The 266,736-nt window shown below is 42.6% G+C and overlaps 3 protein-coding genes across 8 annotated transcripts; 2 read left to right on the forward strand and 1 right to left on the reverse strand.

The window, feature by feature from the left end:
• The first annotated feature begins 30,633 nt into the window (after window positions 1-30,633).
• PALM2AKAP2 (PALM2 and AKAP2 fusion) lies at window positions 30,634-193,695 on the forward strand. 6 transcript variants are annotated; one of them, XM_060237148.1, is made up of 9 exons: window positions 30,634-30,649; window positions 36,089-36,193; window positions 46,409-47,101; window positions 81,108-81,175; window positions 129,739-129,816; window positions 159,720-162,108; window positions 181,063-181,241; window positions 182,918-182,956; window positions 189,744-193,695. In XM_060237148.1, the coding sequence occupies exons 3-9, from the start codon at window positions 46,420-46,422 to the stop codon at window positions 189,834-189,836; spliced, it is 3,528 nt and encodes a 1,175-aa protein (XP_060093131.1). In that variant the 5' UTR covers window positions 30,634-30,649; window positions 36,089-36,193; window positions 46,409-46,419; the 3' UTR covers window positions 189,837-193,695. The 6 variants fall into 6 exon arrangements, with proteins under 6 accessions (XP_060093131.1, XP_060093134.1, XP_060093129.1 ...); XM_060237151.1 differs by lacking the exons at window positions 46,409-47,101; window positions 129,739-129,816; XM_060237146.1 differs by lacking the exons at window positions 30,634-30,649; window positions 129,739-129,816.
• Window positions 193,696-204,457: 10,762 nt separating this feature from the next.
• SLC46A2 (solute carrier family 46 member 2) lies at window positions 204,458-210,914 on the forward strand. Its single transcript, XM_060236384.1, has 4 exons — window positions 204,458-205,710; window positions 208,143-208,226; window positions 209,532-209,688; window positions 210,685-210,914. Exons 1-4 carry the CDS (start codon window positions 204,672-204,674, stop codon window positions 210,740-210,742), a joined length of 1,338 nt encoding a protein of 445 aa, XP_060092367.1. The 5' UTR covers window positions 204,458-204,671; the 3' UTR covers window positions 210,743-210,914.
• An 8,117-nt stretch (window positions 210,915-219,031) lies between these two features.
• On the reverse strand, window positions 219,032-255,954 carry SNX30 (sorting nexin family member 30). Its single transcript, XM_060237154.1, has 9 exons — window positions 255,503-255,954; window positions 237,249-237,437; window positions 233,306-233,416; window positions 230,938-231,096; window positions 229,687-229,882; window positions 227,512-227,711; window positions 224,173-224,259; window positions 220,939-221,091; window positions 219,032-219,422 (listed from the first exon to the last, which is right to left on the reverse strand). The coding sequence occupies exons 1-9, from the start codon at window positions 255,674-255,676 to the stop codon at window positions 219,363-219,365; spliced, it is 1,329 nt and encodes a 442-aa protein (XP_060093137.1). The 5' UTR covers window positions 255,677-255,954; the 3' UTR covers window positions 219,032-219,362.
• Between the last annotated feature and the right edge of the window lie 10,782 nt (window positions 255,955-266,736).

The following is a 266,736-nucleotide window of genomic DNA, read 5'->3' on the forward strand; positions in this document are numbered from 1 at the left end:
AATGCTATAATATCCTTTTTGAGGTGCGGCGACCAGAACTGCACCCAGTACTCCAAATGAGACCACACCATCGATTGATACAGGGGCATTATGATACTGGCTGATTTGTTTTCAATTCCCTTCCTAATAATTCCCAGCATGGCGTTGGCCTTTTTTATTGCAAACGCACACTGTCTTGACATTTTCAGTGCATTATCTACCACGACCCCAAGATCTCTCTCTTGGTCAGTCTCTGCCAGTTCACACCCCATCAACTTGTATTTGTAGCTGGGATTCTTGGCCCCAATGTGCATTACTTTGCACTTGGCCACATTGAATCACATCTGCCACGTTGACGCCCACTCACCCAGCCTCAACAGATCCCTTTGGAGTTCTTCACAATCCTCTCTGGTTCTCACCACCCTGAACAATTTAGTGTCATCCGCAAACTTGGCCACTTCACTGCTCACTCCCAACTCTAAATCATTTATGAACAAGTTAAAGAGCATGGGACCCAGTACCGAGCCCTGCGGCACCCCACTGCTTACCGTCCTCCACTGCGAAGACTGCCCATTTATATTCACTCTCTGCTTCCTATTACTCAGCCAGTTTTTGATCAACAAGAGGACCTGTCCTTTTACTCCATGACTCTCAAGCTTTCTAAGGAGCCTTTGATGAGGAACTTTATCAAAAGCTTTCTGGAAGTCAAGGTAAACAACATCTATCGGGTCTCCTTTGTCCACATGTCTGTTCACCCCCTCAAAGAAATGTAACAGGTTAGTGAGGCAAGATCTTCCCTTGCAGAACCCATGCTGAGTCTTCCTCAATAACCCGTGTTCATCAATGTGCCTACTCATTCTGTCCTTGATAATGGTTTCTACCAACTTTCCCGGTATTGAAGTCAGACTGACTGGCCTGTAATTTCCCGGATCTCCTCTGGAACCCTTTTTAAAGATGGGGGTGACATTTGCTACCTTCCAGTCATCAGGAACGGAGGCAGATTTCAGTAAGTCTTATCTCACAAGAAGTTATTCAGTAGCAGCTGCACTAGACTTACCATTCATGGTAATGGGGAGTAATAAAACAGTAGGCACTACCCTATTATCCATGACTGGAAGGCATATTGGATTTTCCCACATTCCCTTCCATTGCTGCAGCTCCCTCTCTCTTTGGAAAGATAATTTTCAAGGTCATAGATGCCATGCAGAGAAAATGCCATGGAAATAATCATGCTGGAATGAAGAGGGAAAAGTGGATAAAATTGCCCCCTTTACCTCACCAAAGCTGCACCTGCAGAAGAGGAGGAAGGAGCAATCTCACCTCCATGACCCTCCTCACTCCAGCTCCCTCCTGACAAATAAGTTTGACATCCTTGCTTTAGGCTGATCCTGCACTGAGCAGGTGGTTGAACTAGATGGTCTGTATGGCCCCTTCCAACTGTATGAGTCTATACCTAGGAGCCAACCCAGCACGTGGTGTGGGAATACTGCTAGGATTTGCATGTGCTTCTTGAGCATCCATTTCACTAAGGCAGAAGAAGAAGAAGAGAAGATATTGGATTTATGTCCCGCCCTCCACTCCGAAGAGTCTCAGAGCGGCTTACAATCTCCTTTACCTTCCTCTGGCAGAGCAGTCGTCTCTGAAGGGATCTGTGGCCCTTTTCAGCTGTCATCCAGCAGCTGGAATAAATCAACTCTGGTCAGCAATTCATCATACAGTCCTTGACTGTATCCTGTGCTCACACTCAGCAGTAATGCACTATCCCTTCCCATCAATCAGGCCGTCTATTGAATAGCTGGTGCTTCAAAGACCGCAGGTGACATTCTCTTTGCATTATCAGTATGTTTGCTATCCCGCACGAATTCTGCCACATGCCTCATTTTTTATAATTGATTGCATCCATTGAAGAGCAGCTGCCAAGAGGAAACAAAAAAAATGGTGTGCAAAAAGGGCATGGGAAATGAAGAGATTTGTGGGCATGCCTGGCTGCCAAGAAGGCAGATTTTATTGGCGTGCTAGGTAAGTGAAAAACACATTAAGAGAACATGCAGTGACAGACTGTCAAAGCCTGTGATGATATCCTGAAAACAATGTCCTTGAAAGGGAGCTGCTAGTAATGTAGGAACATTTTACCTCAAATGCACAAGTTTCCAAAGAGGGAAAAAAAAATATTAGAGAGTAGCCCATGTGGTGCAGAACTGCAAACTCTAAAGACTTAAATGATTGCCTTGGCAACAACATCAGCTCCAGCTCTCTGGAATGATTTGCTGGGGAGGGGGGCTATTTTGGCCCAAAAACAGAGACAATGTAAGACTGCCCTTTTAGATGGGCCTTTGATAAGCATTAGGCTGGGTGGGGAGGATTATTGGTGGTCAGGCCTCAGATTCAGCAGGAGCTCACAGGAGCACAGCTCCTGAACCGTTCTGAGAGTTCCTCCTTCTCCTTCCCACCTTGTCCATTGAATAGCAGGTGCAGCTGCATAACAATCCCTGGATGAGCTCCACCACCTATTTTTCTACAAAATAACCTCTGTTGGTGGTGGATATTTAGAGGTGTTGACTGTTTTTTGGCTTTGTGAAATTTTTGGTTTTAGTACCTCACTGCTAGCTTCAGTTTGCTTTGTGAGCCAACTTGGGTCACCTTCTTTGGTGAGGAAGATGGGATAAACACGTTTTCATAAACACATTAAACATCAACTGCAGCGTGCAAATAGAGAGGTGTGCCTTGATATCCCTTAACATCACGGAGGATGTTAGTGTACAGTTCTTGGAGTGCTCTGTTTTTGGCACCTCTAAAATGGTACTGCCCCAAACAACAGCTTTTAGCTATTTGGCAGTCAGGCTGGCCTGCCTGGCAGCCATCCCTTTCTGAGACACTTGTATTTTGTAAGTAGAGCAATGTGATGGCTTTCATCAAAACGATTTCTGGGCTGAAGTAGGTAAGTTTGAATAAAGTTCTTCATCAAAGGAAACACAATAGAATTTGGAACATACAACTTGCATGTTTTGTGGTTTTTGTCCGGCACGGCAACAGCTATGGATGCTGATCTACATCACGTCTGCACAATTTGAAGATATTACCATTGTTTTGGACTTTTTTTTTTAGTAATTTATGCATTAGAAGTATTTCCATAATAAGCACTGGTGATCAGATGATGTTCTTTCAACTCGGAATGCAGGTCACATCCTCCTGAGGCTCATGTCATTGTGGCAAAGAAGGCTGTTAGAATTAAATCTGTCCAAAGAGTTTATGTTTCTGGGAACAGCTGGCAAGAAACAGGTCAGAGCAGTGTTCCCTGTAAGCTAAGTCAGTGTGAGCTAGCTCACAATTTTTTAGCCTCTGGGTCACACATTTTTGTCTTGGCTCAGGAAGGAAGGTTCCAGAGCAAACTAATTTATGCAGTAGCTCACAACTTTAATGCCAGTACCTCACAAAGTAGAATGTTTGCTCACAAGACTCCGCAGCTTAGAGGGAGTATTGGGTAGGAGTATGAGAGATGGGATTCCGTTTCTGTGGAGATGCTACTGCTTTTGAAACAGTATTGCTTGCCTGAAGATGTGCCTGCTTGCCTTCCACCTGCTCAGCTTGCATATCTGTAAGACCTGGCATTGCAAAATCACTATCAGTGTCCAGTATTCTATATTTCTCTGTCATATGGAGCCTCCTTTTACCTGACTCCTTAGGGCTCAGTGTTAGCACTGACATTTATTTTGAGTCCAAGAGAATTTAAAAACTCCAAAGAAAAAGTACCCTTCCTCATCCAGTATGCTAACTCTAGTAAAAGGGGGAAGGGGCTTCTATGTCAGTATTTTACCTAAGAGACCAAAATGCAAATGAAATGCCATACATGTAATGTACCTGCCAAGTTTTCCCAGAGAAGTAAAGGACTATATCTACTATTGTTTCCAGATTTCATGTATTTCCCCATACTTAAACTAGGGTTGCCAAGTCCAATTCAAGAAATATCTGGGGACTTTGGGGGTGGAGCCAGGAGACACTGGGGGCGGAGCCAGGAACAAGGGTGTGACAAGCATAATTGAACTCCAAGAGAGTTCTGGCCATCACATTTAAAGGGACAGCACACCTTTTTAAATGTCTTCCTTCCATAGGAAATAATGAAGGATAGGGGCACCTTCTTTTGGGGCTCATAGAATTGGACCCCCTGGTCCAATCGTTTTGAAACTTGGGGGGGGGTACTTGGGGGAGAGGTACTAGATACTATATTGAAAATTTGGTGCCTCTACCTAAAAAAACAGCTCCCCCAGAACCCCCGAAACCTCCAGAACAATTCCCCATTATACCCTATGAGAATCGATCACATAGGGAATAATGAAGACATTTCCCTCTCCCCTCCCCCTTTTCTGGCGAGTCTGAAGAAGAGGATCGGCCTCTCTACTCACCAGTTGCTGCCAGCTTCTTCACAGAAACACAGACACACCATCCTAAATTGAAGCCTTTCAAGTCAAGCCTCTGGAGGTGCAAAGGCACATGGTCCTTTGTGGGCGGGGCTCCCTCTCCCCCCCCCACCAGCCAGCTGATTGGGGGCGGGAAGCAGCCTGGGAAAACTGAAGAAAGGCTGCTGCGATCGAGGCTGGGTGGGAAGGGAAGGGCAAGGAGAAGCTGCTTGGATTGGGGCTGGGTGAGAAGAGCCGCCACCACCACCACCACCCCGCTTTCCGGATTTTTGGCGAGCGGGGGGAGAAGGCTCCAAATTGGGGGTCCCCCGGCTAGGTGGGGGATTTGGGAAGCCTAACTTAAACACAGGTTATGCCTGCACAGGGTATGATCTGCAAAACTGGAAGTAGCCAGCAAACTATGGTGCTTTCCATATGGAAACAGGCTTGTAGCAGGGTTGCTAGCATGCAGTTGGCAGTTTGAGATCTCCTGGGCTGACAATCAGGGCTTTTTTCCTGGGGGAGTGCAGTGGAACAGAGTTCTAGAACCTCTTTGTGGAAATAAAATTCTCAAAAAATGTTTCAAAGTTCATGAGGGGCACCCATGCATTTCTCCTTCATTTTCCTCTCGAGAGTTACGGCACCTCTTTTTCCAGGAAAAAAAATGAACAGAGATCAGTTCATCTGAAGAAAATGGCCACTTTGGAAGGTGGGCTCTATCATGGCATTGAAGTCCCTCCCCGAACCCCATCTACCTCAGGCTCCACCCCCAAAATCTCCAAGTATTTCCCAACCCAGAGTTGGCAAACAAACCAGAGTTTCACAATCCAGAGGTAGCAACAAACAAACCCTCATATGGTTTCCTCATTGCCAGTCAGGGCTTTCTTTGTGGAAAAAGCTCAGCAGGGACTCATTTGCATATTAGGCTACACCCCCTGACATCACCATCGTTTCTCACAGAGCTTTTTTATTTTAAAAAGCCCAGCAGGAATTCTTTTGCGCTTTAGGCCACACCCCCTGATGCCAAGCCAGCAGGAACTGCATTCCTGTGTGTTCCTACTCAACAAAAGTCCTGTTGCCAGTGATGCTACTGATAAAGCACAGCAGCGCCAGGGCTCCCACATGGCAGAGTACTCTGCATTTTCCCTGCCTTAGTCCCGCAGCTGCAACCATTCTCCCCTCCCCTAGACCATTGAGGCTTTTTCCAATTTTTTAAAAAAATCAGTTATATTGTATTGTTTTGTCAATATACTGTTATACTGTTATAGGTGCACTATGTTGTATGAATTCCCAAGTACATTATTTTAAAACTAAGTCTCCAGCCCCTTCTGTTGTGGAGGAACTCCTTTCCCTTTTGGAATCCTTTGCTCCTGTATATAAATTATTTTTGAACAAACATTGTGGCCTTCCTGGTACCTGGAAATGACTGATCCAGAGCTTCACACCAGGCTTTAGCCATGACCTGCTTTATTTAAAATCCATCCCAGGTGCTTGCCAAATGTCTTGATTGCAGGTGCTGCTCTAATGGATGTATGCGCCTTGGTTTAAATCAGTCCAGGTGGCTATGTTTAAACAAACAGAAAACCCTGCCTTGGAACTTCCACGGTGTTTTGAAAGCCTGTAGGTCAAGACTTGACTGAGACCCTGAGCCATTCAGGCAGGAAGTGGTCAGCTGACTCTCCTTGGAAACATTCAGCATGAAGTCAATGGGAAATCTTCTTAATTCCCACACTTCAGCCTTTTTGGTTCCAATTTCCCATGAGGCAACAGGGGATTTCTGCCTTTATCTTGTGTGTGTGTGTTTTGGAAGTTGACATTATGACACAGTTGTGTCCTTATTTTTCATTTGTTAGCCATCTGGGATGAGACAGTTATTACTCAGCTTGAGTTAGCTTCATTTGCTGTGAGCAAAGGATTAGAAATGTAGCCTCTGGACCTCACTTCCTGCCTTTGTAACCATAGATGCATGCCGTTTCAAATTGGCTGGCTCCAAAGTAATTATTTTTTTTTTCTTTTGGCCATGTTTCTGCTTTGAAGTCTGTGGAGCTATTCTGACCCACTGCAGACATAATGCTGCTCAGTCTCCTAACTATAGTTAGGAATTCAGGTCCAACCTATGGGCTGGCACATTCTTTACCTAGCACACAAATTCCCATTTCTTTTTACTACTTGGAGTTAATCATAGTTAGCACTATGTGTGCACCAGACAAGTTTTTAATTCTAACCAGACTTAACTGCATTTGAGGTTTCTTGCATTTGTTGAAGCTTAGTATAAAAGCCCTTCTCAATTGTAATGTCTTGGGCATTCCTGTCTTGCATACCAAGAGAGTGTACTACACATGATTCTCCCAGCATGCACAGTCTCCATTTTGTGTGAACAGGGCAACACGTGTGTTTTCTAGAGTTGGTAAAGAAAACCCCTTTTTGCTGCGGATACACATTTGAAGCTGCAACATATGTACATTGTGCTGTTCACACAAAATGGCAACTGAACATATCAGGAAGATTCAGCATACTGCACTCTCCCAGCATATAAAGTGAGCATCCCAAAGAGCAACTCCTTAAAAGTGTTAACAGCAGATAAAACCAAACATGGATTAACATCTAATTCATAATGTCCAGTGTCACATAACTGTGTCCTGGTATCACAGCACTGTTTTCCTGCCTATGCTCTGTGTTATGGGCTAGCAAGACTCAGAAACGCAGAATGTTGTGATGCTGGGACGTGTCGCAGTTGATGTTACAGAGGAGAAGGGAAACTGGATGTGTGGCTAACGTTGGGGGAGGGGGCTGTTGCATGTTATTGTTGTAATGGCCAGCTTGGCCTGCGGGGCCTCTTTCCTTACTGGGGATCATGGGGGGAAATGGTGCAAGCCAGTTCCATATATGATGGGTGAAGAGCCTTCTGCATTCTAAACAAGCCAAGCAAGGCTCCTTTGTACCCTGAAGTTCCTAAGGACTGGCAAAGTCAAGTGTGAAATGAAAAAAATTAAGCAGAAATGTCAGCCCCAAAAACCTGTGATCAGAGAACAACAACTGGGAAAATAGTTGGGTTGCCAGGGCCTCCCTGGCCACCAACAAGGGATGTGAGTGTAGCGTTGGGAAAAACCTGGAGTCTGGGGAGGAAAGGGCTTTCAGTGAGGTATGATGTCATAGGGTCCACCCTCCAAAGCATCCATTTTCTTCAGGGGAACTGTAACGTACTCGAAGCGGAGACGAGAGTAGGGCAACATAGTTTATTTGGAGCACGTTGCAAGAGAGAGAACACGCGGGCCGGGTCCCACTTATATACAATTCCCGGTACAGCCTACTGGGCCGGTCAGGCCAATCCTGACCAGTTGAACTTCCCGCCACAGCTGTTGATTGGCGGGGGATTCCGCGCCCGGCGCTGGGGCGTCTGGGACAGCCCAGTTGCCCCCGCGCCTGGTCGGATGTTGTTACTGATACACTACACCCCTCCCCCCCTGGTTAATGAACATAGTCTTGCAGATACGCGGGAGGACGGCGCTCCCGGGTGGACCGTCTAGGGAGGTCCTGTCGGGGAGGCGCGGCTACCGTGGCTGTTGCTTCGGTGGGCCCTGGTGCGGACGGAGGCGGTGGGACTGGTTCTGCGGATCCTTCGGGCTCTGTCGGTTCCGGTGCCTCCTGCGCCGGCGTTATGGGTGTTGGGGCCCCTTCCTCAGGTCGGCCCCTGGATGGCTCCTCCCCGGGTCTTGCCTCTTCTGTGTCCGCCGGCTCCTCCGGTAGCGTGCGGCGCCGCAACTGGTCTATGTGCCGTCGTAGTACCTGGCCCCCCTCGGTTGATATATCGTAGTGGCGGGACCCGGTCACCCGTAGCATTCGGCCCGCCACCCAATCGGGCCCCTTTGCGTAGTTCCGGGCGTAAACCGGGTCGCCCGCAAAGAAACCCCTGACTGCGTCCCGGACCTCGGGGCTCTCGCGGATGTCTGAAGCCCGGTCGGGATGCAGTCTGTCCAGTCGGGTTATGAGCTTGCGCCCCATGAGGAGCTCTGCCGGACTAACCCCTGTGACCGGGTTGGGTGTGATCCTATTATCGAAGAGGAACGCGGCCAACCTGTGGTCCCAGTCGCCCTGTACAATTCGGCTCAGGGCTTCCTTTGTTGTGCGGACCATCCGCTCTGCCTGGCCGTTGGTGGCCGGGTGGAAGGGAGCCGACCTAATGTGCCTAATCAGATATCGCTGGAGGAACGCCTGGAAGTCGGCTGAGGTGAACGCGGTCCCGTTATCGGAGACTATGGTGTCCGGGATACCGTGTGTACATAAGACCCTGCGCAGCGCCTTGATTGCGGCTGCTGACGAGGTGGACCCTACGGGAATGACCTCCAGCCATTTGGTGTAGGCGTCCACGATTATCATGAAGATCTGCCCCTGGAATGGCCCCGCGAAGTCGAGGTGGAGCCTCGACCATGGCTTCCTGGTAGACTCCCACCGTGTCGCGGGGGTGCTGGGAGGCTCGGGCCGCGTTTCCTGGCATGTCTGGCACCTCCGAACCCAGGTCTCAATCTCCCCGTCCATCCCCGGCCACCAGACGTAGCTCCTGGCTAACGCCTTCATTCGGACTATGCCGGGATGGGTCTCCTGTAGGGATTCCAGGACCCGCTTCTGCAGCGGGGGCGGGACCACCACCCTGCTTCCCCATAATAGGCACCCTTTGTGGGCTGCTAGTTCCTCCCGCCTGGTCTTATATGGCTTGAATTCTTCCCCCATGTTCCCTTCTGGCCAGCCCCTCACCACCCAGTCGAGCACCCGTGCCAGTGTCTTGTGTTTCTGTGTGGCCTTGGCTACCTCCGCTGCGTGGAGGGGCTGCTCCGGGAGGCTCTCCATCAGCATGACCTGGTGTGCGGGGGCGGGGTCTGGACCCGTTTCAGGAAGCGGCAAGCGGCTGAGCGCATCCGCGTGACCCATAGCCTTGCCGGCCCGGTGAACCAGTGTGTACGTGTATGAGTTGAGGAATTGGTTCCACCTCAACACGCGCTGTGAGAGTATTTGGGGGGTTTGTCGGTCTGGGGCCAGTAGACCTAAGAGGGGCTTGTGGTCCGTGGCAATGGTGAACCTTCTCCCGTATAGATACTCATGGAACTTGCGGACCCCCGCCACGATTGCCAGGGCCTCCTTATCTATCTGCGCGTAGTTGCGCTCGGCTGGAGTGAGTGTGCGGGAGTAGTAAGCGACCGGTACCTCCCTCCCGTCCGGAAGCTGGTGCCCCGGGACTGTTCCCACCCCATAAGGCGACGCATCGCAGGCCAGGATGACGGGGAGGGCCTCGTCAAAGTGGTGGAGCACTGCATTGGACACCAGGACGTCCTTGACCGCCTGAAACGCGGCGGCCTGTCGTTTGCCCCAAACCCAAGGGGCTTTTTTGTCCAGCAGCCGGTGAAGGGGCTCTGCCAGGGCTGCCTTGTGGGGGAGGAATGAATGGTAAAAGTTGAGCACCCCCAAGAAGCTTTGTAGCTTCGCTTTACACGTGGGGGCCGGGGCTTGCACGATGGCTCGGGTCTTTTCTTCCGTTGGGTGGATTCCTGCCGCGTCTACGGCAAACCCCAGGAACTCCACCCATGGGACCCCCAGCAAGCATTTCTCCCTCTTAACCTTGAGCCCCGCTGCCTGGAACCTGCAGAGCACCTCTCGAAGGCGGTTGCCGAATTCTTCGGGGTCCGGGGGTGGCGACTAAAACATCATCGAAGAACGGCTGGACTCCGGGGATCCCTTTAAGGAGAGTGTCCATTATGCTCTGGAAAATCCCCGGAGCGACGCTAACCCCAAACTGTAGCCTCTTCACCCGGAAGGCCCCCCTATGCGTCACGATTGTTTGGGCCTCCGCCATCTTGTTGTCTACTGGGAGCTGCTGGTAGGCCTGTGCCAGGTCTAGCTTCCCAAATATCTTAGATCCCGCTAGGGCGGCCAGGACGTGGCTCACCACCGGCACTGGATAGGGGTTGTCCTGTAGTGCCTTATTAATGGTGCATTTATAATCGGCACAGATCCGCACCTCCCCGTTTGGCTTGATGGGGGTTACGATGGGGGTTTCCCAGGTGGCGTAGTCCACCGGCTCGAGGACCCCTTGGGCCGTGAGGTGGTCTAGCTCTGCCTCTATTTTAGGCTTCAAGGTGAACGGGACCCTCCTCGCCTTGAGCCTAATCGGCCTGACTGTGGGGTCTAGTGGTAGGGAAATGGCTGGCCCCTTGTAGCTCCCCAGGGACCCATTGAACACGTCCGGGAACTCTCGGCATATTTCCCCGAACCCTCTGGGCGTTAGGGTTTGCCCCACCCCCTCCAAGCGGATCCCCAAGGGTTTGAACCACGCCAGTCCTAGCAGGGTGGTAAGCTGGCGCTTTACCACCAGGATGTCCAGCGGGCCGTAGAAGGGCCCTCGCTCGACTTGTACCCGCGCCCACCCCACGATTTGCACCGGATTCTTCTGGAAGTCCCGGAGTATGAAGTCCGCCGGCCTTAGTTGCAGCCGTTGGCGGGGGCACAGTTTCCTCAGGGTTTCCTCTGCTATGATGGAGATGGAGGAACCCGAGTCCACCTCCATTTGGCAGGGGTTCCCTTCTATGAGGACCGCCATTTTAATTTTGTCGGGGGTGGCGAGGGGCAAGTTCAGTACCTGAAGGGACATGGAGTCTGTGGAGTGGAACTCTGCCGACTCGTGATGCGTGGTCGGCTTCCGCCGGTTGGGCTTGGCCCGGCAGGCCCGTGCGATGTGGCCGGTCTTACCGCAGCTCTGGCAGTCCCAGGTCCGGTACTGGCAGTCCCTCCTGTCGTGGGGGTCGCCGCAGCTGGCGCACTTGGTGGCGGGGACCCTCTCCGTCGCTGGGGGTCGTTCGGGCGCTCGGGGGCGTTGGGCTGCTCAGCTGTGTGGCCCGGCTGGGCGGCGCAGCTGGTAGGCTTCTTCCTCCTCTGGGCGGTCGTGGTCCAGCTCCTCGCGGTGGACGGTGTCTGCCCGAGCCTTGGGGAAGGTCCGCGCGGTCCTCTCGAACGCCACTGCTTCGTTGAAGGCGCTCTGGAGGGTGAGTTCTTCTTTGGCGAAGAGCTTCTGCTGGAGCCTCTAGTCGCGGAGGCCCCACGTGAAGCGATCGGCCAGGGTGTCTTCCAGCTGGGGAAAGTTGCAGTTCCCGGCGATCCTGCGGAGGGCCGCCAAGTAGTCGGCGGCCGATTCACCAGCCGCCTGGTCCCTTCTGTGGAACAGGAACCGGCGGGCCACCCGTGAAGGCTGAGGTAAGAAGTGGCCGGTGAGGAGTCTGCTGACCTCGGCAAAGGACTTCTCCGTGAGGCGGGCGGGGGCCGAGAGACCCTTGGAGATCTCGAACGTGGCCACCCCGCAGACGTTCAGGAGAACGTCCCTCTTCATGCTGTCCTCCGTGACCTTGTTGGCCCTCAGGTAGCATTCGACCCATTCCAGGTAGGATTCCCAGGCCTCTGGATTCGCGGGGTCGAACGGCTCGACGTGACCGGTGTTTCCGCCCTGGCTGGCCATGGTGGCTGCGGCGGCGGTCGTGGCCGGGTGGTGCCCTTGGTCTCCTTCGTAGCCGATGAGGCTAGAATCCCATCCTCGTCGCCAGTGTAACGTACTCGAAGCGGAGACGAGAGTAGGGCAACATAGTTTATTTGGAGCACGTTGCAAGAGAGAGAACACGCGGGCCGGGTCCCACTTATATACAATTCCCGGTACAGCCTACTGGGCCGGTCAGGCCAATCCTGACTGGTTGAACTTCCCGCCACAGCTGTTGATTGGCGGGGGATTCCGCGCCCGGCGCTGGGGCGTCTGGGACAGCCCAGTTGCCCCCGCGCCTGGTCGCATGTTGTTACTGATACACTACAGGAACTAATCTCTATAGCCTGGGAAGAGCTGTAAACCCAGGGGAATCCCCAGGTCCCACTTAGAGGCTAGCATCCCTAGAAGATACTCAATTTTGTTTGAACAGTTCATATAAAAATTCTAAACTGGTAGCTTCATGTCCCTGCTCTTTGTCAAAAAGACATAAGCGATTTTGGCTGAGGAGGTGGTAGATTCATTTATCTTATGAAATCTGGCTTTCATTCTCATCTGTCTGTTCATAGACAAGAGAAGGCGCAAGCTGCCCGGCTGGCTTCTTACATTCATTTGTCACTGCCAGTCTGTCTTCCCAGAAAGCTGCCTCTGTGCTGGGAAATCATGACATAAGACCACGTCAAAGGAGCTCTTCCATTTCACTTCCCCTGAAATATCCCTCCAAATTTTCCCTACGAAAAGGTAAGGGCGGCAACTCAATCACTCTGGCACATCACATTCACTTAAGAAAAAAAAATCCTAAGAACAATGGCAGGAAATGCTGATGGGTGGAAACAATCAACAGAGCACACAGCTCCACGAATCATGGAGTTTCCTGATTGGCTTGATTTGCAGTGTGCAAGAGCACTTGGAATAACCTTGAAATTATTATCCCGCTGGGATGAAACAGCTTTTCGCTAAAGCAGAACTTGCTGGGATGAAACAGCCTTTCGTTAAAGCAGAACTGGTCACGTGCCGGCTTGTGTAATGAAAAGCTTGTTGTACAAACAAGACCTCTAAAGAAATCAGGTTTGCGGAAGGAAAGCAGGATGCTAATGTTGATACCCTGGGCTGTTCTTGGATATCTGTGGAATGTGTGGCTACATATATAGCTGTGCTTGTGAGACAAACCTATTTTCCTTTCTCTGCTTATGACTACAACATTGGTCATTTTGGGCTTGGTGCTGCTAACTGGCCATTACTTTAGTGGCCTGGACATTAATAGTTCTGGCAACTAACCATTCTCAGTCATCAAACTAAACCATGCTGTTGGATCTTATCCTCCTATGACCTATCAGAGCCTAGCCCTGCCCACTGCTCATTGGCTTTTGCTCCCTTGTTCCACAAGCAACCTTACAGATTCCACCAGATTAGTGCAGCTTTTTCTCTATCCCTCCTCTGCTCCCTCTGAAGCTTCTTAAATTTGCAAATCATATTCCATATTCAATTAATGAATGCCGCAGATCATATTTGTAGCCTTTAGGAATGTTGAGCTGCCACCAAATCTTTCATACCGGCATTTTCACAATGTTTATAGTAATATGGCATGAATCAATTTATCTAGCATTTACGGAGTCAGATTTCCGAGCTTCCTCTCTGGCTGCTGCACAAAATTTTGTTGCTGGGGGTCAGTGAACCCTCAGGAACAGTGTAAGAGTTAAAGTGAGAGTCTGCAATGATTGTGAAATCTGTAGAAACCTCCATCCCCTCTCCCACAAGACAGACTTGTTGTCCCATTGAGGGACCTACATGGTTGGATACGTGTCAGTGTCCTGGGTGGTTTAGAGCAGCGGTTCCCAACCTTTTTGGTATGGTAATCCACAAGTCCAGATTGTCTGAGTATGATTTCTGACCCACAGTTTGGGAAACACTAGTTTAGAGATGTGGGTTTATCCTTTTTGTGTGTTTTCTGCCACAAATACAAGGGGAACACCAGATTAGTCAAAGTGCTATATGAAGGGTATTACAGCTAAGGTTGCCAGGTTTATGTAAAAAAAAAAATACCTGGAGACTTTTGGGGTGGATCCAAGAGAGGGCAGGGTTTGGGAACAAGAGGGGCTAGGCTTGCCAATCCCCAGGTCCCAGCGGGGGTTCTTCCACTTTCCCAGTCTTTTTCCCACCCCCAGTCAGCTGGCCAGCGGGGGGGAGCCCCGCCCCCAAAGCTGCCATGTGATTTCCCCCCCCCCTCCGGATGCTCCAGTCTCCAATTGGAAAGGCTTCCTCTTGGGATGGGGTGCCTGTGTTACTTGGAAGAAGTTGGCTGCAACTCGTGAGTAGAGAGGACAATATCTCACTTCAGAGTCACCAGAAAACAGGGTGGGGGGAGAGGGGAGGAACGTCTGCTGAGCACTTCATTATTCCCTATGTGGAGATCGATTCTCATAGGGTATAATGGGGAATTGATCTGGAGGTTTCGGGGGCTCTGGGGGAGCTGTTATTTGAGGTAGAGGCACCAAATTTTCAGTATAGTATCTAGTGCCTCTCCCCAAAATACCCCCCAAGTTTCAAAATGATTGGACCAGGGGGTCCAATTCTATGAGCCCCAAAAGAAGGTGCCCCTATCCTTCATTATTTCCTATGGAAGGAAGACATTTAAAAAGGTGTGCTGTCCCTTTAAATGTGATGGCCAGAACTCCTTTGGAGTTCAATTATGCTTGTCACACCCTTGTTCCTGGCTCCACCCCCAAAGTCTCATGGCTCCACCCCCAAAGTCCCCAGATATTTTTCAAATTGGACTTGGCAACCCTAGGAGGGGCCTCAGCATGGCACAATGCCATAAAGTCCACCCTTTAAAGCCGCCATTTTTTCTAGGGGGGCTGATCTTTGCCAGCTGGACAACAGTTGTAAGAGCAGGAGATTTCCATGCCCCACCTCAGGGTTGAAAACCCTAACTACAGCTCACACTTAGCAGTTACTGCAACACACTTTTGAATATATACTTAGCAGGAAAACTTGTTTGTGCCACCACTCCGTTGTGAAACAACTTTAAGACCTCTCCTACTTTCATGCAGGTCCAGGCACTTGTAATAACCTCAAACCTGTGCTTCAGCTTCCTCGCATGTTTACAAACCATGTAAACAATGGATGTCCTGAAGGTGCTGGCTCTAGTCACATGGCTAAAAGAAACACCAGAAATTGAACCAAAAAAACATAGATCTTTATGTAATACACATCCAGTATCTGTATTGCATCAACCACCGAGAAAGCAGCAAGCAAGCCAATAAATATACGTGGAAAGAATGAGTTCACGTGTAATTACTTTTTTATTTAATTGCCTATGCATAAAAATAAATGCGGAAATGAGGAGCAGATAAACATCTTAACATCCAAGGTGGCTCTTTCTGTTAATAAGAACAATAGAACAGCCCAATTTTAATAAAGTGTTATGGCTTGCTCAACTAAAAATGTTATTGTTCTGCCTCTCTTCCATAAGTTAAAGACCTATTTATTTTCAAGTGGGTTTCCTAAGCAAGAGCCATGCAAAGTATGAGAGGACAGATCAGCAAACATGCAGTCTTGTGGCCATGGCTATATAGCTCTATTGTCTGTATTCAGCTGTTCCCAACAATAGACACATTAGAGGAAGAATAATATTTACATCCACCCTATTTACATCCTTGAAATAGGAAATGAACCTACTCTTGGGGATAGGGTTGGGCTGGACAGAATGGAAAGATGCAGCCCAGAGAAAACACAAATTAAAGGCGTGTGAAAAAAACCAGCTAGTTCCAAAATGGGTAAAGGGTCATACGTCAAGACAGAAAAATGGGCTTGGAATCGCTCAATCAGTCTTCCTGCAATGACCTTGGGAAAGTTTCAGGGCACATTCAAGCCAAAGATCTGCACTTTCCTGTTGCTTTCCATGGGAAAGGTAAACACAGGTTTTATTCATTAAAATAAAATTATCCCACATTCCCAAGTTCAGAAAGACTTATAAGATTCATTTAATATATGATGCAACCAATAAAAATTAAAATCCACTACAATTAAAATGTAACAGGTTGTTTTTCTTGTTATCTGATCCTTCCATATAAAAAGGTAAAGGTGGTCCCCTGTGCAAGCACCAGTCATTTCCGACTCTGGAGTGATGTTGTATCGTGACATTTTCACAGCAGACTTTTTTTACGGGGTGGTTTGCCACTGCCTTCCCCAGTCATCTACACTTTCCCCCCAGCAAGCTGGGTACTCATTTTACCAACCTCGGAAGGATGGAAGGCTGAGTCAACCTTGAACCAGCTACCTGAAACCCAGCTTCCGCTGGGATCGAACTCAGGTTGTGAGCAGAGAGCTCAGACTGCAGTACTGCAGCTTTGCCACTCTGCACCACAGGGCTTGATCTTTCCATTTATAACTCTTCCAAAAGACTTCCTATTTTCCATTTTGAAAACTATCCAATAGCCAGTTTGAAAAGCCACGTCTTGCAAACTTCTCCAAAGACCAAAAAAGTCATTTTTCTTCTGGCAATCCATTCCAAAATTGTGGCATTACCACTGAAAAGGTCCATTCTCACTGTCATCAATCACACTTCAGTGAAAAGGAACCAATAGCAGAAGCAACTGGACAGATCTTAAGGTGCATCGGGATCTAATACATGCAGCTAAAATAGTCTCCCTTTGAAATCCATTGGGTTTAACGTGGATTAGCTTTGTCCCTTGGTGTCAGTTTCATTTTCTTAGTTGCAAAACATAAATTGTAACCACTAAAGTATCTCTCAGTGTTTGGACAAAAAACAAAGTAAGAGTTACAGCAACATGAATGTGAAAGAAAAAAAATAGAAGCTTACTGTGTCTGCTAATGTCTTCTGGGAAGGCTGCAGGAGGAATGAAGGGCCGAGTCAGATCCAAGGATCACTTTGTTCAATGTTATATCTGCAGACAGATGTAAGGATGCTTTTTTAGGTGCTTCTTCTGTGGTGGGCAGAAGTGTGTTTCCTGATTGGTGGGGTGGGACACATTTCAAAAACTTACTTACTTACTATTTCAGTAGGGCCTAGGACAATATTCACAGGAAGGTTCAAATTCAAAGGCCTTCTCTTGGGTATTTCCACCTTAAGTGGAAATGTAGTTTTAGAGCATTTTCCTACTTATGTCTTATAATAACCAGCTGTATTGATATGTCTGAGGAGTAATCCTGTGTAGTCTGAAATATCATGTATGTATACATACAGGCCTGTGTGTGCTTTACAACTAGGCTTCCCAATCCCCAGGTCCCAGCGAGGGATCCCCCGTTTGTACAGGCTTCTCCCCACCCCCAGCCAGCTGGCCGGCAGGGGAAGCCCCCCCCCCCGCAGTCACCATGTAGTTTTAGAGCTCCTGCAGGTCCGTTTTTAAAATATGTGTCTTTAAGGCTGAGCAGGAAACAGGAAGGGCTTTGGAGAACAGCCCCTCCCTTTGCTTTGCTTTCGTTTTCAGATCAAGAAAAGTTCTGCAGGAACAAGACTCAGTAAGTATTTGTGTGTGAGAGAGAGGGATTCCCTGGTTTGGAGGCCCTCCCCCCGCTTTAGAAAGCAGGGGGGGAGGGGGAGGGAAATGTCTACTGGGCACTCTGTTATTCCCTATGGAGAATGATTCCCATAGGGAATAATGAGGAATTGATCCATGGGTATTGGGGGCTCTGGGGGGGGCTATGTTTTGAGGTAGAGGCACCAAAATTTTAGTATAGCATCTAGTGCCTCTCCCCAAAATACCCCCCAAGTTTCAAAATGATTGGACCAGGGGGTCCAATTCTATGAGCCCCAAAAGATGGTGCCCTTATCCTTCATTATTTCCTGTGAAAGAAAGGCATTTTAAAAAGGTGTGCTGTCCCTTTAAACGTGATGGCCAGAATTCCCTTGGAGTTTAATTATGTTTGTCACACCCTTGTTCCTGGCTCCGCCCCCAATGTCTCCTGGCTCCACCCCCAAAGTCTCCTGGCTCCGTCCCCAATGTCTCCTGGCTCCACCTCCAAAGTCTCCTGGCTCCACCCCCAAAGTCCCCAGATATTTCATTTCTTTTTCCTTTTTTTTAAATTTTAAAATTGTATACATACAAAATAGTCAAAAGAATCCGTCTTAAAAATATGTGTACATATATCCTCAAAAACCCCTAAAAAAATTGTAACCAAATATTTTGAATTACAACCAAAAGGCCTGCCCAAAACAGGTATTTCTTGAATTGGACTTGGCAACCCTATTTGCAACCTGGGTTATCTCAAGGGCTGGGCTAGATTTGGCACACTCCAAAGATTCATTCCTAAATATATTCAGTTGTTATAAGGGTGCCTGGGATGTGATTCGTTTTGATCTTTTTAAAGTAAAAAAAAATAACAATAACAATATTATCAAAAGATAAACAGGCAGTCTTTTTGGAATCAAAGGGATACGCCTTTGACATGCATACCTTGTTTAGAGACCCATGTAATTTATAACATCTGCTCAGTATATAAACCTGTTAACTGGCCAGCAGTACAGATGCTTTAGATGCATTTTTGGCCTAAGATGAGGCCAAAAGATGGGCGTTTGTCTGTCAGGTGTCTACCCACCCTATATGGCACACATTTCTGTTTGCTAACTCTCGAAATTTGGTAGGCTGAAGCAAACACTTTCAAAACCGAGCTTTTACATTTGAGTAAACTGAAGTTCATGGCAAAGCTTTGAAAAGTAGGGAAGTAGTACTTTTGATTTAGAAAGAATTAAAATGAAACTCAGAATAGTTGTGTATTTATGGTTCCTACCAGGAATAAAAACATTGTAGTTTAACCGTAATGAATAGTACCATACCTGAACTTATACAGTGAGTTATTTTGGGGTAATGAATTTTGTTTTATTTCTTGGACAGTGTGTGTGGTATTCTGCAAGTAGAGTCCTCATGTGAACATAAGCAGGACTTTTTTATATAGAAAAAGCCCAACAGGAACTCAATTGTATATTAGGCCACACCCCCTGTCACCAAGCCAACCAGAACTGTGTTCCTGCTTTTTAAAAAAAACAACAAAAACCTGGGTATAAGTATGAAGAGATCTGGGGCAGAAAATTTTCCAATGGTTTGTTATTTGCTGAAAATTTTTCCTTCTACATAGGGTTTCAAAAAAGTATTAGCAATGAATGATTGCCATTGCCGATACATTTTAAGGCAAGACTGGCAAATTCAAAATTTTAATGAATGTTTTTCAGATGATTTATCTCTGGGAATTGTGTCTGAGAATACATGTAAGCTTTATTGCTTCATAAACTGGGGGTGGGAGGATAACACTGTAAATGCTTTTAAAGTAAATACTTTTAAAGGTGAAGCAGAGAAATAACGAGGTCTGCATAGACTTACTGGCTTGAAGCGAGGTTGACTTTATGGTTTCATAAGCAGAACCCAGTTGGGCATGGGCCCCCAAAATGACTGAGTTACAATCATTCTATATACAGACAGTTTTATTCACACAGAAAACAAGCAGGCAGGCACACAGGCTTATCTGATTTCAAAGGCCCCACCTCCAGTAAGTTTCCTTACTTATCTATCACAGCAAGTCGCCTGTAGGAGGCTGTTCCCTTATCTAATCTTACAGCTGGAGCTCACACCCACTGGGCTGTAGAGTCAGTTTCTAACGGCAGTTTTACAACAGACCCCTTTGTTTGAAGACAAAGCATATTTTTACTCAGTATGACAAATATTATTATTATTGGGGGTATTAATTAATTATTCAGGGACTCTCCTTCATTGGGTTGCCAGCCTCCAGGTAGGACCTGGAGTTCTCCCACTTTTGCAACTGAGCTGCACCTGACAGAGATCAGCTCCCCTGGAGAAAATGGCTGCTTGGAAGGCTGGTCTGTATGGCATTGTACCATGCTGAGGCCCCTCTCCTCCCCAAACCCCACCTTCATACACCTCAAAAGTCTCCAGGTATTTTCTAACCCAGGTCTGGCAACCCTGGTTTATAATAATCCAGTATAAAAAAATTATTAATTCACCTCAATAGCTGTGCATGTCGATTCAAAACCAAAGCCAAAAATTTTATTTATGTTTTCATATGGCAGAAAGGATATTGTAGACAAAAGATTTGCATCATGCAGATACATTTATTGGGCTGTTTAGGCTTGCCAGCCCCACCCAGGAGGTGGGGAGTGCCCCATCCCCTTCTCCCATTGCCTGTCACTGCTGTGGTCAAAAGGAGGAAATATTTTTTAACCTCCATTGGCAATGGTGTGATATTACTTCTGGGAAAAACCTGGATGTGAGATCAAGCCTCTCTAGGATGTGGTTATGCTGTCCTTTTGAATGACAAAGGTCTAGCTAAAGAGTCACCCCACACATGTACACGCATACTCACACATCTAAAATTGACATGGTGTTTTGCTGCAGATGCTGAGTGGATTTTTTTAAAGAGCAGTCTTGTATTGGTCATACCTGGCATGTGTCAAAGGTGATGCAAATCCTTTAAAATTATCTCTGCTTTCTGCTGTGGCTTGCACTATTCATAGCACACAAGCCCCAGCAACTCAATTTGTAAATGCTATTAGGGATTTTTTTTTTCCTCCCCTTAGAAATTAGAATCTCTAGGTGATATCAACACTACAGCAGATGCAGTTTAATACTATAGGCTTTTGAACAATAATGTCTTAGCTACTGTTAACTCTGCATGGATACGGGCTTTCACGCGTTCCTGCAAAGCTACAAAGGTTTGTGAGTGGGGAGGAGGTAAATAAAAACAGGCCATAATTCATTGTGGTTCTAGTTCTTGTAATTGTTAGCCGTTCCCCCCACACACACACACACACACACAAACCCTAGGGTCAACTCAGATTATTTCAGCGGCACAATTACATGTTAAGTGCACCATAACCATTCTCATTTTAGCACTAATAGTTTAACTTTAAAACAGAGTCACCCTGAGCGATCCCTATTAATTACATTCATCAAATCTGAGAGTCTGCCATAGCCCTGTGGCTAATTCATTCTCTTTAAGACCCTCACCAATGAACAGGCTGCCTGACACTGCAGTGGAATAATTTTACCACTTCTACCCTCAAGCCTAATTACAACGGTAAGCGGATATTGAATGATAGCCATTATCAAGACCTGTGACCTTTTGTGACATGAGAAAGAAAGAATGCTTCAAGTCTTCTTTGGGAATTTTCACCTTATAGGCTAGAGAAGAAATCAGATCACTCATTAAGTGAGGAAAGATAGTCTCTTTATACACTGTGGGAGAATGTAAAATCTTTAACTTTTGTTTAGCCAATCTCTTTACCAGCTCAAAGAAGTCAACTCTTGCAGTTTAGGACTTCTCTGTACAATAGTTCGTACTTAGGTTCCAACCATAAAATGGATGTATTAGTGGGTTGAATGAGAATTCATAAATTGAAATTCAAATGAGACACTATAGAAGTTCTTTTAAAAAAACAAACAAACAAGCCTGTTTTGGATGAAGTTACGTTTTTCTTAAGAATCAGGTTCACAGCTTGCTGGTGCTAATAGATCCAGACTTTATCCTAGATGTCCAGAGGGCTTCCTTAACACAAAGCACCTTTCTGAAGCTGAGATTCCTTGGCAAAAACAGTTCTGCCATGGTTATCCATGATCTGCTAACACCCAGGCTAGATCACTTCAATAAGTTTTATGTGGGGCTGCCTTCAGGCAATATTTTGAACCTGTAACTTTTTCAGACTATAGCAGCCAGATTAACTGCCACTTTTTGATCTGATCAGATTTCTCTAGTGTTAAAAGATATTTACTGACTTTTAGTTTTTGTGCAGTAGTAGTTTGTGTTGGACTATGACTGCTGTAAAGCTCTTTGGGTGACCTCAACCTAAGTCACAGGGTTGTTTACTTGAAATGCTGTTAGCCGCCCTGAGCCTGCTTCGGCGGGGGAGGGCGGGATATAAATAAAATTTTACATTACATTACATTGTTGAGAATAAAATGGGTGCAGAGGGGAACCATGTCTGCTGCCTTGAGGAATTAGCAGGTTAATTGTTTCTGGGCTGCAATTCAAAGTGCTGGTTAGGTGGGTGGCAACTGTGATGACCTGTTTATGAAATGTGTTATCCAGATATTCTCTTTATGTTGCTGCCCTGAGTGGATTTCAGCTGCCTGATAAAGACTGTTCTGTTATTTCATTCTTTCAGTGATTGACTGCTCCTTCAGCCTTTCACTGCTACTGCAGCACATTCAAATGTGCATGCAAAACTATAACATTTGAACCAGTATTTAATCCTGCAAATTCCTGAGTGGAAGGAACCTGGAGATCTCCCAGTATTACAATTTCTCTCTAGAAAACCAAGATCAGTTCCCCTGGAGAAAATGACTGCTTTGGAGGGTGGACTATGTATACTGCTGAAGTCCCTCCCCTTCTCAAAGTCTGCCCTTTCTAGACTCCACCCCCAAAATTTGCAGGTATTTCTCAACCCAGAGCTGGCAGCTCTGTTCACTGAGTCTCCATATAGCTGCCATGGCAAACGGTAATTGGGAACAACTTGCATCTCCCTGCACAACTAATTGCATTTCCTTAGCAAGGTCTTATAGACTAAGACTGTCATTTGGTAGTCTGGCCATCAGCCATAGGCCTTCAGTAATGCAATCCTAAACAAAGCTGCTCTCTTCTAAGACCATTGACTTCAGTGGATTTAAAAGGATGTAACTTTGTTTAGAATTGCACTTCTAATCTTCCTTTGAAGCAGGAGACAATGATTAGTGGCTTCTCACACCCCTTTCATTTCTAGTCCTGTCATCTGGTTCCTTCTTTCCACTTCCTGTGGTGAGCAAAACTCACAGCAGTCAAAGAGGAATGATTCATCCAAGAGGGAGACACATTACATCTGCCTTGTCTCCCACTTTAACAGGACAGCCTCCACCAGCTGACTGCTCCCCAGCATCTGACAGTGTCTCTGAACTTGTAGGCCCCATTTGGTTATCTTGGCTAATAGCCAACAATAGACCTATCCTCCATAAATCTGTCCAACCATCTTTTAAGTCCATGTCTTCTAGTAAGGAATTCCACATGTCAACTACAGGTTGTGTGACAGGACTTCCTTTTCTACCTTGCTAACTGCCAGTTAGCTTCATAAGGTGACCGCAAGTTCTAGTATTATGAGAGAGAGTGAAAAAATTCTCTGTCTCCTTCATTACACCAGACATCAACTTGCAGACTTTCATCCTGTGACAGTCTCCTGTATTCTAAACTACAAAGCCCCAGATGCCTTAGCCTGGATTCATAAAACAGATGCTTAACCTTGGGTTACCTTCTCAGCACTTTTTTCTAGCTCTTCAATGACCTTTTGGAGTCTCAGAGATCAGAACAGTATGTGTGTGTGTTAAGTGCCAAAAAGTCACTTCCAACTTGTGGCAACCCCATGAATTAACTTCCTCCAAAATGTCCTCTCATTAACAGCGCTGCTGAGGTCTTGCAAACTGAAGGCCTTGATTAAGTCAATCCATCTTAATGTCGGGTCTTCCTCTTTTCCTACTGCCTTTGACTTTTCTTAGAATTATTATCTATTCCAGTGACTCTTGTCATCTCACAATATGACCAAAGTATGATAGCCTCTTTTTAGTCATTTTAGCTTCCAGGGAGAGTTCAGGCTTGATTTCATTTAAAACCCACTTATTTGTCTTTTAGCAGTCCACAGGATCCATAAATCTCTCTATACCAGAAGGGTATATAATATTGCAAGTGAGGTTGCATCTAGGACTTGTATAAGGACAATACTAGACCAGCTATTTTATTCTCACCCTTTTGCCTGGTGATTTAAAAAACAACAACAAACATTCCTACCACATACCAAGTGGTTGTTTCCAAGAAGTTATCCACAACTCTTTTTCTTGTTCTGTTTAGACTCCTTCAGTTTGTGTATCTATGGAATTAGGATCTCCCCTCTGATGAGCTCATAAACATATGGATAAAGCCAACCCAGAAGGTCCCCACATAAACACAAACACTGGACCTGCTTGCATGCTTTCTGGTACAAAATAAATAAATAATCAGATTACATGGCAAGATCTTTGTCTTTAATCCTGTCCCTCTGGATTCCCCCCTTGTTAAATTGCTTAGGTGCTCTGTGAATTCGTCTGAACCTAGTTTTCAATTGTTTGACTGAGTGTTAACTGTGCTTGAAGATCCGGTTTGTAATGCATTTCAGGGCCAAAAATCAGGAAATCTCTTCCTTGTCAGGTGTCCAGTGACAATTACAGACAAGCCAGGAGGAAAGAAGGATCTGTACCATTCAATGTTTTTAAAGGCTTTAGTCCAGATGGAAAGAAAAGGTACATCTGTTGCAGACAGGTCCATTATTACTGAGGTTGTTTACGGCTGATTTCACTGTCAGCTTGTGCTTGTTTTAGAGCCTAATCATTGTGTTCATTGTGAAAGTCAAGTTTTTAGACTTTCATTGTACATAAGAAAAAAGAAAATGGCCAGCAGTTTCCAGAAGTCAGCAAAAGGAACAAAAAAGCAAGTTAAAAATGACATATTACACTTTAATGCTTTTACTGCCAGGTTCTTCCAAATGTACAGTAAGAAAACTTCTGATCTGCTTTCCACTTGTATCAAGAAGTATCTCTAAGAATGCTGAGTTACTACAAAAACCTATAATAACAACAAGTGGGGAAAGTCTAATATCATGTACTGTCATTACTTGCAGATAGATCTGTAATTTTTTTTTTCAAAATCCATCAACTAAATAGAATTTTTAAAAAGAAGAAAGGAATACATAGAAACAAAAATATAACAGTGGTGGCAAAACCACAAGTTTCTATAAAAGGCATATGCAATTGTCATCTTTGTGCCATAAATTCAAATCTTGATAAATATGTATATGAATTTATTCCTTTAATATCTTGCAGAAAACATGTAAACTCAATAGATATCATATATCTGTGTTCTGTGCTCTTAATTTTAGTGTTAGGTATTTTAAGGCTGTCTTGTGCATAGCTGGATCATTTCAGGCTGTGAAATGTTTTATGCTGTTTTTAGATTCTGGCTGGATTTTTAATGGTTTGTTAATTTTCATGGTTTTATGCTGTTTTGTTATTTTATCATATTTTATTCTGTGTGCTACCTTGAGCATATTTCTGGAGAGGCAGTGTATACATGCTATAAATAAATAAATAGCAATTCCGCTGAAAGCAGATTGATTTGAGTGCTTTGAATTGGCTGTAGTAAACAGTAGTTTCATTAGTGAGTTGTAGTGAAATCTGATGTGGGATTGATTTTTGGGTGTAAAGGTGAGTGTGAAGTATTGACATAATGTTACAATGGTATCCTTTTGGTCTGGAAGTGCGGTAGGTCATCCAGTTCAATGCCCTAGGGCTGCCAACTCCAGGTTGGGAAATTCCTTGAGATTTTGGAAGTGGCGCATGCAGAAGGCAGGGCTTTGGGAGGGGAGAAACCTCAGTAGGGTGTAATGTCATAGAGTCCACCCTCCAAACTAGCTGTTTTCTTCAGGGGAACTGACCTCTGTCATCTTGAGTTCTGCTGTAATTCCAGGAGATATCCAGGCATCCACCTGGGGGTTGGCAACCCTACATGGCAAACCATGATTCGTTGGTGGATTACAAATTGTAGTTTCATTGCTAAATTATGAATTGTACAAGCCTGTTTCCTAGATATAACTTGCAGGTCACCCTAGTATTAGAATTAGGCAGGATTTAGACAGACAGGAGAATAAGGGGATAGAATGTCAAGATGCTAGGAGGGATAGTGCTGCTTCAGACTGCAAATGATAGATTCCAATCCTGGATTCACTAAACAACAGCAGGAGACACCCAGCTTGCTGCTGTAGGCTTCTGTGCACAGAGAGTTTCTAATAAAGGGGAGTATTCCAAAATGTGAACTTCTGTGATCCTCTACTTACCATCTGAAGTGGTACAGTCCATTTTAGCATCTCGTTCTCTCACACGTGCAAATCAGATATTATAGTGTGCGAATAAGGCTACTACCATATTTACTCAAAAAGGAATATGACCGTGACTTAGGGCTGCCTCCAGGTGGGGCCTGGAGACCTCCCGCTTTTACAACTGATCTCCAGCGGGCAGTGATCAGCTCTCCTGGAGAAATTGTGAAACCAGAGAGCTCACAAGTATGAGTAAGGTATATAGGAGAACACTCCGTGAGAGCTTTAACTAATATATATTGAAAACAATATTTTAAACAATATTGAAAATCACAATATTTCCACATTAATTTGAAATTATTTCACAGTCCATTTTACAATATACAATGTTTTTATTCGTTTGTAGGACTTCCTGAAGTCCAATTCACCAATGCAGGTGTGATTGTAGCTCTCAAACTGGTGTGGCTGCAATTAACTGGACTGCTGTTTCTGTCCACTTTCGGAGAATCCTTCTTCAGGCAGCTCACCAAGGGATACAGTTTCAATTTGGCTCTGCTCTGCTTATCTCCAGGGATCAAGCACGGCTCCACATTTCTCCACATTTCTCTTTGTCCTTAGCTTCCTTTCCAAGGAAAGCCAAATTGAAACTGTATCCTTTGGTGAGCTGCCTGAAGAAGGATTCTCTGAAAGTGGACAGAAACAGCAGTCCAGCTGCAGCCACACCAGTTTGGGAACTACAATCACACCTGCATTGGTGAATTGGACTTCAGGAAGTCCTACAAACGAAGAAAAACATTGTACATTGTAAAATGGACTGTGAAATAATTTCAAATTAATGTGGAAATATTGTGATTTTAAATATTGTTTAAAATATTGTTTTCAACATATATTAGTTAAAGCTGTCACGGAGTGTTCTCCTATATACCTCCTGGATAAATTGGCTGCTTTGAAGGGTGGACTCTATGGCATTGTGCCATGCTGAGGCCCCTCTCCTCCCCAAACTCCACCCTGTCCCAGCTCCACCCCCAAAGTCTCCAGATATTTTCCAGCACAGACCTGGCAACCCTACCCTGAATGTAAGATGGCCGCCTTAAAATTTTTAAGCATGCAAATATATTATTATTGGACTTAACTTGTATGCAAATGTAAGACAACCTTCTCCCCTCTTTTTTTAATGGCATACCTGGGGGGGGGGACTGGTTGTGTATTTGAGTAAATGCTGTATTGCTGCTACTACAGGCATTTCTGTCATGGTGTATCCTACATTATCTATTATCATTCAACTGTAATGTAGTTCTCAGTGCGGTCCACTGCCCAGCAGTCATCAAATGTTGATTAATCAGATGTGAAGAATCCAGCAGATATGCATGCCATGTGAACTGATTCCATGTATGGAGTGAAACTGGCATGACTGTCAGAGTGACATGTATAACTGTTTTAAAGGTAGCCTTGATAAGAATGGGTCTATGTGGGGAAATGGAATTTTTAAAAAATCTGTTAAAAATCTCTAAGCCTGCAGATACCTTCTGATATGTTTCCCCTGGATGAGTAAGGTCATTCTAAATATATTTTTCAGGTTTCAAGAAGAAATTGGGAAGCTAGAAAGTGAGGAATCACAAATATCTGCCAAAGAGCGAATCATCTTAGAGAAATTAAAGGAGACAGAGAAATCCTTTGAGGACTTGCAAAAGGTATAAAATTGATACTTAAAAAAACCCACAAAAAATCAAAGGAGATTTTTAGGCTCTGTGTGTTAAAAGGTTTGAGATTAAAGATAATAATTATTCAGCATTCAAAGAGAATTAGGCCATATTATTTTAATACATTAACAGTCTTAAATACTATTAAATGTTATTGAAGGTAATGTTAAATATTTAAAAAGGTTTAGCTTGCTTGGGATTAAAGTTGATATAATGATACAAGCCCAGAAACAAGAAAGATTAATCCTTCTCTTATTATATATGCATAACCATTATGCAGTGCAGATATTCTGGTGATTTATGTACAGCCTCATAGGTAGAGGCTCTACTACTAGAAGCACATATTTATGCAGTACTGCTTTGCCAGTTGATAGGTTTAAAATTATTGAGAAGCAATGACATAATTTAGTAAGTGGCCGTATTGACTGTTTAGCTGTGTTGGTAGATTGAAAATTGGAAGAGTTTGATGGGGAAAGTCATCCTTTTTGTTTTGTAGAATGATATAATCTGACAGTGAAAGATCTCACAGATGTATTTTGTCTATCATATTTTTCTCAGTCTTCCTCCAAAGGGCTGTAGTGTTGCCATTCTCCAGGGGGTACCTGGAGTTCTCCCAGAATTGCAAATGATTTCCAGATGACTAAAATCAGTTCCCTTAGTCTAGAGGAAATGGCTGCTTTGGAGGGTGGACTCTATGGCATTGTATCCCACTGAAGTCTCTCCTCTCTCCAAACCCTGCCCTCCCTAGGCTCTACCCCCAAATTTCTAGGAATTTCCCAAGCTGAGGCAGTGTTACATGGCAGTGTTAATGGCTCTCCATTGTTCTCAAAACATTCTGTGAAATAGGTTAGGGTGGGTATGTTTGGCTGACTCAAGGTGAGAAATCTTCATGGCTCCCTAATGGCATTTGGACCCAGATCTCCTCAACACTGTTTTGAACAGTACAACTCATTGGCTCATAATTATGTCTTCAGCCAATATGGTTGACTTGTTCAGGTTAATTTTTCTCTATTTACCGTATTTCACAATGATAACAATAGTAACACAACCACACAGCAAAACAGCAGTTAACAAGATTTGTTAACAAGAAATAACACTAATTATCACCAAAGCTTTGCGAAAATAAGAAACTTCTTCACCTGGTGGCCAAAATTCAAACAGGAAGATGTTATCTGTCTTTCATCCTTCAATCATGGAGCCTCACCTCACTCCTAGAAGGCTCCCTCCCACTCCCTGCTGGCGCATTGTCATGGCAACCCTAGGTGAATGGCATCCTAAGCAGAGTTGTACCCATCTAACTTGATTGAAGGATGAAAGACAGATAGCATCTTCCAGGATAATAATTATTGGTGTAAATTTAGTATTTTGATCATTCAAAGGGCCCCCTTGTATTATATCAATCCTCTCTCTGCCATAGAAATTCTCTGGGTAACCTTGGACTGGCCTGTCTCTCTCTCAGCCTGCCCTATATTGTAGGGCTGTTGGTGAGAATAACACGGAGGAGAGGAAAATGATTTTGTCAGCCACTTTGGGTCCCCACTGCAGAGGAAAACAGTATAAATAAAGAAATAATATGAGGGGGCACTTTGAATGATCAAAATATTAAATTTACACCAATAATTATTATCCTGGGTGACTCTCACTATTGACTATGACAGCAAAATGAAGATTCTGTGCTGCAAATCAAAATAAGGCCAAGTACTCAATTCTGGGAACAGAAGAAAATCGTCATCTTGATGTCCAATTTGTCAGCTTCCCAGGGGTGTTTGGTTGGCACACTGGAAACAAGAATGCCAGAACTGAAGGAGAACAGTCCTTGTTTTATTTTAAGGTTCAAAGGCACATAGAACGGTACAACAGAAATCCAGGCCATGAGGAGAAGTGGTATAACCTGGTTTATTTTGACACACACACACACAATACATAAATGGCTCCATGTCTACTAGAATATCCTTGCAAACACTGGATGATCTCAATAGGTGGGCCTGCCATGAAGATGCCCTCCGGAATCTGGATAGCCAGTCTTCCATTCATAGGTGGAAGCTGGCCCACTTTCAGACCAGAGCCAGAAACACATTGCTTGTTTTGCATCTGTAATTCAGCAGAAGCCCTACGCTGTGATGAACCTTGTTTTTATGCCGTCATTTTATCCCTGGTTTTGCCATACCCTCTCTGTCTCTTGCCACTCCTGAGTCCCCAATAGAGGCATTTCAATTAACTTTTCTTGTCTGAGAGGAAAGATTCTGCTTCAATATCCATTAGGCTTGCCAGCTGTCTAGGGAAAAATGTCTTAACCTTTTAGTAGAGGCTTACTGTGATGTCATTTACCAGGCAATGTTGTTGATGTCCATGCCATGAAAAGCTTCAGCTGCCCGGTTCCAAACATTAAACCTTGATTAAAGAAGCAGAACAGTGTTCTCCGAGCCTGGTGGCAACCCCAATATCCATCTTCCATTGATTACCATGTGCCCAGTCCATGAAGATTACATCAAATACATAAAAGATGAACCATTCATCACTTTTTATCCACGTCTAGAGGAGCCAAGAGGGGGAAGGGCATTCCACCAAAGTCATAATAATGTTAACTCAAGGCAACCAGTGGGGAATGAGGGGGACTTATTGGGAGTGAGAGGAAAGCCCAGCCAATGTTGTAGTGACATGTCTATGTCACTTCCATCATTATCTGGAAGTAATGTCATCACATTGGCAATCAAGTCGACACTCTGGTATTTGGGCAAAATCTCTATGGTAACTTTGTCTTCTACCAGAGTGTCACTGTGACATTGCTGACATGATGATATCACTTCTGGGTCTCATTGAAAGTAATGTAGACATGTCACTGCAACATTGACTGGGCCTCCTCATTTTCCAGGTTAGTCCCTCCCACCACCAGCAGCCACCTGATTGGCAAAGGGGTGGTAGGGCCTGGTGGTGGAGGACCACCGCCTCTACATGGGGGGGCCTGACAACCCTACTAACTCATATTAGTTGCATTCTTCTACATCAAATTTGTCTAAATCTAATTCTGTAACTCTAGTCCTATTGCGTTGTTGATTAGAAGTCTCATGCTATCTGATTGCACTTTTTTACAAAAATAATTTGTAATCTGCCTTACGTCAGTGAGAAAGGTGGGCAATGAATAAAGTAAATATGCGCAATTCATATAATGTGAAGTTAACAACAGTTTCCGTATTTTTGTCTTTTCAGAGTTTCTCATACCAGGATGGTGGTAAGTTTTTTCTTTTCCCTACTACCAGTGTGTACCTACCATTCCACACCCAGAATCCAGAGCTGGATTTCCAGGGTTGCAGGACGCACACAGGGAAACAGATGTGCATATTGGAGTGAGGACTGGCCCTAGGGTGAACTGATCCTACTTTCTCTTGTGCAAGTGCCGCACTGCTGAGGAGTCAGTATTGTCCCCTTGACCCCCCACACTCCTGCTCTCCAATGTGTATGGCTGTTCCTTTGTGCAGGTATTGCAACCCCAGAAGGGGCTGCAGGAACAGAGAGGAATGTGGGAAAACTCTAGAACAAAGTGGGAGCCAAGTTTCACCTTTAAGACCAACAACGTTTTATTCAGAATGTAAGCTTTCATATGCATGCATACTTCTTCAGATGAGGAGATAGGGTGCATGTATTTCAGCCCACTGTACCCTATCCCCTCGTCTGAAGAAGTATGCAAGCATATAAAAGTTATATTCTGAATAAAACTTCGTTGGTCTTAAAGGTGCAACTTGACTCCCACTTTTTTCTACTGCTTCAGACCAACACAGCTGCCCACTTGGATCTATCTCCGTGGGAAAACTTTGTGTATACCTTATGTACACCCATATATCAAGATATATTTTTAAATTAGCATGTAAGGTATTTAAAGCCAGGGGGCAGCCAGACTTTTCCCTGGAAGGTAATCTGGAAGTGAATCTTATTAATGTTAATAACTTTGATCTAAAAAGCATTCCATCATTCCTTTCTGTGGGTCTCTGGTTGGATCCTTAAGAATTATGTTTACTTTCTGTGTTTGTGGAAACAATAATGAGAAGAGGCAAGGGGAAAGTGCTGTGCAACCAGAAGCTCCTCATTGATTAGTTGTTTCCTGTCGTCACTGCTTCTGGTTCCTTCTGCCTCCTCCCTTAGGAGGGAGGAGCAGACAATCTGAACTATGGTGTCAGCTGCCAGCCAACAGCAGCAACTGTCGTCTACATATCAATATGTTCCTAACACGTTAAACTTTTGTGTTGGGTTTTAGTTGTTGCCAAACAATGGGCTAGAAATATGAATAATAATAGTAGCACTGTTTTGAAAAACCAGATCTTCTTCCTGTTCTCATCCTTATAGTTCAGGAATGGCCAAACTTGCTTAACGTAACAGCCACACAGAATAAACATGAGATGTTTGAGAGCCGCAAGACATGAACATCAGATGTTTGAGGGAAGGAAAGAAGGAAGGAGAGAGAGGAGTGGAAAGAAAGTAACTTTAACTTTAAATGCATTCTCCAAGCCTCCAGCTAGCTTGGCTTAGAGAAGTTATTTAAAGAGAGAAATGCCTTTGCCAAGCCAGCCAATGGGGCTGTGGGGGCTTCAAGAGCCTTACAATATGTGTGAAAGAGCCACATGTGGCTCCCAAGCCACAGTTTGGCCACCCCTGTTATAGTTGATTTAGTCTAGCAGTGATTACCACAGTGATCCTTATTCCTAAATATGCAATTCTTACCATAGCCCTTACAAACATATCCCTCTTACAAATGCCGTATTAGGAAGGAACCCTACATGTCTCAGTCTTTGGTTGTATGTTCCAAGCAGACATCACAGGGTCTGATTATTGGATTTGCATCACTCCTATAAAACCACTTATGTTAACGTCATTTTATTTTCCCAAAGAGATCTGAGAAATTAGTGGAAGTTGGCAGATAAGGCCTTGGATTCACTGGAGCATTTCTGTGGATGGAATGATTTCAAGCCTCCCCTTTCCCATGCATTTTGGGCTGCAGTGAGAAAGGGAAGGCACAAAAGTCGCATCCCTGCATGGAAGTCCTTCAGTCTGCAGCAACGCTCTAGTGAATCCAACCCAGTGCTCTGTGGTGTGCAACCAAGTGGTGTGCAAATAATTTTGTTGAGCTTTTACAGTAGGACAAGAGGAATTGGTCAGGAACAACACTCTTAAGGCATCATAGATCTTTGAATGCGCACAGTGAAGCAGGAAATAATAACGAGAATTTCCCCAAGTCTAGTTCCATTTCTAATTCCCAACTTATACACCACAGAATTCATTTAGTCCCTTCATGAATTTGTGCTCTTTGATGGATGGAGCAATAGGGTGGGCTTGTTTATAGCCCATGTCAAAAAGACTTGCAGAAAAAGAGCTGAAAGAGGTGCATTACTTAAGCAAAGACTTCAAACAGCTCGCTTCATTTGTTTGCTTTCATATTACCCCATTACTGGTGAAGATTTGTTCCCTGACTGGCCTTCATAGAACAAGATTAAAGTCATCATATGCCAATTTTCCCTCAAAAATCAGTTTAGTATGCTCATGCTGTCACTCCACTCATAAACATTTGCACCAGATGGTTTGTCTGCTCTGCCCGTGAAACGTCACTAGAACATTAGCATAACTTCCTGGTTTTTATTAGTGCTGCAATCTTTAATTGGTTAAGTCAGTTCAGTTCAGTTACCTTTATTGGCATAAGAACATAAGAGAAGCCATGTTGGATCAGGCCAATCGCCCATCCAGTCCAACACTTTGTGACACACAGTGGCCAAAAAAAAACAGGTGCATAAGATACGTGTCAGTCACATGAACATTAACAAGAGTACTATTATAGTTAAGATGCTTAACTCAGTATAAAATACAACATCATAAAATTAGCCTGAAATTAATTTAAGAATATCACTTTGTAAATAGACAGCTGCTTGAAGAAACCTAGCCACGTTTTCAGTGATATTTATTTTGGAATTATTGAGAAGAAATAATAATTTGTAGGAAGCAGGTAAATCAAAGATGCCATTTAAAATTGGAGATAAAATACTCTGCCAAAGGTTAGAATAATAAGGGCATTCTATTCTATTAAGACATGCAAAACTGTTTCTGTGGCTCCACTTAGGCACTGTCTGTTGAAAAAAGAGATGCCACTAAACTTTCCAGTTAAAATTGCTGAGTTGGTTAAGTCAACAGATTCATCAACTGAAGCTGTCCTCTGAGCTTGCGACAGGAAAATTCAGCTATTTAAATTTCTACATATAAAATCAATATAATACATTTTATCCCATCTTTCTTTCAAGTTGCTTGGGGCTCCCACACAGTTCTCAGTTCCTTAGTCCCATGCAATTCACAGTTGCCAGCAGTGTCCATGCATTTGCCCTTCTTAACATTCCATATCAGACTTTGCCTTTGGATTCTAGAATATGTTGAGGGAAATTTCTTTTGGTCATTGTGTTAAGGCACTCATCTGTAAAATAAATATACTCAATCTGGTCTCTTTCCTGTGCTGCAAGATTGGCAATCTGTGAAGCCATGATAATAGTCCAACGATTCATAGAATGCAGTGTGATGTGTTCTGAAACACTGCAGCAGCTTTGATACACACATGAGCAAAAGTTGGAATAGCAATAGCAACGTATCTGGGGAGATTGTACACAGAACAGTATGAGTCTGTTTAAAAAATTATAGACCTACTTGTCTTTCTCCCAGAAAACTGGGATTCAAGGTAGAAACAAGAAAAAAATAACCATTCAAATAGCCAGTAATAGCTATTTTATTTTATTTAACATATATCCCTCCTTTTGACTTGGATCCAGCAATGTGCAAGCACAAATGTGAATGGACTTAGTGCTGTTCTACTAGCACATGATTTTGTGCAACATCCAGTGCTTTCCTCTTTATATGTTATAGTGCCCCAACATTGATTGTGCAAGTGGAAATGCAAATAATGATACAAGAAGTCTGACTTTGCACAAATAGCTACTGCAGTCTATTTCTTATGTTTCTGTTTGTGCAAGAGCTATAGCACAAACAGATATTTTGTGCCGGACCCAATTGAATGGATCCTCCATGTTCTGAGCAGTCAATCTCTAAATCCCAGAACCAGCAGGCAACATCAGGTCTCAGCCTCTATGCCCTTTTGCTTAGAGGAACTGGTAGGCCACTGTGTGATGCAGGATATTGGACTAGGTAGACCACTGATCAGATCCAGCAGTGCTCTTAGGTTTGCCAGGTCTTACCTTTCTCTCAGCGAGGAGATCTAGTAACCTCTCCTGGAGTTTTCTGCCACACACACAAAGTGCACAAAGCATGATGACATCATGCAGAAGTTATATCATTGTGTTGCTGGCAGCACACAACACTCTAGATTTTGGTTAAAAACTCTATAGGTTTTTTGCTGCAAAACCATAGAGTTTGCCCAAAATCCAGAGCATTGTCACACGACACACACAGCATGATGACATCGCTTCTGAGCGACATCACTGCATCAGGGACATTGCATGAGAACTTCCCTCTTGGGATGTGGGGCTTCTCCCGCCAGCCAGCTTTGGGCCAGCAGATCGGCGCCCACCAGACCGGGGGATCCCCTGGCCAGACCGGGGGGGGCTGGCAACCCTAAGTGCTCTTCTAATGTTTTTATCCAAAGATCAACTGAAATCTCTAAAAAAAAAGTTATAAATGATTGTTTAAAATCACCATTAACGTATTAAGCTATTTTTTAAAAATCACACCTGCACCACCAGAAAAGGAAAGAAACTGAAATCCATGCAACTTTAAACGAAAAAATCACCAAAAGAAACATCTTTTTACCAATATTTGGCAGGCTAGCAGAGGGAACTTGGTGAGCTTCTTTTGCAGCAAGGAAGTCCAGGGTGATGGCCTTGCTTGCCATAGCCACTTCCCTAATGTCTGCAGTTTGTGGTCTCTTAAGCAGGACCTTATTTGAGGACCAAGATGCTCAGGGAAGATGCTCAGGGGGAGGAAATGTTGCCTTTGCCACCCTGCATTTGGATGCTATTGGCTTTTAAAGATGGCAGGCAGATGGGTGGATGGCTGTTGCTCTGCTTAATATTTTAGAATGCTTGAAGCCCTTCTAAGGGCAGCAAATATAGTGAAATTGTGCTCCATTAAAGCACCATTCTGATACCAAACAGAATACAAATAATATTTACCAACTCAGGTTTACTCTGCAAAAGCAAATTAAAGGCAAAGTGGCTTAGAAATAGAAAATCAACATAATCAATAAACAGCATATTTCATTACACTGGAAAAGATTCAAACCCGCATGTTGGACATAAATACGTCTCATTTGAGCTTAGAGATCCAGGGCATGTTATTGCTTCTTTGTGTTATACAAGGTTAATTCCTTTATTCCTCCCCCCCATTTATTTTATTTTCTAAGGTCACTGACCTGATAAATATCTAGAACCTCCTGACCACAGGGATTAGCACACAAACGACTGGCAATGGTTTTAGTCATCTGGTCTTGTTCCTTCCAACCTCAGCCAGTTTATTGAATGGTAATCAAAGTACAATGACTGCGTTTTGCTTGCTTTGATCCAATTATCCAGCACAAAGCCTCTGATGTCTATTGTTTGAGGTGATAGTTGCACTCTGCTGCCTAAGCATCAGAGCCTTTGGGGTCCACAGGGTTGTGTCTAACTGTATTCCCTGTTCTCTTGACAATCAGATGCGGTGAATTACATTTATTCCCAGATCCCTGAACTCCCGGCTTTCTTTACACGAACAACGGAGGAGTTGGGTCCCAGGAAGGACGGGACAAGCAGAGTAACTGGTAAGTCTCAAAGGAGCATGGTTTATTCTTTCAGCCCAGGCAGCAGACGTGATCTTTTAAAACTATATTAGATTTCCTGGGATGGGTGCCCAGCTGTCTTTTATACAGGAGGAAACAGCTCAAGTCATGACTTGGCTTCTTGCACGTAACCAGTGAGCCGCTTAAACGCATCTCTGTGTTGTATCTTTCAAGACACAAAAATTTAAGCAATAGTCACATTGGCTAAAAGTTGAATGAGCTGTCTTGTGTAGAAGATATTTCCCAGATGTAAACAAGCAGTCCAGAGGAAAATATAGACAGTTTTGTTGGCCAGGTTTGGATTGGGAGGGGTGGGAAGTATGGTGAGAATAGGAATGAGTCTGTGACTAAAATTATTGTGTAAAGTTTAACCTGATGCTGAAAGAAGCAGATGGGAATCTGCAGGTACTAGCCAAAGAATATTAACTATACTTATGTCCATTGAGATCAATGTGGCTTTGGTGTGCACACATAATCCCATTTTAATGGGGCTTTCATCCAAGAAGGTGTATACAACACTGCTGCTTAAGACACCACTGATGGACTTCAACTGGCTTAAATCACTCTGTATTCAATACATTTTGTTGCTGGCAATGACATACCCTGAGTCTTTTGGTGGTGGTAGAAAGTGCAGTCAAATTGCAAACCACTGATGGCATTTTCATGGCAAGAGAAAAACTGGGTTGTTTGCTATTCCTCACCTCTATGTAGCAACCCTGGACTTCCTTGATCGTCTCCCATCCAAGTAGTAACCAAGGTTAACCCTGCTTCACCTCCAACGTCTGATGACATTGAGCTAGCCTGGGTCTTCTGGTTCTGGAGAAGTCAGAGGCGCCTTTAGATAGGTCACCATATACACTGAAATATATTTTATGTATATGTTTTATTTAAGTACTCTGAGTTGTAGGAGTGGCACTTTACACCTCACAATTTTTAAATGGAAGGCAATGGTTTTTTTATCAGTGTCAAAGGGGAGCTAGCGTGCTGTGATTAGAATGACCTCATATATTTTATCATCCTCTTAAACTGCCCTAGCTGCATGCTTATGCTCACAGGTATAGTGTGGGAACTGGGTAATAATGGGTAGAGTCAGGAGAAACATCCATGATCAGGTAAATTACCATTGAAATTGCTAATGGTCACATCTGTGAGTGCTCAGTTAGCACATTAAATTTGTCCTTGAATGTATATTTGGAGCCAGAATATTGGTAGTACTCATGTAGGGAAAGAATGGTTTGTATGAAAAAGTCAATTCAAATAGTAAGACAGGCTGCTTAGCAAGTAAAGTTTAAGTCAAGCATTTAACAGCTCATAAGCCATACACTATTTAAAAAAAACATAATTTAAGAATTAAAAATCACAGTACAGCAGACGTTTGCCATGCTCACAATGCAGTTTTTACAGAGGCTATTCAGGAATAATCTTAATCTTGGGATATCAGAAATGGCTGAATATTTTAATAGCCGTTTTAAAATAATTTTTCCCCTGGCTATTTCATACTTTGGGCAGTAGACAAAAGGTATGGGACAATGAATCAACCACTGCCAAAACGTAGTCACAGAAACATTGATCTGAAGGTATCTGAGGAAATGGCTCTTCATCTGGGCTGTTGACAGAGCATTACAATGTGTAATTTTATATGTCCGCCTCTGTTTTGGTGTATAATTATACTGCCAGTATAATGAGATAATGAGGTGGATCAAATGGAGAGGGAAACATTCCCACATAGCATCTTTTGAAGGGAGTCACAATCTTGTTTGAGTGGTTTTTCTTTAAATAATAATTGTCTTCTTTTTTTGTTAGATTTCTGTAAGCCCAATTGGTTCATTTCTATATCTGCAGCTCTGTTCCATTCTGACCAGCAGTGCTCATGGGCTGCCGATATAGAGAAAGTTGGGAGATCTTCAGAGTTTAGCAGTCCGCACTTGAAGCTAATGATGGCTTTCCAGATTCAAGTTGTATGACTGAGGAAGCTATGCATGGTGGGTCAAGCGAGTATTTTGTGAAGGAATATTAACTGAAATTTATCAAACAATTTTATTGGGCCCAGAAACCAACTCTGGGATCCATACAATATGCATGATATCACTAGTGCTTTATATGCCTTCAAAAGTGCTGACACATACTGAGCTCCCTTTATATAGAAAAACTTCCTTAAAGCCAGCAGAGTTAAATCAGTTTTCAATTTAAGATACTGAACATGCTTGAATGAGGATAGATTGGACTGGAACACAGTTCCCTAGCACCTAAATTCATCAACCTATTTTCCATCTTTTGTTTGTTTTGTTTTATATAGTTACAGTATGTATTTATTATATTTGTATCCTGCCCTCCCCTCAAGCAGGCTCAGGGGGGGTTCCATCATAAAATTCATAAACTGATTTTGATTTTTTGAATGCCATGATCTTAGATTTATCCTCATTTATCTCCAGGAGTTCACTATTACAATAGGTGATAAATGCTTTTATAAAGCGCTTTAGATCAGGAGGCTGCATAGCTTGGCCGGGGACTTCTGAGCCAACTGGTCTTTTTGGAAACTGATTATATCCTGCCATGATAAATATTTGTATCAGTTCTGTGTAGACTCTTCTAGAGCAGGAAACCACTTCAGGGAAAAGCAATAGAGTACTATTGTCATCCAGTATGCACACAGTGTACTGACTTGCAGGCTCTGGGTGTCAGGTTACAGTGTCTGTTCTGCTTCACAAAATATCCAAGCCAGAGAGAGTTTCCAAAGTCAAGCATCATGCAGTCCTAGGACAGGGGTTCAGAACTCAATCAAAGCAGTATTTGGCCCAAAGTCAGGGGTTCAGAAATCAGTCCTCCATCCAAGGTCAGGTTTCCAGGAATCAATCAGGCAGTGTTGGCAGTTCAGCATCTAATGTACCTGTTGAATTCACACCCAACAAGCCTCTCTCTGGAGGCTTTACAGCCATACATTAATGCATCTTGCCTTCAGCCGGCTGCTCAAGAGTAGTCTTATAAAGCCTCATCTTCACTATCATCTGGCAGCTGGTGGCAAACCAAGTGGTGTGCACTTTGACATCTAACATGTAACTTAGTTCTCAGTCTTTGTCTGCAGTGTTCCAAAGGTGCAGGTGATCTTGGAGGGCTGGGAATGGCCAACTGAGTTTTATTTTTATTTTTTTATTTATTTATGGTTTGTATCCCGCCCTTCCCACAAAAGTGGCTGAGGGCAGCTAGCTGCTGAACTGGGGCTGGAGGGTGGAGGTTGTTCTGCACCAGCTATTGACTGTAAGTCTTGGCATGCTTGCAGTTCATTTTTCTGCTGGTCAGCTTCTATCAAATGCAGGCTGGCTACACAAGATCCCCTCCTCCTGTGAGGAGATCTCACTATCACTGAGCCCTGGCTGACCCTTGACACTCATTATGGTATTAAGTTGTTCAGAACAAAAAGTGGACAATGGGAAGCATATGTTCATGATTAGCCAGCCCAATAAAGAAAACATTCACATGTACTTTTCTATCTTTAATATATTTATAAAATGGAAAAAATCAATTTCTTAGAACTTCTGTATACCATCCCGAAGTTATATATGTTGTGTCCAGTACATATTGTAGTAAGGCTAAAAACGTTATCGTTAAAAAGACATAGGGCTAACTAGATTCATTGGGGAAAAATGGGGAAATGAAACCCACATAGAAAGGAACATTCACATTAATTAATGGTACATCTAGCTGGGAGGAGGGGAATATATGTTTCTATCCTCTGTAGCAGGGATGTCGAACTCATTTGTTATAAGGGCCAGATATGCCATAAATGTGTGTTATAAAATGTAATGCCAGTTAGGGGAGACATAAACTTTATAAAGGACACAGACAAACACACACAATCAGCCTAATGCACCTCACTAGTATGTTGAAAGAGCTACTCAGCCAACAGAAGGAAGAGCCGCTTGGCTCAGTAGCTCTGCTGTGCAACTGAGAGAGCCTGGCAAAGCTAGTTCTCCTTTCCCCACTTCCTCCCCAATGGAGGAGTTTTGCTTTGTTGCTCCTGTGCGATTGAGCAAGCCTGGCAAAGCACGTTGTGATGCAGAAGGAAGCAAGATAGGGAGAAAGAAGCAGAGGACAATGAGTTGCTCATGAGCCTGATAGGAGCCCTCTGGCTGCATGTTTGACACCACTGCTCTGTAGCAATTAACTAAAACTGCTGTTTTTACCATTCTTCATATGCAGTCCCAAATACAGGTTGTAGACCTGGTTGATATTTATTTTTGTTTTTACCTATCATGATTCCATAGATTTGGCAAAAGCCATTAATTCTAAAGACATCCATGTATATACAGGAAAGGAAATGTCCCCTGTGCAAGCACCAGTTGTTTCCTATACAAGGTTTGCATTAAACCTTGTGGCTGGAATTTATGGGGAAAAATGAGACATACACATTTTTAAGCTCTTTGATGAGACAATCCAGTTGTCACAAAGCACTAAAGAGTTTGGCCAGGATTTCCCAGACTTGTTTCACCATAGTTACATAGCAGCTGTGGGGAATGTCTGTTAAAAAATAGAGACCCTGTTTTGGCTTGGAATGCTGCCAAGGGGAGGGGGGTCCTGTCTTTCCTTCCAGTTGTTTTCCTTTGTCGTAACAGTGCTAGAGGGGAGCTAATTCCCTGCTTTGCTGATCCACGTGCACATAATACTTTATGCGGAACCCAAACCTAACTCATTAGCAAGCAGCCCATCAAATTTGACCCCAAGTAATTGAATCTTTTGACATATACAGTTAAAATTGCATGGTCCAGGACTACACCAGTGTTAGTGATCTGATAATACTGCAGGACTGTACCATATAGCTGAACGTGTCCAGGAAAACATACTTTAATGACAAGGCATGATGATGAAGAAAAGTAGGTTTTTATACCCTGTTTTTCTCTACCTTAATGAGCCTCAAAGCAGTTTATGATTACCTTTCTTTCCTCTCCCCACAAACAGACACCTTGTGAAGTAGGTGGGGCTGAAGGAATTCTGAGAGGACTGTGACTGGCCCAACTTCACCCAGCTGGCTTCATGGGAAAGAGTGGGGAATCAAATCTGATTCTCCAGATTAGAGTCTGTGGTTCTTCACCACTATACCACACTGATCCTTACATTTAGAAGTTATTTGGACAATAATGCCAATTATATGAGGGGCTTTGAAACATAAGGAGCAAATAGGGTAGCCAATCCCCAATTGGGTGCAGGAGGTCCGATGGTTTGGAAGCCATCCCCCCACTTCAGGGTTATCAGAAAGTTGGTGGGGATGTCTGCTGGGCACTCCATTATTACCCCATGAAGACCATGGGTATCTGAAGCTCAGAGGGAGCTGTTTTTTGAGATAGAGGAACCATTTTTTTCCCAATAGCATCCAGTGCCTCTCCTAAAAAAAATCCCCCAAGTTTCAAAAAGATTGAACTAGAGAATCCAATTCTATTAACCCCAAAATAAGGTGCTCCCATTCTCCATTATTTCCAATGGAGGGGAAGCATTTAAAAGGTTAGCTGTCCCTTTAAATGGGATGGCCAGAACTCCCTTTGGAGTTCAGTCATGCTTGTCACACCTTACTTCTGTCTCCGCCCTCAAAGTCCCCAGATATTTCCTGAACTGGACCCGGCAATCCTAGGAGCAGGATTTAGCAAGTGTATAGGTGTGCAAGACTTTTTAAAGATTTCTTCTATCATCAAAGGAAGACTCAAAGCAGTTGACTTTGTGTCTTGACAGCACTATAATGTCCCTAGGTCATTAGCTGCACCTACGTTTAAGTTTAAGTTTAAGTTTATTTCAATTTATATATAATTCCCACCGAAGTGGCTCAGGGCGGCTCACAACATATAAAATCTAACATAGAATTTTAAATTTAAAATACATCAATTACAACAGTTAAAACAGTAAAATAATAAAACATTTAAACAGCGAGCTATCAAAATACTACACTGAACCTTCTATAGAATTTCTAATGCCAGTTAATTATAGGCCCACCAGAAGAGGGCTGTCTTACAGGCCCCGCGGAACTGGCCAAGGTCTCGCAGAGCCCTCACCTCTTCCGGCAGCTGGTTCCACCATCAAGGAGCCGTTATAGAAAAGGCCCTGTCCCTGGTGGATTGCAGACGGGCCTCCTTTGGCCCGGGGATAGCAAGCAGATTTTGAGAGCCCGATCTCAGTACTCTCTGGGGAACATGTGGGGAGAGACGGTCCCTAAGGAAGGCAGGTCCTAGGCCATACCATTAGCTACACCAATAAGAAGAGACTGACACAAAAGGCTGCTGTTTTGGGCAGCAATTATTTATTTCATGTAGCCACTTATAGTGTAGCGTAAGCCATGTTGACTTCAGTGGACTCAGAAAGGTGTCGCATGGCCTAGGATGGCACTGTTAGTATGCTCACTTTTGGAGACTAATTCATAAGCCCTTTATGGTACCCATGACTTTAATTAACTCTTCCTACTTGGTACTGATTAAATTGGGTACATGTGGAATGCTTTCTGCTAAAGGCTGTTACGTGTGTATATGCCATGCGTTGTGTTGCTGTCTCATGGACCTTCTAGAAAGGCAAAAAGCTGTGAGTGACCCTCCAGGGAGTTTTTCAAGAGCCACATTCTTTCTTTAGCCCTGCAGTCAATGAACTCCTCCGATCCAAGCATAAGCACCCTATAACTATAAATGCCTTGCTGCTGAGTGAAACTATCTTGATTATAGACCAGTCTGGAGACTTCAGTGTCACTTGACAAAACAGAAGGTGGCAATTCCTCCTTTTACACGTGTTAGCACTGATTGGGGGGGGGGGGGGGATGGAAAAGCACAATTTTAAAAAGGCTGTGTAATGTATGTTGAGGATCCTTTCAAAAGTGCAACATGGTAGAATTATATGCCACATTGTTGTACTGATTTATTATGGCTGAATCCATTGGAATTTTCATAAAACAACACAGTAAATTCAACCACATTATAAGTCTCAGAAGTGACCGTCATGGTTATTTTGGGTTGGATAGGAAGAGGAAGGGATAGTAATCAGATCTGATAAGAAGAGAAGTTTTCATCTTCATAGTGCACTCTTCATTGGATTGTTCTTTTCAGGGAGGCCACTGGTCTTTCCCCAGATGTGCCTTGGAGATCATAGCCCAAGCTAACATTGCAAATCAACTTTCAAATAAATAAACATAACAATGTAGACTTGCTACACCATTATTATGATGATATCCAATGTCTTGAATACTTTGTTCTTTAAAATTGTTTACTCTGTCCTTTTGGATATAAAGAAAGGATCGATTGTGATTTGAAGAAGATGACCTTCTGGAAGAGTAAAACATCTTTCATGCTCAGATCATACATCATACCATGTTTCACTTAAAAACAGTTTTTGAAATCTTGTACACTGTGTGTGTGTGTGTGTTTTGCTACCCTTAGTGAGAAGTTAAATTACATTCTCTTTTTTCATACTTCTTCCACTCTGTGGAACTAACATCGGTTAGTTCTTTTAACAAAGCAGGACTCAAGTTTCACCTTTAAAACCAACCAAGTTTTATTTAGAACGTAAGCTTTCATGTGCTCTGTTAAGCACACTTCATCAGACAATACCTGATCCCCTCGTCTGATGAAGTGTGCTTAAGAGAGCACATAAAAGCTTACGTTCTAAATAAAACTTGGTTGGTCTTAAACTTGAGTCCTGCTTTGTTCAACTGCTTCAGACCAACACGGCTGCTCACAGATCTATCTAGTTAGTCCTTTTGTCTTTATCAAGGTTCTCATGCTCTAAATATCATCAGAAGACTCTGCTTTAATGGCAGTGTTCCTAAAATGGGGAGTTGGGTTGAGAATGTCAATGGATTGCAATACGCAATACGCAGTGATTGAATAGGTTACCAATTGCCCTTTCCTTTCCCTTTCCTTTTCCCTTTCCTTTTGTACCCTTAGAAGCTCATTTATCCTTTTGTACCCTTAGAAGCGCATTGATCTCAAATCTCAAGCAGCAGAAGACACTTATTCCAATTCCCCTTTGAGGATCCAGGGCTGTTTTTATTTGCTTCCTAGGATCAGGGGAAGAAAAGCCTACATTGCTTGGATGGACCATAAAAAATGCACTGTTGAGCTTATGAATCCTTAAAATAGAATTTAACAGTTGAGAAATGCTGCATGTTAAGATTATTTCAAAATGCCAACTATATGGCCCCACATCATAACTCAATAACAAGACCTCATAGGATTCTTAAGCACCTTCTGGGAAATATATACGCTTCCCCTTTTCTTTAAAACCTAATGTACACTGTGTATCTTGGGGATAGTGTCTACATACACATCCATCTCTTGATGACACCAGCATTAACTGTGACTTTGTGTGCATGAACAGACTATGACAGATACCGTACTGCAGAAAGAACGCTTACCACTTGAATGCAGTATTTTTCAATGGAGTCAGTTCATATATTCATCTCCCACTCATGACATTTACAATAATCTCATGTGCAGCAAAATGAGCCTGCTTGTAATAATGGGGTGTAGACCAATCGAATGATGTGTATGTATGCATGAACCAGACTGTAGCTGGATCTGTAAGATGCATGAGCTGTGTATCTCTTTGGCTTGCAGTTGTTTCAACTGATGGTCCTGGGAGCCCAGGAATTCTGCTTCTGTGCTGGATTTTTAAAATATTCATCTTTGTCTCTCTCCTGTGGGCCTTAAAGTACATTCCAGGCACACATCAACCTGCTTCATCCATTCCTTTTAATCTCTCCCTCTTCTCAGAGCACTGCAGTTTAACTGTCCTTCTTTATTTGCCTTTATAAGCCTTAGGGAAGATGGGGGAGGTCTTCCTCTGAAGGCTCAGCAAGAAAAGTTTCTGAGTCCCTGGCCTGTGGGAGAGCAAATGTTCATAACAGAAGATAGTGAAGCACATCTTCTATATCTTAGTAGTCTAAGGCAGGGCTGTGCATATTCCACTAATGAAACCAAAATTCTGCACCAAGGAAAGCTGAATTTTGCAGCTTGCACTAGTTGTACCATTCAAGCAGATTTGCATTATTTCATTTATTTTTCATAATTCTGCAATGTTAACTATTTTGCTCTTGTTTTCCCGATTTCTTTTAGTCAGGGGGAGGGACAAAAAACCAGTGCAAGTCATTGCCCAGGCCAGTGGGTAACTTACAGTGCCATCCTCAGGAGTGTTATTCCCAGCTTGACAAATGGGCTTAACGAGGTATAATTCTGCTTAGCAGGGCTTTTTTTGTAAAAAAAAAAAAGCCCAACAGGAACTCATTTGCATATTAGGCCACACCCCCTGGCATCACCATTGTTTCACACAGTGCTTTCTTTAAGAAAAAGCCCAACATGAACTCATTTGCATATTAAGCCACACACCCCTGACACCAAGCCAGCCAGAACTGCGTTCCTGTTCATTCCTGCTTTAAATAATAATTTTTAAAGCCCTGCTGCTTAGGAAGGTGCCATTATTGAGCAGCTCCTCCAACTTCAGAGATCTGCCCAGGCTGAAAACTGCATTTTTAGCAAAAGCTGAGGGTCCCCCCCCCCCTCCAGGAAGATGAATTCCATAAAGTATACCCCAGTCTGCAGCTGTTCTGTACTCTTGCAGTATCACAGCATAAACTCAGCCCTGTTCTACAGGTGGGTGCACACTTCATCCATGATCACTACATGTTTTCTCAGAATGGCTGTGTGCACCACGGGTGTATCACACTGATAGTCCTGATGAATTGGAGTTTCCATGCCAGTGGAACTGCTTTCAGAAACATATGGCATTGGTAAAGAAAGTATGCCTCTGGAGAAGTACCCATGTGTGCTGAGTATTACATCCCCAGTGTCTTGAGCAGGCAGATGTGGACAACATGTACACTGACCCTACAGCTTTGAAATACTTAGCCCTTAAAGCAACAGGGGGAATACAGGGGTAGACCTGCTGTCATCTCTGCCATTTAACAGACTGTTTTGAACATATGTTCAATAATAATATGGGACACTATCCATTCTAGGCCTGAAAGGTGTGGCTAGCACCAGTTGCATCAGCTTCTGTAGGATAACAGCTGCTTCTCTTTCACAGTATGCACCATTCTGCTAACATAAAATGCTTGGCACTTTGGGAAGAGCTGCATTGGGGGCAGGGCACAGTAGTCTGCTTGTCTGTGTGGCTAATTAACCATTCACATGCTTTTTGTTGTTATAACATGCACTTCCTCTCTTGTTTCCATTCAAGCATTGTACGGCATGGAAATTAATGTGGAGAAAGACAAACAGACAGGAGAGACCAAGATTCTCTCTACATCCCCCATTGGCCCAGAAGGAGCCCATCAAAGAGGAATCAAAGTCTATGACGATGGTACCAAAGTAGTCTATGAGATGCACCCTGGAGGTGCAGTGATAGAAAACGGAGTACATAAGTTGAGCTCAAAGGACGTAGATGAACTTATTCAGAAAGCTGGACAATCAAGCATAAGAGGAGGGACTGTATCAGAGAGGAACACAATAGCTGATGGAAACCTCAGCCATATGAAGGAACAGATGCTCTTCAAGGAGGCGAAACTAGAGATGGTGCACAAATCTAGCAAAAGACATTCCGGGAACCCTCGACACCAAGCAAAGCTCTCTGGGGATGAAGTCCCAGAAGCCAGTTCAGATCACCCTGTCACAATGATATTTATGGGTTACCAAAACATTGAAGATGAAGAGGAGACCAAAAAAGTGCTGGGCTACGATGAGACAATCAAGGCCGAACTGGTCCTCATTGACGAAGATGATGAGAAGTCCTTGCGTGAGAAGACTGTGACAGATGTGTCAACCATGGATGGAAACGCAGCTGAGTTAGTTTCTGGGAGACCCACCTCGGACACAACAGAACCCTCCTCACCGGAGGGGAAAGAAGAGAGTCTACCGATGGAAAAAGTCCCAGGTACAGAAAAGAAAAAGCGCTGTCAATGCTGTATTGTCATGTGACCACTTCTTCCTTTTCTTCCTCTTCTTCCGAGCAGCACGTGCTCCATCACTCCCTTAGACCTCACTGTATTTTTCTAACTGCAGTACTGTGAACTGGAAGGGACTGCCTCCAATGCCTTGCAGTTGGGTTGCTCTGATTTTTTTTCTCTAGCTCTTCAAGGGAGATTGAGTTGTGAAAATAATGATTGCTCACCCGATGCACTGTTTTAGAATTATTTTTCAAAGGTGAGACATAAGCAGAAAGTGAACAAAAACACTTTCCTATTTGAAACAGATCTATATATATATATCTACCTATAAATATATAATATATGAATATGCATAGGTGGCTGTGTGTAAATGTGCATATTTATGTATTAAATATATTTATAAAACATATAAATGTATATGAAGAATTTTACTTTATATATCTAGCAGGTATGATCAGCCTCCCAGGATTTTTGCAGGACAGTTTCACATCTGTGTGAGCCTTAAACTGCATTTTAATGAATTTTTTAAATAGTTTTGTGTTGCTTTTTTTTACTGGAGCAAGGGGAGAGGGCCTTTGGTCATGCTGTTGTTTTGCTGTCGTAACATTCAGGCCCCTTCCTTTCCAAATATGACTTTGCATCTTGGAAGTCTGTAAACTGTTCAACAAGACTTCTTCACGTGTAGGTTTCAATAAATTGCTGGGGGTTGTGAAGGGATATTCAATCCACCAAGGACTTATGCTGTGTAAACACTAAGTCTGCCTGGCTTTGCAAGGGACTTCTGCAGAAGTTCTGTTGAGCAGATTGAACTTTTCACAGCACAAGTATTTGGTTAATTGATGGTATAGAATCCCATGTGGGTAACTCTGTTGGCTTCAATGGAACTTGTGTATGCAACTGTGTGCTGAATAGCGGCCTTGGAGTTGAAGGTGTCACATCAAAATCTCAACATTGGTCATCACCATGGATCAATGTGTAATCCCAGACTGAGACTGAAAAAAAGTTTGGCCTTTTCCAAATCTTCCAGCTTACAGTATTGTGAATCTGTTGCATCTCCTTACATTCAAACTTAACTAAGCATGCGGTGAAAAAGGTCCAGCAGTAGCCACAACTAAAACATAGATACTGAGTTTTAATTCCTTGGCTTTCAATAACAGTGTCTGCATTGGTTTGTGGACTGGCTGCTGTGCCCTGATATATGATCGTTGGTTTAATGTACGCATAATATATTTCAAATAGTTCCTGTGAAAAGAATGCAGAACAGCCTCTGGTTTTTCAAGGTGAAAAGGACTCATTTCTCAATATGTACCTGTAATCATGTAAGTGTAGCCTATAGAGTATTGTTTTCACCTTTGACCTGGATAGTGGGAGCAGCAAAATCAAAATGGAAGTGGAAAGTGCCATCCAGTCACAGCTGACTTATGGTGACCCTGTAGGGTTTTCAAGGCAAGCGACGTCCAGAGGTGGTTTGCCATTGTCTGCCTCTGCAAAAATTGAAATCTGATATGCAAGACCCTACTGGTTAAATTATTGGTAACTATGTACTAACATCAAGCAATTCAGAGATCTATCTAGCTTCATTGACTGACATTCCTTCTAAATTGTCTCCCTTGTTTTCATAAAAAGCTCAGCAAAATAGCCCTTCGCTTTCTCATTTTAGTGTCAGAAATGCTCTGTGAAATGTAAAAGAGGTCTCACAGTAAAAGAAAAATCCTCTGCCTAGTTTTGCTATCTCATTGGACATATTCAGAGACTGTTTTCCTGCAAGAATTGCTCCTGGGAAGAGCATGAAATGGGCCCTGGGGACAGATGAACTCCATCCCTTGCTGTCACCACCACAGAAGTAAAGAACAAGTAGACGATCCCATGATTATTTGATCATGGGACCTCTCCTGATCCTGTGTGAGATCAATATGATCTGACCCTAAAGAGCGTTTCTTCTAATGCAGGGATATCCCATATTCTGAAAATAGCAGGATCATATTTACTTCTCCCATGGTGAGATAAGCACAAGAGCAGTGAGGAAATGTGTGTTGATGTGTGTGTGGGAGTGAGTGTGAATGAGCCTCAGGCCCTCTCACAGTCTCTCCCCAGGGACAAACAATATCTGAACAGGCCCATTATTTCAAAGAAGCATTTCTTGATAAATGTACCCATGGCGGATTCACAAATGAGCAGATGTCACATCTTTTTCAGTCTGTAATCTTGCAGAACTCCCATATGAAGTCCACTGGGGTTAAAGCTTTCATAAGAATTTTGATAGAAAACCCTTGCTCATTTTTTAAAGGCATCTTAGCCTTCTGTTGAAATCTCGTGGAAGGAAGGATGGGTGGATCTCCTGGAACTGGAGGCTGTTGGAAAATAATAGATTCTTATCATGACTACAGTGAGCCTCTTTATAAACTGCATTCCACTGGTATTTTGTCCCATTATCCAGTGGAGACACCCCCATACTAATATATGTGATATTTCAATTAGAAACTGTACTTTCTAGTGGCATTATAATAACTTCAGCCAAGGAGGAATTTCATACCTTGGAATAAATCTAAGAGAAGACTCAACAACAGCCTCTTCCAGAGGTGGAGGTTGTTTTTCACAGTGTACCTGTTCTCTCTTGAATGGTGCTTTTACTGTATTCACTGTTAGCTTTAAACTTCGTGTGAAACGACGTTTTTGCTCTGAACTCTTTTCTTTCTGTGCCATTAGGAACGATGCCTAGGCATGGTAGCTTTTCATGTAAGAAATGCCAGAATGGAAGCAGTAAGATCGATGAGACATTCTGGTCTTCAGAAAACATTTCCTTGGCAGTATGTTGTGCTTGGTTTCCATTTGAACTTATTTCCACAGAAGCATGCATAGGATCATAGTCTTCTAAAGGTAGATTGGATCATCACAGAAGAGATAACATCATCCAGCCAGATCAGGACTCCATAGCTAAATGATCATAGAGACCATAGTCGCAGTGTATCATAGAGAAATCAAAGAAACCAATCACAATGAACTTATAGTGACACAGATGGACAGGGCAAATCAGTTAATATCCTTCTAAGTCCATGAAAATGGGAGAAGTGCATGTTAGAGTAATAGAAAGGCAAAAGCATCAATGGCCATGTGGAACTATTTCCATACTTAGATATTGGCTTTAGAATGCCAAACTGGAAGACAATTTCAAAGTTTTGCCCAGTCCTTTTAAATGGGCAGCGTAATTTCTGCATCATTAACAGCTTCACAACCACCATGTGAAGCTGGTATCTAGTAGGTAGCTGTGTCAGTCTGTAGGGGGGGGGGGGTGGAATTAAGTCCAGTAATATCTTAGAGATCCACAAAATGTACCAGGCTCTAAGCTTTCAGAAAGCAAAACTCACTTTGTCAGACATGAAGCCATGAAGCTGGATACTCTTATGCCCCAAACACCAAGTGGTATATTAGTGGGGTTTCCATTCTACCACTGGGAGTGGGGATTCCCCTGATTTTGGGGCCTCCAACCCACTGCCATGGAAATGATGACCATAGTGTCCACCCCCAAATGATAGAGCATCCCCCACTCAATGCCCAGCACAATGATGTCACTTCCAGGTGATGTCATTGCAAAGCACAAACAAAGAAGACTCTGAGGGAGAGGACCACAGTCCCCCACCAGCAGCCCATTAAAACCTGGCAACCCTATATGTTAATGGCCATGTTGTGTGCCTCTGAATGAACTTCTCTTGAACCCATGTCTTATAGTCTGATGAAGGAAATGCCACCAATTAGTATTTTGACAGGGGCTTCATATCCCTTTGAAATTTAATAAAATAGCAGAGCTTGCTGACCTCCCAAAATTACAGCCAGTCTCCAGATGACAGAGACCAGCTCCCATGAAGAAAATGGCTGATTTGGAGAGTAGATTTTATGACATTATAAGCCCTGCCCTTCACCTCCAGAATCTCCAACAAAGAGTTGGCAACCTTAATTGAAATGGCACAGCAAAGTTTAATGCTTAATGGTAAGGCAGAGCACAAAATACAGACCACTGTATGATGCATCACAGACCTGGAATTTCCATGATTGCCTCAGATTAATAATGCCTCAAATAAGCAACATCTTGGATGTATTAGTGCACTCCAGTCCATTTTAAACCAGAGGCATTCCAGTTTTTAGTGGGTAGTATCAGAACTCTTTTCCAGAGACCAAGGCTTTTTTTTGTAGCAGGAACTCCTTTGCATATTAGGCCACGCACCCCTGATGTAGCCAATCCTCCAAGAGCTTACAGGACCTACTATAACCTCCAGGACGATTGGCTACATCAGGGGGTGTGCCCTAATATGCAAAGGAGTTCCTGTTACAAAAAAAAGCCCTGCCAGAGACTAGTTATTATCAAGCAAAACAAACTACCAAAAAAAAGTAGCAAAGATCTATCCAAAGTTAAGCACATTTACCGTGCTATCATAAGAACATGTCCCAGGGAGTAAGCCCATTGAGTAGGATTCTGAGCAGCACTCTTTGGATCACACATCCTAGTGAAGTCAACCAGCCTTGATTTTTCTACAATGGTTAATTAAATCTGCATTCCAAAGTATAAAAATATAGAGCATAATCAAAAGCTGCCACAGAGTTCTAATATATGCATGATCCAGATGATCAAAGGCATGACCTTTTCATTTAAATCCCCAACATGAAAGTTAATTGAATATCTCATATATGAATTGAGGTAGCTGATTTGAGATATATATTTATTATATCATTGCTGAATGTGGGGCTAATTTGGTTTCTTCCCCATTGTTTTTACCTCTAGAAATAGAAAGTCCAGTCAATCCAAAATCACTGAAAGAGTTGATGGCTAGTTTTCATGATAGATAGTCAGTCATTTGTAGATCACTTCAGCTATCATGCTTTTCCCAAAGAAATCTGGGGAATATCATTGGGGAAGAGGGCTGAGACTTCGTGTTTCTCAGTTTATTGCATCTTTCCATACTAGGGGCCTCAGCGTTCCCTGGGAAGAATGTTAAACCAGCTGCAAGACTCTAATGTTGGTATGCTCTTAGCCTAGATGGTTTATCAACAAGATGGCTCTACCTTTTTAACCAGTACTATGATCATATGTTTGTCATTCCAGCACAGAAAATATTCAAAGCAAGAAACTTAGCCAGAAATGATTAATGATTGTTTGGCACAATGAATATTTTGCCTTAACTTTTGTAAATAAGAAAAGAAGGGGTGAAAAATCTTTTCAGCATGTTTTCCTAGGCTAAATAACTTGTACAATTTTTAAAATATTTTGTATTTTCCAACTTTCTACAACTATACCAGATTTTAGTTTTCACGTTGATTTCTCCCCTAAAAATTATGTCATTCTTTTCTGATTTAAAGAAAAAGAAACATAAGAGACTGTAACCATACTGACCAAGCCGTTCCTTTTGATTGATGGAATACCAATGCAGAAAGAAAAGAATTACAGGGTTGTTTACTCTACTTGGTTTCCTGTGGCTGATGTACTGTATAGTATACGTTTACATAACTCCTCCGGTTTGCCTTTGTGATGTTATCGAAATGAATGACAAACTAGGTATGATGTGCCATTGGACAGGTTGCCTTAGCACTCTTGAATTTTAATTCTCTCCCTACCCCATCGTTTTCTTTCCCCCGAAATGCAGGCTGTGTTCCAAAGCTGCATACGCACAACATTCTCTTTCTGTTTTCCTCTCTATCTGAAAAGGCACAATTATCTCTTTCAGAAATATCTAGGATGGCACATTCTTGGACTTCAGCTATAAGCTGCCATTCATTTTGCTGTAATATAAAAGACTGGGGGAAAGTTGGACGTTATATACTGATTATCCATTGGTGGCATTCTAGCGCAAGGTGTACAATGCAGCTTAGAGCCTCAGATGATGAGGCTATTATCAGTTTTTAAATTTTAGAAAAATGCACATTTTTTGTAATGCTATGGGGAACTTCTTAAATGTGGCATTGCTTAGGGCTGTCCAGCCCTGGTGGCATTACTTTGCCAGCTTGCTAAAAACAGGTGACCATTTATCAATCAGTAATTTACCAAGCCACACATGATAAACGGGTCATCTGTAGATTCTTGCTCAGTCATGAGGAAGATTTTACAATTCCCCTGTTTCCTGAGACTCCTGATTGGATGTGCAAATAAGGTAGAGTTCGCTTGGCCAGTTGGCATGGCAATACAAAGGCTTTGCCAAGATTAGTTCCTACTTCATTAATGTCTGTATTCACCTCTGTCTTTGTGACAACTGTGGTGATGATTGTTTGACTGATAGCAACAAACAACTCAGAACAAAACTTATACTGAGGTGAGGGTGAATTTAACAAATGCAAAGCAAAGTTTTCATCACTAGATGTTGACTTTCAGGGAAGCCTATATATCACTGCCAACCATCTAGAAAGGAATTCTTATTTTCTTTTTCTCTGTGTGTCCTCTGTTGATCTTTAACACACACACCCCAGTACAGCTTGCATGTCCTTAAATTTGATGAGTAAAACAAACCTAACAAAAGCAGGGACATTCATTTATTTTAAAACATACACCCCAGTTTTTAAGCTTTTGCTTATCAAAGCAAGTAAACTCTTTAGGAGTAATAGAAGGGATTGCTGAATGCTTTCATCAGTTCTGCCCTATAAACGTCCCTCCACCAACATTTTCCACCAGTCACGTTTATGTCCTGTCTCAATGGGGGGAGAGTAGCGGGGTTAATAACGTAAATGTGTGTGAAGTCTCACCTAAATATTTGGGCCCGCATATATTTTAGGAGCACTGACATAAGAAGTGGGTAGGAGAAATTTTACGTTTATTATCATATCTTGAATATAAGACACTGATCATGAATCTGATTAAATCAGGTATCAAAATAGGGATCTAAACAGTAGAAATACTTTATAAAAATCTGTTTTTCTCCTCTAACAGCAGGTCACAACTAGTTGTTAAGAAAATCCTGCTGTCTTTTCATGTTTTCCCCAGTGTTTTCATTTGATAGAGAAAACATGTCCAGAGGAAAATAAGCTATTACCACTAAAGGCTGAAGGTTATAATTCCTACATTATGCGTATTGTTATTTTCATAGTTATAAATGTAGAGGCTTCCACCAACAGTTTGTATGTATTAATACAGGAGCCAGGGGATACTTTCATGAGCAACAGGAGCCAAGCCTTTAAAAAGCACAAGTGTCTCTCTGTATTGCTTCATTAAAGGCACAGAGTCTGTCTGACTGCAACAGCAATTTGTTGTATGTACAAATGTGCCTCACCAGGGCTTGCATTGCATCAGGGATCAGTGCCTATTAGCAGTGGCCAAAGCCCACACCACAATGGGGACCCACTGCCAGCCATCAGGCCCCTGCTACAACTACTGGACACTGCCTCCCATGCTTACACTGTCCTGGGCATTAGTGGGAACTGCACTGAGCTATAGACGAGGAAGACCAAATGGATGAAAGCAACAACAAGGAGCAGGCCTTTTGAGGGCACTTCACCAAAGGCTTCCTTTGTAACCTGACCCAATCACATAGAATCAAGGGGTGGAGCCTCTTCTAACATGAGAAGGAATACAGGAGAACCTCCCCCCCTCCCCCTGGCTTTTCTCCTTTTTGCATCACTTTCCAAATTGTTTTCTCTTAGTGGAGCAGAGCTGCTGGGAGGTAGTGATTATATGCCTATCATGTCACAAATAACTACGGCAACCACAGCAAGGAGCTTTCACAGACAGTGAGGCACAGAGGTGGGCTGCCATTGCCTTTCTCTTCAGAGTCTTCCTTGGTGTTCTCCTTTCTAAATACCAACCTTGCTTAGCTTCTAAGATCTTACAAAACTCAGCTTTCCACATCTCAGGTAATGATTAGCACAGCAAAATTGCAACTGTTGTGGTCACCTTGGGGAGCCCATGGAGTTGAGTAGTCATGTAATTTGTTCTCATATGATGTTTAGCTTGAGTCTTGGTGGTGAGAGGAAATTTTTGTCTGAGTGGTCATAGTGGCCCTTGGTAGCCCTGCAGCAGACCATAGTTTTAGCTTCAGTACTGGAGTTTGCTGAAGAAAAGAGGGCGGGGGGAGATTTAGGGTGCAATCACATGAGCTATTTGGCCTGCCATAGCCACCCCTCCCCTCCAAATCAAACAGGCATGTTCACACACACACATCTGGCCTCCATGCCACTCCCACTCCTACCTTGTCCTGTGATGTCTTCCACACGCTTTAAATAGTCTCCAGTACTTCCCAGTAGCAAATTGTTGAAGCACTTGAATGTTGCATTTCTGGGCCATCTGAATGATCAGAATGTGCCATGCATGTACTCTGCATGTGCAGGAGCAGTCTGTAGAACAGCAGGAAGAAAATGTAGGGGAAATTGGTGTTGATAAAACCATAGACTTCCTGTAGAATCCTAGAGCAGCCCCTGGTGAAATGACATCACTTCTGGATTTGCTTTGGAAGGGACACTGCAGTCTCTTAGCAACAGCAATTAACATGTCTCTGCTCCCCACAGAAACTTCTGTTGAGGTACAAGTGCTGTTCTAGTAACTCTAGATGGATTGAAGGGAGTTCTGTAATCTTTTAATGTCAACTGGAGCCACCCATATCCAGGAAATTGGTTCCAATACACCATCAGATCTAGTTTGGCCCTGAGCATTTCGATGATACTTTGATAATAAAATATTTTAAAATTTGGGCATTCAGAGAAAGTTAGATGTTTCTGCATCCGATAAAAATCCATTTGACAAGACTCTTGTGTAGTTCGCTCTAGATTGTCATGGGATTGCTACTCTCCCCCCCCCCCCAAAGTGTTTTACAAGCAGAAATTCCCAACTGCAGGTTTGGTGTAGTGGTTAAGTGTGCGGACTCTTATCTGGGAGAACCGGGTTTGATTCCCCACTCCTCCACTTGCACCTGCTAGCATGGCCTTGGGTCAGCCATAGCTCTGGCAGAGGTTGTCCTTGAAAGGGCAGCTGCTGTGAGAGCCCTCTCCAGCCCCACCCACCACACAGGGTGTCTGTTGTGGGGGAGGAAGGTAAAGGAGACTGTGAACCGCTCTGAGACTCTTCGGAGTGGAGGGCGGGATATAAATCCAATATCTTCTTCTTCTTCCAATATCTTCTTATTATGGAATATGTTCCTCCAGGGAGGAGATTTCCTTGAGTTTCCTCCCATAAAGGCACAGGAATGAATCTTCTCCCCCCTGCTGTGTTCTGAGTCCAGCTGGGACTTTTATAATACCTTCCCCACAGCTGCTGTGTGACTGGGTGAAAAATGAGTTGGGTCCAGGAAACCAGGATTCTACTCATGAAAAAAACATAACGTGTGCTTTGGTTCTTTCATAGAAGCAGTCTTACTTAGGACTTACATTGAGTCACGTTATATAGGCTGGGTTGTTAGTATTGCTAATTCAGTGGAGCATAAGCTCTTAATTGTGTACTTTATTTCTTTCCATTTCCTGAGGACTTGGGTTTACAGCACATTAAACAGCTCCTATGAAGTTGTCATAGAAGTTGTCACTTCCCAGTGACAAGAGATTCTCAGTTCCCCAAACTGCCTATAGCATTTATAAGCAGCCATCACATAATGAGAATTTCCATGCTTTCTCTAGCAATTGCCATGCGCAGGTAGGAAATGGGCAGGGTATAGCTTGCTGCAGAAAAGAGTTTTAGGAATATCCTTGGGGAAATTGTAACCTAAGCTCCACTACCTAATTTTCAACCGGAATTGTCTTACACGGAAAACACCAAAAGTGCAGTCTTCTCATCTGCAGTTGGGTGAGGTAGTGTTCAAATTTTAACTAGTGTAACCACATTCTATGTAGAATAGCTTTAAACTTCCACCAGTTGTGGCTATGAAGCCTCTATCTATAATAGGGCAGCAACTGAGTTTCACCCCTTATGCATTGTAAATACACACACACACATGTTTTCATAGGCTGAATCCAGTGGTCATATCCCACAGGTGCAAGTCTCTTTCACCAGCAGAAGGCCTTGATTTTTACCATATTGCTCTCTGACTACACCCTCCTGAGCTCCCTAAAATGCTGTTCCTGGCATCCCCTGCGGGGTGAAGTGCTGATTCCCATTGGAAGAGGGAATAAGCAAAAAGTTACCTACCTTCTGCTGGGGGAAGGATCTTTGGATTCAGCCTTTGGTTTATAAGTATTGTCAAGAATGCATGATGTCATGGAAGATCCCATTGCTGTAAATAACCAGACACAGTTGTTCATGCACAGTACCCACCTTAATAAGCATGTATTTTCAAGAGGCACTTCAGGACACATTGTCTGTACTGGTCGTAATAGTCTAGTTTAAATTATGGAGTGTCTTAAAGTGCTCAGTGCAACCAAAGCCGACTTCTAAGACCCACTGATGTTAAAGAGGAAAATGTTCTTTAATTTCCCTAATTGAAGCCAGTGGAATTTAACAGTGTGTTATCTTTGGTTGGATTGTAACCACACAATTTTTTTTTTTTTTTTAAAGAGGACTCCTCTCTTTCAGATTCTTTTCATGCACTTTAAGACTGGCCGATTGTAATTCTTTTTGCCCTATGGCTAGCCACAGTATGGCTATTCACTTTCATTTATTTACGCTATTTATAGTCCACCTTTCTCATTTGGATTCAAGGCACATACTGTGGTGAGATCTCCTGTAACTTCTGTTGAAGTTGTGCATGAAGAGGCTGCTCATTAACACAGAAAGTTCCATTCAGCAGCCATCTGCACTGCCCATTGCTCATTTTAAGATTACAGCAGTTATATTCTGCTCAGGATGTAAACTGCTTCGCTCAGAAGAGGGAAAAATTAGAGGGAACATTAATTTTAAGTACCAGACCAAGGCAATAAATAAATCCGTTTTTAAAAATTGGTAGAATTTTAGTGGCAAGTGCAATACTAGTTTTTAAAAGGACACACACACTCAATCTCTAAAAGATTTCCTATGTGCCATAAAAAATTGAAAAATCTGCATTGAGGCCCAAGAAAATGTTGTGTAAAATGCAGCTTTCTGCCGAATGTAAGTTGTGTGTGAGATTCTTCTTCCCTCTTTTTTTAAAGTTGCAGTTTAGTTTTTTTTAAAAAACAACAACCACCCTCTTTCTTTGGAAGCCACTGTAAATAAAATCCCATTTTTACAGGGGAGAAAGAAAGACACTGCTGGGCTAACTACTGGATTAGGATTGCTGAAAAAAGCTGCTGTCCTTTGTAACCTGAAGTGTACTTTTTGAGACTGTATATGCTTTTTTCCTCCTTTTGTTTTCTTAGATAAAAAAAAAAAATCAAAGACACACAAATAAACAAAAAAAGATTTCCGAACACTGCCAGCAACAGCCATGCTGTAACTGTGGCTACTTTCTGTTTTTTTTCCTTCTCTCTGTATAGTATTAAAAGTAAATAAAACTGCCTTTTCACTGCACCTATTCCTGTGTCTTTGTTCTGTTTTTACTCTTCTTCCTTCACTTTTCCAGACGGTCTATAATCTCGAGGAAATTTTGATTCTAAGCATTCTCACTCCACTCACTAAAACATTAAAGAACTAACACAGATTTCATTTTCCTCCAAAATCCTGGCATGCATTTCTGCTGCTCTTTTCACTTCTGGAATCACACTTGGTATTCACGTGCCTAATTAACCTGTCATTTGGACTAGATGCATTCTCTCCCCACCCCCAGTCCCTCCCCATGGAAAAATCTGCATTACATGCAGTGTGGTTCCTCTTGCCACAGTGCTAAGCAGTGAAGAAAAGGAGTGGGCAACTCTAAACAGAAGGGAGTCTAGAGCTCGTAAGCTTTTTAGAGAGACACCTACTTGTAGTATGGTATCACAGCAGACGCCTATTTGAAAAATTGTATCACAGCAGGATGCTCGTGGAAGATCTGGAACCTCCTGCAGCTCCCTGCTCCATATACTCTCCTGCAATGAAATGTGAAACGGTACACAGTGCCATGCCAATAATTTATTGGAGCAAACCTCACTCTGTGAGTAGATTTAAGGACTGCCCTGGAGGGTTGGACCAAAAGTCCATGTAGTCCAGCATTCCTTTTAGAGTTGCCAGTCTTTGGCTGGCAACATCCAGGAGAATGGCAGGGGTAGGGCTTACCAGAATAGTGAACTTCTGATTCCGTGATGTCACTGAAGGCTACATAGCCAGAAGTGACATTACCACATTTCAGGACACTCCAAAACTAAACCATAGAGTTTCAGCTAAATCCTAGAGCGTCATGCAACATGGTGACATCATTTGCACTTACATGGCCAAAGTGATGACCCCATGTTCTTCCCCTTGCTTCCGCATTGAATAACGTGGCGCAATGGGCAAATAGCAACCCTAATTCCCTTTCCAACAGGGTGTCCAGGAAGCTCACATTCAGAGAGTGTTTTCTGCCCAAGCAGTTGCTTGGGGGCAGCACAGTTTGGAGTGTGCCTGTGCCCTCCAGAAGCTCAACCTGGTCCGGACATCCAGCAGCACAGGATGATGTGACAGGAGTTCCCTGACAGATGGGACCAGCCCTGCTCACAAGAAAGACAATAGTTCTCTCTTGTTATTCGTATCCAGCATCCAGTACTCAGATATGTTTCCACTAAACACATACATTCCATAACTAAAAGGCACAAATCAACCTGTCCTCCATGGCTTTCCTTAATCTTTTTTAAAAAGCCATCTAAATTAGTGAACATCTTTTCATCTTGGAGTAATGCATTCCATATGTTAATTACCGTATACATGAGCTTATTCTAGAAAAGCTGTAAAAAGCCCAGTGTATTTCTGTCAAAGCAAAGAAAGTATTTCACTTCACTGAGGAAGATTACTTTAATCAAAACACTGTGGAATAAACCTTATTTGGTAGCAGCTTGAAGCTGCCATCTCTCTGTCATCTTCCTCAAGCTCACGTTATTACTGTTGTTCTTTTTCTGTAGAGAGCAGGTAAATTCCATTTTTATTACCTAGTTTATGCACTGTGAGCCAATTCATTATTTTTACCTATTCCTTACTTTTTGACTCTTTAAGCATGCTCTCTAAAAACCTTGGCAGGCTGGGTTACGCTACAGTGGACACATTCTGCTAGGCACACTTCTTGTCCAAAAGAGAGCCAGTTTGGTGTAGTGGTTAAGTGTGCAGACTTTTATCTGGGAGAACCGGGTTTGATTCCCCACTCCTCCGCTTGCACCTGCTGGAATGGCCTTGGGTCAGCCATAGCTCTGGCAGAGGTTGTCCTTGAAAGGGCAGCTGCTGGGAGAGCCCTCTCCAGCCCCACCCACCTCAGAGGATGTCTGTTGTCGGGGAGGGAGATAAAGGAGATAAAGGATAAAGGAGATTGTGAGCCACTCTGAGACTCTTCGGAGTGGAGGGCGGGATATAAATCCAATATCTTCTTCTTCTTCTTCTTCCAAAAGCCCTTTAATCCATGTCATGCTACAGCATGACCAAACAGCCAAGTGTGGGTATAATGTTTCAGTACTTCACACGTGAGTAAAATCCACCAAATATAGGCCTTAATAGCACAGCTGGGAATTGACTACAAAATGAGAGTTTAGGGTAGTTGGCTTTTATTTCATCATTCCTTTATCCCATTTAGGTTGCGATCCTAAGCACACTATCCTGGAACTAAACCCCATGTGAACATAATGGCACTTGGTTCAGAGCAGACAGGCATAGGATTGTGAGGTTGTTTCCACCTTCCATTATGGAACTCAAGGCAACAGGGGATTCCTAGTAGATTTCCCTTCCAGGCATTGACCAGATCCAGATGTGATTGTTCTTAACTGAACCTGCATCACTTATCTTTGGACCATACTTTTTGGGACCTTTGAATTTTAGATTTTACACTGATGAACATATAAACATATGAAGCTGCCTTATACTGAATCAGACCCTTGGTCCATCAAAGTCAGTATTGTCTTCTCAGACTGGCAGCGGCTCTCCAGGGTCTCAAGCTGAGGTTTTTCACACCTATTTGCCTGAACACTTTTTTGGAGATGCCAGGGATTGAAACTGGGACCTTCTGCTTCCCAAGCAGATGCTCTACCACTGAGCCACCGTCCCTCCCCATTCTTGAAATGTTAGGCCCACATAAGGATGTCCATTAGCACAGAAGTCAAAGGACATGGTGAGGCATGTGGAGGAGCAATTGGGTAAGTATATTTCCCCATTTGACTGCTGTCTTGACTTTTATGGAGATTCACGATCATTTTATTCCTTTTTCCTAATACTATAAGCCAATGAACCTAAATGGTGGTACATAAGGAGTAGAATCAAGGCAGAGCCAAGGAAGAAAGGACTACTTTGGAGTTGGCTAGTTGATTCAACAAATGAGAGGTAGACCAAATTTCAAGCAATGTTTATCTGTTGCTAGAAGTCAAACTAAATGCGATTGTAGCAGCACTTCTTTTCACTCATTACAGTTTTGGCACTCAGACCAAACATGAGATTGCATGACACACAATTCTTCCAATATTTGTGGTTGCCATTTTGTCTGACTATGCCTATAGCAATATGCAGGGGACAGTTTACATTAGAAAATTAGTGTGGGGTTAGTCTTCCCCCACCCAGCCCCAATATCTTAGCCTCAATCAAATCCACTTCTTACTCTACATCTGCTATTAATTTAAAAAATTGCTGAGACTGGAGATGCAGTCATGTTCAGTTCTGAAGCACAGGCACAAACTGGAATGCATAAGATTCAGGACCCATAATCTCCCTTAAATTACCATTCTGCTGATAAGAAGGACCAAGCAGCTAAATCTAGTCATAAACTCTCTGAGGCAGAGCAAATCCTTGCTTCTGCTGACTGACTTGGGTAACATTGTACAGTCAGATGTACAGCCTGATGCAATCATCAAATACAAAGGAGATTAATTGTAGCATAAGTTAAGTGTGAGAAATGGAAGTCAGCTTCTGTGTAAATTATAAGGATGCAGTGGGCTGAAGGGGTCATGTCTCAGGGAGGAAAATACATGCTTAGAACAGTGATCTAGAAGACCACTGGTCTATTTGAAACAGTAGGAATTACTGCTCAAACCCCTGGAAATCCACAGTCAATCACTATACTAGTGAGATGAGGGGGGTGGGGGGAGTCTGACTCTATAAGGCAGCTTCTCTTGTACACATGATTCTGTCTAAGCAGTGTTTGTTTAGTAGGAAAGACTAAGTATTCTTTCAGGCTACACATCCTTTGACCCTGTCAAAAAGCAACATTTGATAAGATTTATAGTAAGTAGTTTTGCAGTTCAGAGTGCTAGACCTTTAAAAGTGATTGGCAGATGGCTTACAGCAGGCCAAGTCAACTTACAGTCCACCAAGCCAATCACAGAACACAACTTAACAGGTGTTTCAGCCCCCTCTTATCTTTTGCAGTTCCAGATAGGAGGCAGAGAGGCACATCAAGTCACTGAAGGGCTATCATGGATGACTAGTTGGCTGCAATGAGCCTCATGGGTCACAAGTTGTACAGACAGGACTTATAAAGGACAAAGGCAGCAGTTTTAAGTCAAAGAAGGTCCCCTTCTTAACATTTTCCCCTTAATTCAAAATAATAAATGAAACCAATTGTCTTTAAAATGATGTCAGTCAGTTCTAGAGCTTACACACACACACACAATTCACTGCTCAAAATAATACATCATCCATATTTGCAAGTTCTACAATCAGTGTTTATTTTTGTTTTACTCTGGATTTAGAATCTACCCGATTCAGTGCAAGATAATCTGTGTTGGCTACACATTTCAAAGCTCACCCTGGAATAAGGAGAAGCTGATCATGGCTAAGATACAGGCAGGCAGATTAGACTGATTTTCAGATCAGGGGGCTGGTCCTATACTTACCAATAAGTTCTGCATCTTGCAATGGCTGTTAGATGAACAGAGTTGCTATCTGTATGCAGTTGATTGCTAGATGACATTGTGTGGCCTTTCTGCAGAAGAAATCTAAAGGTAAGATGGACAACAAACATATTTGTTTGTTTGTTTGTTTGTGTCTATGTGTTTGGTTTATATTCCGCCCTCCCCGCCAAAGCAAGCTTACATATTCATAACGCATCACATAAAAACCAGTTCAATATGTTCCTAGTACATTAAAACATCAATATGTTCCTAGTACAGTAAAACATATAAAAAGCATAAAACAGTTTCAAGTGCTAATCTTAAAATGATAGTATATTTAATTTAATGATAGTGGATAGCTGCCTGCCTATTTCTGTGTCTAATTTTGCCATCAGCTGTTACTACCAGATGTTCCTTAAAGAAAACAGATCTTAGGGTTTGAGGTAGTTGTACTTTGAGGTGGTCCGGATAATTCAATTTCTGTTGCAGTCTTCAATCTTAGCTAGTAAATGCTTGGCAGAAGAGCACCATCTTGCAGGCCCTGCAGATACTAGGTACTAGGTACCATGTCAGAAATAAATAACTCAACCAAACTCACTAGAATTACACAACACTTTGCCGGGACTTGGGAAGTTCTGAGTGGGCTGCATGTTCAGTCACTCCACCATACAAAGAAAACGCCCTGATTCAAAAGTTAGCATATCAGGAAAGGGGGGTTGGGTTTGCCTTCTTCCTGATTCTGCTTTTGTATGAAAAAGGAGCTGGATTTTTTACATGGAGAATTTCAGTATGTGATTCCACTCCATCCAAGGGAAGCATATGAAGAGACCAGCATACAATTGGTTCACACAGGCCTCAGATTCAGCAGGAGCTCACAGGAGCGCAGCTCCTGAACCTTTCTGAGAGTTCCACCTCCTCCTTCCCACCTTGTCCACTGAATAGTAGGTGCAGCTGCATAACAATCCCTGGATGAGCTCCACCACCTATTTTTCTACAAAACGACCCCAGGGTTCACATATATTATAATTTCCTTATTTATTGAGTGTATTTTTATCCTGCCCTTCCTTCAAGAAGCTTAGGGCAACATACGTGGCTCCCTGTGCCTCCATTTTATTCTGTGAGGTAGGTTAGGCTGAGAGAGAGTGACTGGCCCAAGTTCATCCAGAAAGCTTTCATGGCAGAGTGGGGATCTGAACTTGTGTCTTCCAGATATAGATCTGACAATCAAGGCCACACCAGGTCCTGGTGTGTGAGAAGTTAGATAGCCCTTATAACTGGTAAATTTGTTAGATTAAAAAGTAGATTGGCACATCCTACAGCTAGACCAGGGGTGGGGAACAGTGGCTCTCCAGATGTTTTTGCCTACAACTCCCATCAGCCCCATAGCCAATGGCTGCGGCTGATGGAAGTTGTAAGTAAAAAACATCTGGAGAGCCACTGTTCCCCACCCCTGAGCTAGACTAACAATTTACAACCTTTTTGTTTTGTTGGGGAGGGGGGGGTTAGGCTTCCCAATCCCCCACCCCAGGTGGGGGACCCCCCAATTTGGAGCCTCCTCCCCAGCTCGCCAAAAATCCAGAAGCGAGGGAGAAATGGCAGCCCTTCCCAACCAGCCCCGATCGCAGCAGCTTCTCCTCGCCCCTTCCCTTCCCACCCAGCCCCATTGCAGAAGCTTCTCCTCGCCCCTTCCCTTCCCTTCCCACCCAACCCCGATCGCAGCAGCTTCTCCTCGCCCCTTTCCTTCCTACCCAGCCTCGATGGCAGCAGCTTCTCCTCGCCCTTTCCCTTCCCTTCCCACCCAGCCCCAATGGCAGCAGCTTCTCCTTGCCCTTTCCCTTCTCACCCAGCCCCATCGCCACAGCTTCTCCTTGCCCCTTCCCTTCCCCTCCCACCCAGCCCCATCACAGCAACTTCTCCTCGCCCCTTCCCTTCCCACCCAACCCCGATCGCAGCAGCTTCTTGCCCTTTCCTTTCCCACCCAGCCCCATCGCCGCAGCTTCTCCTCACCCCTTCCCTTCCCCTCCCACCCAGCCCCATCACAGCAGCTTCTCTTTGCCCCTTCCTCTTAGGCTTCCCAATCCCCAGGACCCAGCGAGGGATTTCCGGGTTTTACAGGCTTTCCCCAGCCAGCTGGCCGGCTAGATCTTGGGCAGGACCTGCAAACAGGTACAGTTTTAAAATGCGTGCGTGCCTTTAAATTGGAGCAGGAAGTACTTAATGGGGAAGGGTTAGCAACAGCAGACCTCCTGAGAGTGCAGCCCCTTCTAATGAAGGATAGGGGCACCCCTGTTTGTTTAGCTTTCTTTTTGGACAAGTGAGTGTGTGTGTAAAAGAGCAGCATAGCCCCTGTACTTTCGAGACATGGTTGTGGAGGCACCAGAGACTCCTGCTTTGTTCTACTGCTTCAGACCAACACGGCTGGCCACTTGCACCAGAGACAGTTAAGTGTGTGTGAGTGAGAGAGAGAAAACGGGGGAGGGGAGGGAACTCTATTATTCCCTATGGAGACTTATTCTCATTGGAAATAATAGAAAATTGATCCGTGGGTATAGGGTTCCCAAATCCCCCGCTAGGCCTGGAGACTCCAGATTTGGAGCCTCCTCCCCCCGCTGGCCATAAAAGGGAAAGCGGGGGGAGGGGAGGGAGGAGAACGGCAGCCAGAGCTCTTCCGTTTTCTCAGGCTGCTTCCCATCCCCAGTCAGCTGGCCGGTGAAGGGAGGGGAGCCCAGCCACGCCCCCAAAAAACCATGTGCCTTTGCACCTCCGGAGGTGAGTGAGTTCTGTCCCCTGCATCAGATTTCCCAGAAACGGGGGGTGGGGGTGGAGAGGGAAACGTCTTCTCATAGGGTATAATGGGGAATTGATCTGGCGGTTTCGGGGGCTCTGGGGGAGCTGTTTTTTGAGGTAGAGGCACCAAATTTTCAATATAGTATCTAGTGCCTCTCCCCAAAGTATCCCCCAAATTTCAAAACGATTGGACCAGGGGGTCCAATTCTATGAGCCCCAAAAGAAGGTGCCCTTATCCTTCATTATTTCCTATGGAAGGAAGACATTTAAAAAGGTGTGCTGTCCCTTTAAATGTGATGGCCAGAACTCCCTTGAAGTTCAGTTATGCTTGTCACACTCTTGTTCCTGGCTCCGCCCCAATGTCTCCTGGTCCACCCCCAAAGTCTCCTGGCTCCACCCCCAAAGTCCCCAGATATTTCTTGAATTGGACTTGGCAACCCTACGTGGGTATCTGGGGCTCGGGTGGGGGGGCTGTTTTTTGAGATTGAGGCACCAGATTTGCAGCATAGCATCCAGTACCTCTCCCCAAAATACCCCCAAGTTTCAAAAAGATTGGACCAGGTGGCCCAATTCTATGAGCCCCAAAAGAAGGTGCCCCTGTCCTTCATTATTTCCTATGGAAGGAAGACATTTAAAAAGGTGTGCTGTCCCTTTAAATGTGATGGCCAGAACTCCCTTGAAGTTCAATTATGCTTGTCACACCCTTGCTCCTGGCTCTGCCCCAATGTCTCCTGGCTCCACCCCCAAAGTCCCCAGATATTTCTTGAATTGGACTTGGCAACCCTAGGGGGTTTCCATCAAGTCACAGCTCACTTATGGCTACCCCAAAGGGTTTTCCAAGACAAGAGACATTCAGAGGTGATTTGCCATGGCCTGTCTCTGCATAGCAATTGTGGGCTTCCTTGGTGGTTTCTATACAAATACTAACCTGGACCAACCCTGCTTAAGCTTCCAAGATCTGAAGAAACCTGGGTAGCATGGGCTATCCAGGCTAAGGCAATACATATGTGCATTCCATTCCATGTTTTACAATTAAGATAAGATTATTTCTTTAAAATGGGCATCAAAGTGAGGCTTGCAGCCTCTTCTCATCTCCAGTTACTGAATTTCCAGTGGCTAGAGTATATACCAGCATTCAATCTGTAGATATGTTCACTCATGGCCATGTGCACAGTAAAAAGAGAGCTAGAAAGTCATTCTTAGCTAATGTGGAGAGCTCACATCTACATATGCCATCAATAACATTGAAAAACATAAAAATAGAAGTGGACGCAACCATGTGCTACAAAAACAATGATCTTGTTTATTCCAAAGGTGCTTATTTCCAAAGGGATAAGCCTGAGTCAGCAAACCTTATTTGCATGATCAGTGAACTGTAGCCTGTGCTGATCTTGTAGTCTCTTTCTCAGATCCCAGTGTGGATTTTTTTCCTCTTCATGTTACAACAAAACAGGACTGCACTTACCTGTAAGTGTTGTTCATCAAGTGCTCTTCTGTGCAGGCTGGCATGCGCACACGCTGTCCCAGTGTGGAACTGCAAAGAAGCCACAACAATGAATCTAAATTACAAATCTCATAACAGAATCATCTACCAGTCATCAGTACCATTAATACAGAGACTCTTTGTAGCTATTACATAGTTCCAAGGAGGCAGGTCTATAATACATTTATATACCACAACATTTGCTCTCTAACTCTCTCCTAAGGTTTAATCAGATTCTAATATGTAAGAAAGAGCTGCCAAGCCTTAATACGTTTTTCTTGCCTCTCTCAGTTCCCTTCCCACATCTGCTTGAATGCAGTTCTCTTGCTCAGTGACATAAACCATACTTCACAAATCCAAAGTCTTTTGCTCAGCAGTGGTTCCCATTTTCAGGTCTTTACCATAAATTGAAACTTCATGACCATGAATTGAGGACCAAGGTGGTGTAGTGATGAGAGACCCACAGGGCTTTTTTTGTATCAGGAACTCCTTTATATATTAGGCCACATGCCCCTGATGTAACCAATCCTTCAGGAACTTACAGAGCTCTTTTTACAGGGCCTACTGTAAGCTTTTGGAGGATTGTTTACATCAGGGGTGTGTGGCCTAATATGCAAAGGCATTCCTGATACCAAAAAAAAGCCCTAGAGAGCCAGACATAGGAGCCCAGTGACCCAGGTTCAAGCCCCATCTAATATGGATGCTTGTGGGGTGATCTTAGGCCAGTCTCTTTCTCTCAGCCTAACCCACCTCACAGCATTGTTGAGGATAAAATGAAGGTCAGGAGAATTTATACAGAGGTGTTTTTTTATTGTGGCAGGAACTCCTTTGCATATTAGGCCACATCCCTCTTAGGTAACCAATCATTCAAGATCTTACAGGGCTCTTATTACAGAGCCTACTGTAAACTCTTGGAGGATTGGCTACATCAGGGATGCGTGGTCTAATATGCAAAGGAATTCATGCTTAGGGTTGGCAGGTCCAATTCAAGAAATATCTGGGGACTTTGGGAGTAAAGCCAGGAGACTTTAGGGGTAGAGCCGAGAGCAAGGCTGTGACTCAGTAACTCCAAAGGGAGTTCTGGCCATCAAATTTAAAGGGACTACACACCTTTTAAATGCCTTCCCTCCATTGGAAATAATGAAAGATAGGGGCACCTTCTTTGGGGGCTCATAGAATTGAACCCCCTAGTCCAATCTTTTTGAAATCTGGAAGGTATTTTGATGACAGACATTGGATGCTATGCTGCAAATATGGTGCCTATATCTCAAAAACAGCTCTCTGGAGCTCCAGATACCCGAGGATTAATTATCCATTCTCCCCTATGGCAGGGGTGGCCAACGGTAGCTCTCCAGATGTTTTTTTTGTCAATGACTGGGGCTGATGGGAGTTGTAGGCAAAAAAAACCATCTGGAGAGCTACCATTGGCCACCCCTGCCCTATGGGAATTGGTCTCCATAGGGAATAATGGAGTGCCCAACAGACATTTCCCTCCCCCCTTTCCTGCTTTCTGATGACCCTAAGCGGGGGGAGGGTCTCCAAACCGGAGGATCCCTTGCCCCCACCAGGAGGGTGCCACCCTATTCCTGCTACAAAGAAAGCCCTAATGGTATGAATATCTAAATAAATAAAACTTCCTACACACACACACATTCTCTCTTGAGAAAACAACCATAGTAGCATTTCAGAGATCACTTATTCCTGGAAGGTGCTGCAGGATTTAATCTGTGCCACTCAGGTCCTGGTAGTCTTTCTCGGTAACTCCAAAACTATGGACCATTCATCAAAAGAATGGAATTCTGTGGATCTGGGGAAGCCAATGATGTATAGAACATAGGGTTGCCAAGTCCAATTCAAGAAATATCTGGGGACTTTGGGGGTGGAGCCAGGAGACTTTGGGGGTGGAGCCAGGAGACATTAGGGGTGGAGCCAAGATCAAGGCTGTGACAAGCATAATTGAACTCCAAAGGGAGTTCTGGCCATCACATTTAAAGGGACGGCACACCTTTTCAATGCCTTCCTTCCATAGGAAATAATGAAGGATAGGGGCACCTTCTTTTGGGGCTCATAGAATTGGACCCCCTGGTCCAATCCTTTTGAAACTTGGGGAGTATTTTGAGGAGAGGGACTAGATGCTATACTGAAATTTTGGTGCCTGGTCCAATCCTTTTGAAACTTGGGGAGTATTTTGAGGAGAGGGACTAGATGCTATACTGAAATTTTGGTGCCTCTGCCCAAAAGAACAGCCCCCCCCCCCCCCGAGCTCCAGATACCCGCGGATCAATTCTCCATGATTTTCTATGGGAATAAATCTCCATAGGGAATAACAGAGTTCCCAGCAGACATTTCCCTCCCCTCCCCCCGCTTTCTGATGACCCTGAAGCGGGGGGAGGGCCTCCAAACCGGGGGATCCCCTGCCCCCACCTGGGGATTGGCAACCCTAATAGAACATTGCATGATAAGCCATGTTCCTGCAGTCTGAGAGTCTTCTTGGTGAAGGGAACTTTCAAGGCACTATAGTGTGCCTCAATCTGGATGTGCCTCTGCTTGCTATGGAGACTGAAAGGTGAGTCAAGAGTGTCTTGCTCTCCTTTTTAATCTTCAGTTAGTGAATGAGATTTTAAAATATACTATATTGTAGGATGAGCCAAGCCAATGTCAGGTTAAATTGCCAAGGAAATACACCTTCAGTGAAACAAGCTAAGCCCATTGTGTGTGATATATAGGAGAGAGGTGGGTAGGCATATGGATGAAAAGAAGTGAAGCTGGAAACAGGAGTGATAACATCAGAGGTGCTCTGTTAGATCAGACCAGTGTGGTATCCTGTTCCACATAGAGGTTGTCTACCAGTTGCCCTGGAAACCTAATGAACCAGGTGTTGAGGCCAAGGCTGTGCCTGATTAAACTTACCTCCTAGCATTGGCCTTCAGAGGATTGCTGCCTCTGAATTAGAGTTGCCAAGTCCCCCCCCCCCACAGACTGCCAGTGGGGGATGGGGGGGTAGGGTTGCCAGATCCAGGTTGGAAAACTTCTGAAAATTTGAGGATGGAGCCTGGGGGAGACAGAGACCTTAGGAGGGTATATTGCCATAGACTCCACCCTCAAAAGCATCCACATTCTCCAGAAGACTTGATAAGGAGTCTGGAGATGAGCTGTCCCACCTGGAATCTGGCATCCCTATGCTGAATGTGGAGATTCCTTTTAGTCCCACTGAGTACTAGCCATTGCTGGACCTATCCTCCATGAATCTGTCTAATCAACTTCTGGATTCACCTAACTGATAGGTATTTGATGAGAGGCTCTGCTAGAAGATATAGCTGTCCATGAAAAAGAAATTGCAAAGAAATCCATTGTTTTTACAATGAAGGGGAGAGTGCTGGATTTAGGTACTGATTCAAAGATGGCACAGCTGAACAGGGATTCATCAAAATGAATTTAGAATATTGTGAAAAACAAACAAACAGATTTTTACTGAAGCTAATTATAATGTCATTCCTTATTCTGAAGAAGGGATGATCACATTGCTTGGCACTCTGATTGCATCTATCACTTTTTGAAATGTTACCTGTCACAATGAATCATAGCTCTATGTTTTGTTGGAGGAAAAATTGATCCTTTATATTTATAGACCCCGGGCTACCCAGAATTTGAGAGTAATTGGTTCTACACTATTAGCCATTTTGAAGTGCTATAGCTTAATTTTTTAAAAGACTTGCACTCTCGCCTTTTCAATCTGAGTTAATCTAGTGTCAAAATTGCCTTCGAGAGGAGCCACGCAGCATTTCAAAATGGCTCTCTGGTGTGTCAGGCAGCGTGAATGGAATTTCAAATATATTAGACCCCTCTTGAAGCACTTGTTTATCAGAACTGGTCCTCAGGGTAAATAAGTATTAATATACACACAGATATACAAATAACATATACGGTTGAAAGGGAGAAATACAGAATGCCTACCAAGCAGATTCATTGCTTCTGTCTCAAGGGTATTATTTTAGCTGGAAAAATGGCACGGCTGTTTTCTGGGGCAATCACATGTAGTAAAAACTTCCAAAATGCTGTTGGCTGAACACCCACTGGCTGTGGATAGTTTAGGTCCACCTCTACAATTTTAAACATGCATACACACACATATGGGAGGTGGGACTGCCTATTGTCATGAGGATTTCTAATCCAGTTTTAAAAGGTTGTTTGTCTGCTTACTGTTGGGGATGGAGTATTCCACCCTATCCTATAAGGGATGTGGCTCAGTGATAGAGCGTCTGCTTGGTAAGCAGAAGGTTCCAGGTTCAGTCCCCAGTATTTCCAACTATAAAAGTCCAAGCAAATAGGCATGAAAACCCTCAGCTTGTGAGACCCTGGAGAGCCGCTGCCAGTCTGAGTAGACAATACTGACTTTGATGGACCAAGGGTCAGATTCAGTAGACGGCAGCTTCATATGTTCATCCTCTGAGAGTACAGTTGCCAACTCAAAGTTAGGAGATTCCTGAACATTTACAGGCAGAGCCTAAGAAGGGAGCTCAGCAGGGTTGCGATGTCATAGATTTCATCCTGAGATGCGGCTATGTATACTTTTCCCCAGGGTAGCTGATCTGTGTTGGCTGGAGATCAATTGTAGGTCAATCCAGTTCTGAGAGAACTCCAGGTCCTGGAAAATAGCAAACCCTATCTAAGAGCATGAGGAGGTTGTGAATCTCTGTGAATGGAAATTGATAAATAGCTACAAGGGTACCTGATTCAGATTTAAACCTTCCAGTCCTACTGCATGTCACTAACTGCAGTTTATTTTTTGAAATGGGGGGGGGGTGTCTTGAGGAGAGGCACCAGATGCTATGTTGAAAATTTGCTGCCTCTACCTCAAAAAACAGCTCATCCAGAGCCCCAGATACCCATGGATCAATTCTCCATTTTACCCTTTGGGAATCAGTCTCCATAGGGTATAATGGAGTGCCCAGCAAACATTTCTGTCCCCTCCCCAGCCCACTTTCTGATAACTCTGAAGCAGGGGGAATCTTTGCAAATTGTTTATTGCCCATTTGGGCTTATCAGTCCCAGAAGTACGCATGCGCCTGATGAAGTGGTTGGAAACAGATACTTACCGGTGTTGCGCTGGTACGTCCGAGGCGGGACTTTGGGACTTCGCATGGATTCATTTTGGAACAATGTTTGTCCTTCTACCTGAACAAGGACTATCTCATTCAGTATTTATTGACCCTTATTGAACATTGGAAGCAACAGCTACATATACATTACTTATATTTGAAGTTTTTCTAGGAGTCAGCATATGTAATAAATTTCAGCTTTGTTGATAAGTGCTAAAATATTGCACAGCCTTTTTTGATGGTTGTTTGCCTTTGGGCTTGCTTTGGTGGTCCCAGCTTGGGATTGGCAACCCTGCATGGCATCATGGTCAGAGTGTCAGACTAGGGCCTGGCACAACCAGCTTTGAATACCTGATCTACCACGGAAATTCACCAGCCCAGCCGGCTTTGGGCCCATCACCATCTCTCAGTCTAGCCTCCTCTGTCAAGGTTGTTGTGAGGATAAAGGGGAGGAGGAAAGGTCATAAGCACCCCCATCACAATGAAAGGAATTTCCCTTGTCCTGCCACCCACCTGGTCTCTTATAAGGCTACTCAAAGGGGGGAGGGGAATAGTTCTGTGCTGGAGTTCCTGCTGTGACAGAGAGTGACATGTGACAGCTCAGAAATACAAGGCAAGCATTTTAATGCCCTCACTTGATGACTTGGAGAGGTTGGCTTTCAAAGGACAGTCAGTACCATTAACAGAGGATTTTTCCCTCCCGCAGGGCATTTTTCAAGGCAGAGAAATATTTCCAGAGGGTTTCCCTGGCAACTTCCCTCTCTCTTTTCTTTCACTATGGTGGCAACTCCTTCAGAAAAGAATAAGCAATGTGAGAGTGCAAATTATCTCAATTGCTGTTGTCAAAAGCTCTTGCAGAAGTATCAGCCGCAATCAATATTCTTGTCTGATACAGCCGAGAATTGTCATCATATAGCCATATAGGGTGGTATCTCTTTTTGTCAATATTTCATTGTGTACTTGGAAATGTTTTGATGTTGCAATATCATTCAGAATCTGGTTAGGCTAAAAAAAAATCACAAAAAGCATTTCTGTAGCATTTCAGAGTGCTCAAAATGTTCCACATGCATTAGCTCAGGAATCCTAACACCAACCCTGTATGCCAGATCAGGATTACATCTCTATATTGCTGATAGGATAAACCACTGGCTCTCCACTTCCCAAGGCCCACAAGTGACTTCATGGCAGAGATGAGATGTGAATTGGGGGCTCCCTTTACCACACAATGTCTCCTAGACAATGCTAAGCAGGGCTGGCCCTGCCACTAGGCAAACTAGGTGATGTCCTAGGGTGTTAGCCTTCTGGGAGCAGTGAATTGGGCACTCCATGTGACTCAGTGACATTATCAGAGCTGGGGGGGGGGGGTAGAAGTTAGCCTTGCCTAGGGTGCCAGACAGTCTAGGGCCAACCCTGATGCTGAGCATAATTGTTCCCTCAATCTGGCTAGTTCACATTACTTATTATGCTACCTGAGGCCCATTTTTACAGTCATGCACAAAGACTATTGCATTATCTGCTTCTGTATTCTGGGAAGCTACTACCAAAAAATTCCAGTTGTGTGTACAAACCAGTTTCCACCTTTGTGTTCTGTTTGTTGACCCTCCAGAGCAACTGGTTGGCTTCTGTATGAAACAGAATGTGGGATGAGATGGACCATCCATCAGCAGGGAAGGTCCAAGGATTTCAGATCAGACAACCTTAGCCAAGGGTGACCAAGCTGCCCGCCTCACCACATTGCAGGAAAATGGCTCCTACAGGGGAGGAGCAGAGGGAAGGAGGAGGAGAAGGGCCAGGCCAGGTTCCAGACTGAGCCTGTCCACTCACTGCCCCCATTCCCCAACTTGGGGAAGGAAGGGGGGGACAGATTCCCTCTGATATGGTAAATCATATGATATACTGCTTTGTCTCAAAGCAGCAAAGTGTGCTATGGCTAATGACAAAAAAGAAGACTTATTTGCTCTGAGTGTGTGCTATCAAAGTTACACAGTTGCACAGAGCCTCTTGTAAATTACAAAGTAACAAGAAATCTTTATTTAGGAACAATATTCCATCTGAGCTGTGGAGTCTTGTGAGCAGAAATTCTACTTTGTGAACTATTTGGCATGAAAGTTGTGAGCTACTGCATAAATTAGTTTGCTCTGGGACCATTTTTCCTGAGCTAAGACAAAAATGTGTGAGCCAGAGGCTAAACAGCTGTGAGCTAGCTCACATCAACTCAGCTTAGAGGAAACACTGCTTCTAAGATAGTAAAGATAGGTATACGATCTAACTACTCTAGCTATGGAGGAAGAGGAGGAGACTGGATTTATACCTTGCTTTTCACTTGGAGTCTCAGAGTGGTTTATAATCTCCTTCCCTTCCTCTGTCCACAGCAGACACCCTGTGAGGTAGGTATGGCTGAGAGAGCTCTGAGAGAACTTCTCTTGAGAGAACAGCTTTGAGAGAACTGTGACTGACCCAAGGTCACCCAGCTGGCTGCATGTGGAGTCTGGGGAATCAAACCCAGTTCTCCAGATTAGAATCCACCGCTCTTAACCATGATACCAAACTGGACAGACAGAGCATCCTTGCATCAATGGTGCAAAAAGTCTCAGGGGGGGGGGGGATTGTTCAAAAACTGCTCCAGATCCTCTGGTCTCAGGCAAAAGTATAAAGGAGATTCTGGAAATGATTAAGGAGAAAGTAGAATCAGTCTCTGTTTCGCTTCCTAAAAACTTATTATGCCATCCTGATTCTAATCTCTCTTTAATGGGCTCTGTTTGGCAAAGAAAGGTTTCTTATTACTTTGAAACTTACAAGAGGCCCTGTATAACTCTGTAACTTTGATAGCACACACTCAGAACAAAGAAATCTTCAGCTGTGTTTATTAACCTTTGCACATGCGGCTGCTTTGAAACAGACTCCTGGCTTACCAAACCAGAGAATCTAACACCCTGGTGGCCACCCACTGGAGCCAGGAAAGGGGTGTCTTTTGAGGCAGACCTTAATGCCATGGCCAGGCAACCATGCTGGTTGGCACCCTTCTACCTCTGGCACCCTAGGCAACTTCCTAGGGCTGCCTGGTAGATTGTCCAGCCTTGTCCAGCAGGACTCTTCTTAATAAGGCAATGGATAATAGGATGACCCCTTTATCCTCTCTGTTTATTCATACCAGGATTTGTGCATGTTTTCCTCTGGAAATCCACAAAAGTTATTAGGGGAACATGTACTGTGCATGTCAATCATACCTCTGTCTTCCTTTGGTTGGCAAGAATGGTGGAAAGCAAAAGCTGGCATTTCTCCCTCAATATACAGTTGGTCACCATGCTGCTTGGGTGTTTTGCCTCATAGATCTGGATCTCCCTGGACTCAAGACTATTTCTTTAAAAAATTAAAGCTGAGAATATGGGCCAGTTAGTGGTTCTCATGGACACCAAATGGCATCCTCAGAATCTGAACAACCAGGACATGTGTAACCTTACCATTTACCCACTATCTCCCTCCTGCATCACTGTAATGTGTCCAAGTCAGCCCTATACAATTTATGTTCCACATAGCTCACCAGCAACACAGCCAACAGAACCAGTGGAAGTAAGGAAACCTTGGGAGCACATAGGGATAGTGCACAAATAAAAAATGTAGGTTAAGATGTTGTCCTCAGTGGCTTTCTTCCCCTTGTTTTGCACTTAGTTCTGGGCTGGGTTATTCTTTGTCAGTGTATTCTGATAGAATCATGGAGTTGAAAGGGACCTCCAGAGTAATCCAGTTCAACCCCCTGCACAAAGCAGGAACTTCACAAATCCTGCACACACATACATCTCCAGTGACCCCCTGCTTCATGCCCAATAGATGGCAAAAACCTCCAGGCCCCCTTGTCAAACTGGTCTGGAGAAAAATTGCTGACTGACTCCAAAGTGGCAATCAGCATTTCCCTGGGCGCGTACTGGTTAATCATAGGCAGTTGTTTTGTAGGAAAATAGGTGGTGCAGCTCAACCAGAGATTGTTATGCAGCTGCACCTACTCTTCAATGGACAAGAAGGTGGAACTCTCAGAAACGTTCAGGAGCCGCACTCCTGTGAGCTCCTGCTGAATCTGAGGCCTCTGTTACAATTTATATTCAGGCTGCATTTTCTGATAATCAGCACATCAGGTTCAAATCAGGGAGCACAATTTTTTAGGGTGGGTGTTTTGTTTTCACTTGTTTTTACTGATAGTGGAATTAAAAGTGAATTTGGCCCCATTGCTATTTTGACCTGATTACCAACATTTTCAGGAGTAGCATTTATTTTGGGGCAAATCATGCTCCACCTTTAACAAGCATGTTTGGCGCAATTTGATTTTTTTTAATGCATTACAAGCAGCATTTTTAGTGGATCGGCACAGTGTGGGCCCAGATGGTCTCTTAATTATCCTTTTAAAATAGAGTTTGCCTCTGAGTACAATGATAAGTCTGTTTCCACATTGTTGTATAGGCTCACCGTTCAGGCAGAACACAGGTAACAGGTTTAAAGAAGAAACTCTTGAAGACAGAAGCATAAACACATATAATGCTAATGTTTTCACCCATGAAGTGGTGAATATCACATGGAAAGAGTGTCAGGATTACACCTGCAGTTATCTGAACCCTGAACCAGTTCTGGGTTGGGAAATACCTGCAGGTTTGAGGGTGGGTCCTGGGGAGGGTGGGGGTTTGGGGGAGGGGAGGAACCTCAGTAGTGCTATAGAGTCCACATTCCAAAGCAGCCATTTTCTCCAGGGGAATTGATCTCTGTAACCTGAAGACCAGCTGCAGAGATCTCCAGCCACCTCCTGGAGACTGGTAATGCTACTGAGAATGGAGTCTACGACCGTTTTTGCACACAGCTTACCACGCAGTCACGTTTCTGTTCTCTCTGCAGCATCTGTCGGATTTCCTATTATCTGCGCCGGAGCTACAGGAAGTGCTGCAGCTTTTGCGTAGCAAACGTAAACTGGGTTTTAGCGGTTTACGTTTGCTACGCAAAAGCCGCGGTGCTTCCTGTAACTTCGGGGCAGATAATGGGAAATCCGATGGACGCTGCGGAGAGAACAGGAATGTGACCCCGTGGTAAGCTGTATGCGAAAATGGTCACAATGTGTACAACTATATTAATGTAGGCACTGTCCATGCAGCCAAGAGATCCTGCAAACTGCAAGGTCCCCAATGCATGATGGCAGGCTACAGATACATGCCTCCTGCATCCATAGGCACCATTTGGTTTAGGATGAAGTCATGACAGTCCCCTTCCTGCATTCATTTCTACCTGTGTAAATGAAGACTCTTGAGAGTCCCTTGGACTGCAAGAAGATCAAATAAGTCAGTTCTAAGAGAAATCAACCCAGACTGTTCACTGGATGGTCAGATGCTGAAGCTGAAGCTCAAATACTTTGGCCACCAAATGAGAAGTGAGCACTCTCTGGAGAAGATCCTGATGCTAGGAAAGACATAAGGCAAAAAGAAGGGGACAGCAAAAGATGATATGGCTGGACAGTATTACCGATGTAACGAACATGAATTTGAGCAGACTTCGGAAGATGGTGGAAGACAGGAGGGCCTGGCATGACTTTGTCCATGGGGTTGCAAAGAGTTGGACTCGACTGTGCGACTGAACAACAACAAATGAAGACAATTTGGTGTAGTGGTTGGTGGACCCTAACCTGGAAAACCAGGTTTGATTCTCCACTCCTTCACATGCAGGTAGCTGGGTGACCTTGGGTCAGTCACCATTCTCGCAGAGCTCTCTCAGTCCCACCTAGCTCATAGGGTGTTTGTTATGGGGAAAGGAAGGGAAGGATATTGTAAGTCACTCTGAGACTCCAAATGAAGGGGGGGGGTATAAATCCCAATCTTATTCTTCTTCTGAACAAGAGTTCTTTTATCTCACTGTTACCTCCTGGTCAAACATCTTTTAGATCTGGTTGAAACAACACAAACACATGTTTTCCAGAGGAAAGCGCTGAAAGGCATATTTATGTACTTAAAACGAGGGAACTCTGGACGCAGTTCCATGAGACATATTAGCCTGAGAGCATGTGAGGCTGGCCCACGATCACCTAGCAAGCTTCTATGATGGTGTGGAGATTCAAACCTGTGTCTCCCAGATCCTCATGTAACCACTGGATCACACTATGTGATGCCTTTTTCAAACCACCTATAGCCCTCTATTATTATTCTGGCTCAATGGGGTGTCATTGTGCTTTACATTCTTTTTAATCTTGCAGTGCCATTCTAAGCATATTAATCTGTTTAGTATTACACTGTTTGAATTGTTAAGGGAAAATATTTACACCCTGCCTTTTCCTTGTGGTTTAAGGCCTTGTGCAAATCCAGCACTGCAATCCTAAACACAGTTACACCCATTTAAGTCTATTGAAATTAATCAATTAGATCCAGTGCTTACTTCCAAAATGCTAGAAGAACTATCTTATCTATTTGATCTAGAAGGCGCGCACACACCTATTCCTTTTGTGTGGGAACACAGTGCTGAAGAAAATGCAATCCACATCTGCTCTTCTAATTGAAAATTATTAACCTTGTCTTTGCCTGGCTTAACACACTCACAATTTGTGTGGCATAACTGACCCCCACCCACCCAGGTTATAAAGGGTTTTATAAAACATTCTCCCCAAATCTGTGCTGCATCATCCTACAGAAAAGCAGTCATTTCGTTTTTCATTGTTATGCTTTATTAAAATGGCATTGGGAGCCACTTCAGCTTGAAAGTGAATGAGACAATGAAACACGTGTCCAAAATAATGGGAGGTCCTGAATGATCCACAGATGTTAAACTCTTATTTGGGAAGGCAATAAGTAGTTTACAGGGCTTTTAAAATAGAAAATTTTAAAACGCCCTGGTAGTTTATGATACAGCAGTTGAGATAAGAGAGAGTTTACCATCCAGCACTAATTCATGCTTCCAGCAGATTTTGAGCAGAATGAAGCAATGCCTGAGTGGGTCATGGCAGGTGGTCTTGGGGATCCCACAGGGATTAGCAGTGGAGGTCAAAACAGATCCTTTGTTGCATCGCAGAGCTACACCATTTCACACGTCTGTATTAAATCTGGAGTGGTGCAAGCTGCTTTTTTAAAAAAAAAATTAAGGCTAAATTGGAATATTTTCCTCCTCCCACAAGATCAGAATATTAATTTTTAATTTTGCAACTATGTGGAGGTTACATCTGATCAGTCCTTTATTGTAACTGGCAGGTGTGGTTTCCATTCATCTTCAGTGACCCCTCCCTTAACCTCCTCCTCAAGCCCTTTGCTGCACCTTTGAGAAAATGGGCCGCTAGCTCTACTCTCTTCCCATTCTTTTGTCCCCCTCTCTGATTGTTGCTGTCCCCTCAGCCATCCAAAACACTATTCAGTAGCCGAAATCAACAGTGAATACAAGGAAACAAATAAGTCAGCAATGTGCTTGGCATAGTGTAAAGCCAGAGAGCGCACAAGGGGATCAAAAGCCGCCCGGTTAGATAGTGCTGATGGAGCTGCCCAGCAGCAGCTAGGCCTCATTTAATCTCCCTGCAACCCAGCCCAATAAAAATTAACCACGGTAACAATAATAGCACATTTGACCTCCAATTCTGAACTTCTCATCTGATCTTTTAAAAAAAAATTCTATGATGCTGGCTAGCATAATTCACTCAAACTTTGAATTGCAGTATGTTTTAAAACATCTTTATGTTGCCTATTTTGTCTTTTTATAATGAATTATGCATGCACATGAAAGGCGATACCCAGAATTAAACTTTGTTGGTCATAAAGGTGTCATTGGACTCAAACTTTATCCTCTTGCTTCAGAGCAACATGGCTACCCACCAGAATCTATGTTACACTCTATTGCGCATCCCACAAGCAACTTGTGGGGGGGGGGGGGAATCTCATTTCTCCCTTCTCCACAATCTCCTCTTTCCTTTCCTGGCAACCTCCAAAGGCTCTCCCAATTTCCTAGTTCTTTCTCTCCTTCCCATCTCCAGCCAACCAGTCTTGTTCTGTCCCCCCATTTCCAGCTTTACCTCCTTCTGGCAGCTTGTCTGCATGCCAATTACAGAGTTGTAATGTTCTGAACACTGTATTGCAAGAAGACTATTGCAAGAGGGCCAGGACCTCTGCCTCTTTAAGGGCAATGAGAAAAACAGAAAATCTGCAGCAGTGGGAACCTGTGCTTATTTTAAGTTGCCCTGACTGTTAAAGAAATAGATGGTCGATTTCTCCTTTTGAATATGCTCTGCTGCTAGCAAGTGAGAGTCCCTCATATCTAATACTGGCTCAATCTGGGTTTTAGAAAACACCTTCAGTCACCACTTTTCACTTCTATTCATCACCTGCGAAACTTCTGATATAACCCCTCATCTACTTTTTGTGTTTGCTTGTTTCTTTTAGATCCTGCTTTTCTCCCCAATTGGGAGATAGGAGACAATTATCTTAAAAGAAAATGGTTCTTCTGTTCTTGCTGTTTGGGGGTCTGTGTTGTGTTTGGCCTGCTTTGGGCATGCCCAAATGGTTGTGCAGGCGCAGCAGATTTTGTGTGTGTGTGCCTTTTATTCTTTTGAATGGTGTCGTCGCAATTACAACCTGCTTTAGAAAGTCCTCTCACAATGCCATGTGACATGAATGGCTGTTTTCAGGAGGAAATGCAGCTTCCAAGCTCCCTTCAGCATAGAGAGGTAGTCAGGTGATTTTTTTTAAAAAAAAAAATCCATAACATTTTGTTTTCTGTCAGACTGAAGCTTGTGTTAATATATTCCTCTTTTAAACTTGTATAATTATTAATTTATTGTGGTTTCTGTAACGACCTGTAGACAGAACTAATTTTAAAAATGCAATCTATCTTTCTTCACAGAAGCAGAGATATTGAATGTGGGTCCCAAGGAACTCAGTGAAAGCCCAGAGGAGGAAACTGTGGCAGTGGTGAGTTGCCAGCAAACTTGTTTCCCTGAATGTTTTGTAACAACTCTTATTGGATGAGGTAGCTTGTGTTTTGGAGCTGATACGGATGGCAGCAATATTACCAAGTTAAAATAGATTTTTTTAAAAATCTGTTGCCAGTTATCATGTAGTTTATCTCTCTGTTCAATATTGTGAACCTGGATTTAGTACTAGACTTTTTAATTATTATTTGAGTATCAGGAGCTGGGAGATTTTACTTTTTCTTTAATTAATCTCACTTGGTGAGTGAGTAACCTGCCTCCCCACAATGCCTTCCCTCCTCCCCCCCTTCAGCTTTCTAATGACCCTAAAGCAGGGTGAGGGCCTCCAAACCAGGGGATCCCCTGCCCCCCAACTGGGGACTGGCAAACTTAATGGGTTTAGAAAGCTGTGTAACTCTGTTTAGGATTGCTCTGTAAGTTTCTTAAATTTTCAGGATGTATGTCTATGACTGAAGTGGGGAGACACTTCTGGCCCTGCATTAGAAGAACATACTCCTCCTATATTCAGACAAACCAAGAAGCATGGGGAGAAGTGTGGCTATGATCTTACAGCTTCTGTGGAACATCAAAAATCTCTCTCCCTCTCCCCCCTCCCTCTCCCCCTCTCCATCTATGCTCAGACTGCTGATTGCTACTTGAGATGCCATGTAGGGATGCCAGCTTCCAGGTAGGACCTGGGGATCCCCCAGAATTACAACTCATCTCCAGACTGCAAAGATCAGTTCCCTTGAACAAAATGGATGCTTTGGAGGGTGGACTCTATGACATTGTACCCCACTGAGGCCCCTGTCCTCCCCAACATCCATCCCCAAATCTCCAGGAGTATCCTAACCTGGAAATGGCAACCCTACCACCCATCCCCTGCCAGTGACCAACCCTAACATTCCAAGCAGATTTACACCCTTCTAAACCCATTGGCTTCAGTGGATTTGGAATGGTGCAACTCTGATTTGGATTATATTACAAGTGCCCCAATTAGTTTTCCAGTGAAATATCTTGGGAGTTTGGCTAGTTATTCACTTAACACCATGAATATCCAAGAAAGCAAAATCGCCTTGAAGGGCAGAACTCAACCTCAAAAATGTATTACTGTTTTCATTAATTAAATCTTGGGGGAGTGATTTTTTTAAAAAGTTATCCACTAATCTCTGTGTAGTCACAGCTATTTCAATTATCCCACCTACGTTACGGAAAGTAAACCAGAAAATTGAAACTGAAGCAAATTCGTAAGACTGGATGTTTTCTTTCTCCACCCCCCCACCCCACCCAAAAGGATTTCCATTGTTAGCTTGTTTTTTTTTTATTTTAAGTTTCACTTTTTAATGAAGATCCTTTACTAAATAAGGAGGTTTTAATGACACTGGCAGAGCTTTGCGATAGGGAAGCTGACTCAGTGTTGTTCCTGTTGCATTGTGAGCAGAATCAGCGAAATACTGTTGTAGTTAAAACAAACAGAACAGTGTAGCAACTTCAGGGGCACGCTAATAAAGTGCATTCATTTTAAAAAGTGACGCAAACCCTGAGAGGGCATGCCAAGAATTCTAATCTGAGTAATATTTCTCTTACTGTCTATGCCACAGACTAGTGAAAACTTTACAGACCATAAAGGAAAGAGATTAGGCAATAATGGCTAGCAGTTAACAGTGGGGGCTGTTCGGCATAGGAGAGCATATTGCCGGCTTGGTGACTGCTGTTTTTGCTTCTTCAGCCGGGTGTAGTTAGGGTTGCCAGCCTCCAGGTAGGACCTGGAGATTTCCTGCTTTTACAGCTGATCTTCAGCTGGCAGAGCTCAGCTCCCCTGGAGAAAATGGCAGCTTTGAAGGATGAACTCTATTGCACTGTACTAGGGTTGCCAGTATATATCTGAGGATTTTAGGGATGGAGCCAAGAGACTGGGGGTGGAGCCAGGTGAAAGGGTGTGACAAGCACGATTGATCTCTGAAAGGAGTTCTGGCCATCACATTTAAAGGGACTGCACAACCTTTAAATGCCTTCCCTCCATTAGGAAATAATGAAGGATAGGGTCACCTTCTTTTTAGACTCATAGAATTAGACACCCTCATGCAATCTTTTTGAAGCTTGGTGGGGAGGTTGAGAGACACCAGATGCTATGCTGAAAATTTGGTGCCTCTACCTCAAAAAACAGTCCCCCAGAGCCCCAAATACTCATGGATCAATTCTCCACTATACCTTAGGGGAATTAGTCTCCAGAGGGTATAAAGAAGTGCCCAGCAGACATTTCCCTCCCCCCCCACTTCCCCCCCCCCAAAGCAGGGGGAGGGCCTCCAAACTGAGGGAATCCCCTGCCCCTAACCGGGGATTGGCAACCCTATGTGAGGCCCCTCCCCAAACCCTTCCCTCTCCTGGATCCAACCCAAAGTCTCCAGTATTTTCCAACACAGACATGACAGCCCTAGTAGAGATACCAGCCTCCAGGTGGGACCTGGTGATCCCCCAGTATTACAATTCATCTCCAGACTAAAGAAATAAGTTCCTCTGGAGAAAATAGGTATTTTGGAGGATTGATTCTATGTTATTGTCCCCTACTGAGGTCCTTGTGCTCTCCAGGCTCCATCCCCAAATCTCCAGCAGTTTTCCAACCTGGCAGCCCTACTCCCCATCCCCTGCTTGTGGCTGAGGTAGGGGGCAGCAACTCTAGCCCAGCCCCTCACAAGCATAATCTGATACCAGCTAGCCGCACACAGTGGCCAATGAAGTCAGCTAAGCATCCTCTGAGTCTATGAAGAAGATGATGAGCAGATGAAGAGATACCATGGCCTGAAAGATGTTTTCCTGGGAAAGGAATTCCACAACTTTTGTGCCACAAGTAAAGAAGACCTTCCTCTGGGTGTTGCCTACCTTGCCTCAGATGATGGGGCACTCAAAACCAGGTCCTGGAAAATAACCCTAATGTTTGGGAAAATTAACATGGGAGTAGGTAGTTTTAAGGTATGCTGGTACCAAGCCCTATAAAGCTATGAAGGCCAATACAAGGACCTTGAATCATACCCAGAAGCAAAGTGGAAGCCACTGTAAATGGAACAAGATGGGAGTGATATGGCCTACTCCCACTAGCATTCTTGCCTCAACATTCTGGATCAGCTGTAGTTTCCAGATATTTGGGTAGCCCTATATAGAGTGCATTGTAATGATAATAATTTATTTACTTTTGTTTATTAACTTCATATTTACTTCATTAATATCTGCCTTTCTTGCCAATAGAGACCCAAAGCAGTTTGCATCATTCTCCTGTGAGATAGGCTAGACTGAGAGCATGTGACTGACCTGCAAATTTATATGACAGAATAGGGATTTGAACCTGGTCATCCCAGGTAGAAGAAGAGATTGGATTTATATCCACCCTTCTCTCAGAATCTCAGAGCGGCTTACAATTTCCTTCCTTTCCTCTCCCCACAGCAGACACCCTGTGAGGTAGGTGGGGCTTGAGAGCTCTGAGAGAGCTACTCTTGAGAGAACAGCTCTGCTGAGAACTGTGGCTGGCCCAAGATTACCCAACTGGCTCCATGAGGAGGAATGGGGAGTCAAACCTGGTTCTCCCAGATCAGAGTCCACACATTTAACCACCACACAAAACCAGCTCCTAGTATGACACTTCAACCACAACACAACTCTGGTTTTCTAATCTAAACTAGATGTTGCACAGCAAGATTTTTTTAACCAAGGGAAGGCTGCAGCCTGCAACAGGAGATATCCCAGTTTCTGGGTCAAACTTTCCTCCCACCAATAGTGCCTCCATCTTATCAGGATTAAGCTTCAGTTTATTGTCCATCATCCATTCCAAGCACCAGTCTCCAAGTACCAGTTCAAGATTTCCACAGCCTTTCAAGAATCTGCTAGACTTGAAAGATATACCATCACTGATGGTTCCAGCCCATATCCCCACCTTATCTCTCAGTTCTAAGGAACAAAGGTCATATAAGCAGATGGTAAATCTCAGAAGTCCAAGAATCCTGACTATATCTTCAAACTGAATAAGTTGAAAAGTTTCTCACACAATGGACAAGCTGGCACCCCGGCACCATTTGACCCTCTCACTGCTAATATCAAGGCCAAATTAATACATATGTGAGATATTGTAACCAAAAAATGCTAGGCAAGCTGGTCTGACCACCAAGAAGTTCACTTCCTCCCAAAGGTCAGAACCCAACAGCTCCTAACCACCAAGAAGAGTTTTATAACCCTACACTTTGTGGATGCAGTGGTGGCAGAGAAATATAATTTCTTCGCCAACATTGGTGCCAAAAGATAGACTTTAAACTGAGTTCTTGCCTGTGTCTTATGAGATCAGTCAAGAGTTTTTCTCCACTGTTGCTCTAATAGCTCCCTCCCTTGTCTTTCCACAGAAAAGTGAATGAGTTGCCAGTCAGAGAGGAAGGAGGAAATGTGTGGGTGACATAATGTTGCAGCTGTTTAGTTATTCATTCCTTTTTCTCATCTAATTGGGATTGGGTGAGCTAACATATGCTGCTGCTTATTGTTTCTTGGGAATATTCGGTTGACAAGATATTAGCTACTCTTATTGTGAGCACCCTGTCACTTCAGTTGCAAAACAGAAATCTGATCTGTGCTTAGTTCCCCCCTCCCCTGATCTCTAACAGACAAATGCTTTCACACAGAGATCATATGTTCACCAATAAATTCACTGCATTCCAAAAGACTGTGTATATGTAAGCCATATGTTCCTGTCTATCACTTTTTCTGGGCTCCCATATTATGTTTGTTGTTGGTGTCCTTTGAAGTCACCGGCACCCCCTGTCTTTGCTAATTTACTTTTGGCTGTCAGTGTCATGCAGTGGCAACTTCAGAGCATGAAGAAACTGCTCTTATTTCAGAGTCCACCTGAGCATCAGTGCATGGGTACATTTTAATTCTCTTTCAGGAAACATGATGGCATATTTCATCATTACCCAAAGAAGTCATTATCAGCATAATCAGGGCTTTTTTGTAGAAAAAGGCCAGTGGGAACTCATTTGCATTTTAGGCCACACCCCCTGGTGCCAAGCCAGCTGGAACTGCATTCCTGTTCAAATAAAGCCCTAAGCATAATTTTACAGAAAATGCTATGTGTGGTTCAGCTAATGTTCATTGGTCGGAACTAGGGAAGGAAGAGAAACAATTAATCTTCCAGACTCCAGAATTCAACAGAATGCCTGTAGTGAATGTGAAATATGGCGGGGGTGTTATTAATTTTATCATTCTGAATTGCAAACTTTATGTACAGCATGTCTTCTCAAAAGAAATACCATTTTTGCCTGTTCTTTTTGCATTAGAGATGGTAGTGTATGGTCGGCTGATCTAAACGAGCCAATACATTTGAAAGAAGATATGCAGATTATCTCTGGGAATCTGGGAAAACATAGGCAGTAGAAAGTATAAGGGGTGTGTGTAACAGCATTTGCTAAGTTTTCAGTTGATCTAGGTTATGCTGGTTATTGTGTTTGCAACTTGAGGTGTCTTTTAAATATTGATTTGTCCAACAGCTCTCAAACCATCTCTTAAAAATCCTCTTCAGGGGACTGAATAGCTCTCAAGAATTATCACGGCTAATATTTTATAATAGATAATATCCTTCCATAGCAACCTTATTTTGAGGATGCTGCACATCAGTGGAGGTAATGAGCCACATAGGGATTATGCAGAGGAAGCTGTAGTTGCTTTTTTCTGTTGCTTCATCTGGAGATCTAAAGGGTAATTTCAGTTAATTTACCTACAGTGTGTTTAGAATATGCTGATAATGTAGGGATGCCAGTCTTCAGGCGGGACCTGAGGATTACAGCTCTTCTCCAGACTACAGAGATCAGTTCCCTTTGAGAAAATGGATACTTTGGAGGGTAGACTCTATAGCATTAAACCCTTCTGAGGTCCCTGTCCTCCCAGCTCCAGCTACAAATCCCCAGGAGTTTCCCAAACTGGATCTGTCCACTGCCAGTGGCTGAGGGGACCTGGTAACTCTACACTACCTGCAAACATGATATTAAAATCTACAGGTATTAGAAATTCTACTTTTACAGTCAAGCATCCCAACAAAAACAATGTTAAAGGAAAATGGCTTCATCTATAAGTGATCAGGGTTTTTAAAAATCCCCTTGTAGACTATTATTTTGGGTAGAGGGAAACATCAGACATATTTAAGACTAGTAAGACCACCCTTCTCTTTCTGTTAGAGTCGTCAGAACAGGCTCTTGACCAAATGTGTTTCACTTTCTTCAAGACTTCTAATGTGATTCAGCAAAACCCTTCAAGTGGGTGTTTTTGATTGACATCTAGGAGACTCTTCATGTAATGTAATCTGGCCAGAAGTACTTAACACCTCACTGGGTTCTTATAACTATGTGGTCTCTGTATAATTTCTTCAAATATCTGTGTTTTCAGTAAAGCTCAGTGAGTGAAATAAGACTGTATTGTCCAGGTCAGGAGCTTCCTCTTAAGGGAACATATCTTAAAATAAGGTTATGTATTGGTAAGATCTGAGCTAGCCTTTTCTTCAGAACGCAATATACAATGACAGTGCAACCCTGTTTTTATTAGTCCTAATTATATCATTCACACACATACATCCAGAGGTGGTTTGCCACTGCCTGCCTCCATGTCACAGACCTAGTATTCCTTGGAGGTCTCCCATCCAAATACTAGCTAGGACTCACTCTGTTTAGCTTCTTGAGATCCAACAAGATCAGGTTAGCCTGGGCCATATTGTATCATATAACATGGCATGAATAGTTTAAGGTTGGCAATATCCAGGTGGTAACTGAAGCTATCTTGTGATTGCAGCTGATCTCCAGGCAACAGAGCTCAGTTCCCCTGGAGAAAATGTCCACATTGGAAGGTGGACTCCCTTCCCCAAACCCCACCGTCTTCAAGCTCCACCCCCAAAATCTCCAGATATTTCCCAACTCAGAGCTAGGAACCCTATTTGGGATGTCTTCTTCTATTTACTGATGTACAATTTTAAAAGCAAAGGATAAGGCTGCCAAGCTCCTACTGGGTGTGGGGGATCCCCAGTTGGGGGCCCCCAACCCACCGCCATGGAGCAGGCTGCCACGGGGAGATCCCTGCCCCCAAAGAACTCTGTTGCCACATGACAACATTGCACTGGGCATGTCATGCTGGGGACACTCTAGCCTTCAGGTAAAAACTCTATGGTCCCATAGAGTTTTTACCCAAATGCTAGAGCATTCCCAGCATGTGCCCAGCCAAGATAAGACTTGGCAACCCTAGCAAAGGAACATAATTAGGGTGATTGACAACAGCACATTATGCATTCCAAGGTTTGCAACACAATTTGTGTGACTTCTCTGAATACATTTTTTCCCCCTTAAGATAAGAGCTGCATTGTCATAGGAGGAGGAAGCAAGAGGGTTGCAGAGGTGTTTATGTGTTTGTAAGTGTAAAGGGAGATGAAAAATTGCTGCAGGGCCAGCCACTGTTCTTGCCTTGCTCTTTTGTATCTCTGCAGGCAAGAGGAATAGGGCTGCTTAACGTAGTGTGTGGAAGGTATCCTAGATTATTCCAGCTACCTGGCACATATACCTGCATCCAGGGCTTTTTTGGTAGAAAAAAAATCCAGCTGAGCTCATTTGCATATTAGACCACACCCCCTGACACCAAACCAGTCAGAACTGCATTTCTGTGTGTTCTTGCTCAAAAAGAAGCCCTGCCTGCATCCACGTGGCAGTTTTGCTCCATCTTGGCTTCCAGACTGGATCAGCAGTACAATTCCTATTTTCCTTTATGCTGACAGGCTGTTCAGGTTATACAGTTTCCAACCCAGTGAAACGCTTGCTTCTCACTCCCCAGTTCAGAGCACACTATACATCTAAATCAGGGATGGGGTACCTTTTTTCTGCCAAGGACCATATGGATATTTATAACATCATTCACGGGCCATAAAAAATTATCAACTTAAAAAACAGTGCTTCGCTGAGGGAGAATGATTCAGGCCAGCAAAATTAATGCAAATAATTGTTTTTTCTATTTGAAGTCATGTGGGGAGATCCTAATCTGGCGCACACACACCCATACACCCAGACCACCACGCTAGGCAAATGCATAGGTCCAGCAGAAACTCAGTAGCATATTAGACTATATCCTCTAATATTAGCATATTAGGTTACATACTCATTAGCATATTAGGCCACACCATCTGGGATAATGAAGTGCAAACTGAACTGTGATAGTAACTTTTCCAGGCCCTGCAGCAATTCTGGCCAGTCAGCCAGGCCCCAGGGAGGCTGCTGCACAGTACATCTGGGCTCTGAGATCCCTGCCTGGCCCTGGGGAGGCTGCTGCACAGCATGGCAGGTCCCCATGATCCTTGCTGGCCAGCCAGGTCCCATCACCCACTCTTTGGTCCAGGGAGGCTGCCTCATGGCTCAGTTCGGTCCAGCAATCCCTGAGGGCCACACCAAATGACCTATACAGCCCTCGGGACGGAGATTCCCCACCCGTGATCTAAATAAACCAACAATGTTAAAGTGAGAACAAAAAGCCAGGAGTCATGAGTAACAGCCCCCTGTAAATAATTGGTTACTGGTGGACTGTACCACCTTGGATGGTGACCAAATGTTTGTGATTTCCCCTTGTTTTTTAAAATCTCCAGATTTCTTTGTATGTACAAAACAAGCACGTTAGGGGAAAACTGTAGTCTAAACTTCCTTTTGATGTGCTTTTCTGAAAGGTTTTGTTTCTTTTTTAGCATGAGAAAGCAGTGAGTACCTCTTTGGTCTGAAGGGGTTCAGCTGGGGATGCCAGCCTCCTGATGGGACCTGGAGAACCCCCAGAATTACAGTTTATCTTCAGATTACAGAGATCAGTTGCCATGGAGAAAATGACTGCTTTGGAGAATGAACTCTATATGGCATTGTACCCAATGCGTTCCTGTCCTCTCCAGCCTCCATCCCCAAATCTCCAGGATTTTCCCAACTTGGATCTAGCCACCCCATCCCCATCTGGCCACCCTATCCCCATCTCTGGCAACCCTGGGAACAGCTCAGCAACAGTGTGCATGTTGTCTCCTAAGCATGCATTACTTTTAATTTCTATTTAAAAACAGCAGGACTTCCACATATTAATTTTAGGAATAGGCTGCAAAGCTATATATACCACCACCACTACCCCAAACAGAGTTCATACAAAGGTGTTAATAAGTCAGAGGAATTATTCTGGACTGTCCTGATTTGCAAAGTGTTGTTTTGCAGCCAGACCACCTTGCCTGCTTATAATATTCAATATTCCTCTAGTCCTGAATTGAAAGCTGGTGTGAAGGTGACTTCCACCTTCCCTGCAGCTCTGCTGTGCAACTGATGAATTACTAAGATTCATTAGACTTTCATGAAACACAGAAAGAATACTTAAGAGTTTTGTTTCCTTTAGCCATGAGTATGTCTTAAAATGGAATGGACTTGAATGGAAACTTTTCTTTCTAAACTTTGACCTAAAGGGGTGTTGCTGTTTCTTAAACAGTGAATCTCTGGTGGATAGGCTGTTCTGCAGGAATGGGTTGCCAACCTCCATGTGAGGCCTGGAGATATCCCAGAATGACAGCTCATCTCCAAATGACAGAGATAATTTCCCTGGGAGCAGATGGTTGCTTTGGAGGGTGGACTCCATGGCATTATAACCTACTGAGATCCTTCCCTTCCCCAAATCCCATCCTCCCTGTGCTCCACCCCCAAGTATCTAGGAATGTCCTAACCCAGAGCTGGAAACCCCATGAGAGTCCTCAGCAAAGCAGAGTGTAGCGGCTTCCTGGCTGAGTGCCCAGGCTCTGAGAGTCAGACTTTTTCATATTTTTGGCTTACTCCTGATTTTCTTGGCCAATGCTTGGTTTGGATGTTTGGATGAAGTTCTTTGCATCAGTGCTTATTTCTCACTTTGCATCTGTGCTTAGTTCTCGTGTTCCCTTCTTATACACCCAGGGAGATGCTGATCGCCACTTTAGGGTCAGGAAGCAATTTTCTCCAGGCGAGTTATGCCAGGGATCCTGGAGGTTTTTTGGCATCTTCTGGGTATGAAGCAGGAGTCACTAAGGGTGTGAGGGGAGGTATTTGTGAATTTCCTGCATTGTGCAGTAGGGTGGACAAGATGACCCTTGAGGCCCCTTCCAGTTCTATGATTCTTCCATACCTTTGTTCTCCCTTTGCATTTTCAGAGCTGTAGAGTCAGTTTATTTTCTTCCACCCATGGTTTCGGTAATAACTGTTTTCAAGCGAGGGTGCTGTAGTCATTGGTAGTGTCACATTGATGGTGTCATAACACCCCAGCATTAAAATATCAATATACTGCAAGAGCATTGTAACAATAGACTTCACAGGTTCTCTGAATTCCCAGGTTAAATTTTTGTTTAAAAGTAAGTCTCTAGCCTCTTTCCACATAGAGATATAAGGAAAAAGGCATATCTCTGCAAGGAAAAATGTTAGAGGCTTTTAAAAAAAGACAAGCTGGGAATTCAGAAAACCTGTAAGGCCTATTGTTACAAAACACTAGTGCTATATCAACTCGTAATGTCTTTTTATAAAAAGAAAAAGAAAATAAAACCACTCTTCTTCAAGGTGGGATAGGAGAAGTTGTTTGACCATGTCAGTAAAAAAGTGGGCTGGGAGGGGGCAAGACAAAGAACAGAACTTTCTGAACATTACGTATGAGGGAAACAGAGCCTCAGAATCAGCTTCTAGAAAAACACTTGGGTAAAAGTGGTCTCAAAAGAACTAGGGGGAAAAGGGGGGAGACAGAAAATCTGAAGTGACAACTAAAGGCACAAAATGTGTGTGGAAATCAGAAGATAAACCAAAGCATTATATGGAGCTAGAACTGACAAAAAAAAAACCCCTCAGCATGAGCAAGCTTTCCCAGACCATGGGGTGGGGGGGAATGCTCAGGAAAGAAGGCATGATGCTTCTTGGCCACCTCAGGGGTTTTCTGCCTTCCTCAAGGCTTAAACTTATTTTGAACACCTTTTAATGCCAGGTAGGTCATCTAAAAATAGCAAGGAGATTACCCTTATGTAGAAAATGCAAGTCTTAAATAGAGTAATGGGGCACTAGGAGGGCTATTAAGTCACTGGGACTGAAGCTAAGAGGTAGCAGACATCAAGAGATGAGAGAAGATCCATTTAATAATTGTTTGGGGTTAATAATTCTTCATTTCCTAATTTTATTAAAGCAGTTGGGCTTCTATATAATCTTTAATTAATCACAGTGACAATTCTGAGATTTTCTAATTTCCTTCCTTTTCTTTTTCAAATTGATTTGAGTTGTTTCTTCACCTTTTTACCTGTCTTAAGTGTGCAGCTAAACTAAAGAAAGCCAAATAAAAACTCATCCCAGGTTTGTGCAACACAGTTTAGCCAAGTATTTTGGCCTATTTCAGTCTGGCTTCAGATCTGTTTTTGATATTGAGACAGCATTTATCGCTCTGGTGGAATCTCTGGTTGCAAAATGACAAGGAGAACTCCTCCTTGTTGATTTTATTGGTCCTGTCAGCAGCTTTTGATACTGACAAGCGTACCATCTTAACAGAGCATCTGAAAGGCCTAGGGATAAATGGGTTGGCATTAAAATGGTTCCACTCTTCTCTGATTGACAGAACCTAAAGGCTGGCTGTTGGTGATAGGCAGTCATATCAGTGGAAAGTGGCCTGTGGTGTCCCCTTAGGGATTGATCTTTTCACTGATGCATTTTAATATCTATGTATGTCCTTTGGCAGAGATTGCCTGGAGCCTAGAGGCTGGCTGTCAACCAATATGTGTATGACCTGCAACTATACATCTCTTTAACTAAGCCACCAGAAGTGGCAGTCTCAGTACTAAACCAGTGCCTGGAAGCAGCAGTTAAAGGAGAACACGCTGAAACTCAATCCAATAAAGACCAAGTGATTCTGGTAGAGAAGGCAAATTGCATAAGCTGCCCCCTTGATAGCACACTCCTGTGACTCAGTGAAAAGGCTGGGAATAACATTGGATCCAGTTAGGGTTGCCAGGTCTGTGTTGGAAAATACCTGGAGATTTTGGGGGTGGATCCAGGAGAGGGTGTGGATTGGAGAGGGGAATGGCCTCAGCATGGAACAATGCCATAGAGTCCATCCTTCAAAGCAGCCATTTTCTCAAAGGGAGCTAATCTCTGCCAGCTAGAGATCAGTTGTAAAAATAGGAGATCTCCAGGCAACCTGAGATCCAGTGTTGCTCTTGGAAAAGCAAGTTGGGAAAATGGCTAGCAGTGCTTTCTACCATATATATATAGTTAGTGCCATCTGGCCCCTTATCTTGATTGGGTTGCCCTTGCCATGCTGATCCATGCTACTATAACCTCAAAGCTATGTTATTGTATCATCCATCGGGTTGCTCCTGAAAATGGTTGGGAAACTTCACTGTTGCTGATGCTAGATTACTGACCTGTTTATGCTGGTACAATCATATAATACATGTGCTTCAGCAGCTTCATTGATTACTTGTTGGTTTCGAGGCACAATTCAAGCTGCTGGTTGTTATCTTTAAAGTCCTTCATGGCCTGGGAACTACGTATCTAAGGAACCACTTTTCCCAATATGATCCCATGTGCCAATCAAGGCACTTCATCAGGCACTTCACTTCAGATACTTCCCTCTGTTTGGGAGGGCCATTCAGCTACAGCCTGTGCATGCTCATTTTCAGGAGCTGCACCCATATTTTGGAATAGACTGTCAGATGTGGTACAGAAAGCTCCTACTCTCTTCCTTCCATAAAAGGTGCAAAGCAGAATTATTCTGACATGTTGGTTGAAACAACCATTTAATGTCTCTGATATCAAAAGTGTTGTACCTTTAACTTGATGTATTTCATTTGATGTGTTTATTTCAGTTAAGTTTATATTTTGTAAGCCACCTTGGGCATTATGAGATATTTTAAATGAAGAAAAAAATATTATTTCCTCAATATACATTTCTATATACCATTTTCAAAATGTTAACCAACCACCTGGGATTGTAAGTTTTACAGATCTGAATCCTAAGGGTTTTTTTTTTTTTTAAAAAACTGTCAATCAAATTCCCTTGCACCATGGTACAGCCTTGCTGCTGTATTCTTGCTATTCAGAACCCAAGCACTGTCCTCTGTTATCCCCTCCCCAAAAATCTGTAAACATACATTGACTTAAAGCAAAGTTGTCTTATGCAATCTGGGAAGCATTCCTTATCTCTTCTTACTGTCAATTGCATATCCAAAAGCAAGACTCAAATGTTTTTCAGAAAGATTTCTCTCAATGACAAATTTCCTTCTGCAGCTGCAATTGTTTCAAAATGTGCATTACAGACAAGTCATTAAAATGTGCATGATGAAACAGCCCTTGATTTCCTCTGTGGCTTATTAGTAGTCTCCTGCCTAATTAGTATTAATTAAACACACCCCTGCTGTAGGAAATAGGGAAATCAGAGCAGTGAGATAATTATGTCATTTGGGCCAAGAAAGCAACACCACCTGCATTTAACTCTGCAGGAAAAGAGTGAATTTTGATACATTTGCAAGGGGTTAATGTTTTTCTGTGTACTAGTTAATTAACAAGCCTCCCTGAAGCTGTAGATACTGACTCTGCTATACAATAGAAGTTGTTTGCCTTGACATCACCTTCATTACTCACAGGTAAAAGTGTGCTCCTTGTAACTTAGGCTGTAATCCACAGCTCTGATGACTTCATTGAGTGGCATTAAATGCAAGTAGTTGAAAGACTGCAATTTTGAACTGTTGCTATGTTTATACAATGGCAGCATAAAAGAACTCATTTTCAAATCCACTGCAGTTTTCAGGATCTGAAGGAGAGAGACTGATGCCCAAACACCATGTTCTTTTTACCATGAGAAGAATGTGTAGGTCACCTAAGACTTGGTATATCTGTAGAAGGAGACAATGGTACATCTGGTATGCCAAAATGATGATCCTTGCTTCTGGCAGAAACAAGGACCCACATTCAAAATTAACTGTTTGCAAAATATAAAAATAAAAATAAGATATGCTGTCTCTTGTGATTACTACTGAGAAAGCATTCACAATAGTCCCAGTGCCTCAGCATAGTCTTCAGGGAAATTAGCCACAAATGGAAAGAAAGGGAAGCTGGGGATTCTCAGGAAATTGTTTTAGCATGACGTGTTGGGTGGATTGTGGCACTAAATCAATGCAAACTATGTGCATTAAGCACTACAGTGAACCAGAAGCAATGACCTGGAAGAGCTGTTTGTTGGTTTTGTGAACAAGTTACTGCTACATTTACTGTATTAATTTTTGTTTTGCTTGAAAACTAGTAGGAATGTGTTTTATCAACATGTAGGCTAAAAATGAGTTCTGGAGAACCTGAAAGCTTGCATACCATTTTATGGTATTTGGGTTAGTTATACACAGCTTTTGTTTTTGCATTGTTTTGTGAACCAACATGCCTGCCTAATATCTCAGTTTACCTTGATTACTGCTAGTTTTGTATAGAAATAAAATAAAACTATGTCTTCTGCCCTGCTTGGCATTTAAACACCACTGTTTTTTGTTTTGTTTTTTAAAATTTGGCTGTAGTATGCTTATGCTATGGAATTAGGATCCATACTTGGCAAAGTGAGCTGTAGCCCAGGAACACCTATGCATCAGTAAATCTATTGGTCTTGAAAGTGCCACAGGACTCTTTGGGTTTGTGTTTTGTTACAGAAGACTAACATGGCTACCTCACTGGAATTTGGAACTATGATTTCTCTGGTGGGTAGGGCAGCCAGAGCTGGTGTGGTGATTTGACAAAGACCTTATGCATGGGAAATCCTTGGTTTGGCATCTGTGTTCAGTTATAAGCTCTGTCGTCAGCCTTAGCTGCACACTGTTTATCTCTCAGCATCCAACTAGTATCTGCATATGATTTACCATACATCCTTGTTGTAAAGGTGACTGGGGTAATCTATGTGAAATACTTTGATGCTACCAAAACAAAAACAGTATAAGATCACAACACATCCCAGCTTCCCTACTGGGAGAAATGGAAGGCTGTGCACTGCATGGTGCCTTACAGTTCATGCACATGAACTGCATGTACACTAGAGTCCACTCCAGATGCATGTACTGTAATCTGACTTTTAGATACCGCGGGAGGAAGCTGTCCTGGGAAGAACAAAGTGTTTAGTGACAAACAGAAGCAACATTTAACACTGTATTCCCCAAGCGCACCCCCACACACACACACAGGGATTTAGAAAGGCAAATTCTGGTAAATCAGAGGCGGGAGGAGAGCACGTGCTCCCTCCCTACAATTGCGGGAGGGAGGGGGGGGGGTGATGGTGAGAAGAGAGCAGCAGTCCCTCTCCCTGCCCGAGTCTGAGTCGAATGGATGCCGAGGTAACCTGAGGAGGCTGCTTTGCCTCTGCTTGTCCCCCCTCCGCCTCCTTTCCCCTCAGCCGCGTTGGCTGCGTGAAGCGCAGGGGGAGCAGGGCGAAAGCGGCGGGCTCTAGTTTGGGTCTTCTTTCTTTCTTCGGCAGCCACGGGCGAAAGGCTTTCTGGCGGGCTTGGAGCTCCCGCGGCGACTTTGCCTCGGTCACCCCGCGCGCGCCCTCCGCCCTGCCTGGGGGGGGGGGGGGGGGTTCTGCCGCCACACTTCCCCCAAGCGCTTCTCAGCCTCGCGAGCGGCAGCCCGCCCACGGAGGGAGCCGAGCCAAGGCGAGAGAAGGCGAGACGGCTGCTGTGTTGCCGCGGCTGGCAGAGGCTCGTGTGTGCGCGCCCCGCGTTGGCGCAGCCGGCCTGAACTCCGAAGGCGGGAGCTGAAGGAAGGCGCCGGGAGGGGAGGCTCAGGTCGCGCTGCGCCTTTCTCCGGCGCGACGGTCGGCGGCGATGAGGGCACAGGCGCCTTGAAGGGCAACTGCAGGCAAACGGGGGGGCGCAATTGCCCCTGTGCAGATTGCCTCCATCTTGCGTGAGGAAGGAGAAGGGGTGCGTATGCGCGCGCAAGCCGGCGAGGGCTGCAGTCTGGTGGTGGAGGGAAGAAGGTGCTCGGGGGAGGTATTGGGGGGGGGGGGGCAACTGGAAAGCGGGAGAGAGGGGAGGGGGCATCCCCGGGGGTCGAGAGGGAAAGCTCTAGTCAAAGGAAGCGCGCTAAGGGAGGGGGAGAGGTTGGAAAGGAAAGGCAACGGGACCCCCCTTCCCCTTCCCCTCCCCCGTGTAAAATACCGTAATTCTCTAGGAGTGTCTGTAGCTCTCCTTCCTAATGCGACCGTTGTTATAAAGGGTTAAACAATAGGCATTCCAAAACCACAAACCCCTTCTTTTGAAAAACGGTGTGCGTGAGTGTAAGAGAGGGACGCTTTGCCCTGTGTGAATGACCTTGCGGCGGTTATTTTAAAGACAACCTCAAATGGTCTGGAAATCCCTTGCCCCCCCCCCCCGCCTTCCATTCTAGCTGGAACGTCTCTGAGAGAGATACTGCTTGAAATCTCTCCCCCCCCCCCCTTCTGCTCCCTGTCTAATTTGAACGGTGCTTGTGCTGCTAATAAAGTGTGGGTTACTGGGAGCCCTAAGGGGTTGAACTGCCCCTGGCAGTGTGGGGGGGATATGGGCAAAAGTCGGAACGGAACAGAGGGTCTGTGGCTTTGCTAGGTGCTAAATGGGGCGAGGGGAGAAATAGCCCATTCTCAGTGGTGAGTTCTGAAAGCCCAGGCGCTGTGTGTTTTTCTCCAGCCAATGCCGAGATAACAGTGTTGGGATGCGAATAATGCCTAGATTAGGTGATGAGCAACTTTGTTGAGACTTTGCAAGTGTATACTCGATCAGATATGTGTAGGGTGATGCAAGGGCTGCCTTCATCTGCGGCGTCGGGTTAGATTAGGTAACTAGAGAAGTAAACTGAGGTAATGTGGGGGGTTAAGCTTGGGGGGATTGAAAATAGGGATGACTTCTTGTGGAGGAAAGCCTTGAGGTGAAAACCACTGCAATCGTTTTGTGCAAGAGTCTTCTTGAGAATCGTGAAGTGTTGGTGGGAATCCTTAAAATGTGAGGGGGATGTGTATTGAAGGTTGAGGGGGGGCATTGATAAGCCTGAAGGAAAGCATTGATAAACCTGGAACATTGATAAGCCTGAGGATGGAGCAGTGAAAGAAGCTACAATAAATTGAGGATAAGGAGCAGATGTTGGAGTGTTTGCCCATTGGAGTCTGGAAAACTCCTATCCCTTTAGCTTTTCTTTTGTCCTTAATGAATGTCACAATGAGTTTCTGTTTGCTTTCTGTGTTTGCAGTGAAAAGTGAGTCCCTCTTTTTTTTCTTCTTCGTATAGCCCCAGTTCTTTGCATTGTTGCGTAAGCAAGTCATATTTTAATTTTTTTGGTTCTCTTTGGTTTTAATATCCAGAAAAGGCACTTGACAATGGAGCCAAATTACACCTTGCATATGAACGTGTGTCACTTAGCCCTTTTGTAGACTGAAAAGTTGTTTCAGGAGGAGGCAAAGGATGGAAGGAGGGAGCACTTCCCTGATCCAATGCAGTACCTCACTCCAGCCCTCACCCGTGACTTTTCCTCCCATGGAGTATGCTGTTGAAGAGCCACAGAATGGAAGAACTGAAAACCCCTTGGGGAGTAATTTCAGTTAGGGACATGGCAATTGAGAAAGAGCTGGTAGCTGTTTCTCCACACTCAGTTACCATATCTTCAGGCTAAAATAGGATTATCAGGTATAGTTATATGCATTGGGGAGGGACGGTGGCTCAGTGGTTGAGCATCTGCTTGGGAAGCAGAAGGTCCCAGGTTCAATCCCTGGCATCTCCAAAAAAGGATCCAGGCAAGTAGGCATGAAAAACCTCAGCTTGAGACCCTGGAGAGCCACTGCCAGTCTGAGAAGACAAGACTGACTTTGATGGACCGAGGGTCTGATTCAGTATAAGGCAGCTTCATATGTTCATATGTTCACTACTCAGGAATTCAGACTAGATGGTGCTCTGATTAGCATCAGGAATTGTATTAACATATTCACATTTTTTGAACATTCCATTGTGAAACCAAAGATTTTAAAAATTTGGATTAAGTGACAAGTAGGAAATTTGCCAGAATAACTGGAAATTTCGGAACTGCACATTCCTGTAAACTAGTTGGCTCTTATGAATCTATATAGTGCCCTATAATGCGCAGTCATCTAGTTTTCAATTGTTCGTAACACTTAATGTGCTTTTTCTCAGTAATCCTTACAACAACCTTGCAAAGCAGGTCAGCTTATTCTCCTCCTGTTCAAGATAATGAAGAGTGGGAGGGGACTGGGTGGAAGTGGTTGTCTAAGACCAACTAGTGAACTCATGGCAGAACCTACATTTAAACTAGGGTCTTTCTTCCTTTTAGTTCTTGTCTCTTAGCTGCTGTGGCAAGAAAGGCTAGCCAGCATTAAACACTTTTAAAACCAATTTATTTCAGTTAGATAGATTTAAGCATGAGCTTAACTCTCTCTTTGGGAATTAATATCAGTGTTTTCCAAAGAAGGAACAAATTCCCCAAAGGGTACACATATGGTAGCCATGTTTTCCTAACAATTTATATTAATGTAATTAATATGGCATTTTAAAGGGTTTTAAAGGGATGATTTGGTGGGGAAAGGGCTTTGCTAAAATGAACATTTTCTTAATGGGAGAATTGTGACATTTATATATTTTAACCATATACTTAAATGATAGAAATAATCATTGTCAAATATGCTAGGAAAATGGATTCTCAACAGAACAGGTAGTGAAAGTGTTTACGAAGATCATTGCCTTGGAAAACTTGGTTAACATTTCAGTGTTGCTAGTACTATCTCAGAGCTGGGCAAATGAATTGGGATTCATGTCTCATGACTGTTTTGTAGAACCTTTTTAATGTCTGATAGGCGTTTGTTTTACTTTCACAAATTTGTTCTATCCACTCTGCAGCCTTGTAAACAACACCCATCCATTTGATTTGTTGCTCTGCCATCCCAGTGGGGGATGAAAGTAGGGATGTGATATAGTAGATATATTTCTAGAGTGGGAATGCTTATGTTAGTGCACGTACTAGAGGATGAAGTGTTGGTGCATTTTAAATGCTTAACATTCAATGTATGTAAGTCTGTGTGGGCCATTTATTTTTATTTTTATACTTATGTCTGTAACAGCCAATCATATATATTGCAACACACTGCAAGTTAGTTAAGAACTTTATTGCACAAAATTAATTTCTATTGCATATAGTCAGTGAGCAGAACCATGGCTGTCTCTTTGAAGGAGACTTTTATGGGCATCTTCAAAGAAAGCTCCTATTCCCCCCCTCCAGGGGAGCAGGACTTGCTGTATTGTTGGTTATTTTAAGTTGATGCATTACTTAAACTTCACTCTGAACCAGTCCCAAATTTGGCCATACCTCTGGCTGGCAGTAAGGAGTATTTCTATTTTAAAGCAAAAGTTTATTTTTGCAGCTGTGAGTAGTATTAGTTTGAGTTATTCAGGCAGTAAATTTAGTAGGCATTGAGTTTGATCCTGCAATTCTGTTCCACTGGTAGTGGTGCTTTCTTTCTTCTGGTGCAAAGAAACCATCCAGGAGGGTCTTAGGCAGAATAGACCCTTGCATAAGGCAGGGCTGCTAACAAATCTAGGAACGTACCACCCACTTGCCACGTACATGCTGCAAAGTTCCAAGAGGCTGGAATTGGATCCACTCAACTCTGTGATCCTAAGGGTAAGGGAGCAGGAAAAGTCAAGCACAGAGAATATCTGAAAAGTCTGCCTGGGTGCCCTCCTTCCTAATTTATTTTAGGGAAACATGCAGGGTAGCTGAAGACTTTTTGCCCCTCATTTTGTTGCTGTACAGTTAGAATGGAGCCACAATATCATTAAGAAGAGATAACCATTGTGTGTTTCCTGCTGGGGTTTAAGGCACCTGCCTGATTACTGTTTTAGACTGTCTAGGTGAGATGTTAAGTAAATTAACTATTTACATATTCCTTTAAATAGCACAAGACAACTGGCACAGGTTCATTGGTTCAGCGTGTACAGATTATTTCTCCTTTAAAACGTGTGTGATTTCAGTGGGGCAGAAGTTAATGGAGCAGGAATGGGTTGCTTTTTTCTGTGTGATTGTGGGACCTCAGTGACTTCATTGTGTAGCTACAGACTGAGGCAGCTGGTTCACTGTACCACAGCAACATATGAGGATGGCAAAGTATTCACAACTGAGGGATGCGAAGCAAGAAATCTGAATAGAAATAGCTGTCTCTGGAGAGAAACCACCAGGTCAATTAGAGGATTCTATATAAGTTGAGGTAGCCAACTTTTTTGTTGGCAAGAGTTGCTTCCCACAGAAAGCGCTGGCTCCAGAGCTACTTCCTGAGTGTGGGTGGTAGTGGGATCCCTTCTGGCCCATTCCTCTTCCCCTGCACAGTCCCCCACTCATTTATTTCATGGGATGCTGCTATACCATAGCTTCAGATGGCATCCTTCTGCCTCTTCACAGGCACTGTACATCTCAGCAAGCAAGTTGTGCATGCTCACTTTGTTTGGTGTAGTGGTTAAGTGTGCGGACTCTTATCTGGGAGAACCGGGTTTGATTCCCCATTCCTCCACTTGCACCTGCTAGGATGGCCTTGGGTCAGCCATAGCTCTGGCAGAGGTTGTCCTTGAAAGGGCAGCTGCTGTGAGAGCCCTCTCCAGCCCCACCCACCTCACAGGGTGTCTGTTGTGGGGGAGGAAGGTAAAGGAGATTGTGAGCCACTCTGAGACTCTTCGGAGTGGAGGGCGGGATATAAATCCAATATCTTCATCTTCTTCATGAAGAGAAGCAATAGTAGAAAAGAAACAGACAGCACAGGCACCCTAGTCCCATCAGCTGTGCCATGCTCTGGCCTCATTAACTGTTTTGCTTGGAAGTGGGGAGACTTCCACCATCAGTGCTGAACAGCCAACATAGCCAGAGTGCAGCTGGACTCCCAACAAGGGTTTGGAGTTGGTAGCTTGCAATCAGAGAGTTAACAGCTCCTGGATGAGAGGGTTCTACTGGGTACATGGTATTAGTGGAGTTTTCATAGGACAACTAATATAGTACTGCCTAATGTTTGGGATCATCTTCAGAGGCCTTGCTCTGGTTGTTCCTATCAATTTTTTTATTCATTTTTATTCATGAATTAATATGGTTGAGGCAAGCAGACATCCTCATTTTATTATACCATCTAACTGACCTCCCAGCAATGATTGCCACCTTGATTGGGGCCGATACTACCGACATCTTTGGGCAATGAAGTTGCCCACAATAATTATGCCTCATGTGCTCATAACCATCCATGCCGTCTTAAACAATTAATTTTGATGTATTGCTCTAATTGTTTTAACTGTTCTGATGTTGTATTGTTAGTTTTAATGGCTTTAGCATGTTGGAATCTGCCCTGAGCCCTTTTTGGGAAAGGGTGGACTATAAATCTACAGAAATAAATAATAACATTCTTATGCCAACTTTGCACCCAGTTCATAGTCCTCAAGGTGGTGAACACCCTAAACATAAAAACAAATTTAAAATGCACACATATATAAAAAACAATTCAGGAAAACACAAGTACATAGACATCTACATATAAGCACACACACATGAAGCTACTTTATACTGAATTAGACCATCGGTCCATCAAGGTCAGTATTGTCTACTCAAGATTGGCAGTAGCTCTCCAGGGTCTCAGGCAGAGGTCTTTTATTTTCATTTATTTTCATTATATTTATATCCTGCCTATTCTATGCAGACTCAAGGCAGCTACAACATAAAATACACAATAAATAATAAGCAATATTAAAACAATAAAAAGTTATCTCTTGTCTGGTCCTTTTACATAGAGACGCTGGGGACTGAACCTGGGATTCTCTACGTACAAAGAGGCTTTCCCCCACCCAGCTGCATCCCCTCCTTAGAGTAAAGTTCACTGAGGTAACACCCAACAAAACAAAACTTTTCACCTACTGGCAGAAGAAAGTGATAAGTCAGGGGGTGGGGAACCAAACAAGTTTCCCTTGGGAGGGAATTCCATAATTTTTGTGCTTTAACTGAGAATGCCTGTTCTTGGAATGCTGTGGAGGGGGCATCAGAAACAGGGCCTCTAATGTTGACTATAGACTGTAGTTGTTGGATTGATTCATATGTGAGTAATAAGTCCTTGAGGTGAATTGAATTGGATGGAAATGAATGGTAACTTGGAATTGGACCTTATTGCTATTGATGTTGTTGACTGTGTTATAGTCTTCCCTGAGAGGCTCACCTGATGCCATCTTTACTGTCATTTTAGTAAGATATTTCTGTTCCATTGGGGGGGGGGTTCTATTCCATTTCTGTCATTTTAAGTTGCACTTGTTTTCTATTTTCTGAGTGTTTCATTGGACTTAAAATGGATTTTTAAAATGCTGTTATTTTTCTGCTGCTCCTATTTTATATTTATTGATAGTATTATACTGTCATGAATAAGTAGGTAAAATACTAATTGAATATTGTAATACACATGCGGTTAAGTCCCCAGAGGAGGTAGTTAATTTCCTTAATGGCTCTAGTGAAGTTTCCTTGCAACAGGTCTTCATTGCTTCGGCCATGTGGCCATCTAGTTTGAAGGAGGTAAGAATTTCTATCTTGGAGGAGGGGCATTGTGGTGGATGGGTATAGAAAGAAGAGACAAAGATAAGCAAAAAGCCATTACTGAAGAATGAGCAGAAACAACTGGTGGATACAGGATCTCTCATTGGGGATCTGATACAGGTAGCATCATTTGCCCTCTAGGAGTTCTTCTATGCCTTCACCTATACACCTGTAAATGCAGGTGCTATTTGTGCAGGTCCCTGGAATTTCTAACGGCTCATAGAAATGAGGCAAGTGTCCTTCTACATGTATGTGAATATATACTTATATCTTATTTTAATTTATAGTATAGTTTTAGATGCCTTTGACACTTTTAAAAAGACATTGACTATAAATGTGTTAGATACTACCTGCAGAAAATGCCAGTAAAAACAATTTAGTTTTTATATAGTGCTGTCATGTTCCTTCACGCTTGTGTCTCAGCATTTCTTATGACAAGCTTATAAGATAGGCTATTAGCGTTATCCCTTTGTTAGAGATGGGAGGGGTGGAAACTAGCAATAGGGAGTTGCCTGACATCATCCAACATGAGTTACGGCTCAGGTGAGATTTCAGCTAGTACAGTTCTGGTTCATAGACCCTTCTCTTAACCAGTGTGCTGTATTATGAGCAAAATTATGATGATGAATGAAATTATTCTTCCCATCTCATCTTTAATTTTTTTCTGGATGTTTTTTACTCCCTGGTGTAAATTGGGGGTATGGAAAATGTATTCTCAAACATAATATTAATATCACCATGATTTGTAATACCAGAAGAACATGCTGTCAAGTCACAATCAACTCGTGGCAACCCCGTCCATGGGATGTTCCAAGGCAAGAGACAAGCAGAAGTGATTTGCCATTGCCTTGTTCTACATAAGACCTCGATGGTCTTCCATCCAAGTACTAACCATGACTGTCCATCTTTAGCTTCGATTCCCCAATAAACTCAGGCAAAGCTGGGCGGAAGGGATCCTTAAATTCTCTAGTCATGGTCACACTGGTAGAAGTAATTGTATGTAGAACTATTCCAGTGCTGAAAGACCATTAGGATTTTTAAGAAAATTGGTATGAATTCTTATCCAGGAAATGGATTGATTCATTGTGGACTTATTCCACCTGAACTGTCTCAGCATTAGGAATCAGTATGTAAACTGATTTACATTCTGTTAGTAGGCTGTGCATATACCTTATTGTCAGTAAGCTTCACTGAAAAATTACATCTTAGTAACTGGCATATGCAATACCCACAATTATCCTTTCTATTTCCATTCTTGCTGTGATTTTTATTCCTTTTTATTCTCTCTGAATTACAGATTTGAAGGTAATTAATTTATCTTCAGCCACAAAATGAGTAATTTTGTTCAGGCTTTTAAATGGTACCGGTCAAGTGCTTTTTCTTATAGATATTGGCTGCTGCCATTTCCAGTGATTTAATTTTTTCTCACATCGTACAAATAAAATCAGTAAACAGTTCACTTTTAAATATTGAACAAAACATTGTTTTGTTTTCTGTGATCTTCATAAAACGATTTAATCTCACACTGGGGGAAAATATGCTTGTTTTTAAAGTCAGTAGTTACGGAAAACAATTTCTTTTTTTAAAAAAATGTATAAAAACAAAGAAATAATGCAAACTATTTTATTAAGAAACAAACCTTGTAGTTAAGAGAAGGGTTGGGGTTTTTTGCCTGCTTGACTACTCAGATAACTTCCTTCCCCTGAACTAAAAGCCAAATTTGCTTTTATACTTAATTGGAACAACAACGTTCTCACACTACCCCACCCATATGGCCAATTTCCATGTTATTGTTTCCTTACACTTGAGTATACCCAGGAGTAGGGGGAACAGCAAAGGGAACCTGCTCATATAGTGCATGATATCTGTCCTGAAGGTGATACAATCCTTGGAAAACATTTACATCTGGACATCTTCATTGTTTTCATAGCATTTCCTACAAGTTTTGTTTGAATGAAACCAGCCAGAATAAATTGCATTTCACAACAGTGGTGGGGAAGCATTAAATAATCAGGTGTCAACTGAGGCATTTTGCTCAACCAGCATCTCCCACCCAACCCCCAAATATCCAATACTGGGCTGGGAATTACAGCAGACTTCACTGTCCTTTGTTGCCATCTCTACCATGAAGCTAGCCATGTTCTCACAGCACTGCATGTGCAGGCTAGTCATAGCCCTCCTGCATTTGCCAGAAAACAGCAGGCATATCACATTGTGACATTATAATAATTTCATGGGAAACCTTATTGTTGAATGTGAGTAGGTCCTATAATGATCAGGTTGGGGGTTCTGACTCAAGCAAAATTGGCTAATTTTCTCAGTAGTTGGTTCCTCTAATGGTTATGCTTTAAGTCTTGCTGATTACCTTTGTGGCTGATGCTCCCATGGGTTTAGAACTCTGAACCACACAGGTAGTGTTTACATTTGGCACCAGAGCAGAGGCCAGGCCTACAGAAAGTTGCACCATACATGCATTTTCTAAATGCAAGGGCTCCCATGTTCATGTTGGTGGGTGGTGCTTGCAAGGAATGTGTGTATAAGAGTGAATCATAAATGAAAGGGGATGTAATTGCATATAGGCCTGGGAATCTCTTTTTGTTCCATAGTTTTCAAGTAGTTAATCACAGGACAGGGATGTTTGGCTGTCGTACGGAATATTATTTGATAGTCCAGTTTAATTTCCAGAGTTGTAGAAAGCCAACTGTTTATAGCCTTAAAAGAGTACCTTAAGAGTTTCAAGCATCCCAAATTTTCCAATGAGAGTTTTTGCCTCTTTATTTTGCAACTTTTTTTAAAAAAAAAATCTTAGATATTTTGTCATCTGGAATGGGGTGTTATGTTTTCTTGCATCTTTCATATAGTCTTAAATAATTTTGTGTTAATATCCTTTAATGTTTTTATAAGCTGCCTTAGGCAGGTTCTTGGAGAGGCCATATAAAAAAGAATTCTAATTTTTTTCTTCTCTTGTAAGGCTGTATTTTAAAAAAAATAAAATAGCTGAGTATTGGTTTCTGTAACTCTGAATTTATCTTTTAATTTCCTGTTCCTTTACTGTTTGCCTAAGGTATATCTCTTCATGATTCATCTAAAACTCCTGTAGAAGCCAGACTCATAACTTGAAAGGGGCAGGGGTTGCATTGTTATAATTCCTACTAAGAGTAGTAGGAATTATTCAGTTCTGCAGTTGTGAATTTTTCAAAGGCTTCTTTTGGAAGGTGAGAATATAGAGGCATTTCCTCCACCACCCTTTCTGTTGCTAAACTGTAATCTAATATTGTTGGAAGGGGGGAGGAAAGGGAAGAGGGAATAGAGAGCTCTCACTTATCCTCAGGATATCACTTCGTTCTTTCGGTATGAAGCTCCTAAGGTTACAAGTCTTGCCAAAAGATTTTTTTAAATAAGTAGTCACAGCTGAGTGGTTGGGGATTTTTATATTACCAGGAAGGCAATTGAACTAGAACACATGCTACTGTGAATTTTAGAGCATTAGGTTACTTAATTCATGGTCTAGAGGCAATTAAATATTGCAGCATGTTTCATCAAGCAATGTCCATTTTAAGAAAAAAAAAGTCAGCTTCTTATTTATTGTGTTTGTATTTTTAATGATCACTCAGAACTTCTCTTTCTACCCTCCACACCAGCTTAAGAAGACATTTACAAATATTCTTATTTTGAACAATGAGTGTTTATTCTGCAACATACCTGTGCCATAATCACTGTGCCTTTTATGTCAGAATCTCAGGGACTTATATCTCACTACATATGTGCATGCTGTCAAATGGCAGTCGACTTATGGCAACCTCAGCAAGGGGCTTTCAAGGCAGGTGAGAAGCAGAGGTAGTTGGAAATTGCAACTTCCTTGGTGGTATCCCATCCATGTAGCAACCCTGCATGTATCCAACAAGATCAAACTATATCTTGTTTCCTTCCCTCCCTGTGTATCTCAGTAGGATTAACTATGAGTTTAATGGTTTTCTAAAGTTCAGCAGGTATATCCAAATTTTCAGATCAAATCCATCAAACTTTCCTGGATAGTTCAGAATAAATTTCCTGGTGTCTTTTTCTAAATTAAGCACACCAGATTCTTGTCAAATTTGTGTATCAATCAGGCTATTAGGGTGGGTTTTTTTGTCTTATTTGCTTTCTCTTTAAAAAGCTAGTTTGACAAAATAGCAGCAGTCAACTCTTCAGATGTCAAAGATGAAAGAATGCATTTCACTTTTACAGATAGTAATCCGACTCAGTCTAGGTTAATCACTATTAACTTGCTGCTGCAAAGAGCCTGCTTAATGTAAAGAAAGATAAAGTGAAAAGGGTTTTCTTTAAAAAAAATTCCATTGTTCAATAGAATCTTTCATTGGTGAAAGAAAAAACTGACCAAAGAAGAGCTACATTAACACTAAGATATGTCCCCTATCCTGGAAGCCTTTGAGGCAACAATGTACAATATATTTCACAACTTCATGTTACCAAATAGGTTGCAAAAGTAATGACAATTAAAACATCAATTAAGCCTTTCAGGGATGCTGCCTTATGTAGTAATTGGAGTGCTGGACTAGAATCTCTGAGGTTTAAATCTCCTCTCTGCCATAGAAACTCACTGGGTGGCCTTGTACCATTTATTTTCAACCTAACTTGCCTTATAAGATGGTGCTTGTGAGTATAAAAGGGAGACAAGAAGAACTGTGTTCTAAGCCAGTGGTCTCCAACCTTTTTGGCACCAGGGACCGGTTTTGTGGAAGGCAATTTTTTCACGGATCGGGGGTGGGGGGGGGAAGGTTTCAGGATGATACAATTGTGCACTTCATTTTGATGCGGTGATTAAGTGCATGGACTCTTATCAGGGAGAACCGGGTTTGATTCCCCTCTCTTCCACTTGCAGCTGCTGGAATGGCCTTGGGTCAGCCATAACTCTTACAGAGTTGTCCTTGAAAGGGCAGCTTCTGGGAGAGCTCTCTCAGCCCCACCTATGTTATACAACTTATGGCCCAGTTGTTAACAGGCCATGGCCCAGGGGTTGGGGACCCCTGTTCTAAGCCACTTTGGGTCCCCACAAGTTGAGAAAAGTGGAGTTTGCTTATATGAATGAATGAGCTGGTGAAGCTGCAGGGAATACATACACAAACCATTGAAATTGCTGGCACCATAGGTGGGGCCAGGAGCTCTCTTGATGTTGCAGCTGATCTGCAAACTACAGAGATCAATCCCCCTGCAGAATATGGTTGCTCTGCAGGGTGGACTCTTTCACGTTATACCCTGCTGAGGTCCCTCCCCCTCCCTCCCTAGGCTCGACCTCCAAATCTCCAGGATTTTTCCAATCCAGAATTGACAACCCTGTGCTCACAAGTCCTAAGGATTCAGATGGGTACCCTCAAGATAGATAAATGTGATGGACAATTCATAACAGTATTTATGATTAGTGTTGGAGGAGGCCTCTAACTCACTGAGCCCTTCCAGGAACAGCAGTTTGCCAGTCCAGTTGTGAAGGAATGTTTTAGACATGTTTTCTAATTTGGGTACATTCCTGATGTCCTCCCACAGTTAATGAAGCTTTCGTCTGGGTTTTCCAAAACCTGTTTTGATATAGGGCATTGATGTTGCTGTGGTTTGTTGCCCTTTTATGTGGGCTCCAGCAGCCAGAGTGAGTTAAAGGGATTCCATCCTGTGTTGGAATCTGCCCTTGATAGGATTCCTCATTCCAAGTTCCCTCCAGAAGTCCATTTCCCTCACGGATTTCTTCCTTGAACCACAGACTCAATGTTTTGTCCTATCTGATGCTGATTCTTCCATTCTGCACCACAGCTTTAATTAACTCACTGATACCTTCCTTTTCTTAACCCATAACTTAATCTGTCACCATGTTGGTCCTACTGGATTTAAATTGTGTGCCAATAAATACAGTCTGTTGGGATAGCTGTGGAGTTATCACTTGGGAATCTTGCCTCCGTTGACAGCTGTGTTATTTATCTGTTTAGTAACTATTTTGCGCAATCAAACTGTTGTATTATAAACATGACTTGAATTACCACCCGTTGAATAAAAGCTATATCATTTGTGTGTTCCAAGCCAATCCCTGCCATACTGGCTGACATCAAAAGCTGCATTTAAATTCTCCACCCTTTATGTCCAAACTGATTAATTCACCTAAGAGAGCCAGCTGCTATAGGCAGAGTGTTTTTTTTCTTTTCTTTTTCCATTTTAAAGTAGAAAACAGTCACTTGTCTATAATTAATTTTCACAGCCTCTGACATAAAGGGGGGAAACTCAACCTGTAGTTGCTAAGGAATAATTTTAAAACAGGCCATTCCTGCAGCTTAAAATAAACAATGTGGCATGATTTTGTCCAGAATTATGTGTGTGTGACACACAAATCAAACACTTCCTCAGTTCTGGGTGGGGTGTCCAAAAAGACCTTTTGCAGATGCAGAATTAAGGAAATATTGTTGATGTTGGGTGGTAGAGGGGAGGAACCGAACTGAAGGAAATGTGAGAATTTCCTTGCAGAGTCTTAGATAATGATGGCAGGAAGCAACCATTTTAATGACTGAACTGAATCATGTAAGTTTATTTACACTAGCAGCTTTCAGTAGAGGTTATTAGGCATTAATGGAACACTGAACCATAAAGCCACTCATATGTACAAAAGAATCACTGTTTTGGAGAGTTAACTGACTTTTCTAGAAGGATACAATAATTGTCATGAGTAGATCCACCAGAACTGGATAAAAGCTACAGAGAAATAGTTATCATTGTACTTGGTCTGGGGGAATAGCAATCAAGAGCTAAGTTTTGCTCACTGTCACACAGTAGCGTACATGGAATTCATTTGGCATTAAATATGATAGACATAAAACATCTAAATTGAATATTTAAAACTTTCTTTCAACTTAGTACTGACAATAACCTGCATTGTTACATGTTAAGTGTGACATTGGTTAGAGTGTTGGGTAGGGATCTGTGATTTCTAAGTTCAAATCACCATTCTGCCATGGAAGTTAGCTAGAGGACCTTCATCCAGTCACACTTTCTCAGCTTAACCTACCTCACAGGGTTGTTGCGAGGATAAGATGGAAGATAGGAGAACAATGGAAACTGCTTTGGGGTCCCCATTGGGGAGAAAGGTGGGGTATAAATGTGGTAAATAATTTTTAAGTCTAGTACATTATATTTGGTACTGTTTATTCCAGTCAACGTGACTTCAGAAGTTTCTTTAAAGGTTTACAGTGTGTTGTGGAAATGCTTGCTGGCTACATGACTTAAAACATTTGGCTTAATTAGCTAGTCAGCTTCATTTAGGGGAGGGACTGTTGTAGAGCAGCTGCTTGGCATGTAGAAGGTCTCCCAGGTTCAATTCCCAATATCTTCAGTAAAAACCAGGAAGGTAATGTGAAGGATTTCAGCCTGGGGCCCTGAAGAGATGCTGCTAGTCTGAGTAGGCAATACTAACCATGATGGACCAAAAGACCACTGGAGTCCTTTAAAATGGAAATGCTGGGGATTAAAACTGGGGCTTTCAGTGTGCAAAATATAGTCTACCATGATCTGTGGCATTCATAGTGAATCTGCCTTTTTTGTCATTGAAAAATTAATAGCTTGGCAGAAGTCTAGAGACTCAGATAATTCGTTCATTTGTTGCATAGAATCAGTCTTAACTTTGTGTACTAAGCTTTGTTTTGCAGGTATATTACTGAACTCCTCAAATGATTAACATGAACAAGTGGGACTTTTTCTTTGCTGACCTGTGGAGAAACTTCTGCAACTGTAGACCTTTTATTTATTGTTCTGTCATGAAGTCTGGCATTTGATCCTTTCTAATAATACAATATGTCCAATGTCCCTCCTGAACACTGCTGTCTTCATGCACCATTTAACTGACTGATCCATCCATTTTACACAGTGGGACCCTCTGACATTTTGTCTTTTGTTCAGAGCTAATCTTTAGGCCTTCTGCTTGACCTGGAAATTCCTAAAAGCACTTGGTGTCATCCTGCCTCCAAGTCTCACTGCATAAAGAGTTAGAAATCAGGTAAAACTAACAGATAATAGTTTTGTGGATGTGTATTGGTGAATAATGTGCAGAATTCCTTGGTACTTTGAAGTTTTTGTAAGCCTTTGTATTGTTAATAAGCTATGTTCCAACATCAGGTTTGAGAAGCAGCTGGCCTTCTGCACATTCATAGTATACACAAGCCCTTGCAGAAACTCACTTAGTGTCATTTTCTCATTGCATTCTTTCTGCGATACCAGCAGGGTTGAGAGACCTCCAACAAAAATCCTTTTAATCCCACTTTAATGGGGGCATATCATGCCTCCTCTCTTTCACATTAAAGAGCCAGTTTGATGTTGTGCTTAAGTGCATAGACTCTTATCTGGGAAAACTGGGTTTGATTCCCCACTCCTCCATATGCAACTGCTGGAGTGATCTTGGGTCAGTCATAACTCTCTCAGAGCTGTTTTGCTCAAGAGCAGTTTCTATCGAGAGTCCTCTCAGCCCCACCTGCCCCACAGGGTGTCTGTTGTGGGGAGGGGGAGGGAAAGAAAATTGCAAGCCGCTCTCAGACGCCAGGTAGTGAAGGGTGGAGTATAAATTCATCTCCTCACGAGAGCAAAATGAAGCAGATGGTGGGGCACTGATAGAAGCAGCCCCAGTTCTCCCCTTTTAGGCCCTCCTCAATAAAGGGGCCACGACTGTGTAGCTGCACACCAACAGCTCTTTGTTAAGTTCCATGGGCAATCAGGCCCTTGGGATTTTGCTCCTTTACTCCCCCACCCCCTTTCTGGCCCCTTGACTATCAGTAATTGGGGTTGTTATGCATAAGGATTCAGTGTTCTGCTAGTAGGTTTGAATGGTCTATTTTGTTGCTCTTGGTTGCAGACTATTTTGTAGTCATATAGCACCCCAAAAAACTGATTCAGCGCAGCATCTATTTGGAATTTTAACATAAAAGCTGAAACACATCTAAGATGTAAATTTTTATACATGACAGCTTGTTTTATGAAGTCTTGGGGGGGAAATTCTTGCTTTTATAATAATGAGCATTTCTATATTAAAAACCCCTGCAAAGTATAAACAGCTGTACAACTGTGAGTTGGAATGCCCAACAATGGGGGAGAGGGATGCAGATGCTCTCTAGGGCCAGTGATTTCATACTCTCCCCCCCCCACCACCATTTTAATGAATTTAAGCATATCTAAAGGTGTTAGATTCTTTATGATGCAAAACAAAAAAGTGGGACAGACATGAATTACAGAACAGTTTGCAGGACGGGAAAATAATCTCAAGGTGATGCAGCTGCCAGCTGAAATTCAATAGGAAAAATTGTCATCTTTATTGATTTGTTTAAAGTCTGATATATACAGCCCGTACTGTTTCTCATGTAGAAATGTGTAATACCATTGCAAAAATTAATCCCTTAATAAATCTAAGGTTGCAGATCAGACCAGCCAGAAGAAGAATGAAATTCTGAGATCTTGAACTACAGAATGTCATTGGCTTTAATCATGTTCGGTGCTGGTTTAACCGAGTTGGTTTAACATCTTTTGGAGGCCTTTTCCTTCTGTTGAAGCATGTGACTGGCCCAGCAAGCTTCCACAGTAGAACTGGAAATCGAATTTGGGTCTCAAGATCCTAATCTGATATTCTATTCACTATGACATTCTATCCAGTACAAGGTTATATTGAAGGTTATATTTATGAGAATGTGCATTTAATTTTTAGAATGGGCCTCCTCCAATTTTTTTGAATATTACTGTTGTCCATCCACATAAAAGGGCTGTCAACATCATGTAAACCAACAAACAAACTGATATAGCTTGATGACTCCTCTTAAGCCATAGAAGCTCATTAATGATTAGTTGGAAGACTTCTGGTGTAAAGAAAGCACCAGTATCCCAATCTAAGATACACTGGTATGCATTAACAGCCAAGATAAACCTGCAGGAAGAAATTCTAAGTCAGAAGATATGGTGAAATATTGAAACTGTTTTCTGTTCCTGGAAATACTGCTTTGGAGTGGAAAGAGTGTTTACGTCAGAAAATGCTTGCTGGAGATAGTTGGCTGACAACCCAATCCTGCCTGTTTTTAAATGGAAGTAGGTTCTACTGAGTGTGCATAGGATTGATCCCATCTAAGTATGCATAGGACTGCAGCTGGGAGATTATGGATAGAAAAGTTACATTTTGGCATCCCAATACCAAAACAAATTTACATTCAAGTCCTGTTTTGTTTCCTTTGACCTTTCTTCCAAATATTGTGCTTAGGATCATATTACCTTATCTTTGGGCATTTGCTGCATTCCTTCATTTACATGTTGAAATTTCATTCCAAATTACATTAGTCAATGTAGCCTTATCTTCTCTTACATCATGGATCAACAAGGGTGCAGTAAAAACAGCTGGTGTTAGAAAACACAACCATTTAAGGAGGCACAGGGCACCATTGGAGTATTGTAGCAGCATAAAAACACAAATTGTTTTCTAATCAGCTGTAGTGATAACTGCTCAGTTACAGTATACTTCCTGGACCAAAAAAAAATTTACCCAACCCCAAAGTGTTTATCTGGAATGTTTTTGTGGTTGTTACTTGGAGTCATCAGTACAGAAGAACCTTGGCAGTTGCTGAAGTTAGAAAAGTTGCTGGTTCTTTCTTTTGTACTGCAAAGAACGCTGGTTAGTGGTTCTTAACAAACTGGTATAGCTTGATGATTTAACAGAGTTGAGTTTGGTGGTGTTTGAGTTGTTGCTATGAACTGTGAATCTGTCGGATGGCTCTGGATATGTCATGTCCTTGTGTTTATATTATTTGTACCTCTGGTCTTTTCCCATATTCAGAGTGTGATCACATCAGGGAAACTAGTTGGGCATGAGCATTATTGATGGAATGGGGGCTGAAGATTGGTCCTAGTCCTGATGGCATGGAGAACCACACTTTTCTCCTTTCCTCTGTGTGTTTGTGGAGGAAAGACATAAGGGAAACTTAGAACCTCCTGGGCAAATATCAGTAGATGGGGCAGCCACTAGAGCATATAGCTCTGTAAAGAAGAGAGTTTAAAGTGATAGAGAGAGCTTAAAGGAAATTTGTTTAGTTGACTGAAGGATGAACTGTTTTTGAAATTTGGGACTAAATCAAAATGCTGGTTCTGCTTCTCAGATTGACTGCAATATCAAAACAAGTATCAAGCATTGGTGTGATTCCACAGACAGCTTCAGGCATATAAATGGGCTTGAATGATAGCTTGTGGCTGATCCCCTGAGTAATGTCATGTTGAAATATGGGATTTAAGCAATACTGGTTAAGGTTTAAACAATACTGCTTAAAGCAAATACAGAATTCAGGCTCCAACCTTAAAGTGGATTTTAGATTGCAGCCTGAACTCTGTACTTGCTTTAAACAGTATTGTAGAATTATACTTCCAAATGAGAAGTCTGTAGATGGAATTACGTGCTGAGAAGTGGTTTTTTCATGCAAAGTTTATCTCATTTTTTATTATATTTTGCTTATTAGTTTGCCTTAGTAACTAAAGGGCACTTCCTCTCTGACTTGGCAAAGCTATTCTTAAACAATGCTCATCGAGTGACAGGATGTTCTCATAAACACATTTTCTAGGAGTCTGCAAGAGGTAAAGTCTGGGCATTTTGACAGTTCCAACACATACACAGTCCTCCTTGACTTCTGACAAGTGAGGTACTGCATTTCTTTATGTGCAGCCCTTCAAGCCTTGATTTGCTCTCAATATATGAATATTCTTTACGGAATGCAAACCATTGTAAACAAACCTGAATTCAGATTGTCTCCCAACACTGGGTTTTTATTTTTGCATTCAAATATTTAAGTGTGAAACTAAAAATGGTGACATTGTGGTGACAAGCACATTTTTGCAAAGAAATGCAGGGTAAATATCCATTAATCATCCAGGACTGGCTGCAGCTCCTGTTGGTGTATACTCAGTGTCAAACCTGAATTTGCTGCCTTGTAATGTATGCCATAAATCTTAAAATGAAACCATGTGATTGCATAATTGTAAAGATACTATCACACAACCAAGCCATAATTATGAAATAAGTTGCGTTTTGTGTTTTACTGTCAAGACTGTGGGTGTAGATGCTTTTGCCAATCATGTCTTCATAAATGAAGCATTCAAGGTGTGCAGCCTAGAATGGCCTATTAGAAGAAGTGTTGAAAGTCCTGGTAGTTGTGCTGCATTACTGAAATGACCCTGACTCTTCTGTTGCCCTAATACAAAAGCACAATGAAATGATGCAACACAAATGCCAGCCTAGCTGTGGAGCTGTTAAGGGAATTACTGGATCCCCAGGCTGCTGTTAATGCCTCTAATGCTCCCATCCATGAAAATAGCCCTTATCTTAAGTCACAATCTTTGGCTGCAACAGCAGTTGTTGTCAATTCTAATTGAACCTGCTGGTGAAACAGAAGCAATGGAGAGTTGTATGTCTACACTGGCTGGAGCCATGATGTAAATATCCACTCTCCCTCTGGTGGCTTGGGGGGCACTGGCGTCCGTTCCTTTTAATTGTTCTTTAGGAACATGACATCTGGCATAGGGAAACTCTCTTGTTCAGTAACAGCTTGCTGCTAACATGCAGTGTCATTACAGACTGGTCCTTACCAGGGTTTTTTTGTAGCAGGAACTCCTTTGTATATTAGGCCACATCCCCTGATGTAACCGGTCATCTAAAAGCTTACAGTAGGCCCTGTAAGAAGAACCCTGTAAGCTCTTGGAGGATTGGCTATATCAGGGGGGTATAGCCTAATATGCAAATGAGTTCCTACTACAAAAAAAAGTCCTGGTGCTTACAGTTGTGTTTACTGTCCAAACATGCAACAACTCCCACACTTCATGGCCTAAATAGATACAGTCTAAGGAAACTCGGTTGTATTGAAGATCTAAACTTGCTCTAAAGGTATGTGATAGGGACATGAATACATGAATTTGTCTTATACTGAATCAGACCATTGGTCCACCAAAGTCAGTACTGTCTACTCAGACTGGCAGCAGCTCGAGTCTCAGGCAGAGGTATTTAGCTTCCTGCCTGGTCCTTTTAACTAGGGATGGCAGGGATTGAACCTGGGACTTTCTGCATGCATAGCAGAGCCTCTTCCATTGAGCCACTCTCCTCCGGAGAATGCAAACCATTGTAAACAAACCTGAATTCAGATTGTCTTCCAACACTGGGTTTTTATTTTGGCATTTTATGTCTGGCTTGGTTCACATAATTAAACCATTCAGAATATGGACCCAACTAGTCAAGCTGCTTGGGCAGTCCATGAATGGATCTTCCTTGTGTCTTGCAAAAACACATAGGGCCCACATGGGCCACTCAGTTTTAATCAGAGCTATACAAGAAGACGAGAAAATGTTTAAAACTTCCACCTTCCAGTAGTTCCAGAGAGTGTCCAGACCTACGCTTACCTCTCTCAAGCTGTTATCCTTGGAAGGAAAATAACTGGAAATCTCTGGGCTTGTATTTTTTCTTCCTCCCGGAGTTAATAGCTTGGGGGAGGAAGTCAGTTTTGATTGGTATCACATGGCTGGAAAAAAAATGATCAGGAAGTTGTCTTGTCTACTCAGGCCTTTAAATTATACCTTGAATCATCCAGGGTACCTTTAAAATGGAAAATGTTATGCATTTCTGTTTGCATTTTAGGATGTATCACCTATAATATCCCTGAAAGGAAGACTTTTCCCCTGCCCCACATGTGCTGTAGAGAAAGGGGCAATCTTAAATCTGCATAGAGGTTGCAGCTCTGAACTGCCATTCAAAAATTTATTTTCATGTGTAACCTTATTTAAGGGAATTGTCATTCAGTCAGAGTTGTCTTTTTGTGTAAATATAGTTAACAATAAGGATTTTTCCAGATAGGGAAGACTAGTAGCACCCTAAGGACTAACAAGGTTTTATTCCAGCATAGTTTTTGTGTGCCAGAGCCCCTTCAAATGGGCAAGATGAACAACTTCCCTTATACATACCTTTTCTGTTGTGGCCCCTGCCATGTGGAATGGCCTCCCTGAGGTAGTTTGGAAGGCTCCCACACTCCTGTTAGTCCACACACTATGTAAAACAGAATTGTTTAGGAGGGCATTTTTATGAAGGGCTGTCAGTATAACAGAACGGATCAGTAAGGATGGGACTATGATCTAAGTACTGCATATCATACATATGTATTATCAGTTTGCTGTATCTTGTTCTCATTGCATTATTTTAAATTTATGTAATACCATGCCTTATACTTATGTATTGTTTTCTGATTTCTGTAATCCTAGTCCTATTACATTGCTTATTAGATGTCTCATCCTGTTTATTGCATTGATTTACACCGTGTAATTTACCTTTGGTTTCAGTGAGAAAATGTAATGTCAATAAATATGTACTGAGTCATCATTAGAGAAGACACTTATATGGGGTAGTAAAAAATATGCAGCAAGGTCAGACTCAAGGGTGCATGAGATGCAGGAGTCATAGGGAGAAATGTAATTAGGTAAATTTAAAATATAATCAAGAAACTATTCACAAAGATTTCAGGTTTTCACGGCTGGTAACATCATTAGGGTTTGTAGAATCTTTCGGGCTCAAGTGCCGTGTTCTACTGGAGAAAGTTTTCCTTTCAGACGTTTCATTCTCAGCTGCGGAGAACATCCTCAGTGGCGTTGCAGCCGGAGCAGGCACTCTGACCTTCTTGGCTGCTGTGCATTGAGTATCTAAATAGCACAGCAGCCAAGAAGGTCAGAGCGTCTGCTCCGGCTGCAACGCCACTGAGGATGTTCTCCGCAGCTGAGAACGAAACGTCTGGAAGGAAAACTTTCTCCAGTAGAACACGGCACTTGAGCCCGAAAGATTCTACAAACCCTAATAAACTATTCACACTTGCCGTGTTTGGCCATTTCTCTGCTTTTGCTGAGCTAGTTAACACCTGTGATTACTGTGGAGTTCTAGGTCCTTGTTCAACCCTTTAGGGGAGATTGTGTCACTTTAATCCAACAGTTTCATGCTGGTGTCTCCCTTCTGAACTTCTTTTGCTGGAGAATGATCACTTTAAAATCATCAGCTGGGAGGCCGAAATGTAATCCCACTGGTTTGTGAATACTGCCATTTTTAATCATGTCCATTTGTTGTTTTGCACAGGAATTGACCTGTCTCTGTTGTGTGTAGAAAGCAAGTAGGTGTTGTTGGAAAGATTCAGCTCTGTGACCAGGAACTCCTGATAGCCTATGATATTATGTTGTGTGCATCTTGAAGTTCTGTGTCCCAATGATGACATCAGGTTGCTGTGAAGATATGAAATACTATATTCACATCTTCACAGCAACCTGTTGTTATTTGTGCTTTAGTTCTAGTACTGGAGAAATGTAGCAAATGTGTACTTATTGTACACATTTTATCTGCACTTTTTATTTTGGGGTTTAATAAATTTTGAGATTGGCCCATGAAGCAGGCAGTGGGTTTTTTCACCTTCAAGTCTTGCACTCTTATTTATTGCCGAAGAAGTGAGCTCAGGAATTTGGCTCAGTGTTGAAACTCTCGTAACCGTATCCAGGGCATACGGTAGCACAAGCTGGTGCTTAATCATTCATTCATTAGCACCGAGTACTTTGTGCCTGAAAGACAGATAGAGGGTAAGAAACTATGTCAGTCTGTCTCTGAGGAACACGTTGAAGATGAATGGGACACGGGTAATGTCACTTTCTTGCATTTGTCATGTGCCACTTCCTTAAGAGTTTAGAGAGCAGCTGCTAGTAGCTTGGGAGAAAATAGCCTTTCAAACATTTTCCTGAAATCTCTTAGCTATTTGTCTTTTGTGTATCTTATAAATTAGCAAAATGCTTTCAGAACTGGAAAAGAGAAATTTGAATATGCAAACCAGCAGAGTTTCATCTTGGCTTGCACTTTTATCTTGGCTTTCAGTGGTTATAATAAAGGCTGCTTTAATATAACTATCTGGCCTGAAAACATCAGACTTGTCAGTTATAAGTATTTTTTTCACTATTTTTCCCTCCTGCCTTTGACTTGCCAATGGCTTGTTTTCTTCGACCTTGTCAAACTTGCTTCTGTTAAATGTCTGCCTGTATCTCTTTAAGAAGAGTCTGACTTTATGCCAGAAAAGAATTTTTACTTGCATAAGTTATACTTAGATGCTGGATGGTTAATTTATCAGATTTCACAGGTTTAGCAAGGTCAAGATCTGAAAGAAACCATGGGTTGCAAGAAACAATGTTAGTAATCCTTGTATTTGGGTGTTGTTGTTTAGTTGCCCAGTCGAGTCCAACTCTTTGCAACCCCATGGACCACATCATGCTAGGCCCTTCTATCTTCCACCGTTGTCCTAAGTTCGCTCAAATTCATGTTCATTGCATCGATAACACTAACCTTTGCTGTCCCTTTATGCTTTTACCTTCAGTCTTTCCCAGCATCAGGGTCTTCTCCAGTGAGTGCTCCCTTCTCATTTGGTGGCCAGAGTATTTCAGCTTCAGTTTCAGTTCTGACCTCCCAGGGAACAGTCAGGATTGATTTCATTTATGATTGACTAATTTGATCTCCTTACCATCCAAGGGACTCTCAAGAATCTTCTCTCCATTATTTTCAGGCCTAATCCCTTAAATAGCAGCAAAACTTTCCTACTCCTATTCTTTACCAATGGATTTGACTTTTTAACCAGAGCTGTTTGCCTGTGTTGCAATTCTGCACAATTCTGCAGTGAGGGCTGGATTGTAAATAAGGATGGGCACAAACTGGGGGAAATGGTAGTTCATTTCATTATTTGCTTTATTTCATTGGTTAATTTGGTTCAGGAGGTGTAAAATTCACTGGGAATCTTCAGCAGGCTCTCCTCTATCCCTCCTTCAGCTTTGGTGAAGATTGGATTTGGAATGTTTGAGCTTTCCTGGGAGCACCGAAGCAGGAAAGCTCTGCTTCAGCTATCACAGCTATTCGTGCTGCGCAATGAGAATTCTGTGTTTGGCTCCCGGAGCTGCCAGTCAAGCTATGGAAACTGCTATGAGTTTTCTAGGGCTCCCAGAAGTCCACCCCAGAGTTGCCTAGGAATTGATTGCATCAGTGCCAGGCTGTCAGGAAAAACAAACAGCAAAAATGAACCAAACAAAGCCCCAAGGTCCAGACCGGTTCAGAATAAATTGTGATTTGTGGTTCAGTTTGTGCCTATCTCTAATTGTAAGACCTGAAAGCAGAATTCTGCTACCTCAGAATCTCCGTCTTTGGTTTGTGCTGTTTTTCAGTAATTGAAAATTGACTTTCTCTAGTCCTTTCTCTAGCCCTGCATGATGTGGTTGAAAATGTATGGTGCATGCATGATAAAGGGATAGCTGAATAAGATAATTAGAGTTCAGGAGGTGGGATTGGCATCACTCCTTGCCCTGCCCAGAGAGTAGCAGAAAAGGCATAAATTATACTAAATAACAGACTTATACAAATGTTGCACTGGATGACATGATCTAAACCAGATTTAGCAATGGAAGGCATGTATGGTCTGCTGAGCTTCGTGTGACAGCTGTGGTAAGCTGCAGTACTGTGGTCCAAGCTTTGCTTGCGACCAGAGTTCAATCCTGGTGGAAGCTGGTTCAGATAGCTGGCTCAAGCTTGACTCAACCTTCCATCCTTCCGAGGTTGGTAAAATGAGTACCCAGCTTGCTGGGGGGAAAGTGTGTATGACTGGGGAAGGCAATGTCAAACCACCCCATAAAAAGTCTGCCATGAAAATGCGACATCATCCCAGAGTTGGAAATGACTGATGCTTGCACAGGGGACTCCTTTACCTTTATTCTTATTTAACATAATAATATGCTGTTAAAATTGTGTACTGCACAGTAAACAGAGCATTGCTGTTTTATTACAGTAATGACATACATAGGTTCTATTCCAAACACTGTCTCTGTGCAACTTAACATTTTTGACATTATTTGCCTTGTCCTTTTTTCTTTATATTAGTTAACCTAGTGGCTAGCCTGGATGGTCCAGGCTGTCCCAGTCTCTTCAAAAGCTGAGCAAGGTTGGTCCTGGGCCCTGGTTAGTACTTGGGTAGGAGACCTCCAGAGTCACTATGCAGAGGGATGTAGTGGCAGGCAACTCTGAAAATCTCTTGCCTTAAAAACTCTACAAGGTCAGTGTTAAGTCAGCAGCACTCACACACACACCCTAGTGTAGGCTGTCTGGAACTACAGGACTGAACAGCTGCAATGAAATGTGATCAAATGTTAAGTAATTAGAAGGAAAGAACAAAAGTTAACTAAGAGAAATCCAGTGAGTTTGCAGCAGGTTCTCAAATACAACAAAACCAAACCTTGTAAGTGTAATATGTGTGTGCATGTCTCAGAAAACAAGAATTCGCCATTTTTGTAAGAGTTAAAGTTTATTGCAGCATCCATAAATGTGTTACATTTTGCACTCATAACATCTGTATGTGACCATCTTGAGAACCTTAACTGGGAGGATGGGATTCAGTCATTTTAATCTGTGAGTGAATGAATTAAATACCCCCAGCTGATTAGAAAGAACTATAGGGTTGTCTGTATCTGTGTAATTACTGCCATAACAAAAGGTGAATGACAGACTACCATGGAAAGAAGTTCTGCACGCGTGTGAGTATACAAAGGGCCCACGGAACTATATATTGTTACCCCACCAAACAGAATTATTTTTCTTAGTCTCTATTTGTTAAGGAATCTGATAAATATCAAAATAGAAAAATACTATGTTGAAAGGCCTGTGTACACTATAGAATTTAGCATTTTGGCTCCTACTGAAATGTCCAGTTGGAATTAATTTGCTTTTGTCTTCGCAGATTTAGGTAGTGTGTAAAGTAGAAATCAACTACAGTTTAGACATGATCTCATTTAGTACATCTAGTTCTCTAATAGAGATGAAGCACAAGCTGAAAAACTGATCTGCATCCCAATTGATGCATTAACTAATTTTAGGCTTTAGTGAGTTTTGGGACCATGCCCTAAACTAAGCTTGTAATATACTGTTGCTGCTTTCTTATAGGAAGATTTGACTGCATGTATGTTAGTCAGTATTTAAGAAGGGTTGTAATTAAATCAGTTTAGGAAAGCATGCATTTGGTCTGTCATCAGTTGTTTGTAAAGCAAGACAGGAAGTGGAAGAGGAAAGGCTTTGCCTTAGAGAAACAGCCAGTTGTTGATAAGGTCTTATTCTTTATGACTTCATACATTCCTTCTGAGAAATGTAGTTGAAAGAGCTACACTTGTACACAGCTGCTGTGTAGGGTGTTCAGAAAAGCACTGCCCTTCTCCATCCCCAGATTTAACTACACTGAGAACTAATACCACCAAAAGTTCCAAATAAGTAGAAATTCACTTTTTGTAAGAACAGGTGATTTCCATTTAGTGGAATTTTGCTTGTACTCTTTTCACGAACACACACACACCCTTTAAAGATTCTGTTGAAACCATGGGGAGGGGGGTGTTAAATGCTAGATAATAATACATCTTAGTGGATGGGACCTTTAATATGGATGGTTAAGATCAAAGGCATCCCAGTGGTTTGGATACCATTCAAGGCAATTCATATCAGTTGTATGACTGCCAACAGATTTATTAGTAGTTTCAGAATATTAAGCCTTCTCGGCCACAGAACCAACTTCTTAAGAGTTGGTTGCTAATGGGTGCCACAGTCCAGTACTCTGAATGTACAGTAAGACCAAAGAAGCAAGCGTGTTACTTCAGCAATTGTGAAGGAAAGTAAAGAGAAGAACCACAGCAGACTACAACTGGTATTTCACCTTTTCATCCTGTGCTGTGTCCTGATCTAAGTCACCCCTCACTCAATGCTGAACAAAGTGTGAGTCCAGTGGCACCTTTAATACCAACAAAGTCTTTAAAAACTTCAGACCAACACAGCTACCCCACCAGAATCTCTCACCCAATGCTATTAGTTTCCTGGGAGAAATAAGACAAATATGACTATGAACAGTAAAGTTAAGGGGTTTTTAACTGAGGAAACAACACAGGGGGAAAGCATTTAAGTCGCATCTCCTGGATGCTTTCCAGATCGGAGTACATGGACCTCTTGCCTAATGTCATGTTTGACCCTTGGAGTCCAACAATATGTGATTCTGGAGTTTTCATGGTTGGAATACCAGATTTGTTTGACCCTAAATAACAAGTAGGCGGAGAGGTGTGATATCAGATCACTGAAATTGCATAAGGAGTGGTTAAACCTTTTCCCGGCACTGTTTCTCTAAAGGAAAACAGCCCCATTGGTGTGAGGCATACTTAAATGGTAACCCCTCCCTTTCCCATTACCACATGCATCCTCTAGTATTGGGTCCTATGGGCATGGCCCCAGTGGCTTGGGTTACCTGCAGTTTTGGAGCCCCTAGAAATCTAGGGATGGACTGTGATTCTGTGCCCCCTTTCTTTCCAAGGGTTAAGCTGCACACTAGTCTAGTTCCACTCTCTCTCTTTATTCAGGGCAAGTTTACAGCTTTAACGTTCCTGCACTTTCCCTGCTTTGCTGCCAGGAGTAATTTGTGTCACTAACCTCTGGTGGGTAGACTCTGGCCTCCTCCCTTGCCCACCTTCCATCTGCCTCCTAGCCAGCCTTTTAATGTCTTCCTCTACCTCTCGACCCTCCCCTTCCCTCCTAAGACTGTGCTTCTCATGCCATAGGCCATGCTCTCTAGCTTGCCTCCTAACTCTCCACCCCACAACAGTCTTGAGGCTGGTGGCTCCAGCACAATCTCCTGAAAGTGTCAGTTGTCTTCCTGTCACTCCCAACTCACCCTATAATGAGGGAAGGAAACTCCAGGGCCTGCCCATCCCAGTCCCACTCTACACATATGGGAACACATCTGGAAATTCTAGTCATGGCACTCCAGTGTCTTATTGATTGATTGGATTTATATCTCGCCCTCCCCGCCGAAGCAGTCATATATAGCTTGACTAGAAATTCTGCAAGCATATATACCTGTTCTTGTTACAAAATTCAAATAACTGAACTGGTCATCAATAAAAAGTGTTCAAATAATGCAGAAAATGTAGTATTACTGTTTATGGCACTTGGCACACAAAAGAAATAGTGTGGCTTGCAATACATTTATAGTCAGCTAATAAATCCGGAGAAATTACACTGAATGCTGTGAAGATTTTATCAGGGTTACAAGTGAAGTTTAACTGTGTAGCACTACTGTGTTTTGTCCTGTTATGGCACAGCTATGAAAGAATCTTGTGACTATCAGAATGAAAAGATATTTAGTCTTGCTAGCTGTATTTTACTGAAATTGGAAAGCAAATGTGAGTTAATAATGCCAGAACTGATACACCTCTTGAAATGAGAAGTTGTTCCAGGCATAATGAATAACCTCGTATATAGAAGTCCCAGGAATGGTCACAGTATGCAGGCTAAAAAGAGGGGCTGTCTAGGATTAGTGCAAGGTTTCCTGCAAATCAAAGGAAAAAACCCCAGACTGCAGAAAAATACCCCCAAAATTAAAACAAGTTTTTTAAAAGAGCAGCATCTGTACAGGAGTTAACAAGGAATTTAGGGCGCTAAAGCAACACACAGTAGTTACCTGATCTAATATAATGGTGCTGGACAACAGAGGAGAAGGGGATAGGTAAAGTCAGAACAGTAGCAGCAGCAGATAGGCTATGCGAAATGGGGCAATTAGTACTGGAAATGGAAGGGGGAGGAACCTGACATGAGTACAATGGGAAGATGATTTGGGAAAGGTACCAGAGCAGTTAGGAGACTGATGTAGGAGGGAGAGTGGAGATGGCCACTGGGAGTGGATTGGGGAATGGAGAAAGCAGTGACAGGAAGAAAGAATGAGGAAAAGAGAACAGATGGAGTTGTTGATGAGGGGGAATGGGAATGCTTTTTCCTCCTCACGTCCTCATATGGCTTCTACTTTTAATGATCTAAACCAGGGGTGGCCAGCGGTAGCTCTCCAGATGTTTTTTGCCTATAACTCCCATCAGCCCCAGCCAGCATGGCTGATGTGAGTTGTAGGCAAAAAACATCTGGAGAGCTACCGTTTTCCACCCCTGAGCTAAAGCTGCAAAATCACAAGATGTGCATGTATCTATTTAAAATGCAATTTTGATTCCTTCATGCAATCATTTTTACTGAGCCTGCTTCGGCGGGAAGGGCAGGATATAAACCAAATCAAATAAATAAATAAACTTCTTTTCCAAGGATTTGCAGAGGTATGTATACTGAGACTTGTTTCAGATGCAACAGGTATTCATTATGAAGCATTTTCCTTTTGAGTATGTTCTGAGATTTGATAGAACTTCACAGCTTGATAAATTGTAGCTGATTTGCCTAGAAAATAAGCAGACATACTTACTGATACTCTTTTCTCTTTAGGTGTTCTCTTTGGCAGTCTCTTTTTTTCTTAAGCTCCATAGTGACACTTCTTAGACTGCAACCATTGTGTGTTACTACTATAATAAAATAGCAGCAGTCTACCCACTTCTGTTTATTTCATATGCAAAGAGAATGTTTTCTTCTTAACATGGAAAGGATATTAAGAGAGCAATATGGCTCTATCACTCTTTTTTCTGTTTCTTACATGAATTTCCTCATTCTTTCCCTATTTAGCATTAACCATAGTTAGGATTGTGTGCATTTTGATGCAATGATTTTTCGTTGTGAGAATGAGTCTTGGTTTAATCCTCATTTGGCAACCTGGTATGTTGCTAAGAAACAAACTATAGTTTGGATGTAATGAACTTTGTTGGCTTGTCGTGAATCAGGAAGTCCCAAATTGCTGAGCTGTGTGCCATACGAGGATGGTTAGAGCTATGCATAGTTAGCATTCATCTCAGTTATATCTCAAATGTAAAGTTAGCCATAGATAATGTTGAGAAGTGAGGGAGAAGTTATCATAACAAGGAGACACTATGTACCTCCAAACTCCACTACAGGATTCAGGAAAAATTAAGTCTAAGCACAAATTCAGCATTTATATGCAACACGAAACCCTATTTGCAGAACCTAGTGCAGTTTTGTAAAATATTTGCCTACTGAATCTGGGAATGTCCTTGTAGATTTGCTAAAACAGACATATATGCTAATTATTTCTGAGTTTCTATATCAGTGGCATCTGGCAGGCAATTGTTTCTTTGGGATTTACTTCTTGTGTGTGGCATGTAGGGAGAAGGTCGTTTCAGTCTTTTGCCTTAAAAGGATACAGATGAGTCAAGGGGTCATAACAGCTGCATATTCCTTTGGGCAAACAGGGACGGGAACTGCTTCAGAATCTTCCCTTCATTCCATGCATAGCAGATGCCTGAATATCTGGTCATGGGAATGGCTGAAGGATATTCAACAATTTTGCCCCAAGGTCATGGCTAATCACACCCATCTTCAGTGCTATCTCAGTAGAGCATATTGTCTTTTGATTTAATGTCTGCACCAGCTATAAAACACAGCAGACTGTCTATCCATATCTCATCTGTAATCTACCTGTTTCTTCCAGTGAAGGTTCTATTACTTAATAATCTCTTTGGATTCAAATTACAGCCGTATGGAAAATGTGAGTTTAAATATTATGAATGTGGGCTATTCTTTACCTCTTGTATTTGTTTTTTGCTATTGTGTTATTCAAAGTTCTCCACTGGTTATATGGAGGTTGTTCAAATACTTTTTTTTAATAGAAGCTGAAATCCTCACCAGTGTTCAGCATATGCATGTGTGATCTGAATGCATTTTACCTCTTCTTTGCTGTCAGCAGCTCTACAACAGCTGTATGATAAATTAGGGTAGTTATTTTCAATGTGTTTTTTTTAAAGTCCGTAATCTGCATTCAGATGTAGGTCATTGTTATTCCAGCAGACTATTGAAGGGCAGGTAAATGTGAAGGAGAATGGGCCACATGACTTACTGTATCATCTGTACTGTAACACATCGCCAAGATTAATTTGGGAATTTGTGTTATAAATCGAAGGACTGTGTTTGTGTGGAGTGCACCATTTTCTGCTTTGAAATTCAAGAAGACTAGTCTGCAATTAACTCTTATATCATAGCTGTTATACAAAATTGGCTGGTGAAAGATGAAAGCATACCTAATCATGAGAGAGGGCAAATAAAGTAGAGGCACAGTCCCGAGATTAAGCAAATGCTAATGCACCTGGCATTGATAAAATCAAGTATCTTCTTTAAACTTTAGGCTTGAACTCAAGTTTTGTCACTGCTTTGTGGAATGCCAACTTGTTATATGTCTATATGCTTCATCTCAGGATTTATAGATAATTATTAGGAAGATACACATTTTTGCCAAGTTTTTATACAAAAGCTCTTGCAAAGTTGTATAAGTAGGGCCAGGTGTAGTTAGTAGCTGGGGAGAGAGCCCTAGAGTACAGTGGCCTATTTCCTGTTGAATTACAAAGGTAACTTGTTGGATCCAACCTGGAATCCCAGTGTGCTCCTGTCTCTTTAAGTAGTATCTGGTGACATTCTGGAAAAACAGCTTGATAAAGAACTGCAGGGAAAGATGGAGGGAAAAGTTAGAATTTGGGGAAGTGAGAGCAAGAGACAGAAATCTTCAGAAAATCCTGTTCCAAAATCCTCTTAGGACTTCAGAAGGCATATACGCCATCCAATTCAGGATATTTTCCCCTGCATAAGATCATTTTTAGTTGTTGTTTTTTAATCAAGTTCAGTAATACACACCCTTTGGTGTGTATGTGAAGCAGGCTGTGGGTTGCACTTCCCTCCGATAAGCCTCTCAGTGCTACTTACCTATCATTTTTTCCCTTTAAACTTGTTGCTTGCTGCAAAGAGATAAGGTTTCCCTGTTAATCAGAGTTCGTAGCTGTAGCTTGAAGTTTGTTTGCAGGAACTATTTGGTTCATGTCACTTGAAATTATTGGGTCCACCTTTGTTACCAGTCTGTCAGCAGGAGGTGCTAGTGGTCATTTATCTCTCCTGTGTTCCCTCTTCCTAGCAGTCCCATCAAACTCCAGGAAAGTTTGTTACCAGGATTGTGGCTGGGATCCACATGAAATAAGCGTGCTGCGGAGAGGGAAAGGAATATAATTGCCTTTTCTGCCTCTTCCATTATCCAAGCTGAGCTGATAGAAGAGGTAGCAAAGAAGCAGTTTTGCCTGCTTCTGGCTCCTCAGAGCAGCCCTCCTCTGGTGTGCATGGCTGTTGATTCACATGGGTCCTGCCACCCTGGGAATCAGCATTCTCAGGGTCAGAAGGGAGGTGGGGTGCATGAGAAAGATCTCCAGTCCAACATACGGTTCTTTACAATTAGTACAGGAAAATCAAAGAGAAGAAAAAGGAGGGGATGGAGAGGAGTAAAATCATGATCCTGAAGTCCATTCTCTGTTGCTAACAAGAATATGATACCTGCTGCTGAGGCCTATCGTGGGATCATCCCAACCTCTCCTGCTGACTTAGTGCCCAAAAGCTGCTTTCATTTTTTGTTTGTTTCTGCAATTAACCACCAATGGAAAGAGTCCCAATAGAAGGCAGTGTCTCAACAGACTCTGCTGTCTTTTAGGTAGGGTTTCCCCCCCCCCCCCCCACTAGGCTATCTGAGGTATGAATTAGCTTCAGAATTATCCCAGACTTTTTCTGGAGGCTGCTTCTAGATTTTTAAAAATCTGCCACGAGCTTCCAGCCCTACTGATAGAAGAGCCATTAATGACATAGATTCCATCGTCAGAGCCACAGTGGGAGAAGCAGGAGCACTGGGAGGTTATCATCCTATTTTTGCTAATTGAGTTTGAGCTAATCTCCTTCCCAAGAAAGAAAGCCTCTTAGTGAATGATTTATTTGGTTCCTCTGGGTGCAAATGTAATGGTTGTTACTTTTGCTTGAATTCAGGCATGAGAGACCCTTGAGTGTTTGAAAAGTTCTCTCGTGTAAAATATTCCAATGAAAACTAATCCAAGAAGCTGAAAGATTCTATATGCCTTTCACCATTTATTATAGCTTTCGAAGTTGCCAAAGATGTTCAGGTACACAGCGCCATGGCAGGTTCTCTGCCTGTCAATGGAGCAAGATTTAAGGGTAAGAGAATAATCTACTTTGTGCTATCGGAAATTTGGTTTTTCCTCCCTGAATGATTATAACTGTTAGCTTTCCTTGGTTGGTAAGAATTATTGAGTGAATGCCAATCTCTTTCTCTTTCCTACAAATTCTACAGCTATCTTTTAATGTTTATAATTCACATTTATAAATACATACACACTTTAAAGAACTATATTCTTCAAATGGCTTCATACAGAAGAGGAAAAATATGAGGAACAGAACAGACAAATTATTAAGGGCTGATTTTGGATCAGGATGGGACATACCTTTTGCCAAAAGCTAGCAAAAAAATATTTCAGATTCCTAACTCTTGACAAAAAAAAAAATTCTCCAAGCATTTCTCAGCTGTGGATACGGAACTGCTTAGTGTATTTTATTTATGACCATTGCCACAGCCAGGCACAATGTGTTTTATATGCTGAATGGAGTCCTGGTGGTAGTAGTGCAGCAAATCTCTGTATGGTGCCTGCACACACCCACATTGCATTACCTGTTTGTGAGAACCCAGAGGCAGGGAGGGAGGCAGAGGACAAGTTTCAGCCTGCCCACATCAGTGTGTTCAAGGGAAGTGTTTTACTTTTCCCATTTGAATGAAGGTATTTACTTATAAGAAATGAGTAGGACATGCTTGCTGCAAATGTTCTCTGACTCTGGTGCACTTAGAAATTGAGAATCAAACCTCTGTACCCCCCCCCCCTCCTAGTATCCTCATCTAGGGTTCTAATTTTTGGTCACACTGAGGGCCGGCTCGCCCACTAGGTGAACTTGGCATTTGCCTAGGGCACCAGGAGGGGGGTGCTGAACTGGGCTCTCCTCCCCCCCTCCCCGTACCCAAGGTAAAAGCCTAATTTCCCTTCTCCCCCATGCCGCCGCCACCACGGTCATTGTCATCTCTGTCCCCCTCCCTCCCTTCCTTCCTTCTGCAAAGCTATGTGGTGCTGCTGCCGCTGTCGTCCCCCCTCCCTCCCTTCCCTTCTGCAAAGCTGTGTGGCAGCACCCCATGGACTCACCCCCCACGAGCTCTGAGGAGCGCTGCTAGAATCTGCCTTACTGGCTTTGATGACACGGCCTGGGCATCTGAGCGTTCTCTCTTAAGAGAATGCTGGAGGAGGCTTCGCTCTCCCTCCTTTTGTGGGACGGCATGGGACTGAGAGTTTGCCTGGGGCGCCATGCACCCTGGGGACGGCCCTGGTCATATTAGGGTGTGACAGAATATTGAAAAGTATCATTGTTGTTGCTTCCATTTTATGGTTTCCTGGATAAGGCTGTACACTTATAAGAATCTCTACACAGTCTCTCTTGGTATTTAATTTTAAAATTGTTAGTTCATAGACATTTTTCTACCAGATTGGATTGGTTATAAAGAAACTGGGCAGTATTCCAGAGTTCTGTGTACCTGCCACCTGCAGTGTTAGTTTGTACTTCATTTGCTAAGGTGGATTTGCAGTCTGGAAAAACTGTAGACCCAGGGTGGCCAAACTGCAGCTCCGGAGCCACATGTGGCTCTTTCACACATATTGTGTGGCTCTCGAAGCCCCCACCAGCCAGCTTGGAGAAGGCATTTTTATCTTTAAATCTCTTTGCCAAGCCAGCTGGCAGCTTGGAGAATGAATTTAAAGTTAAAGTAGCTTCCCTTTCCTTCCTTCCTCCCTTCCTTCCTTCCTGTGGCTCTCAAACATCTGAGTTTCATCTCTTGTGGCTCTCAAACATCTCACATTTATTCTTTGTGGTTCTTACATTAAGCAAGTTTGGCCACACATGCTAAAGACACTAAAAAGTATCTTGCTGTAGGGCACATGACATGACAGTGACGAGGAGAATGATTCCTTAGATTATTTTAAACTACATTTATGTTACAAGTGAGGTTATTCTAGCATAAAGTTTCATGGACCAGACCCCCTTTCCCCTTTCAGTGGATGCACATGGTGAGTCTTCAGAAGACAGACAATGATGACCTACCCCATGCATCCAATGAAGAAATCTTATGCTGGAATAAAAATCCATGAAATCTTATGCTGGAATAAAACATTGTTAGTCTTTAAAATGCTAGTAGATGTGTTTATTTTTGCTGCAACAGCTTGAGAAGGCAATGTAATCTCTGTTTACTATAAATTTTGTTTCCTGCAGTAGGGAGTTAAAATCTAGATTTAGCTGAATGCAGTAGGGAGTTAAAATCTAGATTTAGCTGAATGTTATCACTGTTGAGCTGCTAATAATTCTAAAACTTTTGTTGTACTACAATAGCAGGACTTATTAATATATAATGCAAATTCTTTAATATGCATGACTGGTGTCTTTAAGTCTTCCATAATAATAATAGTGTGTGTAGAATGGATACACAAATAAATAATGGAAATAGAAAGAACAGTTGAAAATCTGTATTCAGTTCAGTTCAGACCTTTATTGGCATAAAAGCAATAATGCTTCACAATCAAAAGTAGTTACTGAAGTATAGTAAGAACAATACATAAAGCAATCAATTAAAATGGCAGCCAATAATACTAATCAAGAGTAGGAAAATCTGTATTCAAAAGTAGGGAATTGTGCAAAGGGTATATAGTTTGGGAAAGATGGTGAAAGGAGAATTAAACCCAGTTGTCATGGTCTGCTGCCAGTTAGCTCATTTTCTTATTATTTACGAATAACAAAGTTTTTTAAAATAGCTGTCTTCCATGACTTGGCAGCTGCCATAACCTATATTCTTATTGGCCTTTTAATGTAAGCATTACACTTTATAAAATAGTGACAAATTTGGTTTGGGTGTGGGAATCTTAGAGCAGAGAAGCAGTGTTGTGGAGTTGGTGCTTAATCTTTGCTCTGGCTAAAAAAAAATGTCTCTGGCAGAGGGAGAGAACTAGATAGCCACACACTCCCAGACCGCATGCTCTGTCCTCTCTGCCACCTCCAGCCTCCAGTGGACTTGCAAAGAGAGCAGGAGACATGGAGCCACCCACGCGCCCCCTCCCGGGAGAAACTGGGTTTGCAGCTGCCCACTCCACCACACATGATAACACACATCCATGACATGTAGCTGATGGCACTTTACTGTTCTGCATCAATATGCTGCAAGTAACCTACTGAATGGGTGATGTCACTTCCAGTGATGTCAGGGGGTGTGGCCTAATATGCAAATGAGTTCCTGCTGGGCTTTTTCTACAAGAATAAAACTTTGTTGGTCTTAAAGATGTCAGTGGACATCAGTGGACTCGAAGATGTCAGTGGACTCAAACTTTGTTCTTTTCTTGCATTTCTTTTCCTCCATTCTTGCCCCTTCCATCATTCTGTTGTTTTGGTTTCATTGTATTGTTTTAAATTTGACTTGTTGGTTTTATTGTCTAATCTATGTTGTGATCCGCCCCGAGCCTGTTATGGAAAGGGCGGAATATAAGTTTTCTAAATAAATAAAAAATTAATCTATTGGCCTGGACAGCACCTCAGTGATAGGTCCTAGAGCTGTTGTTTTTTCTGAGTTAGTGTCATCATGGGCAAGGGAGGAGGCAGTGCAATTCTGTGTCAGGCAATTCTGTGTCAGACAATTATTGACTGATGGGTGTGGACAACACTGAATGGGGAGTGGCTGGTCTAAGATTCCTCTGCAAGATCCTCTGACTGTCAGTTAATCACATTGGAACTGAATAATCTGTAATTTACTTGCTACACACAAAGTGAAGTCCATGGAAACTAAAGTGAACATATGCACAAAATCAGCACATAATTTTCTCTGTTTTGCACATTAATTTTGCAAATTAATCACCAGGTGAGCTGTTATTTATAAAGATCTACAGCCTCAAGATATTTATCACATGTTGCCTAGTTCATATTTTTAATGAATGCATTTCAGCTCTCACCCGCACTTGTGCACCTGGATGGCCTTTTAAAAACTGGAGTGGGAATGAGTGATTTTGAGTGGCAGCTTCTGAATGGGTGATTTCCCTGCCTCTCTCTCCCTTTGCGGCTACACTTCCTCGTGATCTGGAATGGATACAAAAGATCAGCACTAGCTCAGCATATCTAATGCAGATGACTGATGACACGCAGACTGTGTCTGAAATTCTGAAGAATGGTTGGCGGCTTCTAAAACATATGGTGGTTCTGTAACCTACTAATACATTTTCTCAAACTCTGATTATTTCCTCCTTATACAGAATTTATAAGGATAAGCAGCAGCGGAGAAAGGAGTCGATAGGTGAAGATTCCTCCTCTGCTGCTGTTCCTAAGAAGGGGTCTAGAATTCTGTCTCACCTTCAAGAGGGGAAAGGGGTAGATAGGAACGGGAGGCTTGCAGATTTTAGTACATGTGGATGCCCTCCTTTTTTCCTGCATTTGGTGAACTATTTGTCTGCCTGGTGAACTATTTGTCTGTTTGCATAGACTTGTGACCAGCTCAAAGGTAGGCATTGTTTGCAAGGTGTTCACTGAATCATGGTTTCCTTGTCTTTTGGCAGTGAACGTAGTTTTGTAGGAGCCTACTGTACACAGCATGCTTTTTGTCATTTGAAGTGTTCTACAGAAGTTATTGTCTGTTTTTGGTGTTTTAAGAAGCTTAGTTTGTCATCTGTGTCTTGCCCAAGGGATTATACAGTCAAAGACATTCTTTTGTTTTTGTACATATCCATATGTACAAAGGACAGCGTTACTTTGTTCTGTTTAATAGCGTTACTTTGTTCTGTTTAGGCTCAGATATGTGCTTCACTGAGTTAAGGCAGAAACTGGACTGAAAACATAGAGGGTCCATGTGAGTGCACCTGCCTATTGTACCATAGAGTTTTACCTCTCAAATGGCTAAAGCGTCCAGGAAAACCATAGAGTTTTTCCAGAAATGCCTAGAGTGGCCCCACACGAGTGCCACCATTTTGATGATGTCACTTCCGGGTGACATCATCGTGCCAGCAGTGCAGGGGGAGGTTCCCCCCGCCGGTGGGTTGAGAACCTCCCGGGTGGGAGATTCCCTACCCAGACCAGGGGCTTGGCAGCCCTAGGTAGGAGGAGGGAAAGAACCACCAAAAGCCTCCCTCAATTGGCTGAGGGCTTCTTCCTTTCTTCCTCTGGAAGGGAAGCAGCCAGAGACGAAGGCGGGAGGAGGAATGGCATCCTGTAGCAGCAGATCAGATACAGAGAAGAGGGAGGGAAAGCAAGACTGAGAGGGACTGAAGTGCTTAAGACTAGCAATGTTATCGGAGAGGGTGTTGCTCTGAAAGGTATCACTAAAGGCCTCTGAGGCAGAACTCATTGGGGCCAGTCTTCACTAGGGATACCAGTTCCAGGTTGATGGAGAATTCCTACAGATTTTGTGGTGGAGTTTGATGAGGGCATAGGAGTTAGGGCTTCAGAGTGAGGTCTGCCAGATCCAGGTTCTTGCTGTGGAAGCTTACGGTGTGCTTTTGGACCAGTCTCAGACTTTCAGCCTAACCTGCTTCACAGGGTGATTGTTCTAATTAAAGGGGGGAGAGGGAGATGATGTAAGCTACTTTGGTCCACACCACTGTGGAGAGAGCCTGTCCTTTTCTTAGGTAGAGGCTGCAGAGAGGGGGGAGGTGATGGAAAGCTGAAGTCAGAGGGGTAGATAAAGGGAAGGAGATAGGGTTGCCAATTCCAGGTTAGGAAATTCCTGGAGATTTAAGGGGTGGGGTTTGAGGAGGGGTGGGATCTCAGACAGGTACAGTGCCATGCACTGCACCCTCCAAACCAGCCATCTGGGGAACCATTGTTGCCAATCTCCAGGTGAGGTCTGGAGATCACTTAGAATTACAACTGCTCTCCAGAAGGCAGAGATCAGCTCCCCTTGAGATGAAGGAGAGTGATAGCCTTCACTTGGGTGTGTGAGAAGACAGCAAGGGTGGAGAGCACTTGTCCAGAGCCTCTTTCTAGAGCCTGTTGTATTTTTCTCTGCAGAGGACCTTATTCCTAGTAATTTTACATAATGTATAAATCAGTTTCAGTAAATTCAGAGCACTTCCAAAGAAATTAAAGTGTCACCAAGTGCAGTAAAGGTCTTGGATTACGGTTTTCAAAGTTCTGTTTAATATATTGATCAGCCAAAAATTAGAAGATGCTATCTGGGGAATTCTCTCAGTTGAATTAAAATGTGCTGTGCTGGGTTTTGCAAATTTAAAAATGTTTTATCACTTTGAAAAACAGTTTACTTCACTAGATATTATTAGATATGTTGTTTAAAGGTCACAAGTAAAATGCTAAAATGGTACTAATCATATGTATCCAAAATGAAAGTAATCCAGATCAATGGAGGTTGAGCATTTTTATGAGGGGTTTTTTTGCAGTGGAGATTTGTATGTGTTGGGTAAATGAAAGCTCAGATAATTCAGTGGTACTTTGGAAACCAGGGGTTTTTTTGGGGGGGGGGGACTTGTGTGTGTCTAGCAGGAATGCACAGAAACGCAGTTCCGACTTGCTTGGCATCAGGGGATGTGGCCTAATATACAAATAAGTTCCTGCTGGGCTTTTTCTACCATGCTTCATAACACTTTTTAAAAAGAAAAAAATTAAAACGTATCTGGGTACTTGGGTTATTTGTTATGTGATGGAAACTGTCCAGACAGCGTGCAGGCATCATGAATTCCATATCTATATGTTACATCCACATTCCATTTAGGATTCACAATCTCATTGGTAATGGTACCTGTTTTTTCCCCTTTCAAATATTAGCAAGGTTATATTTGCTGGTGATATTTGCCACAGAAGCACTTCCACATGGAGTGAGAGCTAGGTTCCTGTAATGGCTAAATAACAAATATGTACAGTTGCTTAGTATAATGGTCGCCTAGAACTGTTCATATTTTGTATTCATTTCCGCAGTCATTCTCTCAATACAGGGGATGACCTGCATTTTGTGAAACAAGAAATACCACTTGGTAACATGCCAGACTTTCTGTATCTTCTTGCACAATGGAAAGATCAGCTAGCTCCATAAAATAAACACATGAAATTTATAGGGCTAGGAACATTTATTTTAGTTTGAGAACATATAAATAGCATACTGTATAACCGATTTTTTTTAATAGCTGTGTTTACTTCCTGTGTGTGTGTGGGGGGGGAGTACAAGAAAATCCCTAGAGTGGCAGTGGAGGTCATTAAAATATAGTTCCCAGTATTGGCAAATATCTGTTTCACAGTTACCTTCCTTCCATTCAAGCCCATTCAAATATCTTTTCCTTCTTTTTCAACAGTGGTGATTAAGGCAGGTCTTTAAAGCAAGAGCAAAAAACCTGCAATGGCTTCCTACAAACTGGGGGGCGGGGGAACCAAGATATCAATGGCAGTGACATAACAATTTAAACCTATTATTATTGTCTAGTCTGAGTAGCCAGTGTCTTGCCAAAGCTGTTGCTTAATTGGAGATGGTTATGTGGCTTTTGGACTCTGCTTCTGTTCTTGCTGTGTTCAGGAAAGCTTTTTTAAAATTTCATTCGAATAATGGTAGAGGCCATTTTTATGGAGTTAAACTTCTAGAGCCTCTGAGTTTTTCTTACATGTGATAGAATTGTTAAAAATCGAGAGTAGATAAGGAATACCTTTTCCATTCTGGTCAGCTGTTGTGATGTTGTAGCTGAGTTCTGTATGAAATAATCATAACCTTCCACTGTACCTTTGCTCAGGTAATTATACATTATAAGGGCTCAAAATACAATGGTGCATGCCCAACCTTGGTGAACATGTGGGTAATTTTGGAATTTTGAGGTGGGCACTACCACAGAATGGTCAAGCAGTCAAAAAAAATGGCTACCAGTGGGGTGGGCCTGGTCCTAAAACTGTGATAGATTCCACAAAACAGTCAAAGATTCCAAGCCAAGCATTGCCTTGCAGTGCTTCTTCTAAATAGGTACCTGACAAGACAGAAGTGCTACTGGTGACCAATAGTTTAAGATTTAAGATGATGCCCATTCTGAATGGGGTTGCACTCCTCAAAGAAAACAGGTCCATAGTCTGTGGGGTTCTCTTGGATTCAGGCCTACAGAAGGATAAACTGGCAGCAGCTGTGGCCAGGAGTGCCTTATATCAGTGTTGACTGGTAAGCCAATTGCAGTCTTTCCTGAACTGAAAATGTCTGGCCACTGTGGTGCATGTCCTGGTTACATCTAGCTCAGATGACTGCAGAAACTTCAACTGGTGCAGAATACTGCAGCTAGGATGTTGGCTGGGCTGCAATGTAGGGCCCATATCACTCCAGTGACCCATCTACACTGGTTCCCAGTTGGTCTCCAAGCACAGTTCCAGGTGCTGGTGCTGACCTTTCTGCAGCTTGGGGCCAGCATACCTGAAGGACTGACTATTCCCATATGAACCCATCTATTTGCTTTGATAATCTTTGGAGGCCCTGCTTTGGGTGCCCCCGCCACCTGAAATAGGTGAGTGGCAATCTTTCTCAGTCATGGCATCAAAGTTCCAGACTCTCCCCAGAGAGGTTTTTCTGTTCCTTTCTGCTGCCATCCTCTACCAGTAGTGAAGGCTTTTGTTCGGTGTTCCTGCAGTGATCCCTTCTTCCTGCCCAGTTGTTGTTTTTACTTCTTTGCATGTGTTTTAGCTCTGATTTTAATTGTTCTAGTGATCTCGGGTTGGGTTTCAGGGTTTTAAAATGTGATCTTAACATGTATGTTTTAATCAGTTAGCCCTCTTGGTGGCCTTTTTGTGAGCAGACAGGTGGGATATAAATTTTGTGAAATAAAATAATTCTCCCTGAAGATGCAAAAATCAATGTCTTGTGAGCACTTCAAAAGCACCTCCTACACCAGAATAGAGGGAATTCAGGATCAGCTTTTGGTTTGGAGAAAATATACTATTTGATTTCTGTTCCTGAAGAAAGGTGAGAGTTTACTCCCTGCACGGCTATAGGGGGAAGTTTCCAAGCCCAGAGACAGAAGAGTCAATGTTTATGGCCAAGCCAAGGGCACACAACTTTGACCCAACTGCCCAGGATGAGCTCACTGCTGTGTTGATTAGTCATCTGGTAGGAAGGACGCAAAGTTCTATGTATTTTACTGTTCTGTTCAAAACCCTTTAGGTTTTAGCCCCAGACTAAAGAAGCAAATGGGTGGCAAATGCAATGGTTGGTGCCATGTTAGAGATCACTGCTCTATAATAATTTATTGAAGGAAATCATCTGGCCAATCTGCTGCTTTTAGAATATATCTTCCTCTGTCTGAAATGGGATGCAGAGAGCCACATTCACCACATTCCTTGGAGGAAGGACAAGATAAAAACAAAGAGTTTGCAGTCATTCAACAGAATCAAGTGTACCACCTCAGGGTAAAGGTTTCAGGGTAAAGGTTGTATGTTGAGATGCACTTTTAAAAAAATAAAACTCCTGTTAAGGCCACTGATACCCACATAAGTGCTGCTCTTTCAGAAAAGTCTCAATGTGCATCAAAAAATAGAATCAACCTGCAACAGGATTGTTTATGTGTGTTTGCGTGTGTTTTACACACACACACATACATACATATTTCTTTAGAATAAGCTTCGGCATTTTAAAGATAGTCATTTATTTTCTGCAAGTGTATTTATCTCACCTCCTTAGGTTTGTCCCTGCATTCCACAACAGCTTCTTTTTACCATTCAGTTCTGTTGATCGTACAACTTGATAGTCAGTTGTGGATAAATAAATGACTATATTAAAACAGACAGAGAGGCCACATTAAAGTGTGAAGGCTTGTCCAAAGAAATGCCGTGGAAATTTCAAACTGTTTGATACTGTGACAGGTTGGGGTGGCAGGGATTCTTGTTTTGGGCAAGAGTCTAGTACCTCTGTTCTCACAATGATGGCACTTAATTGATGTGGGGATTAATTGAGGACTGCCAGCCTACACTACCCCCAGACAGCATGTAGCACATCTGTGAAAGAGGCCAAAGCAATATTTATTGACTGGTCTGCCGGTGCTTGACACTATTTATCGCTAGCATTCCTGAATGAGAATTGTGCTGGTGTTGCTGACACCCTGACCTGGATAGCCCAGGCTAGCCCAATCTCCTCAGATCTCAGAAACTAAGCAGGGTTGGCCCTGGTTAGTATTTGGATGGGAGACCTTTGAAGAATACCACTGAATTACAGTCCCTCCATTGTCAGAGTACAAAGGAACTGGCAGATACTGGAAAAGGTACTGTGACTTGGCTCTGTGCATCATAAACATTTTAGTACAGGATGGAAGAAAAGATGTTAAGACTTTCTGAAGTGAACACTCAGATAATTTGTTTCAGTTTCCATTTTATCTTGCAAAGTTTGAAGGATCTAATATGTTCAAAAATTCTCCCTTTAATATAGAAATTCAGCTTTCAGTTAATGTTCCCAGAGTTTGCATATATAAAACATACCAAAAGTGTAGTTGTAATTTTTTGTTGCATAAGAGACTGTTTCAACAGACTATAAATTTGCAGGAAACAGCATTCATTAGTAACCTCCTCTCCTCCCTCTCCAAAAGTAATTTATGTCTGGTATTCTGGGCTTTTTTTTTTTAGCAGGAACACAGAGAAACGCAGTTCTGGCTGGCTTAGTGTCAGGTGGCCTAATATGCAAATGAGTTCCCACTGGGTTTTGACTACCAAAAAAGCCCTGCTGGTATTCTACTGTTGAGATGTCAGTTTTTTTCCCAGAACTGCATTAGTTTGTAAATGTCTTGATAGCCTGATTTCCTGTCCTGTTGGGATTTCAGGTACCTTAGGACATCTGCAATTACTTTCTGGAGAGTTGACTATACTGGATCACTGCCTCACCACCTCCACCCCAAAGAAGTTATAGGAGTTCAGTGATGTGTGTGCTTTATAAAAGAAAACAAGCAAAATATTGAGCTTTGGAAATAAAGAAATGTTTTTTGTTCTCTTTTGAGCTTTATTTATAGCCCAAGGATTTCACATAATTGGTTTTGCTAGATATAAATCATTGGAACACGTATTTTGTGAGGAAGCAATTCAGCTTTTCTTGGAACTGTGAATACTTCAGTTACCACTGTAATTAATTCTGTCATTCGTTTCCAATAATTCAGTAAATTGTGTATAGTGTTGGACTCTAGCTTAACAATCAGTCATTTCCCCCAGGGAACTCTAGGGACTATAGCTTGATCAGGAATGTGGAGAGCTAGATATTTCAACAGCATCCTTAGCTTCCATACTACAATACCCATTATTTGAAGAAATTGATAGGGGTCTGTTAACTGAAATATGACTTTCAGGTATCATCCCATACCATATTTATATTTTTGTATTTCCATGTATATGCACATAGATGTGGGGGGAGCTATGATTGTGTGCCTTGCTCTTCTATGAAGAGCTCCAGACAGCGGCTGGATTTTGCCTCAGATGATGGCAGCAGCTGGGAAAGGGAGGGCAGGACATTGGCTAGTCTTGCCTCACGAGGTTAAAGAAATCACGACTGCACAGCTTCCAGTTTTTTCATCGGAAATGACATTGTATGCTTATGTGACACTGGTGCACCTGTCTCTACCCACAAATCCTTTCAACGGTGTCAGGCAGTAGCCTGGCATCCCTAGTCCTGGTTGATCAGAATGCAACACTCAGCCACATTCAAATTAGCCCTGAGGGCTCTGATGGAAGTCAGCCTGTTCTAGAATATGGTGGTCATGAGCTTTGATGTGCATGCTTGGAAAGCCAATGTTGTTGAATACCAGGAAGGGGTGAACTGCTGCTCATGTATCTGGCACCACTTCAGGGATGGAACAGCATCCTTGATAAGCAAATACTGAGTAACTCTGACAGTCAAGGTAGGTCCATTAGAAAGACAAAATAGTTTAAGGTTGATTTTTTAATTTATTTAATTTGTAATCTACCTTTTTCAACAGAGACTCAAGGCTGATTATAAAATTATAAAAACAAGAGTAATGCAACAACATACCATGAAATGTTTTTTTTAAAAAAAAACTGCCTAAAACGACATTCCTGTTCTCTTTATAAAAATACCCTCTTAAACAAGAATGAGAGGCGCACTGCCAAAGTGCACTATGCAGAATTATCCATCCTCTAAACGGATTCAAAAATAAGAACTGAATAGCCTTTGAAAAAAGAAAAATATCATGCAGAAATACACTTTAGTGCTGTCCTGAGCACAGGATTACGCCATTACTGGTGTGCATTTTTATAAACACCAAAGAAGCATTTCACATCCAAGAAGTCCTGTCACTGCTTCAAAGCCTTCCACACAGGATCTGGTGACTTGGTTGGGGCTCCATCACCTGTATGATATTCAGGATGAGCTGCTGCAGATTTTTGGCAGCATGACCACAATGAAAAATAATCAAGTTATGTACAGTGCTCTATTCTCTGGAGAGCCATACTGGGCAACTGCCCCCTGTTTCTTCTGGTTCTTAGTTTAATTGGGCCTCCCTATGGTGCTCTCATGTTTCTTCTGCTTTTCCTGCCATGCCCACTTTTGTCAACATATGGCAACCTCATAGGTTTTTCAAGGCAAGGGACATTCGGAGGTGATTTATCATTGCCTCTGAGTAGCAGCCCTGGACTTCCTTGGCGGCTTCCCATCCAAATACTAATCACAGTTGACCCTCCTTAGCTTCTAAGATCTAACAAGATTAGTCTAGCCTGGGCTATCCAGGTCAGGGCTCCATGCATGTTACATTTCAATAAATCTGCTGTTCCTTTTTGCTTATGCTTCCCAGAACAATGAGCATGTGAGAAAACAGTCCTTTCCCACTCGTTATCATAGATGCACTTGGCCTAAGGGGAGGCAATTCAAGCCCAGTGCCATTATGTGGAGGGAAAATGGTGAAGGTGCATAGATGAACCTTCCTAGTGAAACAGAATTACTTTGGGGTACACTTTGATTTCTTGAGATAACGACTCCAAATATTAGCGCATGCTCACAGCACTCATGTACCATTATACTCTAGTATTTCAAGTTCATGAAGTATGTCTCTCCATGTGCTTGTAGACATGCTAAACAATCATTCCATCAGGCTGAGGAACAGCAGCAGATACTGTACATCTGAATCAGCTCTTGTATGCGATACAAATGAGCCAATAGGATTCATCAGACCAGAGAATACACAAGCAACTGGGCTTTGCCAACTGTTTCTAATCCTCTGCCATTGATGTGCACATCACAAAGGATGCCTAATTATTTTTTACCATGCTAGTAAAGGGAATTGGGGGGTTTTGTAATTCAGAGCATTCCTAAAGCACTCACAGGGCTTTCTTGAAACTGAACTAAAACATTTCCTGAGCAAATATTTTTATGTGTTATGATGGGGTATAGTAACAATTATGCCAATACGCCAGGACAAAATAATGATGTTATGCTGTAACCAAGTTGCATCAGTATTGGACACAGGTGAGTAATTGCTAGTGATTATAACTCAGAAGTGTCTGTGTGTGTGCATGCCCATATGCCCTGTTACACAATTGCTTTTGATAGGATTGTAGCCTCAATTAAAAATCATGGAACAAAAGAGTTTTGGGATCCCATCCCCAAACCACACACATACCTTTTTTACTTAGGAAGTATTTAGCTGTAATTGGTCCCTTGAAATATCAAAGGAAATTGCCAGGATGCTTCTGAGTGTTTTTTTTTTAAAAAAAAACCTCAGATTCCTGCTATTTGCATTGACTTGAGTATAAACAATTCTGTATATCCAGTTGTGGCTAGTATTCCATGTAATAAAAGCTGCTGTTTGTATCAGTTAATAACTGTTACAGCATGGCAGCAGTTGTTTGAAAACCTAGGGAATGTCCTTGGGGATGTATTTCACATCACTACAATGCAAAATATGCTACTTAGATTTTCTTCTGGACCTGAGGAAGGGATGGGGTAGGAATGCTCCAGTTTACAGGGAAGAGGGAAAGGGCTTGTATTGTTGAAGGCAAGGAAGTTAAGAAGCTGGTTGTGGGAGATTGTGGGATACAGGAAACAGAAATAGCTGGAGCCTAGACAGGACAGAAAAAGCTGAACAGTGGGAAAAGGGGCTGAATTGTTTGGGACAGGATGGGGAAGAGGCTGTACTAAGGAGGTAAGTGTAACGAAATGGAATACTATTCCATTCCCCCACCAACACATATATACACACACAGAAAATATGTATATGTGTGTGTATAAATAAATGTTCTTCAGTATATTACTGTTCTTCAACATTTATTGTCCACTAACCGTAGTATTCATAATACTGTAAATGATGATTACATTATTTTGACTAATATATGCCTCACAGCTGGTAGTGGTTGTGTTAACATTTTGCAATTATGCATATGTTTTATATTTTGTAAGCCACCTTGGGCATTGTGGCATGATGGGACATAAATATTTTAAGTAAATAAAATAAATGATCTAAATATTTTTTAAAAAATTAAACGTTACAAAGAGAGAGATTTTATACCATCTTTACATGTCTTTTTAGTCTCATGAAGCCCACCTTGGCCAGCAAAAACTCTGTCACCAATTAAATATGAGCAGTTCCTCATCCCACACATTTAAGCTCATAATTGTACACAAAGGAAGACTGCAGTGTGATTATCAAGCAGTTTTTCTACTGTATTAGGAAAGGAACCAATAAGGGTGTGTGCACAAAGTCTCTCCCCCGCCCCCCCAATGTTGTGAATGACATCCAGTAGTGTCATTCAAGTAACAGAGGCATCTGAATTCGAAAGCAGCAGCTGTTGTGCCCAGGGTTGTGCGGGTACACACTTCTGCCAACAATACTTGAAGGATGGAGTTTCATGAAATGCAGTCATGAAAGTAAAATCATAGCTTACAACCTGAAAAGGACTAGTAGCAACTCTGTTGTATATCTGTATACTGGGTATATAGTAGCCTATTTTAAAAGTAGAGGGAGTTACAGAGATCACTTCTGCATATGAATCTGTCTTTTTAAAAAATTGTATGATTGTGATCCTCAGGATCATCCCTGCAAATTACTCCTTAGTAAAATATTAAATATTGTACACTAGCATCTTATAAAGTGTTAAAGCTACCATCACTGGAAAGGTTTATGAAAACTTATGTTACAGATCAAATTGCTAGGTATAGATTGCTAGGAGAGCCAGTTTGGTGTGGAGAGCCAGTTTGGTGTAGTGGTTAAGTGTGCGGACTCTTATCTGGGAGAACCGGGTTTGATTCCCCACTCTTCCACTTGCACCTGCTAGCATGGCCTTGGGTCAGCCATAGCTCTGGCAGAGGTTGTCCTTGAAAGGGCAGCTGCTGTGAGAGCCCTCTCCAGCCCCACCCACCTCACAGGGTGTCTGTTGTGGGGGAGGAAGGTAAAGGAGATTGTGAGCTGCTCTGAGACTCTTCGGAGTAGAGGGCGGGATATAAATCCAATATCATCTTCTTCTAGATGGCAGTTTTGTACAACTCTTGGGCTTTAGTAAAAGCTGAGAGAAACCAAAGCTTTCATTTGGGATGAGGGGGGGGGGGAGAACTGGCTATTTTACCCCAATTGTCATTAAAGCCTTGTTAAATCCTCTCTTGTGAAGAGAGGATTTAATACAAGCTTTTTAAAAGAGTAGACTATCTGCTGCAGCTTTATGCTTCATAAAAAGTAGAGAATGTCAGGGAAGGCGGCACACTTGACTGTCATTTCCTGCAGGCACAGGAAGAAATAACATGTGGTGTCCAGAGCAACTTGTATCATCTTGGATGTGCACTAACCACATGGGTGAATTCCAAAAACGTGACTATTTTAGTCCATAGCAAGCAGCCAACAAAGTGGCATCATTAAAAAAGCACATTTATTGATGTTTTGTTGATGAGCTACAAGAAGGCTATTACCTATGAAAACTTCTGCCAAGACAAATTAGTCTTTGAAGTGCTGCAAGTCTTTAGCTCAGTTCAGACAATCCACAAAACCATGGTCCAGGAGAAGAGCTGTAGTCTTGGATGCTCCTTGAATCCCCATTTGAGTCTGCAGTTTGGTGGAAAACATAGTTTGCTAGGATACTCAAATCAAATTTTGGCTTGTGTTGTTCCTCCAAACCATTTTATGAAGTTCCAGTTCTTGTTGCTAATTTGTATAAACTTACAGACTTATGGTCAGTGCTGAAATGGAAGTTAAAAGGGAAGCTGTGCATGAGGGGATGAGGAAGGAGCAAGCTCATTTTTGAGTCCCCAGATTAAATTTTGAGGGATTCATCTGAGATGACAAATGTCTGCATCTGCAAAACAATGCACCAGTGTTATGTCTGAGCCAATCTGCAGTCTTCATGGTTCTTGCAGTTGATGAAGCTCTTGCAAATAAATGCACTAAACCTGAAAACAATTAATTTTCAATGCCCTCTGTTTCATATGATCCACTGGAATTACTGCCCTTCGTAGGATGTAAAACGCTGTGCCAATAGCAGAACAGTAGTGGCACTGGCTGGACATTCTCATTTTCCTATACTGTAAAAGGCTGACATTTTGATTTCTAACGTTTCTTTGTATGAATGGGTTGAGAGTGGGGGGAAAGCTCATGTGTGTGTTTCCCTCCCCCTTTTTTAAAAACCAGCCCTCAGCTCTCTGACATCACAGTCCCATAAGGAGGCAGAGAAGGAATTTGATTTCGATGAGCTAAAAAAAGAAGCCTTTGTAGCTGGGGAAAGGGAAGCATGCTTTTGCTTAGGAGGTTTGAGGCTCCAAATGAGAAAAGAGGTAAGCTCTTATTCCCTCTCGCCCCCCCCCCCCCCCCCGTAACACACACTATAGATGCTGTGGGTTGTCCTTCCATTTAGCATTTTAGTTCGAAAAAGTGGATTTTCTGTTGAAGTCAAAAGATTAATTGAGGGTTTAAGGAATTCAAAGCTTTCATGTGTTGGAAACTACGCATAGTGCAGTAGCCAGCTGCATCCACCCCCCCCCCCCTTAATAATCAAGACAGTTTGCTCCTGTCCCAAGTAAAACATAATAAATGTGATGAAGCAGTGGTGAAAATGCTTCCCATCTGTACAATGTATAATTTTCAGAAGAAGCTGACTGTATTTTAGCAGGAATCTTTTTGCTAAATGATTGCAGAGCTGTTCTCGGGTTACTCTAAAATTGTCTCATTCTCTTGCTGCAGTGCAGCTTAACGTATTCGAGCTTATATATAGGTTTGTGCTGCTTTCTCTCCCTTTTCTGAGAGGCTGTTGTAAAATACAACTTATACTTCTGAATGGCAGTTTTTCTTCTGTACAGACAGACAATGAAGAAACTCAATGGTAGTAGTTTGCTTTGGACATGAAATGTTTCTAGTGGGGGGTTTTGCTCTCTCTCTCTCTCATATTAATGCACCCATCAGTGTAGTAACTGTTTAAGCCTTCATATCACCATTATAAAAGCCTTCTTTATGTTGCTTTGCCTGCTTACTTTAGAAGTTAAAACACTGTTTAGGATTGTTATTCCAGGTTCCTTTATAGCCAATGATCTTCTTCAGCAAGCAATTAAGCTATTCCTATGAAACTTTTTGTTCTTTCCCGTCTCCATTTTTAATCTGCATTTTGCATCTTGACTTGTCTGTCATTCTGGTTATGAGAGTTTAAATAGTATGCATTTGTTTAGGAGCCACAGTATACAATGTTGATATTTGGCAATATACAGTTGTCTAAGTAAGTCACATATTTTTCACATATCAGTTTACTCTGATAATTACAATGAAACCTACAGTATAGCACATTTGACTTTCTACATGAATATATGTTCCTTTGGGGGTGGGAGGGAATGGGTAGAACTGTGCTTCAAGTTCATATTATATTATTTCAGACTATCCCAAATGATTAAATGGTTACTTAACAATATACTTGGAGTTTCCCCCCTACACAATAATATTTTCTGTTGAGGACAACATTGATGAAAACGTGTTAATCGCATAAATACCTTAATGCAATCCAGATGTGATTTCACTGGTGGCTATTTTTCCAGCAGGAAATGGGGAATCTGGACTGGGGAAAAATAAGAGTAGGAGAGAGTGGGTTGAAGAGGGGAATATCTTATTCATTAGAATTCCTTCAGTGTCTTTTGTCCATAAAAGGTGAAGGCAAGAAATATCTAAGTCATAATTCCAGTGAAATTAGCTAAACAGGGAAGGGTAAAGACTGCAATAAAAAGAAGCATAATGAAATTACTAACAGTTTAGACTCACATGGTAGGTCATATGTTATAGCACAGAAACAGTAATGGCATGTAAAGAATTTGCCAGCATTCCGTTATAGCTCTGCTTGCAAGAGGAAATTCTAGGCTATTCTTTATGAATCTTCCCACTGCCATCTGGGTAGCACATTTTTTGTTTGTTAGTTTCACCTATTGGCCAGGATCTAAAGAACCATGAGGTTCAAATCCATACTTGTCTTTCTCAGCAACAACTCCCCAACCACAAGCCCTCAGATTCAAATGCTTTTGAAATTAAAGGATTCAAAAACAGTTTGTGATGGAAAGTAGTAAGTGAAGGGGAGAATCCCACTGAGCAACCATAAAGCCTTTGCTGTAGCTTTTTAGGTCCCAACCAATGCATTTAGTTCAATTTATAGAGGATCTCCTTTACTTGTTTTGTTAGAACTCCAGCTAGCTGTGACAACAAAGGTTGCACATTTCAAAACATGGAACTGTCCCTAATGAAAAAAGAGCAGTTGGCAAAACAACTGCACATGTGAGGAGTGCAGAATCTTATCTTTGTTCTCAGTTTACCTCTCTAAGTGAAGCATCAAATACTTTCCTTCGCTCTGGGGCCCTGATTCCAAAAGTGAGCTTAGCTACAAGAAAATCATTTGGGGGTGTAGCTCCCCTTGCCAGAGCCCATTTTTTGCTTCTAAATGTTGATATTGCAACATCCTACAATACGTGATGGTGACAGTTCTGTGTTTAAATGTACAAAACTTCCACAATTTGAATTCTGAACATTGCTCACTATTTGTACTTTTGTGCAGTAGGAGGGCTGTCTGCTCAGTTAAAGACTTGACATGTCAGACTCTTAGATTTTTCTTTATCCAAAATAAACTAAAGTCCCATGGCCTCTTTCTATAAACTTGGCCCTGTTTCCAAAGAAAGCTGCCAACAGCTATGGAAATCAAGTTTTTGAGCACTGTATTCTTCACCATTTGATTCTCTGGCTTTAAATAACAGGTTTTATTTTCACATAGAACAGGAGATAGAGATGCGCACACCCTGCAATATAGAGACTTCACATGGATTTAAAAGGTTCTGGAGGGATGAAACTCATAGGCTCCTGTAACTCAGGCTTATCCAGACAATTGTGAAAAAGTGGGGGACTAGGAGGCCCAAATCCCTAATACTCTGGTCACCCTGGATGCCCATGGAGCCAAGCAAGTCATGTGATTCACTTTTATATGTTTGGGTTGGGTCTTAAGTGGTGTGATGGGAGGGTCCAGAGAGAATCTTTGTCTTGGGGCCATTGGTAGCTCTGAGCAGCCCTGTATCTAGAAGAATGTGACAACTAAGTGTGAATTATATCAGTGAATTGGTCAAGAATAAGGTAAATTTTGATGTGGGTAGGATTATTTTGACTTTTTTTGAGGCAAGAGGTCATGCTTATAGGTCATTTTTTCCCCATGGGGTGGCATTTAAGTCAGAAGAAGGGTATGATAAAGAACATGGCAAATCACACTTTAGTAATTTCTGGGGAAACTTTGTTGGGGAAAACTATCAAGGATTAACTCCTCGTGCAGCAAAGAAATGGCAGTGTGGGCACTGGTTGACCCCCAAATTAGGAAGAATATGGGATGAAGTCTATGAAGACCAAGATGGTAGACTGAAGACTTCTGTGGTTTGAGGCCCCTGATGGGGCTGCTGTCTCTAGCCATGAGGGTACGGATCAATCAGAGGGATTGTTTATGGACAGCTCCAATGGGAAACCTATCTTCTCCATCAGTGATATGAGTAAATTTTTGAATTCCATGAAATGGTAGGAAGGGGTTGTTTTGGCAACTGTTTTGTGCTAGCTTTCCTGGGTTATAATCTCCATGCTGTTATTATAATTGTCAATGTGATACACCATATGTTCCTTCAACATACTTCTTGCCTGTTAAATCTCAGTTGTTGGGATCTACCTTATTTATTTATTTATTTATTTATTTATTTATTTATTTATTTATTTGAGATTTATATCCCGCCCTTCCCACGAATGGCTCAGGGCGGCTGTGTTTCTTGCCATTCTACGGCAGTCTTTGCCTGAATAGTTGCATGTGAGAAGCTTTGTTGTAGCATGTTTCATTGCTTTCTGCCTCTGAAACCTTCCCCTTACTGCTTGGGTACCCACTTTCTTTTGAGTCTATAATTCATGATTTGCTCTATCATCTGTGTACCACCCATTGCATGTCTTTATGGCTCCTCTGTGCCTTTTTATTGCTCTGACTTTGCTAAGAAGATGAAATGGTTTTCTCCGAAATAGGAATGCTGTAGACAAGCAGGTTCTTGGCTGACAATCCTTCCCTAGTGGTACAGATTGTACCTGCTGTGCTTATGAATCTATGTCTTGCCAGGCAAGATCAGACCAATGTTCCACTTTATATAGGAATTCAGTCCATCAACAGTGTTCAGGCATGCAGCCTGCCTTACAAATATCGAAAAGCAAATTATAGAACGGTATTCACATTCTGTTTAATCTATGACAGTTTGCTGTTTGCAGAAATGAAAATTGCATTTTTTTGGCAATAATGACTTGTATAGTACACTCCCCATTGCCACATCCTGTGACCAAAGGATCCTGAGGTTGTGATGAATTTGGTAAACAAGTAGTTCTGTTTATTAAAATAGTTAATGATAAAAGTTTTACTTTTGAACATGTATATAACGTGTTAGTACAAAGGAATTCCCTTATTGAATCTCATCTCATAGGCAGCTGTGGGGCAGCTGGAACCATCAACAGCAGCAAATGGCTTATTCTAAATACTGGTTTGCAACCTAAACTTATCACCCTTTGTTATCAGCTGAGCACAACCAATGTACTTACAATCATTTTTTTAATAGTACACATTTATTTTCTAATCCAGCAGTTGCCAGGGTTTTTTTTTTTATAATTATTACCTTTTGCTTCTCTAATAATGTTTTTTTGTGCAAATCCTCTTAGACATGTAGCATCTCTTTTTTTTGTTCCAAGACCACCTACTCATGCATACAGATGGATGCTGGGGAATTTGTTTTAACTGAGGCAGCACTCTTTATCCTCAATGGATGTTTTTTGTATTGAATTGGTGTTTTTTTTAGTACTTTGAGTTTTCCTTTGATCATGGCTCCGTTTTGCTTTATCCAGGTAATAAGCACACAGTCAAGCAGTTCAAGAGTTTGGATATGCACAAGGGGTAGAGCAGGGGTTATGTACAGGGGTGTAGAGTATACTGGTTAGAGTTCTGGACCAGGTTATGGAAGACCCAGCTTCTAATCTTCACTTTCCCACAAATTCACTGGGTGATCTTGGGCTAGTTGTTGTCTCTCAGCTCAAACTACATCACATTGTAGGGATTTAAAAAAATGGAGTACAGGATTGTGCTTTATGCCAACCTGAACCTCTTTCTATATAATTTATAACTTTCAAGGCCAGGTTGCATTAGCTAAACCAAAACAAATGGGCTTGACTTGATCCATGGTATGCAGGGTCATATGTGTCAGTGGTCAAGAACTGTAAATGTCCATATATCAAGGTTTCCTAGGCTTAAAACTCTTTTCAGATCCTTTATTGGACTTGATAGCTCATTATCAGATGACCATCTTATAAATTCACACATGAAGAAGCCAAGTATTTATACGACAGTGGTAACATCGGTGCTAAAGATTAGAAAGTGGTTTCATCATGTTTGTTTTTTACTGTGGCCAACTCAGAGCATTTCCCAAAAATTGGGCACAATAACTTGTTCTCCCAGCAGAACCTGTGAATACTTTTCCCAACACCTCTGGCTGCCCAAAACCCCTACCACCACCTGACCAAGTGAGGGAACAAATCCTTCCCTGTTTTAGTTTTCACTGGAACTAATCCAATGAGAAAACTGAGTGCCAATTTTCCAATAATCCATTTTTTAAAAAGAGACCCCACCTAGTGTTCTTTGTCTCATCTTCTTCTGTTCATCTGGTTATACTCCAGTGTTGTCCTTACATCTCCAAGAATGCAGAGCAGAGAGGAGGCTGGATCCCCTTGCCCATCATTCACACAAGGTATTTTAAATTAATAGGGAGTATATCCAACTAACTGATCTGTTTGTGACTTTATTTTGTTTTTGTCTTTGTGAATTTTGTCTGTCCCTTTGATGCCTCAGTGAAATCCCTTCCCTTCCAAATCCTCTCTGCTATTCATAGCCAAAACCTCCTCCTTTTGCTTTTACTTTGAATAGGTATTTTGTTCTGAGCTCTCAGTCACAATCACAGAACCTTTATTGGCATAACTGTTCTGCACTCTCAGCCCATGCCCTGGAAACCTCTCAGCATCAAAGGGTTAACTTCCCATCCCAGGAGTTGGTTTTCTTCCTTTTTGCTAGCTCAAACAGACTGCTGTCCAGGGTCCTGAATGAACAAAATGGAATTGCTAAAAATATCTTCCTCCCAAAGGATTCCATGATTGGTGGTAACAAAGGGGATGGCCTCTCCCCCTCCCTTAGGTCAGCATATCTATGCATGCTGGGAAATAGGGGACAGATCAAATAAACTTTAATTAATTAAATAATTGCTGTTACTATTATTTATTGACTTCATTTATACTCTGCTTTTCTCCCAAAGGGGACCCAAAGCAGTTTACATCATTCTCTCCTCCATTTTGTGGAGGTAAGTTAGGCTGAGAGTATATAACTTGTGAGGTAGGTTAGGCTGAAGAGTATATGACTGGCCCTAGGTCACCCAGCAAGCTTTCATGGCAAAGTGGGGATATGAATCTGGGCTTCTCCGATTCTAGTTCAAGACCACTACACCACACTGGCTCTTTCCTCCCACCTAGCTTGCCCTTTCTTGTCTCCAGAACTGCTTGCCATCCAGTGAGTATAATTTGACCAGCTGAATCCACCATGTTTTGGCTCATCTTTCAGAGCTGAATTAATTGGTGCCATTTGAACTTATTGGCAGTGGCTTTTCCTTATTTGTGTGTTAGACTTCTGTGTGGGTAGACCATGGAAGACACAGGACAGATGCTAGGTGTAGGCAATGAGGTATCGCATAATCTTGCTCTCTGCTCTGATCTTTGCTATGTGCAGGACAGCAGTATCATCCTATTTAGTCTTTCTATCCAAAAGGAAAGTGCTAGAATAATTCATGGTGTGGTTAATTAACAACTCTTGAAGCTTGTTTTTTTTTAAAAAAAAAAATCTGTGAAACTTCCTATACCTTTGTTACAGATAGCGATTTCTTTTGAACTCTTTAAACTTACAAACCAAAGAAGTAGTTTGCATTTTGCATAAATGTGTATAGCAAAATGTATTTCCACAGACATCTGGAGTTTGAGAAGAAAATTTAAACAGAGGTTAGAACGTAACAAGTCACAGCAGATTTGGAATCTGAATGTTGAAGTTCCATGATATTTTTTTGCAGATTTGTAAATGAAAATTTCAGCCTTTTGGTGAACATATTCCCTCTGATTTGCTTAATCTTTAATTCCTCCCACTTTCACGCAAGTACCACTCAAACTTGATGTGCATGAAGTCAAGGGCAATTTCAGTGAGTTGTGTAGAGGCATATATTCATTGTAACTGATGGTATTTTTTAATATCCTTTCCACAAGTGCACTGTTTTATAGGAAGGTGAGTTGAGGGCCAGTGGAAGGATTCTGTAGCAAGGTTAATGGCATGTGTAATGGTTTCGTGTTTGGGACTTAAGTGCTTGGTTCTCAGTCCCCATCCTTTGTATGTATGTTTATCTTATACTGTTCTTGTACTAGAATCTTTTTCAGTGAAATTCTTCAGGTTTTTGTTTTAAAGAAAGATAATGACAATCATCATGAGGAGAGCAGGCAGTGCTGCTGAAGCTTAAAAGGGCAGTGAACACTTGCTGAAAGGGATGCTTGATGTGTCGGGTCTGCTTTATCCACAGAGTTGTAACCAAAACTTCATTTTAGAACAGCTTTGGAAGGACAAGACTTATCCCCTCTTGTTTGGCAAGAAAGTACTTTTAATTAAAGCTCAAGGTTGTTAACTTGACAACGCAAAATGCTTACATTTCCTTTCAGTAAGTGATTAGGTTTGGACATTATATTTACTTAAACTAGTGATGTATACTGTGATTGTCCAGTAGTGGACCAATAATCCCAATATTACCATGGACAGATGATGCCAGATCATCTCTGCAAGATGAGCCAAAACATGGTGGATTCAGCTTGTCAAATTATACTCCCTGGATGGCAAGCAGTTCTGGAGACAAGAAAGGGCAAGCTAGGTGGGAGGAATTTCACTGAGTGCTCCTGTATATCTTTATTACATTAAAATAAGCAACCTCTAAAGTTTTATTGTGAGACCGTGTGTGTGCTGCCTCCTAATAAAAGACACAAACAGCCAGTGTTTGGGCTGCAGAAACCTCATGGGTTAATAATCAATGTGTCAGTTATCAGGATAGTAAAGTTTTATTTTCTTTGCAGATAGCTTTCTAGTACTGACTCTTTGTTGATCTCTTGTTCTGAGGAAAGGAGAGTTCACAGAATAAGTTTTACATATAGACTTGGTTAGTCATTCCTAATTCATTCTCTCATTCTGTAACCATCTGCCAGCTACATGAGTATATAGTAATTCATTCAAGCTCTATTCCACGTATTTCCAAGAAATGGCACATTTGGTTCTTCTGGGCTTCTTGATAACTTGTGCATAGGAACATCCATCTTTCATTGTTATTACTAATAGCTTTAATTGTGATGCTTGGTCCTAGCTTGTAGTTTACAATATGACTATGATGGTAAGCCTGCCATGCAGGGGAAATTCTAGTTTTTGATTACTAAACATACATACTCTTGGGCTAAAAGTTTTAATGTTTTCCTCTTATTTAAACTAGAGATATCAGTGAATTCCCCCACACTGTTATTTATAATGTTTAGGATTCCTGTTTCATTTTTTGCTGATCTCTTACATGAAGCCATGGAACTATTTCTGTGCCATTTTCTGTTTCTGTGGGAGCATCAAAAAATAAAAAAGGCCCACAACACAAAAAAACCCAAAAAGTTCATAACAGTGCACCCCTACTTTCAAGTATTTTTCCATTGAAGCAGAGTTTATACTGTCAATTGTAGCTTTTTTAACAGTATTAACAACTGGGTTCTAAACTGTTCACACAAAAGTAATTTCATTGATTTCAGTGGGTCTTCAACTAAGTATGCTTTGGGATTACATTCTGATATTGATAGGTTGTTATATTGTCATTTGCAGCTTTTCATTTATTTGAGTCTCCAGTAATGTGACACACTTACACTGAAGACAGTTGAGCTAAAATTAAATATGGTGAAAACCCACTGGTTTCAGTGCGGCAGATTTCAGCATAGGCTTAACTTTCACATTGAAATAAGCAACCTCTAAAAGTTCTTAACTTTGGTTGTCTCTCGTGCTTGCATTATTAAAACACATTTTTATTATTCATAGACTTTCCTCCAATTTTTTCCCTCTTTCCCTTTCCCAATAGCGTTATTTTTGTATTTCTGCTGCTTTCATTATTGCAGTGCTCAGGTTTTGGTGACTTTTCTTCATGGACTTACTTTTGACAGTTCTTCATGGACTCACTTTTAGATTTTGAGATGTAAATAACTATTTTAATTATAAGGATAGTGCTAATAATAAGTGCATGAGCTTCAGAGATTGTGCTATGTCCTAATTGCTTGTCCTGCTTTGGGATAGTTAAATGTATATAATTATGTAATGATTTTATTAATATGGCTTTCTGCTAATTAAGTTATATAATTAATCGTAAAACTCTTGTTTTCCTTTGTGCACTAAATGCAGAAGTTGTGATACAGCAGTGCAGCATTAGATTTTCAATTAAAAGAAAGCAAACAAGCTGTGCTTGAACAGTCACATCTGTTTTACTTTAATGGTTCATTTTGTGCTGAGAAGTTGATAATATTGTCTTTTCTCTATGAAAAGAATAGCTTTCTTTTCATACATGTATGCGCTGTTACCAGTGTCTCAGCACAGTGTCCCTACAAAATAGTGCATGCACATGTAAAAAAAAGTCTGCTATTCTTAGGGAAACTTCTAGAGGAGGCAATAAGTATGAACAAAGAAAAGGGTTTTTTAATTTTGTCTTTATCTTGACTCTAGTTTACCCTTCCTTAATCTACAATTGCAAACATACTTGGAACACCATGGGGAGGAAAGTGACTTTGGGGAGCAATTAGTACCAGAAAATGATAGGCAGGGAAAGGGTTCAGTGACCTTTCCTGTCATTTTGCTGTTTTGAAGTTGCTTTCACCTAGGAGAAACATCTGTTGACTTAAATTACATGCAGAGGTATATTACTTGTGTTTTGCCCTTAATGCACTATGTGTTTTAGAGAGAGAGAGAATTAAAGTTTGTAGTAGTGCTCCCAGAGAATGAAAGAGAAAAACAATCAATACATAACAGACTACCTTTTAACAGTGATGAAGATATTGGGAGCAGGCTGCAGCGTCAGTGTGGTATAATGGTCAAAAGCAGCAGACTTTAATCTGGGGATCCAGGTTTGATTCCCCACTCCTCCAGATGAAGCCTGCTGGGTGACCTTGGGCCAGTCACAGTTTTCTCAAAACTCTCTCAGCCCCACCTACCTTACAAGGTGCCTGTTGTGGGGAGAGGAAGGGAAGGTGATTGAAAGCCACTTTGAGACTCTTAAAGAGATGGGTGGGGCATAAATCTTAAGGCAGAGAAGTCCATAATATAACATATCCAGGAAATGAACAACTTTGGAACATCTCTTGGCCCTTTTCAGTCATGGGACTTGAAGGAGAATGAAACTCTGGAGCTTCACTGGGTGACTTTGGACCAATTGCAGTTTTTCAGTATCATACCTCATAGGGCTGTTGTAAGGTATACAAGGAGCTTCCCCGCACACATTAAAGAACATGATAAAATGTCACTAACATAAACTGTGTTTGTAAACTGTGGTTGGATCGAAGGAGATGAATAGAAGAGCCTAGGGACAATAATAGCAGCTAGTGTGTGTGTGTGTGTGGAATATTACTGTGGATTGCATTGGGAAATGGAATTGAAAAGGTAGTAAACTTGTAGTTTCAGCTGTAAGAATAAAATATATTCTGACCATGTTTTGTGATTAAAAACTCATTAAAGTTTGGAAGGATTTGATGCTGATTTTTAAGGATGCACAAGAATATTTACTCGTTCTGCCAACAGACTAACCTTCTGAAGCTAATGTTGTTAAATGCTTAAGTATGTCATTTGTAATCATAGTCAAATCAAAGGTTGGCACCAATGCTTGCTTTGACTCTGAAACACAATTTTCAGGTGGAAAATAAAAAGAGAAGTTGCCCTTACATGTCAATATTCATGGGACAATTTGTAACCAAGAACTTTCCAATTCTGTTGATTTAAATTGTAGAGATTTGAGCATAAAATTGTCCTTAAAAATCAGTATACTTTGCAGCCTGAATTGGGCTAATTTCCTTGTGGTATATCATTCTAATTTCTTAATATTAGCAACCAATCCTTAATATTACCTCCAGGTTTTGCAGTTGCAAACATATTTCATGTCCAGTTTCCAGCTACAGATTCCCCTGTTTTTCCCTCTGTGTTCATAATACATTTTTAAAGAATAATTTTAATTTAGTCATTGAGTATTTCAAGTTATTAAATGCCCTTCCAGTCCCTTTTAAAAAAGAAACAATCGTTCCTTTCTCTTAAGTTGGACCCATAGGAAAAAGGGAGTTTTCTGGTGTCTATTTTAACATGTTAGGCTGAATTTATTAATAGCAATCACAGAAGCAGCTCATAATAAAGAAGCCATTGTGGAGCAGCATCATGGTTAACTTGTGACTTTTATTTTGAAAACCTTTAATCTTTTGCCATGCTAAATTCCCTCAGGAATAAAAAGATCTGTAGCTTGTATTAAAGCTTTACAAAATAGTAATTCTTATTACCACATGGTATCTCAGTTTTTGGGAAAGACAATGGCAAACCACCCCGTAAAAAAAGTCTGCCATGAAAACGTCGTGATGTGACATCACCCCAGAGTGGAAATGCCGGTGCTTGCACAGAGGACTACCTTTACCTTTTATCTCAGTTTTATTGAAATTCTTCAGCTGATGATCTCACTTGATTCCCTGAAGTTCAGGAAACCATAGTATCAGTTTTGGAAACAAGACCACAGATTTTACAAGCCTATCAAAAAATAATAATAATGACTTGTCCACACCTATCACGTTAGTGATTTGTAGACTAGAAAAAGAGACCAATATAACATTAGTAAAGCCTCCCTGCTTGGTTACCTGGAAGCAGTTTCTACTCACCACAGATGACCAGATGAATGTCTGTTTATACCATCCAGTACCTTTACGTTTAATCTATCAGCATTTCACTACTTTTACAACAACCAATCAGCTGAGAGAATTAAAAGAAAAGAAAGAAACTGCACATCAGTTGAATCATGCAGGGTAGGAATAATCACTTAATGGAAAGGGGGAATGCTTCAAAGAAGGGGAAGAGTGGGCCAATTCTCCCCAATGCCAAAATGATGAGTAGAAACAGGGCTTTTTTTGTAACAGGAACTCCTTTACATATTAGGCCACACACCCCTGATGTAGCCAATCTTCCAAGAGCTTACAGAGCTTTTAGTACAGGGCCTACTGTAAGCTGCAGGAGGATTGGCTGCATCTGGGTATGTGACCTAATATGCAAAGGAATTCCTGCTACAAAAAAAGCCCTGAGTAGAGAATCCAACAGGCTTCCTTTGGGAGGCTGTTCCATATACACAGTGCCTTTACAGAAAAGGCCTTTTATCTTGTAGTCACTTCTCTAAGTTCAGAAGGTAGGAAAACACCAAGAAGAACTACAGACAAGTCTCCTGATTACTAAATAAGATCATTTAGGAGAAGGACCCAGATTGTTTGGGTTTTATTGGGTTCTTATGTATTTCTTTTAAAGTTCTAATGTTTGCCATATGCTAATGTTTGCCATGTACCTGTGATAATGAGGACTAGAAATTTCATCAGACTAGCTTGACATCTTGATATTCAGTTATTACTTTGAACATAAATTGATAACAGGTTATCTGTGCCTGATTGCCTTGAGTCAAGAGAATCAGGCAGAGTATAAGTACTTCAATAAAAATTAAAAAATAAATAAAGGATAATTTAAACTGAGGCTGAAAGAATTACACAGCTGTATGCATCAAAAGAAGCTATGTGTTATTGTTTCTTAAACAGTAGTACCTTCTACCCTCTACTGACATCTAACAATACGGTGAAATAAGGTATTGAAGACAGCATCATTGCAAATCCTTGTCCTTGGACATTCCTGAAATAGTTCTTTGAATCTCAGTCTTTGTGTCTTACAATGCTGTGACAGCAACACAGTATAGCAGCACAGATTCTAAACAATATTTGTTAAAGATAAGCAACATTAGCAAGTCATTACGCCTTTATTTCTTGTTTTAAAACAAATATGTACAGAGCATGCCTGTTCTGCAGTTTCTCACATTATAGTTCAGAAATGTTTTTAAATGCTCAGGTGGAAAACTGAGTTGCTATATGGTTCTTAACAGAGCAAAATCCATCAACACTAAGTAATAAAACTTATGTAGATGCAAACAAAAGCAAGTAATAATGGTTAGCGCAGATAGGTGCTATTTAAAATGGTGCTATTTAAAATGATGGTTTTACTGGAACTGAAATGTGGCTTCCCAGTTATATTAGGACATTTGCATATATCTGGTATAAGAACCGTTTCCTTTATTTTGAAAATGAATTTGCTTTTCAAATGACATTTATTACCATTTTCTCTTGGTTTTTGTCATCAAAAAGAATTTACCTTCATCTCCATCACTTATTTTTCTGCTTCTGTTCTTCTTTTAGAAATCATCTAAAATCTCTGAGGATGACATCAGGTTGAGAAAAGAGAGAGACCGATATTGTGCCAATTTCCTGGAGCCAGGCAGTGTGCGTGTGACAAAGGAAGGGAAAATGGAAATTGAAGCCCTTGCCTCAGAACATAAAACCATCACTGTGGGGAGTTCAGTGCATGCAGTAGACAATCAAACTCACTTACTCTCCCCTGCTGCCAGTCACAATGGACTTAAAGACAGACATGAATCCTTGGACAGTGAGGTTGCTAAAGAGATCAGATATCTGGATGAGGTGCTAGAAGCAAACTGCTGTGATTCTGCTGCTGATAATCCCTTTAATGGGATGACTTCTTCCTCCCCTGAGCCAAGTGCATCTGTTGTCATTGATGGCTGTGGTCCATCTGCTCATAATAGTAAGGATTCCACATTATCTAATGAAAGGGACACCCTGGTGGTTGGTGGGCAGGCACTTTCAGTTACTGAACATGGTGGGATAAATATAGCAGCTGAGAAGCTAAAATCAAATGGCCATTCTCCAGACGGTTTGCAAGAGGAGCACAGTGACAGCCTGAAAGGGCCCGTGAGTCCAAGCTCTTCCACAAGCTCAAGGTCTTCCAAAGATGGAGAAACAGCATTAACTACCCTTAAGAAAGAAGCTAAGTTTGAACTTAGAGCGTTTCATGAAGAGAAAAAGCCATCCAAACTGTTTGAGGAGGAGGACATAAAAGAGAAGTACAGAGTGCGCAAAGTTCGGCCTTCTGAGGAAATGATAGAGCTGGAAAAAGAGAGGCGGGAGCTTATCAAGAGCCAAGCTGTCAAGAAAAATCCCAGCATAGCAGCCAAGTGGTGGAATCCACCCCAGGAGAAAACACTTGAGGAACAGCTAGATGATGAACACTTGGAATCTCACAAGAAGTACAAAGAACGCAAAGAAAAGCAGCCTCAACCGCCGCCCTCAACTACAATGAAGCATGTTTCCTATTCCTGTGCACCACCAGATCCAAGTAGCATTAAAAAGGATGATATTGTAACAGAGCAAATAGATTTCTCAGCTGCACGGAAACAGTTTCAGTTAATGGAAAATTCAGGACAGCCAAACAGCACGGCTGCACCCAAGAGGTTAGGGACTCCCAAAATGTTCACTGTCCAACCCTTCTATAAACCACTAAGCCCGTCCCAAGTAGACCAGCGAACACATCCTGTTACAAAGCCTGTGTCTCTGTGCAGTCAAACAGTACAGGTTGGCAATAATGATGTAACTATTGTAAAAGCAGAGAGAGTCTCTTGCATCATAGATGACAGCAGCATAGGAATTCAAAATAGCTCTGCTGACCCGGTGAGAACATCCCCTTCCACAAAGCCCAGCCAGACAGCAAAAGTATGGACGGATGATAGTGAATTTATGAGTGCAAAGGCAGTATTTACAGTGGTGAAGGACGATGACCACAGCCTACTGGACCACTTCTCCAGGTCTGCCAATGTGTCTTTCCCACCAGAGGAGCTGGACTCTGGTTTGGATGAATTGTCAGTGAGATCTCAGGATACAACTGTTTTGGAAACACTTTCCAATGACTTCAGCATGGACAACATCAGTGACAGCGGTGCCTCCAATGAGATGATGAATGCCCTTCAAGAAAACTCACTCACAGATTTCTCCTTGCCTCAGACTCCTCAAGCTAACACGCCTTCTGAGTGTCAAGGGGAGGGTGTTTCCAAGTCACTGAGTGACCATGGGTTTTACTCTCCTTCTTCCCCATCGCTTGACTCCATGCTCATGGATGAGCAGTTGGAATACCAGGCTGGTCTACTGGTTCAAAATGCCATTCAGCAAGCCATAGCTGAGCAGGCTGACAAAATAAGCTCCAAGCAAGCAAAAGACACCACAGAGCAAAGAAACCACCAGGTTGGGAGCCAGGAGGCAGTGGATAAAGCACCATGTTCTGAGAAGCAGCACAATCCAGCTTTCCAGCCGCCTCAGGTGTCCTCTCCCATGCAAGAGAAAAGGGACACAGCACCAAAGGCTTCAGCACCTCAAGACTCTGTACTCAGGGAAAGGCAGGTTCCACAGCTATCACTTGCTGCTCATCCTCCCCAACCGGTCCCTGTGGAGGAAACCAAGCCAGAAGTCAGCTATTTCAGCAAGTATTCAGAAGCAGCTGAGCTACGGAGCACAGCTTCCATTCTGGCTCAGCAAGAAGCTGAGGTGACTGTAGGACCTTTCAAACTAAGGTCAAAAAAGCAGAGGACTTTGTCCATGATAGAAGAAGAGATCCGAGCAGCCCAGCAAAGAGAGGAGGAACTCAAAAGACAGAGGCAAGGGATGCCAGTGGCACACAGCCCTTTTGCAAAGGGTGCACCCGCACCAGCCACCAGAACTGTGTCTTACAAAACTGCACCAGGTAAGAGTCTTGAGTTTTCCCTTAAGCTTGGCAAAGTTGAGGATAACAGGGGGAATGTTGTTGGTGAAAAATGTTTGTCCTTATTCAGATTCTTTCTCAAAGAAAGTAAGAACTGCCTTGCTAGGTCAAACCAAAGGTCTGTGTAATCCAGAATTATGCCACTAAATACTTCAGGGAAACTCTCGAGTAACATTATAATGTCTTGTTGTATTTCTTCAGCATCTGGCACTCTGTAAGAAAACTATTAGGATCATACTCAGTTTCGGTTTAGTCCAGTGATACTAACTCAATGAGTATCTGGCTCTTTGCATTATATTTATGGCTTTTCTGAGCACTGTTCCCCAATTTGGAACCTGCCCCATGTTTCAAGATAGTGAGCAAGGCCCTTGCACAGTGGGGCTTGTGGTTGGCAACTAGTTCCCATCTTGAAACAGCTGCTGTTGAAGGAACAGGTATCCCAGAGGTGCAGACCTCATACCAGAGATGACATTAAGTGTGATTGTTTGGGCTGATGGTAATTGCACTTGTGGATCTCCGCAAGCTGAATGAGTATCACTGGCCTAGTCCAAAATTCTGAGCTGGTCTCAATTTGTTTGAGGCTGGCTACCAGTGAAAGACTTACTGGGGGGGCGGGTTGCTGGTGATGTTATGATATTACTGGTAACACAGAGATGTCACTTCCAGGTCGCATTGGAAATGACATCGTCGCATAGAGATGGTGCTCTAGCATTGGCCCTAAAGCTTGCCCTCCTGGATGGTGGCAACCACAGCTGGTGGGGAAATGGGTGATTTTCCAACAAAGCAGGAGACTGGGCCTCCCTACCTGGGTCAAAAAGGTGGGGAACAGTGTGATCTTGCCTTATATAGCAGCCTCCTTTGCTGCCCCCCCCCCCAGTGCTGTGCCACAGCCATTTACTCTTTTCCGTGGGCTACTGGAAAAACTTCATCCTTTGCAGGGCAGCAAATTGAGTGGTATTTCCAAAAACAGGAAGCTAATAAGCAGAGCATTACCTCCCTTAATGTGTGTCCCCCCCCCCACAAAACAGGTATATCTAATACTCACACACTAATACTATTTTATTACTACTAATAATACCCACACACACATGCACAAATAAACATGATTCATTTGTGAAAAGGAGCACTAAAATATCTTCTGTTGCTCCAGAAGTGTTGAAGCTAAAAGGAATATCAAGAGCTAAATCAGTTCTTCCAGTACAGCTGAGTCAAGTTCTATCCTATGTTAATGAACTTTTGTCTATGAGCATTGAAAACATTGTATGTATAAAGCTTCCGCTTGCCAGCTGCGCTTCTCTTATTCCCATCATATGTGTTATGTTTCTGTCCAGAAGAATAAATGGCTAACTTGGAGGAGTAGACTGGTAGAGTCCTGATGTTTTAATTCAAATTAAGGGGGTAGAAATGCCTTCCTCAAATCATAGTGACCAGATTAGCATCCAGGAGGCTCAGATTCAAATATTTGCTCTGCCACAAAAGCTCACTAGATGACCTTAGACCAGTCACTTTCTCAGCCTAAACTGCCTTATAGTGTTGCTGTGACTATACAGTGGAAGGAAGGAGAATGATGGGAAAAGCCACTGGGAGAAAATCAGGATATTAATAAAATAACAAGATGAGACATGTATGCTTTCTCAGTTCTCTATGGAATATCCACTGATGGACCTCCTGGTGGCACCTGGGTTTCAACCACTGTGTGACACAGAGTGTTTGACTGGGTGGGCCATTGGCCTGATCCAACATGGCTTCTCTTATGTTCTTATCCCCGAGAGTAGAGGACATTAGACAGATCACTGGCATTAACCAAAGCTCCATTAGGGATAGGAGCTATGTTGGCTGAGAAGAACCAAGCAGAGCCTAGCACAAATTTCCCACCCACCCCAGCAATCACTGAGGATTTGGTTGGGCCTTAGAGCAAGGACTTTGGTTGAAACTGCTTTAACTTCCTTTCAGTCCCAAGTCAACTAGGCCACTCTCCCCATTACAATTGTCTTTGTTGGGGAGAAACAAAGTTTACAGGGGTGCCTTTCTTCTCAAACCCAAGCACAGTGTAGTTGTGATAGTTGTGGGTAAAGGTGGGCAGCAGGCAGGAGAGCTGGGAAGGCAAATAATGACAAGTGATAAGGACTGGGAATACTGAAGGGACAGGGAAAGCAGAATACCAGTTTGTGCTCAAAAACTGAACATAAAACCAGTGTTTACAATTACCACACTTTAGCAAATTAATTCCTTCCCTCCCACACACACACTGCTTTGTTCCTCTGTGAATAGCTAATTTTACTCAAAGCTACCAAGACTATCACCACCTTCCCCCTACAGCTTACAGGTTGGAAACGCATAGGCTGCAGAACTTCCAGGTGTCAAGAAAATGACCAGAGCGGCTGCTGATGCTGTAACTGGTTGAGAGCTGGAAGATCCTTGATAAGATCTCTTGTGTTTTGCTTCTTCATTAAACAAGGCCTTGCAAGAGCCCCTCATTAAGAGCAGGACTGTTTTGCCAGCACTCTTCAAAGGAGGAACCACACAAGCAACCCATATGTTTTCCCCTTAGGGATGCCAGCCTCCAGGTGGGACCTAGTGATCTCCTGGAATTACACCTCATCTCCAGACCACAGAGATAAGTTCTGCTGGCGAGAATGGATGCTTTTGGGAGGGTGAATTCCATGACATTGTACCCATTGAGGTCCCTGTCATCCCCAGACTTCATTCCCACATCTCCAGGAGTTTCCCACCCTAGCAGCCCTACACCCCCTCCCCTATCAGGGGGCTTGACAAAGCTTTGATGGTGTAAACTGCAGGTCTGTGGGGCTATCAGTAGCTCTTTTTTAAAGAGTTGAGCTCTTGGCTACCTTTCCTTTCTTAAATGGGTACAGAAAGTTATGCTCAAGTGTGGGTCATCTTCAGATGTTCCTGTATGTTTATAGCGAAGATGTTTTTGTAATACTTTTTTTTAAAAAATCATTTGTATTTTAATTTACTCTAGATAAAATCCATTGTGGTTTGTAAGTATTCAGAAATATGTATTTAATATCTGTATTTATCTGGTGATGTGTGACGTGTGTCAGCTATCCATTTCGTTCAGCCTTTCTACAAATATATTTTTCTGGTTTTGTTTTTGTGTTTTTCATTTGGCTGCTGTGAAACACATCCAGCCGTGGTCTGACTTCAGTCTTTGAGATAAACAATATGGCTAGCTTTGGAGGGGGGAAAATAAATGTACAGCACTCCTAATTGCTGTTTTTGTTTCCAGCAGTTGTCATCTGTAAAATAAAAATTCTACTGGGAGAACTTAGAAGGAAGCCCTTCGAAAAATTGTGGGTTGATGCAATCAGAGCTTTTAATGCTAAAACACTATCACAAATTTTGTATGGTATCCCTCTGTGGATTAATGCTCTGAACCAAAAAAATTGAAAATATCCAAGCTGCATTTCTGCGTCAACTTTTAGGAACCCCCAACGGTGTTCCTTATTTTGTAATCTGTTCAGAAACAGGCCAATCTGATTGAAACAAAAGCTTGGACTCTAACTTTTAAATATTGGTTATGGATATTTTATAGGGCTGAACCAGCTAGCTTGCTCAGCTACTTAAAAAGAGACCCTTATAATGCTGCTTGGCAAGATGGAATCTTGTCGAAGCTCAAACACTTGGGAATTGCAATTGATGATCTATTTTTATCTGATGAATCTTATAATTTTAGATTTATCAAACAGAGAATCTTAGATCTAGAATCTCATAAACTGTGTCCTGTCCAATTTTATACTTTCTCTCCTGCCTCACTTGGACTTGTTCAGACGGCCAGGAAAATGGCCAAATATTTATCTGAACTAGATAATCCGAAGCATCGAAGAGTTTTTATGCTGGCTAGGATGAATGCATTTCCCTCCAATGTTCTCTATGGGAGATTTCTTCAAGTCCCCTTTAGCAAGAGACATTGTCTACGCAGGTCAAGCTTGCTGGATTCCATTCAGCATATTTTATTGAACTGCCAACTGTATACTAATCTCCCAAAGGTTCTGTTAGATAGTCTTTCCTTACTGTCCTACATTCAAGAAAATAGGATTGATTGCCATTTCCTACTAAATGACAACATAATCGATATCACAAAAGCTGTTGCCAAATTCTTGGCTGAAATTGTTAAAAATTATTCTAAGCAGGTTTTATTGTGATCTTAATCTTAGTTTAGCCTTTTATGCTTTGAACAGATATATCTGATTGTTGTTTGGTTGACAAGTCTCTGTATATCTCTTTTCGTTATGCCAATAAAGGTGTGATTGGAATTGTGGGTTGTAGTCTAGTTAGTTTAACTGTGTGAAGAGAACTCTGAAATTACATTTATAGTCTTTCCCACATCTTGCTATCCTTTAACTGGACATACCATGTATTATATATTTATTTGATTAATCTGCACCCTACCTTTCTCCCCCATGGGAACCAAAGTGGCTTACTTTATTCTCCTCTCCTCCATTTTTATCCTCACGACAACACTGTGAGGTAGGTTAGCCTGAGAGAGTGTGACTAGCCCAAGGTCACCCAGCAAGTTTCCATGGGGATTAAAGTAGTGTTCTTTTCACATATGGCTGCAAAAATTCAGATTTGCTTTTCCTTCCTTCCTTCCTTCCTTCCTTCCTTCCTTGTATTCAGAAATTGTCCAAATGAAGAGCTGCAGTTCAAAAACATATCAGTTGTTTTAGTGTCATTTTCTGCATTTATCTGTGAAGTTAATGTCTCTTGGTTTTCTGCTCTTTTCTTTGTGGAAATTGTGTGTGTGCATAGAAACGCACATGCCTGGAAGTCATGGTTGATTTCTAGCAACCCCTAGTGGGGCTTGGATGTTCAGAGAGGTGGCTTGCTATCCTGGCCTTGGTAATTCTTGGAGGTACCCCTTCCAAGCACTTGCCAGGGTTGGTCCTGCTTAGCTTCCAAGATCTGACAATATCAGGCTTGCACAGACTATCCAGGTCAGAACAGTTCTCTGATCTTTGCTGTTTGAAAGTGGTTAAGGACATAAAAGAAGCCATGTTGAATCAGGCCAATGGCCCATCCAGTCCAACACTGTGTCACACAGTGGTCAAAAAAAAAAGGAGGTTCACAAGTGGAGCTAGAAGCCCTTCCACTTTGCCCCCCCCCCCCAAGCACCAAGAATACAGAGCATCACTGCCCCAGACAGTTCCAATAATATGCTGTGGCTAATAGTCACTGATGGACCTCTACTCCATATTTTTATCCAAACCCCTCTTGAAGCTGGCTATGCTTGTAATTGCCACCACCTCCTGTGACAGTGAATTCCACATGTTAATCACCCTTTGGGTGAAGAAGTACTTCCTTTTATTTGTTCTAACCTGACTTCATTGAATGCCCACGAGTTCTTGTATTGTGAGAAAAGGAGAAAAGTACTACTTTCTTTACTTTCTCCTTCCCATGCATAATCATGTCACCCCGCAGTCGATGTTTCTCCGAGCTAAAGAGCCCCAAGCGTTTTAACCTTTCTTCATAGGGAAAGTATTCCAAATTTTTAATCATTCTAGTTGCCCTTTTCTGCACTTTTTCCAATGAAGTGCGGTGACCAGAATTGTACACAGTACTCCAAATGAGACCGCACCATCAATTTATACAGGGGCATTATGATACTGGCTGATTTGTTTTCAGTTTCTTCCTAATAATTCCCAGCATGGCATTGGCCTTTTTAATTGCAATCGCACACTGTCTTGACATTTTCAGTGAGTTATCTACCACGATCCCAAGATCTCTCTCTTGGTCAGTCTCTTCCAGTTCACACGCCATCAACTTGTATTTGTAGCTGGGATTTTTGGCCCCAATGTGCATTACTCGGCACTTGGCCACATTGAATCTCATCTGCAGCGTTGATGCCACTCACCCAGCCTCAACAGATCTCTTTGGAGTGCCTCACAATCCTCTCTGGTTCTCACCACCCTGAACAATTTAGTGTCATCTGCAAACTTAGCCACTTCACTGCTTACTTTCAACTCCAAATCATTTATGAACAAGTTAAAGAGCATGGGACCCACTACTGAGTCTTGTGGCACCCCACTGCTTACCGTCTTCCACTGCGAAGATTGCCCATTTATACTCACTCTCTGTTTCCTATTGAATCTTCCTCAATAACTTGTGTTCATCAATGTGCCTACTCATTCTGTTCTTGATAATGGTTTCTACCAACTTTCCCAGTATTGAAGTCAGACTGACTGGCCTGTAATTTCCCTGATCTCCTCTGGAACCCTTTTAAAAGATGGGGGAGACATTTGTTACCTTCCAGTCCTCAGGAACAGAGGCAGATTTCAATGAAAGATTACATATTTTTGTCAGGAGATCCACAAGTTCAACTTTGAGTTCTTTCAGAACTTTTGGATATATACCATCCGGACCTGGTGACTTATTAGTTTTTAATTCTTCTATCAGTTGTAAGACCTCCTCTCTTGTCACCTCAATCTGACTCAGGTCTTTCAACACCCCTTCCAAAATCAGCAGTTCTGGAGCGGGCAAACACTTCTCATCTTCCACTGTGAAGACGGAGGCAAAAAATGCATTCAGCTTCTCAGCTATTTCCCTATCTTCCTTCAGTAATCCTTTGACCCATTGGTCATCCAAGGGCCCCACTGCCTCCCTGGCTGGTTTCCTGCTTCTAATATATTTGAAGAAATTTTTATTGTTGGTCTTTATGTTTTTTACAATATGCTCCTCATAGTCCCTTTTTGCCTGCCTGATCACAGTCTTGCATTTGTTTTGCCACAGCCTATGTTTCGTTTTATTAATCTCACTTGGACTAGCTTTCCACCGCTTAAAAGAATCCTTCTTACCTTTTACAGTTTCTGTAACTTTGTTTGTTAACCATGCAGGCATTTTCTTATACCTGTTTGTACCTTTCCTAACTTGTGGTATATATTTTATCTGAGCTTCTAGGATTGTAGTTTAAATAGCCGCCAAGCTTCCCCAAGGGTTTTGACTGCATTTACCTTTCCTTTCAGTTTCCTCTTCACATGCCTCCTCATCTCAGAGAATTTATTCCTTTTAAAGTTAATAGTGGTTGTGCTGGTCTTTTGGGGTAACTCCTTATTTATACAAACGGTGAAATCAATAATGTTATGGTCACTGCTCCCAAGTGGTGCAATCACTTTTACATCTCTCACCAGGTCTTGGGCATTACTTAGGACCAAATCCAGGATCGCCCCACCCCTGGTAGGTTCTGTGACCATCTGCTCCATAGCACAGTCATTGAGAGCGTCTAGAAACCCAATCTCTTTCTCTTGACCAGAACACATATTGACCTAATCAATCTGCAGGTAGTTAAAATCACCTATTATGACAGTTTTTACAGTTTAGCCACTATCTTTAATCCTTCCATCATATTATAATTGTCCTCTACATTTTGATTTGGTGGGCAATAACGAACTCCCATAGCTTAATTTCTTTTTGGGCCCTCTATTTCTACCCATTATTATTATTAGATTAGATTATTAGATTAGATTAGATTATATAACATACCCTCCACCATTTTACATTTGAAAATCAAGAAGCTCCTGTGCATAAGGGGGTGGCACTGTGGGCAGAGCCTGAGAGTATAACAGCACAGTTTGGTAGACAACAGTGGTGGCCCTCCACCCAGGGCTGAGTGTGCTATGAACTGACTTCAGGAAACAGCTGCTTGCATGCAGTGAAGCACGTCTAATATGTATAATATTATGTACTATATTGTATTTTTGCTGTTTAGAGGACATTGGTCTCATTTTACAGCTGAGAAACTGAAGGAGAAAATGGCAGTTTGTTTTCAGACTTTGATTTCAGTGGGCTCAGTCTGGAGTAGCTGCATAGGATTGCACTGTCAGTAACTTTACATAATTGTATGATAATCAATATATAGGATTTTTTTTAATGGGAAGGCATTACCATTACATTTTGGGCATCATGTTACAATAGCATAGACAGGCCTCAGATTCAGTGGGAGCTCACAGGAGCACAGCTCCTGAACCTTTCTGAGAGTTCCACCTCCTTGTCCATTGAATAGTAGGTGCAGCTGCATAACAAACCCTAAATGAGCTCCACCACCTATTTTTCTACAAAATGACCCCTGAGCATAGAAGATGCTTTTTTGGTAATGTTTGATCTGTAAGTCAGCTTTAGCTGTTGTAAGTATTTTTCATCATATAGATAAAGAGGACTTGTTGCTTTAACATTCAGATGTTAAGAATTTGTTTTTTTTTCTCCAGCATGGTGTTCTGAAATATGAGGCAGTCCTTTGTAAATTGGAGCAGTTGGAGGGTATCATGTAAATGTTTCTCTAGGATTGCAGCCTCTATGCTAGCACGCATCCTTGCTGCTTTCCTCTGATGTTGACAGTTAATTTTGGAGGGGGGAATATATTTGTATAACTGAACAGGAAAAAAAATTCAGTGTCTCACAGGCTTTTGCATTTTTTTCAGCAACAAGCAGAACCATCCAGTTATCTAAGCTGTGAACATGAGGAAATTCCTAACAGGATACAACTGATATCTGATGGCAGCTGTAAATTTCCCCTAGCCTCCTTTTATGACTCCCTATTAGTTTCATGAATACACTGTTGCTTCTGAAATACACAAAGCAGGTTTCAGTTTTCCTTTTTATTTGTGTCTGTATATGTAGGTGAATTTCTTTGTGATGTAATGTTCCTTCAAACAAACTGCAAATATTACATTTTCTTTTCTCCCCCCCCCCCCCTTTATGTGGAGCTTAAGTAGAGCTTAAAAAACTGAACTATGCATCTGGTTGTTTGTAATCTCCAATGAATATTTTCTAGTGCAAGGCCTTGTGAAATTCGCAAGGATTGTGCACCAGCACTCTTGCACCACCCCAGCTCATTCCCATGTTGATTGTACCTAATACAAATGTTAAATTAGCATCGCCTGTCAAATATACTGTTGAATATAACATGGTTGTAGTTTCATTATTTCATATAATGCTTCTGTCATAGTTTTCACAGCAACCTTGTGAGGCAGGGCGGTGATGACTGGCTGAAAGTCACCCTTCTCATGGCTGAGGAATAAGCTGCTGTTTTGGACACCTTGATGGATAAAGGATTAGAGGATTTTGTCCCCTGATGTATGTCAAGTGACAAGGAGTAAAGTGTTTTCAGATGGGTTGTTTCCTTATGACCTGTCTTGCAAGTCAAACTATCATAGGATGATACAATTGAACAGTGCAGTTTTTGTTTTGTTTCTGAAGACATCAAAAAATGAAGTATGCCCACTTTAGGAATCTTACAGAAGGAGAAAGTAAGTGGATAATACTAAGGGCAGTTAGATGTGGTAGTGAAGTGTGTGGACTCTTATCTGAGAGAACTGGGTTTGATTCCCCACTCCTCTACATATACCTGCTGATGTGACCTTGGGTCAGCCACAAGCTCTCTCTAAGCTGTTCTGCTCAAGAGCAATTCCGGAAGAGCTCTCTTAGCCCCACTTACCTCACAAGGTGTCTGTTGTGAGGAGGGGAAGGGAAAGGAGATCTGTAAGCCGCTCTGAGACTCCTTTGGGTAGCAAAGGGTGAGGTATCAATCCAATTTTTTCTTCTCTTCTAAGGATACAGAAGGAAAATGGATATAAGCTGCAGGTCTGGGATTTCAGGGAGACCAAGTTTTAAATCCCCCTAATTCCTGAAATCTTCCCCAAGATTCTCTTAAGATCTCAGAGATTTGAGTATATGAATTTCTTCCTCCTTTCTGAGTTTTCCCCTTTAAATGACTTTCAGCATCTCTCAACATCCCATGTTCCCAGTTCCTAATTAGTCTTCATTAGGCGGTGGGGAGGGGCATTATTCCTTCTGATTGCAAGTCAGAAATAGGGTACTTGGCTTCCTGGTCTTAGGTTCAGGGTGAATTCAAAACACCATCTATTTATAAGCAAAAAAGATACAGAGATGGGAGCAATCAGTTTCAGGACAAGGAAGAGCATGCAGTGTACAATTGTAACTAACAAACAGAACTAACAGCAGGGACTCCACCCCATGAGACTAAACAAACACACACACACACACACACACACACACACGTCAGAGGGGGGAACAGACTGTTCTATTGTAATATATACAATAAATACACCACAGGGTGGAGGGACAGGGTGGAGGGATTTTGTTTTAACATTTTATTAATTTCCAAAGTCATATTTTTCTGCATACCTTATAATTTCCCTTTGTGTATAGCAGCTCTTACCCTATAGGTGGCCTGGTTTTGCTTGGATTCAATATCATGTCTGGGGTGTTGTAATAGCAGCCACTTTACTGTTAGAGAGAAGGAAGCACAGGCTAAGGGGCAGATGCTGTGAAAATCCCGTCCCAACCCAGTGATCCTTTTCAGGATTTCCTAAGTTTTCTTAGGACCCCCCCCCCCCCCCGCAATTCCTTTTGTTCCTGTAACTGATCCTCAGCTGCCCTCAATATTCTGTTTCTGCTGGAACATATTTAGTCCTCAGTAGAGGGGGGGGGTGTCTTTTGGTTAATTTGTGAAGTCATTATTCTGCATACCCAGGCAATTCCCTAAGTAGACAGAAACTCTGCCGTATCTGTAGCCGGGCTGGTTTCCCTCCCTTCATCATTCACACAGGGGTCACCCAGTTTATTATTAGTTATAGTGATGATGTATAGGAAGAAGAATGATGATAGGAAAGTTTGGGTAAAAGAAGTTTTGAAAAGTAACAGTTGGTTGACAGGCTAGATATCTGGAGAACTGCAGGTAGCCATTCACACATGTATAAACTCTGTGAAGAAAATATTTATAAAATGAATGGGTTAGAGAAGAGAGAAGAATCATGGGTGAGGGCCATATTCGCAAGCCACTGTGATCTTTGAAAAACTTGAAGAGGGAGATTTCCTCATTTTACATCGGGGTGGGGGGAGAAATGCCAGAATACAAATAAAATACTTAAGTTGACAGTGTTAAGAGTGATAAATAATCAGAAAATATATGTCCAAGGTATTAACTTGAGTCTCTGTAAGAAGAGCAGGTATAAATTCAGTTAAATAAGAAGTTAAAGGTTTGAATGTGAATGAATACTGGAGGAACTGAACAAGACCAGGGTTATGAACGGGGGACGGGGGGGGGGGGGTGAGAATACCTGAGGATAATTGGTAGCATGTGTCTGCTACACTGTTGTTGTTTTTTTAAAGATTTAAAAGTTTAAAATTCTTTTTAGTCAATAGAACTAATGAGAAACAGAAGAAAAATAATAAGCAATAAAACCAAAGCAGAAGAATGTGGTTGTTTTGAAAATTCAAATAATAGACTTGTTCTGCTCCAAACACACAGAGATCCTCAGAGAACACCACAAAACCTGGTTTTATTCCCCTCCCCTATATTCAGTCTGTTACTCCTGCTTGGTAAAGACAGCGGGCTTAGAGTTTTTATGCCAAGTATGAAGCATGGTAGAGGTGGGGGGATGGGAGTTGCACACAAGTCTCCTGTTCCCTTGCGTGTGTGCTGAGGGGGAGGGAGTGAAACCAAGGTTTGTGATTTCCTATAGGGAGTCCCTCACAGCCTCCCCTATAGCCTGACCAATGGTGAATTGAGCACCAAAAGTCCAGTGTTTCCAGAATTCTATATATTTGGCCCACATGGGTTATAAAAATGAATTATTCTCTGGAACCATAAAGAACATAGCATAAACCAGGTTTTTGTAAAAAAAATTAAAGGAATTGTTAATGGGAATAAGTTTTACTAGGTTTTATTAAACAGAAACAACGCACCACCTTTGCCAGATAGCCTCTAACAGAAGGTACATTTTGGATTTAGCAAGTTTTAACGTCACAACCTGTCTCAAGCAACACTTCTAATGGCCTCCCTCCACTGGCTGCGATGAATTTTTTCCAAGTAAAAAAGCATTCTTCACATGAGGCTGCCATGCACTAAGGCAGACTGTTGAGGTATTTGGAAATGTCAAGGGGAAACAGCTTTGGGCTTCCTAATGGAGCCATAAGAGCTGGTATTTTTTTCTGTGCCCACCTCTACAGAGCAGAATTTTCTTCACCAGCACTCTTCCAATTGGGGGAACAGAGGGAGGCTGGTGTACTTTTCTGCCCAGCCACATGGCACAGAGGCAGTCTTCTAGGGATGGCCTCTGTTTCGGTTTGCCTGAGACCTGTGCATTGCCCCTGTTTTTGTTAAAGTTTTCCCACTTATTTTTTAAATGCTGCTGGTAATACCTTTATGCTCCTTTTTTTTTTTTTAGGATGCCAAGATTGTGCTTTATTCTTTGCTGCTGCCTAAATCTTTTGGTTATTTTTTTTTATACTGAGCTACTTCTTATGTTATTGATATACATTTTGATTATTTGTTGTGAGCAGCTCTGGGTGCTTTTAATAAAAGTAGTATACACTTCAAACATTTTTGTGTTGTCTCTTTTTCACTAGTAGCTTTTAGGTAACCCTGTTTCCTTATTAATGCAGCAAGCATGAATATCAAGTAGAAACTATGATTGCTTGAGCCCTTTAACATGAGCCCTTTAATAGCCTGATCCTTAACTAGTTCATTCAGAAAGCTCATCCATTTTCAACAGGATTTACTGTTTCAGGTTTGGTGTAGTGGCTATGTGTGTGGACTCTTACTAAGAACCAGGTTTGATTCCCCATTCCTCCTCTTGCAGCTGCTGGAGTGGCCTTGGGTTAGCCATAACTCTGGCAGAGATTGTCCTTAAAAGGGTAGCTGCTGTGAGAGCCCTCTCAGGGCGTCTGTTGTGAGAGAGGAAGATAAAGGAGATTGTGAACCGCTCTGAGACTGAAATTCGAAGTGGAGGCCAGGATATAAATCCAGTATCATCTTCTTCATCTTCCAGTTATTTCTAACATATTTTAATTACCATAATAAAAGAATATGCTGAAAATAGGGTGGCAGTTTGATGCCTGTGAAGGGTCGGCCTCTGGTCAAGGTTACTTCCAGGAGACACCAGCTCCAGGCGATGGGTCAAGTGATTTAAGCACAGCCGTGTGGTGCAGTTGGGGGGGGGGGGAGGGCGGCCAATGTGGAAAACTGGGGAGATGCCGGAAGAAGGACTGACCAGTGCAGCAAACAGGGTCTGTATCCAGAATCTCTTGAATAAAACACTAGCAGCAGAAACTTTATCTGGTGTAGACCACTCTTTTGTGACAATGCCCTTCTTGTAATCCTTCCAAGAAATGAATTCAGATCTTGGAGAAAACCAAGACATGCACTGCCACCCTTATAACTTTTTTTTTTTGCAGTAGGATCTACCAAATAGACTTCAGTAAGATTCCGTGCTTTCCCCAGTGAGGTGTTACTGATATACCTTTATAATTGTGATCAGAAGGTTGACAATTGAACTTTTGCTCTGTCCTGGGAACTGAATATTCTTCCCAATGGAGCCATGGGAGATTTGCCAACAGAACTGGCATACCTTCTAACAGTTAATACCCTCTCTTCTTGTTTGTACACCTGTCTGTTTACTCTGAAAGACAAGAGCCATATACATTTACAAGCCCATAACCCCTTTATACAAACAGTCAGGCAAATATTTGGAACTGCACAAAGCAATTGGTTCCCTGCCATGTAACATTGGATGCTTTTAATAAAAGAGTAGTAATGTATACATTTCAAATATTTTTGTGTTGTTCGTTTTTCACTAATTACTTTCAGGTAGCCGTATTTCCTAATTAATTCAGCAAGTGTGAATGTTAAGTAGAAATTGTGTAGCCACTTCAGCCTCAATCATTGCCCATTTCATAACTAGAAGAGATGTCTAAGTGTTTCTTTCCCTTTCCCTTTCCAGTTGTGCACTGTAGGGTCTTTCATCATAATCAGACAAAACACATTCCAATTACATTATACTTTTTTTTTTTTTGTAATACTCCTGCAGGTCTAGGGTTGCCAAGTCCAATTCAAGAAATATCTGGGGACTTTGGGGGTGGAGCCAAGATCAAGGCTGTGACAAGTATAATTGAACTCCAAAGGGAGTTCTGGCCATCACATTTAAAGGCACACCTTTTCAATGCCTTCCTTCCATAGGAAATAATGAAGGATAGGGGCACCTTCTTTTGGGGCTCATAGAATTAGACCCCCTGGTCCAATCGTTTTGAAACTTTGGGGATACTTTGGGGAGAGGCACTAGATGCAATACTGAAAATTTGGTGCCTCTATCCCAAAACACAGCCCCCCCAGAGCCCCATATACCCACGGATCAATTCTCCATGATTTCCTAAGGGAATAAATCTCTATAGGGAATAATAGAGTTCCCAGCAGACATTTCCCTCCCCTCCCCTGCTTTCTGACGACCCTGAAGCAGGGGGGAGAGACTCCAAACCAGGGGATTGGCAACCCTATGCAGATCCTTGATCAGTGTTGGTAACATGATATCCAGTTTTTACATAGTGAAGGAAGGGAAAATTATGTTACTGTTCTACCTGCTTCCCTCTCTTTGTAAAAAAATCTGGTTCAGTGTGCACCTCTGCATAGGGTGGAAGGAAGGAAAGCCCCTATAACTTCCAAGGAATTAAGCAATAATCATTGTGCAATTCTCTGTCTTATATGTTTAAGCTGATGTTAAACCATTTTAACTGTCATGGCTTTCTGCGAGGAGTTGTCATTTGATGAAGCTTTGTTAGAATTTCTCTGCATAGAGAGGAATGAATACCTTCCCTTTGGTCACAAGATGAGCACAGTGACGGAAAGAATTGGGCTCAGTTGCTTCAGTCCAGGCAGCCTTTTTTGTGGTAATTCTGGAGTGAGTAAGTGGTCCAGACCTCAAGCTAGGTAGTAGAGGGCCTGTCTTTCACTGGAAGTGGTCACTTACTTCTCTTTCCTTTTGGACAACTTTAGCTCAGACTGTTCTCTGTATCTTTAGGAAAGTAAACTTGCATCATCAAGATAAGTTATCTTATGAAAGGGGACTTTGCAGGAAGACTTAGAAACTTTGGTCTGATTTAGTCAATTGATTAGTTGAATAGTACGTAATTAAGTGGCTAGCAACTACTTAGTTGTGAATGTTCCAAAGACACAAACAGGATGATAACCTTTTCTATGAACTATATCAGGGAATTTTGATGTCCAATAATAAAAAAAAAAATCCAAGCCTTTCATCTGGTAAAAAGTAAAACGTTTGTCTGCTTTATAGAAGCACAGATCAATCATAACAAACCATGGGGTTTGCCTTGCATGAACAAGTTTGGGGAATCTTCAGGCCTGCGCGCTTTTTTTTTTCCTTTTTGGTATCTTCATGTGTGTGTACGCACGCATGCACCTGTTTGGAAGTCATAGTTGACTGCTGGTGATCCCTAATGAGGCTTGGATATTTAGAGGTGGCTTGCTGTTGCCTGCCTCTGTGTCCTGGTATTCCTTGGAGGTCTCCCATCCAAATACTTACCAGGGTCTACACTGCCTAGGTTCTGAGATCAGGCTTTCCTGGACTATTCAGGGCAGGGCAGGCCTGCATGCTTTTTCCAACTTACTACACATTTTGCTTTTCTTCTGTCTTCCCTCCAAATGAAAATTACAAACTCTGGTTTAAACAGGATTTAAGGGGAAGATAACAAGTTAAATGAGAGGCTGGAACCTTCAGCTATATTGATGATAAATGGGATTTATCATCATTATATCTGAACTATGCTAAAAATAAGGGGAGGGGGATATTTAGGCTATAATTTCTGTTATTGTCCCTGAAGTTGGAGTTATCACTTCCTCTTAAACCCAAGATAGATCTCCAGGCCCCACCTAGATTTTGACAACCCTACCTGACATGTTCTATGTTCACTAAGAGCATATAGTCAGTATTCCTTAAAAATGAGAAGACAACTTAATCCATGTTAATTGATGTAAGGCCCTCAGCCTTGTGGGGACTCTTGGCAGTTTGCCCCATTATACCCTGCTCTTTGCACCCAAGGTAAGTGCTTTTTGAGCCCAAGGTAAGTGCTTTTAAGTACTATTAACTTAAAGTGGAAGAGAGACTGCAGCATGTGCATAACAAAGTCAGTGACACATAAATATGCATCTTTCTGGTTTTTTTGTCCACACACTGTTACAATGACAGCTTTGGCAATGCAGGTATAAGAAGCAGTATTTTGTATAGAATGGAGTCATAAAATTTAATTCTTGGGCAAGCTTTTTAAAGGGTATTTTACTGATGTCCTTTTTGGGCAAGCACCATTGACCTTCCAGAGGGATCTGTTCACAGTAAAAATGCTGAGTGGTCACTATAGCTTGAACTTGCCATGTAGGGCAGGGCAGAGGTGGTTTGGGAAGGAAGATGTAGTTACCTTACTCTCAGAGATAATACAGTCTGTCTTCTGAAGAACACACATCCTGCTTAAATATGTAAGAGCCATAAAGTTGCAGCTGACTTACAGTGACTCCAGCAAGGGGCTTTCAAGACAAGTGAGAAGTGAGGTGGTATGCCATTGCTTTCCTCTGCCTGCCAATTCTTTCTTGGTAGCCCCCCCCCCCCCTTCCAAGTACCAACACTGCTTAGCTTTTGAGATACCACACAGCTGGGCTCTACTTCGCCACCTTTCTTCCTGCATCTTACTTAGGCCCCTATAAAAATATTAGAGATGGTTTTTCCTGCTTAATAGTTCTAGCTAGATTATTTGAAACATTATATAAATGTAGCTGATATTGCTATCTGGATTAAAAAAACAAAAGCAAAATTCCCTTCAGTTTTAGGTCTCCCTTTTATCGATACTATCCGACGAAAGCACAGGATTCCCTACTTCTGCAACATGCCTGACCTCTAGTGGCCATTCTAGCTTGTTAGATCCAAATAGACAGCCCTGTTGGTCTGAAGTAGCAAAACAAAATAGTCGATTGCACCTTTAAGACCAACTTAGTTTTATTCAGAACGTAAGCTTTCATGTTCATGCATGCTTCTTCAGATGAGGAATGAGGTACAGTAAGCAGAACCACATATAGCTGGTGGGGTTTGGAATGCCAAGTGGTACCAAGTTAAAAACCAATAGCAGAATAGTAAAATTAACAAAATCAGAAAACCTTTGATCTGGGTTGCATTAGCGTGGGAAACCATAAAACAGTAACATGTCAGATTGTGAGAATGCCTGTTAATTATTCTATTGCTAATAAACCTGGGTCAAAAAGAAGGCATTTCTTTCCCAGAAGTTTTTCCTGTCCAACTAATTTACCTTTTAACATGTAACATAAATATATACATAATTCTAGTTTGCCATTAGGAAAAAATACATTAAAATATAGTGGAAGATGGGTTTAGTATATGTAATGAGATAAACAGCCAATACCCTTTTGTTTGAGTATGTCAATACAAAAGCATTATTCTGATACACTATCCTAAAAGAGAAATCCATTGGAATACTGTGGATATATCACCATACTTGGTGAAAGTGGGTTTAGCATATGTAATGAGATAAAAAAAACCAATATCCCTGTTCAGTCCTGGGGAGGTGTTTGTTCCAAGTTTCATAATAATTTGTAATTCAGCAAGTCCTCTCTCCATTCTCTTCTTGAAGTTCCTCAGCTACTTTGAGGTCACCCATTGAATGCTTTGGAAGGTTAAAGTGTTCCCCCACAGGTTTCTCAGTTCTGTAATTCCTGATGTCAGATTTGTGTCTATTTATCCTTTGGTGGAGGGTTTGTCCTGTTTGCCGTATGTAGAGAACTAAAGGGCATTGTTGACATTTAATGGCATATATAATGTTGGAAGATGAGCAAGTGAATGAGCCTGAGACGGTGTAGTTAATGCTATTAGCTCCAGTGATTGTGTTGTCTGGGTATATGTGGCAGCAAAATTGGCACTTGGGTTTATTGCAAGCTCTGGTACCAGTGTCCATGCTCAGATGAGATGTTGTATTGTTGTGGGTGAGGAGTTGTTTGAGATTAGGGGGCTGTCTGTGTGCAAGAAAAGGTCCCCCCCCCCAGTACTTTTGAAAGAGAGCTGTCACTATTCAATAGAGGTTGCAACACCTCCCCAGGACTGAACAGAGATGTTGTTTTGTTTAGCTGTTTGAAGACAGGTGGTCTTCAAGCAGCTAAACCAGTTACAAAAACTACAAAGGGGAAACCATCAAGCAGCAGCTAGACAAATACTTTTCAGGGATGCCTTAGGCCAAATGGCTTGTATGGTCACTCTTTTTTGTATACCTCATAGATTCTTAATTCAGACCTGAGAATTCCAGCACAGGAATTTTGAAATTATCTTTCTAGTTCTTGTGGTTGCAGAACTAAGCTTCAAAAATAAAAGAGTGTATATTCTGACATGGCTGTTTATAATTCTGGAGAAGTTGTTCATTTCTCTATTTGTGATATATATTCATTTAGGCCAAGGAAGTACTGTATCTGTAGCTAAATTTCTGTTCTCTGCAATAAAAACATGGACCAAGATAGCATCCTGTGTATAATTTACTTAGATTCTAACCCTTGAACTGTTAGTTATATTAGGATAAATGTACACAGAGAATTTATATTGGTGGTTATCCTGCTTCTGTATGGCTGTAATAAAAACTTACTGATTGACTAATTATATGCATTTCTTCTGACAGAGTCAGGACCCAAGACAGGTCACAATGCAAAAAATAATAATGAAAGCATTAAAAGACATCATTGATATGATAGATGAAACAAACTAGAGTCCAATTCAGACTGTTCCATAAGGTTGTATAAATAATTCTCTTTACAGCCTCTGTGGAAGGCTGAAGGGATAAGTGCCTTCTTCACCCCTTCTGAGAGGCTGTTCCACTGTAGCGGGGCCACAATAGAAAAAGCCCGGCCATAACAAATTGTATCCTCCTGAGAGTGTGTGGGAGAACTGCTAGGATATATGTTGTGAGGAGCATAATTGCTGCATGAAGTTCATATCAGGAGAAACAGACTTTTGAGTATGTAGGTCCAGACCACAAAGGGCTATAAGGTTAAGCACCAGTTTCTGAAACATCCAGTGACCAGTGCTCCCAGTGGGCAGACCCTGATATGTGATTTGATCTTTACAGGCAAAATAGAAAAGATCAAGCCACCTCCATCCCCCACCTCAGAAGGTCCCTCGTCACATTCTGATTTGGCATCAGATGAAGCTGGAGCCCCTCAGAAGCCCAAGAACCTGATGCAGACCCTCCTAGAAGATTATGAAACTCACAAAACCAAAAGGCGGGAGAAGATGGATGAGAGCAGTGTAAGTAGAGTTACTCTGTGTCATTGTTATACACATAGGAAAGAGGCTTCTTCATTTCTACAGCTTTCAGAAATTGCCTTTCCACCATTCTGTGCATAGAAGTACTGAATAAAACTAGTAATTACTATGTGTCATTCAGATATTAAATGCCTTATTCTGAAATGGGCCTTGTGGAAAGATACGTAACTTCCTAAAACAGAGAAACCTACTAATAAAAAAAAAAGATAGTAACAATATGGGTAACAATCCTGTGTTTCTTGGCTGATATAGAGCCAGCTTGCATAGCCACTAGATCATATGTGAATATTTCACTGTTGTTTTTCCTTGTAGGTTATTTTCCATTTTACTTTCTTCACTATGATCAAGAGCGTGTCTATATGAGAGCTTTTCTTAGGGCTGAGCTTTGCGCATTCAGCCTATCTGTTCCCCTCAAGTTGTAACTACTGTTCCGCAAGGCAGAAATGGAACCCCAACAACACCGCATGACCCTCACAACAAAATGTGGGGTGTTGCCTCAGATATTTTCCCACAATGCATTGAACCTGCTTTTTACAGCAGAATATCTCCTAATATAAGTGACAGAACCAAAGCAGAGTGGAAGAAACTGCCCTTTATATGACCTCATTGGGAAGTAAATTCCTCTATAATCATTGGTACTTGTTCTGTGTAAGTGTATGTTTGAGACCACGACCCTGCAATGAGCTACAGAACTGCAACCTCAGTAGTGGCTGTTTGCCTCCTCCCAAACAACCCTAATATTTAGCACCTCCCTGTGTACTACATTCAGTGTAGTATCAGGGAACAATTCCACTGAGACCTTGAATAGGAAATTGCAGCAGGACTACCCTGGGTCATTTATCACTTTTGACACACAGTTCATATTTTTATCCTTACTATTCAAAGCACATATGGAAAGCTGTGAATTGCTTTAAACTTCCCTGTTTTCTTGACCAGAATGTATTTAGTGTCTTGATCTGTAACAGTCTGCAGAAGGGCAGCTTTTTACACAACAGCAGCAAAACAAAGGCCAACCTGAAGCTGGACCGAGTGCTCCCTGTCAGGCCACAGGGTCTGCACAAATGTGCTTCCCCTAAATGCTTACAGGATCTGTGACTTGAAATGCTTCATGAGAAATCTAGATTCTCTCTCCCCCCCCTCACCCCCCAGAAATACCTGAGAATTGAGTGCGTAAGTTGCCATTCAAGCAGTTTCCTTGGGTATCTCTTTCCTGTAAAAACAGTTCACTGTACAAGCAGTGGTCACATAACTGTCTAGCAGAGGACTAGGTGTGACTAAACACTTTAAATACTTCAGTACTTCCAGTGTAAAGATACCTTCAAGTCTCTAGTCTGTCTACTCTTTCTAAAGGAACCAGATTGAGGGTTCTGGCCATATGCTTGGAGAAAAGGTTAATTTATTTGTCAGAGGATTCACCATAATAACAGTTAAAAACACAAAAAGCCATCACACCTGACAAAAACTTTGGTTCTGTTTTTGTTTTGTATCAATTCTTAATTGGCTATTTTGCTTTCCTAAACAAGTTTTTTTGGAACAATTCCAAGCTACTTCAGCTGCAAAATAGTTGTTTTCAGCTTAATTTGTTTTCAAATCTGAAGTCAGTCAATTTCTCCTCTCTTTCTTTGTGTACTAATGACATTCTTTTCCCTTTCTACCAGTATACCTGTAAATTACTGTCTAACAAGGTTACTTCTGAGGTACTTTTCACACACTTCTCTTTGCTTTGTTTACTAATTTTGCATGAGGATTTCAAATGCATGTTGCTACAGTTTGCTTTTCATTTGCTGCTTTGCATAACCATTGGAGTGATGGTCTGAAAGACAAAGAGATTCAATTTTAATCCCCAGCATCCCCCACCCATCTAGGCCTGGAGTATTCTAACTAGGCAGTGCATTTGAAAAAACACTAAATTGCAAGTTCTCAGGTATATCAGGAGTGGCTCCTCTAACTGGCAGTGGCTCTCCAGAGTCTCAGGCAGAGGTGTTTCACATCACACCTACTACCAGATCCTTTTAACTGGAGATCACAATGAACATACCTGGGATCTATTACATGCAAATTTTCTCTACTAAACCACAGCCTCCTGTCATCTAAGGCCCTACAAGGACTCTGGTAAGACATCTTACATTTCCTGGTCCTTTTAACTGGAACTGCTGAGGACTGAACCTGAAACCTTTCACCTGCAAAACAGATGCACTACCACTGAGTCATGGCCCCTCTTCTTGCATCCCAACTGATACAATTAATTTCTTAGCTGGGAGTTTAGTTCTGTTTTGATAAAGCAAAATCAATCTTCCATAACTACAAACTACAAGGACAAACTACAAAAGACAGCAGCCGTAGGCCCATCCCATGGCCACCAACAACATTTTAGAATCATTTGTAGTTCTTTAAAAATTGCCACGTTGCAGTGATCCAGATAGGGCACATGGCACAACAGCCCCAGGAGCTCTTGTTCCCCCCCCCCCCCTCACATCTTGTTAGGCACAGAAACAGGCTGTTTCCACATCTGAAAAGTCATGGGGGTGAGAACAAGAGCTACAAATCCTCCTAAAATGGTACAGCATGGACCCTTGGCTGCTGTTGTTTGTATTTTGGCCCTTAGACTATTTCCTACAACTTAAGTGAACATGTTTGGATTTATGACCATGATGGCAATCTAATGCTAAGTATGAGTGAGCTGCACCCTTGATTCTGGCCTGCAGCTATAGTTGAAATAAGATTTTCAAAACTGTCAGCAGGAATAACTTTTCAGTTCTGAAACTAAAATGTCACATTATTGAGCAAATATGTTTTTGAGATTTTATTTTTTCTAGCTTCATGTCCCTACTCCCTTGTGATATATATACTACCTGCTTTCATTGTAATTAAGAGCTAAAGAACTTTTTACTTTAATTAACAGCTAAAGAGCTTAAAAATGAAATACAACCATGAATATAAACAAATTGTTTCATAACAAGGAGAAAACACTGCCTAAGGGGAGGAAACACTGGGTGTGTTCACACCACACTGAATAATGCATTTTGCAAAACACGTTATTTAGTGTGATGTGAATGCACCCACAGTGTTATTTAATATCCAACACTCATGCCAATTTTCAGAAAACTGACTCTCCCTTCTGAAGTTAGCTTCCTCATTCCAACCATTTCCCAAATTTTAAGAATAGATTCACAAAGGTGAATTTGTTCTTCCAGTTAGCTGCTATATATAGTTACCTTGGGCCAGTCTAACCCACCACATAGGGCTGTTGAAAGGATAAAATGGAGCAGAAGGGAACAATGTAAGCTACTTTGGGTCCCCATTTGCGGGGAAAAGCAGGGTATCAATGAAGTAACAAAATAACTATTTGATCGTGCACACAATAGATTTGCAATTAATTCTACAGCACAGTGCTTAGATTCCTTCTTTAGGCACAAGGAATTGTTAGAGGATCTTCTGGTGGTTCATAATCTATTGTGTTAGTCATCTCAGAATTCTGTTGGCAGCATCCCTTGGCATTTCTTAGTGTCTCATCTGAGGCAGCAGAACAAAGTTTGAGGCTGGTGGCACCTTTAAGACCAGCAAAGTTTTATTCAAGGTATGAGCTTTCATGCTTCAGACCAACACAGCTACCCACCTGAATCTCTCATCTGAGGCAGAGTGTCTAAACATGCATTGATTCAGGTGAAATTTCAGCAACAATGCTGGCTTTTGCCTTCTCGTAATAACTTTCCATCTGTTTTTAACCAGTTCTTGTTAGGGGATGGCTAAAGTACATCTGTCATGTTGTCATTTTATTCCAGACATTGCCCTATGATGGCAGCAGATTGGAAACAGCAGATTTTGATAATGTATTCAGTATGGAGTGGATAACTGCTGTGAGGGGGGATGTGGACAGGAGAATTTATTTGCTTGTTTGTTGGCAATGCCCTACCCTGCAAGCAGGCTGTTTTACAGAATTGCAACAAATCCCAAAAGATCCTGCTCTTAGTTGGGAGTATATTCCACCAGGCCAAAGCCAGGGCAGAAAAGGCCCTGGCCAAGGAAAGGCAGATGTTTTTCGGGCCAGGGACCACTAAACAGTGCTAGTCAGAAGAGTGCAAGGCTTCTCAGGGCATATATAGGGAGAGACAGTCCCACAGGTATGCTGATTCCTGGTCACATAGGGCCATAGCCTTGAATCTGACTTGGTACTCAGCCAACAACCAATGCAGCTGGTGTAGCACTGGCTCAATGTGCACCTGTGTGCCACTGTGTTTTGTACCAGCTGAAGCTTCCAGATTAGGTTCAAGCGTATGTCTGTGTAGTGCGAATTGCAGTAGTCAAGTCTGGAAGTGACCATTGCATGGATCACAGTCACCATTTGCTGAGAAGAAAGGTAGGTGATCACCTGCCTGACCAGCAGAAGATGATTAAAGGTGACCTGGCAACCGTAATGACCTGAGCCTTCATAGAAAGGGAAGCGTCCAGGGTCACTCCCAAACCCTTCACCATTGGTGCCAGTGTCAATGCCACCCCACCAAGGGCTGGGAATCAGATTCCTGAACGCATTCCCTCATGACTTGGGAGCAGGACCTCCATCCCAACTGGATTTAGTTTCAGCTGGCCCTGGTGTAATCAGTCAGCCACAGCCTCCAAAGCCCTAGCCAAAGTATCCAGGGGGGAATCAGACCGGCCATCCATCAACAATTACAACTGGGTGTCATTAGCATACTGGTGACAACTGAGCCCGAACATCTAGATTAACTGGATGAGGGGGCACATATAGATGTCAAATAACATTGGGGAGAGGATTGCAACATACCATAGGATAATGTAGTGAAACCTCAGTTCAAGCCTTTGAGAATCTGAGAATTTGGACGAAGAACATGAGCAAGTTGGTTGGAACAGTAGGTTGTCTGGCATTCAGTTCCTCGGTGCCTAATCCTACTTGAAGAGAGAGGGTGAGATGTGGGTAGGAAGCAGCCAAACCACAAATGAATGGCAAAGGCCTTCCAACAGATCCTGACTGGCTAGGACAGAATTTCTGTTTTTATTTATTTAAATATTTGTACCCTGCTTTTCTCCCACATGGGGGCCACAAAGCAGCTTGCATATAAGATGCAACCAAAATACTATTTAAACCAGTATTGTTTCCATATAGGAGTTCCTCCCTGAATGGTGCATAGCATGCCAGTGTTTTATGTGGGAGCTTCCACATGATGTGCTGCTCATTCCGAGCACAGCTCGTGGGCACCTGGGAGTTTCTCCTTTTAAGCACGGGCAAAGAAAAACCTCCTTTCCTCTAACATAAAGAGGAAATGGCACACTGGCTGCAGCCTTCATGTGGCAGCTCTTCCTGCAGCCATGGGAAGGGGGCAGAGAGTAGTGACGTAGCCTTTAAAATAGTGATGTTCAGCACTGGTATTCCCTCCCCACCCCCCCCCCGCCCCTGCAGCACTTTAACAAAGCTTTTTTCTTTAACAGCTGGGTTGCAGCTCAGCTGTTGGATAGGGGAACAGTGTTGGACGGCAGGGAGACTATTTATCTGGTCAGTGCTTCTGCACCAGCATGACAATCAGGAAGGAGGTAGGGAGGGGCAGTGCCAGCAACACAAGGTGCAGGGATTGGGTGTATATCTCCACCCAGCTCACTACTACTTCTGCAGCAGGGGCAGCTTTTCTTTCCCTTATGTGGATGCATCCCATCATACTCTGATCCTGGATATATTCACATGTAAGCCCACTGATTTTAGCTGAGCTTCCTTAGAAGCAGGGGTTTTTGCCTTGGGGAATGTGGTGGAATGGAGTTCCAAAACCTCTTAATGGAAACAAAATTCTCAAAAAAATGTTTCAAGGTTCATGCAGTGCACCTGTGTGTTTTCTCTTTCATTTCCTCTTGAGCGTTCCAACACCTCTTTGTACAGGAAAAAAGCCCTATTTAGAACAAATTATTACAGGTGTACATAAACCAAAAAGATATTATGTATGAAATTAAGCTTGACATTGGATGTTATGTAGAAATGTCTGCACTTGCGCAGTTGATTCATACATTTGCTTTTTAGCTTCTGCTGAAAAAAATGCAAGGTGATATTTTTAAAGAACACAGGTGGCATAAATGTGATCTTGGTAACCATTGCCAGAGATCGTTTGAAGGCAGCTAGTAAGATTGGGAGCTTTTTTGAAGAAGGTGCTAGGAATGAAAGCAACATTGTCTATCGCAGTACTCATTCATCCCACTGTCATCTCTATGCACAGATTTTGCAGGTTGCTGTCATACTTCAAAACTCTTTGACCAGAGCCAGCAAAAGGACAAAAGAAATGACTGCACATACCAGGAATGGCTTTACCTTTGCCACTTTCAACTCTCTTAGAAACTGCTGTCTCTTTGTAGGCACTAATTAAGTAGGGTGGCGGGATGGAATTCCCTTCACTGGTGGTTTCCAAGAAAAGACTAGGCTGATCTTCGTGGTCTCTGTGCTTCACACCCATGGGATAGAGCGCCTGCGCCAATCCCCGAATCCCTGCCTGCGCCGCCCGGTTCTTCCTCGTTTGCTTGGAGAAGCGGAGACAGTGTGGGCAGGACTCCACGCAGTGCGCTTCACCCAAGCAGAGAAGACACAGAGAATGGCTGTCTGGGGGGGGCAATCTTCTTCCCACATGAGCGGTAGCGTTTGAAAAACCCCCAACATCTTTCCATAGACGCCAGTCGCAAAAAACCCCACTCAGAGTCCTCTGAGGGGAAAAAAACTTTTGGGGGAAAACAAACGGGGGGAAAGGCCCCAAAGGGCAGTCCAACAAACACACACACAAACTTTTTTTTTTTACTAGCTATCTAAACTATCTAACTATCTACGCTAAGAAAAACAACAAACGGGCTATATACAACAATAAAGGCAAAAACCCCGATATCTCACTGACCGGGAACACAAAAGGCAACCCTCTCTGCGCAGTGGTCAGAAAGGAACTGGCGGGATCCCCGTACTGGCGCCGGTGAGCATGCGTACTGAGACGCCTGCGCATGCCCATTGGCGCCGAGCGCGGAAAAATCCCGGGCTTTTCAGATACCGATTCGGGGATCAGCGCAGGCGCTCTATCCCATGAGTGTGAATGCACAGATGACCACTCGAAGATCTACAGTTACAGGTAAGCAACCTGTCTTTTTCTCTCAGAGAGATTCTGCATACTGTAAGCTATACATCCTTGTATCCTTATATTTATACTGTAAGCATTACATCCTTGTATCCTTATATTTTATGACAAAATGTATTATGATTATTACTCCACCTTTGTAGCCCTAGCCCTCCCCCACCCCCGTTGGGATTGTTTCCGTCAGCCTGCAGTATAGGGAAGGGAGACTACTTGGTGGATTTAAAATTGACAGAGGATGGTTACCTCAGCCTAGCTGACTTGGATTCAGACTAGCATTTCTGTAGGCACAAAGACTTCCACCAGAACTAGATTTTCATACTTCCCAAGGTAGCCTTCCGAATTCCTGTTCCTGGGAGATTGGGGAGGGGGGGGTCAGGCTGATGTAGGAGGGAGAAGATGGAAAAGGCAGAAAGTAGAAATTTTTATCTGAGTCCAGCCCACTGTGGGTTTACATCGGAACAGCAATTTTCATATAGTGCCTTGAAGGGCTCAAAGCAGTTCTGTACATTACCTCAGGAAGCCTTCTGATATCTCTGTAAAAGAGCTGCATGCTGTACTCTTTCATGTTGCACACGGGAATTTGAGAGGGGGAGAGAGTGAGAGAGCAGTGGCCAGTCTAATGACACCTCATGAATTTGTGGCTGAGTGAAAGTTTGAACCAGAGATGTTCCAGCTCACACTTTCAATGCTATATAATATCAGGTCTCACTCAGACTGTGTAGATTTGTTAATTTCTTTGTTTGCATGTGTTTTTTGGGAAGGGTCAAATCTTGTTTGTTTCATAATTTTAAATCAAAAGCATGGACCGAAAAAACAACAACTGGAAACTGTTATGATCAAGTCAAGCATTTGCAAAGGACTAAGGCACAAAAGGCTTAGAAGAACCCTCTGCAGAAGACAAGAAAAGCCTTCTGTGATTCACAGGGTGTGACTTTTGTTCTCCACAGATGAAACACATCCTTGTGTCAGAAGGCCATAGTGATTGGCTGAGTCCATCTGGCTAGCACTGCTTGTGTTTTTTTTGTTTTTTGCACTGAAATTGCATTTTCATCCAGATCCTGCTGTGTTTTTCAGTGCATGTGGTGGCTTTTTTCATGGATGTGCTTAAATCCACAGTTTGGAAATTTACGAACAATTGTTGCATCAATGATATATTTAAATGAGTTCTTTACTACAGTTGTGTTGTGTCCCCACCCTCCACTCCAGTAAGAAACGCAGAGTGAGGCAAGGTAGGCAAACCTTGTGTCAACCAGCTGATAATGATGTAAGCTTTCAAGCTGCACAGTCCTTTTCATCAGATACATTATCCATCTGCCTGTAGTGGGGAATGGGCTACCAAACTAATTTTTTCCCTCTCTCTCTTTATTTCCTCCAGGTTCTTGAAGCTACCAGGGTCAACCGCAGGAAGAGTGCCCTAGCCCTGCGCTGGGAAGCTGGCATTTATGCTAACCGGGAAGAAAATGAGTAGTTTTCATGGCAAATAATGCAAGCGCTTTTTTTTATTACTATTGTTGTTGTTGTTGTTGTTATTGCAGAGACCAACAAACCAAATAGAAGAACAAAGTTTTAATTTTTTGAAAAAGCTACATCATTTTAATCTGATATTTATTGCAAATGCACCACTCTCTGAGATCCATGTTCAAACAGGAGCAATCCATTTTTTATATGTGTGTGTGCGAGCGCGCATGTGTACATATATACGCACAAACACACAGGACAGTTATATTAAAAAAGCACCCTCTATCCCTGTCCCCCCCCCCCAAAAAAAAAACAACCCTGAAGTAGCGGGCTGTAACTTTGGAGCCAGTGCCATGGCGCTGATAAGAAATAGCAGCAGACTGGGCAGAATGAGCACATTATTGCTTCCTTTAACTATCTTCACAGCTTTGCATTGGGAACAGAAAGAGTTTGGCTTATATAGGATCTTAATATGGCACCTCATGAGGAAAAAATAAACCATTGTTCAAGCTTTGTTTGGTTCCAGCTGCGGCTCTTCATTCCAAACGTGGCTTTAAAAAGAGGGCTGTTACTCTGATATATCCTAAATAGCCATAATAAATTCAAGATAATTTTGTTTTGATGTTGTTAATCTATAAGCGCAATTGGGTTTTTTTTAATTCTTGCTTTAAATTAATTGACTTTTTTTAAAAAGGCGGTTGTTGAATTTCAAATGTGAATGTACAATCCCTATATTAGCCATAAAATACAGTGTGATGGTTTTTTGCTGTTATTTTGCAAAGGTGTTTATTGTTGGGGGAGGAGATTGGGAAGATCAGGCTTTCTCTTAATTTATCATAGGTGGTTTTAGCTGCAGATTTACCCGCACATTATTTTACAATTTATATGCTTAATTCAGTTTCCTTTTAATAACAAAGACCAATCCCTAGATAGTGTAAAATAGAGGGGTAAAGAGAAATGCCAAAGCAGAACATCATAGTTTTAGCAAAGTCTATGCTTGTGGTTATCAGATTGGTCTCTTGTTTCTCAGCGCATATTTGCATTATCATCTATCTGTATTTAATGGGCAGTGGGGGCTGCGATAATGTGGACATGCAGTGAAATCTATAAAGAGCAGTAAAGCTGAGTCAAGAAAGATAAGGGGGAGAATGAGAAAAGTTTAAATATTTTTTACTGAGGCGAATTATTGACCTTCAAGTCAGGTTATGTTGCAGAGAAAGGTATGTAAGAAAAAATAGTTATATCTTTTAGCTATATTTATGCTACATAAAAAGGTCTTGGTATTAGAGTGTGAGAGAGAGGTTTTAACAGAAAACAAAAAAGTTGAGAGGAGGTAGTGGACTTAAAGAGGGGAAGAGATGAGCCAAAGGATTATTTTTGCTGTTCAACCAGTGTTTTCAGAGCTAGAAGGAAACCTGTAGACCCTTTAGATAGAGCGTAGGCTGGGAATCCATGACAAAGAATTATCTGTGTGTATTTGCTTGTGTGCATGTGAAGTTGCATTCATAGTAGGATGATGGACAAGATGTGGGTGTACAGATTATTTTGTCCAAAGCTGTTTGCCAGCTCTAAGGGTATAAACATTTCTTCTTCTTCTTTTCTTTTTTTTAAAGAAAAGGAATATAAAAAGGCACTAAGCAGTATTTGTAATAACAGACCTGAACTGAAATGGTATTTGCATGAGTTAACCTTTCAAAAGTATCAAGCAGTTTTGTAATCTGATATTTAGCAGGAAAAGTGGTATTTATTCTTGAGCTTTGTATTTTGGCATGGTAGTAAAGTCTACTACTGGTTTAGTCTTTTATCTGTCTGGGCAATGCAGTAGAATATTTAATGATCAACAGCCATAATTTTTGGACCAGAATCTGTCACACTTTGAACAACTGCAAAAACTAATGCATATATATTTTTAAAAATACCTACAACATTGCTTTTGACTGCTTTTTTTAAAAAGGGAAGCAAAAACTAGAGAACCTCCCTAAATTTCTCCTTCCTTGTTGCATATTATAAGCAGAAATTTTGCTTTCTGGTATTTTAATTAGACAAATAAGGGACTTGCAATCTGGAAAAAGATCTTATTTTTCTCATAGTAAATACCAACATACAATATGAATGCAGAAGCCTTGGAGAGGATTCTCTCTGTTGTATACAGACTACAGTAGAAATGTTTGGACAGAAGGAGGCCATCTGCATGGATAACATGTATATGGAGCTTCTCCTGTTAGGTGAAGACAGACCTGTACATTCAGAGGGTGCTAGCAACAGGAAAGTCCCATTTGCATGTGAGGCTTTCTTGTTGCTGTTCTCACATGACTATAGCCTAGGCACAGTGAATCTACTACACCTTTGCAAACTTTGTAACCTGGAAAAAATCCAAACTGTTATGACTAGAGTCTATTTTACATATAAGAGCTTTATATTTGTGGTTTGCACACTCTTCTGGTTGATTTTTTTTTGCAAGAACAAAGAGTTACAATCCAGTCAAAAAGTATTGACCTAGTAATTGTTGACCTAGTAATTTCAATAGAAGCATGTGTTCAGTCTTGCCTATTGAAATCAGTGGGATTGAGAAATACTTAATTTTTTTGGATTGGATTGTATACTGAGTTTTTTCAGGGGCTGACAATACCGCACAGGAACGAATAACAATTACTTCATGAGAGGAAGGAAAAAACAGAGAGAAAGGTGGATGAGGACGACAGGGAAAGCTGCTGAACTATTCACAGTGAAGAACCTCTGTCACTAGCTCTTGAAGGCCCACCAACACTATGTTCTCTGAGCCTTTAGCCGAAATTGCCTGTACAATCAAGATTTTTGCCCTCCGGGGCGGTTTTCTTCAAAGCAAGGTGAAAATTCTCAGGATTATGATGAAGCAGCTGGATTATGTGCTGCCATGCATGGACAATATTCTCTGAAACAGCTTAAGTATGAGGAAGGCAGTTCCTTTTTATACGACATGTAACTCTTACTGGAAAATGGTGGCTTTATAGTTGGGAAAATAAAATCAATGACTAGAGATATGCTTGGAATTGGATGTTTTCCCCCCTGTGACTAGGTTGTAATAAGCTCGACATGAAGAAAGCATTCCCTGTTTCTAAAAATGAAAATAAAAAGACACCAAAAAACCCACACTTTGTTTGTCTAATCATCTCATTCTTTGTTACCAGTGCTTCCCCCGGTCCCCAGTAGCAAAAATGAGACCAGTCCCTGGCATCTTGGGATGACTTTTCTTGGTGGGAAGAGAAGCTTAATTCATCATGCTTTACCTCCACTTAAAATAGATGTGTGAATGGCTGTCAATGGACAGTTGTTTTTTTTCAGGAATTATGTGATCTTGACAACTGTTGTCAGCAATACTTGGCTTAGTGCTTTGAAAGTTTAGCAGTTAACCTCCATCTGCCCATTGCCATGGCTTAGATGTTTGTAAATAAATATATGCCAACGATTACACATTATCACAGAATTAGCTTTTCTTCTCCACACATAGAAAGGGATAAGAATTTCTTGCAAAAAATACCAATTTAATTAAACTGTGCATTGTCATAGTTAAGCTTTATGATTTGTGACTGTATCCAGGGGTTTCAGTTCTTCTTGGGTTGGATGTGTGTTGTTGTTGTTTTTAATTGCAGAGCAGAACTGTGAAACTGTTCCTTGTTTTAACACAGCCCATTTGGGTGTTATTTTGCTCCCCATCCTGAAGAATCCATGGAGAACAGTAATTTTCTCTGTTTCGATAAATTACCAACTAAATGCAGTCATAAAACCCATGGCTTACTGTATGTGTTAACCACTTCACTGCTGTACCATGCTTCTGTTTTATAGTGACTGTGAGACATACAATACAAGTATATAATTATTTTCTCATTAAAGTTATAGTTGTCTTGTGTTTCTTATCTAAAAACAGGGTGTGCAGATGCTTTAGGGTGGCCAATGGTTGGCCCATGATCCAGATCACTCCTGCCCTCCAACCATGTGCTGCCAGAGAAGCAATGTTGGCAGACCTGGTCAGCATACTGGTGGTGTTCCTATCTGCACACACCACCCAGCAACACTGGAGAAAAGACACAAATGGCTGAGGGAATGCTGAGAAACAGGCAGGTTGGGATGTGGACATATGAAGCTGCCTTATACTGAATCAGACCCTCGGTCCATCAAAGTCAGTATTGTCTATGCAGACTGGCAGCGGCTCTCCAGGGTCCCAAGCGGAGGTTTTTCACATCTATTTACCTGAACCCTTTTTTGGAGATGCCAGGGATTGAACCTGGGACCTTCTGCTTACCAAGCAGATGCTCTACCACTGAGCCACCGTACCTCCCCTTGTGGGGTGGACTAGAGGGCAGGTATTAGTGGGGGTCCTGGTGGAAGTCAGGAGAAAGGGGCCCTGATCAGTTCAGGTTAAGTGTCAGTTTGGTGTAGTGTGCAGACTCTAATCTGAAAGAACTGGGTTTGATTCCCCACTCCACCACATGTAGCTGCTGGTGTGATCTTGGAACAGTCACAAGTTCTCTCAGACCTAAGGTTGCCAGCTCTTACCTGGCTGCCAGCAAGGGAAGCCTCAAGCACATGCAGTGCAATGATGTCACCTGGAAGTGATGTGTGTGACGGGCATATCAGGCATTGGCAGAGCTTTCCAGGGGCAGGGATCCCCTGCCAGCCAGCTCCATACTGGTGGGTTGGAGGCCCCCAAACCGGGGAAAACCTTACCCCCAGCGGGAACCCTACTCTTAGCTGTTTTCTCAAGAGCAGCTCTTGAAAGAGCTCTCTCAGCCCCACCTACCACCTACCAGAGTGTCTATTGTGGAGAAGGGGAAGGAGACTGTAAACTACTCTGAGACTCCAGGTGGAGGGTAGGGGATAATTCCAATCTCCACCTCCTCCTCCTCTGCATATAATAATTTCATCCATGAGGATATGCAAAATTTCAGTTAAGGTGTCTTATTTGGAAGAAAACCTATTTAAATAAATAATTGGGGGAGAGTCCCTACTTTAACCAGCATTGTATAGTGTTTAAAAGTGGTGTACTCTAATCTGGAGAACCAGGTTTTATTCCCCGCTCTTCCTCATGAAGCCTGCTGGGTAACCTTGAGCCAGTCACAGTTCTCTTAGAACTCTCTCAGCCCCATCTACCTCACAAGCAGTGTTTCCTCTAAAATGAGTTAGCATGAGCTAGCTCACAGATTTTTAGCCTCCAGCTCGCACGTTTTTGTCTCGGCTCAGGGAAAATGGCCCCAGAGCACAATAATTTATGCAGTAACTCACAACTTTATACCAATAGCTCACAAAGCAGAATTTTTGCACTGCAGCTTAGAAGAAACATTGCTCACAAGGTGCCTGTTGTGGGGAAAGGAAGTTGATTGTAAACTGCTTTGAGACACCTTAAGGTAGAGAAAAGCAGGGTATAAAAAACTGATTTATTGTTGAATCTCTTTGGGTTTTGTGTAAAATGCCATGGCTGTTTACATATACTAGAACCATTGCCACTCAATGCCTTTCTTGTGGAGCCAAACTAAGCATGAAGAAGTCAGATTCAATTTCTAGCCTCCAAAGACACAGAATTCAGCTGTCCCTGAGCTTGGCCATTGAATAGAACCTTGAATGAAGTAAGGCACAAGAGCTTTTTCTGCAATAAATCTGCTAGACTTCAGGATGCTATAAGACTTTGTGCTGCAGTAGATGTAATCCTGCCCCCTCCATGCAATGACTGTATCAAAGGATGTCAAGTGGGTTTATATACAGTAATGCTACCACCCAGTATGTCATTTAAGTAATTTGGCACTTATGTTTCTGATCAACCATTTCTATAGTTTGTATCACACTGTCAGGAGTACAGAAGTAACAGTGCTGTAAGATACCTGCCAGAATGCTGTGATTGCTAACTAATCCAAGGTTTCTGTGGACCCAAAGTTCCAGCCATCAAAGAAGCAGCGACTGAGTCTATCCTCCAAGCTAGCCTCTTCTACACATGACTAATTCTGCCTCATCTGGCAGGATTTAACCATTCAGATGCTCCCAATAGATGGTTACATTATAGGATTGTCAGGTCTGGGTTGGGAATTTCATGGAGATTTGGGGATGGATTTTGGAAAGGGCAGAGTTTGGGGAAGGATCTCTGTAGTCTGGAAATTAGTTGCAATTCTGGGAGATCTTCAGAAGTTGGCAGCCCTAGGCTACAACAGCGTTGCCTTTCGTCCAATGAACTCTTCACCTTCTTCTTTTGCAAGAGTCACTGCTGTTAGTGAACTAGACACAAAAGCTTGTTGTTGTTCAGTCACACAGTCGAGTCCAACTCTTTGCAACCTCATGGACAAAGTCACGCCAGGCCGTCCTGTCTTCCACCATCCTCCGACCTCAAAAGCTTACTGCTTATTAATAGGAACAAGGATGCTTCTGAGATGGTTAGTTAAAGGTTTTTATCCTGAACCAGACACCTCAACCTGGATTTATTCACAGGGGAAATGAATCCTAATAAATTAATCTATTAGACAATAATTTTCCTCCTGTGTTTTTCCAGTGGAAGCTAGGGCTTTGTTCTCCTCTTAAAAAATTGTCAAAACATATTTAAAAAAATCCAAATCCCTTTATTGGCATAGAAATAAAAAGTACAGCATAGCAAATTTACGTGGAGTTTCAGCTATAAAAACCAGTTTCAGCTATAAAAACATCAAGAAGGGGAGTTAGTCTTTTGCTCCCTGATTGTTATGGCAGCCAAAAGTACTTTGCAACCAGGCTTGTGATATGGGAACGTTGGTCAGATAGCAGGAAAAAAAATAACTTTGCTTCAGGTAATCCATAAAAATTAGAATAGGTTTGATTATGCAGTCCCGCACTTCCCCATAAAAATCACAATAAAGTAAGACATGGGCGACGATTTCAAGGTGCCTTCCATTACATGCGCAGACTCTATCCTGATAAGGGATGTTGGCAAACCTCCCAGACAGTACCGCTGAGGGTAGAACACTGAGTCTTGCTAACACAAAAGAGCGGCGTAACTGGGGTGAAGTAATCTGGAAAAGGTGGGCAGCAGGCAGCCCATGATCTGGAAAGATACCAAATGCTAAAGGGGAACAAGTTTTATGTCCAGAAGAACAAAGGGACTGTTTCTCGATATCTAAGATCCTCCATTTCAGGATTCTGAATGCCTGCATTTCACTTAGCATACAGAGGTTGTCCAAGGGTACACCTATGGGATGTATTTTCTTCTGGATCTGACTATACCAAGTGGAAATGAAGGAATCCTCTAGCATCATATGGATATAACTAGCAGGTTCTGCCCTAAAGTGTAGGCGTAGCCAAATCTTTAGTTAGTAGCCATGCCCTGGTCTCAATCAAATGGGTTCCAGTCTCTAGGCACATTGCAGCATAGCTGACACAGTTGGGGACCCCTAAAATAGGGAGTAATTTGCTCAAGTTGGAAATTGAGGGCGCAAACCCAAATGGGGATCCCATATAACAACTGAGAAACTGTTTTAGCATTAAAAACATGAATGGCAGCTGGGACAAATTGGGTGCCATATGTGTAAAAAAAAGCTAACCACCGCAGACGAAGTACACCTTGCTGAGATGACTGCTTGCTTGTGTTGTATTTGAAAGATTTCACCTGTTCAATATTATTTCCCTTGAGGCACCAGCTTTGTGGTTTCCAAGACTTTGAAAATACTAAAATTTTAGATTTTACGTAGTTTATAGTCAGGAAATTTGTCTCGCAGTATGAAGTAAAAGCGTGTAGCAGGCGCTTGAGGCCCTTCTGCGAACGTGACAGTACAACTGCATCATCGGCATAGAGCAATAAAGGGATAACGGATGGCCCAAGTTTAGGGGAGTGACCATCAACAGCATTTAGTGAGGGAGCCAGATCATTCAGGAATTAAACAAATAGGGGGCTAGAATACAGGAAATTCAATGACAGGAAAGGAAGTATCAAGCAAGGCTGGAAAGCTAGAGAAGAGCAAGAACTCTGAATTATTTATTCAGCCGTCTTCTAGCTCACCTGCCTAATCTCCCTGATTAGTGCATGTCCTTTTCAAGGTGTGTACAAATTCCTATCACATGGTTGCAGACTAATCAGACTTTCCAATCAGAGAGTGAAATACTTGTGAAAGATCTTAATGCACCATCAGGTGAATAAGCATGCATTAGAACCAGAAGTTGCTGCCATTACAACATTTCAGTCTTTTTGTGTGTTCTGTTCTCAGTGATACGTTTTGCAAAGTGGTGATCACTTCTGGCCATTCAGGAGTTTGGCAGGACATGGTTAGGGATATGGAAACGTTGGTGAAAATACAAGATAACAAGTGGAAATAGCTGTCCTTCCCAGAAAGGAGGAGTGTAGAGCATTACTAGCAGGGCTGGATTAACAATTAGGCAAAGTAGGCACTTGCCTATGGGCCCCCACACCTTTAGGGGCCCCGGGCAGGCTCCCCTCCCCCGTTTCCCCCGTTTGCAGCCCTCCCAGCCTGCATGCACAGCCAGCAACTGAGCCACTCTTTGCCCGACTTGCCTGGTATGGCCACTGGTGTCATCCCCAAGTTTGCCTCTCTCTACTCCTCCCCCCCGCCCCCCAGCTTTGTTAAAAGGGCTTTTGAGATGGTGCCTGCAGGCTGCAGGGGGGACTGTGGGAGGGCGCTCCAACTCTGAGGTTATTTGTGAGGGGGACCCCAAAATTTTGACTGCCTAGGGGCCTCCACAAGGTTTAATCCGGCACTGATTACTAGGCAAAGCAAGGCACCAGCGGCGGCAAGAGAAGAACCTTCATGGAGTTGCCAGTTCTCCACCTGATGAGCCTGTAAATTCATGGAGGCTGAGCTACCACACCCACTTTCTTCCGACATCCCAATTGTTTTAGGAATGTTATCCAACCTATTAACTCCCTTTTCGTGGAAGACAATGTGGGAGGGGGAAAAAACGACTTGGGGATGTTTCCATCACAGCTCAACAGTTTTGTGTTTCATGGTTTATAATTGGCAAGTTGAAAAAAACTGAAAATCTAGGGCAACTTGTATTTCCAGTTGAACAGTACAGTGGGGCGGGGAGGAATCACTCTCACTGCTTTTGTATGTGAATGTCATTTTTGCCCTATTTTTCTAGGCCACAAACACTGTTGGAGCACCATGGATGTACAAGGACGGGCTTTGCTTTTGGGAGGTCGGGGAAAAGTGTTCAGAGGGTCAATTGAAATTCAGGCCATGTTTAAATGGGTTAATGATGAGGCAAAAGAACTTGATTGGGCTTCGAATCTTTGCCATACCAAACACATACCAAGCAAAGCAGCGATGATGTTCCATTTTAAAGGAGACACTGTGCGATCACCAAGTCCCACACCAGCATCACATTGAAATCAGGTCTCAGAAGAGCTATAGATTTAACTAAAGAGCCAATTTTCCCAGGAAGCATACAGAAGATAGAGAAATGCAAGAAGTCAGGCCATTAGAAAGTCCAGTTAGCTATCCAAGGTGTGGGGGTGTCCCCCGTATCCTCCTGTCATTGCAGCATTTGTCTTGGGCCAGACTGTGATAAAGGAGTGAAATCTACTTGGGCATTGATGCGAGATCCTTTTGACTCTGTGAGAGAACTGGCTTGCTAGTAAACTCTGATCCTAAAAGTGATTGATTAGTGCAAATCACACTGAAATGTTCTTCTGGGTCTGCACTGCCAAAGCTCTTCTCTGGGAGACAACACAAAAGATTCTGTAGCACAGCCAGCTCTAGTATCTAGCTCACACGCACTCGGTACCTTCTGTTTTAGGTGGGATGTCTAGTTTTGCAATGCCTGAAGAATGGTGCACTTAGGAATGGTGTGCCTGCTACACTCTCAACTTATTTTACAGAACATCGAGTACAATATATTTTCTTTTTAAAAAGTGAAATATTGACTGAAATACTATTAGTTCTTAAATCACAAGGGTAATGTATGCCACAGCTGAACGAGAGTGCAGAAAAGCACAGCATGTGGCATTGGGTTCAAAATCTAACTTCCTGAGAAACTCTTGGTTTAAAAAAAAAACCTCTAGGTTTCTAGGCCTTATGATTATGAAGGTAGACATATGCTTGATGAGATCTCATTTGAATTGGCTTTGATGCACTGGGCAGCTGCTGCGAAAGTCCTTTCAGCCCCACCCACCTCACAGGATGTCTGTTGTGGGGGAGGAAGATAAAGGAGATTGTGAGTCACTCTGAGATTTGGAGTGGAGGGCGGGATATAAATCCAATGTCATCAACATTACAAACCACAGATAACGTAAGTACAGAAGCCTTCTTAAACCTGCAAATTCCTAATTTGCAAATACTGGTGTGTTAATAGTTTTAATTGATTAAAGAGTGTTTATCATCCCTGCTTTAAATATGAAGCCATAAATAAGGTGATGTGAAAGTTTGATGACTGTCTCTGTCAGCTTTACATGTGGAATTTCTCCAAACACTGCCAGAGCCTTTACATTTGACCTCCATTTGAACCTTTGCTTGAGATAACTTATTTCTGAATAAATCATCAATATAACTAATTTTCGACTTGGCTAAAATTATGGAGAGACCCACATCACCTCTAGGTCCCCATTGTGGGCAAAGATGGTATAAATGAAGTAAATAAATAATAGATATAGCTGAAGATAGGGCCAGATAAAAGGGAGGTTGGTTGGTGAATGGATAAGAGAGAGGGAAGCAGGGAAAGGTGGGGATACGGGGTTGACAGGAGTAGGGCAAGAGGAAATGAGGGGAATGCAGGGGAAAGTTCAGTACCCCCCCCCCCATACAAGTTCTTGAGTGTCCCACAGTAAACAACTTGGCCAGGCCCAGTGACCAACACCACCCAAATGTGCCTGGCCCAGCACCACATAACTGGGTCATAGTTTTATCAGGTAACAGCTGCCAGAGGAGGGAAGAAGGGAAAGCTAAAGATAGGGAGTAAATAAAGGTAGGTTGGGGTGTATGGGAAGAAGAGAGGGAGGTGGAAAAAGAGGAGAAACTATGGGGGCTTTCAGGGAAGGGAAAGATGGGGAAGAGGAAATGAGATGTCCCCACCATTCTTTGTAGGTTCCCCACTTGTATATTTCTGAATAAATGTAATGTGTGGTGTAGTGAAAAGTGTTGAGCAAGGACCGGGGTTCACATCCCCACTTAAGGCCAAAGTACTCGTAACAAGTTACATACAAATTTCAGGGGACTACAAATGGCTGCTTTGGAGGCTGGATTCTACAGCACTGTATCCTGCAGAGGTTCCCACCCTCCTGAGGCTGTACCTCCAAATTTCCAGGAATTCTTTGAATACAGAGTTGGCATCCCTAAATGCAAATACTGCCCTGAGAAGACGGGAGTGAGAATGGAAACTAGAATTGGTGGGATTTCTGATCATGTCACAATTAGCCTGTTTTCCCACTACAGTAAACAGAATCCATTCACAACCTGAGGGCTGGAAAACATATTTGAAAGAGGTAGGTCCAGCATTCGTTTACACAACTGCACAAAGGAATGCAGTGACAGTACAGGTTTTGCAATGCACAGAGCTCTCTAGATGACTCACACTCTCACATATACAGTTCCAGCCTGCCCCTCCCCCCATCGCTGGGTCAATCCAGACAGCCAAGTGTTGATTGGTCATTTAAATAATGCTATACTTATCACTACTTGGCAAGGCTAGCCATCTGCCACATATTTGCATGAGATATTGCTGGAATTTAGAAGGTGATAAAAGTTAACCAGTTGACAAGACTTCACAGATTTGGCTTGTCAACTGCTGCTGTGTACACTGCATTGAAATGAACACGCCCTATTTACAGGTTACCGTGAATACACATAACAGGGTTGCCAATTTCCAGGTGGTGGCTGGGGATCTCCTGGAATTGCAACTGATCTCCAGGCAAAAAGATCAGTTCACCTGGAGAAAAAGGTGGCTTTGGAAGGTGGATTCCATGGCAGTATACCCCACTGAAGTCCCTCCCTTCCCAAACTCCGCCCTCCTCAGGCTCCACTCCCCGCCCCCCAAAATCACCACATATTTCCTAAACCAGCACTGGCAAGCCTACACATTGATCCTGCAAATATGTAAGCACATATCATAGAGTTGGGAGAGTCCTCTGAAATCATCTAGTCCAACCCCCTGCACAATGCAGGAAATTCACAACTACCTCCCCTCCACACACCCCAATGACACTTCCATGTCCTGAAGATGGCAAAAAAAAAAAAAAGCCTCCAGGAGCTAGGGCTACCAGGTCTGTGTTGGAAAATATCTGGAGACTTTGGGGGTGGATCCAGCAGTGGGTGGGGTTTAGGGAGGGGCCTCAGCATGGTACAATTCCATAGAGTCCACCCTTCAAAGCAGCCGTTTTCTCCAGGGGAGCTGGTCTCTGCCAGCTGGAGATCAATTGTAAAAGATGGAGATATCCAGGCCCCACCTGGAGGCTGGCAACCCTAGTTTAGTTTAGCTGATTTATATCCCATTCTCCCCACCGAAGCAGGCTCAGGGCAGCTCACAATACATAATAGAATAACAATAAAAACAGTTAAACATTAGATTAAAACAGTTCAAAACAAAACTGGCCTGGAGAAAATTGCTTCCTGGCCCCAAAGTAGTGATCAGCATTTCCCTGGGCATGTAAGAAAGGGCCACAAGGGCTAAGCACTGATGCAACCCTTCCTGCTCTTCCTCTCATGATCTGCCTAAGTTCACAGAAACAGCATTGCTGTCAGATGGCCATCTAGGCTTTAAAAAGAAAACCTCCAAAGAAGGAGAGCCCACCACCTCCTGAGTTAGCCTGTCAAGAAGTTCTTCCTAATGTTCAGCAGAAAACTCTTTTCTTTTCAACCCACTGGTTCTGGTTCGACCTTCTGAGACAACAGAATGCAATTCTGCACCATCCTCTATATGACAGGCCTTCAAGCACTTGAAAATGGTGGTCATATCACCTCTCAGCTGCCTCCTCTCCAGGCTAAACATACCCAACTCCTTCCACCTTTCCTCATAGGACTTGGTCTCCAGATATCTCACCGTCACCCCTCTTCTGGATACATTCCAGCTTGTCTATGTCCCTCTTAAATTGTGGTTCCCCAAACTGAACACAATACTTCTCCGTTTATAAAAATAATCGATCTGTAAATGTACAAATGAAACCAGCGTTCAGGACCTGGATAAATGTGAGATTTAAATGTGATGTGACATGAGTATTCAGCGTATGTATTCTTTTTTTAAAAAACCCACATAGATTGTATGTGCATTCTCTAGCTTGTGAATACAGCTGAAAATAATATTTCTAGTGCCGGTGGGGGGGGGGGGTTTACTTTAGAAGCATCTTCCAACACTCAGTGCAAATGCTTAGTACCTCTCTGAAATTAAGTTCGGGGTAGGGGTTGCTGCATGAGACATCTGTACATGGTGTGATTGGCTAAAGACTGTGATGTCATCCAGTCCTTTTTTCTTTTCTTTTTTGCTCCCTTCCATAAGCTCTGGAATAAGTTTGAAGTTTCTAATACACTTTCCTTCCTTATTATAAATAAGGTGATAAATGGACAACTAAGTGGATAAATGTACATAGCATACTTCTAAAAATTAAAAAAAAACAGTCTTGGAAAATGAGAGGGGAGGCTGAGTTCATATTTTGATTTGTTGGCAGGCTCAGCTGTTATTCTGGCCAAGCTAGTGCTTGGTTTGCCCAGACCTGGATGGCCCAAGCTAGCCCAATCTAGTCACATCTCAGAAGCTAAGCAGGATTGGCCCTGGGCAGTCTTTGGATGACTGCACAAAGAAAGTCCAGGGTTACTACATAGAGGCAGGCCATGGAAAACCACCTCTGAACACCTCTTGCCTTAGGGTCGCCAGCCTCCAGGTGGGTTCTGGAGATCTCCCGCTTTTATAACTGGTCTCCAGCTGGCAGAAATCAGCGCCCCTGGAGAAAGTAGCTGCTTTGAAGCTGCGGCATTGTACCATGCTGAGGGCCTGCCCCTCCACAAACCCTGCCCTCTCCTGGATCCACCCCCAAAGTCTCCAGGTATTTTCCAACACAGACCTGGCAACCCTATGAAAACCCCATGTAGGGTTGTCATAAGTCAGCTGCGACTTGACGGCAACATACACAAACTCACACAGTGCTTGATTCACTGCCTGTCTGTCATTTCAGTAAGGAAGCTAAGGGGACACTAGCTGCTGAGGGAACTTCTGCAAGCTTTTTTGTTTGATTGATTAACAGCTGTGACTGTGCTAAGTGACTTCAGAAATGGCTCTTTGTATTCCTCACTCTATCCCTCCCCCTTTCTCCCTCACACAGATACAAAATTTGCTTGTCTGATTCTCCTGGAGCTGGCATCTCCTCCCTTTCTGTGACCTCATCTTTACATGCAGGCATGAGTTGCAGCCTTAAAACTGCCCAAACACACTCCGGTTAGCTCTTCTCTCTGCTCTTGTTTATTCTTCTACCACACAGCCTCGTCTTACCCACACAGCCCAGGGCATGCTTCCCTGGAGAAACCCCTTAGTTTAGTGCACATCCGACTGGAGAAAAGCCAACCAAACTACTTTCAGTTCCCAAAAAATGAAGTTGAGAAATCCCCGCCAGGCAGGGCCATGTGACTTCTTGAAGGCAAACCAGGAAGAGTAACAACATGTAGGCGTGCCTTCAGGCACAGAAAAGCAATCCCAGAAGGAGAAGGAGATTCAGGGAAAGGCACTTCACTTGTTCAAAAGGAGCAGAGATCAACGCAGCAGACTTTGTTCTTGAACACCTCTCTCCACTTCTGTGTTGAATGCAGCCAGTTGAGATGTTATGACTGAAATAAAAATCCTGGTTTGACAGACTCCCGCCTTCCCTCTTGTCTGTAACAAGAGGCTGAACAAACACTGACTACCAGGTATCAAGGGTGACAGGATGGAGATAAGAACCTGGATAGAGCCTGTGGTCGCTGCAGCTCAGCTTGCCAGCTCTTTCTACGACACCAGCCTGCTGCTGGTTGTGAAGAATTACTATAACCACACAAACACTTCCTCTGTAAGTGCCAGTGAAGGAGCTCAACAGAAAGCCATCTCTAACTTCTACATCATCTACAACCTCCTCCAGGGCCTGACCCCGCTGCTGTCCGCTTACGGCCTGGCCAAGCTGGGTGATGTGAAGAACAGGAAGATCTCCATCTGTGTTCCCCTCCTTGGCTATTTGCTTTCCCGGACTTTCCTGCTCCTTTTGATCCTGCTGCCGTGGCCAATCGAGGTGATGTATGGAGCAGCTGTCTTGCATGGTTTGAGTGGAGGGTTCACTACTTACTGGGCCAGCATCACAGCTGTGGCATCTCTGGCCTCCTCAGAGAGCAGGCGATCCCTGCGCCTCATTGTTATTGAGCTCATCTATGGCATCGCTGGCTTCTTGGGGAGCATAGCATCTGGACATCTTTTCATCACTTTCCACCTTGGTTACCAGCAGGGCACAGTGCTGGTTTCTTCCAGCATTGCCTTATATGCTTTTTGTCTTTTCTACAGTCTGTTTGTTCTTAAAGTCCCCAAGCCTGCCGGTTCTTGCCCAGTTGCTTCCATGAGCATGGATCATCCTGATGGCAAGCTGACTGATGATGAAAGAGATTCGGTCTTCCAAAAATCTGAGCATCAACCCACTCTAGTGCCTTCCAAGCTCATCATTGCCATGCTCTTTGTGGGGGCCATCATGTACGACTTAGCCGTGGCAGGAGCCATAGATGTGTTGCCACTCTTTCTGCTTAAAGAGCCCCTCAGCTGGGGACCAGAATACATCGGATATTCCTATGCAGCTGGCTACATGATCTTTATCACCAGCTTCCTGGGTGTCTTTGTGTTCTCCAGGTTCTTAAGAGACACCACGATGATCATTATAGGGATCCTGTCCTTTGCTGCGGGCATCTTCATCATGGCCTTTGTACGATGGACATATCTGTTTTACATTGGTAAGTCAGAGCTCTGGTCCACCATTCACTCCACAGATGTTTACTTCTTGCCTTTCTATCCTGATCTTCCATTGGAAAACTGAGAACATCTTATGGTGGATTCCCAAACATTTGGTATCACATGCCCTCCAAAACCAGGGATGTGCATGCTCTCATCAAAATAACACAAATCAAAATAAAACAAGCTAAGGATAGCCCAGGATACTCCAATCTTGTCAGACCTTGGAAACTAAACAGGGTCAGCCCTGGTCAGTATTTGGATGGGACACCACCGAGAAAGTCCACATTTGCTATGCAGAGGCAGGCAGTGGCAAACCACCTCTGAACATCTCTTGCCTTGAAACCCCTGAATCAGTTGCAACTTGACAGCAGAAGTCAATGGGCTTAGAAGGGAGTAATGATTGCACCGTGAATCATGTATGAATCATGCCAATTCATTCGGGTTCCCAGCTCTGGGTTGGGACATTCCTGGAGATTTAGAAAGGGTGGAGCCTGGGGAGGGTGCGGTTTGGGGAGAGGAGGGGAGGGGAGGGACTACAGTAGGGTATAATGCCATAGAGACTAACTTCCAAAGCAGCCATTTGCTCCTTCTGTGCCTGGGCATAAATTTATGGCACATATAGAAACTGCCAGTGGGATATGGCACAGTTTATGAGATGCCCTGACAGGGTTGTCAGCTGTGGGTTAGGAAGCTCCAGGAGATTTGGGGACAGAGCTTGAGGAGGACAGGGAGCTCAGTGGGAGTGCAGTTCCCTAGAGCCCAGCCTCTGAAGCTGCCATTTCCTCCGGGGGACCTGAGCTTTGTAGTCTGGAGATCTGCTGTCATTCTGAGAGAACTCCAGGCCACACCTAGAGATTGGCATCCATATGCCCTGATGATAAGCCCCCCCCCCCCAGCATGCAGTTTTGTCATGTTCTCAGCCACTGAAGATTTCAAAGGAGGAGATGTAGGTGTGGCTGAACCAAACCTGTTTCCTTCCAGCAACACCAACCTGTACACCTACACATTTAGTCATTCTGTACTAAACCAGGAAAAGGCTATTAATAACCCTTTTCAAATTGTTGCTTAATGCCTAAAGGAATTTCCTTTTCACAGGGGTGCTGCTAGCTTAAATTCAATTGATCCCATTTTATTTATTTATCTGTTGCTCATCTGTTTGACTGCAGTGGTTAACAGGCAAGTCTGCAGAACTGCAGATGGCAAATACTATTCTAATTTTCATTGACAAAGAGCGTTTCTGTCCCGTAAAGGGGACATCAAGAAAAAGGCTGCTTTTTTAACAAAAAAAACCCCCCCACAATACTTTGATCAAGCAGATTCTGTCAAACACTGAGTACTTCACACATGCATCATCTGGAGCCTGTTGACTTGGATGTGTGAAACAACCACCACAGAGGAACAACCATTTTAATGTTGTTTTAATGCTGTAAGCCGTCCTGAGCCCACTTGCAGGATAGGGTGGGGTATAAATTGAAAAATTAAATTAAATTACCATACACAGAGCAGCTCTCTCATCAGATTTCCTCATTGTAATGGCACCCTAACCTGGATGGGCTGGGCTAGCCCAGTCTCATCAGATCTCAGGAGCTAAGCAAGACTGGCATTGGCAGTGGTTAGCATTTGGATTGGAAGACCACTAAGGAATACCAGGGTTGTTATGTTGAGGCAGGCAATGGCAAAGCACCTCTGAATGTCTCTGGCCCTGACAGGGATGATGAACTCATTTGTTAGGAGGGCCAGATCTGACACAAATGGGAGTTTGTGGGGCCAAGCCATGTGTGTCATAAAATGTGATGCCAGGTAGCAGAAGTTTATAAAGGACACGGACAAACACAATTAAAGATATTATGTTTTAACTTAAAATACAAACATGTTTAAAACTCCTGCCATGTTGTGGGCCTGCCCCACAAAGTCTCCTTCAAGCAGCTTCCTGCACCAAACATTGCTGACATTGAATGTACAGGCCTGGTGTGGGGTGCCAGGAAGATGGCGGGAGTCCTGTTGGTTTACTGTCCACCTAGCTTACCAGCTGACTCCTTACTGAAGTTGGCTGAGGTAATGGTGGAGTGGGCCTTGCATTTCTCCAAACTGGTAGTTTTGGGGAACTACAATGTCCATGCCAAGGTTGCCTTGTCTGGTGCCTCCTTAGACTTTATGACTGCCAGGGCATCATTAGGATTGTCCCAGGTTGTAATGCTCCCTGTGCACAGAACAGGCTACATGCTGGATCTGATCTTTTGTGCAGAAACTGATCTGGATTCAGGGATGCTTTGTGAACCAGTGCCATGGCCTAATCATTATCTTGTGAAGATTGGTTTTAGATCTGCCTCCTCTGTCTGGAGGTGGGGGCCTCCAGTGTATGGCTTATGCTTTCAGATTCCAGTTACACATTGGAAGGTTGATGAATGGAATCTGTTCTCTTCTGTTGCAGCTCGTGTGGTTATGCTGTTTTCCCTCATTCCATTGCCAACGATCAGATCTGTGTTATCCAAACATGTAGCAGGTTCCTCATATGGTAAGTGGCTGCTTGCAAGGGTTTGTTTAAGTGCAAAAAGAAAGAAAGAGAGAAAGTAATTCAGAATGAGTCAGTTCTGATGGACTACTTTCTATCCTTTGAGTGCCTAGAATGGAACTCAGCAAGCAGAGCTGGAGAACATTTGGCTAATTTTGGTCTAATTCTTAATTCCTGATTTAGCTTTAAAGATATTTCAAAAGACCTCCTAGGCCTGGTTCATACATTCGCAACTCTCTAGCACAAGTTTTTACATCATTATTATTCATTGTATAAGCACCTTTAAACTCCTTCCCCCAAACGAGTACCACAAAAATATGACAGAATAACAACAGTTGATAATAATTTAACCTATAGCAAACAATCAACCAGACCAGAAATAATCATTTTACCCTCACTCCTTCCCCACACAAATAACTCTGTGTGAGGGATGGGAACTCTATATGGTAGCCTGATTTCACAATTATCCAATTTAAAGGTGATTCTGTTGCTCTTATGATGAAGACAATATAATTTTAAACTCAAAGGGTTTTGTGGATTATCTTTTTTTAGGTCATAGGCTGTGATACTTCCTTGCCAATCTCATCAGGTGAAATGCAACAAGATGACAATGTAGGACTTTCCAGTAGTATTTTGTTAGTTGTGCTAGTTATAGTTATGAAACATATGGCTCTCAGTGTCTCCACCAAGAACTTGTTTACAGAATGACTAATACCTAAAAACTGGCTGAAAGCCAGTTCGATGTAGTAGTTAAGAGGCATGGATTCTAATCTAGAGAACCAGGTTTAATCCCCCACTCCTCCTTATGAAGCCATCTGGGTGACCTTAGGCCAGTCAGAGTTCTCCAAGAACTCTCTCAGCCCCGCCTACCTCACAAGCTGCCTGTTGTGGGGAGAGGAAGGGAAGGCAATTGCAAACCACCCCAAGATGCCTTCAGGTAGTGAAGGACAGGGTATGAAATCAACTTTTCATCTTCTTCTAAAATTATATAAGGCATTGTTTCAGTGCTAATTGTACAAGATGGTTGGGAGTTTTAGATATGCTGTACTAACCCAGGACTCTGTCCAGCTCTATATAGCTGATGCAGTAAAACCCTCAAATATTTATAGGATCCCTTTCCACAATTCAAAAGAGGGAAGAGGGCACCCAGTTATCTAGAGGTGCTTCTGCTTGCTTGTAACTAATTCTCCATCTCATCATACAACCTTAGCTATATAAATGCATCCGAGATTAAGGCAATAGGGGGTTAATTGCTGAAGTGGTTGTAAGGCTCCTTTTACTGTATTTTCCTTCTACTCTTGCTTTCAGGAAAAGTGTTTGTTCTACTGCAGCTGGCACTGGTGGTTGCAGGAGTTGTGACATCAACAGTCTTTAATAAAATCTATCAAAGCACATTGGACTGGTTCGGGGGATTCTGCTTCCTCTTGTCTTGTGGCATAACTTGCTTAAGCCTCATCCCCATCAGGTAAGCAAGGGGAAAGAGAAACTATGACTTTGAGATTCTAGGCCTGTAATGTGACAAACACACAGACAGAACCTACACGCACAGGCATGCCAGGCCAGTCCCCAACCAGTAACCCAGCAAGCTACTCCCATCCCATATTATGTACATCTGTCCAAATGTGGGCATAGCACACAAATGCATAGAAGATGTGCTGCATAAATTCTATCCCCATGATTGCTGGATTACGAAATATTCCTGATGGAGAGAACACACACAGTCTGCTATTGTCTCTCAATGGTCTCTGTGCACAAGTGTACTTATGCACCAACCCCTACAACTACTTACCTCCAAACACTCACAAGAGAGGAAGTTATCCCTCTAAGGTACTATGAATGTCCCAGACAGCTCAGTTAGGCCTCCTTTAATCCTCAATGCAATAGGACAAGATGCCACAGTTGCCAAGCTAGACTATGTCGCACCTGACACAGCAAAGGCTTTGACTGACATCTGTATAGGTTCCATAAAAGGCATTATAGGTCAAACTGGTTGCATTCACAATGTTCTTTGGCCTTAATTGGGACTGCCCTTGAAGATGGTTTAAGGCTGTGGAGAATTTGGCCTGTACCTTGGAGTTCATAAATTGTACTACCTTGCAACATTTGTTACTTCCTCATTTGACTGCCTATGTGTAGCTGGGGACAATGTGGTTGCTACAACCAGGCCAGTGGCTATCTACAAGCCTGCCCCAGCACCTTATTAAGATGTTGATCTAATAAATTAGAGCAGCTGGGAATCTGTGTTAGGAAACTAAGCAGGCCTAGAGACAGCCAATGTCTAACCATTATTTATTGTGGGTTTCTGAGTCATCAGCTCCTTATTTTGCCTGCCAGAAAAGAATTATACATTGGTCAATCCTAAACAAAGAATATGTGCCTCTGAAATAGGGTGCTTGAACTGTTTCCCTTTCAAGTTCATTCATTCTATGTTGTTTTTTCTCCCCCGCCCCCCTTCCCGCAGTATTGTAGCAAACAAGCAACGCAAGTCATCTGGTTCACTGGAGATTTTAACTGACTGAGCACAAACAAGTGTGCATTCCTTCAGAGATGGACATTTGGGCTGGAACCTCTTCCACGGTTGTGTGGCCCAGAGGATCACTGCTTTAGAAAGGAAAGTGACTTTTGGCCTTCTGATTGGTTGCACTGACAGCGATGTTTATCTGCAGGAACCAGTCATGGTGTTTTCATATGTGAGATGGTGGAGGGAGGAATGGTTATACTGAGGGGAGTTGGTGTCATTTGCTCAGTACAGCCCTACTTAGAACTCATCCATACCTCAGTCCCTTCTCCCACTTTGTGTCCCTAAAAGCAGATGTGCAGCACAAAGGAAAGGTATTAGTACAGGAAGCGTCTTGCCCCCCTTCCTTTGTGCATCTTTTTACCAAAGACTGTGTTACAGTACTTAGGTTTTGAATCATGATGGAACATTCAGTGGGACTTACAGCTTCATGTGTCTGAGTTCTAGTTACAAGGTGAACTGGGAAAAGTCAATAAGCAACACCTCTGAAGATGAAACAGTCTAATCTACACCCATGTTTAGAATATTTTGGTAAGTGGAAGCTTCAACCAGGAGGGGATATGGTCACCAGTGGACAAGAAGCTTCTCAAACCTGCCTGGAACCTAGAAATAGTATTATGAAACAGAAGCTGCACTAAAATCTGAATACACTCTGTAGAACCCATAACTATTTAAAATGTTCAGGTGGCTTTCAGTCACAAAGGAGCAAACAGGTACCTCAGGCTTTGACGTTTGTATTGTGCTATGTTCCCAGTGGGAGTCCTCCTTCAGTGTCACACAGTAGTCCTTTTGTTGTTTGTTGTAAGAAAGAAAATGCCAGTATACCTAAAGTTGCTCTAATTCCCCCTCACAACTTGGATGCCCTCCCAAAAAGGGCCCATACCCAATATGTGAGGAGTAGTATCACCACCAAAAATGCCCTTGCGTACAAGACTCAGTCAGTCCACTTTCCACCCGCCCTTGATTGTATTAAAAGCCCTCAGAGCAACAACTGATGGCACAAAACCTTAATACCTATGAATAGTGTCGCATCCAAAACTGCTTTTACTATAGCTGCCATCCTGCCAAGCAGCAGTATGAGGGAATATAAGAATCCTGGTGGTTAAACCTCCATCTTTTAATGTGCAAGGAAGGTAGCCCAAATGTGTGCAAAGTGGTTTTAGTAATTGCACATATTATGTAGCAAATGTAGCTCGGTTGACATCTGACTGACCATCTACAAGGAGGAACAGCGAAGCAACTACTTCAGCCATTTTTCATTAGACTTTCACAACCTATTTATTTCAGACACACGCTTAAATCCCTCTCCTATAAATCAATAGGCTGTTCAAGTCCTTGAGAGACCACCCGCAGAAATTCCCCTCTTCTGTCATTCAACAGACTAACTCTACCTGTTCAATAAGCTTTCTGAAAGTGTTCTCCAAGATCTATACAAAGAACACATGCTCTTACTGAAGGCTTCATGTATGCTAAAATGATATAGCGAGGCAACGCAGCACCAGGTAAAGAAATGTAATACATTTATTGGTCTGTTTCCTTAGTAAACGAGAAAAGAAACAGTATTCAAAAATGTACACACATAGTTTAATCAAGCATTACAAATTAGTTCCCCCATTCAAAAAGTTTCAATTACATAATTAACACAAAACTTTTATATATAAACAAATATATATATATATGAAAAGGTGAGCACGCCATTGCTAGCACCTGGCCAGACACTTGGGGCATGATCCACTGCAAAATTCTCCTGCACAAGCCCCACTGTGTTCTTTTTTTTTCAAGGGGACATGTATAGAACTTCCTGCTTACTTGCAGCCTGACATCCCAAGAGTTCAAACTGGCTTTAAAAATTGAGTTCCTAAGGGCTACATAACCACACACCCCTAGATGTGGGGAGAGGGCCAGTGTGCACAGTATCCACTACTGGGGAATTCACAGCTTTAATTTTGGTGACAAATTTATTTTTATTTTAAATATAGTACCTTTTAGATTGTTAGGACATCCCACCTACAGCCATTTTAATCCTTCAATCTTTGTTATGGCAAGTGGCTAAGAATTTTATTTTTACTACTCTAATACTGTTGCTTTCAGTTTCAATTTAAACTAACAGAGAGCGGATAAAAGACAAACCAAAGTTCTGTAAATAGATTTCACAAGTACATAAAGTCATGCTGTTCTGTTTAAACATGTGCTGCAAATACTCTATGGTTTCTCTTGAGATATATTAAGCCACTTTTCTCTATAGAGGTTCCTAGCCAATGAAAGACAGGCCATTTCATGCTACAAAGCAAGATTATGTACACTGGTGTCTGCCACACTTAGATTAAAGAATTAAGGGAAAATGTAAATTTTCAGAAATTTGTGGATTTGCAGTAGGTATGTGCAAGCAAACCAGTTTCCTCATCACACTGCCACTGTGTGCACCGGTGTACATACAGATATCTAATATATAAATAAATGTTGACTCTGCTCACTTTTGTAGAGAAATATTTAATTGCTAGCCAATGGATGCCCTCTCTCTCAAGTAAAAATACAATGAGAAAAAACCTGAAGCAGCATCCAATGACTCTTTTGACCATGCATTTATTGAACTTTCTACAACTATCTTCCTTCAGAGTTGAGTTGCTGGGGGAGGGGGTGTAAATGTTCTGTTTACCTCTTTAGAAGCAGTCAAACACTAGAACAGTGATTTGCCGATTTTGTGTCCACAAATGTGCTTCCTGGCACCCACTCCTTTCTTGTCCAGAGCCACTTTTTCTCAAAGCTAAAACATAGCCATGTCTTTCCTTAATCTCACTGGAGCAAAACAAAAAAGCAAGAGTCTAGTAGCACCTTAAACACTAAAAAAAAATGTTGTAGGCTATAATGAGATATCTGAAGTGAGCAGTGACTCATGAGAAAGCTCACATCCTGCCACAACTCTTATTTTCATCGGGTAGTAGCTACAGTGCACTGGTAGCTACTGATTTCCTGTGAAAAAAATAAAAGCCCTTCCATGGTGGGAGAAAGAGAAGATTAACAAAATGGGCAAGACCTTTGAAAATGTATACCTTCCCATTCCAATGGTGCACTGATGCTGATGAACTGCCTCCTTCCCGAAGAGATCATTGTAAATAAGGTTTTCACCAAAGACAGGGGAAACCTGAAATGTGGAAGATTAGAAGGCCACAAACATGTTGGATGCTTCAAAAGTAAAAGCAGGGGAAACACCTGGGTGGAATCAGCCTTGTGGGAGCTTAATGACAAATCACTGTTCATGCATTTGTACAGCCTACAGTGGGCTAGAAACACTGGCATTAGCTCAACAAACCCTACTGGAAAAATGCACTCTCCAACAGCATGGTCTTGAGCATAGTTACACCCTTGTAAGTCTACTGAAGTCACTGGGCTTCAAGAGTGTAATTCCACTTAGGACTGCTCTATCAATCTCAAATGTGAAACTGCTCAAGGACATCAACTTTTGCAGCCCGACTAACGTTAACAGACCTTTTCCACCCGCAGAACACAAAGCCAAACTTGTAACACTGCCTGCATTGCAGTGACCCAAAACAAATCCTGTATTTATTTTTGGATATCAAATATAAGTTCAGTGGCAGATTTAAATGCCACCAGCTCAAGTATAGCTATTAGAGGACAATGGTTTACCCAGAGCATGCTGTTTGGCTAAAATTGCCACAAACTCTTGGAGAGGTGAGGGAATGGAGATCAACATCAATGCCATGATCACATTAACATTGACATTACAAAGTGCCAGGAGAAATAAAAAACACTAGACATTTTCATCTTCATAACTGTAAAATTCCCCACTTTACATTTATCAAAAATATTTGGTAAAAGCAGCCATAGTTTTATAACCTTACCAGGTTTAGAAACTACTGACATTTTACAAAGACTTTCATTTGTTCAAAGTAAGAAAAGCTTGGTCAAAATATAAGAACTAGTGATAGAACCATACGCATTGACATTTGTGGGGGGAATGAAAATGTAATTAGGCAGCAATCTTACAATCTAGCTTGTTGGAACAAAAGCACAATCTAAAAGGCCGTCCAACTGTCCTCCAGCTAACAGCTTATTCCTGTCTACGTTTCAAGACCCCTGTGTCTGTAGTCCAAGCATACCGTTGACATAAGTCCTCTCTGGTAGCAATGATTATATGGGTTGGTGGTGGGTGTGCAAGAAACAAGTGGTACGGGCCAACCATCAGTTTGACAGAAGTGCACACGTACCTTCCAGTACACATCAACTGTGCATAGGGTAACATTACATGCAAGCCTTGTGTCAGCCATCATTTTGTGCAAACATGGTTCAGATTTTGAACCAAAAGAAAGATGCTTTGCAAGACACAGTTGGATCTATAAAGATGCCTTTTCTCTCCTTTTGTACCCTTAGAAGCTCACTGATTCACGAGTCTTGAGGAGCAGAAGACACTTATTTCTTACTTTATGCAAGGGCTAAAAGACACAAGTTTTGCAAGCTGTCTTTTCTGGAAAGCTACTACAAATTCCTTCTGCTATGGAACACTTCCCGTGACTACTTAAGACAAAAGGGCAGGAGGCCTGCCAGGTGTGTCCTGATGCTTGCGGGAGGCTTACACTGCTGACAAATATACAATGATGCCACAAAGCCATTATCTGAAGTCTGGAGGCTTAAAGGATACTTCCAGAAATGAACCCTGCCAACACAGACTAGGGAATCAGCAACAGGACGCTCTAGAAAAGCGCAGTCTCATTAACATTTGTAAGCATACCATTATCATAATATTCTTTATTGGGATGTGCGGAGAAAACCAATGACATTCAATTTATTACACAAGGCCTTCATTAACAGGTACTTACTTTACCATAACACAGGATCTGCAATGTGCCAATCCATTTAACAGAAATCACAACAATTGGGGTGAGGTTCTGCAGCTACTGAAACTATTGGGGAGGGCATTTTTATGCCCATGGCACAATCCATGTTCATTCATTCTGAATGAAGCATATCCCACTTGATTTAGGCTTAGCATACCTATTTTAGGAATTTAAAAAGGAGGTTCTTGGAGTATCTTGACAGCTAACAAGATGGCAAAAATCCTGCTCAGCACCAGCCTACACTTTGCTTTCTGAGAGCATCACCATATGTTGTAATTGCTGTGTGCCTAGGTATTTTTGATCCTACAAGTGAACTGTGACACAAGTACAAGGTTAACCATCAGCAACTTCTGCTTGATCATCAGTCATCAAATGATAAATAAAATGTGGTTAAGTTTTGAATCTGGGGAAACCCCTCCTGAATTGTCACTAGTAAAGATTACCTTATTTACTAAAATGTATTTCTAGAAAAGCACCTCAGGTCCATAAAAGCTTCACAGAGAACAGGCGGTGTACAAGATGCTGCAAAAAGATACACAACTTCTTTGGGAATTACAAGAAAATTGCGCATGTGAAAAAAGTTAAAGCTCGTATTCAACAATTCAAACACATGTGTAGCCATGTAACCACTAAATTTGATGTTCTCTGTGCACCCCCCCCCCCCAATCCAAGACTCAGAGTTAACATTTCCACAGCACTTAAAATATTCTAGTGAGCTTCAAACATACTTTGGCTTGGATGCTCCTGACTGTTTCAATGGGCAGAAGGATTTCTTCCTAGAAAGCATGACTTTCACACCTTCTCCCTCCTGAGGACTCCCAGGAACAACATTTCAGAGAGTGGCATTAGGGGCTGCAGGAGGAGGGATAAGCTGAGAAAGTCATATTCTGAAGACAATAGATATTCTGTACATTGAAATGCTCATCCAGATTCAAGCCATTACACCTCAGCAGTCCTTCCAAACTGTCCTATTATGCAGATTGATATTTTCATCCATTCCAAACACACCCCAGATCTGTCATATATGAATAACAGGCAGTGGTTTTACTCGAGACTACCTCATGAATTCATGATTGAGGTAAAATATGAACAGAACATTCCCAATTTCTTAGCCACTATATTAAGTCTCAAAAACACAATTAATACACATTGTTAAAATTTTGAAATGTTTCAAAAGAAGGGAAATACAAGATAGATGGGAGCTGGGGAGATGTCTACAGCTGGTTATTCCTCCAAAGTTTTCATTCTCTGAGGAAAATAGGGAGAAAGTGGAAATTAAAGTAGATCAGGCCAGAAGGAATAAAACCATGTATTCTCCTCCCCCCAAAAACTGTTCAGCAATAATGTACAAACTGGACTTCATTGTCAGTGGAACGGCTAAACCTTGCCTAATGATTGAAGAATGGGTTCAATGAGATTTGCTTCTTATATCTCAAGTATTTTTTAAAAATGGAATTGTAGAAACCATTAAGTTTCAAATCCCTGTTGCAGATTTATACCCTAAACTTAACTGGAATGATTCTTGCCACCAAAGTCCCCATATTCAACACAAACAGGATTTTCCATTTCATAAACTGAAGTCTAAGCTTACATTCTAAGCACATGAGGGCCGGGGGGGGGGGGATCAATTACTCCTTAGAGCAATTCCAAATGCTGAGTCTAAAAAGATGTTACAAAATACCGTAATTAGGAATCCCCCCTTGTGAGTGTTTTGTTCATTCGCCAAAACTGTTGGTGAGGGGCCCCATCTTGGGGACAACCAGAATATTACACAGACAAAGCGAAGTATTTCTTATCAAGGAATGGGAAAAACCTCTTGTAAGACCACTAGCTTGACTGGATGTAAACTGGATGAGGGGGACCTACTTAACCTCTTTCCCTCCTGCCATTTGTGTATTAGACTACTTTCACCAGTCTGTTCTGGAGATCCTGTATTTTACCTCATGGATGGGAAACCGGAAGAGGGGAGAGTGGTTTTGAGCAAATAAAGAGCTGCCCCCTCCCCCACACAGAGCTCTTAATTTTTTTAAAAGCCACTGGAACACTGTTCATGTACCTTCTGAGCATCCTTTAGCTTGGCTTTTAGTCACCTCTATTGCACACACAAGGCCTCTATAACTAAGTACACTTTTCTCTTTGTTTGGACTCCCATGCCAATTGAAACCAACTATAACTTGTATGATTGCTATTATTTACATCCCTGCCCACCCCCATATAGGAATACAGTGATAAGCTATGGACAACTTGAGCTGCTGATCTAGTAAATCCAAATTTAAGATCTCAAAACTGTAAATGGTTTAGGACACACTCAAAAATATCAAAAGATTTTCCACACTTCTTTTCAAGCTTGTGTGTTAAACATTTGGGAGGGTAGTGTAAGAGATACTGAAAAGAACTAGAATGAGGGGGGAGGGAATCCTGTGGTATGTGTATGCTATTCTACAAAATAAAATGAAAGGTGGAGGGAGGACCTAGTATGTTTATATCTGGAATTTTAACAGTTTAAATACACTTTAAAAGAATGAACAGAAAGTGAGCACTCAAAAGTAGTGGTGGTGATGAGGAAAAAATGGAAAACTGTACAGTGGTACAGTTACAACTGCTCCATACAATATGACTCTCAAGTCCCACATACACACACATCTACATAAAAGGCAATTTCTGCAGAAACTCCTTGGTTTCATGATTGCTTGAAAAAATAAGCAAAACAGATATGCTGAATCAACAGTCTTCCCTGGCAAGTCTTCTTCCTTAAACTAAATTTGTGGAGTTGAAGACCATGAAAGAAACATTGCTGTAGTGCCTGCAATGTTAAGCCAATAAAATCGTTAGTTTAAGCATTTTATCCCTTCTGTTCTAGGCTGTTACATGAGGGGCTTTTCTATGACTGGCCAAGAAACATGTAAACTGGATTTATTCCCCAGAGATACACACACTAAAACTCTCCTTGCTCCTGTCACTTTTCACAAGTTTTAGGTGAAATTGAATTATGTTTAGCAAGACTTGGGCCCTCATAAGAGCAGATTTATCCTAAAATAAAAATGCCAGCAATTCTAAAGGGGGAAAAAAATCAGAGTTTTTATAAGACTTCTGAATTCTTTGGGCAATACGTTTCCCTCCTTTCCTCCCTCAAAATGGCTAGTAAGGCTGTGGAAAATGGACTACATGCCACACCCATAGGACAGATTACAAAGTTTACCTCATGAACATTCTGCCAAGTTTCTAGTACATTCTACCAAGACAACTCCTTCCCGGGTCTTTCTCAGGCGATCAAAAAACCCACAAAACTGATTTTTCTTCACCATCCATATTCCTCTTCCATGAAAAGTTCTTTAAAAAGACTTAAGGGGGGGAAACTACATTTTTTGCATGATCAACCACCCCTTAACTTGGGAAGCAAGAAAAAGGGAGGGCAATAAAGATGTCATGTTGGCACCTTGCATTTAAGAGGTTTTTTATTATTAAATGTTCCACTGAGCAGCTTCATTCAATATAAAGCAGTCCAAGAGAATAATAAATCCCTGTGTTTTCATCTGCCCATTAGCCAAGGGATCACCTCAGATGGTTTAATAAAAAGGTGGCAAAAATGTAGAGTTGCAAGCACTCGCAAGTCAGTCTGTCCCAAGTTTCGTAACAGGCAGTATTTCATCTGGAAGTGGGGAAAGGGGAAGTGAAAAATCATGTGAAGTCGTGCATAGGTGTATCTCCAGTGGTACCATGCACTTGGTTAGAGGTCAATAATGTGTGTGGGGGGGAAAGCATTGCTTCTTATTTGGTCTCAGGCTTCTCTTGCAACAGTGGTATAATAGACTCCCACGCCGTAAGGCACTACCGGAACAAAAGGAGAGAAAGACCATATAAACCAATCAATCAACACCTCAGCCTTTCTTTGCCCCAGCAGCACTCATGAACACAACTTGAGGGTTAATGTATTCCCTCAGCCAATAAGCAACTGTTAGTACCCTCTCTCATCTCAGATATGCAAGCTGGCCTCTGCAGGTCTAAAATGTCTTATATGAACAGGCACAGCTGAGATATCCTGGCCAATACCTCTGCACTTTCAGAACTATACCTGCCACATGGGTTGTGACCCAAGTTCTGCTGTACAGACCTTTCCCCAAGTGAAACAATGCATTCACATGTGAAGCAGGGCTCTTGTTTACTAATAGCCTTCCGAAAAAGGCCAATGGGTTTCATCAGGTGCCTTTTTATCAGATATGGAAAAGGCAAAATCCCCCAAAACACATTTTCATGTGCAGTACTGCAGCCACATCACTGGCTAAAGATATCAAGCTTCTTATACATATGGATATTTGTACATATGCATTACAGATAAGGACCTCAAAGAGAGAAGAGAAGTGAACAGTGACTCACGAAAGCTCATACCCTGCCACAAATTAACAAAATGATCTGTCTTTCTTTCTGAGGCAGCTGTGCAGAGAATCAAATCAATAACCCAGCTTGCTCAGCTCAACACTGCCTCCAAGGCATGCCATGTGAAATTGTGTGTTCTATCACCTGGGCTCAGTAAACTTTTTTTCAGATTGTTTCATCAATATGTCTGGGTAGCCTGCCATAAATAAACAAAACTTCTCAACAGTAACCACATGCTTTGCCTACCACGCCAACTAGAGAGCATTTGGACTTCAGATAAGTTAAAGCAGTTGGGGAAATGGAAGTGGGCTATACTAAATTCTAATGTAGCATGACTCAGGAAGCCGAGAGCAGGGCGATAGCCTGTGTGCTCCTCAGAGCCTGACAAAGGCAGGTTCCTAGGAGTGCACACGCCACTGCATCGCCCCACTGCTCTCAACTGAAGCCAAGAGTGACGGGGCATGCTCTCCTCGGAGCCCCCCTTCCCTTGCAAAGAAGTGAAGAGCAGCAGCGCAGAGGGTAGGACATGCTCTTCTCCATGCGAGGGAAGGCAGGCTCAGAGCAGAGCACACACCACCCTGCCACGCTGCCGCTCTTGCCTTCCCAGGTCTGCACAGACCCAGGAAGCTGAGAGTGGAGGGGTGGGGGAAGGGCACCCAGCAGTGCCCCTGTAAGCCAGGTGGCACCTTAGGTGGTCATCTAGCTGGCCTACTCCCACGGCCCAGCCTCAGTGCTGGATTTGCATGTCCCAGGTTCAATCACCAGCATCTCCAGTTTAAAGGATCAGGTAGCAGGTGATTTGAAAAATCTCCACCAGCATCCTTGGAGACTCTATTGGCCATGACAGACCAAGGGTCTGACTCAATATAGGGCATCTATAATCAAACTAAACTAAATTACTGATATAGGAACTTCAAGTAGTTAGTGAATTATTCTCATTGTTTTGCTCAGTGCCAACTTATGGTATTACCTTTTCATAATATTGGATGTTTTTATCTGCCATTCCCATCAGCAGCTGCCTGAAGTCTTGACGCTTGTTGTTTTGCCATCTTTCCATATCAGCCTTCAAGTCTGCATTGAAGCACTCCACTCGGTCCTGGCACTTTTCAACATCTGTGGGCACCTGAAGAGAGAGAATCTGTTAGCACCACTGTGGCAAAATGTCGTCAGTTTTATCCAATGAAAACCAGTTCACACATGAAGTCACTGCTTCACTCACAGCTGAATGTCTGAACTAACACCATTAAAAAGATTGCTGCCTTTGTGCGGCACTACCACATATGTCGGATCTGTGATGATGCTGCACAAATACACAAAGCGTCCATTAATGTGTGTTAATCCCTCAGGGACTTCATGTGTGAACCAGCTCCAACCAGGCACTAATTAAAGGAGGTGTTTACTCTCTGGCATCAAAGAATCTTAACTTGTCCAACACCACACTGGCCACAGGGGTGTGTGGCCTAATATGCTAAGGAGCTCCTGCTAGAATTCCACCCCTGAACAACACGATCATTCCCTCAGCCCCGGGCTTTCACCAGGGCTTTGAGCAAAGGATCCAAAGTGGGTTGGCTTAAGGGTCACCCCAACCCAGTCTCTACATAGTCATGAACTTGATTTGCTAACCTCAGACCACTCATCTTTCAATCTAACCTACCTCAGAGGATTGTCATGAAGATAAAGTGGAATAATGCTTGTAATATCATGTTGAATACCTTGGATGTGACTACAGAATTTAATTCTTGGTGCCCTGTTAAATGTTACAGAACAAAGCAAAGAGGAATTCTGTCCATTTCTGTTGCTGTCAAGCAAGTAGCAGTGGTTAATGAACGTATGCATTAATCTTTAAAATAGCAATAATCTCATTTTGAAGTTAATTAAAATTTCAAGCTTTTTTTACTTCAGTGGATTGATGGACAAGCTTACACAATGAAATATTTATGGGATAGTGCTTATTCAAGAGCAACCATTGAAGTCACTGTTCTTGAGAAAATGAGTTAAGAGATACCTCTAATGAGACCGAAATGACTCCATCCCTTTAAAGCATGGAATCTTAAAAGCAGATTTATCTGAGCATCTGAAGCAGCAGATAACCTTAACACTCCTCCCCACCCCAGGCAGATACTGACTTCTCAGCAAATGCACATATAATTGTTTTGCCACACACTTATGCACTAGACTGCCAATGGTATAGTACAAAAAGTGAAAATATTAATGATTAGTTACTAATAAGTAGTGATTACACCCTGGCCCAATGGTCAAAGTTGTCAAAAGTCCTCCAACACTGCCCATGTGGTATGAAGTCAATCCTAGATTACTGAATGTTCCCCGTTTTCTGCACTGTATCATTCTTCTGATGGTGAAGCCTGAAACACTGATTGGCTCAGCCAGTTTGATATGGAAAGGAATGTTCAGATGCCCCCAGAACTAAAGAAGAGAAGAGATTGGATTTATACTCGGCCCTTCACTCAGAAGTCTCAGAGCAATTTACAATCTTCCTCCCTTCCTCTCCCCACAACAGATACCCTGTGAAGTGGGTGGGGCTGAGAGAGCTCTCAGAGAATTGCTCTTGAAAGAACAGCTCTGCAAGAACTGTGACTGACCCAGGATCACCCAAGCTGGCTTCAAGTGGAGGAGTGGGGAATCAAATCTGGTTCTCCCACATTAAGAGTCCACACACTTAACTACAACACCAAACTGGCTCTCTAAAGCAGTTTGCAGCCAGCTTCCATACAGAAGGGAACATTGCCTGCATGCCTTAAGATTTGTTTCAAGAAAGGAATGACCACAAACCTGCACATGGACAAGCAAAAAGGAAGGGTATCCCAGGGATTGAAGGAAAAGTGCAGAACAATGAACAGAGCTCTTTCACCAAGCCTTCAGCTGAGGCGGCAGATGTCACCTGCTATTAGGTCTCCCCACCCCCTTATTCCAATGACTGGGATCAAATGGACCTTTGGACTGATAGGTCAGAGTTTCTAAATCCAGCTCTAGTTTTAAGTTTTGTCAGCATTTTTAGCTGGTCTACATTATAATTTTAATCTGCTTTTAACTGTTTGACTCATTGATGGAACCCACCCTGAGCCTGCTTTGTGGGAAGGGCGAGATATAAATCGAATAAATGAAATGAAATAGACCAAGAAAAAGGAGCCTAAAAGGGGAGGTTAATTTGAAGTTTAAGGAGGAGAGGCAGGGAAGTTGGGAGCAGAGACAAAAAGGAACTAATTGGAGAGAAGGCTGTGAAGCAAGATCATAGTGAAAGCAATGAAGAAAGGCTATATGCAGTCTAGCAGAGTGAGAAGTGTTAGGGAGACAGTTTAAAAGAGTTTGGCTAAAGGAAAGCTCCATTTGTGAACAGAGATTTTCAACACTATGTACATTTGCCCAGAATGTATTGTGAGCAAATGAGTATAATGCCCAATCTTGACCAAATGTGCATAGCCTTTTACTTCAGGCTGCAATCCAAAAAATACCCCAATGTGCTAGCTTCAAACTGTATTCACTGTTTTTGAGAGACGGATGGCATGGTCGTACAGATGATTCCTTGCAAATAAGCCTCAGCTTCCAAACTACTGTACACCGACAAATGGAAGAAAACCTTTAAAATTCCTGATGCGCTAAGAATGTAATCAGACCAGAACATCCATCTAATCCAGAATTCTGTTTTCAGCAGTGAAAAGTCAAATGCTTCTGGAAAGCATTCTTTCCCATCACCTGAAATTGATCCCCAAACATCTGGAATTCAGATGTGCATTGCTTCTGTACATTAGAAGGGTTGCATCTAACACAATAGCTATAAGTCACAAAAGTTAAATGAAAATATACCCTTCCCTCCGCTCTGGGTTTCTTTCTGCCTGCTTCCTTCTTCCATGAATGAAAGATTGCCCTGTTCATGAAAGAACATATTTGGATCCAACCCAGTGACTGAGGTGGTCTAAATCCTTTTTTAAAAGCCACCCAAGCTCAGAGAGACCACATCTTGTGATAGCACAGTACATAAAAAGGAGTGACGCATCTGCTCAACACAGACCTGAACCAATTATTGGAGGCACCTCCATTTTGCAATTATCAGAAATTAATTTTGAACGCAGTTAGCTGACACTATTTATCACCCAAGGATGAACTTTTCATATACATTAGGTTTTGTTTTCCACATGCTTCAGAAGACAGGATTTAAAAAAAATAATAACTAGTACAAAACAATTACCTTGGGCCGGTCTTCCCTTTTTAGGGCCACTGCTTCCAGCTTGGCTTCATATTCTGCTTGAACCTGATCTCTTTTCTTCAGCACATTCTAAAATGGAAAGAGGACAAGCAAACTGTAATTAAAAGGAAAGAAAGTCACGTTTATTCTAGGTCTTCTTGTGGATTTCATTCAGTTTTGAGTTTATCACTTCTTAAGTAGCCATGTAACTAGCTTTTGAAACCAAGTTGAGGGGGGGGATTTTTTTAAATAAACCAAGTTGAAATTAGTGCTGTAGGGTGGGGGAGAACAAGGCCAAAAGGGGAAAGAATGATTTCTTCTTGAACTATGCAATATTCTTGTGTAATTAAAAAAAACATGCAACAATCAATCAATAAAATGCCAGCCGCAAAAAAATTAACAGCTGGCTTTTAATTCTTGCTCATACCAGAATCCTAACCAAGCACTGAAAAGAAAGGAAGTCTTCACTTAGCACCTAAAGCTCAGACGGTTCAACACCAGATATAAGTCTACACAGAGGGAATGTACCAAGGAAAAGGCTCTGTTTTGGCTGTCTTTCTCACTGCTGAAAGAAAACAGAACAGGGATCCCAGTGCTTCTTAACAACTGGACAGGTTCATATGGGAGAAGACAGGACTTTACTGGACTTCATGAAATACCATCCAGACAGACTGGAGATAGAACCATCTTTCCCTGCTCTCTCTTCTAAGCAGTCAACTTAGCACAGAATTGCTCAACATCTGGATCTCAGAACCTATGGAGCATCATGTCAATTTGAGATGATCTCTGAAAGAGCCACCTAATAATGAAAATCCTGTGACAATGGATCACAGTCTACTACCCAGTATATAAGCAGAAGTCAGTCACAGTTCTCTCAGAGCTCTCTCAGCCCCACCAACCTAACAGGGTGTCTGTTGTGGAAGTGGAAGGGAAGACGATTATAAGCTGCTTTGAGTAAAGAAGAGTGGGGTATAAAACCAACTCTTCTTTTTCTATGAAAATCAGTTTTGGCAAATTATACTTTACAAGTGGGTGATCTGCAAGGAATTTAACCAGAGAGGGTATCCCATTCTCTCTGCCTTTTTGTTTCCCACCCCCCTGGTCTCCTCCATACCTTCTCTGCCACTCTTCTTCTCTCTCTCAGCAGGGACAGCTAGGGGATTACCATGCCTCCCTCCCCCATCTATCATCTCACAGGGGGAGCATTGCTACATCAGTAGCAGGGAGAGCTGGTAGGTCTCATACCTCCTTCCCCTGCCAGTCTCCAGTTTTACTATGTTAGCAGCTGAGCTAAGCACTCCTGCCCCAGAGAACAGTGGTCTGCTGAAGTGCACACCAAGTGTTCTTCAGATTTTTATAAAATCCTCCTTTTGGGATATTTCCCCCAGGTTTGTAGAAATACCTCTTCTGTATCTACCATGGGCAAAATGGGAATTCTAACTTGGGTCTTCCAGAGGATTGTCTGAAACTCTAATCCCTACACCACACTGGCTTTTGTGGGGTGGCTGCTGCTGAGCAGTGGGAAGCAGCTGGAAGTCATGGAAGCTGTGTGGTAGCAAGTTTCCCAGTGGTTGCTTCCTGGTCTGGTCCCAGGTCAAAAGACAGAGCTGGAAAAGGCCCTGGCCCCTCTCTCCTTTTACTGACAGAAACCAAAGCTTGAAGACTGGCAATAGGGTTTGTGGTAGCCTAGTAATGGCCAAAGAGGGCTGCAGGCACACAGCTTCTGTCATTTGGAAGAGGGGGGGAGAAGAGATTTTAAAAAACAAGCTTTTCTCAGGGTTGCCTTCTCTGTTCATGGTCCAAGTCTCCAGACTGGAGTATCTACAGATGGGGCCATGTTAATAATTAGATATATTTATTGTATTTTGTTGTCTGCTATTTAGCATTTCATCTGTAGTTATTAGAACTTAAGGGCCCATGCTTCAAGTTTTACAGGTATTTCATATCACAAGTTCGCAAACAAGCTGACTGGCTAATAAAATGGCCCACAGAATGCTGAAGCACGTTAACAGAGACCAATCATTAACAGACATGTTACATTAGAAAGAACACACCCTCAAATGTGGAACAAGTCAAATAATTTTCTACCAGAAGGGGGAGGCAAGAGACTAGGTTATCCCAGCTTTAGCAGAAGCAGGCAAGATGCTGGTGGCTTCTTCACTGTGGCTCAACATTGTCTCTTAGTGATAACAAAATCAGTATGCAAGAAAGACTATTGATAATGCTGTCTTTGTGTAATCCCACCCAATGCAGTCTTTGGTTAGTAAACTATGGAATCAAGAGGCACAAAATGAATGAGGCAACACACTCAGTGAAGCCCACAAGCCTTCAAGTGAACAGAAGCAAAAAAAGGGTAAGTTGGGTGATTTACAGGTTCTGTGTTTTAGCTGGGCTCTGAAAACTTTTTGGCTATTTTTTATAGTAAAGGAAAGGAGGAGGAAATTAGTTATAAAAACTACTATATTAATTCTACTACTAGAGATGTGGTTTTGAGCTCAAAGGGTGGGTAACAACCTTGGTCAGATAGACTCTGACCCACCCACATAAAGTCAAGCCTTTCTTTGGAATATAACAAATTGCAACTAAACCCAAGATTATACAGCATGTGTTGCATATCAAGAGTTGCGTATAAAGTTGCAAAGAAAATTAAAGCACCACCAAGATTAAGAACTTTATAAAGAGCCACATACAAAGTTCTCTCAAGAGGCAGAAGATGTCTGCATGCGTGTATTGTGCCCACATGAAAACCCTTCAACTTATTTTAGGCTCTGCCATCATGAAAAATGTGTATAAGTATTTAAAGCTAACTCCATTTGCCTAATACCTAAATGCTCAGCTGGGACTTCTTAAACTTATTGTAAGCAATATATTCTGTGTCACCTCAGCACTTATTCTTTCATGCCAGTGCAAATGGAAATGATGCATAAGAGGCATTTTTGTCTTTCCAACAATTAAATAAAACAGCTAAATTCCAGTCCAGTAGCCCCTTTGAAACCAACAAGATCTCCAGGGCACGGGCTTTCAAACTTCTTCCACCAGATGAGCTTTGGCTCTTGAAAACTCACACCTTGAAAATATTGCTGGTCTATATATTGTTGGTTGTTGAAAATATTCTTGGTCATGAACTGTGCCAACAGGCAACTTCAGGAGAACACAGCTGCACAGGGAAGTCACAATGAATATATATCAGATTTAAATCTTAGATTGAACAAAAACTATTTAGAACAGGGATTAAGCCACTCCCTAAACCATTCAAAGTCAAAAACATTAAGAGAACTTTATAATGAACACTGTTTGAACACATACATAATTGCTTTTCACACACATACAAATCCATCTTACCTTCATGGACTCAGCATACAGCATGTACTCCCTGAGAACAGGTAGGAAATCCTCAGTCATATCTTCACTCAGTTCCTCAAGAGCTGTACAGCAATTCCCAATGCAAGCAGACATCCCTTCCAGAGGTTCAGACAGTTCTCTTTCTAACCCACTCCAAGTTGAATAAACTGGCCCATATTCTCGAAGTTCCACCAGATATTCTGTAAGAGGAGTCACAATCAAGTTATAGTTTCTTGGTTTCAAGGGGGCATCACAAGTGCTGAAGCCTAGCTCTCAGGCAGGACAGTTCCTTCTGCTTGACAAGATCTCACCCAAAAAAAGAAGCATTCAGGACCAAGAAAAGAGATCACATAACTTGGGGGGGGGGGGGAATTAGAGTTGTAGAATGCTTGCTGCAAGAGATAAAGAATGGGTTCTACATTGAGAAGGAACTGTGAATTCAGTTGCTTGGCCCATATGCTGGGTGCCCTAGGCTCAACATACTGGCATCTCCTATTAAAGTATTTCAGATAGGGCTTAGAGACCTTGGAAACTCACTGTCAGCCAAGTATACTAGATAGACTGATGTTCTGACACTATACAAGGCAGCTTCCTAGGTCCAGTGCTTTGTTTATGGGTTTAATTATTATATTACAATAGTATTTTAATTGTTTAAACATTTTGTTTTTTGGGATTGCAGCTTTGTGGACCCTGACTGGGTGGAAAGGTGGCATAAAAATGTTTAAATGAGCAAATAAACCTGAATAAGCTCAAAATATAGACCATGATGCATAAACAGCTACAGCATGGAGCATTTTTTTTTTTGCCACTTTGCAACACTATAGAACAACTCCCTACACAGGGAATTCTCTCAGAAGGGGTACTTGTTAAAAAAACACACACCCTACTTTTCAATTCATGGCAACATGTTCAAAGTAAAAGGCAACAAATAGATTCCAGAGAGGTAGCAATTGACTGGTTTCAGAAAAGAGACTTGCAGAACCTTAGAAAGAGGAACAAGTTTACTTCAACAAGACTTTGTAGACCTGTCTGAAGCTTTTGTGACCTAATGCCCACTTTGTGCATACAACACAAGAGGAGGAGATTGGATTTACATCCCACCCAACACTTGGAGACTCAGAGTGGCTTACAATCTCCTTTCCCTTCCCCTCCCCACAACAGACACCCTGTGACGTAGGTAGGGCTGAGAGAGCTCTTTCAAGAACTGCTCTTGAGAGAACAGTTTTGAGAGAATTTGTGGCTGACCCAAGGTCACAGAAGCAGCTACTTGTGGAGGGGAGGGGGAATCAAACCCCGTTCTCCCAGATCAGAGTCCATGCTCTTAACCACTACACCAAACTGGCTCTCCAGAACTTGAATGTGTTCCAATATTCTCATTTTGCAAGAACAGACTACTTCTAGGAGGCTACATATACCCAACTCTTTTTCCCCAAGGTGTCTAAGGAACACAAAGGTCAAAGTCTGAGTCCAGTGGCATTTTAAGACCAACGAAGTTTAATTCTATAAGCTTTCAAGTGCACGAACACTTCATCAGATACATGTGTGCATACAAACAAAAGCTTATACCCAGAATTAAACTTTGCTGGACTTAAAAGTGTCACTGGATTCAAATTTTGTTCTATCGCTTCAAACTAACATGGCTACCCATTTGAATCTACAGACAAAGTTAGTCCTTGGTACAGTGGATAACTTCCACTAAGGGTTTTATTCCCTTTTCTATGTTCTCTGTTTGAGGATCAAAGCAAACCCTCTCAAAGCAATAGGGAATGCTGGTAGTTGTAAACCCGCAGGGTTTTCAGGACAAGGGACATTCCAAGGTGGTTTGTCATTGCCCGTCTGCCTGTCATGACCCTGGCATTCCTTGAGGATCTCCCATCCAAATACTAGACAGGGCTGACTGGGCTTTGCTTCCAAGATCTGACAAGATAGGGAAAGAATACAAAGCCAGTGCACAGCAAGAGGCTAAACAGAGGCTAGCAGTACACAGCAGAGGCCATCTGACAGCAATGAAGATTCTGTGAATTTAGGGGGAGGTATTTGTGAGTATCCTGAATTGTGCAGGGGATTGGACTAGATGACCTTAGAGGTCCCTTCCAACCCTATGATTCTAAGAGAACTTTTTGCAAGCAGCAGTACTCCAGCTGTCAGTTCAGCACAAAGTTATGTGCTACTCACCCACTTCTTCCTTAATGATCCGCTGTGCTATTCTGTCAATGGTTCCAAGCTTCATAGAAAAGGTATCTAAATAGTCTCCAATGGCTGCAAACTCCAACGGTCGACTTTTTAGTTTATAGCTTCCTGTGACATATTTGACCGATTCTCCCATCTTGGAAAGCAAAGCCATCCCTTGCTTTTTGTAAGCATTGAGATCCTGATAACAATGACAAAGCAATTAATTAGTTTTCCACTAGTTACAAGTTAAATTTATCCAAAGAAAATCTTAACCATTCTAAACCAACTGTCAAAGTGGGCAGATTAAGTGGGCAGATTAAAGCAATGAGGGTATTTGGCTGTTGCCTCACTTGTTTCAAACTGAAGAGGAGATAATGTTTTTGGCATTATTTCAAGTTTAAAATACCTTCCTGATGTTTGAACAAGGCACAGAGTTTCTTATATTGCATGACTAAAAGAATTCTCTTTGTAAAGCCCATTAAAGTTGATTCCCATTACTTATTGGTTAACTTCAGAATAATTTGTCATTCACTGCATTCTACAGTGAATTTGTACTTAAAGGGCTATAGCTCTACGACTGCACCACTCAAAGATGTTACCATGTAAGGGCACCTGGCAACAATACTCCTTGAAGCTTTCATTGCTACTGTGAATGCAGTAGCATTTACCTTGGCGATGGAGTATCTACACAATAGTTCCCCTGCACTTTCCTTGCTTCAGCTTACCACTGCCGCCATTTCCCCATGCACAAAAGGCTTTTTTAAAAAAGTAATTGACAGACTGCTATAGCACAACAACATGATGTTCTATTGCCATAAATTACTTGTTTCTAACTTTAAGAAAAAGCCCCTGGCCTTTCCATGTGGAGTTATAAGGGAAAATATGAAGACCATTACTTATTAAACACTAGAAAACAACAACTAATTCTGTCCTCTAAAATAGATTGCTTTTGAATAGCACAGGTGATCTCTTTAGGGATTCTCTCACTATTTCTTTTAATTACTTCATTTACACCTCCACTTCTCTTCTCACTGGGGACACAACCCTGGTTACATTTTCTCTGAGGTATGCTAGGCTGAGTGCATGTGACCAGCTTGAAGTCTCCCAGCAAGCTTCTGTGGCAAACCTGGGTCTCCCAGATCCTAGTCCCAACCCTCTAATTGCTACACTTGCTCACTCCAAATATTTTTTTTTTCTAAAAATGTGAAACCATCCATGCCTCCTGAAAGACTTGCGTCAAGGCTGTTCACTTACTTTGGCAGTCAGAAACACATGAAAGTGTTCATTGAAAGACAGCACCGGATGATCAGCGATCCTTTTCAAAAATTTATCCAAGGCCTTCCTCCTTGTTTCAACAAATTCTTCTGAAAAGCGGTCAACAACTCCTTTAACCACAAACTTCTCTGGAAGAGGCTGAAGAGAGAGAGTCACAGAATGTCTCAATGTGTATGTTTTATCTGGAGAACAGATCGATAACCACTCTTGCATCAGATCCAAAGTTGAGAGCAAAGGGTCTACTTAAACAGAAAATTTTCAAAACAGAGACACAAGAATACCAACATAAGCAATAGCTATTTCAATAGAGCAGGCAAACAAAAACACATCATTCATGCCATGGCCTTTAGTTCTCATTTGGAGCTGCATTACAATTTAAAGAATAATTTCTACTGTATCGATACATTTGCATCTGAAATCAAATTCCCATGCATAACTTTACTCATGCAGAAAGACTTGTTTAATTTCTGTCTCAGAGGAGGGGCTGAAAAGGAGGAGAGAAACATTCTTTACTCAAAGGAGCCAACATTGCAAAGATCTGACCCAGCACCATCTACTTTAAATGACAGTGTTTCTAGCTCAGGGTCCTGTAACGGGGGCTTTTCCTGCAACAGTCCCATTCTCAGGCCTCTCAGCTCAGGGTCCCATCCTCAGGCCTGCTACCTGAAATACTTTAAGACTGAAACTGTAACTTCTTGGTATGAATGAGAAAGTACATGCTATATGATCAGTTTTTGACCAGGTATCCAACAATCAGCAAATATAATAATTGATTCCAGCCTGTAAATCAGAACTTCCAGAATTAAACATTCCAAAAAACACAGAAGGCTGAACCTGTTTAAATCTAGGAGATATCCCTGAGTTCTTGAAACCCCCACTCCCATTTTTAAACAAAATTTGGGGGCTAAAATGGTAGCATCTGCGCATGCATGGGGGGGGGGGGGAAGCTGGGTGGCAGTTCAGGTTGCTTTAGCAATCAAGAGTGGCACCTGACAACGAAAAGAGACAACGAAGGAGGAATGCAAGAAAAGGAGGGAACAAAAACTGTAAGGATTGTGGACAAAGCAGGCAACCAGAGCAAATTATATGAACATATGAAGCTGCCTTCTACTGAATCAGACCCTTGGTCCATCAAAGTCAGTATTGTCTTCTCAGACTGGCAGCGGCTCTCCAGGGTCCCAAGCTGAGGTTTTTTCACACCTATTTGCCTGGACCCTTTTTTGGAGATGCCAGGGATTGAACCTGGGACCTTCTGCTTCCCAAGCAGATGCTCTACCACTGAGCCACCATCCTTCCCTAATTAAATTAAAACTAGATAGATGAGAATGGAGGAGGAAGAAGATTGGCAGGAGGATTTCACTACCCTCCTTAGGATTGTTAGGTGCAGGGCTTTTTTTTTGTAGCAGGAACTACTTAGAATATTAGGCCACACACCCCTAATGTAGCCAATCCTCCAAGAGCTTACAATAGGCCCTGTAAGAAGAGCCCTGTAAGCTCTTGAAGGATTGGCTACATCAGAGGAGTGTGGCCCAATATGCAAAGGAGTTCTTGCTACAAAAAAAAGCCCTGACTTAGGTGAAAATTCTATAGTGACAGGAATCACAGTGGGCTGCACTTACTCTGCCAGGATCTAGAGGTATTAACTCCATGTCCTATTTGTTCTCTGAATTATCAACCCAGTTCTTTCTTACCAAAGTATACAGCCCCTCCCATTACTAGGCCCCACTGCAGTTTCTCTCCAGTCCCACTTCCTCTTTAGCTCTTTTCTTCAACACCACCTCTCTTGCCATCATTTTCTTGAGTTCTTGTTCTCCTGGTCTTGTCCCCTTTCTTTTGGCAGTCCTCTCTTGAATTGCCTTATTAACATTGCAAGATTCTTAATTAAATGCTCCAATTCTTGTCTCAGTTTTCTCTCTTTCCCCAAAGCCAACACTCATTCCCCCAGAAATCTTTCCATGTTCTTCTCAGTCCACTGCCTAGCCTCCTTTCTCTCTAGGTCCCTCTTCTTCAGTTTCTCTGTGCCTACAGCATCTTCTCAGTACACATTCAGCTAGGACCAACAATGGTCTTTTTCCACAAGGAAGTTGGACAGTAAACTGCTTTGTTCCCTGAATATATCCCAAGTCATCACACCAGCTCAGCCAGTGGAGACTGAAGGGAATGAACACAGCCCCAGCCAGAGTAACTAGGGCTGTTGAGGGCAGTACTCCTACCCTTGATTCAGTTTAGACTAGCACCAACCCTCCAAATGGGTAAGAGACCAAAACTATGGAATTCTAAAGGGCATGTACTTTTAAAAGCAGAAGAGTAAGTGTTTGAAAACTGGAAACCATGACTTACTACCTACGGGAATGAGATGAGTCGGCTGAGATTCCTCGAGTTTATTCCTCAGCCAATCAAAATCCTGATATCTTCGGCGCATGGAATACTCTGGCAAATCAAATTCTGCTCGTGTGGTCTAGGAATGAAGGGAAACAGGAGAGAGAAAGGAAAGTTATTCAGCATTTGGTGAGACATTTCAGTTTTTGAAATACCTTGCAGGGACTGTCTTGTTTGCTTGCTTACAGCTGTACTACAGGGTGAGGCATCCAAGCAATAGCAGAAATGAAAGGGGGGGGGAGAATCAACCTGTTTTCCAGCGAATAAGATATACAATCTGAGAACTGTCTTAAGTATTGTAATTGGAAAAGCATTTGATTAAAAATTCTGCTTTCAGTTGTTTGAATGGAATGCTTTCCCTGAGGAAAAAAGGCAAAGAATACAAGATAAAAGTTATGTCCAGAGATATGTTTATATCTTCAAAGACTGGAATATCATCCTGGACAGGCTAAAGGGCGACACTGCTGACCAGCACTTCAGCTGCTTCTGTGTAAAGATTTTTTTTTTTCTGCCTTGGCTACTAAACTGTAAAAAAAAAAAAGTGGGGAGCCTCCAGCATGCACTGATCTCTCTCCCAAATTTGCTTTTCTCATTTTTTTTAAAGAACACACCCTAAGTAAGTTGTGAGGAAGGAATGGTGAGTACTTTCCTGTTCAAAAGGTCCCACCATTTCCCCTGCTACTAACCTTTTGCGATTATACCATTTTTCACCTATGTTTTTAAAAAGGTAACTGCTATTTTGCCACAGTGATATATTTGTATTTATCTTTTCCGTTTCAAATTCTGGATTATCTGAACTCAGTTTTTATTGGGGGGGAAAGTACTCTACAGCAATGTTCCCGTTAAGCTGCGGAGTCTTGTGAGCAAAAATTCTTCTTTGCGAGCTACTGGCATTAAAGTTCTGAGCTACTGCATAAATCAGTGTGTTCAGAGGCCATCCCTCCTGAGCAGGCTGACCTAAGACAACAATGCGTGAGCCAGAGGCTAAAAAACTGTGAGCTAGCTCACATGAACTCAGCTTAGAGGGAACATTGCTACAGCCCTTTTGTAGTGGAGATATAAGAGGAAAGGTACAGGCAATTTTTGTGCTGATTACCTGGAAAGGAACAGGGAACGGAGGCTGCGAGATGATTGTATGTCAGTAATGCACTACAAAGAGCTGTTCTGTATTTCATACTATTTGTATGAAGAACAAAAAAGTCCCAGAGAGTCTCCGCAGCAGCCATGATGAAAATATCCCCAAGGGCCAAAGTGAATTCACTGCAGCTCTTTTGCGGAAGGGGAAAGCTGTGGGCTGAGGGGAAAGGGTGCACAGAAGACACTCATGTGCAGAAGTCATATTGCCAGCACAGATGCTTCTACAAGAATAATAATAAGCAGGGCTTTTTTGGAAGAAAAAGCCCAGCAGGAACTTATTTGCATATTAGGCAACACCCCCTGACGTCACCATTGTTTAACACAGGGCTTTTTGTGGGAAAAGCCCAGCAGAGACTCATTTGCATATTAAGCCACACCCCCTCGTGCCAGGCCAGCCGGAACTGCATTCCTGTGCTTTCCTGCTAAAAAAAAAAAAAAAGACCTGATAATAAGAACCCTTGCCAAGTGGAAGCAGCTTTAGAAATGTCAGCATTGGACTTCTGCTGTGACAGCTGGTCCATTAAAGCCTCTTTTTCATCCCAGTCTTATTCTAAAAATTTTACTAAGCTGATCTCTGTTGTCTGACTTGGAGCTTTTATAGGCGCCTGAAAAAAGCAACTTCCCTCCACAGGACTGACCATTACGGTAGCCATAATCCTGCAGCAACTGTTAAAGCAAGCCGGGGACTATTTATTGCCATACTTAATTTCTTTCCTGCTCCAAGATCCTTGAAAGAAGGATAGTCCCTGTGTGGCCCCCATTTTATCCTCAAAGCAATCCTTTAAGGTAGGTTAAGAAGAATGGGGTGACTGGCCCAAGGACACTTTTCACTTCAAATGCTAAATAGGTATTTAAACCCAGGTCTCTATTGTCCTACTCCAGCCCTACCACTGCCAGCCCACAAGCTATCATGCTCCTCTGTACTCTTCTCTGTGTAAAAGCATTCAAGCATCTTGCTTGAATACTTTAACACAGAAAACAGTGGTCAACAGATGTGGCAAAGGCCTGCACCCTTTCATTCATGGCTTCACAGGTACTGTCCAACAGAAGGTACTTCCATAACCATTTTTACACAGAAGAGATCACTTCATCAGCAACTAATGAATAGCAGCACAACCTGAGGGACATTTCATGTGCCACCTCCATGTGCCACCTCCTTGACCCCCTAAGTGTGGTGGACACATCAGCAAAAGGAAGCAGAGCCAAAAAGATTGAGCACCTGCAAAACCAAGTTCCCAGAAATATGCTGGTGCCAAGGACAGAAGAGTTTCCTGGATCAAGCAGTGGAGTTTCCTGGATCAAGATGTACCTTAAGCCTAAAACATGTGAACATCCAAGGATGAGTCTTACAAAGACACAGAATGTCCCACAAAATTCAGAACACTATATGCATATCAACAGGTGTAGAACCAGTTTGAAAGAAACCCACAGAATCCTGGGAATTGTGAGGGAAAGCTGGTGATCTAAGTGAACTTAAGCTACATTTCCCAGGATTCTTTGTAAGAAGACACAACAGTTACACCAATATAAGTAGGTATGACCCATGTTATGAAGAGATAAGTACCCTGCCTTAAGCTATCTAGAGCATCTACAAACTACACACCCTCCAATACAGAAGTAGTGCAAACTTCAAGTAGAAGTACACAAACCCTTATCGTTGCTACTGAAAGGTGTTTTTGTGTGTCAGTGGGGGAAGGTATTTATATGCACCTGGAAAGCAATTCTTCCACCAGAAAGTGGATTGCACAATACACAGAAGGTGGAAGGAAAAAGAACAAAGTACATTCTATTTGAACACATCTTTCAGCAATGCACCTAGACTACACTTATTAACAGTTCCATGTAATACAAAGCCATTTATCTTTGGCAATTCTGCCAAAAGAAAACTATACTACTTTTACAGAATTTATATTCCGCAAGGCAAAATTGCTTCAGCAGCAGTAGTGAGGAAGGTTACAACAAGAGCAATTACTCAGCTTATAATATTAACTGGGCATTTGAACACTGAAGTTAATTGCAAAAAAATATATATTCCTGGGTAACAGCATGTCTACAAAACAGCTTTCAGCATTCATAAGTTGCTTGTCTCATGGACAAACAGCCAGGGGGCACTGGGATTAAGCAGTGGCATAAACAGAAACTAATGCCACCCAACAAACCCATGGACCAATTCACATGTGCATTACTAAACAACTGGATACTCAACTGATGTTCCGCATGAATAAATAGGCCATTGAAGATACCATCATAAAAAAAAAACTTCTAGGGCATCTCACACCACCTCAAAATACTATTGTTACCACGGATTCCATGCACGCAATTCAGCTGTTTGCTATCAAGAGTACACACTGAAATCCAGTTGACCACAGCCATATGCAAACTAGGTACATGGTAAACTGTTTACAAGTGTCAAAGTCCCTGTTTGTGGAAGCCACTGCACAGAAATAATTTAGCAACCCCAACATTAGTGGTTGTAAAGAGAGATTGCACTGGATCAACCTCAAATGTAAAGAGGTGTTTAATACATCTTATACCATGATCAAATTGTATAAAAACTGGACAAACATAAATCCAAGCAAAGGAGAAATTTCATACTGTCTTATAAAAAAAATCTACTAGTGTTGACAAAACTGGAAAGTTTTAATACTAGCATACAATATCTTAAGAATGGAAAACCTCTCTTTCTAGTTTGGAGTCCACAAGGAAGCTAAAACAAGAAAGCTCTTAGTTTAAACAAAGCAACAAGGCACAGAAAGTAGATTGCAAATGAGTACCTTGGTTGTGACTCTGTATGTGATGTAAGTCTCCATTGTACAAACATGTTTTTTTGGATCATCAACAGTGACGAAGAGATCTCTCATTTCCCCGTCCAAGTCATCATCCAGCTGCAATCTGTTGAGAAGGGAGGAGGAGGAAGCCGGGCTAGAAGTGTCTACAGGAGTACCATTGGGTAAGCTGAGGTCCTGGAGAACAAAAAACAGCAGAGCAGGAAACATCAGTTAATGAACTTTTAAAGCACATCACCCAAGTTGATTAGATGGTAGGGACTGAAAACATCTAATTTCCTGAACTCATGTCTCTGTGCTAGTAATGTCACTTAAGATTAGATTGTGCAGCAGTTTCAAACGTATATTTTAAAAAGCTTTCTTCTTTCTTGCAAGGTAGATCAGTATTGTTTCAATAGATGGAAGGTCAAGGTTAAGTGAGAGAGGGGAGAGACTGACCTAAGAACTTAAGCAGCTAGCAAAAGATAGCTAACAGCAAAACTAATGAAAAAATTATCACTGGCAAGGGATAATTTTGATACCAGAAACTCATCAGATCTAGTGCCAGGCAAGCAACTAGAGGAAAACTTTCCAGAACAGGAATGCCAGCAACTGAAAAGTTTGTACAACTTTTGTTGTCGGTAGCAGACAAAGCAAGGACTGTGATAAAGATCTCAGCTTAGGGGCAGGAATCTCTATGGTAATAGCAGAGTTGACCAAATCTTTAGATACAAAAATCCAGTGACTGGAGCTGTGAACAGGCAAGACAGATCTTTCTACAAACCTGAAAAGCTTTGCAAAAAAATGTGAAATCTAAAATAATGGGGATATGAAAACCCAGAAATTATAAAAGGTGTGCCTGTAGCTTTTTAAAAAAATGGATTCCTTCACTAGCTATTGCTAGGCAATCACAGCATTCCAAGGACTGCATTTCTGTGACTAAAAGACACAGGCAGAGAGCAGGGTCCTGCTTTGGAGGGTGGAGTTTATGGCTGGAGATTACCTAGAATTACAACTGATCTCCAGATGACAGATCAGTTCCCCTAGAGAAAATAGCTGCTCTGTAGGGTTGCCAATCCCCCAGTCTGTCGAGCTCCAATCTGCTGGCCCAAAACTGGCCTGTGGGAGAAACCCCACCCCCAACAGGTATGTTGCACAGCAGGGAAAATACCACCCCCCAACAGGGATGCCCCATTTCCAATGTCACTCAGAAGTGACATTATGCCAGGGACATCACACGATGACACACTGTTTTTGGCAAACTAAAAGAGCCTACTATATTTCAGTCTTTGTAGCTAAAAAACCCATAGTTTCCCCCAAAAAACTAGGGCATAGCGTGCAACGGCAGCAACACAATGACATTAGTTCTGGAAGAGGAATCCAAGAGAGGCTACCAGATCCCTCCCTCCAAAAGCATAGCAACCAACTCTACTGCTCTGGAAGGTGGACTCTATGGCATTATACCCTGCTGAGGCTGCTTCCCTTAAACCTCACCTCCCAAGGCTCCATTCTTCAATCTCTAGGAATTTCCCAACCAGAAGCTAGCAAGCCTAATTAATTAAATCAAATTAAACATAAACATAAATAAACCCTAAGGAGAGAAGGAAGGCCAAAAAGAGTACAGCCCATGGGAGCTTTCAGGAAAAGGAAGAGGAAATAGTGGGGGATGGGGGCTCCCATTTGTATGTATCTATCTAGCTACACTGTAGGAGAGAGGTGGCCAAACTGTGGCTTCGGAGTCACAAGTGGCTCTTTCACACATATTGTGTGGCTCTTGAAGTCCCCACTGCCCCTATGGCTGGATTGAAGAAGGCATTTGTCTCTTTAAATCACTTCTCCAAGTCAAGCCAGCTGGCAACTTGGAGAATGCATTTAAAGTTAAAGTTGCTTTCTTGTCATCTCTCCCTCTCCATCTATTCCCTTCCTTCCTTCCAGCTCTCAAACATCTGATGATCATGTCTTGCAGCTCTCAAATATCTGACATTTATTCTATGTGACTCTTAATGTTAAGCAAGTTTGGCCACCCCTGCTGCAGGATATAAGAAGCCAAACACCAAAGAAGTTTAATCAGGGCAACTGAGCAAGACTTGGAAGCTCCAGGCAAGAGAGCAGTGCAGAAATTCTTGAAATGAAAAGATCCAAGTTTCAAAACAGCAGGCAACGGAGTGCCAGGAAGCAATTAATAAGCAGGGATACCGGGTACGAAGCTTCTAACGTAGCCTAGATACTATTGGTTTACCTAGTACAATTTTTTTTAAATGGAAGAACACCAAATTGCAAGAATTTACTGCCTAATTTCTTGTAAGAACACCTAGAACTCTGATGACAGATGGGTCAGAGCCTACTATCTTTCATTCTTTATTCAGCTTGACATCAAATATGCTTAGGGATGCCATAAAGAAAGTAGGTCAGGCTACAACTCACTGAAATATTCATAGGCAGCAAAACAGTAGCCAACTGTCCAAGCTTCTAGTCCCCCCAGGAGAGTTGTTTGAAGATGAAAGTTTCCCCAGTATCCTGATTAACTCATCTATACAATAGATTCAGGTGGGCAGCCATGTTGGTCTGAAGCAGTAGAACAGAGTCCAGTGGCACTTTTAAGTTTTATTCAAGGTATGAGCTTTGTTATTGTTGTCTGGCCTTTGCACAAGTCAAAACATCTTTATTAAGTTGTATGCTAATTTGCTGCTCACCTATGTACAGGCATCTGTCTATATATATGAACTGACGTTCCATTTCAATTTATCTGAGGAAGTGTAAGTGCAAAGAAAAGTTCATACCTTGAATAAACCTCTGTTGGTCTTAAAGGTGCCACTGGACCCAAACTTTGTCTGTACACTGTAGACTTTGCACTATCTCTAATCCACAGGATCTCACATCCTCGTCTAGGCAGATCTCACACTCTGCTCAGAAACACTTGATTGCTTGACCTTGAGACAGAAATTTAAGTGCCCCAACAAACCAGTTTTACTGGATAGGAAACTGCTCCCAAACTATTCCAATTCCAAGGCAGAGAGCCCCAACGACTTGTGGAAATCAAATACTGCACTCTTATTAAACATTGCAAGATTAAGTGTTTCAATGGGGTTGCTTAGTGAAGCATCCTTTTATTATCCTTTACAGCAAAGTTAGGAAGTGAATGTCGATAGGCAATTCCTTCTATGAGGTAACAGAGTTATTCAGAAGGCAAACAGCAAGTTAAAAATGCGTCGCATCAGCAGCCATTCATTTGCGGAACTGGGAAGCTTCCTCTCCATCTAGCCCTAAGCACAGTGATTGCAGAGAGAAGGAGAAAAGAACTCTCAAGTTCGTAGAGTATTAAAAGATGTCTTATTTACACAGCAACTGCCTTAGCAACCATCCTACAGCCCAGAGGAGTTCCACAGCAACTGCCTTTTAAATCATGTCAACGCTGCTTTCTAACACAAACATACCACAAGGCAAACCTTCAGTCCAAGACATGCAGGCCCTGAAATGAAACAGGAAAGCAACCAAAGCTAGCTAGCACTTAGTGAAGTCAGGCCATCCAGGTTCAACTGAGGCTTACACGAGAAACCTCACCAAGTTATTACTCTTCCCCTCAGGACATAAAATTGGACTCTGCCGAAAGACAAACCACAAGATAAACTGTGGAGGAGAGAAGTCTGTCCTCAATGTATTTATAGGCAGCTGCCGTACTCTTGATTCCATCCCTATTAAGTTTTCGCCATGAACTATTCTACATTCAGCTGCTTTGGGAAGAAATATCCTGGACCAAGAGATGCTGCCTTTATGTAAAACCTACATTAAAATCTTGACTGTTACAAAGCCAGTAGACCAATAATCAAGACTGTTTGATCTGTCAGTGTGTGAATTTAAGGAAAATATTCCTAACAATGAAATTTGAAACCTGTCAGATCAGCAATGCATAACAAGAATTTAAATTCAGTATGAAGATACCATAATTCAAGAAGTAGTCTGCACATCTTTGCAAACTAAGCATATTATCTACAACTCTGGGGGGATGGGGTGAAAACAAAAAAAGGCAGCCCGAGGCTGGTCCTGATCCCACTGCCATCTAATTAGAGTTTCCAGTAATAAGCATAGTTGTCACTTAGTGTGTATTAAAAGACTTCATGGTTTGTCATTCAATGCAGGTTTTCAATGTTACTGAACATTCAGGGCATTTCTTAGTGCCCTATGTGGCCTATTCTCTGATACCCTTCTCAAAAAGAGGAGAAAACATTTCATTGCATCTCTGCTAGCCAAGATTATCAGTCTCTGCTTAGAATCACTGCAGAGGCCATATTCTTGGTTATATTCCACATTCTATGAGGGAGAATCAATCGTGCACCTTGGCGCAGGGGTCTCCAACCTTTTTGAGCCTATGGACACTGTTGGAATTCTGACACCAGGTGGGCACAACCACAAAATGGCTGCCACAGTGTGAGATTATACATAACTAATACTTAACTCTTCAATATTTTTGGCAGAATCTGTTTAACAGGATGCTTCTCTAAATGAACATCCCATTGCAAAGTATCTTCTTGCATACGCAGCTTACCTTCAGTAAAACAGCAAAGATCCTTTTGATGTGAGGGAATTCTGAAACAACTTTTAAAAACCTGCAAAGTCAATCAATTCTCCAGCAGCTGGACAAAAGCCCCATAGGGCCCTGCTCACTTTCTAAAAGACACTTGACAGGCACTGCGTTGAAGACCCCTGCCTTACACCTCTACATAAACTTGTATTGAGCATAATAATAAAGACTCACTGCTGGAAGGCAGGAACTTATACACACACCTGATTTCATGGACTCATATGTTTACTTCACCCCCTCAATGTATATATTAAGTGCTTTCAAGTCGCTTTCAACTTATGGCAACTCTATGAATTGAAGATATCCAAAACACCTGATGGCTATCAGCCTTGCTCAGGTCTTGCAAACTGATGGCCATGGCTTGCTTTCGTCAATCCATGTCATGTGAGGTTTTCCTTCTGCCTTCAACTTTTCCTAATATTGTCTTTTCCATTGAATCCTGTATGATGGACTCTGTATGTATGGTGGACTCTGGTCACTTTACCTTTAGGAAGAATTCAGGCTTGATTTGATCTAGAACCCACTTATTTGGCTTTTTGGTGGTCCATGGTATCAATAATCCTCTCCTCCAACACCACATTTCAAAGGAATCAACTTTCTTCCTAACAGCTTTCCTCACTGTCCAACTTTCACACCCATGCACATAGTAATGGGGAATACTGTGGCATGAATTATCGTTATCTTGGCCTCCAGCAACACATCCTTAAACTTCACTAGCAGCAACCAAAAATTCAAAGTAGGAAAATACATTATTTTAACTATATTTCTATACCACTCTTCCTTGTTAAGCCAAGCATTTGACAGTAAAAGCACCTTCAGACATACTGATGTTTATAAAATACACACACACACCCTTAACTCTCTTCCCTTCTCTACTCCCATGCCCATATTAGTCCCAACTGTTGTGACTGTCTTAGCGACTATTGCCAGCCTAGGAGAGGACACTGGGAGAAGGGTGAATTAGTTATCCTCCATGCTATAGAAGGAGAGACAAGGAGCTAGAGAGGCACAGTTGCCATTTCTGGACGTCACCATGCATTTAACATAATGCATACCTCTAACCATTAAAGCTAATCAAGATACTTTTGGCAAGACTGAGGGATTATTGGCTACAGGCAATAGCTATGCACTGATCCACACTGGATGAGAATCTGGAGCTTATTTAGGTTCAAGAGCATCGCTTATTTTGCAGAACTATCTTCAAGAATTAGTTTGGAAATGACAGGTATTAGCCAACTGCTGGAGAAGCAATGTTCTCTATGTTAATTCAGCACATCTTCCTGGTTTGCACACTTACTATCCCACTTGGGGGCAAAAAGTCTGTAACACAGGCCTCACCACAGCCTATGAACCTTCCCTTAAAAGGATCTCTCTAGGATCCCAGTTGAAATCAGATCCTTCTCAAGTAGCTAATGGTAGAAACATCTGAGATATATACAGTAAAGGGGGTGGTGGTGCTTTATGCTTACCCATTCAGGCACACAAAAGTGTTATGATAATCTATGCAAAAGAGATATGCTATTTACAGAAAACAAGATAAGACTGTATTTATCAATAGATGTAATATTTTGTCAATAAATGACTGGAGAGAGTAAACCCAGTTCTCTTTCCATTCTCTTTTTTAAAAAGAGACCATTTCTGACTGAGAATTGTGTAGAGGTGCCATTACTGATCATTCTGGGGACAACTACTACATTTTAATTGCAGCTTCAGTTAAGATCGCACACACCATTTACACTGTCCTTTATAAATCTTCATTTCATTCTTGGTAAATGACAGCACAATCAGATAGCGTAATTCCAAGTTCTTCTCTGTACTTCTGGAACATTAAGTCCCTCTGTTATCTAGAAATTTCACTCAATCCCAAGTACTTGCATCATAACATTTTTGGAGTATGACAGTATAAAACTCACACAAACACCAATTTATTAACTCTCCTAGAATACCTCAAGTTAGTCAATTGCTTTCCACCATCAGTTACACCAAAAACATGAATAGTTGACTATATGCCAAGAAAACTCAGGGAGTCTTAAAGACAGGAGGAAAGGAGTTGCTTGCTGTGACTTTACTTCTGCCTTTCTCCTGTGATCTGTCCCAAGGTTCTCCCAAGTGTTATGGAAGTCCAGCAGAGACTAGAGGCAAACTAGAGAAAATAAATTTAGAAGTATAAGGCCCAATCCCTCTTTACAGGAAGGAGCTTTTCGAGAAGATGGAGAGCTATTTTTTCATGGGCTAAGTGCAACACATAAGATTGGTTCTGACCATTTGTTTTGGAAGAGGTTATCATCTCAGGGGTTTGCTGATCTCCACCATTCATATATGCCAAGGCAGTTCTAGGTGGCAGGTCTACTCAATGTGATAGTGACACAAGTAGAGAATCAGGCACAAGAACTGACAATGCTACAAAGAAATGAGAAGTGGTTACCTAGATATGCATCTAAACAGATTTGATGGCATGAGTAGTGGTATTCAGATGCTGCAATCTGTGGTTTAAACCATGGTTTTTCACAGAAACCCTGGTTAATTTACCAGACCAACACCATTTGCAAACTGCACCATTTTCTTTCCCACATCCAGGCAGAACCCCCATGAGCTGCCCCAAGCACCGTCACATTGCCAAGCTACTGGCATAGCTTCACTATGTACATTACCTGCTTGCTACTGGTCAACCTACAGTAAACAGGCAGAGAAAGAAGGCAAGGACAAGTCATGTCTCCAATTGGATCCTGAATGAGCATTATATTCCTCCCCCTTTCTAGCTGCTTCACTGGATTCTCTAAATTGAACTCAGAAACAGAGCAGATCCCTCTGTGTTTTCATCATTTCCTTTTACCTTTGCCATTTCACCACATCTCCTAGCCTTGCTCTCTCTAAGAAAATAAAACCTTGCATTCCTTTCCAAAAGACTATGGCTGGGTCACTCACTCATTTGTGCTCAGAATAATGAGGGTGGAGGGTTTGGGCGGAGGTCTCTTATGATAGGAGGTCAACTGCTTGGGCTGTAACAATGATCTGTGCTAAGCAATTTCTTTTGTGCACGTTAGCAAACTGAATAAGGAGTATGCAATCCATATATTTTATTCTATTATGCTCACCACAGCCTGCTTGGGGAGAGGTACCACCGGCAGAGGGAGACCTGGGTTTAAATCTCTTATGGTGCCATGAAAGCTTGCTGGGTGCCCTTGAGTCAGTCACACTCTAAGCGTAACCTACCTTGCAGGGTTGTTCATTAAAAATAAAATGGAGAAGGGGGGAATGCTGTAAGGCCCTTTGGGTCCCTGCTGGGGAGAAAAGATGAACACAAATGAAGTATTCAGGAGCACCAGTTGCCAAACACAGCAAAAGCAATCAGGATTTTCTGTTAGTTTGGGCTTCCTTCTCTGCACATGAGAAATTGCAAAGGATGCTTCTGCTGCATAGAACATTCAGATGTCAAATAAGAGTTAAAGAAATGAGGTATAAACTGGGGCTTTGAAGCCCAGTACAGAACCCAAACACCATGGCTTTTCCCCATGAGCACCTTTCAGAACACAAATGCTATACTACACACCATCATAGTTAGCACAATATTGGCTTACTGAGCCCCTCTTAAAGAAGCCATGCTCCTTCACACAACACACCCCCCAACCCCAGCGAAATCCCAGATAAAGGAAGACCTGCACTGAGGCCCCTGTGGCCCCTTGTTGCTCAGTATAAGCTTTAAGAGCAGCACCACAAGTTACCTGCAAACACTTTCATTTCAGGGGAGGGAAGATGGCTCAGTGGTAGAGCATCTGCTTGGTAAGCAGAAGGTCCCAGGTTCAATTCCTGGTATCTCCAACTAAAAAGGGTCCAGGCAAATAGATGTGAAAAACCTCAGCTTAAGACCCTGGAGAGCCGCTGCCAGTCTGAGTACACAATACTGATTTTGATGGACCGAGGGTCTGATTCAGTAGAAGGCAGCTTCATATGTTCATTGTGGATTGCATCTTAATTGCACCTTTCTACTTAACTGTTTTCATATTGCTGTTGTTAAGGAAGCAGGAGAGAAGTTGACTAGACTAGAAACTTCAGCAACAATCCTAAAGACATCTTCCCAGGAACAAGCCCCAATGAATAACATGGGACTTACTTCTGAGGAGATGTGCCTAAGAATTGCCCCTCCTAATCTACTATCAGTGACTCAGAACTAAAACTTAAGGAAGGTTAGCTCAGAGTGTTAAGACATGCTCACTTCAACAACAAGATAGATTTTAAAGGTTTATAAAGAATGGCCTCAATAAAATTCACCAGATGGCACACCCCTAGCATTTTGGAGATTCTGTACCACCCTGGAAAATCCCTTCCACACACTAGGCAGCACGTAAACAGCATACCTGAGAACTCTCTCTTTCCCCAAAACAAACAGAAAAGCAATAGTCACAACCAACAAAAGAGGAACCCTACCAGATCAAGCCAACAGTGCAATTCTTAAATATTTATTCCTTGCTTCTCTCCTCAGAGGGACACAAAGCAGCTTACAATAAAAAAGAAATAGAATTTAAGTAAATTAATAAATCATCTTGTGATGGTCTTGAATACAATGAGTCACAGCCCTACAGTTCCTGCCTTTCTCTCACCTGTGCCCTCGGCCATTCCTGAGCTGGAAACAAAGGGAGTACGTAAGAACAGCTGAAAGAGTTGGCGGCAGTGTTCCCCTCAATCTCTCACCCATGCTCACCACCAAAATCAATCGCCTAGATTACCTCTGCATTGCACTGCACAAGTATCCTGATTCTCCTTTTTCCAGCTGTGGGCAGCCACAGGGAAACCCACAGAGCATATGTCTGTTCCCATTGAGAAACATCTAGCTGACAGGCAACAGACATTAATGAACCTGCTCTGCATGAATATCTCCAATGTTTTTTTATTAGTGTCCATAGCACATTTCATAAGCAGACTGCTCAAGATTTCACTATCCCAAGTGCTAGTGTTGTAAGAGGGGTAAAAAAAAAATCTGTCCTTAAAAACAATTAGAAAGCAAGCTCTAGTGCATTCAATGGGGATTCTAATTCCTAAATCTGAGGCTTTAGATGCAAGTTTTGCACCCCTCACCTGGAGGGGCACCGCATAAAGTTAATGAGCATTCAGGACACCAAATGTGGCAGTGTTAACGCTATCATGCAAGCCATTTTACGATTTCAGTAAAGCTAAAACAACAATGTTGACTCTTCACTAAGAAAAATGTTTAGCTTATGAAGCATACCAAGCTCAGGATGCTAGGTAGAACAAACATCAGCTTGGATCCATTTCTATTTTGGAAAAATGCAGAAAACATTTTTTAGAACCACATGTAAACAGAAATTCTGTAAGATACCATGTAGGCTTAATTATGGAGAAAGGAAGACCTGTGTCCTGATTAAATTTATAGCAGAAAGGGTAGCAACAGCCCTCAAGAGAGTTTCCACAGAATCTGAGCTAGATTCAGGTTCAGCAGCATCTGATTTTTTTTTTGGGGGGGGGGGGAGGAATAAGTTCTCAAGAGTCATCAGGTATGAGCTTTGCTTCTTGAAAGTTCCTATCCCAGTACAACTAGGTTCAAGTCACACTGGACTTGACTCTAGCTCTTCTACTGTCCACCAACGCAACTAACCTCTGAAATTATTCACAAAATTTGATACACTAAGTATTTCTCTGTTTAGTGAAATTAGTGGGACAACACACGTAGGTTTCCTTAGGGTGCACACTGAAACCAGCTTTATGAAAAGCCAATGTAACCTTCATCTTCCCACCTACCAACCATTCTTCAACTGTATAACAAGCATGCAAGTGTACCAAAAGAAGGGTTGAAGAAATTAGTGAAGAGTCCCCATGAACAATGAAGCCACCATACCGAAGGCATCCACCACTCTATTTGAACAATGAAGCTGCTTTGTACTGAATCAAACTACAGATTCATCAAGGTCAGTATTGTCTACTCAGACTGGCAGCAGCTCTCCAGGGTCTCCAAAAGACATCTTTCACATTTTCTGTTACCTGGTGCCTTTAAATGGAGATGCAAAGGATTGAACCCAGGATCTTATGCTTGTTGAACAGATGCTCTGCCACTGAGTCACAGACCCCACAATCAGTGTTCCCTCTAAGCTGAGTTAGTGTGAGCTAGCTCACTGCTTGTTCAGCCTCCAGCTCACACATTTTTGCCTTAACTCAGGAAAAATGGCTCCAGAGCAAACTAATTTATGCAGTAGCCAAATCACTTGCTCACAACTCTAATGCCAGTAGCTCATGAAGTAGAATTTTTGCTCACAAGACTCTACAGTCTTATAGGGGGAATCACCCACAATGCCTATCAAAACTGACCCCCGCCCCCTCTCTGCCACCATATGGGTAGTAACATCAATCTGGGGAAAGCAGGAGGGAGCAAAGGGGAGGAGGGTTGGCACACCAGAATCATCACCCAGAAAGCATAATAACATCCTGACTTGGGAAGAGGAAAGAAAATCGCATGATACAATTTCATCTAGGCTATTACTTGCTTGTAAGGAGGATGCCTGTCTGTCATTCTGGGCAGACATCCTAGGAAAAGAGGCAAGGCTTGGATTCAAGAACAAGCAACAGTTTGCTGTTAAGCAATCAAGATTTGAAGATGTTTCAGACTCAGTCAGAGAAAAAGATGATCCAACAACAAACTATAGCTTGGCCCTATATCCAGACCAGCAAACTGTGGTTTGCCATAGAAGCACACCTAGTTAAATGTGCTGTGTACAAGACAATGGGATATGTGAGGAAAAATATTTGCATATACAAGTTTGGACTGAAGCTTACTCATGCAGCAAGCGACACACAGCTTGCAGTTGTGAGTGAACTGTGCCACAGAGACCACACTGCTGTGAAGGGTACCTCCTCCATCCAGAAGAAAAGCCATGCACTCCTAGCACACACACACACACACACACACACACAAGCAGATATATACTGACGTCCAATTTGAGCTACATTTATACTTTCAGTAGTTGCACCCAGCATCTGAAACCACTTACCACTGCAGGGGTGGCCAACAGTAGCTCTCCAGAAGTTTTTTGCCCACAACTCCCATCAGCCCCAGCCATTGGCCATGCTGGCTAGAGTTGATGGGAGTTGTAGGCAAAAAACATCTGGAGAGTTACCATTGGCCACCCCTGCACTAGAGATAAGGAAGCCGTCAGCCGACTTTGACAAAACCACCTTCACTGGATTTATCTTATTTTGGGTTTTAGACTGGGTGGTTGCTATTTTTATTGGAAAGTTTAGAAATTGTAACTTTTGTCTAAATAGTCTGTTTGTGATGGTATTGCCTGGATACAATATTTCCTGTCCATTTCCTTTACCAGATTGAGTAAAGGCAGAATACAGTTCTGTTGAACATAAGCCAGCTAACCTTGCTCCCCACTCAAGTTATTTCAGCAACAGTGGAATGCCAAATGAAATCCAGTCTGAAGAAACCTACCTTCTCTTACTGGTGGTAGAGAGTGCTGTCAAATTGCAGCTCACTTCTGGTGGCCCTGTGGAGCAAGGGTGTCAAACATGCGGCCCAGTGGCCAAATCAAGCCCCTGGATGGCTCCTATCAGGCCTGCAAGCAATTCACTGTCATCTGCTTCCTTGTTTCTCTCTTGCTTCCTTCTGCATCACAGCTTGCTTTGCCAGGCTTGCTCAATCGCACAGGAGCTACAAAGCAAAGCCCCTATTTTCTCCATTGGCTGACATGCACATGAAGCAACTTATGTACAAAAGCTCACAATGCTCAGCCATTTCATGTTTTCCCCGGGTCTTAGGCTCAAAGCACTGACCATGAGATTTCTGTAATGTATGTCAGTAAATCAAAAGTAGGTTTCCAACTTACAGACACACACCTGAACAGCATACTCAGTTGCTACAACACAGACATTGTCTCCAGATTTTGATACAATAATTCAGAGCAAGAGATGTGAGTTAACAGAAACTGTTAAACAAAGTATTGCAAGACTGCTAATCTTTTAAGCATATTTTAAGTCTTAAAAATATATATATTTAGTTGTGTTTGTCCGTGTCCTTTATAAAATTGATATCTCCACTAACTGGCATTACATTTTATGACACACATGGCCTGGCCCGACAAGGTCTCATTTATGTCAGATCTGGTCCTCATAACAAATGAGTCTGACATCCCTGCTTGTAGTTTTCAAGGCAAGAAATGTTCAGAGGTGGTTCACCATTGCCTGCCTCTGCATAGCAAACTTCCTTGGTTGGCTCCCATCCAGCACTAACCAGAACCAACCTGCTTTGCTTCCGAGATCTGATGAGACGGAGCTAGCCTGGGTCATCCAAACCAGGGGCTTCTGTACTAATACCAAATTTTGAAGCCATCCTAGCTGATTACACATTTTCCATGGAGGAGGAAGTCAGTCAGTCCTGTAACTGTGAAATATAGCACCTGCTGAAGGAGAAGTCGTTGGTATTAAAAATTACACTTTGGAAATGCTACACTGAATGAAGAGGTCCCCTTCCTGTATCTCATCTAGCACAATTTTTTAAAAGACATTGGAAGACATAAAATGTCCCAGTGGATTTCAAACTTATAGATCCATCTCTGGACTGCATCCAACAACAGTTAATCAACCTAATACTCTTCAGTCAATATCAATATGGAGCAAGGCGCTGTTAAGCTTTGAAGAGATAAGAAATAATTCAGCATGATAAAGGATAAGCAGCAGTCCAAATTAACCCTGACAGTGAGGAAACATCACTTTTTCCAGTCCCACAAGCCAGACCCAGCTCTCTTATCAGAGACTCTTATAAGGATCATCTGTGGCCTATAGGGAGGTTATGAGAACATATTTCAATTGTTCATCAAAATGCCCAAGAATAAGAGAATGGGGCTGCAGAAGGCAGCTGAACTGAAAGGAATGATTATTCTCTTTACATACAATGGCTCTGTACAAATGCCACACCAAGCCAAAGCCTGGGAATACGTGAGCACACACTTAATGCATACCCTCCTCCTTCTTTTAGTGGTCTGGGGGTGCGTCATCACTCACCTGACCAGTACTCTGAGGGTGACCTTGAAATACAAATGGGCAAAGGAAAACAATCAAATCAGGAGAGATTGTACTAATGGGAACCTTTAACTACTCTCACTTGAACTGAGTAAGCTCATGCTATGGTTGCAAGGAAATTCCTACATAAGAAGTGATTGTGCCTTGAACAGTATGTCATGGACCTAACTGGAAGGAAGGCAACCCTGAACCTGATCAGCACTGAGGACTTGGTGCAAGACCTTTTTCTTGTACCACATTAGCCAACCTCTACCAAGAGTGTATACATGCACCTCTTCCTCGTTTGGTGTAGTGGTTAAGTGCGCAACTCTCATCTGGGAGAACCAGGTTTGATTCACCACTTATAGCTGCTAGAATGGCCTTGGGTCAGCCATAGCTCTCACAGAGCTGTCCTGAAAGGGCAGCTTTGGTGAGAGCTCTCTCAGCCCCACCTACCACACAGGGTATCTGTTCTGGGGGAGGAAGGTAAAGGTGATTGTAAGCCACTCTGAGATTCAGAGTGAAGGGTGGGGTATAAATCCAATATCATCATCATCTTCCCTCCCACATCGTGAGCTGCCTCCTTGACAGCTTTTCTGTAGGCATTTTATACAATGCTCAATATTGGTTATATGGGTCCTCTGTCAAAGTCCATGATTTTATTTTTCTTGGCCTTAAAGCCTACTTATTAAGAAATCCCCAAGGGGGAAAATAAACTAGTCAGAAAAATACCAATAGTTCACCACCCTTACGCATTTCCATGTGACCAATCATTAACCAGCTGGAAATACATCAACAGAAACCAGAAATAACAGCAAACTGAAAAGAAACAGGTGGCTATTAGTTACTGAGCTCTCCCTAGCAACAGCTCATATCTTGAGACCCTAGAAATATCAGAATCAAAGACTAATATTTTTTTTGGGGGGGGGGAGAAAGATCTTAACTGTGGGGTGCAACTGAATTGTAGAGACCCAACACACACAGTTTGCACTCTACAGTTTTGCTACATGCATCTAGTTCTACTGATCTAGAAGCCTCTTTTTCAGTTCAGGTGCTCACAATTCAAACAGATTTCCCATGTTCCTGCTACAAAAGCAGAAAAGATCTGAAATATAAGGGAGTGTTCTAGCCAGGGTTTGTGAGGCAGGAAGTTACGATCAAAAGAAGAGGAAGAAGGAGACACGCAGGAAGCGGCCACAAGCCTGTCAATTTTTTTCTTAGAATGGCAAGAAAAGAATGAAAGAACACACTGTGCAAAGTACAGGTGCACAGCATGTCACTGGATAGCCAAGGAGTATTGTTCAAACATTGCTTTTAGAATGGGATGTGCTCTTCAGGCGCTGATGATCTCAGCAGGACAGAGTGATGGCAATTTCTTAAAGGCTTCTACCCCACCAATTTTCCTACTGCTAGAAAGTTAATATTAGCAAGGGCTAATGGAGCATTTAAATCTACACATGAGCCAAGAGGAGCCAGATTGCGGAGATAGGTAGAAAGGTTCTGGAGCCTCTAAAGCAATGCATATTCTGAAGTCCCTCAATTCACTGTAAACACAAAAAGAATAGAAACCACCTATTTCAGTTCTATTCAGCAGGTCAGGGATCCAAAAGAAGAGAAGAAGAGATTGGATTTATACCCCACACTTCACTCAGAGAGGTTTACAGTTTCCTGTCTGTTCCCACAACTGAAACCCTATGAGGCAGCTAGGAGCTGAGAAAGTTCTTCTGAGAACTGCTCTTGAGAGAACAACTCTGAGAGAACTTGTGACTGACCCAAAATCAAACCAGCAGCTGCATGTGGAGGAGTGGGGGATCAAGCCCTGTTCTCCCAGGTTAGAGTCTGCACTTTTAACCACTACTGAAGCACCAGTGTGAGACATAGTGTTCCAGACAGTGCCTCATTGCCTTGGGAACTCTTTAACAAGGCCAGGCACAGCATCTAAATCCAGACATGGTGACTATAAGAAGACCTGCACAAGCCTTTGCAAACAGTCTGCCCACTACTCCACTAGATGGTTTTCAAACAACCAGGATCTCTGCCAGGTTCTTCCGGATATTACTTTGTCAGATGCAACTCAGCGTAATGCCTTTTTTAATTCAGCCCTGGAAGCTGTGGGCTTAGCGTACCACAGAACATGCGTAAATAACCACAGCATCTCTCACATATCTGAGAGCAAACAGGAACAAGAGGGCTACTACATGATGAGTCTAAAGTGCCAGTAACACTGGAAGCTCCGGACAACCCATTTCTTTTGACTAACGCTGGAAGAAGTCACACTGACAAGTCTTCTCACAGGTTCTGAACTTCCTCCCTGACTAGAGTAGGAACAGAAGGATGGGTCCTGCAGAGGATCCCATCCCATAATACTCATGCCAGATGGAATCTAAATATTCTATTCTTAACTTTAAAAAAATAAACCACTAAAGCAGTGACAGACTACCTTCTAGGAACTCTGGCAATGCACTCCGACTTCAGCAGGCACATGGACATGGAAAGGGTTTTTGGAGATTAAGAAGCCTGAAACCCACCGACTTACAGCAACAGAAAAACAAAGGCACTAGATAATTCAATACTTTTGAATTCAGTAGCTCGAGCGTAAGGAATAGGAACTGTCTCTTTGTTCACACATGTGGCATACCTCATGGGAAGCCCATCACAGGATCTTATACCATGTGAAAGTACAACCTGTGTCAAGCTCCAGGTGCTTAATTACTACATCCTCTCTGCAAGCAGCTGTTAACAGGAATAAACACAAAAAGTTTTTGAGCTGCTGCTCCAGACACCTGCTTGCATATATTGGCATTACGTACTTCTGCTGCAACCACATTTGTCACTTCTAACACCACCTGTGCCCATCCCACACAATGTATTTTGAGAGTAACACCTGGAATACAGCTTTGTTTCTCAGTTCTAAAGGGTGCAACAGCCAACTTCAGTACTCATGCTATGGAGGACTGCTCCCATGGGAGTTATTTGTCAGAGCCCAGATTTATACCAGAAGAAGAAGATGATATTGGATTTATATCCCGCCCTCCACTCCGAAGAGTCTCAGAGCGGCTCATAATCTCCTTTACCTTCCTCCCCCACAACAGACCCCCTGTGAGGTGGGTGGGGCTGGAGAGGGCTCTCACAGCAGCTGCCCTTTCAAGGACAACCTCTGCCAGAGCTATGGCTGACCCAAGGCCATTCCAGCAGGTGCAAGTGGAGGAGTGGGGAATCAAACCCGGTTCTCCCAGATAAGAGTCCGCACACTTAACCACTACATCAAACTGGCTTTCCACTTGTGAAGAACTTGTGAAGTAATGCACACCAAGATGTTAAGACGCCACTGGACTTTGGTCTTCTTATGCATTTGATGGACTGGAAAGGGATGCATCACAGGGGGAGATTAGGCTGTATCTTTCTTCATTTACATTTCCATCTGAACTATTATAATTTCCATCATTATCTTGTACAGCTCAAGGAACGCTACAAGAAGCTGATCAAGTCTTAAACTATGACATCTCTGTGTCCAATATCTGGTGTGTGTGTGTTTTTAGGCATGAAGTAACTAGCAGCAAACTACAATTTAGCTGACAAAACCTAAGAGACATGAGCCATTCAGAGTTGGTTACAGTACTGCAAATTGTTAATGAAGGCCATTAGTCATTTCCATGCCGTTCAGCTTCCTAGGGCAGGAAGATGCTCAAGGATACAAGTGTAGCTTTGGAAGCAATGCAAAAGAATAAGGAAAGATAAAAAGATACTCCCTACTGCCAACACACACCCGCCCATGAACCTTTCATTACAAAAATAAGTATTCATCACTGACACTAACTGGCAAGTCCATGCCTTATGTTCATGCCCTCACAGCTAGCCAGCTAAAGCAAGGACTGGCACTGGTCCCTAGACAGCTTCACCATACACACCAGCAATGCAACCCAGTCTTAAGAAGCCATAGTAAAGCTGCCAGCTAACACCACTCTGCATATGCTCACTCTCCATCAGTGTTCCCTCTAAGCTGAGTTAGTATGAGCTAGTTCACAGATTTTTAGCCTTCAGCTCACACATTTTTGTCTTAGCTCAGGGGAAATGGTCCCAGAGCACAATAATTTATGCAGCAGCTCACAACTTTAATGCCAGTAGATCACAAAGTAGAATCTTTGCTCACAAGACTCTGCATCTTAGAGGGAACACTGCTCTCCATATACACCTTTCAACAAGCTTTTGCTTAACAACCAGCCTGGGATATTGCATTATTACGCGCCCCTTCACTTCCATCTTTTCAGGGAACTTCGACAGAAGCAAAACGAAACGGGTGGGTTTGTCCCAAGAAACGAACCGTCTAAAATCAGGACAGGAGACAAAGGGGGGGGGGGGGAGTATTAGCCCGTGATAAGAAGCGCACCTTTTCTCAAGTCTGAAGGATGGTTAACAAACTGCCAGAGCCACGGCCGTCGCAGGGAAACAATAGCCTCATTCTTGCGAAGCGGCTCCTTCAACAAGCCCTCCTAGTGAGAATGAGCAAAGGTCCAGGCAGGCACGGAGAAGAGACCGGGGCGGGGCGGGAAGGAGCAAGCCCACCCAAGAAGCCCCCGGGAGGCAAACAAGCTCCGCTCGCCGCCGCCCTCCCGCCCCCAGAAGGCCACCCATCCCCACAGGCCCCGGACTAGCTATGGTGGGCGGCGGAGGCTACCTTGTCGGCGATGCTGCGAGGCAGCTGGAAGTCCGGGCTGGGCGTGAGGTCGGCGCCCGCCTCCTCGCTGCCGGAGGCGGCCAGCGGGTGCGGCATATCCCGCAGGGACTTGGGGCCGGAGGAAGGCAGCGCCTTGGGAGTCCCCGCGCCGCCGCCGCCCCCCGTTGCAGACATGGTGGAGGCGGAGCAGCGGGAAGCCCCGGCCGAAGCAGAAGGGAGGCAGCCTCGTCGTGGCCCCTCCGAGAAGCCCAAAGGCCGCGGGGTCGGGGCTCCAGCTGCAGCCGCCTTTGCGCCCAGGAGGCGGAGGCTGCAGCGGCGGCTCCGCCCGCGCCTTTTCAGGGCAAAGAGCCGCCACCGCCGCCACCTGCCAGCCTTCTCCTCCCTGCCGAGGCAGGAGCTCCCCCTCGCTGGCCCAGGAGGGACACGGAAGATAACAACGTAGCGGCGGCGGCACCCAGCGCGATTTCACCCGGAGAGACTAAGCGTCCAGGCTCCGCCCTCTCTTGCTCAACGCCGGCAGCCATAGGCGGAGAAACCTGCGGCGGCCGCGTCTCCCGCGCGCTCATTGAGCCCTGCCTCGCGAGGGGCGGTCCCTAATCTCTCCTTTCGCTCCTGGCCCTTTCATTCATCCTTATCCGCTAGGGGCCGTCGCTGTTTTCGTGAACCTCCTGTCACGGTCTCTCTTTCTCTCTCCTTCAGCCGTGTTTGCCGCGGGCAGCCCCTGGTTTTATTACGGGTTTTCAATGTTGTTTGTCTGCAAGTAGAACTGCTAGGGCGTTTGGCATGTTTTGTGGCGTGCGCGTGCATTCGTGTAGTGTAAGTGTGCGTGCACAGGAAAGCTCATCCCTTGACTAAAACTCTGCTGATCTTAAAAGTGCCACCGGACTCTAGCCGTATTTATATAAGCCAAGTGCAAACCTCTTGGTGTGAATGTTCGGACGGAGGTTTATTCCAGTTTTGAAAGGCCAGCCTTGGGAAATCAAGAGTAACTAGGGTTGCCAATCTCCAGGTGGGGCCTAGAAATCTCCCGCTTTTGCAATTGATCTCCAGCTGGCAGAGATCAGCTCCCCTGGAGAAAATGACTGCTTTGGAGGGTGAATTGTATGGCATTGTACCATGCGGAGGCCCCTCCCCTCTCTAAACCCTGCCCTCTCCTGGATCCACCCCCAAAGTCTCCAGGTATTCCAACACAGACCTGGCAACCCTAGTACTGAAGGCATGGGTGCGAAACAATGACTCAGTTTGTACAATCTATGCATGGAATGCAGGTATATTGAACATATGAAAGGAGCTACTGTTTTGAAGCTTCATCCCCCTCCCCCTCCCAGCTCCTTGGTGATGTTATTGCTTGCATGCATAAATGACCCGTTTATTTATTTGTACCCCGTTTTTCTCTTCAGGGGACCTGAAGTGGTTTCCAACATAGCTCTCCCTTCTTTCATTTTATCATCACAACAATCCTGTGAGGTAGGTTAGAGTGTGAGAGCATGACTTAGCCCCAGGATCACTTAGCAAGCATCCACAACAGGAGTGGATGAGGAGCCAGATTTGAATTTGGAAGCCTTTCCAGTGGCAGCTGTAGGAAAGGAAATGTGATCCACCAAGAATAAGCGAAATAGAACAGTAATCATTTTTAAATGTAACCATTCTTAAAGAACAGATAATATGTTGCTATATGAACATATGAAGCTGCCTTATACTGAATCAGACCCTTGGTCCATCAAAGTCAGTATTGTCTTCTCAGACTGGCAGCGGCTCTCCAGGGTCTCAAGCTGAGGTTTTTCACACCTATTTGCCTGGACCCTTTTTTGGAGATGCCAGGGATTGAACCTGGGACCTTCTGCTTACCAAGCAGATGCTCTACCACTGAGCCACCGTCCCTCCCCAATATGTAACTTAGAAAGTAGAGTGCAAATTCTTGGTATTATATGTATTTTTGGGTTACTGAACTAATGCATCCATGGATATTAGCCTATCTGCACCACCTTTCATTGGGAATCAAGAAATCTGATTCACGGTACAGGGCTGATAAAAGGTAAAGGAAAGGTCCCCTGTGCAAGCACCAGTTGTTTCCAATTTGAGGGTGACATTGCTTTCATGACATTTTCATGGCAGACCTTTTATAGGGTGGTTTGCCATTGCCTTCCCCAGTCATTTACACTTTACCCCCAGCAAGCTGGCTACTCATTTTTCTGACCTCAGAAGAATGGAAGGCTGACTACCTGAACTCAGCACAGGGCTCTTACACAGTACCAAATTTATCCACTACAGATGAAGAAACATTCCCATTGTATGGGTTTGTATGAATTTATGGTAAACTACAATCCACAGCCACAATTGTGACTGCACCTTTTCTGACAACCGCAGTAATTAAAATGTCTGTTGGTTCATCATAAGCAAACCACTGGATTTCACTGGACTTTTAAAAGGTATAACTGCTTACTAAGGAGTGTATTGTATGTATTTATTATATTTCTACACCACCTCTTTAGAGTCCTGCTCAAGGTAGCTTACAATTGCAACAACAATCACAATATAAAACAAGCCATTAAGACATTCCTCTGTGTGATAGTATACCCAGGTACACTTTTATATAGAATCTCTGTTTCTTTATACATGAATTTGTAAACTGAGCACATGCTGGTCCTTTCTTACAAACAGGTAGATGTGAGTTCACCATAATCGGTGAACAGGGCTGGAGAAATCCAGCAGAATAAACAAGTATTCTAGGGTTTGTTTGTTTGTTTGTTTTGGGGGGGGGGGGGTTAAAGGTTCTCTATAAATAACTAATTTTCTATTCCATAACCATTCACACCATTAATATTACCATTTGTTTGTCAAGAACACCACCAACATGTTTTGATTCAACCTGTAAGCCCAGCTGTGCAACTGCAGATTCAAATCCCCCTGTGTCCAAGGAAGATTCTAGAGTGTTTAATTCTGAAAACATCAGCTTGTGAAACTGTGGCTCAGTGGCCAAGGTGTGAAAATCTATCTACTGTGACTATGTGATTGTAGCTTCTCTGTGCTGTCAAGGATCCTTGGGGAGGGCCACAGCTTGATATTAGATCATGATTTACATTCAGAAAACATCTATTTCCATCCCTGGTGTCTCCCATTCAAATGACCTCAGATGGTAAGGCCCCTGCTTTCTAGAAATGTGACCAGCTGAGTTAAATGGACTAAAGCTCAGTGTAAAGCAAATTCATGTGTTCATAGAGCTTCCTGACCTAACTAATCAATTCGACACAGACCAAAAGTGATCCCTTTTTTCTTTAAAATAAAGCAAACACCCTAGAAACTCCTTTAAAAATGGCTGTCAATATCCCTCTCTAACATGCTTCCTACTCCACAAAGTGGATACTCAGCTATTTTTTAAAAAAAAAAAATATTAAGCAATGTAAGGGGATGGGTAAATATATATCCATAGGAACCCTTATCAAGATGTAGAAGCTCTTTGCTGAATAGGGAGATTTTTCTCTACAAATCACTCCTAATCAGCTCCCTCCCTTCATAAGAAGCAATTCAATTCCCTGGTCATAGTAGTCTCAAAATTATTTCTTTACAAAATGCATACAGGCACATGCTCACTTTCGCCATACATATATGAATGAATGAACTGGGCCAAAATGAGTAGCACACAGCATCTTGTAAGTGCCAGTGTCAGCAGCTCTATGCTCTTCCTCTCTGCTGACAAAATGCAGGAGTCATCTCCTTCAGCACACAGTGAAATTTCCCCATCCATTAATTGTGATTTATTGCTCATTGTGAATGGAGTATATCCAGCATAGTAATATTTATCTCTGCTTCTCTTTCACTGTCTTTTTTTTTCTTGCTTGCTCATCTTTCCTGGCTTTCCTTTGCTTCAAATCATCTCCACTGAGCTAGGTTCTGATGCATGTAATCTTTATATTTACATTTGATACAAACTATATTAGTAAAATGGCTTCAGATTTCATGATTCCCAAAGCTGAGACAATGAGATATATATTTCTAGGTCATGCAGGCAGGCTAATATGTTGGAGGAAAATAACATCAAGCTGTTCTTCCAACCATTCTCTCTTCCACCAGAAAATTTTCCATCAATGAGAATCAAAGACAAACTTCAAATGCCAGCGTTTAGCTGTCCTACAGGTAAAATCGTACTCTAGCATCTGAATATCCATATGCTCAAGATTCCACAAGACTCTGGAGTTGGCTCACTAGTTTCATTCCAGTTCCATCCCAGGCCCCTTGGCGCTCTCCCAGTAAGCACCAGTTTCCATTCTGGCATCAGTACCACTCACCAAGTACTACATTCTGTCCTAGATTTATCCCTTAACCTTAATTGCCAATATTCTGCCGATGCTGTCTTTCTCCTTGGTCCAATCTGAGGGGCTAGTAATTTTGAGGACAACTGTTGGAGTCATACATGGCTGAGAGTCCAGATTTATAAGAACTTTAAGTAGCATGCCAGCATTATGAATGTGCCACACAGTCCCAATTGGATGTCATTCAGGCAAAGTTTCAAGTTCTAGTTCTGTCATGGACAGATTGCGGGGGACTTTGGCAAGTTAATGTCAGTAAACAATATGAGGACTGGAAAGAAGACTGGCTAACTCATATAGGGCTGCTAGGAGAAGTGATCATAATGAAGATTAGCATTGCAAACCGAAGCAGAGCCAATAGGCTTAGAAGGATCTAACTCTGCTTAGGGATGCCACTTCAGAAAATGAAAAGTACAGTATAAATTCCACTCCAGATGAAAACAGCATTAATAACAGCCTATTGATGACTCATTCCTGACATACTTATCTACCTCAGAAGTAGCTAAGCAAGAATTGGCTAGGCAGGAAGTTTATGCTGGGGGACGTTGAGCTAGTCACACACTCTCAGCCTAACCCACCTCACAGAGTTTTTGTGAGGATAAAATGGAGTATAAAAAGGAAAACACTGTGAGCCACTTTGAGTCTCATTGAGGAGAAAAGCAGCATGATATAAATAAGTGTGTATATATGCGTGTGTATACACACACACACTTGACATATATTCCGTTATTGTTTACTATACCAAGAAACAACTGCCAACATTTATCTCTGGCTAACTACAAACCTATTTATAAGAAATGGCTAGACATCATTCAGTAAATATCAGATTCTATGAGAATTACCGGTAATTCCAGTTTGCCCCTGGCACAATAGGAAGACAACCTGCAATCTTGCCAGAATAAAAATGAATTTTCCTGATTCTAAAAACATGTGAGCATAGATATTGATTCTGTAGAAACATAATTTCTTGTGAAAAATGCCAGTCATAGTACTGGACAAAGCAGTTTTGTCTAGGTCACTTCTCAAGGAGTAAATGAAGTTAGGATGCAGCTTCTCTTCAAGAATTATCAACATAACTGAAGATGTTTGTAAACCAACTACCTATAAAATTATATTTGAAAACATACATTTGGAATTTTTGGGGGGGTGGGGCTCTGTAACGACATGCCAGGAGAATACCACACATGTAAAAAGGAGATGGGTCAATTGCAAGCAATCTTCCACAGTAATGTTAAAATATCTACAGAGTACCTTATTTCCATATTCCGTATAGGCACAATTAGTTAGCAATGATGCAAAATGATTGCTCTGTTGTTACTGATGATCACTTTGTGTCTTGAGGATATATGTATCACATATGTATTGTAAGAGGATCTCTCTTACTTTTCAAATCTAGATCTTTGATATAATTTTTCTTGGTGTAGTAGTGGTTGTGTGCAGTTTGGTGTAGTGGTTAAGTGTGTGGACTCTTATCTGGGAGAACCGGGTTTGATTCCCCACTCCTCCACTTGCAGCTGTTGGAATGGTCTTGGGTTAGCCATAGCTATCGCAGGAGTTGTCCTTGAAAGGCCAGCTGCTGTGAGAGCCCTCTCAGCTTCACCCACCTCACAGGGTGTCTATTGTGGGGGGAGAAGATATAGGAGATTGTAAGCTGCTCTGAGTCTCTGATTCAGAGAGAAGGGTAGGGTATAAACCTGCAGTCTTCTTCTTTGAATCAATGGTGCTTATATATGTAAATGGGGAGCAGCTTGAGGTAAAATTTCCTTCAGAACATCCCCCAAAAGATTTCACAGCTTCACAGCACAATCCAGAGTGGGGGGGGGCTGAAAGCACTGTTGAAGCGGACTTACTGCTATATGGAGACCTATGCCGGCGGTATGGAGACCTATGCAGGCGGAACCCCCTCCCTGCCAGCGGAAATGGGGCATGCGCCACTCTCCAGCAGCTGCAGCGTGCCACTACCGCACCGCACTTGGGGCACAGCAGAGGCGCAGGGCGGCACTTCGGCATAGGAGGGGGCTGACCCAAGGGCATGGCTGCTGCTGGTTGGCTCAGAGCTTTCAGTGCGGGAACGCCCCCCCCCCCCCGGCCAGGCACAAACTTGCGCCACGCAAAATGCTGGAGTACCACATAGGCACTAGTGGAAGCAGAAAGCACACGCCAGCAGCACCAGCGCACAAACCCATTTGGGAGCCATGTTATCGCCCCACCAATCCCCTCCCGCTCCGGGCTAGGCATGGCCCCCCTCCCGCACCCAATGAGTGCCCCCCACAAAGGTTTCAACTCCTGCCACGCACAACTCCCCAGGGAGGGCAGGGCGCACGGCACAGCATTCTGCTCTAGAGGACCATGCCATGCAGTCTTAGCGTGAGGAGGGGTGCACTTGGTGGAGGGAACAGCACAGAGAAGAATGTTAGTTAAGTTAGATCAGCTGGACTTGGGGGGAGGTGAGATAAGTTTGGGCTGCCTGTTTAACCACTTGTGCTTCCCAGTCCTAACAGGTCTCGCTTCCAGAGCGCCTTCCCCCCCGTATAGACAGGTATGTCTCGCTAGGAGTCCCTGAGGCCTCCAGCCCACAAGATCGTCCAGCGTGGTTGTGGCTTCGGCCGGGATGCCAGCCACCGCACATGTGCCTGTGGAAGTGCGCCCTGGCAATCCATCCCACTGACGGCCCACCCCACCCCATGTCTCGGGCATCCCCATGCTGGGGCAAACATGTGTCCCGGCTTTCCACAGCCCAGCCAGCAACTCGCCATCTAGGGAAGGTCCTGCCGCTCAGCCGGCCTCCGCCGCGGCTGCCATGATTGCGGGCTCGCATGCTATTCAGCTGGCCCGTTATGCAGGACAACTGGAATTGTGTGGGATGGCTCCACCAGAGGCAACCGGGATACTCGCCCTGCTCCCCGCAGGCTCACCCAGGGGTGGAATCCTATGCCTGCAGCTGGCAAGGCTCCCCCCCAATCTCTCTGTCTTTCAGGTGTGTGTGCTGCACTCCAGCCTCTGCGGCCGCCGGAGCACAACCAGCTGGTTCCATCAGCCCCACAGCTGTTGGTGCGTCCTCCGGCAATGGCATTTCGGACTGCGGGAGCCAGGAACCTCCATGCATGAGCTTGCTCTCCCTGCTTGCAGATCAATAAACTTAGCCCAGCATGCCCATCTCGTCTTCTGTGTCTTTCACTTCTCGCCCCGGCCCCCTGTATCCCCCGCGCACTTTGCTCGTGGCCATCCCAAGGGCATGGCTCTGTGGCTAGGGGGCTCTTGGGGGACCCACTTAGTGCAATTGTGTGGGAGATGCAGTGGGCAATAGCGGTGAAGGGCGGGGGCTGATAGGCAGCAAAGCAGACACTTGTCTGGGGCTTCACCATGTGTCCACGCCGCCTGGGTCTGTGATGCAGCTGATAGGGGGGCTGAGATCAGAGTAGGTCCCCCCCAGACCCATCCCCTAACCAGGGGGCGCCGCTGGGGGATCCGGAAGGTGGCAGCGATGCAGAAGGCTGTTCAGGTGGCCGGGAACCAGGACCCAGGTCTCGGGGACCACAGCCAGTTCAAAGAATCCCTGCCACCCTGTCCTCCATGTGGGCAGCCATAGAGCGGAACTGGCTGGAGGGGCACCAGGAATGTCGGGAGGCCACAGTCATGGGCCAACACTGGATGGTGGGGATGGAGGGGACCGTGTCCACGGCCACGGACCACCTGTCTAGTCTCCTAGCCATGGCAAGGCAGTCGCAGGAGTGGGGTGCAAGGGTGGAGTGGCTGCTCACCAATATTGACCAGTCCCTGGTGGCCGGTGGAGAGGCTGCTCCTGCCACTCCCAAAGCGGGGGGACCCCCCCGTGAGGCGGGCGGGGAGATGCTGCATGTGGGCGCCATTGGGGACGACGTCCAGGATGCCGTGCCCACCCAACGGGACCAGCCGCCCCATGGCTCCACCCCTCAGATGGCTGCCTCTGCCAACCATGGCTCGAGGCAACTTCCTGCGAGGGGGCCAGGCGGCAGCCCCTCTGCAACCCAGCACTTTAACAAATCTTATCCCTGCACATTGCATTGAGTCCTTATTCAAGGGGGATCTGGAGGTGGGGGGAGGCGAGTCCTGCACACGGCCACTTCGAAACCGCTTCGCACCCCTCATGGGTGTCCGATTCCCTGCGGGCAGGCACAAGTGCAAGCCACCGCAGCGACTGTCGCCGGCACCTTTGGTGCATAGGTGCCTGCAGCAGGTGGCCTACTGTGTCCTGGCAGGGGGCCCCCATGGCATCTGGAACTCCATCCAGCCATGCAGCCCACGGGAGGGACACTGACAGGGGCTCAGCTTCGCCCCTTTGGCGGGTAGGCTGCTCCATGGAGTTAGCAGTAAGTGCTGACCAGATGCTTCCTCAAGGATTACACAGCCACACCATGGGGCTGGGTGTGTGCATGAGAGGGGTGGGGCATGCGGGCAGCCTATTGCCAGGGAGCGCTCTCTCCACCACCGAGTGTCACGTGGGCCGGCTCCCCGGCCGCCGTCAGTCAATCCCTGGTGTCCCTGTGGAAGCGCCCCCTCCTGTCCCCGCCCTTGCTTCGCTCTGGGAGCCCAAGCTCCAGCGTATTTTACACATCTACAGGCGGTGGCCTGGACTTGGGTGCGCCATGCTCCGGCGCCCCAAACCCCTTTGGAAGCCAATGAGCGGCGCCCAAGCAGCCGGCAGCCACGTATGTCTGGATTGGGCTGTTATTATATTAAGAAATATATAATTAATGTTAGCACTCAGTCTTTTTGATCAGTACTTACGTTCATTAATAATAATAAAACAGTATTACAGTGTCTTCCAATTAGCACTGCAGTCATTTTTTTAAACCATCCCTTATTATTGCGCCCTTCTCAGGAACTGGGTATACAAATATTAGCAGGTACAATAACTATTACCCTAACTTGAATAGCCCAGACTAGCCTGATCTTGTCAAATCTTGGAAGCTAAGTAGGAATGGCCCTGGTTAATACTTGGGAAACCATGAAGGATGTCCAGGGTTGCTACTCAGAAGCAGGCAATGGCAACCACCTCTCAGCATCCCTTGACTTGAAAATGCTCTGAGGTTGCTGCAACTTGACAGCAAAAAACAAATCATAATTATCTTGTTATAATTTTATACTGTGACACAGTTGTTCAGGAACAAACTTTATATAAAAGGCTTCTAAGTAGCCTCCAGGATAGATCTTAAAAGTCGTTATTACAGTTAGCAGTCAACTTCCACAGAACTAGAACCAATACAAAACCAACCCAAACACTTACATGTGCAACAGCACCACCCGCTGGAAGGGATGTTTATATAACCATTACAATGCCCTGTTTTTCCTCCCTATAAGCACCTTACAATATCAGTCTCCCTTCATTAATTTTATCTTCACAACCACCCATTATTCTGTGAAGCAAATTAGGCTGAGAGTGACTAGTCCGAGTTTAATATGTACATTTCATGGCAGAGTGAAAATCTGAAACTATATCTCCCAGATCTATCACTCAAATTGCTACATTCATTGAAAGGGTCACCTGCTAATTTCTGTAGATCATGAAATTATTATATAGAACAAGTTAGGCCAGGGGATCTGTGGGCTTTTAATAATTCCACATCAAGTGTACATGGAATGTACTGATTTTGTTGTATTGTTTTCATTCCTTTTATAATGATACATAAACATTTCTCTGGAAAAAAGCAGTGAAGTCTGTATTTAAACTAATAAAGCCAGAATGTTACCTAGATTTATAGCACTTCACACTTACAACAGCAGTTTGTTAGTCTGTAGTTGTGATTCTTTTAATCTGCTAAAAATATTCCCATGATTCTACACTGCCCACTTTTATTAAGAATTGCTGCTTTCATTCCCATTTTGTCTGATGAAGTCTGCTTAAGAGCATACAAAAGCTTACATTCTGAATAAAACTTAGTTGGTCTTAAAGGCATCTACTGCTTTGTTCTGTACCGCAATATTACTGATTTTGCTTGCTTTTGTAATGTTATATATAATAGGGGGAGGGGGAGATTATGTTTTCCCAGTCCTCCAAATCTGAATACTAGAAAAGGCCCCCAAAGCTGTGATCAAGTAGTTTGTAACTGTCACTTATGTTTCTAGCTGTGGTTCTGTAGCTTGAATATCATTTGCTTTTCAAGGGAGACCTGCAGCTTTGTATTTGTCTTCCAGTGCCAACAGATGCAGGTTTGTGTGCAAGCCTGCACTAATTTCTTCTTTTTTCAGTAAGGAACACAAAGCCATACATCAAAATTTCCCCTTTCCAATGCCAGATAAAAAATACCTAATAAAGCACACCCACACATTCTTTATAAGATGTAGTTCCGCCTCACACAAATCAACAAGTAGTAAGAGGAGAGAAATTATATGTGTGGGTAGATGTTTTCCATTTAACTTCCCTATAGATTAGAAAGGCTAATGCTTCTGGTCTGCAAGTTTGGCTACTTCTGTGTTCTAAGTAAGAAACATATTTAAGAGAATTAATTTAAGGGGGGAAATAAATAGGACCTACTCTCAAGTAAGTAAGTAGCCCCATGGCACAGAGTGGCAAAGTTGTAGTACTGAAGTCTGAGCTCTCTGCCCACAACCTGAGTTCGATCCCGGCGGAAGCTGGGTTCAGGTAGCCAGCTTAAGGTTGACTCAGCCTTCCATCCTTCTGAGGTCAGTAAAATGAGTACCCAGCTTGCTGGCGGGGGTGGGGGAGTGCAGATGACTGGGGAAGGCAACGGCAAACCACCCTGCAAAAAGTCTGCCGTGAAACACCCGAGTTGGAAACGACTGGTGCTTGCCCACGGGGACTACCTTTACCTTTTTTTTTTTTACTTCCAAGTAAGCATACTAGCAGTTACAGAAACAGGAGCCCTCAGCACCTGGATCTGACAATTGCACTTACTGCGGAATATCAACTGCCAGCCTTCATATTGA

The sequence above is a fragment of the Heteronotia binoei genome, chromosome 4, assembly GCF_032191835.1.
Source record: "Heteronotia binoei isolate CCM8104 ecotype False Entrance Well chromosome 4, APGP_CSIRO_Hbin_v1, whole genome shotgun sequence".
Classification (NCBI taxonomy): Eukaryota; Metazoa; Chordata; class Lepidosauria; order Squamata; family Gekkonidae; genus Heteronotia; species Heteronotia binoei.

Excerpts from the sequence above, each read along its gene's own strand:
- PALM2AKAP2 (XM_060237148.1), top strand. The coding sequence starts at position 46,420 with ATGGAAATTAATGTGGAGAAAGACAAACAGACAGGAGAGACCAAGATT. Across the intron at positions 81,176-129,738 it reads AGGAGGAAACTGTGGCAGTG|CTTTCGAAGTTGCCAAAGAT; the intron begins GTGAGTTGCCAG and ends CATTTATTATAG. Across the intron at positions 162,109-181,062 it reads GTCTTACAAAACTGCACCAG|GCAAAATAGAAAAGATCAAG; the intron begins GTAAGAGTCTTG and ends TGATCTTTACAG.
- SNX30 (XM_060237154.1), bottom strand. The coding sequence starts at position 255,676 with ATGTCTGCAACGGGGGGCGGCGGCGGCGCGGGGACTCCCAAGGCGCTG. Across the intron at positions 227,712-229,686 it reads GATCATTAAGGAAGAAGTGG|AATATCTGGTGGAACTTCGA; the intron begins GTGAGTAGCACA and ends CTCCTCTTACAG. Across the intron at positions 219,423-220,938 it reads ACATCCAATATTATGAAAAG|TGCCTTACGGCGTGGGAGTC; the intron begins GTAATACCATAA and ends TTGTTCCGGTAG.
- SLC46A2 (XM_060236384.1), top strand. The coding sequence starts at position 204,672 with ATGGAGATAAGAACCTGGATAGAGCCTGTGGTCGCTGCAGCTCAGCTT. Across the intron at positions 208,227-209,531 it reads TGTAGCAGGTTCCTCATATG|GAAAAGTGTTTGTTCTACTG; the intron begins GTAAGTGGCTGC and ends TCTTGCTTTCAG. Across the intron at positions 209,689-210,684 it reads TTAAGCCTCATCCCCATCAG|TATTGTAGCAAACAAGCAAC; the intron begins GTAAGCAAGGGG and ends CCCTTCCCGCAG.